General features: G+C 35.7%; 1 protein-coding gene and 1 pseudogene across 2 annotated transcripts; both read right to left on the bottom strand.

The window, feature by feature from the left end:
* Positions 1–47,887: 47,887 nt before the first annotated feature.
* Positions 47,888–262,402, bottom strand: LOC149552555 (uncharacterized). Of its 2 annotated transcripts, none has more exons than XM_089788144.1 (19): positions 261,817–262,402; positions 261,225–261,322; positions 221,108–221,218; positions 220,830–220,886; positions 220,452–220,525; positions 220,141–220,240; positions 202,056–202,126; positions 201,787–201,887; positions 201,590–201,693; positions 201,417–201,470; positions 201,171–201,226; positions 200,996–201,034; positions 200,705–200,849; positions 142,681–142,862; positions 142,507–142,574; positions 84,098–84,170; positions 83,923–83,984; positions 82,500–83,820; positions 47,888–48,398 (listed from the first exon to the last, which is right to left on the bottom strand). In XM_089788144.1, exons 1-19 carry the CDS (start codon positions 261,896–261,898, stop codon positions 48,113–48,115), a joined length of 3,084 nt encoding a protein of 1,027 aa, XP_089644270.1. In that variant the 5' UTR covers positions 261,899–262,402; the 3' UTR covers positions 47,888–48,112. The 2 variants fall into 2 exon arrangements, with proteins under 2 accessions (XP_089644270.1, XP_089644271.1); XM_089788145.1 differs by having other exon boundaries at positions 261,987–262,171.
* Positions 145,152–159,444, bottom strand: LOC149552556 (uncharacterized; annotated as a pseudogene).
* Positions 262,403–288,358: the final 25,956 nt, after the last annotated feature.

Genomic DNA, 288,358 nt, shown 5'->3' with positions numbered 1-288,358 from the left:
ATCTTCTTTCAATGTTTCAAATTCAGATGAATTCTTTGCAGACTTTCTCTAAGATCTAAATTTTCAGTCTTCAAATTAGATTCAATTTTTCTAGGATCATTCCTCAAACTCAACTTTAAATTGGCAATCTTCAATTCATGCTTCAAGATCTTGTACTATGTTTTCAGTTTTGAATAGTCCTCATTGCTAGTTTTAGGTTCAATAGATTTAGGCTTGGATTTGAGATGTTCAATTTTGTCCTTCAATTGTCTAATGTATACTTTGGAGTCTTCATATCTATCTTTCAGCTTATCTCTTTCTTTAGTAAGCAGATCAATTTGTTCAAGTGCCTCTTCAAATTTCTTCATTAACTATTCCATATCCATGGGGATCTTACTCAAGTTGTTAAGCCTCTTCTGAGTAACTATGCTCTAAAACAAATTTTTAGAGGGCGGGGGGGAGATCAGTATTCTACAAACTTTTGTCGCCAACTAGATATTATTAATTAATTTGAATCATGCATAAGAAAGTAAACAAAAAGATGTTGAACAATACAATTAACTATGCATAAAGAGAACTCATAGCACCATATTTTGTTAACTAGGGAAACCTTGGCCAAGGGAAAACCTTGGTGGGGATGATACCCACTAGATTTTATATATGTGTGTGTGTGTGTGTGTGTGTGTGTGTGTGTGTGTGTGTTCCTTGTTAGAGGACCCTATTAGGAGTCAATGAGAAAATTTAGTATAGAGAGTCCTTGTTAGGAGACTTTGAATCCTTATTAAGAGATTCCAACCCAGTTAGGACTTGTAGTACAATAGATGCAAGAAGAGCTCACCATCCAAACAAGTAATTAGTCTTCAGGTATATAGGTGTTGTATCTTTATTCTTGACTGATCTTTGACCTCATCTCAATCTCAGATCACAAAATCAAGTTCTCAAAACATTGCATATATCGCTTCACAAAAAGTTCGCATATCACTTATAACAATTGAACAATTCTTTTTTGAAACATATCCTTCACATAAATACCATTCCTTTTCACAAATTTCTACTAGGTTAGCTAAGATCATAATATACTTTTCTAACTTAGAGTAAACATCTAGGATGTTGACCCTAATTGGTCAAGTAATTATTTTGTAAACAAAATTATTCTTTTCCTTTAATTTTGCTATTATGTTGCATTGGTTAAACATGAATATCTCTTTTTCGTATTCTCTATACTGATGTTTGAGATTATAAACATCATCATAAACATGTATACTATCTCCATCTAACTTCACTAGTCATAATATGACATCAAAAATATTTTACATATAAAACTATGTACTACTGTAAACCAATTTCACACTTTATACAATTTTTTGAGTACCAAAAGCTAAGTATCTTTATTTTTTAGGTTTACTACAAGTATGTACATCATGTGTTGCCATTAATGACAATAATTACATCACTACAAATAGCCAATTGTCAAAACCTATCACATAAGATTCATAAAATCCTATGTCAACTGAAATGTCAAGTACAAGCACCTGATCCAAAGGTAATCACATGTATTTGTACCTATCAAAATACTCCATAGCTGAAATAAAACCCTCAACATGTGCTAGCCCATCCAACTATCCATACCTCCAAAGGTATACCAAGTGAATCTCACATATATCCAATCTATAACCTACAATACAAGCCTCAAGAGAAATACCTACCGCATATACACAAAGAAGCTCCCACTACAAAAGATAATTTCAAATCTATAACCAATCCACTCACAACATCTCAAATAAGTGAATCCATGTAGTATCAAGGATGTCCCCAATACATAAACCAATAACTTGCAAAAACAACTCTCATAAAATGTCTCCAAAACTCTCCAAAGTTCTCCACAACCAACAAAGGAAATAGATAAAAGAACAACCATGCCATCTGCCACATGACATAGATGAACAAAAACCAATGATCACAATATCCAAGCAATCTCAAATCCAATTTAAGTAAAACTGAACATCTAGGAAGATAATCAAGACCAAAGAGAAACCATGAAAATCATTGTCTGTATCATATCCTTCTACACACACCTCTAGATGTAAATTATACAAGTATGATCTCCTCCATAAATCCTCAACCAAGAAGCCACAACAACACCAAAACTATACCATATAACTAATCATGGATTTAAGCCTCTCACAAGAAGATCAAACTCATTAACCATTCCTAAACCAAGGAATAACCATTCATAATCCAAGGAATATTCCCAATATAAACCATCTCCCAAACTTAACTTGCATAAAAACATATGCACATGGAGATAATCAATGCTAAGCCATATTTATGATCCCTCTAGAAATAACTCATGTACCATAGCTCATGATCCATATCCATGAAAGATAAGCATAAATATAATGCACTAAGAGGAACAATGGGCTATACCTCTCAAGTAGTAAATTGTTGAGTAAACCAAGTGTGGGGAATGAGAATGCTCATAAAGATATCCAAGTCTCCAACTAAGACTCATCTAAGAACAATATCCTCTCAATTCTATATCAGGAAAATTTCCCTCAAAATTCCTGCTAAAACGAACAATTGTCTCAACAAATATATCTCTAAACACAAGAGAAATCAACATCACCACTGTATAAGTATCCATGAGCACATGTGAGAAATCAATCCATGTTAACTCCAAATGAACCATTTAAATTTCATGAAGTATCCAACAAATGATCAATGTACTCAATACCAAGAAACTAAACCAAGATCAATGCCAAAGTTCCAACCATAGCCTCAGGAACATAAGTATGAGACCATGATTTAAATCATCTCAACTAAAGAAATAACATGCTCCATATGAGTGTATAATAACATGTCAAAAATCTAAACACATATAAAGATTATACCATGACATAATAATGAAATCATCCTCACACCAATGGTAACATATCAAATGAAAGCATAAACCACACCTCTACCAAGAACCCCATGAGTCATCAAGATGAAACCATCTCTGCACATCATGAAGAGCCATCTCCATAGACCATGAAGAACCATCTCTACACACCATGAAGATAAAGAACACACCATGAAAATGCCAAAAATGATTTTGTTGTAATAGGATCTAAGACATCCTCCAACATCTACAAACATTCAATAAGTATATCAATGCCAACAACTCCCACTCAACCATGGTATTGAGTCATTCATGGCATCATAATATCCATCTCCTACATGAAGACCCTCCAATTCTATACACACACAAATAAAGTGTTAGTACAAAGTGAAACCAAGATCTCCAAACCAAGAAGACACAAACCAAACAAGAAACTAATCCTACACTACCACCTCATCATTTTCATAAGCTCCCACTAAACTGTGTATCCAAGCTATCCATGACATTATGATGAAAACCATCCTCTAACCATGAAAATCAACCAAGACATCAAACCATTAAAGAACTCAAAGTTCACATCATTACCTCCTATATATCCAATCATGTTATGCCAAAATCCATTACACCATGATCACATCCATAAACTAGGCATCTAACTCTCAAAGTGTCCAACCTATTAGAATAAAATTGTCAACCATAATTCTTCACCATGATTGTACCTAGTAATAACATCTTATCTCTCATATATGAAGAAAAATTAATAAATAATGTGACTAAGGGCATAGACAACCCAAAATCAAACCACCAATCTAGATATGTGTAAATAATGAAAGATCAATGGGCAAAGATAACCCATATCCAAGCCATAAATGCAACCTATAAGTATAGACTACTTACAACACTGCACAACTTGTAGATCCATCAAGTCATTATGCACATCCAAACCAAAAATTGATAACCATATCATCATGAGACCAATCTGAAATATAATTTGAGTATACAATGACATCAAATCTCAAATCTCAAGTCTCCAAAATATATAATGTCATAAACTCACAATGTCACCATAGTCAATATATATTATAAACTATTTAGACCAATATATCATCAAATAAATCAAACTAAAACTACACCAAACCTAAAGTAATGTGTGGAGATCTCCAAGAGCTTTCCATTAACTATTCAAAGTCAAAAATTTGACTCTATATGTCCAAGTTATGACCAAAACTATGCTTAAACTAAACAACATCTAAATTTTGGGCTCTTAAAACATGACACAATGTCAATATCATAGAATCAGACCTACACCAAATTTTAGTGCTCTGAATTAGCTTTCCAATGACTATAAGAAGTCTAAAATATGATATATTGAATGAAAGTTATGATCATTTTACCAAGATAGTCTTTTTACCATTTCCACTACAATTTTTTTAAATTTTTCTATGATGAAAATTTTGTCAGGATTAAATTTGACGGTCATCATGGGATAAAACTATAAAAAAGATTGCATTTCTCTCAACATGGCCAAATTAGGGCATATTATATATCAAAATTTTGGAAAAGCCAACTTAGATCCAATGGTGAGGTCTATTTTTGCCCAGGAGGTCATTTATGTAAGCTACCCCCTAAAACCCTCATTTAAATGAAACATCTAAAAAATCCTTTTGACCAATAATTTCACATGCCCAAAATATGTTGACATCTCATCATAATAAAAAATCCAAAACCCTTAGATTTGTAACAAACAGCCAACAAAACCCTTATATCATTCCATTTTCTTTTATCCTCTCATGCATTTTCATGGATTCAATCTAGGGTTACAACAATAGAACCATAGCTCTCATACCACTTGTAAGGAAACTTATAACAAAAAAATTACCATTTTCACATAACCTATTATAAATTTGAATAAATATGTAATTAAAATTCACATGTAAGAGAATAGACAACATACCCACAAAAATATGACACAAGATATACCCTAGGAAACCCTCATTAACATAAAAAAATATAGCCTCCAAAAGCATCCATCACCATGTATTGTTTAACAAAAATACCACTGCAATACAACTATGGAAACCTTAAAATCCATAGCCACCACTAAGCAATCCATGTGAACAAGCATGAATCTACACATCCCATGCCATGCTTCCAACCTTCACAAATGCTCCCTTGGTTAACCCATCAAGCCTTTTTTTGCTCAACTTTCCTTTTTCCCTTTTTTCCCATTTCGTCTTGCCTCTACAACAACCCTTGTGGAAGCTTATATAGTAGAAAATCCCACAAAGCCACCAAGTGTGATTACATAAACTATGTGCTACCTAACCCACTAATGACCCACATTTAATATTAAAAATTTAATTATTTTCCCCAATATTAAATAATTACATCAAATAATCATAATGTAACAATACAACTCATCACATATATCCAATGGAAATATTTGCATGTTGCACCTCCATCTAGGTAATCCTAGGTGCAAAATTACACAATAAAATAAAATAATACAATATAATAATGTTATCCAATGTGTGCAACACACATAATTTCAACAAGGTCTAGATGAAAACTTGTAGATGGATATACTAGCCTACAAGTATAGGCATCTTCAGATAGGTAGTCACAAGTGTCTTGTGACTATGCTCGATATTCAATTCAAATTTCAAAATTTGAATTTTGAGTTGGATAAATTTTAGAGTTTCTATCTATGAATAATGAATATGATTTAAGAATACTTAGACTTCATTTTGAAGAGGTTGGTGGGGTTTTTTGTTGTTAATGAGAAGACAAGGTTTTTTTTGTTGTTGTATGTGTTGAGAAGAGATTTGTGAAGGCATACTAGAACAATTAATGAATAAAGAGTAACAAGAGACTAGCACAAAAAGAACAAGAAGGAGGAAGAGAAAGTGAATAGAGGAAGTTCACTAAGCCAGAACAAGGAATAAGGTCAAAGCACCTTTGAAGAGTTTTCACATAGATGTACTAGGCAAGGTGTGCCAAGTATTTAGATCTAGCCTTTAGCTTGCTTTCTAGCCATTACAACTATTGTAAGCCTTTGACAAGGAAGACTTGTAATAGGTCTTTTAAATCCTCTAACAAGGTATCTCTTAGAAAGAGACCAAAATCCTCTAATGAGGTATCCTTGATAGGCTATTGTAATCCTAATAGGTTATAAGTATTCCTAATAGGATGCATTCTCAAAAAGAATAGATGTAAGCCTTTAATATGGAACCCTTTTACTCGCAAGGAAAGGCTACTGGGTATATTATTCCCATCATAGTTTTCATCCTCACATCAAGGGTTTCCACTTAAAATTATCTATCATTGATGTATGCATTTGTGTGTAATCTTGTATGGTTTTAGTGTACAACATTTATCATTACCTTAACAGTTAAGGTGTTAGTGACAAAGTTTGTGTTTAAGCTAGCTGCATTAATTGGTAGATTTTGTAGAATTGGGAGTACTAATTCACCCCCTAGTACATGTTGTGAGAAATGCACTTCAATATTATGTCCCATGTTGAAGTGTTTCCTATGTTATGCCATAATTATTGATCTCTTTCAATTTAGTATCAGGTGCAAATTTTGGTGCATAACAAGAACTTCCACCATTTACATCATTCTTTCTATACATATTGCAACCTTTCAAGATTATATTCAGTTTGATTAATAAAATTTTATTCATTTTCTTCTATCTTTTTATTTCTACAAGTTTTCTTTTTTCTTTGTATCTCGCTCTCTAATTTATTTTACATTATTAGCTTCAAAATTCTACATGTTATTAGAGCTAAGAAGTTAGGAAAGAGAATGATTTTTTTTTTGTAGGTACGTAAAAGCAGAGCACAAATTTTAATTCAACTAACAATTAGAGGCTTACATCAAATTGTTATGCCTTCACAAGCAAAACAAAATTTGGCATCACAAATTAGTCAAGGTCATGCTCTTACTATATGGGTCTTTGCTTCATTTCCTCTTTAGTGACACCTATTTTAGTTGACCTATCACGTCTCTTTGTGCAAATGCTTTCTTTGTTCCATAGTTGATTAGTTCTATAAATAATCAACACTCGTATTTTAAACAAGAATATTATTCTTGCATTTTTGAGAAGTGCCATTGGGATCACTCATACAAATTCACACATCTTCTACATCCTTGACTAGTAGGTGTTCCATGTTTGTCTATTGCCAATTCATTATTTGAGGGTGTTATGTAGATTATTATCTTTTGCGTCATCAATTGATATGTGTTTTTCCTTATTTCTCATCTATGTACTATTCAAATAGTGTTATTGGGGGCAATCATACAAATTGATCTTGATCATCACTTGGTTTTTGAGGAGTTTCTTTATTAAACACTATGGCAATTATTATTTGATAGTCATCCACACATTTCTAGTGTCTTAGGGTAATATTTTGAGGGAAGAGAGGGTTATTCCCACCAATTTTTACCTCTGTCCTCTTTCTTTTCATTTGGCCTTTATCTCCTTAGGAGGGGGGGTGGGGGTGTTAGTATTAATCTTAGTAGTAGTTTGCCTATATCAATTTTTTAATTTATGGATAAGAGTCTAGTTTGATCTCCATTAATTGTAACTAAGACACACATAATATATCATGTGAATGGTACTTAATCACCTTTTAATTTTGTTAATGTGGTTGTTTCTCCTTAGAACTTTCACTATTTACATCATTATTTCAACTCTTATAGAAGTTTATTTGTTATATGGGTAATGCAACCTTTACGTATTATTATCAGTTTGATTAATAAAATTTCATTCATTTTTAACAATTACTTTCTTTTGTTTTTTTATTTCTTCAAGTTTTCATTTTTCTTCCTACCTAGATTCTTAATTTGTTTTAGATCCTTAGGTGCAAAATTCTACATGGTATCAAAGATGAGGGTCTAAGAAAGAGAGAAAATCTTTTATTTTGTAGGCACAAAATAGTAGACTTCAAAGATGGAGTTTTCAACCTTCTCTCTTCTTTCACCATACAATCATTTCAAATAGAAGCCACATATTTTTCTTCAACCCATAAGTAGAGACTTGCGTCAAATAGTTATGGCAATAGAGGTGGAACTGAATTTGGCATCATAGATAGGTTAAGGTCATTTTCTTATTGCATAGGGCTTGCATTCATTTCCTCTTTAGTAACACCTATTTAAATGGACCTTTCATGCCTCTTTGTCTGAATGCTTCCTTAGTTTTGTAGTTGATCAATTCTATAAACAAATAGCACTTGTATATTCAACAAGCATTATATTCTTGCATGGTTGAGTGGTTTTGGTAGGGTCACTTGTACATATTCATGTGCCATCTACATCCTTGAATAGTAAATGTTTCAACTTTTTATTATTATCTCAGATTCATTACTTGAGGGCGTTGTGCAAATTATTGTCTTTTTCACCTTTGTTTGATAGATTTTTATACCTTATTTTCCATTTTTTTCAAGTAGTGCCATTGGGGACACTTATGCAAATTGATCTTGATCTTCATCTTGATTATGAAGGAATTTATTTATTCAATACTTTAGTAACTTTATCGTTCTACATATGTCCATGGTTTTCTTATCACAATAGATTTTATGTTTCTATAGATTTTGACTAGGGCTTTATTCTCGCTCGATTTTTCCTCTTTCATTAGTTTCTTATATTCTTCTAGATAGCCTTAAGAGGGGGTGCATTAGATTTATGGTATATGTGTAGATTACATATTTGACCTACTATTGTTTCTATTATCAACACAACTCATAAATTTCTATCTCCATGATTAAATAAAAACTCTTTGTCATGTGTTAAGGATAACAAGGAGAACTGGAGTGTATCTTAGATGCTTTTTATTTTATCATGCAATCTCGCCATAAATATTGGTTTTATAAGGTGGTTTAAATTTATATAACTCATGTATAATGTAATGGATCATACAATGAGAGATTAAATTTTATTCTTCATGAAAGTTATTATGTTTATTTTTTCTGCAAGCTATGCTATTTTTCTTATTTCCTATATAGATCTTTGAGCAACATTACTTGCAAAATTTTACAAGGAATTAGGTAGCATGAGGAGGAAATAGGTGAAACAAAGTGTGACCCCACACTGGTATTTATCACCAATAGCTTTAAACCAAGGTAATTTAATGTCAAAAAATAGACATTCTTGCTACAGTTAGAGATTATCTTTGTATATGGGTAATTAGTGAGTAAATGAACTTGTAAAATAGCAATAAAAGTATCATCTAAACAATAAATATTTGAGAAATGAGAAGTTTATCAACATGTTTTCTATTGGAGATTATAAGCATGGAGCTTGAGTATGACAAGGTTACCCATTCTTATAATGTTTTTATGTTAGTTTTACATCTTTAGGTTGTGGTTCTATAAGGTATAGAACTTTTATTTTTTCAAATGACTAATATAAAAATAATCTAAAATAACATTCCTAAATGAAAAAAATTGGTTCAGTTATGGTCATTAGTACAAATCTATATAAGAATAATCAATTAATTAATTGTAGTGTTAATCATAAGAAATAAGACAAACTTAAAGAGATTTCATGAGGGATATTAGAGTGATATAGGTTGGTTGGTAATATTTGATGATTTAGAGAGGCATAGGACCATATTTAGAAAATTTCATATAATTTCAAATTAAATAATAAAATACAAATTATGAATATATTTGTAGAGTTATTTCCACATGAGGGTTAATTCATCAAAATAATATACACTAACCAATAGGCCATTTATGTCAAATGAACATGATATGATGATACTATGAAGTATTTTTCTTCTTGTTGTTGTATGCTCTCCATTTGATAATTTGAGATGAGAATGAGGTCTGTGTGCTTCTTTTCTCAACCATAAAATGTCAATTTTCTTGACATTTAATATGAAATGTAAAGCTCCCAACCCTACACTAGGGACCTAGAAATCTAGAATGAGCATGTGGGATGAAATCAAGTGCAACATAACACATATATCTAGTATTTTACAAATGATAAAGATTCACTACCATGATATGATAAAAAATAAAAAATAATAAGCATCATCTAATATCAAAGTGAATGAGAAATAACTTAAATCATTTTTTTCTATTACCTGATAAGTAGATCTATATTCTAGACACACCCTTCCTTGATTCCTCATGTTTGATACTCATCCATATAAAATATACATATTAATCCATTTAATAAAGTCTTATACAAATGAAAAAGTAAACTATTTCTCCAAATAACTTACAACTTGAGAACATTTTTATAATGCATGGTTATATAAACATCTCACAAGACTTACAAAATATAAATTTCTACTTGGGTTCTAGTATGCATTATCTATAGAACTCTTGGATAAATATTTTGTAATCCATTGCAACCACATCTTACAAAATGGGAACTTAGGAAATGTTGTAGTGAGACAAGTCTCTCCTCTTAGCAATAGGGGAGGTCCCCTTCTTACTATAGGTGGCTACAATAGAGACTTAACTAGAATTAACAAATGAGTGGTTCACGAGGTCAATTCCTATTCTCTTAGGAATTATCTTCAATACCAACAACTATTTGCAGTTTAAGAAAAGGAATCTACTTCTATGGTAACACTGATAGCTTAAGTGTTGATGTTAGAATAGCCTTAAGATAATAGTTATAGCTTAACTTGTGTGATTCATAGCAAGAATCCAAAGTCTTTGAAAATAGTTATGGTCTTCGAATCCTTCATGATTTTTTGTAGGACTTGTTCCTTGTTAATCATCAAATGTTTGTAATCATAATACACCTGAACAAATGAGATGACTTCATTATCACATAAACTATCCAAATCAAGTTCCATCATACTCTTCCAAGGCCCAACGTCCCCATCTAGTGACTATAGTATAACTTAATTAAGCAACAACTTCATTTCCTTTCCTCAACACCCTCTAAATATCACAAATACAATGATAACCTTGTGATTCAATGTTGACCACCCATTCATCTACAACTTGTGCCTTTAGTTTGATCTTATTGGTACAAGTATCTGGAACAGATTCAGTGCCTAAAGAATACTTCTTTAGTTAATTAATGGCCTCTAGGAGACATACATTATTCTCCTTGATTTTTCTCTTCTAGTCCCATAATTCATAATTCTTTCATTTTAATAAGTTGACAACCTCATGTGCATCCTGTTGATAACTCAGCCTAGTCTATTTACCAAGTTTGATTCTTGTAATAGGTTGCATGTCTTTAGTAGATTTCTCCAAAAGTGGTTTAGCCACATCAACATAGTTAATGTGATTTTCATCAACCATAACTCAAGAAACTATCTTGGCTTTCTTATTCTTTGAAACCCTTGGCTTGGTCACCTTCTTGTTACACTCCTCAGGTGGGATTTCCCCTTTCTTTCTCTTCTATGTGATAGTAATCAACCATGGAGGAAGGCTGAAAGAAGATGCATTAGCTAAAGGAGTAGTCACCATAGTTAAATTTGGATTTCTCTACATGATAGCAGTGTCTATAGAAGGTGCCTCAATCTGAATGGTGACATGAGTATGACTACTATGTGTAACTTTAGTCATGAATATCTCAAACTAAGATGAATTCACATCAAGCAATGTTGTAGAATGAACAATGGTAGAAGGGATTGACAAGGAATATTTATCTAAGATACTCTCATAATCAAACTTATCTCCCCCTATTTCTAATGTGGGTGCAACTGAGGACACATGAATACTAGAGTAATGGTTAGAGGATCCTCAAGAGATGGATGTTCTATAGAAAATACATCCATAGCCATGACAAGAGGTGAATCATGAGGTTCATTTGATACTAGTGTTGAATTTGGAAGAGAGGTCATAGCAAGAATCTTAAGAGGATATCAAAGAAGTGGTGAAGGCTCCTTTGATTTCCTCACTTCATCATCACTTGAGTCAACTTGAATTGATTGAGTTTTAATCCCCTTTACTTCAAGTACTCTCAATCCCTTTCCTCCTTTCATTGATAACTTGGTCAAACACTGAACATGAGGTTCAAATGTAGATGATGTTTTCCCTACTTTACCTTTACTCTTTGTTTATGATCTCAAATAAATCAGATCAACAAGATCAAAGTCTTTTCCAGGCTTTATTTTGATGCATTTGAGACCCCTTCTTTTCATCCAAGTATTGGTGTTAGAAATAATAAACTAAAATTGATGTTAAATCTATATTCCTGAATGAAATTTTTGATGAAGAAGTCTACATTGAATAGCCAAAAGGTTTTTTTGATCCTGACAAAAGGGACATGGTCTATAAATTACACAAAGCTATGTATGGTCTCAAACAAGCTCCTAGAGCCTAGTATGAAAGACTACATAACTACTTGATACTGATTGGTTTTCAGAGAACAAATTATAATAGTAGTCTATACATCAAGGAGGGACAAGATAACAAAATTGTGTTGGCAGAGATATATGTGGATGATACTCTATTTACATGAAATGATGATCTATGCAAAGCATTATCAGAAGAAATGAACAAAGAATTTGAGATGTCTATGTTTGGTGAAATAAAATTCTTTGTTGGATTGCAGATACAACAGAACAAAAATGGTATCTATATCACCCAATCCAAGTATGTAAAAGAGATATTCAAGAAGTTTGGTATGGAAGATTTTAAACCAGTTGGTACCCCTATGTGTACAGGACTCAAGCTTACCAAAGATGATGATTCCATAGAAGTAGATCAGACCTTATACAAATCAATGATTGAAAAATTATAGTATGTAATTAACACAAGGCCTTATATTTCCCTAATAGTTGGGATAGTGGTAAGATTCTCAGCCAAACCCAAAGAACATCACATGATGGAAATCAAGAGAATCTTGAGATATCTGAAAGGTACTGAAGACTATGGTTTATGGTACAAACTTGGAAGAAATCTAGACCTAAAGGTATTTACTAATGTTGGTTGGGTAGGAAATCTTGATGACAGAAAAAACACAAGTGGTGGAGCTTTCTTTCTTAGTAAAAGGTTGGTATCTTGGACAAGAAAGAAGCAAAACTGCACATCCCAATCCACAACAGAAGTAGAGTATGTAGCAGCCACAGTGAATTGTTCTAACATTGTTTGGTTCAAACAATTACTGGAAGGAATGAAGGTTGAAATCAAAGAGCCAATAGTCATGTATTGTGATAACACCAACACAATTAACAGATCAAAGAATCTAGTAATGCATTCCAAAACAAAGCACATTGCTATAAAATATCATTTTTTAGAGAATTGGTGTAGGACAAAGAAATCAGATTGGAATATGTCCACACAAAAGAAAAAATTGTAGACATATTCACCAAACCATTACCTAAGGATGCATTCTTATATCTAAGAGGTAAGCTAGGGGTCATTCCCCTGTCTGAAGCTCACTACATGATCAATCAGATGATGCAACATAATCAAGAAAATATTTCATATGAATCAGTATTCAAGGTACATTGATACAAATTTGACATGTGTTGTCTTTGGCATGTGTTGTCAAAGAGGGATAAGTTTATTGTCGTATCTTTATCTTTCTAAAAATTTTTAGAGTGAGAAGTTTGAAAAGAAATTATGCAAAGGAAGAATACAACATAAAGAAGAAGTTCTTGTGTAAAATCAAAGAGGGAGAAATTTTTTTGTTAGAGGGAGTCTTGTTCTCAAAATTTCATTGTGCTATGACATGTTGTGTTGCCATCAATGCCAAAGAGGGAGATTCTTGGATACAATTGATTAATTGTGTGTTGTCTTTGATGTTACAAAAATGTCATATTAATTGATAGATAGTGCTTACCAAGCTCACTTGGTCAGAGAAGATAGTTTTCCTTGTCTACCAAGTGTTCACAGGTTTACTCTAAATAGATGACAGTGTCTACCGAGCTCACTCAGGTGTCAAAGGAATTGAGGTAGAAAAGAGTGTTAACTAAGCTCACTCGGTTAACAAAGGGAAAGATGGGCAGAGTTAGTATTCACCGAGTTCACTTAGTTGCCAAAGGATTTGTGCAAGTTCATAGTGTTAACTGAGCTTCTATTGCTTAACATAGGAAATCATTCTAAAGTTAGTTTCTACCAAGCAGGGTTTGCTTGCGAAGGATTTTTCTTATTTTGGCATATGAAGCTTAATTAATTTATATATTGATTATAGCTAACTATGATGATGAATATTGGTTATTGTAATTAAATTTGGGCTGATTTGTCAATCTGGAAGGTATAAATAAAAGTTCAAGTTGAGATTTCTAGTATGTGTACAAATGTGTTGATTGAATTGAAAAGAAAAGAAAGGGAGAAAACTTGTAGGATAAGCAGGTTTCCTTGTGGAGCCAAAAAGTAATATTCAATCAGGAAGGATAATGTTTAAGCAGAAAAGAGATCTAGATTCAACAATTCAGTTGCATCACAATCAAGTCATTTCATTGTTACTCTCTAACCATTGTAGCAATGATCTAAAATCTCTTAACAAACTTGGTTTAACAGCCAGTTGTAAATCCTCTAACAAGGTAGCAATTCCATTGAATTGTTTTAAGACCTCTTGCAAGGCCACTCCTAACAGGGTGATTAAATCCTTTAATAGTGTCCCACCTAACAGTGTGTTTTGTAACGGTTAATAGAGTTGGCTCCTAACAAGGCTCACTTTAGAAGAGTGAAAAATAGTAACTAGTTACATTGGTGGTTTTTCCCAAATTGGGTTTCCACATCAAATCCTAGTATCTCATGTGTTCATGTTATTTCTCTTATGCTTGCAAGATTAATTACTGTTACTATTTTAAGATTTGATAAAAGTAATTCGCATTCTATATTTACTGAGTTACAACATTTTCTGTGTGTTTATCGAGTAACAGTAGCAATCAATTTTCTTAGTCTAAATTTTATTATTGACATCTAAGGGATCTGGGATTTATTTTAGTGGTAATTGATTCACCCCCCCTCTGAATTACCCCTTCTATATTTCCAACATTAAGATCATCAAGATAAACTACAATGATCTTATCCTTGATATCATGAAAAGAAAAATCCATTGCTTGTTGAAAAGTAGAACCAATGTTTATCCACCCAAAGGGAATCTTGTTGTATGCAAATTTACCCCACAAAGTTATAACATTATTTTGTATTGATCCTTATCTTTGACCTTAATCTAATTATAGATAGAAAACCCATCAAGCATGGATAACATTTGTGAGCCAGTGACTGCCTATAAAACATGATCAATGATTGACAAAGGATAATTATCCTTCAAAGATGCTTGATTTAAATTTCATAATTACACATAGATGTGGATCTCACCATTCTTTTTCCTCATACAAAAAATGTTTAACCACCCATGTAGAATGTTGAATTGTAAAAATTATTTTTGCATCTACCATCTTTTGAATTTCTAATAAGATTTTACTACAAATATTAGGATTGTACTGCCTTTTTGTTTGCCTAAACAAAACAACACTTGCCTTTAGGGAAACTTCATGTTGAAATACTTTAGGATGAAAACACTTGAGATCATTGTATGAATAGGCTAGAACATCCATGCATTAATGTAACAGATTAATGAAATGATCCCTTTATTCAAGTGTGCAATATTTACCAATGTTTAGAAATTTTGGATTAGCATTTGATCCAAGATTGACCTTCTCAAATTCCATCATTGAACTAGACCCAAATTCTTATTGATGCTTGACATAATGATCATTCTTATCAAACAATCTTTCCAAGAAAACTAAACCATGAGGAATTTTATTTCCTTTAAGCTGAATGAATTCTTCACCCATGATAGGATCCTTGCCAAAGACATTCCCTCGAGAGGGTGAACTACTACCTTCAAAATATAGCTCATCAAATTTATATTTTTTCTTGAATAAATTAATAATTTGATGATCATAATGAAAATTTTGCCATGCTCATAGTTGTTTGGAACACTTGGGCGAAAAACTAGTTGGATTGAATATCTATCTTATTCAAAACTCTCACGAGGAATTAAGAGCATTGATAAAACAATAAGAGAATCAACTTTAACATTAAACTATCTTGGAACCATGGAAATGTTGAAGGCATAAAATCAAATCAACATAATCCCAAACCAAGTTCATGTAATGCTTAAGCCTATCATTCTTTGTTTCATATTGATTTCAAACGTGATACACTACGAGCTCAACATCACCTCGAGTGTGCAAATTCTAAAATTCCTTTAATTTGTGCATCATTAATACTAAGTATTAATGCTTCATATTTTGTGGTATTGTTGGTGTTATCAAACTGTAATTTGAAAAAATAAGGAAACATTTCTCCTTTTGGCAAGATCAAAACAACCATGACACCAATAGTAGTTGATGCACAACTTCCATCAAATTCTAATATCCAAACATCATTAGAATAAATAGTCTCATTAACTAGTTATGAAGAACCAATAGCATCTACATCCTCCATGATAGAAAGTTTAGCTTTCTCAACCTTGATAGGTGTTTTTGGAATTACATCACCTACTACATCTTCACTTGTATTTGCAAATCTGTCACTATAAAAAATACAAGAATCATTAGAGTGATAATCCTCAATAAATTCTAAAATATTATCAGCATGAAGATAATAATTTCTCATTTTGATTGATTCAAAAAGAATCTGTGCATGAGGATCTTTTGATTTAATGACTACGTATTCAGTCACTCTCTTTCTGGAAGTAACTTTTGCATAACACCCTTGATGGGTATTCTTGCTTTGGACATATCCATGTTAAGTTCTTATCCCACATATTTACATAAATTATGACCAAGAAAAATGCCATAAGGAGCAAGAACATGGACAACCAAAAAAGTCATCTTTATTTTCCTTTTATGGAAGGATGCGAATGCAAATTGAGCATCATTAATTTACCCTCAAAGAGGAACTTTCTTATTCTCTATGGAATATCAATTTCCAAAAGTCTTTGTCAAAGTAAGACCTAGTGCTTCAACTACCTTAAATGGCATGACATTATCATAAGTGCTAGAATCAATAACACAATTACTTAACTTGAAACCATTAATTAACAAGGGAATATATGAAGGTTCCATCTTTCCAGAAACACTAGAGGGAATGATAACTAAGCTATTAGGAAAAAATTTAGATTATGGAGTAGCAATTTATGTAGGTTGAGACTCTTTGAAAAACTTATTAAGCCTTTCGAGCTAATCTGGCTAAGCTTGTAGGTATTCAACCTTAGGCATTTGTATTGTAGTTCTCTTACCATGATCAATGATATAAAATACTTGAAAGGAATTAGTCAAATAAGAACTAAAAGTTTCAGCTTGAGGTTAAAGATTAGACATACTAGGTTTTGGTATACTAGAAGATGTAAGAACAACATATGCACTTACTTGGTTATTTGATCAATCTTTAGGAAGAGTGGGAAAAGGTGTTCCTCTTTCATCAAGGGTAATTAGTGCTTGCACATCTACTTTTTCTTTCATAGCTTCCTCTTATTGTCTAGATAGTTCATGCCATAACCGTGGATGCATGACCAAAACTATCTTCAAGATACTAATCTTCATAGTAGACATACCTAATGTTAGATTCACTAGCTACATCACCATCCTCATATGAGGCAATGATATCTTCCTCCTGATAATCATTTTGTAAAGATACATATTGCTCATTCTCAAAGTATCTCATAGCTTGATTGCTTGGTGGAACTTCAAGTGCAAGCCTCTCTTGAGGAGGTGGAAGCTTTGCTTGATTCTTAGCTACGTAGTTATCCACACCATTAGGAAATGACCTTTTTGGAATATCCTTGTACTCAGTTTTGAAACAATTGTGAGATATTTTATTTTTCAAAGTAATCACATCATTCGCCAATTTTTGCATTGTAGAATCCATACTTCCAGAGGTGAAAACACCTTTGAAATTTTCTTTAGAGTAATCTCATTTTATTTTACTAGCCATGATAAGATCATCCTCAATCTCTATTGCCAAAGATTGAGCAGTAGCCAAATATGGAGGAGTATCTCTTCTTAGCAAGAAGCTAACTTATGGAAGCTAAGTATTGATAAAGATAGGTTGTGAGGAGGTAAGAATCCTATTGGCCAATTTATTGAATTTAACGATGAATTCCTGCATGCCTTCTTCTATTTCTTTCTTCATTTGGGTAAGTTGTACAAGAAAAGTATGATAATTCTCAACATGTTTGAAACATTCCTTGAACTTAGTCTTTAGAGAATCCCAATTAGTGACTGCACCCATAGCTAAGTTGTAGAACCAATCTATTGCAATTCCCTATAAAGTCTCAATAAAGAGCCTTACAAAAACATGTTAATGTTCCACAACAAGAACACTACACACTATGTGGAATACCTTGATATGCTCATCTAGGTGTTTCTTACTATCTCCATAGAACTTGGAAAAGTTCTTACATGAATCTTGTGATAAGGTGTGAAGAGGTGGTGCAAGATTTAGTGGACCAAAAACCATTCCCCATGGGCTAGTAGGAGTTGCAATGATATTAGGAAAATGAGTATGGGAACTATGGATAAAAAAATTTGAGGTTTAAGGAAAAATTGGGAATGTTTATTGGGTATTGTAGTTCTCTTCTTTGAAGGTTGATAGCTGGTAGTTCAAGAAAGAAAAGGGATTTTGGTGAGTAAATCAAAATGATCTTGTTGGGCCCATAATGATTCAATAGAACTTGATGAACCTTCTACCTTCTTTCTCCTCAAATATGTGTGCACAAAACTTGCCAATGTGATAACCTATAATTTCCCAAATACGAAAGAAAAGGCATAAAAATTCAAACAAAAGCAAGAGGCAATCCCAAGAAAAGTCACCAAAATTGTTGGCTAAATATTTTGAAGCCACAATAATCATAGCTTACAAAATTAGAACTTTAGTCAATGGTGTAGAGAGACAAGTCTCTCCTCTCAACAATAAGGGAGGCTTTGTTCTTATCGGAGGTGGCTACAATAGAGATGTAACTAAAATTAACAAATGAGTCATTCACATGGTCAATTCCTCATCTTTCAGGAATGATCTTATACTAATAACAACTATTTGCAATTTAACAAAAGGAGTCTAGTGGTATAGTAATAATGGTGGCTTAAGGGTTGACGTAAGAATAACCTTAATAAAACATTTATAGCTTAACTTGTGTGATTGACAATAAGAACCCAAAGTCTCCTGCAAGAAATCTCTTTGAAAAAAAGGGCGAACAACCAAAAAAGCTCAGTCTTTGTTCAACTATTCAGATAGAAATAACATACAAAGAAGCAAAACTCAAAGTCTTTAAATCTTAGTACTTGCAACCACTAACAAACTATATCAATCTTGTTTTTCAAATCTCAAAGTCTTTCAAAAATAACACTAAATACTCAAATACTTCACAAGGAAAGAAGTAACAAAGATTAATCAATCAATGCAAAGTAAGAGACAAAGATTAATTCCAAGTATCACAACACAAAGTTTGGGGAAAATTTTCTTATTTATTCACTTCAAAGATTTGCAACAAGAAATATAAAGCCTTCTAGTCACGATCCTAACCTTCTCCTATAAAGAAAAAGATGATTATTTACAATGAGATCTCTCCTACATATAGAAAAAATGAAGAGAGAAAGGAGGAGGAAAAAGTGGAACAACCTCAACTAGCTAGACTTATCTCTAACTATTATTTAAAGTTGCATGCCTAATGTGATTACAACTTAACTACATGATCTGATTATACAGATACATGTTATCTTGTACTTACAACATAGATTCTCTTTACATGTAGCTTTCCTACTACTATTCTACTTGAAGCATATGAAATATTGAAATGTTCATAGAGTCTCAACAATCTTCACAAATTTCTATAGTGAGTTACACACAACCTCGACATCAGGCTCATCAATGTACTCAACAACCATTATAATCCTTCAATATGTGTTGGTTGCCTCTAAAATTTCCTTTTTTCTTTGTAGTTCATCTAGTGAACACTTCCAACTTGCACATGTATTCATTTTACTAAGATTGAAATAAGTTAGTTCAAGTTGTAAGATAATTTCTTTAGTGAACCCTATGAGAATATCCTCTTATTTCTAGAGTTCTCCATTCTCAGTGATAACTCCACATGATAGCATCTTATAGAATTCACTGATCATATGTTCCTACTCACCAATCTTCACTATTGTTTCTTCTACATCCTTCATGAGTTCTTGCAAGACTTGTTCCTTGTTAACGATCAAATTCTTGTAATCACGATACATCTCAACATATGAGATGACTTCATAATTGCATAAGCCATCCAAATCAAGATCCATCATACTCTTCTAAGCACCAATTTCCCCATCTAACAACCCTAATTGTCATTTAAGTGACCCTTGAATCTCACCAAATTAAGAAGCATCTTCCTTTCTTTTCTTGAACACCCTATAAATATCATGAATGAGTTGATAACATTTTGATTCAGTATTGGTTGTCCATTTTCTACAACTTGTGCCTTTATTTTGATCTTCTTAGTACAAGTATCAGGAACAAATTTAGTACCCAAAGAAGACTTCTTTAGTTCCTCAATGGCCCCTAGGAGATGTGCATTCTCCTCCTTGATTTTTCTTTTCTTATCCCATAGTTTATCATTCTTTCATGTTAAGAAGTCGAGACCTTATGTGCATTCTCTTGATAACTCAACCTACTCTATTTACCAAGTTCAACTCTTGTAATTTTTTAATCAACAGGTTGCATGTCTTTAGTAGATTTCTCCACATGTGGTTCAACTACTTCAACATACTTAATGTGATTTTCATCAACCACAACTTGAGAAACTATCTTGGATTTCTTATTCTTTGAAACCCTTGGCTTGGTCATCTACCTATCAAACTCCTTAGGTGAGATTTCCTCTTTCTTTCTCTTCTGTGTGACAATACTCAACCATGGAGGAAGATTGAAATAAAATGCATCCATAGAAGGTGCCTTAGTCTAAATGGCCACATGAGTAGGACTACTATGTGTAATTTCAGTCATGAATTACTCAAACTGACCTGAAGTCACATCAAGCAATGTCATATAACAAATAGTAGTAGAAGGAATTGACAAGGAATATGTATCAAAGACACTCTCATAATCATATTGATCTCCCCTTGTTTTTAATGTAGGTGTAGTTGATGACACATGCAATGTTCGAATAATAGTCACATGATTATCAAGAAATAGATGTTTTGTAGAAGATGCATCCATAGCCATGCCTAGGGGTGAATCTTGAGATTCATTTGATATTGGTACTAAATCTGGTAGATAATTCACAACAAGAACCTCAAGAGGAGATGAAACCAATGGTGAAGGCTCCTTTTATTTCCTCACCTCGTCATCACTTGTGTCAACTTGAATTGGTTGAGTTTTAATCCTCTTTACTTCAAGTAATCTCAAGTCATTTCCTCCTTTTTTGGATAGCTTGGTTAAACTCTGAACAAGAGATTCAAATGTAGATGATTATGTCCTATATTTACCTATACCATTTATTACTGATCTCAAACCAATAAAACTAGCAAGATCAAAGTCCTTTTCAAGCTTTATTTTGATACATTTGAGGTCCCTTCTTTCCATCCAAGTATTGGTGTTTGCAAGAATAGACTGAATTGAATTCCAAATTGTAGTACTTTCCATGCATGACCATGTAGGAGGAAGAATGGGTAACTTCTCCAAATCATGCTGAAAATATTCAGGATCTAGGATTTGATCATCATCCTCAAATCTAGGAGGGATTAATGCCAAGTTGAAATCCACAATCTAATTCATAGTTAATTGAGTATAGTCCATGCGCAGTATATCCACCTCAATATGTACATCAGTCTAGAGATTTTCTAGATGATGTATGTGTAAGAACTACTTCCTCATATTGTCATGTATCCCTCTTTAGTCAAAACAAATCCTAGCTACAAATCTTTTTAGCATTATCCTTTGGAGTTCAATCCATGTTCTTTTCTTTAGGCACAGTATCCAATGAGTACCCATCAATCTTCAATGGGTTACGTGATTGTGTGTACAAAAAGTGTCACACTTCTATAAACCATTGTTCTTAAGAATACCCACGAAAAAGGGAATCTCAAGAGGTAGCTTATAGCTCTCTATCTATTGCATGCAAAGGCTATGAGAAGGTGGTTCTAGAATGAATCAAACTATGAAACCCTTGCAAGGTGCACCATAGAATGAGAGATTCAAAGATGGGAGAAAGAATGCTAGCATCCAAGAATCATGAATGAATGTAATGCAAATGAAAGCGAAATGAGAGAAAGTAGAATGCAAGCTAAACTAGAAAATAAGTATTATAACCCCTATTTAGACTAGATGATTTAAGCTATAAGAATGGAGATCAACTAGAATAAATGGGAAACATGAAGAATGAAGAATAGAAGATAGAAGAAGATGAGCTCCATAAGTATGAGATCTTCAATCCTGCAACATAATGTTAGTAAAAGAGTGGAGTTTTTAAGTGAGGGGAGAGCTCTCCCTTTTAAAGAGAAATAGATGATAGAGATCATGAGGCAAGATGCACGTGATCAAGGATGGAGTTTGAAAGTGAGAGTGATCCATGTGCACAAGCATTTCCACCAATTGTGATGAAGAGTTAACTTTTGTCCCCCATGTGGGACAAAAATGTCATTTCTTTTATTTTTAAATAAGGGAAATAATTTTGTGTGTGCAACTTAGGATAAGAGATGAGTGGGGAATTTTATTTAATTAAAAGGGGGACATGTTCTTTAAATTAATATGAAATTAGGATTAAGTGGTCAAACTATAGGATAAAATCAAATAAATAGATTTTTAGAAACTTGATCAAGGATAAGCATTAGATAAATTATGCCTAAATGCTAGAAAGGGGGCTCATAGTCTAGACGATCATTTTTGGGTGATTACATTTTTCCCTCTTTTACTAATGTGTGATTGGTATGGGAACACATTATGTCAGAGAATGAAGAAGATAAGACGATAGAGAGATTTGACTTTATTAAATGAAGCATAGAGAGATAGTAGATCCTAAATGCACAGTTTGTTTAGTAGCAATACTAAACATTTGGAGAGAGATAAGACAATATCAATATCTGAGATGAGCAATGATATGTAGAGAAAAGAAAATAGATAGATCAAGATAAAATTGATAGTTGCAGCAGAAAGAAATTTGCAACAATGATAGAATATTCCTTGATTAGTCTGTGAACACATTACATCAAAGAATGAAGAAGCCAAGATGATAGAGAGCTCTGACTCTGAAGAACAAAGCATAGAGAGATATTAGATCCTAAATGCATGCTCTATTTAGTAGCAATACTAAAAATTTGGAGAGAGAAGAGACAATATCAATACCTAAGATGAGCACTGATATGTCAAGAAAAGAAAGTAGATAGATCAAGAGAAAATAGATAGTTGTAGTAGAAAGCAATTTGCAACAATGATAGAATATTCCTACTCCCTTGGGATTGAAATCGAAATGAGATAGAGGAGATGTGAAAAAAATCTAGATTTGATCAAATCATAACAAAGAAAAGTTTATGATGATAGATAAGAGATTAAGACTAAAGAGTGACCACCAAGTAATGAAGATATGCCCCAGTTTGACTAAGCTTGACCAAGAAAGATAAAGCATAAGAATTAGGTTAAAGAAAGAAGAAAGATGAAATGAGTTGAAATAGAAATGAAAACAAAGAGTGGAAGAGAGTAGAAATGATGAAGAAATGAAAAAATATGATTGCCCCAACAAAATTCAAATATTAAGCCTCAATAGGTCAGCTAACTACATAGAAGAAGGAATAAACTTTGACTAGAAAGATGAATCCAAATTTGAATTTTGATCCCAAAAATTAATCCAAGATGTCAAGATCAAAAACGATAGGTCAAAAGCATAGATGAGACGACAAGATAGAAAAGAAGTGAGAAATAGGAAAGACAAGATAAGATTGAGAAGAGGCAAGAGAAGGATGAATGCAGTTAGCTAACACGCCCATGAAAGATAAAGAAGATAATTCTCTCAATATGCAAAATGCAAAGCTAAGCTAGAATGAACCCTAGAATGCAAGATAGTATGAAAAGGTGCGATTGCAAGGGTTACATAAGTAGGTCCTAGTTTTTATCATCAATCCTTATTAGGGACATTGGAAGATCATACAATCATCATTAGTACAACTATGAGGATATGAATATAATCTATGTTTGATACGAATTTGGGAATCCAACATAAGCATCATAGACATGTAGGTCAAGATGAATATTGTGGTTAGATTCCCTAAGTTTAGTATAGAAAGATTGCACTTGTGTCAATGCATAAGTGCCAAGATAACCCCCAAGCACATTCTTGCAAAAAAAACAAACAAGGATGATATGTTTTAGGCCCAAAGTGTCAAGTAGGACAATCATGAATTCTCCAAACACCTTAGACTAAAAAAGTATATGCACAAGTGGAAAGAAAGTAAACATGCCCCATGCCCCTAGTCTTCTATTCTATGACATCCTCAAAAGACTATTAGGGATGGAACACTTAGCAAATAATTCATCATAAACAACACACAAAGAAGGTAAAGTTCATCGTAGCTCAATGAGTTTTACTATTTAAGTGCACGCGTGAATGTCACATGGTCATTTCTTCAAGATTTGAATTTTATAGTGAGAAATATTGTATCACCCTAGACTGTAGGTAGACTATTCAAAAGGTGTTGGAAAAAACTTGATGTCAAGGGGGTAGTGTTGAGGAACACTATTTTGCATGAGTTGGAAAAGAAACCCTAATGCACAAGGAGACCCTTATAAGCTAAGCAACCATGCCCCTGAGATAAGAACAATAGACAATTCCAAGCTAGGAAACATGTTGTGAGACAAATGAGACTCATAGACATAGGTGCAAGGGTCTCAAGTAGCACTCGTTTCTAGGTTTTCACCGCTTGGTAGATTTTTTCAAAGCTTTTTTCAATATTTTCATATTTTTTTGTATTTTTGAGATATTTGATTTTTTTGGTGATACATCAAAGATCCTATTTCTAGGTTTTCACCAAGATGGTCATTTTTTTTACGACATTTTCTATTTTAAAGGATTTTTTCAGCATCATATATGTTTTTTTTGGATTTTTTAAAATGGTGTAGAGATCACTAGTTCTCAAGCAAAATTGCATCATTTTGTTCCATTGTCAAGAAAGATGTAGGACATGATGGAGAAACAAGCTGGCGGATAAGAAGAGATGGATAAGAAAGGAGTATGAAGCAAGTGAAAGTGATCCTCAAGGACTAACTCCTCAAGAGTTCCCAAGCTAGGGAAGGATAGTCATATGAAGTGGGTTTTGGATAAGCAATGGACAAGATAGAATGTAGGATAAGTAGTGAAGAAAACAAGAGAGATAGCATGAAATCATGTAATCCAAGAGAGTAAAAATGTCAAGAGTCCTAAGAACCATGTTTTTCTTTATTACGATCAAGACCAAGGGGTCAACTACATAGGTAGCAATGGGATAGAGCAATAAGTATGAAGCTAGATATGAAGTCTATGAATGAATGAGCAAGCACAATAAAGAATCTCGTGGATAAGATAGCCAATACAAAAGGATAGCTCAACTTTGTCAAGATCAAAGAGGAAGAGGGAATAGATGGATAATGGAAGAATTGTACATGATGCATGTTTATCAGGTTTTCATCATAATACTTATCTAAGGTGCCACAAGAAGTGGTTTTCACCAAGGCACATTTTTTCTTTTTTTCTTCTTTTTTCCTTTTTAGTTTTTTTGAATTTTTACAAAGAACTCAAGCTTTTTTAATTTGGAGAGTCCTCCCAGAGGAAGGATAAGTCATGATAATCCAAGACCATAAAAAGGTATTCTCAGAGATGCTTATAGGGTGATGGAAGGGAGATGATAGTAGGAAGAGTATATGGAGGATAAGATTTCACATGTTGAAAGGATTGTAGGAGTATGGATAGTAGGTAAGTGTAGCTTTGAAAAGATTGCATAAGGGTAGATGGAAAAGTGGGGAATATCAACATTGACACACACCTTGAAGGGTTGTGGAATGATGGAGGGATCATGGAGGAAATAGTTTGAGATTTAGATGTATGAGGTGGTAGGAGAATTTTAGAAGAAGATGGGGTGTAAGCCTTTAGAAGATTTTGAGGAAGATTCTTGGAAGAAAATGGAGTGGAAGCCTTAGGAAGAATGAATGTCAACTTAGATTTGTGTTCAATAGTCAAGCCTTTCAAGAAAGACTTGGGAATCCATATAGCTTTAGATTTTCCTTTGGATACTTTAGAATAAATTTCTTCAATAATGGGTTTAGGAAACCATAGTTTTCTTTGATTTAGCTCTTTGGGTAGTGGACTTTTGTGGTTTCTTGAATAATTTTTCTTTCTTAGTATTCACATGTCAGTTAGATGGGACATAGTGATCTTCATTTTGAATGGATTATTGTATTTCTTATGTTGAGCATCCAAATTGATTCCAAAAGATTTGTGACTTATGGATGGATAAGGCTGATATGGCTAGTTTAGCTGGTTGAGTGGATGGATATTTTTTAAGGATGAATTTCTTTGTTGATCTTGAGGTACAATAGGAGAGCTAAAAGTGGACAGTGTAGGAGGTGAAAGAACATAAGGTCCCAATATGGATGGAAGGTTTGAAGACTTTAGCTTAGATAGACAAGGACCAAGGATATACTTAGGAGATGTGAATGGATAGTGGATAAGGATATCAAAATCTTAAGAGTAAACAACATTATCAAGGCCATAAATAGAATCACGAGTAGCTTTGATAGGAGAAACATCTTTGATAGGATAATTTGAAGCTTGAGAACAATTTTGACATGATCATAGAGAAATTGAACAAGATGGGATGCTTTGATATTGACAAGTAGCTTTAGATAGCATAGGCATACTAACTTTCTCATAATTTTCAATATGCTCAATGGAATTAATAGAAGTGATGTCTTCATCATACTTAGGAGGTGGATAAGACATAAGATATGGAAGGGAAAATTTGTGAAGGAGATGAAAGGGTGCTTGAACTTGATCTCAATTTATAGATTTAGCTTTTTGAGAGTCCTCTTGACATGGAGCCACTTCTAAGGACAAGCGAGAATATGAGGTTTGAATGATAGGATCTTGAAGAGGTAATGGGGGATTAGTTGAAATAGGCATAGTAGGCATAGCATTTCATGGTCAAGGTTGAGGATCTTTAGCCTTAGTAGCATTGAAATTATTTGCAGCCAAGTGAAGGTTAGCTTGAGTTTCTTTTAGAGGTATCCCTTGAGAGTACACATAGTCCATATGGAAAGCACTAGGTTCTTTTTTTGATGGAGTTATGTTGAAAATATTTGAAGATTTAGAAAGTTCATGCATGTTGGAGAAGTAGAGGTATCAAGGAAACCACCTCTAGACATAGGTTCATTAATATGATCTTGCTTAAGGGAAGTATCCTCACCACATGAGTTATTAGAGGTATTAAAAATCCCATCATCAATAATATCTTGGACTTTATGTTTCAACTTGATATAATTAGAAGTACTATGATAATTATATTTATGATAGGCACAATAGATATCCAAGAATGGGTTTCCATATGAGCTAGACTTAGGCAATGTGATGAGCTTAGTGCCAAGAAGTGTTTGCAAAATGTCATCATAAGAATCTTCCAATTGAGTAAAAGTTATCTCAAGAGTATGTCTAGGATCTTCTTGTTGTTCATAAAGTGTATAGAATACACCCATATCTTCATCATATTGGTCAAAGATAGGCTTGTCATGAAAGTTTAACATAGACTTCAAGGAGGTTTTTCTCTCTTTCTCTCTAAAGAGGTCTTTATATCTAGAAGATTAAGACAATTGATGCCTTGGAGTAGAATATGTAGACCTTGAATAAGAGGATGACCTTAAAGAAGGTGACTCACATGCATGCAAAGGCCGCAAGGAAGATTCATCTAATGATGCAATCTTCTCTTCTATCATTTTTTCAAATTTAGAGTGCATTCCCACTATGTGTTTAGTGAGATGAAGGTAAGTAGGACCATTTGTCTCTTCTATCTCTTTGTATTAAGTGTATAGATCTTGAAACTCTCTACTGGCATAGAAGAACTCATGATCATCTAGACTTGGTTGAGGTTTGGTAGCACACAGTTTGAAGCCCATAGCGGTAGGTGGGAAATCAAGCATGAAAGAAACTAGAGGAAGCTAATAAGATGACACAAGATAACTTGATGTCCAACATGGAATGGTAGAGTGTTCACTTGTCAAAGAGAGGTAGCAATGAATACGTGACTTGTCAAGAAAAGTGTCCAAGCAACTTACGACACTAGTGACTCAAGTCAAGAGCTAGGCAAGAAGCCCAAATAGCCAAGTAGATAGATAAGAAAAAACAAGTGAACAAATCTTCCAATCAAGGATTTAGTCAATAGATCAAGGTAACCTTTAGTGAAAGACGGTCCTAGAAACAAGACATAGATGAAGAAGGTGGGAAAGACCAAAAGGCACTTTAAGCTTGTTCAAGCACTAGAGACATAGAAAATCAAAGTCAAATGATGAAACTCCCCTAGTAAGCAACACAAGAAAAATGTTTAGACTTGATGTTTTGAGTTGGTTGACAAAGTTGATAGCATAGAAAGTTCAATTTTCAAAAGCAAGATGTGACACATGGAATAGTCTTAAAACAATCAAGCAAGGGACAAAGAAACCTTGCATAATACAATCATATGTGAGGTCTCAAAAGAAAGCCCTAGAACTATCATCATGTGTATGTTCAAAATATTTCTACAAGTCTAGCACATTCAAGAACACATCAAGCAATATCTACCTAAATGACATAGTTCATTACTCAACAACTTAGCCCATGCTTGATGGCCCTTCGCCTCACACCAAGTGGTTACCCATGAAAGATATTGGCTTTGTCATGGAGATGTCATTAGCATAAACAAGGGGACACAAATGGTGAGTGCAAGATATTGGTGTGATCTGGGTAACCCACCAGGATCGGTCCTTGTACCAAGATGTTGAGTGATAAAATAAGGTAGTTTCTATCCTAGGTTCTTAGTAAGGGCTTTCATTCATAGTAGTCCTCTTGCTCCCCATACAAGACATCTTATCATATGATAAGTGACAGACCTCATAGCCACAAGAGTACCTTAAGCATTCTCACCTAGTGATTTCCTCATGGTCACAATCCCACGAGTACTTCAACTAGATGAAGACAAGTACTATGTCTACCATGTTTTTTTTGTCATTAATAGCCTTGAGTTTATAGTGGGTTGGAAGAGCCAGGTTTTCTTGTCCCCACTTGGGTCATTCCTCTTGATCTCTCAAGAGCAAGCCCGCTAAAGAATTATAAACTACACAAAATGGATCAACTTTTGGAGGTCAGGATTTCTAATTCACCGCAAGTCTCCTATTCCAACCATTTCCCCCAAACACACCAAAAAGCTCAATTAACCCACTTACTTTCAAAATCTAAAGGTGGGTCAAGATTTCTGATTCACCACATGGGTGAAGAGCATACTTTCCTACCACCAAGAGATCCCAATTGCAAGTTTTATGTGCCTATAAAATATGAACTAGTAATATTACCACACACAAAAATAAGGGAAATAAACAACATTTTTTTTTAATACTTTGGACAACTCTGCAAATGAGTATTAGTAGCCCTTTTAGCAAGCAAGGTCTTTGACATGTGTTCTTCTTAGCAATGAAATGAGAAACCCCCTACAAAACAACCAAGGTTAGAGCATAATAACCAAATAAGACCTGCAACACAAAGTGGTTAGTTGTCTCAAAAATCCAAGTTATCTTTCACCCAAATGTATGCAAAGAAAGTGCAAGTTAATCACAAATGCTCTCAATTTTACTGTTTGCTTTTGACCTAGTCAACGAGATTGGACTTGTTTGCTATGATTTTGGCTCTAAAAATAGAAATGAAAAGAAGAGACCCTTAATAAAAACCAAAGAGATTTCCAAAATGTAAGAAATTTCGTCATATCTTCTCATTTGTTCCCTAGGGACTCATTTTCCCCAAAACAAACTAGATTTTTCAAATCAAGCTATTGAGCCGAAATACAACCTCTAAATTCAAAAAAAAAAGAACAAACCCTCTATAAAATTCAAAGACTTTTTTGAAAATGTAATTTTTTATGAGAAAACACTAATTTACACTTAAAAACTATATTTTATGAAAACAAAGAAAAATTCATAGCAGGCACAAATCAACTCATAACACTCTAAAATTGGACTAAGACATTTAGGATGCATTTGTTGGAAATATTCAAGACTATGCTAAGTTACTGAGAGGGAAGGGGTGAATCAATAACTTCTAAAACTTTGATAATTTCAATAAACCAATTTAGCTAAGTTGGGGCAAAGAGTGATTGGATATTTGATGTATCAATAATAGTCACAACCAAACTTGTTGAAGCTATCTCCATACTTGGTGTAATCAATGGTTTGGTCAAGGAGTGAGGAAGTGAGGTAATGAATACAATAGCTATCTTGACTAGGTCAGTCTCCTTCTCATCTTGCTTATCTTCCTCGATAGCTTCTACTCCTTGATCCTCTTCATCTTCCTCATTATCAAAACGAGTCACTTCTTCAACATTTTCCTCCTTATCTTTCTCCTTGTCTTCTTCTTCATCGACATCCTTTACTTCAATCAGTTATTCACTTGGTTTATGAAGATGATAAATGTTTTTCCAAGTGTTTATAGCATTCTTAACAACATGCTCTATATCCTTAATCAAAATTAAACAAGTATTAAACCATAGAGTCATTTTCTCTTCATTTTTCTTTAAAGACTCTTTTACCTCAGCATCTGATATGCTTGGTAGTAATTTCCTTAGGGTTTGTGCATAAATTTCTTTTACTATTTGCATGGTAGAATCCCATCTTGGCTTTATTTTCTCTAGCAATTCACTAGATATTTGAGAGGCAATTGGTTTGGTGAATACTTCCATTTACCCATTTTGCTTAGCACCAGTTTTTCAACTTGCTTCTGCTCTGCCTCTATCCTTATCTCATATTTCAAAGATTTAAAATTTGTTATTCCAGCTCCTTCTTCCAATTGCTTCAACTTTTCTTGGAAGGTGGGTGGAGGTTTGTTGAAAACAATGTCACTTCCTTTCTTTCATGATCTCCTTATGAAGACTACAGTGGATGATTTTGTAGGCTTGGTGATGATTACCTTGCCCTTTTTCTTCAAAGGTTCTTCCTCTTTCTCAAATTCCTCTTCATCCTCTGCTTCTTCCTCATCTTCACCTTTACCCTCAGTTATCATGAGAGTTGCACTAGATTTCAATTTGGCTATCCTCCTCTTTCCTTTGTTAACCACCTATGGGAGCTTTATCTCTAGCTCTATTCTAGCCTTAGCCTCTTCATAAGTTCCAAAATAAGGGCCCTTGGGGTCAATAGGTTCATTGATAAGAGCTTCAATGATATCCTTGGTCTCATCAATATTCACCTCATAGCCAAGAGGTTTGACCCATACAACTCTAAGCTTGACTGCCTAGATATATACTTTGTCACAATCAACCATGAAGCACACATCATCCTTGTAATCTTCAACTAACTTCTTAGGAATTTTGAACCTATTGTTTATTTTATCTTTGAACACATCAAAGTAGTTGTCCATGATGCTGCCATAGTTCTCTCCCATTTTTGCAATATATTCATTTATTTGGTACAGTATAGACACATCTTTTCTCCAAACTACCATGCCTTTGGAAGGGGAAGAACTTCTGAACATAAAAGAATAAACATGTTAATAGAGAACCAAATTTGCAAGGGTTATTCTTGGAAGTTCTAATACTTTCCATATTCTTTTTGAATTGGCTCAATAAAAACTTGGTGAGGTCATAATCTATAGAATGTTCTTAACCACTTTATACGCCAAATCTACTACTTCACATGATACATTGTTAAGATGGCTTGAATTGCATATCTTATGAGCTATAACATGAATTCCAAATTTCAGCTCTGCATTAGTAACATTGCTTATTTTCATGCCTCTTTCATCCCATTGGACTAGGGTTTTCTTCTCCAACTCTTCTCGACCTATGGTTTTAGTTATTTTGTCTTTGGTGAGGATGAGAAGGCCAATGATTTGATGAATCATTTTATTGGTTATCAAAATTGGCTACTCTAACCATAGTTGTCTGTTGTGCACCCAAATAAGTATATACCTAATCCATTTGATTTGAAACTCTTGGGGCATATGGGGAATATGTCTTAACCCTTTTGTTTCCAAATGTTGATGCTCGGATTCCAGGGTTCCATCAACACATAACTAACCTAGGGCATCCATCTCCAGAGTACCAATTTCTTGAATTGCACATTTAAAATGAGTTCGAATGTCATTAAAAAAAAGTACCTTGGGAGGGATTTGAGATTGAGCTTCGTTGGGGTCTAGGGTTTCAGCAACTGTGGGTGCGAGCTTGAAATTTGGTGCTTTCCATTCAACACCTTGAACCAACATGTTAGAACCTTTCTTCACCTTGTTGTTGTTGGACCTTTCTTCACCTTGTTGTTGTTGGATGCCATTTTCACTCAGTAGCTTGAGAGAACTTTTAAAAATTCTTCCAGGAAATTTGCTCAAGTCGCTTAATCGCACATAAAATAGCTCTTTGCAATAGCAATCAAAAAATTCATGGTGAGAAATGAATTTGATTCCATGCCTTTTCTGAAAACTTTTCCATTGATGCTCGGTATAGAGGTAGATGAGTTTGACATTATGCTTGATAGTTTATCATCCACTTTATCAATGATCACTCGGTGATGCCTTCATGATTCGATAACCACAAGTGCCTTGTTGCTCTTGACCTTGCTCAGTAGAGTCTGTGACTCGACTTTACTCGATAAAGAAGGTAACTCAGTTTTAAATAACACCATTTCTTAGTGATCCCTTTGTATCTTGTATACAAATTTGGATCTTTGTCACCTTTTCAACTGGAACAGATTCAAATGTCTTATTTGATAGCTTGGTTCCAGTTCTTCCTTGAGAACTTAATTATGAATGGTAGAGTCACCCAATTCTTGAGTGACTTGACCATCATTTCTCAGAAAATGTCCTTGATAGACTTAGCAATCCATTGTTGTCTCATTTGTTTTCGGATGTTATCAGCCTTTGCCTTCTTTTCATCTTTAATTTTACCAATATTCATACAATTCTTAGCAAGATGACCAAGTTTTGTACAAATGAAACATCTTTTAGTGGTATCTCTTTTCCTCATATGATGTTTAACACAATTCATACTAATGTGTCCAAATTATCCATAGTAATGACATCTACACCAAGTATTGTAGTCCCAACCAAATATTGCTTTCACAATTTTTTTTGCAGGGTTCAATGTCTTTGTTTTACATTCTGATGCCTTATGTCCATGTTCCTTACATTTATGATAGTTGCCTTCAAATTTTGGTTTCTCTTTGCATTCATTAGCCCTATGACTATGCTGACTACAATTGTAGCATTTTCTATTGAATTTTGCTTTTCCATTACTCCAGTATTTGTTTGATGTATGACCTATATTACCACAGTGATTGCAAGTAGGTCTTTGATTCTTTTGAGCACATTGTTTGGAGAATTCACCTTCTTCCTTGTATCTGATTCCTGCTTTTCCTTTTTTCCTATAGAGGTTTTTCTCATTTAGTTGATCCATGTCTGCTTGAGATTTCATCATTCTTTCATTGATTTGTTTCTCAGTGTTTAGGTCATTTCTCAATCTTTCATTGATTTGTTTTTCAAAACTCAGCTCAATTTTTATTCTTTCATTGATTTGCCTTTCAAAATTTAGATTATTCCTTATTCTTTCATTTTCAAGTCTTAGACTCATGATTTGCTCATTTGTATTGGAGATTTGATCAATAGGGTCTGCTTGCTGAAGGGATTGGTTCTGAATTTCATTGTTCCTTGCATCCATTTCTTCTTTTATCTTGTTTCTCTATTCCAAGACTTCACATAACCTTACTGACTAAATTTTTTTGTTCTCTTTTCAGCTTTCTTACTTCTTCTTGCAGGGAACCATTCTTCTCTAGGAGTTTTTTGATTGCATCATTTGCTTCATCTAAACTACTTGAAGGGAAAAATTCTTCAGTTCTTTCTTTAATGTAGAATGATCATTCATTTGATTTGCAAGTTCCTTTCTTCTTTTTAGGTTTTGGGAATGTTGCTCCTTAGCTTTCTGAGTTGGGCAATGACCATTTCAAGATCCAATTTTTTTTATTGTCAATAGCTTTGTCAAGTCTGAATATCTTCATTTCCTTGATCTTTGCTCAAGTTGTTAAACTTTCTCCTAAGAACTACAAAGGTCTGATACCAAATGTTGAAAATATTCAAGGCTATGCTAAGTTATTGAGAGGGAAGGGGTGAATTAGTAACTTCTAAAACTTTGACAATTTCAATAAACCAATTTAGCATTTAATTCATCACATTTGATCTAATTGCATGTATGAGAAATTGAAAACATGAAAGCATCCACAACACTTGAACACAATGATTTGGTGACCCAGAAACCTTCCAAACAAAAAGTAAAACTAGGATGGGGATGATACCCACAAACTTTAGTACTGCAATATAAAGTTGGCCGGTTAAGGCTTACATTGATCACTTATGATGATCTGCCTTGTTAGGAGCAAATAGGACTGCTAGGTCCACCTTGTGAGAGGATTTACCAACACAAAATGAAGTATGCACTTGGTAAAGAGATTTATAGAGGACTGTTAGGTCTACCTTATTAAAGGATTTTGACTGGTTCACTTGTTAGGATGAAGCAATAGATCTCTAACTTGCAACTGAGTTTGTTGATAGAGATTCCTTAGTGTATTGATCACCTTTCTATGATAGATTTGTCATTGTTTCTCCTTATGCTAATATGGCCTTCATAAATCTTTATTTGCTGCTTATACATATGCTCACATTTGCATTCTTTCTTTCACACTTTCATGCATTCATACATTTTAAATTATACAATACATTACATATATATACCAATCCAAATTACAAAATTACAAAGTCGGCCATTACACAAGTCAACAAAAATATTACAAAGTCAGCCCATATGAAGATAATTGGGTTTTGAAGACTGACTCAGTGAGGTTTTGATACTTGACATCCACTATCACTGCTTGGCATTGTCATACTCTTAGTAGACGTAGAAGCTCGGTCCATATTGATCACTTTCAAGTAGTCTTGAACTTGATCTGCACTGGTGACTCGATAGATATTATGCAACTTGGCAAACACTGAATCACTTGGTTACCATGGAGTGGCTTGGTTAACACCGTCTTCGCATCACATGAACTGAGAACTCAGTAGACACTACAATGTTTGATAACCACTAGCTTTGCATCATATGAACTGTGAACTTGGTATACACTGAGATCATGAGGCAAGATGCATCTGATCAAGGGTGGAGTTTGAAAGTGGGAGTAATCCATGTGCACAAGCATTTCCACCAATCATGATGAAGAGTTGACTTTTATCCCCACATGGGACAAAAATGTCATTTCTTTTATTTTTAAATAAGGGAAATGATTTTTTGTGTGCAACTTAGGATAAGAGATGAGTGAATTTTTTTATTTAATTAAAAGGGGGACATGTTCTTTTAATTAAATATGAACTTAGGATAAAGTGGTCAAACTATAGGATAAAATCAAAAAAATAAATTTTTGGAGATTTGATCAAGGATAAGCATTAAATAAATTATGCAAAAATGCCAGAAAAGGGGCTTATAGTCTAGATGACCATTTTTGGGTGATTATAGTGATGAGATGCCCACTCTTGGCTAGTGCAAATTGGATTGATAAGTTTATACCTGCATGAGTTATCTTGCTAATTCGATGAGTAGAATTTTATTAGTAGAGTACCTTGGAGATGTTTATGGCTCTCCCTTGAAGCATCCTCACATATATGTGAAGTTGAGAAACTGGAGGAACATACAACCATACTCATTTTCATTATTCCATGCTTCACCAAAGAGTTGATTATTTGAGAATTCTTTATCAAATAAGCACACTAAATGCCCAAAGAAGGCATCTTGAACCCTTCATAAATGTATCTGACTTTGCTTCAAAGAAAACAACTCACAATACTCTTATACATGAGCTATAGACCTATCATTTTTTGTCAACAAAATAGAAAACATACCCAAGGTAGAAACAATATTTAAGGAAACTTGGCAAGAAAGAATATAACCATTTCCACATAACCCATCATAGATATGAAATAAACACGAAATTTAAATCCACATGCAAGAGAATAGACAACATACCCAAAAAAATGTGACACAAGATATACCCTGGGAAACCCTCATTGAGGGAAAAAACCCAACCTCCAAAAGCATCCATCACCATGTATTATTCAGCAAAAATACCATTGCCATACAACCATGGAAGCCTTCATGGCCATAGCCACAACCGAGAAAACTATGTGAAAAAGCATGAATCCACACATCCCATGCCATGCTTCCAAACTTCACAAATGCTCCCTTGGCTAACCTATCAAGCCTTGTCCCGCTCGACTCTTGCCTTTTTTCCTTCTTGTCACTCTACAACAACTACCCTTGTGGCTACTTATATAATAGCAAGTCCCACAAAACCACTAAGTGGTATTACATAAACCATGTGCTATCTAACCCACTGACCCCACATTTAATATTGGGCATTTAATTCTTTTCTCCAATATTAAATAATTACATGAAATATTATCACAATGTTACAATACAACTCATCAAGAATATTTCATGGAAATTTTTACATGTTGCATGTCCATCTAGGCACAACATTACATAATAAAATAAAATAATAAAATATAACAATACTATGCAATGTGTGCAACACCCATTATCTCAACACAGTATTTATCATGTAGAAATTCATGTTGAACACATCAATAGGCAACACATTCAACAACTACTCACAAATTGAATCAATCACTGATTCAACACAAAACACATCCTTTTTTTAGCTTAATATGAGTGATATGTACTTATCCATCTAGGGTTCGAAGGTTTTTGAATCTTTGAGACCTGCCAAGCAATTGAGAAATGTACGAAGGTCATTAATTTCTTCCTTGAAATCACTTAAGCGAATGCCCTTTATTGGCCATCTAACCAGATTTGGCCTCCTAGTGACCAACAAATTATAATTGACAAACTTGGTACAATAGGAAGTATCCTCATTCTATCGCTCCATAGCCTTTTGTCTTGTGATGTTTGTAACAAATGGAGTATGAGGAACATGAAAAATATGATCAATGGTCTCAGGATCAAGACTAGTGATAGTATTTTCATCCTGATCTTTGATGGTTCAAGAGGATGCATCAAGTGTTCTGTACATGCAAGAATGAATTTCAAATCATGCTCTAAGGGAAAAGTAGACAATAGATGAATATGGCTTCACTTTATCTATGTCATATTCTCAGTAGTTTCAACATCAACTCTTGCTAGGAAATCTTCAATGCTCATGTGAGACATATCAATATCCCACACTTCATCACATTAGGAGTTTACTTGTGCTGGTGGAATGAAATTATAATATCGATCATATTGATACTTCATCTTCTTTTTGTCCTTTCTCTTTGCTAAAGTAGGTTCTCTTGACATTGCAAAATGATACACCTAGACAACTAACACATGAAAATCCCATAATGTGAGAACATCTTCATGTGAGGGATCTATGACAAGTTTTTTAATGTAAGAACATAGGTTTTAGACAAGGTTATGGATAGAAAAAATGAATAGAATGTTTAAGGATGCATAATGAAGAAATGGTTCGAGGTCATAATGGCTCAGATATGAGTAAAATAGTAAAAAATGATTTATTTAGAGTGAATTGTATTTATGACCAGCAAGCTTGGAATTAAGTGAACAAGGGGAAGAATGAGTAATACATTGAGCATGACATGCTTTAACAAGTGCAATATGTGAAACTCTATTCGATAGGCATGCTTCAACTATAGGGAAGCCATATGGAGGTACATTGAACGCATAATTGTGGGGTTTTATCTTGCATTCACATGTGAGGGAAAAATGAACTTCCCTTTCTTTTAACAATGAGATTTTACAACCGACTGCATATGCAAGTAAGACAAGACCTTGCATATACAACTTGAAGAAGAAGATGGAAGATAGAAGGAGCAACTTCATGTACAATCAAAACAAATAAATACAAATGCCTTTAGGAAATTTACCTCAACTCCACCAAGAATGAGAAAAACAAGTCTTTATCCAAAACTTGAGCAAATCTGAAATAAATCCAAGAGATTGGGATTTTAGATTTTTCCAAAGCCAAAGACATAAATAGATTTTGAAATCCAAACAACATTGTTCAAATTTGGATATGTGGAGATGGTTAGAGAATATCAATGCCCAAAATGTGGAACAAACTTTGACCTAGTAACTCCAAATGGAAAAGCCTATAAAAATGGCACCTAGGGCAAGAGATTAGATTGCAAAATGATGAAGAACAAGCTAGAAATTGAAAGACCTACCCTAGAATTCTTCTTGAAGTGATTGGAAGGAATCATCCATAATATGTGTTTATCATATATGTTTTCCCTTGAAAAATCACTACTTCTTTCTATATGAAGGAAAACACATTTCGCAAGGTCAAAAACATGAGTTTTTAATATATGCCATAGCACCAAAAACTACAACCCATGACTTGGTAAGGGAAAACAAATTTTTAAGAAGAAAATACATGTATTTAAAAACATGTACAACCACAAAAATCACCACCATCAGGAATGAAAGATCAACTAAGTGGAGAACATAGTGCAAGAGGGTATATGCATATAATTTTTAAAAACATATGCAATAGGGTAGGAAATTGCCACCCTAGACTCTTCTTTTATGACCAAAAGCATAAAACATTTTTTAGATGCATTTACATGTGTTTAAAAACACGTGCAATTGGCTTCAACTTGCCACTTTTGAGTTAAGCTAAAGGGGACAATGTATTTTTAATCAACAACACATGTAATTGGGTACAAAATTGCCACTTTGGCTTAACATGGGTAAAAACTCATTTTAAATTTACATTTACATGTTATAAAGACATGCAAATGAATGTCAAAAGCCCACCTAAATGGTAATTTATAAATACACATGCATTTGATTATTAAAAGTGAACTTTAAATACAATAACATATGTAGCTATATTTAAAAAGCACACTTTTAATGATGTTGAGACTTAAAATTCATTGGGAGTGGATTTTCATGAAGTATTTTGCATGTGGACATATGCAATATGAAGTAAAAATTCCATTTTATACACTTAAGTTGTCTCATAATTATATTTAATATTCAAGTATAATATTGAATAAAGTAACATGAAAAACAGTCTTGAAATAGACTATTTTCATAAAACTTTAAAAACTATGATCAAATCAACTCCAAATGAGTTAAAATTTTAAAATGGACCACAAAATTCCCTTTTAATATTAGATATAATTTTATGTCATTCAATTTCCAATGAAAAACACATTTTTATGAGGTTTTTAATAAAAATATGTAGTTGACCAGAAAAATCCCACTTCCCCCCTATAACTTGAGCTAGACAACTCCAATTTAGACCTAATTTAGCACGAACCAAGCGAAATTCCAAGGGTTATTCACCTAAGGAAAAAAAAAGACCAAAAACTATTTACAACATAAAGAAAAATAAATAAAAGATGTGAAAGTTCACCAAAAATTGAGTGTTTGTCAATTGGGGATAATCTCGATAGAGAACCTTCAAAATAACACATAAACAAGACTACACAAAGAACAATCGCGGGATAATGAATTATTTTCATAAAACCTCATCAGTGCATTGAAAGAAAGAAGATTTGCCTATGAATCCATGAGAAAATTCTGTAGGGTTGCCTCAATTTTGTGATGTCAAAATTGGGACAACAAGAACAATGATTTCACTAATTCCAAGTTCTTCAACATTTATAATTTTTACTCATTATCCTTCAATAGTATAATATATATAAAAATACATGTGATATATATCACTATATTAACCTATGTGCACTTCATGTTATAAACTCTTGATTATTGAAAATATGTCAAATTGTAACTTCTCTCTACATAATCTTTACTACGAAAAACAAGTTAGATTGTTAATATGAGACCCTTATAACTAGATTTATTCACCCTCCACACACAAATATTACAAAAGAGGTTAATTTATTAAAATAAATTCTTTGATGATATAAGATTAGTAATCAAGCAAAAATTGGCTTACTAATATTTAGAGGCATGAAGGACAAACAAAGCGGTTTAATCCTTGTGATTTGTCCCTATGTATTTTATTTACTAATTTTGAAGAATTGAAATGCCACCAAAATAAAGAATATATAAATAAAATAATAAATAATAAATTTATACTGGAGAAGACCCCATAATGCAATGGTAAGTTGCAAGCCTCCCATTTAGTAGGGCATGGGTTCAAGTCAACTCAAGACCCATGTTGTTTCACATAATAATCTACTTAATCACTTTCCTTTTATCTTTTATCATTTTACTTGTTCGCCCCTGATTTAATAGTTTTAAAATTAACCAAGAAACCAGACCAATACATCTAAGGCTAGCAAATTCCTATGATGGATGCACTCGATTGTAATCTTGGGCCAACTATAAGGCATAACTCCTTCACTTCAGGCTTTGCAAAACCTAGGCGAATTAACCTTGACGTTCTAATATATGGTACCAGTGCAATTGAACATATAATCTAAACCTATTACCAATAGATGAAACCCTTTTATCTTCTGATACTTATGCAATAACATAGGAATGAGATAGCTACAAATCATAACTTATGAATCCACAAGCTAAGTGAGAGTTAATTTCTTTTAGCCCACTACAAAACATGAAATACTGAATTTATTTGATTAAAATGATTTGTGCAAATAACCTTCACCTCAGCTTGCATCTGATTTAGTGATCAGTGTCTTATCCATTGAAACATAGAGTCACTACCAGTAGGATGACCTAACTTGATTGCCTTACAATTAAGTTTATCAACTGAAATCCCCAAATTCCATTCTTACTAGCATCCCCTTCATACACCCATAAACCTTATTAGATCATTGAAGCATTTACTTAACTCCTTGAATCAAAAGCAACAATATATCTGATACACAACTCATCCATGATGTCTTAAATCAAATGAACCTTATTCATTCAATTACAAAGTTAATAGCATATGAAGAATTAGGAGACATAATAAGAGAACAGAAATAATTCATTGTAAATCCCCTTTGTATTCATCCTTGGAAAGACTGAATACATCAACTAGTAAAACTAAATGAAACTCAAGATATGTTACTTGATCTGTCATCAATTTCCATTTATCTCAGAAAAACAGACATAAAATGAAAATGAAATTTGCACAAGAGTGGATGTGTGGCCTTCACTGCTAGAGCTCTGCTCAATTAGTTAGGAAGTAAAACCAACAAGAACCTAGTCTCACAGTAGAACATTGGAACCCTGCTGTTATCATAGAGAAAAATTCCAACAACAACAATGGAGAAAGAAACAAAATGATATAGGAGGAATGAATTCCTGGATCTATTCTGCATCTGACATGTGTCCACTTGGAAAACCTCCTCAAGAAGTTAAAAGCATCTCTCTAATCTCTCTTTGTAACTGCATATCAAATCCTCCATTTTGCCTTCCAAAAGCATAAAATATCTCAGATATCTGATGGAAAGACATAATTGATTTTGATGCTAGATCTGAACTCAAGACAAAAACAAAAAATAATTAGTTAAATGACCTCAATAGGCAAGATAAACTTTTTTAGAATCAATTTTGCTTCAACAAACTTCAATATCTGTCCCCAAACCAAATTTGATGCTCAATGATGAATTCTGCCCATTCTACAGAGAATGCCTTGGAAATTACAAATTTTCTTATAGACTGAACCATTGAACATCTGTGCAAATTTTGACCTTATATTCAAAAAATTCATCTCATCTTGGTTCCAAGGGTATATTGGAGTCCATATTTCACCTATCAGAAACTCCCTAAATACCATTTTGAAAAACGTACCCTTGGCATGGCTTCTATAGTTTAAAACTCATTTTTCAAAAATTTTAAAATATCCTAAAGTTTACACTTTAGAATATATCCACTTTTCAATTTAAAAAATGATGTACGTGCCATTTGGAAAAATATTTTTTTATCATTTATTTTCCCTCGCCCTTGAAATTTGGGTCAACCTTTGACAAGGTTGCCATGTGGTAGCACTTGATTGGCCTGCCTATCCGCCCAGTCAGCCCCTTACCTGCACCCGCCATGTCATCATGTTGATCAGACTTGCTTGCCATGTGTTCAACACGAGGGATGCAAATTAAGCAAGCTATTGCTAGGTCATCAGGGAGGCCAAGTATCAATGCAAATGGGACTTTGTCTTTAAAATATCTTCCTTCTATGCTTGCCTTTGGTAAAACTCCCTCCTATGTGGGATATGTTTTATGGTTGAATCTTCTAAAATCAACGCCTAGAATAGTTGATGCCTCCTCTTCCTGATTCGCCCTCCAATCTCTCGTTTGTGTCTATGGATGCCCTCTGCTTGCTTGTAACAATTTCTCCCAGCATTCTTTCCTGTTGAGGCATGTTAAATACAACAACCTCTACCTCTTTTCCTAACGCCTCCAAATCTGCTACTGCCTCCTCTCAATCTCCAATTCCCATGCGACTTCTTAGTCCTCATGATTGATTGCTCTATTTTGTCTTGCATATTTCGTTTGGTTCTAGCCCCTGTAACTCCTCTCCATGTGGATGCTCCTCAAGACGACTCCCCCATCACAACACTCTATGTATCATTGTTTTAAGAAAAAACCAACGACCTCCTTGCTAAGCTTAACTCCTCCCAAATTGTGACTACTATATACTTCACTGGTGGATTTTGGAAAGCTGACTCAACTAAGAGGGTGCTACCTCTTCAAAACTATAGCTTCTACTTCTAGAAAGTCGCTTCATGCTTATGAAGCTCTCCCCTGCTGTGGGCGCTTCATTTCCAAGTTGTGATGGCTTCCTCCTTGGTTTGAAGCTTTCTCTCTTAGCCGCTGTCTGCTCTTCTCACGAGCTGCGACTTGAGCTTTTAACGTGGATATCTCTTCTTTTCCATTGCCACAAATGTTGGAAGCTTATACAAAGAAAAACAATCTCTCTACTTGGGATACATGTCACAAATGTACCTATTCAACAAACTGATCGAATGAAGAAGTGAAAGAATGGTGGATGACAAGTATGACGAGAGATTTGTTTCTCCATATAACTCTATAGCATGCTTGACTGATCTAACCATTTCACAATATCAAGAGACTACTTGTTAAACTGTATTGGAGAACTCAAAGCTTAATTGGGGATAAATTAATAACAAGGTGATGTTCTAAGAGTCGATCCAATATGACATGGGTTCAATTCTCTCGAGAGTTGTATCTTCTTTGCTCCTATACTTTAGAATTCAACTTGATGTTAGTCTAGGAAAATAAAAGATTAGATACATTATAGTCTATTCACAGCTAGGACAATGAATTATTTGTCTAGCTCTCTCCCACATGTTACCGCTCAAGACACATGGATGCCTCTTCTTAAGCTTGCGACTCCTCCTTATATTGTATAACTTTTGGTTTTAAAACTATACAGACTTTATTTTTTAGTTCATAAGAAGAACTTTTAACAACAAAATACAAGACCTAGCCAAAGCTACTCCATTGCACCTGGCATAAGAATTAGCACCAACCCTACCCTGTCTATTATCTTATAAAGATCTTGTTTTAGATGAACTATCTTCATTTCCACTCTCCCCAAGAACGAGAATATCTGATAAACTATGAAAAGTAGAAGCAAAATTCCTCTTATCACCTGTATTTTGAAACATTAGATTGAGAAACTCGAAACAAAGTGACTCAATAAGAAAAACTTCTTAACATTAGCCTTGAAATGATCGGCGATGAGTCTTCAATAACCATATGTGTCACACTTCAAATACTTTCTCTTAATGTCAATTATGCACATGATTTAAAACATCACAACTCTTTCCTTTTAAAAACATCCACTATTCCCCAAATCCATACCTCATCAATTGGAAGATATTAGTCGGGCTGAAAAGTGGGTTCGGCTAAAAAAAATTTTGTTTTCAAACAACTGACTTTTAAACTAATCCATTAGTCATCTAGTGTTGGTTTGATCAAAATTCAATCACTGGCACACCTTTTAAAAATGATATTCAACCTTTCTTGCAAACTGCCAGTTTCATGCCAAGAGGTCCTTTAACTAGCTTTAAAAACTGATCCAAACAACTGACTAGGCTCTAAAACCATACAAACTGATTCTTTGTTCCACAATCTCTTACCCTGTTGAATTTTGTCTCATGATGAATTCTCATTCAAAAGATATTGACTATCAAAGTTGCCCTCTCAAAACTACCTACAAGAAAATATGTCAGAAAACAACAAATTGCATTTTGTTTTGGCTTTGAAAATTAGGTAAACTGACACTTGGGAAAACAAAAATTGGGGCGTTGGTTCACTGTCATGAGGAGAGTATGAATGTATGATTTGAGCTCATGACGAATAATTGGGCAAAAATGGAAAGCGATCAAAATGAGCTGCTCAAAATTTGTATCTTGGAAACAATGGTAGAAAAATATTTTTTGCAAATGGAATGGACTTGGGAAAGTGTGCAAACGGATTCGTCAAGACATGAAAATTGGCACACTTTAAGTGTTTTCAGAGGAGAACGTAGTGGTACAATCCATTCAATCTCACCTATCACAAATTTCAAGTTATGACATCCCAAACAGGGGTTCCGATAACTCTGCCTTTTTTGACACTAGTAAAAATTACAAATTGCATTTGGAATCGTGTTTGAAAACTAATCAAACAGATTTTTCATTAGCTCAAAATTGAAACATAGAAAGTCTTTGACCACTAGAATGCAATGTAAAAGAAAATTTAGCATTTCAATCAGTTGGGTCAAAGTTATAACAAGTCAAACAGGGCTTCCAGAATTTTGAACAATTCACATCAGCATGACAACAATAAATGACCAACTTTGAGGGATTCAAAACCTAGTCAGACAGATTCAAAATGACTAGAAATTTGAAACGCAAGTTCTCTAATATGGACACTAAACACTCCCAAAGTGGTGAGTCATGAAACATTACTAGATGCAAGATATTCAATTGCAAACACGACCTCCTATCACTGTTTGACACTTAGACAAAAATGCAGAATTGGACATTGCTCAAAACGAGACTTCATAGAATGACTCAGAATGGTAATTTATCATCATGGGATGAGTGGATATACTGAACGCAAAGTGTCGGAAACATTAAACACCTCTTAGGCCTCAAAAGTACAACTAGGTACACTTACATCAAAAAGCATTTATAGGACTTGATTTTTCAATGGTACACAAAATTAGGGCTTTCAATTTTGAGTCCCAACATATCTTACACATTACATTTATCCTAAATTGACCTATATCACCAATTCTTCATAATGATAATTCATTAAGTAATTTATCCCTTTTAATATACTTTGACACATAAGGAAAATCATTATTTCAAATAAAATATAATAGGTCATCTCTTCATCTGCTACAAATATATCCTTGAAGCATGGATATCACACACACACACACACACACACACAATATCAATGCTTCAAGGATATACTGTGTAGATACCCATGCCATATTATATAATAATTTGATGTATTTTCTTTTATATTTAAATAATCTAATTAAATATACATCTAATCAATAATAAGTGTTTGTATTTAAACAAATCTTTGTTTTTACACATAAATTTTCTTTGATTTCCATTAATTAAATAATAAAAAAATAAGGCAGTGTAACTTAAATATGTATTCAAATAAGAATACTTTCCTCCTTGTTTTATTTAGGTTATTCTAATTAAACTCTTATAGTCTAAACAAATATTTTTTTAAAAAAATTATAAAAAAAAAATTAACCAAGAGAAACTACATCAATGGAATATCATTGTTTTTTACCAATAATAGTTTCATATAGTTATTGATAATGTAGGTCTTTTAAAGCCTGGCTCGAACCATAAATGGTCACAAAAGGGAAACCACCTTCCCAATAGACTTATTAACAAATCTGAGATTAGAATTACTACATGCTTCACTTTTAGAGTGAATATCAAAACCTTGTTTATTTGCATTCTTGTCCCTTTTCTCTTTAGCTATTTGTCATACTTCTTCCAATCTTAAAGCCTTTGTCTACCACAATAGGGTTTCACCAAAAGAGGTAATCTCCTCACCATCGACACATCCATGATGACTAGGCAAAGCTATTTCAACATTACCAAGATTGTCACTAGTAGTATCATACATTATCCTAAGAACAATCACGCCTCTTGAAGTTGGATCTATGCAATTTCCCACACCCAAAATCATAGATTAGGGTCCATCTAGATTCACCTTGTTTAGTTCAACTATAGAGATAATAGTTGAACTACCATTAGTATTACTCAAAGAGGAATCTTATTACCTAGAGTGATCCCAATAGCTTCAAAACAAGCATCAAACTAGAATTGAAGGGGTGCATTTAAAAGTATTACTCAAAGAGGAATCTTGTTGGATGATTTGATGTCAAATTTGTAGGCTAGGTACCATGGTTTCACCAATATTACATTTTTACTCTCCCAACTACAAATAAAATCGTAGAAAATTTTTCCATGTTCTACTCATTGTCAAAGTCACTGAAAAACCCTAATTCATTGAGGTAGATTTGAATGTTCCCCTCCAAAATGGATCACACATCTTAGAAATCCATCTATACAACTCTCTAAGATTGTGCCAAAATTTGTTACACCTCCCTAATATCAAGCCCATCTCCATGAAAAGTTTCTCTCTTTTTTCTACCTCTTTAGTCTCTATCTCCAAGAAGACTATGAGTTTGTCACCAAGAAGTTCCACCCATTTTGTACACCTCTCAAACCCTATTAATCAACTTCTTGACAACTTCAACACACAACCTTGGCTCCTTTACATTGAACCTCTTATTCGAAGCACTTAAATCATACTTCACATCCTAGCTTTAGCTCCATTGCATGACTTACCAACATCTTTTTGTTAGTGTTCCCCTGAAAACTAGGCAAGCAACCAAAAAACAAGGAAGATGCACCCATCTCGAAACCCTTTAAGTCTTTACTTTGCATTCTGCTGCACAATCTATCATCTCCAAATTTGGCACTAAAACATCTATCCTCATCTTTTGTAGGAATCATCTAAGAGGAACACCAAGAAAAAGAAGATCAACACATATCTACTTTCAAATGAAGACCTACATGAGAGACTACAAAAGGTTTTTCATCATATTAGTACTGGCATTGGCCAAAATTTTCAATCTTCCAGTTTTTGGAGGAATCTCTTCCTCCACAAAAGTGTAACCTACTATTGTAGAAGCAAGACACACCTTAGGATGTTTTATGGTTTGCACAACCATTCTATGCGGACTATGCATGAAGAATGAGTAGAAACCCTATACAAGGTGAGAGAAAATGGAAAGCACACAACCATAAGGGTAATGATTATTAATGAGTATCATTTTATTTTTTAATTCATTAGTAAAATAAATCAAATATTCCTAGCTACCGAATATAAAAAATTTAACTTTAGAATCAAATCATCAATTTTAATTTATAGCAAAATATTTTCATTTAACTAGAAAAATAATTAAATTTAAAAATTCAAAAACATATGACATTACCATATTTTTGGCTAGGTACCATATCAATAGTGACGTATTAAAATTCACTCACCCTAATCCATTTTTTTAAAGATGTGTAATGGACTACTAATCTTTGGGAACATATTTAGAGAACTTGGTAATTTGCACAAAGTCAAGCTCTCAATCAAACCTTGGATGGATGAATTTTATGTCTTTGAGTGAAGATGAAAGGGAGCAAATATTCATTACATTTATGATGTGTTCTAATGAGAATTGTTAGAATGGTGATAACTGCTTTATCAAAAGCCTTGTGTGCTCCTTGATAACTCTTAATAATTAAAAGAAAATTAATGTAAGTTCATAAATGCAAGAACTAAGAACACAAATCAATATATCACACTGTAATTTTTTAAAAAGGTATAAAGATATCATGAACCAAATCCATAAAGAAAAGAATTACTTTTAAAAGTAATTATCATATTATTCAATTTTTACTGTTAGATAATTAAATTGAGAGTCGGATGCAATTGGCATAGTGTGGTTGGTAGTCACCAGCAAAAAATTGCCGATACACCAAAGTTTCAAATAGGCCTTGTTTACAATGAAATTATAAAGATGTGATACCTTCATTTCTTTTGTCTTCAAAATATAAGAAAACATGGCCATAGTTCATACACGCTTTCTTTTACAAATACAATCATAAATATATTGAGGTAAACTGCGAGCGCCCATGACATGTGAGTGGGGAATGTACTTCAATACTTCTGCTACCTTTGAGAATCCAACATGGTGATCATTGGACGGATCACATTCCATAGATGGTTTAGGGGTTTCTCTGATACATTGTGGAGATGAAAGAGCCCACTGCATTGCCCAGATAGCAAGAGGCCGCATGTAAGCCAATGATCTGTACTCGCCTTCAACGTTCCATGCCTCAGGGGTTTGAAATGCATATCTGCAATCATCAAACAAATGTCCGTAAAAACTAAAATCCAAATTAAGGGGAATACATATTCATCGCTTTGAACAATTTGTCTTGTGAAATAGTTAAACATTCGGTTGAAATAAGCTAGACTCCTTAGCAATCCTACTATTTACTTAAAACATTTAAGAATTCTTATTTTAATTTATATAGAATTTACATATTGGTACTTGACTTGGTCACACAAAATGAGTTGGATATGACTTTTAAAACTCACTTTCAAACTTATACAATTATCATTTGAGCTCCTCCTGGCTTTACATAGGCATGGGCTCCATATGACTAATATAGAAATATTCCATAGGAAGATAGCGATTAAATTTGTGATTAATATTCAGATCACGACGTTCATGTTTGTCCACATATCTCAGATTCCTCTTTATTTTCATCTGGTGTTGAAGATCTCATTGTTTCTTCTAAGACATTGTTTCCTCTTACCCATATACTGCCATTCTTTTTGGTGCACCTTCAGGGCTCTTTAGAATGTTACTGTTTAGAGTTAGTTATTCTATTAACATACCCTGTATCTATAGTTAGGTCATAGTTTAACATCGTTTGAGAAATGCTCTTTAGAGAGACAATAATGCATATGGACCCTTGTCTTGCATTAATCATCTACGACTTTAATTTTATACGGTTAACATTTCATATATCTGTTTGAATTTTATTCCATGCTATGTGCATTCTTCCGCTAGTTAGTATTCATATTCACTTGTGTAGGTCTGCATTGAGCGTTGCTACAAGAAATATAAATGAGATTAGTAGACTAAACGGGACCAACCGTGGGACTTGGATATCATTTATCATAGAAAGACATGCAGACCATCTCATATTAGGTGCAAACAAAATTAGTAGTGTTTCAAAAGAATGGGCAAATCTTACACTACTGGCTGATCTTTTAATTCAGAACTGAGATTTGACTGATGCTTGATTTTTACAGTTGATTGTTACAAGCTTATCGAACCTTGAAAAGACAATCTGGGAAGGACATACATTGAAATATTGCAATTGTAAAATTTGTAGTTCTTTTTCCCTTATGTTTTAGGTTTACCTTGATAAGGATGTTCCAACTATTATAATAACGAGCTTAAAACTGCAATATCTTCGTGTGAATTCTGCTTATATCCTGATTCCTAATCCACTAAGTTTTATAGTTTCATCTTTCATATCTAAATTGATCTCTGAGTGTGAATCTGACCCAAGTCAATTACAAAAATGCAAATTTGCTGGATCAAAAAGGAAGGTGCCCCTGTGGCCAAGGTTCCAGCTTCACCACCGTCCACTGCCAAATACCTCTGCCTGGACCAAAGGAGAAATTGCTCGAAGTTTTCACACTACTGCCCACATAACCATTGGAAAGCCAACTCTCTAATTCCACTACTACCAACAGTGTAGCAATCTGGCTAGACCTTACCTCCTTTTCAACCTTTTGACCAGCAAAGTGGTTGGTCTCTGCCTTTGCATCACCTCTCCATGTTCTTTAAATGGTGTGGATTGTCCCTCCTCATCAAGGAAAACTTCCTTCGTTGATGCTCACCATTATCTACCAAGGTCTATTCAAAATCAAGCCCGAAGATGGTGACAATTCTGCTCATGATAGGTGGGAGCTTGTGGACAATACCAAGGCTTTGATAAGTGGCTAACGGGCCCCTCCCTGATACTGGTTTCTATTTTCTAATATCGTTTTAGTAATTTCACAATCGTTTCCCTTTATTGATACGTGTAATGTATGTAATGACTTCAAAAAAATTATATAAAAATATTCAATACTCTTTTTGATCCCCAGGATTCGTGTGGGCAAGGAGAAAGCAGGTGATAGAGTAAATATAACTATTCAACAATTTCTAATCACTATGATATTCTGCAAGGGGCCAGTGCTGTCGAGCCTTTGTCAGGAAATTGAAGTAGTCTATATATTCGGATCTCAAGTGGCTTTGGTGTTTGTTTCTTCTTGGTATGTATGCTAGGTTTTCCATGTAAATTTGTGTGATTACTGTTTATAGTTTCTCTACATAATTTTACATCGCAGGTTGCTACTAGTTACAATGTTGCATTTAGAAAGGTATTTCCAGATGGAGATATCAGAAGTGTTGTCTTGAATGATTTTGGGCATTTCATATTTTCAAAATGATGTTTCATTTTTAGACGTTTAAATAGAAAAGATGCTAATGATTAGGAGTACATATATGGACAAGCCATTATTTGCCTGCAATGTCTTTGTTAAAATATAATGATAGTAGCGGTTATACCCTTATAACATTTATATATATTGTTCTAACATAAGGTTATGTAAGCATATCCTATTTGAAATTATTATAATATAACAACTATTAGATTATGGGGTGTTGGGTTCAAACTTTGGACTATGAAGGGATTCCCTTCAAAGTGTAGAAGATGTTTGCAAATTGGTCATGTGGATTAGAGAAAAAGGAAATGATGACTTTGTGGTGGAATGGTGCTTCAGGGCAACATCATATGGTTGAGAAGAAAACAGAAATTTAAATTTCTCATAGGTGGTTGCGGCAAATTGTCTGAGTCATCCGACTTCTTCTTAGGCTGATCTCTTTCCTGTTGGGGGGTTGCTGAGGCTAGAGTGCAACATGTCCCTCTTGGTGACTCCCCATATGGAATAGAGAATGTGTCTCAAGCTGCTATTGCCAGTGATACTGCTATTAACTATGGAGGCAACTGTGATATGCTTCGCCTGTAGGGAGGTGTTCTGTTGTGCTTGGGCTGGTAAATATTCTATCCATAGGCTCTATGGCTTGGAATGATGATCTGTAAATACGATGTTAAAGTTTTCCAAAAACTTAAGCCAATTACAGACAGTAATTTCTTGATCCTGGCAGTAATTGTGTGGTTATGTATTTTAACCATGAAATTACAAGAAGAGTTATGCTTTAAAACACTTTAAATTAATTGTGTTTAATAACATTAAAGGGAGAACATAAAAATTGCAAAAAAGAGAGAACAAGAAAGAGATGGAAGAGGGATGCAAACACTTGATAACGAAGTTTGTCCAGTTAGGACTATGTCTCTAGGTCCGCTTTTCAATTTGGGGACCACTTTTTAAAAGCTACCAAGCAAAAATGCTTTGTTACATAATCCACGCTCCAAGTCTTCACAATCTCTTTTCATACAATTCTTGGTGTAGAAAACACCTTGTACTCTCTCAAAATAATTCTCATTTAAATAATCTCCAAAAATTACGATCGCAGCATTTCCCCTCTCAAGAATTACAAAAAATTCTCCAAATTTAATTCCCTATTTATAAAGAACATCCCCCCTTTTATAAAAGAATTCTTCCATATTTGGTTCAAAACCAAATAACAAATTTACAACCAAATCTTTTTAAAAACAAACCTCCCCCCTTTAAAATATATGGTTTATATTAATCCATTTATCATTTTAAATCTTTAAAATATATTCTCCCATTTATATTTTTGGCTCATATCCATCAAGCCTCAAAAAATAAGCCTTTGGAATATATTTTAAAATTTGGTTATGGGGTGAAACTATTGACTTCAGTATCACTCTGCAAACAATTAACAACTTCTGATTTTTGCACTTCACAATCCTGAATATCTTGCTAGTGCAGTTGGTGGGGAAAGAAAACATGTTGGTGGTTGTGTATTCAAACCACAGAACCACCAATCTTGGAATTCTATTTAAATGGGAGTTGGATATTCTTTAAATATTAACTCCGCTGAAAACATTCCAAATCACGTGTGTGGCTCTTTGGTGAAGCTGAAGCCTTGTAGTTGGGAGGTACTGTGTTCGAATGGCCCAAGCCTTCATTTTGGAAATGACAACAAACATACGTATTGACCTAGTGTGCCACATGGTATCTTGTTGGGGGGCCACCCAGCATGTATTTGACCACTCATATTGCCACATGTTGCCTTTTAATTGCGTAATGGCATCGTTCCACCTTATGACACATGTCATCAACTAATTCATCGTGCCTCCTGTATACGCTACATCAATTTGACTCCCACATGTCACTTCAGGATTTCGTCAAGATGTTGACTAGGATGTTGATGTCATCCGATCAATCCTTTTCATGTGTAACTTTGACCGGCCATAGCTTCTTCATACAAACTCTGTTTTTGAAATCGAAAATAGTTCCAGAATTAGTGCATCAAGCACAACTTAACAAGTTTTTCGCACAAATTTGAACAATCCATTTTTCACCTTTTTTCTAGCCCCTAATCTGCTTATTGATCTGAACTTTGACCGAGCATAACTTTTGCGTACGAGCTCCTTTTCACTAGTTCAAGCTGTGATGGATTAAATTTAATGAGTTCTTCGCAATAATGCTAAAATTGAGAGATTCAAAGACTGAAACTTTTGGCTTCTCTAGATCCACCTGGATCACTCCTTCCCAATGAGAAGATTTTTGGTCCTTCAAAACTCTAGTTTTTACATGGAATGAAAGTGAAGGCATGTTCACCTCACTTGTCCAATATCATCTGTACAACCTATTGGAATTTTGAAAATCTAAGTCAACATAAACGCCATAAGAAATAGCATTGTTGACACAATCAACCATACATCCACCAATATTAATTGTTACATCCATCACCCACATAGTAGTAGCTAGTAGAAAAAAAGTAACAACAATGAATAAACTAATGAAGAGGAAAAAGTATCAACACTTCAGATCTCTTGTATAGAAACATCATTAGAAAATGAATCACTCAAACCCTTTGTTACTATCATTCTCAATGTCTCATTTTTACAATTGATCCTTCATTCTTCATGTGATGAGCTCGTATCATGTATTCAATTCCCTCTTTAAACAAATGATACCTATTATGCTCCTTGTAGAAGATTGCTTTCCTATCATATAGGTATGGGCTACCCAACACAATCTCACAAATGTCAAGGAGAACCACATCAAATTCAACCTCATCTATGTACGCAGATGTTATTGCAAATTTTAACTTACATTGCTTTCTTACTCGCAATCTGTTATCATTGCACGCCCAACCTAAAGGATAAGTTTTTTTTGTGGTTTAGTTTCCAATCCCAATTAGTTAACAACTTCCTCTGAAATTAGATTAACTTATGACCCACTATCTATCAGTGTGTCAATTTTAGTGTTCTTTGAGATTACCCTTATATAAAACAATTCACATCTTTTACTATCTTCAAGAACATCATGACTTTTGGAAGTAGAAGCATATGAAATATTAGTGGTAGAATCAACACCAACAAAAGCATTGCCTTTAAAATCGACAACCGATGATTTCATTTCATCATCAAGATCTGATCCTAGATCTTGAACAACAACTTCAGTCTTTTGCTTTCCTTTACTATCCTTCTTAAAATACTTTGGTTGTAATTACCTTGCATCCTCACACCCTTTCTTCTTACATTGTGACCATGTAGGATTTTCACCTTCCTCTTTCTTCACTATGGCTTCTTTCTTACCCTTCTTATTGCTTTTAGGGGGAGCACATTCCTTCTTTGAACTAAAACTTGTGTTTCCTCAATCTGCTTCATTATGGGTTGCTTGAACACATAATTCATTAAAATTAAAAGGACTAAACATCAATATTGTATGTTTCAAGTATGAATGCACCATCTATATACTTACAAAGTATCTTGTGTATAAAGAGGAATTTCAAGAGTTGGTCCTTTTTTCCTTAACACTTGTGTATACTCTTGCACATACTGTCCTTACATTTGATTGAAATTTTGCCAATCCAAAATGGCTTGTTGCATACAACCCAAAGGATAAAGTCGTTTCTTTAAAGCAAAAGTAAACTCATACAATAAAGTTGTTTCTTTAAAGCAAAAGGAAACTCATACCAAGATGAAATAGTTTTACCATTTATAGCAAGATCATCCTGGATCTTGCTCTCCCACCATACTAATGCAATACCTCCCATCCGAAGAGTAGCTAGTTGAATTTTGGAAGAATCATCAAAGATCTTTTGAACCTTGCAATACCCTTCAATCAACATAAGATAATAATCCAATTTTTTTGCATCCAATTCACCACTATATATAGGCAATTCAAATTTTACAACTTTTAACAAAGGTGCATTAAGTTGCACAAGTTCTTTGACAATGAAGTTGAAGAGGATGAAGAAGATGGAGATAGAGGTTTAGGAGTGTCACTACCACCTCCTACTCCTTTGCCTTTATCATCTTTTGACAAGGATTTAGCTTCCTCCTTTCTAGCCTTGTTTTCCTTTCTCTTTTGCCAATCTTTTCTCTTTTGGAAAATAATGTCCACCGATGCCTTAATTTTTATAAAAGCTCTCTAGAAGGCTTCTATGTCAAACTCAAGAAGATTTTGTTCATTTGCCATCTTCAATTGAGGAAAAGTCCTTTTCCCAATCTCTCGATTGAGCTCTTCAAGAGAACCTTCTCCTTGTTTAAATCTCAACCTAGTTAGCATTCACCACTTGCAATTTCCCACAAAACGGGTTCTGATACCAAACTTGATCTATAAACTACAACATTAAAGTTTTCCAAAAATTTAATCCAATTGCAAATTGCAATTCCCTAATCTTGGCAGTAATGTGTGGTTATGTATTTTAACCCTTGAAATTATAAGAGAGAACAAGAAAGAGATAGAAGAGGGACACAAACACTTGATGGTGGAGTTCATCTAGTTAGGAGTAGTCTTAAGGTCCGCTTTTCAATTCAGGGACTGCTTTATTAAATCTACCAAGCAAGAATGCTTTGTTATAGAATCCAAGCTCCAACTCTTCACAACCTCTTTTCGTATTACTCTTGGTGTAGAAAGCACCTTGTACTCTCACAAGAATCTCCTTGAAATAATCTCCAAGAATTGCAATGGTAGGATTTCTCCTCTCAAGAATTACAAAAAAACTTCCAAACCTAATTTCTTTTTTACAAAGAACATCCCCCCTTTTATACAAGAATTCTTCCAAATTTGGTTCAAAACCAAATAACAAATTTACAACCAAATCTTTTTAAAAATAAACCACCCCCTTTAAAATGTATGGTTTATATTAATCCGTTTATCATTTTAAATCTTTAAAATATATTCTCCCATTTATATTTTTGGCTCATATCATTTGAGCCTCACAAAATAAGCCTTTGGAATATTATTTAAACTTCAGTTATAACATGGAACTCTTGACTTCCGTGTCACTCTACAAACAATTAACAACTTCCAATTATTGCACTTCACAATCCCAAAAATCCCGCTAGTGCAGTTGGTGGGGGAAGAAAATAGCATGTTAGTGGTTGTGTGTTCAAACCACACGACCACCAATCTCGGACTTTTGTTTAAACATGAGCTGGATATTCATTAAATATTAACTTTGCCAAAAAAACATTCTAAATCACGTGTGAGGCTCATTGGTGAAGCTAATGCCTTGTAGTTGGGAGGTATTGTATTCAAATCTCCCAAGCCTTCATTTTGGGAATAACAACAAACATACCTATTGATCAATATGCCACATGGTATCTTGTCAGTAGACCACTTGGCATATATATGACCACTCATATCACCAAGTGTTGCCTTTTGATTAGTCTATGTCATCGTTCCACCTTATCACATCTTCCATCAACTGATTCGTTCATGCCTCCTGTGCATGCTACATCATCAATTTGACTACCACATGTCACTTCAGGATTGGACCAAGATGTTGACTAGGCTTCTGATGTCATGTTGATGTCATCTGATCAACCCTTTTCCTGGGTAACTTTGATCTACCATAACTTCATACAGACTATTTTTTAAACCAAAAATAGTTTTGAAATCTACGCGATGAGTACTACAACTTGCCATTTTTTTTTGCACAGGTTTGAGATTATCCATTTTCACCTTTTTTATAGCCCCGTGGACCGCCTGCTGACCAAAACTTTTATCAAGCCTAACTTTTGCGTATGAGTTCTTTTTTTACTTGTTCAAGTTGTGTAGGGTTCAGTTTTCTAAGCTTTTCTCAGCGATGCTGAATTTGAGAGATTTAAAGACTGAAATTTCTGGCTTCTCTAGATTCACCTAGATCACATGACGAGGGAGCAAAAGTTGAAGAGGGTTGAATTACTCTTAAGGGTAAGAAGGCTAAGACATCCAAGCCCTCTCTTGACATGATCTTTCATTCCCACAAGGGTAGTGTTAAAGGTAAATCTTTATGGCTCTTGGTTGGGGGTGCTTGGGCTAGATTTCGCCTAGTCTATTCTGGTTGCTTGTTGCTTGCTTGCAACTTTTGTTTTAGGTTGTAGGAGCCTGTGGATTAAACCCATGTTTGTTTTGGGGGCTTTGTTGCCTTTGGATGTTTGATGATTTCAATTTCCTATCATTTGATGTCTTGGTTGTGGATTCGAAATCCATTCAAAATCTAATTGTAAAGGGTTTCAAATCTCTTCAAAACTTGTTTTCGCTTTTATAAAAACTACATGTTATGGGGTTAATGAAATTTATATGACTAATAATATCGCCCTTTCTCATATATTTAGGGAGGTTCTCTCTCATTTGAGAGATATGATTATGGAGCTGCATAGAAAGTTATATCACTATGCCCAAAAGATATTATGGGCCATGTGGAAGTAAGAAGTGTTCCCAAGTTCAGTTTTTATGGAGCTTTTTACCTGAAAGTATTTTCCCATGTATATCCTATTATCTATATAATACACACCTTTATGGTTGTATAATTTCATCTTATTTATTGTATACTTTGTTTATAATGACTAGTATCCTAAGATCCTAATTTCTAACAATGTTACAAATGATTTTCTCTCAAATGTTTTTCTTTTTCTTTTTATATTTTTATGTTGTTTTATATTTTATAATAATATAATTTTATAATTTATGTTTTTTAATTTATAAAATCAGATACTAGAAGTTGTATGTAAATTCAGCAGTTGCAATTTCTTCAGCAAAGCCAAATCACAAACATACTCCATTCACTCCATTTAGCACGATTGTTGCATGCAAAATAAAAATAGAGGATTTGGTCTCTTGTTTCATTAATTATGACAAAAAATTGGGATCTAAAGTCTTGAGTATAATGTGTTGATTTCCTGGGATCACTGCAAATATATTGGCATTGCTGTTTTTGTAGTTTGTGTTTTTTGAATGCAGATGCAAGTGTATATAAATAGGATTAGAATAGACATGTCTCTGTTAGTTTCTAGGATTGTTTCTGCAAATGTAGAATCATACCCATTGTTATTGATGATCTTCAAATGCAGATTTGGATCTCATATAAATATGAGGAGACATGTCTCATGACAAGACATGTCTCTATGGTGGAATCATTATTTAAATAATATTATATTAACATGAATAATAATAATATGTATAACAATATATATATAATATTATAATATATATGTATTATATACAATAATATATATTATTAACATAAGTATATATAGGAAATAACGATTACCAATAACAATAATGTATATAAGATCGAATTAATCCAACTGAAGCTACAACTTTAACACTCCCTCTTAGTTAGGGAGGATTGATATAGAACACATTATGCTCTCAAGTATATGAAGAGATATCATCTCACCTTTTATAACACACAATTGAAACAAATTCCATAACTTTAATATAAGCTTAAACACCACCTTACGTATGGTCTATAATAGTAACTATGTCATGGTGTCTAACAAGATCCGGCCCAAAGAACCATAACAAATTGGTTGTCATGGTGTTCGGCAAAATCTAACCCAAAGAACCATGATGAGTTGGTTATCATGGTGTCCGACAAAATCTGACCCAAAGACCCATGATAACAGGTCTACCATTTATAAGATGGCCACCTTACAATGGTTGCCTTCTGTCAGTTCTTTATCATGACTTCCAACACACTTGGACAACAATATGATGAAGTTTGTCATGATAGCAGGTCTACTGTTTATAAGATCGTCATCTTATAATGATTACCTTCTGTTTTATATATGTCAATGAAAGATCGTCACCTTTCATTACATATCATATGTAAAATAGTAGCCACCATGAACCCAGTCCGAGGGTGGTACAAAGGCTTTCACCTTAATTTTCTCTCATAGAGAAGAGTGCATTACAAGGAGTTTCACTTAGAACTTCTCCTCATAGAGAAGATATCATTCACAAAGGATTGCACCTCAAAAAATTCTCCCTCTGAACAATGATCATGGGAACTCAGGTCTAGTAGTTACTCCCTTAAAGACTCTCTTCCCCAAGGATTCTTGTCAGACTCACTCTATATGTGACATCTAATTTTTTGGTAATAAGTAATCACTTCCTCATAATAAACATAGGAGTGGGCCCATCAAAATCATGCAGTTACACATGTATTTCTAGACTCCCTCTAGGTATCAATTTTATAAGCTCCTACGTTACCTTAGAAGAAGTGTCATACTCCCTCTTAGTGTAGAAGAATCTCATAATCTCAATCATCAAAGATGTTTGCTTCAAGAGCCTCACTTTATCTATCTTGATCATCAGGGTCTTTGGAGCTACTATCATTAGATTTTGAGTCTGCACAATATTTGGTAGCATATGTAAAGTACCAACCTTCTTTTCTTGTAAGAATATCCTCAAACATAAATAAAAATATCAAGGCAAATAACCCTTATAGTATGTATAGAATTACAAATAAGAAAAAGACTACAAAGAGTAGATAAATGTAAAAGATAAAAATACTGATCTGTACATGAAGATTAAAAAATTGTCTTTTTTTTTAAAAGATTATTTGAGAACGGAACATCTCCCTCTAAATAAGGTTCTAGTGGGAATGGAACATTGACTATTATTCCCCCCACAATGTACAATTTCCACTCATTCTTATATTGTTGAACAATTTTGTATCAAATATGACAACTCCTTTCTAAGTTCCAATTTGCTCTTTTCGTCCATTGAAGGTCCAAACATTCATTTAGTTTAACAATAGAAGCGAACATATCCTTCCATTTTATCAAACTCGTCCACAATATAACAATGTCTTGTTTAAGTATGATTGTGCCACATGAATGACTAGTAATTTCTGTAAATACAAGTAACATCATTTAGAAGTTGTCACTTCCTCATGATGTATATAGGTGGTAGGCCTATTAACACATAGTCACGAGGTATATTCATGAAGCACAGTCCTCTTGACTACTATAATTTATTGATCACTGGGGAATCCATCAGAACATGGTTTACTCCCTCTAAATCAATACGACCGAGATCACTGAAAGTTGACTGAATCATATCATCTATCTGCACCCTCTTTTTCAAGGTTGCTTGAAATGTCAGACTCCCTCTTTATCTCCATCTCCCTTTTTCTGTAATAACATTCTCAGAGGAAAAGAGCAAGGCACATAGCTTTCATAATAAAAAAGAAAAGAAAAAGAGAAACTACTAAAATACTCAACAATAATAATTTTGCATCAATCCGATCTAAGATAAATAAATATCTACTTTAAATATATATTTTCCTAAAGAATAATAATCACTAATATTTAATATCCTTTGCAAATCTCATATATTTATATATGAGAATTATACTCTCTCTCTCTCTCTCTCTCTCTCTCTCTCTCTCTCTCTCTCTCTCTCTCTCTCTCTCTCTCTATATATATATATATATATATATATATATATATATATATATATATATATTTATCTAGGTGAACCAAACAGAGAAGAAGAATACGTATTCCAATTGTCTATTCCCGAAATAAGTCCTATTCCTATATTCCTATCCCACTTGCCAAAGGGACCGAGCATTTACACCATTAATCGAATATGGACGATTCTCTTGAAAAATTCCCATATATAAGATGATTCTAAAAAAATTCTCCTGTATTCTTATTTCTCTCTGAAATTTGCAGACAAAAATAGCTGGCTCTTTTAAAATTTCTCCTCTATTTTCATTTGTTTCTGAAATTTGGAGGGAGAGTTAATTGATAGAGACGTTCCCATTAGATAATAATCTCTGTTTCAAAATTAAAGGATTTAAATTTCAGAATCTCGAAGGCCGTAAGGGATTCTCTCATTAAATTATCAATGAGGAACACCTGCATTAGTTCTCACATATGATAATTTATCAATTTATAAACATCTATATTCTTTGGTAGATATATAAAATTATATTAAAAAACATATTTTCCATACCTTATAAGCTATTCACAAATAAATGTTCACATATTCCTTCATAGTTGATAGTCATTTGTACCTCAATCTGTGCTTGAATTAATTGGTGGGACTCGGTCGCTCGGTCTTCTACCTCGATACTCCAATCGATGTATTTGTACAAACTAGCCTCAGCATTATAGTTCATTTTCCCAAAGAACAAAGCATTTATGTCGGTCATGGATTAGGTGGAATGAATCGACTTAAACAAATTGTATTCTCTTTCCTCTACGTGCTGAATAATCCTCCTCCTGGATTGATCTCTTAGCAACTGCTTTGATTGATCAAAGCATCGGTTGGCCACTTTCCAATGTTAGGGTTTGTCCATTTTAATTACATGACATGGCTTTTGATCCTTTATATCTCATCCCTTTATGAATTCTTATTGATTTCTTTCCCTACAGACCTCCCATGGTGGTAAATTCCACTTTAATATTGTCTGAATACTTTGGACGCCATTTGTGAATGCATTGTCTTAAAAATCTCGTTCTATATGGTCTTGTCTTCCGTATCTATGGTCGATTCTTCCTCAATAGGCCTTATTATCATGCCTTTTGTCGTTTCTTAATCTCTTATTGAAAATCATCTTTGGGTCGACTCATATCACTAACATGTTTATATAATATAACCAACAGTTGTATTCATTCATCTTTGGCTAGTTTGGTCGATTTGTTTGTGATTATTATGTTCACACCAACTTCTCTTTTGAAATTGTAAGTAATTGTTTTTCACATCTTAGCAATGTGAATGTAATGTCCCCACTTTAACATATAAATTAAATAATTAATAAGTATTATATATTAATATTAATATTAAAATAATAATATTTTACAAGTAATATAATATTATAATTATGTAATAATATCATATTATATCATATTTTAATGGTAATATGAAAATACAAATTAAATAATAACCTAATACAAAAATAATGATATTATCATTATGATATATTTTAATATAGTAATACTATATGAATACAATATAATATAAATATAGTTGATATTATAATAATTAAGATATGATTTAATATAGAAACACTATTAATACAAAGTATTATAATATAATAATATATATAATTGATATATTATTAAAATAATATATGTTATAATATAGTTATTACAATAGTATACATAATGATATTAATTAATTTAACTAAGTAAATATATAATTAATTATATTATCATTAATATGATTAATATTAATGAAAGGACATGACTATTTGAAATGCACATATATATAATATCAAATAACGTGAGGGATATCATATATCAAATATTATAAAATTTTATTCAGATTGAAAAAAGATAATGAAATCTATACAAGTCGGAGAAAATATAATGCAAAGGATACAAATAAGAGATCCAACGGGAAATGAACAATGGACCCCCAAATCGGGTTCATGACAAATGGTATCAAAGCAGTGATCCTGCCATCCTATGCAAAACAAATTACCTCCTCCGCTCAAAGCACTACTGCTATCTCTCCAATCTCCACCAATCTCCAAAATATTTTCCTTTTAGGAAAACAAGTCCATCTTTGTTTCACTGTGAACCACTGGGTGTGCAAGTTGATTGTATAGCTGATGTCATTGTCACTGAGGACATTGTCTTCTTATCTGATAAGAAAATTTCTGATTGCATCTACCGGACTACACTTTAGGATGAAATTTGTTCTATCTTGTTAACATGCACAAAATAGAAGAATTCTGTTGTTAAAGGAGACAAATGTAACGTTGCTTTAGTGGCAACTGAAGACTAAGCTCATGCAGGTTACCACACACGATAGACACTTAACTCTTCCAATGAGAGTAAATTATTAAGAATATACTTGTGATGACATATCTGCAAGAAATTTTAGACTGGTTCGTACCTAATGGGATTAGGAATTGAAGACCAGAACAACCATTTCTCTTATCAAGGCAACATCAGGGAGAATAAGTTTGAAATAAAATGTCATACGTTATGGATTGGAGGTCGTCTTCAAACATTCATTAAACATGATCACATTTTCCTGATATGAGACACTGTTAAGGGAACTATAATGTCAAAGCCGACATGAGCAGGAGGCATCTCAAGTTTGGGAGTTATATCTGATGACTGAAGCTATTCAACCCAGAAAGTTAAGCCTTACAAAAATTGAGACTATATTGAAGGATTGAAAATGCTAGTTGCACCACCTACGATGAGCGTGAAGGATCCAAGCGTGCCTGATGATATATATGAAATTGAAACAAATTCTAAGAGCATAAGATTTGATAGCTCTGCTACTTGAAGAGGATTCAATTTGAAAATATATAGCCATCCAATAAATTTGTTTGATATTTATGCTCCAGTCATCACGGTTTTGCTATTTGTAGAGATGGAAAGGGCCATAAACAATGTCTTACATAACAAAACAAAAAAAAAACTGTGAGAAGTAATTAAAGTATTCAAATGGAATATATATACAAGGTCACTATGAGCTCCAGATTGCAGAGCAAAATGATTTGCTATTAAAAGGAAACAACCAATCAAACAGAATCGACAAAATAAATGAATCATATATTAAAGAAACCAATTGGTTATAGGGTCTCTCTGAACTCGATCGAGAGGGAACTATGGTTGGCAATTGTGGGAGGAGAGAAAATTGTAGGGGCTACAGTTTATAGTGAAAGAGCTTGGGTGCAAATTCATTGACAGGAACATCGGACAGAAGAAGAAAGGATGGGAATCGAAACAGTCACATTGCTCATTGACTCACACGAGCATAAGGAACAAGATAATGTGGAGGAAGATGTCATCCACATGACCCCAGGTCACTCACCACCCGTGAAAGGAAAGAATATAAAATTAAAATAAAAGAAAGTTATCATGTGGACTACCAAATATCCATCCGTATGTGGGCTCAACATTTCTTACATATAATGTAGATTGTAATACCATTAAACAAAGGAGAGAATGACCATCCAACTTGGATTATATGGGATGACATACAAAGAACATATCAAACATTGTAGGAAATCATTAAACCAAAACTATGGAGCGCTGTACAGACCGTGGCCCAGGTAAAAGCACGTGAATGGAATATTGAAAAACAAGGACCACTATTGAAGACGCTGAGAATAAAATATAATTTTAGAAGTAAATCCTTTGAATGTATCATCACTGGGAACAATGGCCATAGTCATCTAATTAAGATTGTAGGAAGAAGTTACAAGAAGTTTATATTCATATATATTAAGAAAGACAAGAGGAGTATCAAGGATGTTCGGATTCAAAGTTTGTTCTTTATGACAACAGCAATGAATCAAACATATGACATAGTAGAATCCTTGATATCTCTTTGGATTAAATTATATTTAGGAAGATATGACAGAAATAACTAAGTCTATAAAGGTATTTAGAAAGAATAGCCCCAATTCTACATGATTCCTAGATATAAAATGAGAGAATATTTGAAGGCGTATTCAAAGAAAATTGCACTTACATTATCTTCAAGAACTGCTCATAATGCTAGTGACATCAGCACTTGAATGTTCCTTTGAGATTGTCAGTAGCATACATGAATAAGTCTGGCAAATAGTTGGAAGATGGGACATTTGAAGTTGTACATAAGGAAACTCATTTTGTGCTCCAAATAGTTAATAGCGATCCATCTGGCCTCATAATATTCAATGATAAAAACTGGTGGATGATTAAGGAATCATATATGATCATTTTACTATTGAATAGCTATTATTCATCACCCATGGAAATAGTGTTTGAGTATTGGAAGCATATCATAAAAAGAAGCATAATCATATTGGCCTACCCCAAATAACAGTCACATCATGATGGAAAATGAAGTAACAAAGGATCAACATTGGATAAGGATGTTACTGTGGAATATGAGAGGTAAATTATTACGAAATTCCACATAAACACCACTTCAAACACATAATGGTAATAAGGTATGGTAATGAGGTAAGTTTATATCTCCTTCATATGTTTTATTAAGAGATAATTGTTAGTGTCTTTCTTATTACTAACACATTTGTCATTGTGAAGAATATTGAATAATCTATCAATGATTCTAGTTACAAAATAAAAAGAATATATGAAAATGAAATATAAATGGAAAATATATATATATATATATGAAAAAGGAAAAAAAAATGAAATATAATTAAATGTTGATTTAATGAAAACATAGTAATTAGAATACATTTCAATTATAGTATGAAGAGTCTATCTCTCGTCCAAATTACGTAATCTTAGATAGGGAGTTGGTGGGGGGAAAGGCGGAGTAATTTCGAGCACTTGTCGGATACGCTTGGAGCTTGTTTCACGCACCCTCTGCACCGTCATTTTACCATCAAGATGATCGTAACAAGGAGAGAGAAGGTTGTTTGTGTACTATAAGAAGAAATCTTTCAAATGAACTAAGTAAATTAAATTTAAATACTCATCTTCTCATCCACATTATGATATCCTAAGAAGGGAGTTGGTGGAAGGAGAGGAGTAATTTCGAGCACTTGTTGGATACGCTTGGAGCTTGTTTCATGCGCCCTCTGCACCATAAATCTACCATCTTATGATGATCGTAATAAGGAGAGAGAAAGATTCCTTCCAAAGGATTATGTAAATAAGAAAAGGGAACCCTACCACTTTCCTATGGAGTCTACAATCAGGAGAGAACACCCTATTGTAGTGCTAGTTAAGGGAAAGATAGTAATGGCTCCTTTTCACAAGAACCTTTCTAGCCAAACAAGTAATCCACTAAGTAGACCACCTTGTGTGGATGCCTAACACCGGGGCCAAGGGGGCCAAAGTTCCGCTCTTGGGCTTAGTATGGAACTGACTTGGATTAACTTATTATTATTCGAATTTCTTTTGAAGCTTATATATATTTATATACATGTACTGATGCTTATTTTGTGGTTGCAGGGTTCATAAGCCTAATGAAGAAGTATAGTCATTGCGCACTGTTAATTTTAGGATCTAATCAAGGTTATGTATGATGTGTCTACATCGTGTATGCTTCGTGTCTTCATCTGTCTGCATTGTGTCTACTTCATGTTTTCATTCATTAAAGATGTATGTGTTATAAACCTTCTAGGCCTTTCATAAGCAAATATGTTTTGTATCTATGGCAAAGCTTGTGTATAAAAGATTTTGCTCGAGGGCAAGCAAATTCGAGAGGGGAGGACTGTAATGTCCCCACTTTAACATATAAATAAAATAATTAATAAGTATTATATATTAATATTAATATTAAAATAATAATATTTTACAAGTAATATTATATTATAATTATGTAATAATATCATATTATATCATATTTTAATGGTAATATGAAAATACAAATTAAATAATAACCTAATACAAAAATAATGATATTATCATTATGATATATTTTAATATAGTAATACTATATTAATACAATATAATATAAATATAGTTGATATTATAATAATTAAGATATGATTTAATATAGAAACACTATTAATACAAAGTATTATAATATAATAATATATATAATTGATATATTATTAAAATAATATATGTTATAATATAGTTATTACAATAGTATACATAATGATATTAATTAATTTAACTAAGTAAATATATAATTAATTATATTATCATTAATATGATTAATATTAATGAAAGGACATGACTATTTGAAATGCACATATATATAATATCAAATAACGTGAGGGATATCATATATCAAATATTATAAAATTTTATTCAGATTGAAAAAAGATAATGAAATCTATACAAGTCGGAGAAAATATAATGCAAAGGATACAAATAAGAGATCCAGCAGGAAATGAACAATGGACCCCCAAATCGGGTTCATGACAGTGAATGAAATCTAAATTTCCTTAAACCCACCAACTTTTATAATGAAGTCCCAATTACAATACTTTTGTCAAGTTTTGAAGAATTAAGCCAAGCCAAAGGAGTTCTAATATAATGCAAAGGATACAAATAAGAGATCCAGCAGGAAATGAACAATGGACCCCCAAATCGGGTTCATGACAGTGAATGAAATCTAAATTTCCTTAAACCCACCAACTTTTATAATGAAGTCCCAATTACAATACTTTTGTCAAGTTTTGAAGAATTAAGCCAAGCCAAAGGAGTTCTATAAGTAGTGAGGAAGGACTTAATGTATTTCTTATTCTTCCATACGGCTTGATTCCTAGAGAATACGTGTTGTATTTTGTAGCAAAACCAAGTTACGGAGGTAAATGTTTTTGGCCTGGCTAATGTATAGTAGATAGTATGGAGTAATTTGAAAAATAGCGGAGTGAAAACATTCAAGTAAATCTATGTCAATAATTTTTCTTCTTTATACTATGTGACAGTAATGTTCAAGCCCAAGGTTTTATTGTCATCTTGAATAGATGGAACTAGCGTTGAAATTGGGCAATATCATTGTGTATATGTGTTCCATGGCATTCTATACTCGGCATCGCATATATACATAGAGCTTATACATTTGTTGTCATGTTGAAGGACAGAATCTCTAATTCTCATATCTTTCTAGATTAGTAAACAATTTCCTTTATTATTCATCGCTTTAACTAACATGAAGATATTTTATTAATCTTCGTACTTTCAACAGGATGTTACATGCGATAATTAGTCTTCAAACTTTAGGGTTATATCATTCCACAACCCTCTAAATCTTCTCACTACAATATGGTGATGCCATTGTTATTTAGTAGCTTGTTCAATGTAATGCTTCAAGAATAGAGACACTCCCTTCATCTTTCAATAAATATATCTATTGTTTGGCAATTGGATATACAAATTGAATTCTTACAACATTATAAAGTTGTTGTGCGCCTCTATTTTATCAAACAAGTTGCGTTGGATATAATAGGATAGTCTTTGGGCTATTTAACTTACACAAATATTCATTTTGTCATTGTTATATATCTACTGGATTTATTACTTAATGGAAGTGTTTCACTGTAGTCATTGTTTAATGAAATAAATATTTGTAAGGATTTATTACTCTTGCACAGTTGAATATATCATGACGGTGATTCTTGTGTGCATTCTTACCTATACACAATATCAGTTCAAGTTCTAAGCATTTCCTCATCGTTTGAAAGCTCTCAATCCATAATGCACCAATAAGTTGGCTCTAGATGCTTCACTAATGGCTTTCTAATTTCCGAAAACACTTGCACACTTTCAAAATTAGTCCATAGTGAATGCACAAATTCAATGCAGATTTATGGACGATGATAAGATTTAACAATGCTTTGACGAACCCTCCTGCATTATTCAGCACCTGGCAGTAGTGTTTGGAAGAATTCTTCTAAAGAATTTGGGTCCAATTATTAATGCAATCATATTTGATTTGGACAATTCACATGGGTTTCAAACTTATTTCTTTAATGTGTTTACTTGTATTAATCTACATCGCTTTAGAATGGAAATTGCCTACATAAGTTCAATTAGGCTCATAGTCAAAATGAGGCCGATGTGATTCTCCGTCTTCCTCTGTACTATGACCGTTGCACTCTCAACCAATGTGGCCTCAAGTCATGTAGATAAAAAACAAGACTGTGAATCTCAACAAGCATGGTCTTGTTGATACAATTTGGGCTGTAAATAAATAGTGCTATCTTTATCTGAAACTTCAAAGTCAAATTATTTCATATTGTTATTTCTTACGTTTGCAATCTTGCTCTGATATCATGTTAGTTTCTAGGATCGTTTCAATGATCTTCAAATGCAAATTTGGATCTCATATAAAAATGAGACGAGACATGTCTCTATAGTGTAATCATCATTTAAATAATATTATATTAACATGAATAATAATAATATGTATAACAATATATATTATTAACATGGATAAGTATATATAGGAAATGATGATTACCAATAGCAATAATGTATATCAGATCGAATCAATTTGACTGAAGCTACAACTTTAACAGTTTCTATGTTAACCAATATTTGTTATTGTAAGTTAATTGTCATTACACATTATATATGTGTGTGTGTGTGTGTAATATTAGCGGCTAATCAAATGCAATAATGTTTAAAAATAACCATAGGGGGTCAAGTCTAGATCAAATCAATCTGACTGAAGCTACAACATCAAAGCTCCCTCTTAGCTAGGGAGGATAAACACATGTCATATATTACCTTAATGTAATATAAGAAAATATTTGATCAAAAGATATTCAACATTTTGATATCATAAATATTAGCCTCTAGAATATCGATTTGCATAACAGATCAAAAATGTTCATAAGGTATGTGCACATGCATTCTCATAATGCTTACCATATAAACAGTCATGGTCTATTTAGGAATTTAATCCACCATGTAAGTAATCTTCTATTGTGATCTACCTAGACATCATAAGATGTCCATCACAATAGAAGGCCATGGTCTGTTTAAGGAACTTGTTACTTAATCCACCATGCAAGATATCATCTATCATGGTCTACTTAAACATCAAAAGATGTCCGTCATAAGAGAAGGCCATGGTCTATTTGAGGAACTTAATCCACCATGCAAGTTTACAATCTATTATGATATGTTTTAGACATCATAAAAATGTCTACCACTATAGAAGGTTAAGATATTGAAAGATTTTTACCTTTCAATAATTTCTACAGATACAAGTAATAATCATTTGGAAGTCGTCACTTCCTCATGATGTACACACTAGGTAGGCCCATTAAATCATATAGTCACACTATGACACCCAAAGTTTTACATGAAGTCAAAACTCCCTCTAATTCATCAATCTTCTGAGCTCCTGTACCTTAGAAGTGACAAACTCCCTAAGAATCTAATATCATTCTCCCCATTTTTGCAAGAACATACTTGGAGGAAAAGATCAAGGCAAATAGCTCTTATGGTATGTATAGAAATAAATAGAAAAATGATTTATTACATTAGGAATACAATACTTAGCTCGATTTAAATAATTTTGGTGATAATATTAGAAATTTTATTAATCTAATAACAAATATATGTGTGTGTGTGTGTGTGTAAACATCATAAGAAGACTATCAATTTTATATGTATTTGATAATTCCCCACCTTCAATTTTATGTGTATATTATTATTTCTATATATCGAATCTATTATTGTTTTGTTAGATAATTATTTTATTATATATATATAGGAGGGTGAGTTGGGTAAGGAGGGTATGGTGAGGGGTGAGGGGGTGGTGAGGGTCTGTTGAGGATATGGTGAGCGGAGGAGAAGGGATGGTGAGTGGGTGAGTGGGTGATGATAGTGGGTGGGTCCATGTTATACCCATGGCCTACTTTACTTACGTTTTTACATGTCCTGTCTTAGCAGTGTTTATGTTCCATGCATCTCTAATGCGAAAAAATTCACACACAAGTATAATCTTCTTCGGTGGGTTGTATTAGCAACTATCTTTATTTAAAAAATCACACTTTGTTTCTAATACTCGTGGTTGGCAGTTGATTCATGTACTTAGCCCTTTCTACTTTGACTTTGGTCCTTGCTGTTCATTTTTCGTTGATAATCCCCCTTCTCTGTTCATTGGGTGAAATCATAAAAAAGCTATATGCATATATTAATTGGGGTCGGGCCCCAATTTCATATGACACGGCTATTTTTACGTTACCCTTTGGAGCATGACATAGTAAGGTTAATAGGTTTTAGGCCTGCATTTTGTTGCATTTGGTGGAAGATTGAAAGTGCTTGTTGAGGAATACCATGCCTTGCATAAGCTGCGATCATTACAGTCCAAGAACAAACATCCTTCTTTGTGTTTCATCGAAAACCTTACGAGCGTCTACCATACTTCCACATTTGACATACATGCTGATGAGGGTATTTTTTAAGACAATGTTTCTTGCAATAAACTTTTTACTGATGTAAGCATGGATTTGCTTGCCCTCTCCTAGGGCTTTCTTGCTTATACATTCCTACAATGCGTAGACATATTTGGAAGGTTGTTCACACAGTGGCATCCTTTTTATTTACTTATTTTTTATTTCATTCATAGTCTAGCTCTAATACCATGTTGATTTCCTGGGATTACTGCAAATGTATTGGCATTGCTGTTTTTGTGGTCTATGTTTTTCAAATGCAGATCCAAGTGTATATAATTGTCATTAGACATTATTATATGTCTATTTGACGATTAATCAAATGCAATAATATTTAACAATAACCATAGAGGATTGAGTCTAGATCAAATCAATCTAACTGAAGCTACAACATCAACTTAATGATTTAGATACTACAATTGCATGACTTGACTTGTCAAAGTCTCTATGAATGAGACAACTTATCCATGTACATAGCTAGTGGAAGTGACACTCCAAGTGATTGTGGTTCCAATAAGATTGAGCCAAACATTGACTGTGATCCTTTCTATAAAGAGTAATATAAAGATTCTAATTTTAAATTTTCGTTGTTTAATGACATTTAGATTTTTGATGTGATTGATATAAATTTATGAGCATTTACTTGGTATCTTAGGCCCTTGCAAGGATTCAAATACTGAAGATTAAGGTGAGTGAATTTAAGCAGACCCCGAAATCTCAAAACCATTCCCATGAGTTATAGGTTCAATTCTTGCAATCATTTTCCACACTTAGCAAACATTTTTGATGATGTCACAGTCGACAAATAGTTTGATGACAAAGTGCTTGAGGGCAAGCAATCTTTGGGTGGCAAGGACAGTAATGTCCCCAAATTAATGGAGAGCTATTTAATTAAATTAGTTAATTAGGTGGTCTCCAAATTTAAATTCAAAATTGAAATTATATTATAAATGACTTCTTTAATTAATAAATTTAAAAATAAAAAGGAGCCAAATAGTAAAAGAATAAATAAAGTATGTCGGCCTATTCGTAAGCCTTCACGAAACTTCCAAGAGCCCTTTATAAGGTTATGTATGACATTATAGGAAGTCATTATAGAGTTTTATGTTTCTTATGTATTTTTGAATTGTTGGATGGCAATTTTGCAAGTCACTGTGACCAAAACTTACAAAGATGTGAATGTTTTGCAATCGATAGTTTTTAGAATCATTTGCAAAATGGTGGTTCCAGCCATAGCATGTGAGATGTAGTCTCTCCTACTTCTCAGGGAAGGCTCCCCCCTCTTATTGCTATTGGAATCTACAAAACACTTAAACTACTATTTACTCTAAGCTAAATCAAGGCGAGACATTCACCCTATTTGCTTATTTCAGAATAGATGTTACTATTGCACTACAATCTTAAAGCAATATCATAATTCACAAAGTATCTGTTGGAGAAATAATTCCGATAAACAAAATATTAGATCTAAGAATAATCTTTAGCATACCAGCATTTTATGTAACCAAGAAACTCATGAAAGCTCAAAGCCTTTCCATGGCTTTTTATGAGATTTTAAAAACAAGAAAGAAACACATGCAACTCAAAGTCTCCAGACGATTTCCACCTTGTATGCACAAACTGAAAAAGTAAAAGCAAGAAACTCATGTAACCAGACAATTTCCAAATGATTTCCACCTTGTCTCTAGACGATTTCCACCTTGTATGTAACCAAGAAACTCATGAAAGCTCAAAGCCTTTCCATGGCTTTTTATGAGATTTTAAAAACAAGAAAGAAACACATGCAACTCAAAGTCTCCAGACGATTTCCACCTTGTATGCACAAACTGAAAAAGTAAAAGCAGCACAAAGTCTGCAAGAACAAAACCAAAACCAAATTATAACTCTAAACACGATAAGAAGCACAAAGTCTACAAGATTCTGTTCAAATCTCTTTTGAATAATAATACAAAACTCACAATCGACTCAAGAAAATGTCATCACATCACAATTTGGATTGACTCAAAGTCTCAAAACAACCTACCACTTTTATTGAAACAGGTTCAATATACATATAAGCACAAAGTCACAAAGATGAAAAATCAGAATAAGGATTCTACCTATATATAGGTGGAGGGCTAAGAGAGAAAGATGGATGAAACCCAACAAACTTTGACCTATTCCCTAACTAATTTTGACTTATTCAACATTGCAAGTCCTAATGTCCTACAATGTGATTACATGTCATAGCTTTCTAGGTGATACTATCACATGCAATTACAACTTATTACCCAATTACATGTAATTTGTTAACAAAACTACACCTATTTAAAAAGCATGTGAAAATGATTAAGTGTTTCACAAGACATGACCTCTACTACATCATCCTTTGCCAGTCTTCCAACAACTAAGGATGCTCTATGATTGATGTGTTCAAGTTTCCTGAAAGCATCCTTCATGTTCTTTTATCATCTCCATCTTGAAAGCATTCTATGCTCGTTAGCATTTCATCACTTTTCACTTCCTTGTAGGCTTGATCATGTGGTTGTTATTGTTTTATATACTTTTGTAACCCTATACTTTTGCAATCTTAGAATCTGTGATCAAGATTATAAACTTGAGTACATGTTGGGAAAAACACCATATGCCAGATAGGAAGAACCAAATTTTTGGGAATATGATTAGCTGAAACACAAATTTGCTACATGAGGGGGAGTACTAGCAAGTTGAGAAGAACATGGGTATTGCAAGCGTTGGATTTGAAAAAACATCCTTTCATCTCCTAGGGTAGTACTAGCTCTTTAGGGAAGTTATCTCTGCATAACTGAGGTGGTGAGCTCAAAACATAGGAACATTGATATAGATCATTGAAAACTTTACGAGTCGCATCTTTGTTGAACAATTAGAGGGCTTCTGAGAACAACCATGAGCACTTGAACAATCAAAGCATCTTCCTTCAATTTTTCTATTTTGATAAAAACCCATGTTAGTATGATTTGACCATTGTTCTTACAAACCAACTTTGCATTTCTCTAAGGGAAACAATGCCTTCTGTCCTTGGATATCATTTCTCATGGAGTAGTGAATAATTCCTTGAGTTAAGGTTTGAGCTTATCATAGGAAATGACTTTTGTCTTAACCATGAGCAGTTTCTTTCTTATTAAGTCCACCATCTTTTGAAAAAGTATACCAAATATTGTCTTCCTACAATGTGGCATGTTGCGCTAAAGTGCTCTCTTCACTTTTTTATACAGCCTTGTAATCCTCACAAATTCACTATGCCCCTTTCTATTGCAACCATGAACACATTTCCTTTGATCCAAAGAACCCAAAATATCAAGGGAATGTAAAATCTGTTGAGCAACCTTGAAAGAAACCCATTATCCATAGCTATTACAAGCATTTTTGAAGACACACTCAAACACAATTGGAATGTGTCAACCATTAATGCTTTCTTCAGTTCAAGAACTTATGAATTGCAAAACTTCTGGCACAAAATCGGTTGGTTTGGTGTGATGTCCCCTTCTTTAGAGTAGGATTTAATAAAATATAATAAAATAGCTTGGAACAAGGGATAAAATATACTATATAATAATATAATATACTATTAATGAATAAATAAATAAATTGTATCAATTATTTAGAGTATGTAACATAAATATAATAATGTAACTCTAAATTATACCATTGAAATATATTATAAATATTATTAAATAATATATATAAGTTATATAATACATATATATGTATTATGATTGAATTTTAAAGATATACTAAAAATTGTATCAAAACTTACAAATAAGTTAAAAGATCAAATATATAAAGATAACTAAATGAATAGCCACGACAATTTCCTCTCACTGCATATATAAGAAAGAATAGTATTCAAATAAAAGAACATTCAACTCACAGATGACTATGGAAGAAAATAGTTCCAAATCATCTCCAAAGAACAAAGGGAGGTAGCGTAGGGGGAAACTTGAATTAAAGAAATGTAGAAGCGTAGAACGCAGACAGTTAAGTGAAGATAGTGCACATTTAAAATAGGTGCAAATATGAACTCAATACCTCCGAACACATACAAACATAAATATGAGCTCGAACGGAGGATTGCTAGCTCATTGTGAGAGGATTGGGATTATGTACTAGTATACTTGCACAATTTGTAAGTTCTCCATTGTTGTTGAGAGATTGATTCAAGAGAGTGCCCAATCAATATGTATATTCATTTAGTCTAATATGCTGAAATAGATGAGTGATACCATCAATAGAGAAAAGATATGAACTGGGCATGGAAGAAAAGGATAGATATTTGCAGATGGATGGAGGATAAAATAAAAAGCAAATTAAAAGGAGAAGAAATGAAAGTTGAAGGAGATTAGAATGTACAACTAGCATGCATTAAATGAATACATAATAATCCCTGCAACATTGTCAATGGAAATGATTGCAATAATGGAAACGTTACAAATAAGAAAAAATCACCAAATGTTGAAAGAGGGCTCATAACTAAAGGTAGAAGCCAATAGAAGTCAAGGATATATAGTTAGAAATAAAACTTAAATCCAATCAGAAAATTCTTTAACAACAACTGCATAGGATTAACTAAGGAATACAATCTCTTCACTTATTTGGAGATATTGATTGAGAAGTCACCTACAACTATACAGTGATCCACACTTCTTCATTAGTGCATCTAATAAATAATATATCGAGTTATCACCAAATCAAAGATAGTAGCCACCAATACAAAATCATTAAGAGTTGAAATAAATATTTGACCTCTTATGATAGGGAGAAATGATTCATATATGTATGCAATAAACAATGACCATCCATAGATACATAAGTATGTGAGGAAGACAACTTTACATAGTTAATGTTGATAGAAGATAAATAAAGTCTTGTAGTTAAAAGAAGCCAATTAGACATAGATAGAAAGGAAAATCTACAGAGAGATGGAGAATAAGATTGGATATTCTTTACAAGTCAAGTATAAAGTGTTAGATATTGAGGTTTATATATTCAAGACCAATGTACATTCATAATAAGATACTGGAGGTAATGACATTTACTTGGGCTTGATTACAAGGATATTTCAATTATACAAATCCATCGTGGATAATTAAAGAATGGAGTACAATTTCTAGACAAAATGAAGTCTCCTGTGATGGAAATGTTTTCAAATAATCACCAAAACTAGCTATAATAGGGGACATTGTAGTGGTATCAGAGCATGATCTTTCCATCCTGTAGGGTGAATCTTATACAATGATCAGCATATAAGAATTGTCATCAAAGACATGTGAAAGAAGTAAAATAAAGAACACATAACTCGTTCAACATTGATCAACATTTATTACATTGTATTCATCTTAGATCAAATGAGACATGTTTTCATCGGCATATACAAAAAAAAAAGAACATCAATAGAAATGAGTTTGTCAAGGAAAGGATTCAAGTAAGAAGAAGTAGGGCCAATCACTAATTTAGTGATTTCTTACAGTAATGATACATTCTTGCAAAGCATGGAATCTTTTGAGATCAATGGAAGAAAGAAATAGATTACTCTAAGTAGCCACTAATAAGATGACAATGATAATTTCCAATGGGAATTAAGGCAAAGAACTAACCTCTCTGAAGGACTTCGCAAGATATTCTATAAAGGAATATTCTTAATAAATTAAGGCAAAGAATCAAGTATTCTCTGAAGAATCAATATATAATTAAACAAATGCATATGCAAGGATGAATATACCCGTGTGGTTATCCATTAGGCTTGGGATGAGTACTACCTCTCCTAAGAAGGATGGATACACCTAGAGCGAGTATCCATAAGGCCTAGGATGAGAAAGAACTCTCTCCTAGGAAAGATGGATATATTGAGATTGATTATCCATAAGGTCTTAAAGAGAAAAACATTGTGAGAAGATGGTGCTTAGTGGATAGCAGTTCTATTAATTAGAACCCCAGGAAGCACTCTCCTAGGATCTAAGCATCTTATCACAATCTCTCTTTAAGAAGCGTTAAATTGGGAATCAGGATCTTATGTTTTATAGACTTACAAGAATTGAAATTTTTTTTTATTTAATAATTCTTTCATGTTTTCTTGTTCGAGTGATAACTTAAGATGTAGGTCTACTTGTTAAGGAGCTAGTCACTACCAATCTAAAATTTGAGTGAATGATTAAGAATGTAGTGAAGACATAAAATTTCTGAGACTTGTCTTTGATCTTGGCTTATTTCGAATTGTAATTAGAGGAAGGAATGAAGCAAAAATTAAACTTTTTATGCTCCGTGTCTACATCGTGTCTTCATGCATTAACATGTATACTTTGTCTACTTTGTGTCTTCATACACTAATGTGTATATGTTTTTTGCATGAATTGTATTTTCATATATCCTATTATATGTTTCTTAGTGAGAGCCAAGAATTAGGGACATTCTTACTGAGCGTCAAAGTCAAACAAGAGCATTCTTAGTGAGTGCCAAGAGGCAAAGATATTCTTAGAGAATGTCAAACATTATGTCCTCATTCATCAACAAGTAAGGCTACACCTACCAGAGAAGAAAAAAATGCCACAACAGATCAAGGATCATCATATTCAACATCATCATGTGAAGTCACCACTCTACTTGGAAGGTTTGCAGTGCTTGAGGACAAGCAGTTTTGGAAAGGGCAGACTGTAATGTCCCCTTCTTTAGAGCAGGATTTAATAAAATATAATAAAAATAGCTTGGACCAAGGGATAATATATACTGTATCATAATATAATATACTATTAATGAATAAATAAATAAATTGTATCAATTATGTAGAGTACATAACATGAATATAATAATGTAACTCTAAATTATAGCATTGAAATATATTATAACTGTTATTAAATAATATATATAAGTTATATAATACATATATATGCATTATGATCGAATTTTAAAGCTATATTAAAAATTCCATCAAAACTTACAAATAAGTTAAAAGATCAAATATACAAAGGTAACTAAATGAATAGCCACAACCATTTCCTCTCACCGCATATATAAGAAAGAATAGTATTCAAATAAAAGGACATTCAATTGGCAGACGACTATGGAAGAAAATAGTTCCAAATCATCTCCAAAGAACAAAGGGAGGTAGCGTAAGGGGAAACTTGAATTAAAGAAATGTAGAAGAGTAGATTGCAGACGGTAAAGCCAAGATTGACCATTTTGCCAACAGTCATACACATAACACACATTCAAAATAGGTGCAAATATGAACTCAATACCTCTGAATACATACAGACAAAAATATGAGATCAAATGGAGGATTGTTATCTCATTGTGAGAGGATCGGGATTATGTACTAGTATACCTCCATGATTCATAAGTTCTCCATTGTCATTGAGAGATTGATTCAACAGAGTATGCCCAATCAGTATGTATATTCATTTAGTCTAAGACACTGAAATAGATGAGTGATACCATCAATAGAGAAAAGATATGAACTAGGCATGGAAGAGAAGGATAGATATTTGCAGATTGATGGAGGATAAAATAAAAAGTAGATTAACGGGAGAACAAATGAAAGTTGAAGGGGATTAGAATGTACAACTAGCATTCATTAAAAAAAACATAATAATCCCTGCAACATTGTCAATGGAAATGGTCACAATAATGGAAACATTACAAACGAGAAAAAATCACCAAACATTGAAAGGAGGGCTCATAACTAAAGGTAGAAGCCAATAGAAGTGAAGGATATATAGTTAGAAATAAAACTTAAATCTAGTCAGAAAATTCTTTGACAACAACCGCATAGGATTAACTAAGGAATACAATCTCTTTACTTATTTGTAGATAATGATTGACATGTCACCTACAACTATAGAGTGATCCCAATCTCTTTACTTCTTCATTAGTGCATTTAATTAATAATATATCGAGTTATTACCAAAAAAGTCATTAAGAGTTGAAATAAATATTTGACCTCTTATGATAGGGAGACATGATTCATATATGTATGCAATAAACAGTTACCATCCATAAATACATAAGTATGTGAGGAAGACAACTTTATAGAGTTAATGTTGATAGAAGATAAATAAAGTTTTGTAGTTAAAAGAAGCCAATTAGACGTAGATAGAAAGGAAAATCTATAGAGTGATGGAGAATAAGATTGGATATTCTTTACAAGTCAAGTATTAAGTGTTAGACATTGAGGTCTATATATTCAAGAACAATGTACATTCTCATAATAAGATACTGGAGGTAATTAGACGTAGATAGAAAGGAAAATCTATAGAGTGATTGAGAATAAGATTGGATATTCTTTACAAGTCAAGTATTAAGTGTTAAACACTGAGGTCTATATATTCAAGAACAATGTACATTATCATAATAAGACACTGGAGGTAATGACATATACTTGGGCTTGATTACAAGGACATTTCAATTATACAAATCCATCGTGGATAATTAAAGAATGGAGTACAATTTCTAGACAAAATGAAGTCTCTTGTAGTGGAAATGTTTTGAAATAATCACAAAAATTAACAACTATAATAGGGGACATTACATTTAGAGAGTTAAAAATGACTACCAACTCTAAAACTTCCTTCTATTTTGTGTTTGGCATATAAAATGCTATAGGACAGGCTTTTGAATGACTACAAGTTATACCATAGACCCAACGTTACAAATTCAAGTACAACAAGAAAACATGTATTTAATCCCAATGTCAGACTTTTCAAGCAATGATCCACACTAAAACAACTTGGTTATGCCCTTGACGAGCTTTTGGGTAGTTCTTACAAGTTTAAAAGGCATCAATTCTTCTCTATATGTCGTCAATGGGCTTTATGAGGACAACATATTTAAATGAATTATCACTTATCTTCCATACCACGTTGATTGGTTTTATGAGATACCGCAAGTTTGAAATAACATGAATGCCCAAAAAGGAGCTTTTTAAAGCATGCAAAACACATTAAAAAATGACACTAGTGTTCAATGAAGGGATTTTTGGAGAGTTGAAACATGTTTAAAAGCCATTACATAAGTACTGGCGTGCTTTTTAAAAGCCTTTTTAAGTTATAACCATAAAGTGCCCTTAGCGGGCTTTTACAAGTCATTGGCATGTTAGAAACAAGCTTTCAAAAGTATATAATTTCTCTTAAAATTGCAACCTGCATAATGATGAGCTTTGAGAAAGCATTGACAAGTCATTTTAGTCATATGTCAGGCTTTAGAATATGCAATACATGTCATATTCACCACCTATGGATAATGACAGGATTTTTGGCTTTGTTTTAGCCTGTTAAAAACACATCAAAAAGCATCAACGAGCTTTCGATTCTCATTTGCAAGTCAATACATGTAATCCTCAAAACAAAAATAAACTTGTAAATAAGCTTAGAAAACCCTGTGATGTTTGTATAAGTTTAATTAAAAACATCCTTTTGTTTTAAGAATGGTTTCTTATACACGTTTACAAGCGTTTAAACTTTTAAAGATAAAACATATAATGAAGCTCAGAAAGCCTACCAATGCTTTAGAATCTCATTAAAGTGTATATATTCCCTTTTAAATATGTAGTGGTGGAGTTTTAATTCCACCTTGCAAGCAAATGATACCCAAGACAACATGTAATGACTAACAAAAAAGTCTACTTTGCAAGATTTTAAACAAGAAATGAGTACGTGCAGTCGAGCTTAAAAAGCCCACCAATAGGGTGCTTAATTCCCCGGTATCTCTTGAAATATAACTCTGATTGATGCCTAAGATAGCTTGAAACGAGTGGAATTGAAAATGCAACAAACCTGGGGTGCACACAAACAAACAAGTAAGAAATCGCCTTTGAGAGTTTAAACAAAGAAATTTTCTGTAGGGTTGTCCAATTTTGTAAATACAAAATTGAGGACAGCATGAATTTCAGCACTGTTTTCCATTTCAGAGGTGCACGATCATCCCTATTCCTTATTTTGGCATTTTGCAATTTTGGTGGGAGACACTCCTCACCCTAATCTGCTCGTCATGTGATCAGAGACCTATATCGTGTGGAACTTAAAATATTTATTATTAGTGATTCATTCCTTTGTCTATGCCAATTCAATCACTAAAGCTGCATAATATATAGATTGAAATATTGTATTGACAGAGTCGATTTGGCCTAAGGACGACTTTGAGAGCTTCCTTCTGTACGGTGTGGGGACTATTTGAATTCTACAAGTATAGGAAGTGTTGGTTGTACAAGAAAGGATTGTCGTAAAGGTGTGTACCATACAATAGAGGTGTGTACGGTGTATCATACAGTTTGTCCATACAACGTTTGGTGCTTGTCATGAGGAAGTAAAGAGATTGACTATATAATGGAGGAATAGTGTTGAGGAGCATTGACGAGAGCTAGAGCGTACAGTGAAGGGCTTGTATGGAAGGTGTGGTCCGCATCACCGTACAGATAAGTGTTCGGCCATACATTACACACTTGCAGATCTGATTGACTCATTCCTGCACTTAGGTATTTGCTCCAGTCAAATTCTAAAAATGATCTAATTTAGATTTCATCAATGTACTTCAACGTATAAAAAGTCATAATTCTGAATTAGGTCCAAAATTTATGAAAGTCATTGTCTCTTTCTTTATTTTCTGATTTCTAATTTCTATTATATACTTCAAATTAAATCTATTAAATTGTATTGTTTCTCATATTTGTTAAAACCTTACTTGATTGCTTTATATATATATGAGTGCGTGCCCAGAATGTTGGCAATTAAGCTTCAATCACAAGTTGCCTGACCTTTTAAAGGTTAAAAAGCTTAATGGATTATTTAGCAGCTTGGATACTTTTGGATATAGTGCTTACATGTATGATAAGACAAGATAGATTTTTAACATCCACGAGGCTAAAAAATAGTCTGTGGGACAGCCTTCCAACTAAACCAACTTTAGTAATTAAGATCTTTTTTGTGCAAGCTGATGATGAGCTCCCCTAACTCCTCAATGTACTCCTTGTTGAATAAATTGTGCTAAAAGCTTCCAGATATAATGTCCATAAATTTGAACCTGATATCCTTGTACGCATCACATTCTAACATAAAGTGTTGTTCCGTTTCCACCTTCCCAACATTGCAAAACGTGCAAATTCTCTCTTCCCAAGACTCTTTTGGCCTCTTCCATTGACTGGTCTCACATCGTATTTGATGAGAATTGGTTCTAAGCTATGCAATGAGACTTTCAGCTCTCCAAGAAATGTTGGCCCCTATGTATGTCTATTGGAGTTGATCACATGTGGGGTTGAACTCGCTGATATAATAAGTTTTTTTCCTTCCAAGTGCATTACACCAAGTCTTCTTATAGAATTTCTCCATAACAAAGAGCTTTATTTCTTTATTATTAGCAGGGTACATATTAAAATGGATATTCCATTTGCACATCCACTTGATGTTTTGTTACATCCATGTCATTTTACGTTTGCACAATATATCATTAAAGACCATTTTAGGCCATCTATCTTCACACATTTTTTCAGTTCTTTTTAGGTAGCTAATGAGGCGAACCATAACAATTGCCTCAATAGGTGCAGCCCCCACTTCACTTAACATAATATCATATAAGACGGTGTTCTTGATTTTAAATTTGTTTGTGATCCAACGCTTCTGAATCCTCTTAATTTGTTTCCACTGTAAGGCTGAAGTGCTGCTGGCCCATATTTCACATCCATAAAGAACAACCAGTAGCACAAGAAGACCAAACAAAGTTTGACTAGTTTTGCAATCCCAAACCTCTACCTCCTGACACCTATTTTGAAGCGCATAAAATGTCTTCCACTCACGCAATAATCTTTTCTTTCTACAACATTCCCAAATTAGATTTTTGTTTAAGTCTATCCCAAGGTATCTATACTCTGCAACCTCCTCAAGTGTGCTGCCTTCAAAATAGAACTTATGCTGATTGTTGTTTTCTGTTTTTCGAAAAAAATAATGATTTTAGTCCTGCTGATATTGTTTTATATTTTATGTTTAAGGATATATATGAAGTTACATAACTTTTCCAATCTTGTCCTTAACAGTCGACTGAACCTTACCTGTTAAAATAAATTGTGTTTCTTTTGAAGGTCAACGGTGAAAGACGAGTCTCAATAACTTCATGATCCAAATAAAAAGGAACTATAAAAAAATGCGATTAAAATGCTTACCCAGGACCATTCTTTGACCAGCCAGATTCATAAACTCCAGCTGCAGTTTTAAAAGCCTGTTCCACCATGCCTTCATGTATCATTGCAGCAGCAACTGCATATGTTACACCTGTCCATATCTCCCTTGATTGTATTGCTGACATATCAACCTTCCCATCTGGTTGCATTCCATTAACTGCACCCAGTTTCCCATTATCTAATTTCAAGACATTAAATTGATAAACCTTGTCAAGTGCTTTCCGAGCCTTCTCATCATCAACAATTGATTCCAGCCCCGAGGCTCGCGCATACCACTGTCCGGCCAACTGATCTGCCTGAATGGAAGTACTACAGCTACTGTTACTATTGTCATAGTTGAAATATGTGCCATTCCACAACTTTTCATACACAGCTTTTGCCTTGTGAAATTTAACCCTAAAATGTTCTCCAGAAGTTTTGTCACCAACTTCATCTGCCATTGCAGCAGCTGCCTGAAGAGCTGCCAACCAAAGCCCACCAGAATAGGCGCTGACGCCAGAAACGGACCATGCATCATACGTTTGATCCGGAAAACCTTCATTTTCTATCATTCCATCTCTGTCTCTGTCAAATTGGTCCATGTAAGCCATTGCACTGTAAACGGAAGGCCAAACAGCACGGGCAAATGATTTGTCGCCAGTTGCAACCACATCCCTGTAAATTTGCAGAACAAATTTGGGGTTGAGATCTTTCCATCTACTGGAATCGTGAACATTGTAAGCATTCACTTCAAACCAGGGATCATTGAGTCCAAGATCATGCGGTACTGCACCTAAGACCTTTCTGACACCCCAATCACCTTTAAATAGAAATTTCACTTTCTCTGTATCATGCATCAAAACAGCAGCAGCGAAGTCCCTCTGAATGCTGAGCTCAAGTTTTGGAAACAGCATAAGCAACGCAAAGGATGCATAGAAATGCACATCGTAAGTATTCCACATAAGGTACTCAACTCCTTCTAGGTAGAGAAACTGGCCTACATTCTCCTCTTTCTTATCTAGTAAAGATGGTCCATAAGCTGAATAAGATGTCGCCGAATTGCGCCTCTCTGACAATATTGTTGTTATTTTATTTAAAACTTTCGTTGCTGTTAAATCCCCTGCATTGCCAACCGTTCTAAGGGAGTCTTCATCATCATTCACTATTTTCTTAGATTGGAGATGGCTGTCAAATTCTACATTTTCAACTGCTAACTCATCGTGCACCCTTGTACTGTTGTTATTCTTTCCCTTAAGAGAAGTCATTTTATTTGATGAAGGTCTTTCTGCGACATATTTAGTGTCCTCGGGTGGAGGTGAACCATCTGAAAACAAGAATCAGTACATACAAAATTCTGACAACTAGATATTAATGGGATTTGATATGTACACCAAGAACACTAAGTAAATAATTTCTTCATATATACCTGTCCAAAGAGTACCTCCTGAAACCAGATAGTATAATTCGTTAAACAACGTAACACGATACCTGCCACAGAGCCACTAAGAACCTGCTTGAATGTCTCTTACAAAATATTTGAGGCTATAGAGAGAGGTAATGTGCAATAATATATCAATAGATCCCCAAGAACTAAAACATACCACTCTGGAAGCTTTTCATCTTCTAGAATAGGTCTTTGCCAACTTTCTATGGCCGACTCCCAGTTTTGATGCTCTGCAGATAACAGAAAATGTAAGTTCAACACCTGAAAATATTTAGAGTTTACAAGAAGAATAACTACAAGCATAACAAGAAGAAACAAGAACGTTACAGGCCATAAGACTCACAGTAAAAGATCTCATTGTCAGTGACAGTGAAACATGGCGGGAGACTGACGAGAAAAATTCCTTTCATTCTAAATAATAGAAAAATAAGCAATTTCTGAAAAAGTGAGCTGTAACGATTCTTTAATGGACACAATGTGTCAACCAAAGACATAAATGACAATCATGCAGGCACTTGTAAGTTGATGTGCCATGCAGAAGACACAGATGCGAATTTCTTATGCTGTTGCATGGTTACCAGGAGACCCGTCTCCCCCCTAAAAGTGGCGTCTCGGAGACCGAGACGCGTCTCGGAGACTTTTCGCGTCTCCGGAGACCTCAAAAAAGTTTGGAGACTTCATGACGAAGTTTCCTGAAGTCTCCCCGTCTCCTAATCCAAAAAGTGAAGTCTCCCCGAAGTCTCCTGATAAAATATAAATGTAAAATATAATATTAAATAATTTTATATATTTTAGCCCTCATTTAAATGTTTTTAATGCAAAAATCTAAGGTACTATATGAATTGCGTAACAATTGCTTGGTGATGTACGTCACCTACAGGAACACAATACAAGTCTAAGACAACATATTGGAAGCTGTACAGGATTGCAGTAAAGATCCCAAATCACATAAATTTATGCGGCTGAGGAATTAGGGTGCAAAAACTGTTGTTAGTGCATTAGAAGATAGTATTACGTATGTTACAGAAATCTGATATGCAAATGCTTGATAATAGTATTATTCCTCATGAAAACCAAGCATCTATTTGCTGATAAAGACTCAGCGATAACAGTGATAGACTAGAGGTTTTATGTATGTTAACATGAATGTATTTGGTCCCATATTTCTGTTTTTTCAAGAGGATATCATGTTTCAGTTTGATGTATAAGTCATATTTGTTATTCGTACCTGTTTATCTGCTGTTGGCAATATCCTAGTACCAATATAGGAATCTTTGTTAGTTGAATCTGTGTAACTGGAATAAAAACACTATTACAAAATGATTTACTCCCTTTTAAACTAAGCAATCCTAACTCTTAGTTAGAAAATAGAAATCCTAAGTGTGTCTCTATGCATGCATCAATGTTGAATAATTCAATAATTTTCACAAATTTTTTGCAGCAATGCCAATTTGTCAGGTTTTAAAATCTATTTCAGTAATGTACTTCTGTATCTGACCGCTTATTATTATTATAATCTTTGACAGTTTGACTCTATGAATCTATTTTAATTTTTAATGTGACAACACTAGTATTATTAATTTATTATTTACTTTAGTCTTTTAGTCTTACAATATTACTATTTTGAAATTTTGTATTTACTTTTAGTATTAGACTCTTTGTGAGCCTCTTAATTTCATTGGAAGATTACAAGTCTATTGACAACATAATCTTTATTTTAAAGTTTTGTGGATCAAAATTTTTAAAATACTTTTTTACCATAAAAACTTATTAAGAAATGTAACTTTTTTTATTTATGGATTTGATTGTATATGTTTTTTAGCATCAACATTATTACATTCTAACATTCTCTCATTCTAATGATGGATCACAAAATGTGATCTAAAATGTTGACGCTTACAAACATAAACAATCAAATCCAAAAACAAAAAAATTATATTTCAAGTGGAATGTGGAAATTTGATAATGTTAAAATAAAGAAAACTTAATCTAATTAATGTAAGACTTAGTTAACCCTTGGTATTGTCTCAAACATTATGAGAAATCATATTGAACATAGTTGAAGATCTCCCAAGTTAGTATTGAAAAGAGGTGTCTCAATTTTGCATTCATAATGATCATATTTAATATCCTGTTTGTGTTTATTATGCAATCTTAAGTTAAATTTGAATTCAATTGGAAAATTTTGTATCCCATTTGAAGGTGACATAACTTTTAGAATATATTTTTCCTTATACGGGTTAGTAGGGACCTATATTAAGTCAACATGTTTTGTCTTGTGTCAATGTCTTGAATAGTGAGTAAGAGCATCATAATAGGTGTTACTTATGGCTTATTATTACAATGTATAAGAACATGTAAGAGGGATGTTACATTGGAATCTTAACAAACATTGTTATGAGTGCCAACAAATGACATGGAATGCCTTAGAATGGGTTGTGTGTAGAGAAATTGGAGCACTCACATTTGGTTGCTCATATATTTTTATGGCATGATATGTTAGGAAAATGCTAAAAATAGCCTAAAAGATAAGACCATGAGGGCTTTAGAGGATTTGTGCCTTGACTACTTGCCTACCATACATGCCTTGGGCTTGCTAATGGTTTCCTAAAACTATGTGATGATTTCTAGTTAGTTCTTCTCTATACATTGATATTATGGGTTAGAAGATGTGTTTGTCATTCTACATATAATGTATCATTGTAATTTTCAAGTTTTAGATGGATTATCTATTTTATGGATGTAACAAATTAATATAATCTTAGGTCTCTTCACATGTCAATTTTTTAAAATTGCTTTCTCTAATCAAACCTATTTATTATGGCTTGCATTATTTTTTATGAATAATTTTATTAACTTGATATTTTATCATTATTAATGAATATGCAACATTTAAGTTTAATGAATCTTACTAATTAGTTACACTTTATCCCACATTTAGCTTTAAAATCATTATTTTTCATTCATGGTAGGTGAATTACTATAAGTGTTGAGATCAATCTCACTATACTATTTTGCTTTCAATTTCAAGCTTTAGATGATAAGAGACCATAACTAACTCATCTTGATGGTGGATTGGAAAGTTCAATTGTAAAAGTTTTGAGATTTGGAAATTGGATGATCCTTTGGAAGAAAGAAATCAATAGATTTCATGTTGAATGAAAATGAGACCAATAAATTATAAGCTAAACAATGGGTAAAAGTTAATAGTGAAATTCATTACATCATATAGTTGTGTTTACCTAGTTTTATTTATTGTTTTTAGGATACTATTGCATACTAAAGATTATTCTCCTGAAAATAAAGACTCGTAACTCAATTGGAATTGCCTTTGTAGAATTGTGTCTCATAACAGAGGGGCCTCCCAAGCCCTGTCATATTGCATTGATTTGCACCACCAAAATATTTTGAGGCAAGTCCTTCCATGGGCAAGCTTGATGGGAAGAGCCTCCCTTCTCAAAACAAACCTTCTGTCGTGTCATCCACAACAACAAATCAAAGCCATTCAGTCGACCCCTTGACTTTTGCCCAAATTCAATGACCCACAGGTGAGCAAAATAAGATGAACATGAAAGTCCTCACTCTAGAAGAATTTAATCCACTCTCCAACACCATAAGAACAAATCTCCATCTTATATTACTTGAGACAAAAGTCGTTTTAATTCTAATATTGATTATATTTTTAAAAAATCAAATAAAGAAAATATTATGTAATTTAAAATTATGTAAATTTAATTATATTACTAAATATATGTAAAATAGTAAAATATAAAATATAATAATTTTTTTAATTTAACCGAAAAAATATGAACTCAAAAACTGAAAATAATAGTGCCTAAACTTTTGCTCACTCAACACTTAAATGATGATTTTAAATTAATACTTACCTAAACCATAATAATGAAATAATAAAAATTAATCTCCAAACAATGTTCTTGAACGGCGGATTCATGTTTACTTCCATAGTAAGGGTCCGTTTGGTTGCTGGAATACGATGTGAATTGGATTAGAAAATTAGAATACGTTTTTAATTCTTTGTTTGGTTCATGGAATGGGAATGGAGAATAGGATTACGAATTCCTATTTTAGCCCAAAATGGGATTTTATCCATTCCCGAAAAAACTTGTAATTGGAATGGCCAATCCTATTCCCACTCTAGCTTTCCCAAAATTTGGCAAAATTTATAAATCGTCAAGTTTGTGGGAGCCTTTTTACCTAGTCAAAACATGCATATTCGTCTGTAGGAGCCCGCCCGCCCGCCTAGAGAATAGAAGGGTTCTTAAGTTGGCCTTTGTTCTGCACGCACAAGAAGTACCTTGCGCTACACTTGGATTGAAAAAAAATGCTCATGTTGTCTACAGTAGGGTTGGGTGGCCCTATTATTAGATTATTGATCAAAAGTTTTTTTGGGTCATATGACTACAATAATATAAGAAAGGGCTATGCATGCAGAGGTAGAGGGAGGGTGCCATTTCGCGAGATCTGTTTATGATGTGCATTTTCAATGTCATCGATCACTAAAAACCCACTTTCTAGTCTTTCCGAGAGAAATTTTGAAGTCGAATCTTCATCATCATCGATTTCCATATATGCTTCAGCTAGGGCATCTAGGGTACTGTTACACTGCTCTGAACAACCTTGTACTTCATGGGATTCCTCATTTCTTTGTAGTCGTTCAGAATCACTAACGTATTGTATTGGCCATGAAAGAAATATTGTCAAAAACATATTGAATGATGCACTTCCAAGGATAAAAGCACACAGAGACTTGCCCTAGATAAAAACACACTGCAAATGTGAGAAAGCAGATATGGCATCACCCACTTCTTCAATATATTAAAACAAATAAGATATGTTAAAATATAAACTTAACTGTATTCCAATTTTAATTTTAGACGAACCAAACAAGAATGGAATTGCTCTTTTCCATTCTCATTCCCCATTTCCATTCCTATTCAAATTTTCCATTCGTATGCCTGCCGACAACCTAACGGACCCTAAGAGAAAAATAAATTTAAAATGCATGAACGAATTATGTGAGTCAACGCCTGTCGTGATGGTAACATCGTAAAGTGTCAAAATTTAGGAAAAACGATGACAAACGGACGATAAACAGGCCCGCGAAGAAACACGGATACGATCAAAATTGGACAGAAACGATTCCCGGATCTCCACATTGTTAAGCCATTCCGCAAATCATATTGATTTTAAATTCAATGAAATAATGACGCCTCAAACCGATTTCCCTCGTGTACAAAACTTGCTGCTTTGATTAATTTCCATACACTTTTCACCGCGGCAAATCTCTTCCACCTACTGCGTTTTTCCAGACATTTTCACGGCGGAAAATCTCTTCTCGGGCGTCCGACAACGTCGGAAACTCCATTTTCACGGCGGAAAATCTCTTCTCAGGCGTCAAACTCCGAAAATTCCGACGAAAGCCTCCTAGGGAGAAAGCCTATCGGCTTAATAAACCAGGCACAAATTGTATATTTTAAAGTTGTCCAAGTTCAAGGCAATATTTTCTTTTGAAGCGATTTAACAAAGAGGAAATGAGAACTCAGCGCATACTCCATGAGGCATTAATACTTACAGTCGCTATACATTCCGAGGCGTGGCTAGGGGGAAGTAGCAGAGTTTTGGCGTTTAAGCTCCTCCACTAAAGATAGACCAGAACCCTTTTATTAATTTTTTTGATATTTTTTTTTATGCTCGTCTCCATAGCTTCATTGTGTCAAGCTTCGGCTGATTTAGACTATTTTTTATGTTATTCAATCGATTCAGCAGACTTGCATGTTCCTTTAATATGCAGAGATTTTTCTCGATCTCTAGTCCAACTCAAAACTGTTCACTTGAGTTCTTGTCAAGCCGAAGTTTTCGAACAGTGATTTCTATTTAGTTGCACAATATCCTAACTCAAATACTTCATTCTTGTGCTCGACTCCTTGACTTTCACTGAATCAACGTTTAGTTTTTTTAGACTTTTTAATGCGATTTGATTAGTCGATTTAAGTAATTTTTAAAAAGCAGAGTTTATTGCGAGTTCCAAGCTCAAGTCAAACTTTGGCGTGCTGAGTTTTGCCCAGTCTGAATTTTCAAACTATGATTTTATCTTCGAATACACATCAACTGCTTTGTTTTTCGCTTACTCCCAAATTAAACACCGATGAAGATGCACATGCCTTTTTAAATAAATTTGTCATTGCTGCCAAACAACGAATCAGATAGATACAAACATACAGTGAGATATGCAGAGGTTTGCAGAAGTTATGAATATAAAGAAAATCAGTCACAGGTAGTATCACAAACAGTGATGTATCCATCCGAAGGTTTAAGACTTTCGTGTTTACCAGTAATATTGAGGATCTCTACGTTCGTACGGATTTTCTGTGAAGGATTAGTTTTGGTTTCCATGTGCGTATTTCTTCATGATGTTCTCTGTCAGATTTTTCGTCTGCATAGAATGGTGTTTGAGTTATACCATCGTACGAAACAGTCTTTATCAATGATTCTTACTGTGGAATGTCTAGTCTGGTCTGCAATATTCACATAAGGTATTCCTTCTCGTCCAGAATGACATGATTAATTTGCAGGGCCACGTCGCGATTGACTTGCAGGGGCATTCACTTATCGGGCTCCATGATGAAATAACACCTTGCTCGAATTACCAAAGGCACCATATCTATCGGGTTCAAGAAACGGAGATACAGATTAAACATATTTGGTTATGATTTATATGCCACCTGTAAAATTGGTTGTTTGCTGTCACTTAAAGACTATCATACAAGTCAGGCTCAACGGAACAGAGATATATTATGTTCGATTTGCAAAGACTTTTACATCTGCCACCCGTTTTGTAATGATACGGATATATCTGCCTCATGTACAATTAGTTTGTCTTGCTGTCACTTATTTTATAAACCGCTTCATCATCGTACATATATGTTGTTTAATTATCGATATTTTGGTTTGTGAAGTCAGCATCAACTATTTAGTGTTTACTAACCTACTACACCCGATAGAAGACAAAGCACACATTATTTTAAGTTGTCGATAGAAGGTATTTGCATGTGAATATGGTATGCAGGGGCTGGAATATTTTTCTCTGGTCTATGGTTCATATTTTTTGGTCTGTATATGTGGGAGAAGGTTCGATAAAAGGAGTGATAATACTGATTGAAATAGCATACAGTGATTATAAAGAATACAGATTGTCAAAGAATGTTTTAAATTTTTTTAGAGCATCTCCGAAGGTATCAGACCAATAAAGGAGAGTTTTTGTTCCGAGGACATAATGTCTAAAGAACATTGAAGAAATTTGTAAACGCTGTGAACAATCTGAGCATAGAAGCTGTGAAGAAAAGTGCATCAGGGCTGTAAGTTTTGTTGGTATTTTGTTTTGAAAGTTTTGAGGTTTGACAATGATACTCATTTGATTACTTTTATGCAGTGTTTCCTTTATGAAAATATTTGTGATACATGTAATTTATTCTGAAAAGGAGTTATAATTTGTATATTCTTAAAGTTGGTACTTTTTGAGATGCTGAGTTTAAAAGAGTTGATGTTCGTAAAGTAGTGGTTTGGTGACTCCTTAGGGTTGGTGTCCATGAATATTGTAACTAAATTATTCATGAGACCGGATTAGAACAGTAGATCCTAGCAACATTTTCAACCATGACTTTCACCATCTCGACTTTCATTGTCTTCGTTGTTTGGTTGCATTGCTCTCTGATTTTAGTTTTAATTCCTTTTAGTTTTCAAGTTGATGTTTGACAATTTTATTAAAACTTTAAATTAATTAGGGATTAACAGTTTATATGTAGTACTGATTTAACCCTCTCTCTCAGTAGAAGAATTGTGCTCTACACTTTTCCCTAGTATGAAGCATAATTAGTATTACACCATAGGAGGCGAAAGGAGTCATGGGATCACAATAGACTACACATTGTAGCATCAAGAGTTCCCTCATCCAAATCCTTAGTCAATTTTACACATACTTTCATATGCGTAGCTATAAGCTTATAATACTCCAAAGTTAGTCAAACACCTATTTTCATAGGAGTAGCTGTAGGCTTATACTACTCCGTATGAAAATGTTCCAATAGATCACATGCAGATCTAGACGGAGATTCTGCCAGAAAATCATTATACATCAACACAAAGACATCTCAAAATCCAGAAAAAAATCAACTTTTGGAAGTGTTGGTCTTTGAAGTTTCACAGATCTATATAACGATAGATCATTAACATACGAGACAAACACAATGCTATCCTCATGTTCCACATGCAAGAAGTAAAGATAATGACAGTTGAAGAATTATAAGAAAATAACAATTTGTGAACACCACCTACTTTGTGCTCGCTGCAGGAAGTACAATGATTTTTATTGCAAGCATAATGTTCTTATATTGCAAGGGTAGTTTTGGAAGATCTTTGGGTATAAGAGCCTGAAGATTTGGGCAAGGGAAGTTTTGGAAGGATGGCTCGTAATAAGAAAGATGGGCAAAGGGCATCAACATTTTTCAATAGATTGTTCACAGTGGCAAAGAGGTCACAGGAGGAAGAAATGACAAAAAAACTACTAGAGGAAGAATTGGCAGCCAAGAAAGAAAGCAAGTTGGCAAAGGAAAGATTTTTCCGGACTACCTGCAAGTCCAAAGGTAAATGTTGTCAAGTTGTGACTTCAGATGTTGCTCACATGGATAATATTGTTTGTAAATATATGGTAGATAAATTGGGTTTGGAAAGAATACAATAGCCTGCTCTATTCAGTGATTTTGCTTCAAACAGGTACCCAAGTACTGTAACTGAGCAATGCAAAGTTGAGTTTCATATAGGCCCTTAATAAGGATGAAATAATTTTAGATATTATGCATTTAAATGTATGTCACCTTGTGTTTGGAAGGTTGTGGCATTATATTAGGACAACGAAGTAAAACAAGAAACACAACACATATATGATGGAAAAGGATGGGGAATATATGCATTAACAGCCTCATGAGACAAATGAGGTATTGGATTAGGTGAAAATACCATGATTGAAAAACAGTTGAAAAAGAAGTGGACTGATGAAAGTAATAGCAATGTTGATGGGAGCAATGTTGATGTTGATGTTGATGTTGAAGGGTGCGATGTTTAGGAAGAGGAAGTGAGAATGCAAGATGTTGTAGAGGACTCAAGGATAGTCCAAGGAGAGAAGATAGTTGTGGAGGGTAAAGAGATAGCATGGTTTTCAAGAGAAGAACCAAGAGTTGAAAATATTGATGCCAGGGAAAACAAAAGAATGGATGAGCAATTCAAAAAGGAAAATGAATGGCTGAGTAAGGTTTAGGTGGTGCCAAAGATTTTGGAAAATAATAAAGAGAAAACAATGTATGACAAACAACATGAGGTGGATGAAAAAGTTAAGTATGAAGAACATGAATTTTTTAATACGTTTGTTTCTTGTGTAGGTAACAAAGACAAAGTGGATGAAAGAGAACATAAAAACTCCAATGGCAGTCAAAGTCAAACTTAGAATGAGGAGACAAGTAGCAAAGCATGGGTATATAGCACCAAATTGGCTTTGGCTCAAGAAGCATTTTGTTGGACCAAACAGCGCAAGTGAATCAGTTGAAAAGGATGTAGTTGAGATCCAACAAAAAGATCAAAATGCACACATGCAAAGGAACTGGAAACACGAAAGAAGATTCGTATTTGAGATGAAGCTCAAATTTCTTTTTCGTTGGTAGAATGCATGGGCATCTGACTGCACCCTGTAAATCAAATTAGTGCCATTTGTCAAATTTTGGTTTGGTTGAGTCAATAAGGTCATATAAGACCATTGTGGGTCATTTGAGACCATTATTGAAAGATTTGGGTGATTAGTTGTCAATGTTGCTCGAAAAGTTGTCAATTGACTTTGCAGAAGTGATCAAGAGCTGTTTTTTGATAACAAAATGGTTGGTTGAACAGATGGAGTAGTTTGTAGGGCGAAAAATCATAAATGTAACTGTTCAACTTGAATTTGGGGGTTGGATAAGGTTGAATGAAAGATAATGCATTATTTCCCTACTTTTTCCCTATAATATTTTATAGAATCTGACTGTAATTTGCATTGTACGGCCTGATACAGATTGGTATTGACCTGAAACCAATTTTAAAAGTGGGAGAAAGTTGTTATCTTTCAAATCCTTTTAGTTTGAAAAATCATAAATGTAACTGTTCAACTTGAATTTGGGGGTTGGATAAGGTTGAATGAAAGATAATGCATTATTTCCCTACTTTTTCCTTGTAATATTTTATAGAATCTGACTGTAATTTGCATTGTACGGCCTGATACAGATTGGTATTGACCTCAAACCAATTTTAAAAGTGGGAGAAAGTTGTTATCTTTCAAATCCTTTTAGTTTGAAAAATCTTCATTATGTTTTGTGGAATTTATAGGTTGTTTTATGTAGATAAACTTTGAAGAATTATTCTTGGCATTTGTTTGGTAATGTTCCAAACCAAACAGACAAGGATGATTTAATTGCATATGTAATGTCCCTTTTGGTGTTAAGCCAATTCATGCACATTTAGCTGGATTCCAAGTCTTCCAAAGGTTAAACGGTTAAATGGTTACTCTTAACATTCTTGGAAAAGCATTTGATCAACCTTGCAAAGCAATTGTTCTTGGGTTTGAATTAAGTTTATTAGATGGAATCCCATGATGCTCCCAAAATTGACTCCCAAACTCTTGGGTGCTCTAAAAATTTCTTGAAGGAGCAGGCTACTTTTAGAAAGTTACCCAGTTGCCTTCAACCATCATCCCTACCATTCAATATCACTTTGGTATGCTCAAAATTGCAAAATTATATCATTTGGGTATTTTTCCACAACTTGAATATATTATTGAATTATTTAGTTAATATTTCACTCAAATTGTCTAATGTTAAAAATATTAAATGGTAATAACTCAGTTTAAATGCGTTGAAAATTTATTTCTAATAGACAACTTGGATAAGGAATTTTATTCATAGTAAAACATTATTAGTCCTCAAAAAGGTGAAAAATGCTACATAAAGTTAGTTATTTATTTCATAAGAAGAGTTTTGCAGTGAATAAGGAAAAAAGTAATATTTTTTATTACTTAAACAAAAATTATAGGAAGAGGTTGTGGACTCATTGCAGTGGTTGTTCAAAACATTAATTTTGCTTCTACATTTTAGATAGATTTTGTATTCTTCTCAATTATACTCAAGGATAGAACCCTCTTGAGTTCACTATTTCTAGAGGTGAAAGATCTTCCTAGGTTTATGGTGGTTTCACTTTAGAATCCAAGAAAAAGGAGTGTTATTAAAAGGAGATAAATTGCGAGTATTATTTTGAGGGAATAAGGGAGATGTGATATTATTGGCCTAGAGTTAGAGGCACACTATAAAGCTAATACATGCTTTCATGACATTACTAGAATTAGGAGCTCGACCCAGAGTAATATCTAATTTGATGGAGTTTTCTTGACAGGAAAATTCTAACACTTAAAATTAAAATATCACATATTTTCTGATTATTGAATCCAAATATTATTCACAAAGAAGTGAATGGATTTTCTTACCTTCGCCGCACACCATGGTTGAACAATATACATATCAATAGTGATTACGATTACCACTCACCGGATAAATATTGTTGTCTTTGTTAACAGTAATTGCGGAAATATTACGTCAATGTCACAAATTCATTGTCACAAGTTGGGTGCAATCCATGTAAACAAAATGATGGTGGTAGAACAAGCATTGCATTCAAACATTATAACAAGAGTTTAGGCCTTTCTCCAAATGGGTAGAAAGCTTTTTAGGAAACCTTAGTGATAAATTCATAAGTAATTAACATAGACTATTAAGCATGCAAATGCAGAAGAAGGAATATCTAATTGGATGCATCATCATCAAATTAATACCATAAATATAATGATGTAAAAATGCCTACTAACAAAGGGACAAGTATCTTTTGTTGTAGCTAGTGGTGTTGAAAATGGTGTTGCTGCTTGAGTCATCACTCGTGGGCCACCCACTCTCGACGTATACTAACAAGGTGGTGAAGTTAGGCGTGCATGATGGTGACATTGTAGATTTGTATTATGCTTGTAGAAGTTTTATACTGACTACTAATGAACAAGGATGACATCGAGTACCAAATAATGAGCGAAGAGGGGTTATAATACATTTGGTCCATTTCCCACTAAATGCTACTAATAAACCACACTTTGAGGGCATGGCAATTGAGTAAGGAGGTTTGTTTGAAATTGTAAATGTGTTGGAGAAGCCCGCAAAATGCTCCAAGAAATTACAAAGTATTGGTTCACTTTGGTTCAAGTAAGAGAAGGATAGTGGTGGAATTATCTATGAGGTCGTGAGTGTCAGATAGAAATACCGATAATCCATAGAAGCTTGAAGAAGTGGTGGTAGAATCAAAAGCAATTTTTTTTGTGTTTCCATACTATTTAGTGGTGGCTCTTGTATCATTACTTATATTTAAAATAATAATTAAAATTTTATGGGGATAGTGGCATCCATACACTTGAAAATATGTGTTCACGGCAAGCCAATAATGAATATCAAACCCTTATTTGAATTGGGATATATGGACAAGTGATTCAAGAAGAAGCCCTTTTGACGATTTACCAAGTGACTCTTGCATGGATACCATCAATCCTCCTTTATTCATTTGTGTTATCTTCATTTCTAATGTTTGGAGTGTAATTCTCTTGAACAAGTTTCTTCTTGAGTGCATACAATGTTTTGAATGTTCTATAATCACTCTGTGTATAATCCAGTTTCAAATTGAAGATTGAGACAAAGTTTCAATAGTGGTGACATGTTTTCTGCCCTTTCTATGAGACTAGGCAACAACGACCCTACTATTTTAAGGGGGTCGGGAATGGACTGCATCACTACAATTTCAGTTGGGATTGAAAGGGAGTGTGGGATTGAAAGGGAGTGTGGAAATGTAGGGGGCAGGCGATCTTGGGTTTTTGCTATTAGTGTCTAGGGCCTAAAGAAACCAACAATAGAATAGAGGGCCGATATTATCAGGAATTATAAAGAAAATGAATAGTCTAAGGGTCAATACACTATCATGAATGGTAAACAATATAGTCAAGAGTATAATATAGTTGCTTTCTCTCTCATGAGATCAAAGGGAGATTTTATTGTTTATTTTGGGACTATTTTTCTTTCATCTTTTTCAATTATTGTGACCAATGTGTCTAGTGCTTTATCTTCAGGAGGCCACTCTTCTTTGTAATAGTACTTTACAGTCACTACTTCCTCACCAACATACCTCTGATGAGCTTATTACTGCCTTTTTCACACCCTTATCTCCTTTACGGGGTGTGAAAAGGTCATCTAGTTCTACCAATTCTACTGGTCATTCCAGACATGTCAGACCCCACAGCAGTTTCTTATGTCAGTGACACTCCTCCACGAGTTCACAAAGACAGTTCAGGGCTCTTGTCCACTCGCAGTCTTATCCTTCTGTGACTAATTTCTTTTTGCCAAGGAAGGACTCCTAGTCTTTGCCTTGGCCTCTCTCTTCTTGTTTCTTGTTGTTCACTTTTCTTGGACATCGTTTGGTGCTCCTACTGTTGTCAATTGTCTGGTTGTAAACTCTCAATCCCATAGACCTTTTGTGGTCCTTTTGTGGTCTTTTGTTGGACGTTAATAATTTTCAATTGTCTGGTTGTAAACTCTCAATCCCATAGACCTTTTGTGGTCCTTTTGTGGTCCTTTGTTGGACGTTAATAATTTTATCTTATCTTATCTCATGACAATATTGGGAAGCAATAAGCCTACAATTAAGTTGTTGATAGTGTAGCAAGAGAGGATTCAAGCTCATTTCATTAGCTAAGATATTAGATCAATTGATCAAGTATAAAAAAAGGTTTGACAACTTCTTACATGGTCAAACATATGATGAGTAAATAGTAATACATAAAAAACTGATCTCCAAAAAATGCATTAGTGATTTGTTTAATGAAAACAAGTAGCAAGTATTTGGAGTGAAAAAATTTGATGTATCAAGTATCAATGTCACATCATCAAGTTAGAGCAACTATAAGAGACGGGCCAACCTTGGACTATCAAAGGGGGTTGAATATTTTAAGGAAGAGGAGAAGTTGTGTGTGTGATTTTGAATGGAGGGCATTGCCCACTTCTCATTTTTGTAGCACAATTTTTATTTTTTATTTTTTTCTCCTCAATGCCAAATTTTGCTTGACATATCCTTCCTCCCTAATCTACAAAATGAGTTTCAATAGATTGCATAGATGGCAGAATTCATTAGGACAATGGCTTGGTTTAGTAAAATGATAAATGAGCCCCTAATAGTCAGTTTGTACTCAACACAAAGATGAGATGTTGGACTAGTGGGCATGAGATGCTCTTTAAATAAAAGGAAAACACTTCAAGCACATCAACAACATTAATAAAGTGTTATTATAAGAAATGTAGTTGCAAGCTCGACCTGATCATTTCTATCACATCCTCCCATAGTAAAAACATACTAAGGTTCTGAGATCTATTAAACAAAAGGAAGTTTGTCATATTTGATGTGATGCAAAAGTGTTCAGCGATACAAGGGTGGGAATTTTGTATTGTGGGCGGAATAATAACCAATATTCAATTCCCACTATTTGACAAATGCTTATATAGAGGCATTTTTAAAATTGATGCATATGGATCTTCATTAAAGCAACGTGTATCAAGAATGCATAGATAAGTATTCATTAACTTTGAGTATTACATTTGTCTACTTACTATATTATCTCTCTTAATTGTATTTGTACTATAAGAGTTATTTGCCTTGAACTTTTCCTTTATGTATAGGGATGTTCTTGCAAGAAAAGAAGGTTCATGGCACGAACCATTGCACCAAAACCCCAAGGTGCTAGTGAAGGCCACCCACTAGGATCATAGCATCCTACCATGCTCCGCAATCTAGACTCTGGGCTGGATGTGCGCCCATACAGTGGGCCCTCCCTTGGCTGTATAAGCCCCGGACAAACACTGCAATGCCAGCGTTGCCACCTGCTTAGAGACTCGAACTTGGGTGGAGGCTCTAATACCACATGGTACGAACCATGGCACCAAAACCCCCAGGTAATAGTGAAGGCTGCCCACCAGGATCATAATAGTTCATACCTTACACATGCTACCAAATATTAGTGCAGAACTTGATCTATGAGTTTTTTGGAGGAAAAATATCTTTGATGATTGGGACTATGTGAGATGAGTATTATTCTATATTAAGAGGGAGTTTGTCACTTCTTCAAGGCAATGCAAGAGCTTAGAAGATTGATGCTCAGAGGGAGTCTATAAATGCATGTGTGACTGTATGATTTTGATGGGCCTACTCCTGTGTACATCATTACGAAGTAATGACTTATCATGATATCAAATTCAGAGGGAGTCCAACAGACATCCTTGGGTGAAGAGAGCCTCTAAGGGAGTAACTACTGGACCTAACTTCCCAGGATCATTGTTTAGAGGGAGAATTTTGAGGTGCAATCCTTTGTGAATGATATCTTCTCTATGAGGGAGAAGTTCTAAGTAAAATTCCTTGTAATGCATTCTTCTCTATGTGAGAGAAGTTGAGGTGAAAGCCCTTGTTCCACCTTCCGACTTGGTTCATGGTGGTTACTATTTTGCATATGTGGATTATGTCATGAAAGGTGACAATCTTTCATTGGTATATTTTCAGAGGATTGCTATTGTAAGGTGACGATCTTATCGACAACTTGACCTGTTATCATGACAAACTACATTGAGTTGTTGACCTAGAGTGTCGGTAGTCATGATAACAAATGGATCATGATTAGACTTCATTTGTTGTCCTGAAGATCATGATACTTGTCATGATAGAATTCATGACATGTTGATTAGTAGTTATCTGATCGACTTCATAAATTGTTGTCTCAGAGTGTTGGAAACTAGATGACTCGTATCATACTAGTATATAAAATATTCTTTTGGTAGGCATCAAGGATTTTTTGATGCCAGTGCACATACCAAAAGAATATAACTATGATGAATATCATATGATTGATATTTCTTGTTGAATCATACTTCAAATTATATTGAAAGATAACATCCAAGTTGATGGATATATGTTGATGTCCTTAAATATGTCATTCCGAGAATATCAAACTGAGATGATATCTCTTCATACGTCCTTGTAAAACTGGGTGGACCCTTTACCGTTGATTTTTTGTTTTTGTATGGTGTTTCAGGTCTCCTCAAAACCTGTTTTTACCTTAATCCAAAAATATTAAAACCATATATACATATATTACAAATATAATATAATGTATATATATATATATATATATATATATATATAGAAGAATATGTGCCTAATGAGATTTACCATCAACAATGTATCTCATGATTGAATCAATCTAACTAAAGCTACAAACTTAGCAACCAATGGGGTGTTTGAAAGCAATCGAATTCAGCAAGAACCCAAAAGGTAAAGGCAATGATCTTGAATGATGATTGGTGAGCTTGGGTGGATTATGTATTAGAATTCTCCAAGCTCATCATGTCTATGCTTCAGTTTTCCAACACTAATGAGCCTTGTTTGGGGGACATCTATGATGCCATGGACTCTATCCTAGAGAGAGTGAAAACAGTAAGTTTAAATTTTTATACAATACTCTATCCTTGTTTATTGAGAGATTTTAATTCTAATTTTAATTAACAATAAATCAAGATAACTTACATGAATATCATTTGACATCCCAGGTCATTCATAGGAGAGAGCATGATCCTAATGACACCTTGTACAAAATGGTGGAGTCAATTGTTCTTCATTGTTGGAATAAGATGACTACACCTTTACACCTCTTGGCATGTGCATTATCTTCCAAAAGTGAGATACTTGTTGTTCCTGGTAGAATGCCAACATACATAGATCCTAGGGCTACTAGTGGGTATAAGAAGGCATTGAGTAAGCTCTTTAGCAATTTTGAGGTGGCATAAAATGTTAAGAAAGAATTTGCAAACTATCTCAGGAGAAAGTGCAGACCTGATGCAATCAATGACCAAAGTAGAATGGATGACATTGGATAGTGGTACATACTAGGGCAAGATTGTATGTACCTCCAATCTTTTGCCATTAAGATCCAATAAAAAGTTTTTTTAGTTTTTTTCTCTTTTTTTGTGGCCACTTAGCTTGTCAAATTAGCACTCTTAAATTTTTATTGTATTATAATTTCTAATTTTTAAAAAATTTCTTGGTTGTCTCATTAGGTTGTGAGTTCTGCTATTGAGCGGAATTGGAATACATACTCCTTTGTCCACTCAGTGAAGTGTAATTGGTTAGTTTCCAAGAAAGAAGAGGACTTGCATCTCTTGCATCTCTTGTCATGTAAGGATCCAAGATACAAGAAGGGGTCAAAGAAGTTGTGGGATAATACACCTGAATCTCCTAGCTTGCTAGATGTTGAGGATGATGATGATGACATAGCAACATTTGGGGCTAGTGGAATTGGTTTGGGTTTCAACGATGAGGAATGAAGACATTGAATCCCTCTTTTTTTGATGGCCTATTTGATCTCTAAAGGGCATTGATACTATGATCATTGATAAACTATTAAACACTTGTCATTATGATTTTCAATTTCATTTATCATTATGTTTCAAACTTTATTATTTGATGAACTAGTCTATGTTTTGAAATTGATTTTGCAATTTAGTAATTCAATGTATGCTTTTCTTTACAATCATGAACATAGATTAATGAACAATTATTTAATGTTTATCTTTGACATTTGGCATTAATCAATAATTAAGCAACATATATTCATACTATGAAATGACTTAGTTTTGCAACTATGCATGTTTCTCTTCTCTTTTTTGTAAATATATTGCATATATACATACACACCCTCACGAACCCAAATGGAAAAAAGAAACTTGCCCAAACCCATGAATCCAAATGGGAAGAAACAAAGTTGCCCAAACCCATGAACCCAAATTCGAATCCGTTCCCGAATGCGAATTGGCAACTTGGAGATTATTCCAATATAAGTTTGGTGATGGAGGAACATGCTACTCTATTATCATGAATGGGTTGACCAATATTGGACATCAATCATGAAAGATGCCAACTGATTTACTGGCACAATCTGATTTATTTGTACATCAAATTCTTTGGCCAGCAAGTATTTGTTTGGGTTTTGATGTGGTTTTTGCATTTTTAAGTAGTTTGAATGATGCAAAATGGAATGAATTTGTGGAATGATAACTACACTAATATTGAAAATTGAATTGAGAGTTTTGATTGCTTTATTTTACAGTAAACAAAATGACATGAAATAACTAATTATTCCATACAGGTTCCAACATGACATACCAGGTGCCCCAACTTGCTTGGTTGAGTCTCTTATTTGAATGAATCCAGAATAATGTAATATAGCTACTTCCAGGATGGATCAACAACACCAATGAGTTTTATTATTCCTAAAATTAATTACCAAAAACTATTTATGCATGATGCTGCAAATCTCTGAGGGTCTCTAGGTAAGGGTCTCAAATTCTGACAGTATTCCCCAATAAAATGCAAATACAATGCTCCTATGCAATAATTTCACCTAGGAACTGTAATGTTCGCGAAAGTTTCGGAGATACTCTCGAAAGATTTCTGATTTGATACCACTGTAATGTTTCGAATGGTTTTGATAATGTTCCCGAAAGTTTCGAAGATACTCCCAAAAGATTTCTACTCTGATACCATTGTAATTTTTTGTTCTAGAGTTTCCTTCGGAAATCCCATAGTATGCTCTAGGTAATCTTGTCGTGTGCTTCAAGTAGTTTGGTTGTGTGTTCCATGTAGTATTCCTCAGTGCTTCGGGTGGCCAATGCTTCAATTCAGTGGTTCAGGTAGTTCTCCCTTAGTGCTTCGGGTGGCCAGTGCTTCAAGTCAGTGCTTCATGTAGTTCTCCCTTAGTGCTTCCGATGGCCTGTGCTTCGAGCCAGTGCTTCAGGTCAGTGCTTCAGTTTGCCAGTGCTTCAGGTTAGTACTTCAATCAATGCTTCGAGTGGCCAATGCTTCAAGTCAATGCTTTGGTTAGTGCTTCAGGTTAGTCCTTTGGGTGGCCAGTGCTTCGATCAGTGTTTTGGGTGTCCAATGCTTCAGGTAGTTCTCCTTCAGTGCTTCGGGTCAGTGCTTAGCAGTGTAGCCGTACTGTAGGGACTATGAGGTCCATATGGTGAGCAGGTGGAGGCCGTACAGTTGGGTATATGGGGGTCGTACAGTTGGCTGGGAGGAGGTACGACTTAGCTTGGAGGTCGTACGACAATTGTGCAGTGTTGTGAGAAACAGAGGAGGTACGAAAAAGAATGATTTCAAATCTGCACTTTAAACTATAAATTCTGAAGTCATCAAACAATGCCAAACAAGAATAGAGATTCGAACACAAACAACCTTCAATTAATAATTGCCAAAAGATGGTGCTCCGACTTGCCAGATCTGAGCGAAGTATTACATACAATGGAATAGGGTGAGGGTTGAATCCCATTGAAACTGAATAAGCCAAGTAGGGAAGATCTTTCACTTCCGAAATGGTGAACAACAGAGAATCCCAATAGGAATTTGCAGTACAAAATAAATAATCAGAATGCATATCTACGACTACCTACAAGTCGTGCTTAAATACTCGTCGGGGAAAACCTTTCTGAAGGTGTACAAAGATAGCCGACGGCAACACTTAGCAATGGAAACTAAAATAAAAATAGGTCCAAGATATATTAGATCAATTGGAATCACAAATACAAATATTAACTTAGGCTCCATATTAATTAATTAAAGTAACTAATTAAAAGTCTTTATATTATTTTAATTTTGGGACCAGTTAATTAATTAATTAAATTAAAAAATTACATTAAAATTTGGAGACATGACAAATCCTCGCTACCCAAAGATTGCTTGCCCTCAAGCAATCCACCATCTGACAAAACATCAACAGCTCTAGGGCCCCAAATCAAACATGTAGGCAAGACAAGTGAAATGACATCAATTCTTTGTAGCACCACATTGCTATCAAACTTTTGCTACGCCACTCTAATATAAACATTATCGTATCTTGAGTCACCAGGATCCCAAACCAAACATGCAGGCGAAATGAGTGAATTGTCATCAAACCTCCCTTGCACCCCACTGTCATTAAGCATCCACTATGCCACTTTGATATAAACATTGTTGTAGCCTTCACCAGAATCCCAATGACACAAATTGATGAAATCTTTCATGTCATTATGTTCAAAAATCTCTTTGGGTATGGTCATGCACATAGATGCTAACTCTAGCACAAACTTACCCACTAACACAACCACAACGATCACTATTATATTCCTGACAAATGGAACCTTGACGAAGAGAGCTTCAATGGCGAGAATGTCGACGAAGGGGGGCTCGACTGTGAGAACCTTAGCGACATGAGCTTCGGTGAAGGGTGTCACAATGATGGAAGCCTCAGCAAAGAGTACCTCAATAGAGGGAACCTTGGTAGAAAAATCCTCAACGGAGAGTACCTCAGTGACAAACAAAATTTTAGCTACAGATAAAACCTCAATGGCATGTAGAACCTCAGTTGAAGCCTTGACGATGGATAGAGCCTTGACAGGGAGGAATGTCTCAATGGCAACAAACTTAGCTATTGCGACCGATGCAGCCACAATGACAGACACACAATGATGACAAACACAACCATGATGTTGTTGATGGACAGAACTACAGCGACAGATACACCCTTGACGACGGATACAGGCTTGATGTTCGTGACAGAGACAATGAGGTCGACAATTGCAACAATGGTGATGAACATGATGACGGACTTGGCAATAGACACAGCTGCAGTGACGACAATGGACACAATGAAGATAACACTCATGATGATGATGGCATTGTCGGACATGGCAACAGACATAATGACAGTGACGAATATGGCGACGATGATAACAACAGAGACAACGATGGTGAGGAACACAAACTCGACGACGGACATGGACTTGGTGATGGTGATGGACATGATGGTGATAGATATGAACTTGACGAGGGACACGAACTCGGCGTCGGTGATGGACATGACAGTAACGGACACGAACTCGACGACGAAGAGGACTTGGTGTCGATGACGAATACAAACTTGACGAGGGACACAAACTCGGCATCGGTGATGGACATGATGATAACGTACACAAACTCGACGATGGAGACAATCTTGACTTCGGTGATAGACACGACAACGGTGATGAATATGAAGTTGACGAGGGACACAAACTCAGCGTCAGTGATGGACACGACAATAACAGACATGAACTCGATGACAGACACGAACTCAGTGTTGGTAACAGACACAGTGATGACGGATACGAACTTGATGAGGGACACAAACTCAGCGTCGATGATGGACACGATAGTAATGGACATGAACTTGATGACAGCTACGAACTCGACATCGGTGACAAACATGACAACAGTGACGAACACAAACTCGACGATGGACTTGGTGTCGATGATAGACATAAACTCGACGACAGACACAAACTTGACATTGGTGACTGACATGACAATGATGGACACGACGGTGACATACAACAACAGTGATGGACACAAACTCGACGACAGACATGGAGTCGGCGTTGGTGATGGACATGACGGTGATGAACATGATGGTGACAGACACGAACTCGACTACGGACACAGACTTGGCGTCAGTGATGGACACGACAGTGAAAAACATGAATTCAACGACAAAAATGGACTCAGCATCAATGATGGACACAAGGGTGACAAATACGATGACGATGACAAACACAATCTCGACGACGAACACAGACTCGGCATCGGTGATGGACATGGACACGACCGTGATAGACATGACGGTGATGCACACAAACTCGATGTCAATGACAAACACGACAGTTACAGATATGACGATGGTGACAGACACAAACTCGACAATAGACACGGACTCAACTTCGGTGACGGACATGACGATGATGGACACGACGATGACAAACACAAGACGATGATAGACATACAACCTCAGCAACAGACAAGACCACGATGATGGACATAGCTTCAGTGACAGCCATAGATCCCTAGCAAAAGACATAGCTTCTATGATGGACACAATCAGCAACCGATGGAACTTTCTCAACGGATAGTACCTTGGTGACAGGTACAACCTCGAGCACAACTTCAGTGATGGACAACTTGATTTGTCCATGTCTTCACAAGATCCGTGCAAGAAACTTCATTTTTTTGGTGTTCTCCCCATATTGGTGTAGTAGAAAGATTTAGCAAGTCCTCCTAGAGCAGCCCTGTAATCATGCTTTCATTCTCCTCACGTAAAGCATCACCCTTATCATTGTCAATCATTCTCTCCCACTTGTGCAAAAGAGATATTAGTTTTTCTTCACAATTCTTGAAAACATTACTAACCAATTTATATGCTACTATAGAGGGAATACATTCTAAATTACGAATATCCCATAATATAGATGTGATGGGTTGGGATATTTCATCCATCTCTTCAATGCACAAAATCATAAGACTCTCCATAGCAACTGAAATTTTAGTATCATGATCTTCCTTGATAGTGACCAAGAAGTGATGAAACATATCATGGACCAAATTTTGCAATTCGTGATCTACGAGAAGGTTACTTACTTTGACATTTGCAGAATTCTCCAATATTGTAGATCTCCTACCAAAAGGGTCACTACTAAAGTCATTAAGACTTTAAAAGCTATCAACTATCAATTGCAATATCTCTACCATGGTGTTATCATCATACGGTTCTTTAGGAGCCAAAATTCTCAATACCTCACTAAGACATGCTGCAACTGCCGATCTTTTATCCTTGTCATGGTGTCTCAAAAGCCTGAGTTGAATTAAGGCCTCCTTAATTGGCGAGAGGATTCTCTGTATAAATCTTGAAGGTAATTGGTTCACTTGACACAAACAAACTTCCAAGATATCTAATGGAAGATCGACACCCTCACTGAGCTCTTTGCCAATTCTTTGTAGTGCCTTCAACCACCACTCCCCATCGCTATTCGAGGCCATAGTGTGATCCAAGTACCAAAGTCTCTCAATCATCCTGGTAGGTTGGCAAGATCACTAGCTCTAATACCACTGTAATGCTCTCGAAAGTTTTGGAGATGCTCCCAAATGGTTTCAGTAATGTTCTTGAAAGTTTCGAAGATGCTCGCGAACAGTTTGGATAATGTTCCCGAAAGGATTCTATTCTAATACCACTGTAATGTTCTGAACGGTTTTGGTAATGTTCCCGAAAGTTTTGGAGATGCTCCCGAATCGTTTCGGTAATGTTCCTGAAAGTTTCAGAGATGTTCCCGAAATGTTTCTTCTCTGATACCACTGCAATGTTCTGAACAGTTTCGGTAATGTTCTCGAAAGTTTTGGAGATGCTCCCGAAAGGTTTCTACTCTGATACCATTGTAATGTTCCAAATGGTTTCAGTAATGTTCCCGAAAGTTTCAGAGATGCTCCCAAAAGGTTTCTGCTCTGATACCACTGTTGTTAGTAAATAGTTTTTCTCAAATGATTTTATATTCAAAATGGAGAAAAAATGCATACCAACAAATTGAATTCCTACGGAATGTTAAGGAATTCTCTGCTTAAAAGTTTCCTTCAATAAAATAGGCGCAGCTACCTTTATTGAAAAAGAATAATTATTCGATCTTTTACCCCAAAGAAAAAGATACTTACAAAACACAATTTGCTGAAAATACTGAATCAACTTATTCTATTTCATCAATATAAAGTAAATCTGAATGCTAAAGAACCACTTGATCTTAACTATCAATATTATCCACATAATTGAAAGTTAAGCAAACAAGCAGGCAGATCAAATGAAATTCACCTCTCACAGCTCCTCAAATTTTTGAATAGGCAATCTTAGAATGAATGACAAACACAGCAAAAGCTTTTTATATAAATAGTATTTTCAGAAATACAAATTCAAAGAAGCAGACAATAATATCTACCTCCAAAAGCCTTTAGCAAAATCAAACTGTAGAGTTCTATTTATGTTTGATGATAATCTGAAATGCAATCTTCGAAAACTTAAGAGTAAACCTAAAACAAAAATAGTTTTTCTTATCAGTCTGTTGGAGATTAACCCTATTTCATACTAATTATTACATTTATATAAGGCATGGGGCTGGACAATTGCCAAAATTACCATGCCAAGAGTAAAATAGTCTTTTAGTTAACACAACTATGTTAACTAAAATGCATGAATGTAAAAACCAAAAAGAACAACCAAGCAATTATCTATAACTATGCATTCCGATCAAGTAGCACCATCCACGCCAATTGCATTCCTTGCCGCTTTCCATGCTTCATAGGTAGTTGAAAATGCGGAGATAATGGATTGATGAGGCAGGCCAATGTAGGCAAGTCACTATTTCCAAATTTCTTTCTCCTTTTTCAGTTTCACTATCTTTTCCTCATGCATTTCCAAGTGTTTTAGGTTGATTATCAGCATGGCTTCAGTGCGGGCTACGTTCGAAAGTCTTGCTTAGTTGGTATCTTCTTATCTTGGAACTCCTGGAATTTCTTCTGGACTTCTTTAATCACTTCCTCTGCTTGGGCAATGGAGTCATCCTCTTTACCTGTGAAGTGTTTGCCAAACCATTCGAGGTCTCCCTAAATTATCTCGTGTACAAATTTGAGTTCTTGCAAGGTTTCTTTGATTTCAATCATACCTTGTACCAATGCTTCATTCCTCCATTCAATACAATCTTTGATTACATACAAGGTTTTCTCATCCAAACCAGCTACAAGACACTCGGCCTGGAATTTCTTAAGTCCGAATTCTTGGATATATTCCGACCATATCACCACCTTTGCCCAATTGCTCCTTTCTTTCTCGTACTCTTCATTGCTCAGCTCTACCTTTTTGCTAATGGCGGAGATTTCCTTTGAAGCCTTTTCCAAGTGGTTTATCTGTTTTACAGTGTCATCTAAGACACACTACACCCACTCCCCTGCTGTCTTTGTAACCGCTTTGCACTTCTGCAAATTATCAAGGGATTGTTGGTTGGTTGCAGAGGTCACATCTACAATTGTTGACATTTCATTGATGGGCTTCGCTTCTGGGTGTAGGATGGAATTGATATACAATGCCATATTCTTTATTGTCTCCTTCATCTCTTGTTTATCCTGTCCATCCTTCCACACCCTATGCGCAATTTTCTTATTAAAGCATCAAAAAACTCCATATCTACTACACAGTTTCCTTTTCCTAAGTCAACCTTTGTTATTTGATAATTCTGAGGGGTTAGAGATTCCTACGAGCTTTCATCTGGTGGCAGGGCTATTTCAGCCGACCAGTGCCTTGAGTTTTTATCAAACTTGATTCTTGATTCTCTTATGGCTTTCTTTACCTTAGATGTTTTCCCCAAACATTTACTAACCAAATCATCAACTGGCATTGAAAGAGGCACCATACTTTACTTCCTTTCAACATAAGTCTCCAACCACTTGGGTGTAACTGGTTCCTTATCAGCCGTAGGGGAGAACCTAGCAAAGGCGAGGTTACCCTCTTGACTCTCAGTGTCTACTGGTGACTTCTGGGGTTTTGGTACATTGTCCGCCATTGGTGATTCTTTTGTAGCCTCAAGATTGACTGCCACCATATCTTTGCCGTTGTTTGATGGTGTTTTCTTTATGCTTGAACGAATCACCCTTTTAACTTTAGGAGTTTCTGCTTGAACTTGAAGTTGAAGTGATTGTGGGATTGCTTCAGCTTCAACTTCAATTGAACCTGCAATAGGACCATGAACACCTTGGTTAGTGATAGCTTTTTGCTTTTGGGAGGCCTTTTTACTTTTGGTTTTTGAAGATTTTCCAGACAGATCAAGGGTAACAACATTTTTTGATTTTATCCAAATTTCAGTCTTAGTCAACACATCTTCAGTGCGAGAAAACAAATCTTCTTCTCTTCTTCCCCAATCAATCTCAAGAATAGGCATGCATTCAATTTGGTCAATATAAAATGGATCAATCACTTCTTCTAAATCTTCCTCTTTTAACCCGTATGTGTCAAGATCAACATTAAACATATTAATTTGCTTAACTGTTAACCTCAACCATAGCCTTTTTCTTACTTCAAACTCATCAAGAAAATTTGCCCAGTAGTCTTCTAACTATGGAATGTGAACAAAAGAAACTGCATTTTTAAAATTGTTCCTAACAAATCCTGTGTAATCCAAATTTTCTCGAGGGAAGAAAGGATTGAAACACAAATGGGTTAATGCTTCTCTTGTCAACATGGCTTGCTTTAGATTAGGACATCTGTAGTGGCCGATTTCAATGGGAAATAAAACAGAAGACCTCTTGGTAATTTCAAAAGACTCCACGACTGAGACAAATTGTCTACACATTTAAGATAAAATAACAGAGTCTAAGCAATAACAAGGCAGCTTTAATGGTTCACCTAAATAACCACCCATTTTGAGGTATGTGAACCTAGGGAATTGAATATAAAAACAGCCATAGACTTGTATAGCCTGTATTGCTTCCTCAGATAGTCTATTATTTTCATGACCCTGAAGCTCAAAAACTAGCCTTCCCAGAAAGACATGGTTTACTCTTCTAAACTCTTTACACAGTAGTTTCTTGGAGATCACTATAGTATTGGTAAATGGGCATTTCATCTATCCATGGTGAATGTGGAAGGCTTTCCCATTCTTTAGATGTTGCCAAGACATAGACTAAAAAGGAGGATAGGAAGAATTACCCAAAATTGTTAACAATCACTAAACTCTTGTGTAGATTTTCAGCAATTAGGTCAGCCCAATCGATGAACTTATCCCCTTCAACAATCTTTTGGATGAAGAAATACATCCATGTTTCCCAACGAAATGCATACTCATTTCCTTTGACCCTGTTTAACAAAAGCACGATATCTGCAATTTCTTTGATGAAATGTTCAATGGTTAAAGGTTCAGGCAACCTTGAACCACCTTTTGTTGGTTTTAGGAGCCAAGACCGGGCTACTTTATTGTTATAACTGTTTTTCCTCTCAGCATATAGGTGTTCCGCCTCCTCAAATGTCCATGGTTCATAGGGCTCTCTGTGAGGGATCCTAAGGGCTGAGCAAACACTGGTCCTGTTGATTTTGACTAATACTTCCCCTGAAATTTTCTTTACACATCTCGTGCTAAGATCATAGTGGTTTGTGCATTCAACAACTAACATTGGGCATGTAATAGCTGCAGGGAATGCGGCGGCTTTAAGCAACCCGCTATTAACTAGTTTTTGATATATAGGACTTGATTGGGCATTCTTAGCTCTTTCAATTACATCGGTCAAGCTTTTGTTAACCAGGAATGTGTCACAAATCTCAGGTAAAGAGCTAAGGCGACATGGTTTTTCCAATTTGGGCATTTTGGGGCGAAACAATGTCATGGCTTGCTATGGGGTGACAAGGTCTAGAAGACGCAAGTTAAAACTTTTCAAAACAAAAGCAAGCACAAGTAAAATTACAGAGGGAAATGGCAGTGCACTTAAAGTTTGGCAAAGCTTATTCTGCAACACGTTCTCCCTACCAGATGGTGCTGAGATTTTCTTTTTGCAAATGACGGAATAAGCAGTGAAATGGCTAAGCAATGCATTTGAGGGATAACCTATGGAGAAAATCTCAGTACAGCTATGGCAAGTAAATATAATAATTACTATTTATGTGTCACGCATCAGAAAAGACCCTTTGAATGATTTGTTATTAATGCCTGTCAAATCCGCATGCCTATTAATGCTCCATGTCATCATGAAATGACAAATTTACCTTTTTCCCAAATCTTGCCGTATCAAGACACGTACCTCTTTAACATCCTTATTTATTATTTCGCGTGCCTTGGAAAATATCATCATTGGGCCCATATTCACCTTTTTTTTACTTCAAGGATTGAATGCTTGCATGAAAACATAACGTTAGTACACAAAAGCAATATCGAAGTTGAAGTTGAAGTTTGAGATTTTCCGACTTCAACTTCGATAGGACTGACTCGGGGTAATGAATGTGGACTTTGATACACAAAAGACAATGGGGGAATGCGAGCTTGAACTTAAAGTTAATTGAAGCTTCAAGTTCAACTTCACGATCAAGAAATGACTCATGCATGAGACGCTTTATGACACAAGAAAAATATGATTGTGGTAACAACTGTAATGTTTCGAACGATTTCAGTAATGTTCCCAAAAGTTTCGGAGATGCTCCCGAAAGGTTTCTGCTCTGATACCACTGTAATGTTCCAAACAGTTTCGGTAATTTGTTTGCGAAAGTTTTAGAGATGCTCCGAAAAGATTTCTGCTCTGATACCACTGTAATGTTTCGAACGGTTTCGGTAATGTTCTTGAAAGTTTCGGAGATGCCTGAAAGATTTTTGCTCTAATACCACTGTAATGTTCTGTTCTAGAGTTTCCTTATGAAGTCTTGTAGTATGCTCTAGGTAGTCTTGTCATGTGCTTCAGGTAATCTGGTTGTGTGCTCCATGTAGTATTCCTTAGTGCTTCAGGTAGCCAATGCTTCAGTTCAGTGCTTCAGGTAGTTCTCCCTTAGTGCTTTAGGTGGCCAGTGTTTCAGATCAGTGCTTCAGGTAGTTCTCCCTTAGTGCTCCAGGTGGCCAGTGCTTTAGGTTAGTGCTTCAAGTCAGTGCTTTGGGTTAGTGCCTTGGGCCAGTGCTTTGGGTGGCCATTGCTTCAGGTTAGTGCTTCAGTTCAATGGCTAGTGCTTCGAGTCAGTGCTTAGCAATGTAGCCGTACTATAGCGACTATGGGGTCTGTACGGTGAGTAGGTGGAGGCCGTACGGTTGGGTATATGGGGGCCGTACGGTTAGTTGGGAGAAGGTACGGCTTAGCTTGGAGTCATACGGTAATTACGCAGAGTGTTGTGAGAAATGGAGGAGGTACAAAAAAGAATGATTTCAAATCTGCACTTTAAACTATTAATTCGGAATTCATCAGGCAATGCCAAACAAGTATAGAGATTTGAACACAAACAACCTTCAATTAATAATTGCCAAAAGACGATGCTTTGAATTGCCAAATCCGAGCAAAGTATTACATGCACAAGAATAGGGTGAGGGTTGAATCCCACCGAAACTGAATAAGCCAATTACAGAAATCTTTCACTTCCAAAATGGCAAACAACAGAGAATCCCAACGGAGAATTCGTAGTAAAAAATAAATAATCAAAATGCATAACTACGACTACCTATAAGTTGGCTTAAATACCTGTCGGGGAAAACTTTTCCGAGGGTGTACAAAGATAGCTGACAGCAACACTTACCAACGAAACTAAAATAAAAATAGGGCCAAGATATGTTAAATCAATCGGAACCACAAATGCAAATATTAACTTCGGCTGCATATGAATTAATTAAAGGTTCTTATATTAGTTAAATTCTGAGACCAATTAATTTATTAATTTAATTAAAAAATTACATTAAAATTTGGGGTTATGGCAGGAACTTACTGATCTGCAATACTCTATTGATAGCAACGAAATCTGTAGCAAACCCAACTGCTGAAACGCTTCAATTTATTTTCAGTGATGCATTGGTCACTCACAAAGGTACAGCCTGCTGTTTTGATGATATGGCTGCAACAAAAGCTGATGTAGTTGTTGGTAAAGATTTCCAAATGGCTCAGAATTAATGTCCACACACCATCTTTTCTTAAAACACTATATAACATTATATTTGATCTTGCATGACCTAGAATAACCTCCTCTAGGAACCACAATAATAGATTATGACAAAACATGATGGGGGCTATGTCCAATCAGCGTGGATGTGAGAGTTTTTGTTCCGAAATCCTTGTGTAGAGGTGCAGATCTGAAAATTGCAAACTTGCCTCCACCAAAGCTCATAAAAGATGAATTCTCGAATGCCAAAATGAAGGCAAAATGTTTCCTTTATGCTCTCTCAAAACCCTAATACATTTTTAAGGGTGCATCCTAAATTTTTTATAAAATTTATTTTACTGTTTTCATAAAATAAACCTGTTTCGAGACAGTCAATTACCCATTAAAATGTACCCCATTTAAAACAACGCTAGACCTATCAGGTGGGGGTAAATCATTATTTTAGAAAAAAAATACTTTTATAACATAATATTATAAAGGCTTATTATAACATTAAGCCAACTTTATTATAAAGTGATTATTAATCACCTTATATTATTTATTTTATCACCACTCAAGAAACAATAAAATATTTCCTACTTTACCCATAAAATGCTCAAATGAGCTCGAAACTGGAAACTAATGATACTACTTGCTTGTGGGTGATGCCTAGGCCTTTTATGCCAACTAGTAGTTCACCCTAAATCTAGGAATTCTCATCAAATGAGGAGAAACGATCATGCCAACCCCAAATTGAGACCCTGTGAATCTCCCCCAGTGTATGTAGCCCTAGAGCCATTGCCACTAAACTGGGATTTCCTCCTAAAAAATAGAAGTGCCTCCTAAATAATAGGAGAGGTGCTCAATGTCACCAGAATGATCCCAGAGACCCCCAATACCTCCTAGACCACCCATAGTCAATCCCTAAAAATAGGGACCCCCCTAAATTTTAGAAGACTGATGTCAACTGCCCAAAACTGCCTAAAAGCTCTTGCATAACTCTCCAAGCCCTCATATTGGTTCCCTCCACACTCTACCGACCTATAGGAACCAAATGATAGGCCAACCTGCCACTCTTCTCTTGTCATTCTAGAAAGGGGACATTACAAATCACTCAGCTATTCATTGTCACATACACAATTAGCTCATCCTTTTAGAGATTTTGGTTGCTTAAGGAAGTAAAAGGATACAAACTTCCAATTTCATATTTCAATGATTTAAAATGGGCACATAACTCGGTATGATGCTGGAGGATAGGAATGTCCCCCTTTCTATTTTCGCTGTTGGCTGGAGTCCCAAATGTACAAGGAAAACTCCAAAGCCAAATGGTTCCTAAGAAGTATGATATCTATTTGGTTGCCTTGAACCTATAATGCAAAGCCTCAAAACAAGGTTGAATCAGTGGAGAAATCTCAGAGGGTGGTATCTGCTGATTACATGAGGCTTACCTGGAAGCTAGAGAAGAAATTAAAGGACCCACAAAATGCAAAGAATATTGTGGATAATTATAAGATACAAATCATGGCACTCAAGAAAGATATTGCAAGACTTCAAGGTGATGTCAATGGGAAAACCTCTAAGGAGATGGAACGAGAAAGAGCTAAAATGGTAGAGGCCAGTGAAGAGCTGGACAAATCAAGCTAGTAGTGGCTAAAGAGAAGGCAAGGCTATCTCAAAAAGTGCATGTCAAAGAAGAGTTGTTCCAGTTAGGGCAGCCATTGAAGGATGCCCTAAAAGGCTTGCGGGACAAGAATAACCGAATAGATAAGGAAAGGAAGGAGTTTGCTCAATGGTTCTCAGAACTACAAGACAAATTCAATGGGTCAAAGAGAGAGAATCTCTAAAGAGGAACTTGCAAGAGTAATTAGTCAAGTGGTCTCGAAAGACAACAGGCTAGTAACTAGCATAGCTCAACAAGCACGCTAGAGAAAGATCTGCAAACAAATGAAATGTAATTTCGGGCCAAAATTCAAGATGTAAAGGATGCACTAGCACTAGAAGAGGAAAATTCTTAGAATGCATTAGATGCCATGAGAACTAGAATGGAGTTGACACAGCTTCAACAAGAATTATTGAAAGTGCAATCATAAGTTTAGTTAGAAGAGGTTATCAGTAATACGGATGATCAAATTTGTCAAATGCAGATCCCCATCACAGTCCCTACCTCAACAAGCTGTATGATGTTAGTCTAGCATCTTTATGTTTCCTTCTCAAACAGAATTGAGGCATCTACACTAGGCCTAATGTCAATCTTCAAGTTTGTGGCCAACACTACAAAATTTAGTGTCAAAGTAGAAACTTCAATGGAGGCAACCCAACAAAAAATAGCTTCTAATATAGCAGAAGCAAAGAATTTGATTGAAAAATTGTATGAAACTGATGTGGCATCCTATCATCAACATGGATTGCAGATCAAGGAATTGCAGCAATTATAGCTGGGGAATTCATTAAATGTGGTGAGGTAATTGTACATGCTAGAGAGTGTCTCGAAAGGCTAAAGCCATCCATCACACAAAAGATAGCAAAAATCAATGTGTTCATTTAGGACAACCTTTCTTCACTCTTCAAGATAGATGGATCATTTTAAGGGAAGAATAAGTTAAGTAACTAATGGAACTAAAACGGAAAGATTGCTCTTATGAGTAGATTCTAGGACCTGACCCTAAGAACGCTCAAGTCACAGCAATTCTGGATCCTCTGCCCTTCCTTCAGTTTAACCTGGCTGCAGAAAGAGGCAACTTAATTACCTTCACATTCTGTGCAAAGAACACACTCTATAATTATTTTTGAAACTTTCAATTCCATAGCTTCCTATGTAATGAAGAATGGGCTCCTTTGCAGCCCACTGTAGCAATGCTTTGAATTTTCAAGGTTTTATCTCCTCTCCCTCTCCTTTGCAAGTGCCAAAGTTTTGGATCTGAATATTTTCATTGTAAAAAGCTTTTGAATTAATAGTGAAATGATTCGGTACATCACCTTAGTTTAATGTTAATTTCAAAATTCTTCTCTTTTTGTTCCCCCCTGTTCATGGAGAGCTGGCTCCTCAACCTTGGAGATTGCTTCAAATGGTAGCATTGTAATCCCACACATTCAAACATTCCATAAGATCTGCCACCTTTTTGGGTTGCAAAATTCAGGATCTATAGGCTCTACTTAGTGACAGAGTGGATATCCTCCAGTTATACCAAACATAAAGTCCATGAGATAGAGGCCTTCAAATGCACAAGGAGAGATTTTTTTCTCACCAACAAAGGCATTCAAAAAATATTGCAGCCAGGTAAAAATATTTACAAGCAAAGTTTAAGTTTTAAAATGTATGAAGTTTTTTTACATTTGTATTAAATATTAAAACTTGGAGCTTAAAATTGCAAATGAGATTGATCTTTTTTTCCTTTTTGTCATTTGAAATAGATGGCGACAAGTGTTTTTGTGCTAAAACAACAAATCCTCAAAGGATTGTCATTTGCATATTGAGCCACCTATGTAGTGCTTTGAGTTGCAAGTGCAAGTGGAGTATGTTTCGAGCACCATACACACCAAGAGGTGAAATAGACTATCCCTAGAGAGGTTGAACGATCTAATCTATATTTGTTACAACCTTCATCTTAGACACAATTAGGTTTTTGACCATGACTCCACCCCAATAACACTAGACAAGGTCAATCTAGAAACTGAGCTGATCACCAAGGTTATGGAACCTATCTTTAGCAACAAGGGCTTTGATTGGGTTGAACAAGAAAACAGAGAAGTCGAGGTTGTTTCAATGGAAGAGGAGGATAGAGACTGTTAAATTTAAGGATCACTGACGGAGTAAACTATTATATCATAATGTAACAACTGTAATTATCCTTACTTGATATCTTTGTACTATAGAAGGAATGATCCAAACCCGTGTCTTTGTATTTCAGATAATGCAATCTTCAGATCCGACTGCTGTCCAGTAATCTTCAGAATTATTCCCCAATGCAGTATCAACAATTTAACTGTTATAATCTGCAGAGAGGAGAAGTAGATCACTTGGACTTGTATGCCTTAGATTGATATAGTTCCCAGCGATCTCTTGACACATATAAATAAACATGAGAAGTCACATCTTTGTAGAGACATGACTCTATGTGACCAAAGGTTATGTAGGGTCATGCCTATATGTAGGCATGACTAACTAAACATAAACATAACCAATCATTGCCTAGTATAATCCATGGCAGTCGGTGGCAATTTAATTAGTAATTGGTGGCAGATACAAAGCCCCGATAATTTCCAATGCATAAGCTCGATATGAATGAAGTCCATTTTGTGAATATCTGAAAACATATATATATTTCACTGAAGAATGTATAGAATTCATTAAATCATAATTGCATGTGTATAATATTACTTCAACTAATGCTATACATCAACACTCCCTCTTAGCAAGGGTGAAGTAATAAAACTCCTTAATAGACACCAGAGTACAAAAATCTGTACTTAACACATTATCCGACTTTAACACTCTAAAATAGTGACTTGTCAAATGATTTAAACCACCATGCTATGACACTATCATAACATATATTATGATCTCTAATTGTCTGAAACAATATCTTGAGTAATCATAATGCATTCGTTATCAATGATCTCTAATTGTCTGAAACAATATCTAGAGTTTTGATGATAACAGGCCTATCATTTGCAAGATCGGCACTTCAGAAATGATTACCTTCTGAATATATGTCTATGAAAGATCGTCACCTTTCATTACATATATGATGCAACTAAACAACGATAGAAGCATAAACACATATAAATTGAAAATTTAAATTCAATATCCAATATTAGAATTTGATCATACCAAGTGTTGCTCTGAAGTGTTCCAACTTCATTTTAGCAAGAGGCTTAGTAAAGAGATCTGTTGTTTGCTCATTAGTACTGATGTACTCCAATTGAATGACTCCTCGATCCACCATATCTCTAATATAGTGATAAGGAATTTCAATATGCTTGGAACGATTGTGGAAGACTAGATTAGCTGAGAGCTTGATACAACTTTGATTGTCGCAATGAATCACAATGGGCTTCAAAGGTCTTTTGAATAAATCAACTAGCAATTCTCGTAACCATACAACTTCTCTAGCTCCCAATAGTGTCTTTTAGATATCTCAAGATGTATTTAGCTTCATGTAGATGTATCTTCTTCGGTGCACACATAAACTAACTTAAGGTGTTAGTCGCATAACATATGTTAGGATGAGTATTCACTAAATACATTAAGGATCCAATAATTTTCCTGTAGTAAGTAGGATTCGTAGATTCAAATTTGATCATATCATCCTTCAGTTTGTGTACATTGACTTCCATAGGAGTAGTAGTTGGTTTACATTCCATCATTCCAAATTTTGTTTAAAATATCAATTGTATATTTTCCCTGATTCAAAAAAATGTAGTTACCCTTTTGCCAGACTTCCAATCCTGGGAAGTAGTGTAGAAGACCTAAATCGTTCATATCAAATTCTGCTGTCAATTCTTGTTTGCATTTCTTTATGAGATGTTCTTCACCTGCTATCAACAGATCATCAACATATAACACTAGAATAATCATAGCATCACCATCTATCTTGAAGTATAAGTTAGGATCAACTTCATTTTTAGAGTATCCTAACTTTGTTAGCTAGTTCTCTATTCTTTCATACCACGCTCTAGGAGCTTGTCTGAGACCATATAGTGCTTTCCTTAACTTACATACGTGAGATTTATTGTCATGAGTGTAGAACCCTTCTGGTTGCTTGATATAAACTTCTTCAATTTTACTATTTAGGAATCTTGTTTTAACATCCATTTGATGAACTTTCTATCCTTTGGATGCTGCAATAGCCAAGATAGTTCTAACTGAAGTGTATCTCGCAACTAGAGCAAATGTTTCTTCATAATCGATACCTTTTTTCTGTGAGAAACCTCGTGCTACAAATTTGGCTTTGTAATTTTCAATATTGTCGTTAGGTGCATGCTTAATTTTGAACCACTTAGAAGAAACAACCGATTTGTTTTTAGGTCTGGATACAACATCCCATACATCATTTTTTAGTATGCAATTATATTCTTCAATCATTGCTTCTTTCCAAGGTTGGCTTGATAGTGCTTCTTTAAAATTTGAAGGTTTTGTTTTTATAAGTTCAATTAATAGTGCTACATAGCATGATTGGTTTCTTGTTCTTTTACTTTCTCGAATCACTTCATTAGGTTCAACATGATTCTCTTCTATCATTTTCCTAGCCAAAGTGGCCTCTTTTTATTGTTAACATTTTCAGAATCTTCATGATTTGATGTAGTGGTAGAAGATGGTTCAATATCATTCTCCCTCTCAATTTCTGTTGTGTGATTTTCATCTATTTCAGGAACAAGTTTTGTAAATGATTCATCACTGATTTTAGAAATATTGAAGGCAATATTGTCTTCAAATTTCACATCTCTACTAATTTCAATTGTTCTTTGACCCGGAACAAAAACCCTATAGCCTTTGGTTTTTTTACTGTATCCAATGAGTATCCCCTTTTTTTCGGAAGGTTCTAGTTTTGTTCTTTTCTCTTTAAGAATGTGAATATAAACAGGACACTCAAATATTCTTAGGTGACTTAGATTTGGTTTAATACCTGTAAATACTTCTTGAGGAGTGGTGTTCTCTAATACTGAGTGTGGACATCTGTTTTGAATATAGACTGCAGTATTAGATGCTTCAGCCCAGTAGGAAGTATGAAAGTTTTGATCGTGCATTATTGCTCTGGCTGATTCAACAATTAATCAATTTTTACATTCTGCAACTCCATTCTGTTGAGGATTATATGCTACAAAAAACTCCCTCTTAATCCCAACAATAATGCAAAAGTTTTTGAAAATTTCAGAGATGTATTTACCTCCATTTTCTGACTTTAGTATTTTTATTTTCTATCCTGACTAGTTTTCAACTAGATTTGAATTCTTTGAATTTTGATAATACTTAAGCTGATTCCTTCTATTTTAGGAAGTAGATCCAGGTTCTTCTAGAATAGTCATCAATAAAAAATTACATAAAAGAGGCACACATTTAGTGAAGGTACAAACATAAGACCACAAGGTCAGTGTAGATCAATTCAAGAATAGATTTAGATTTGTGAACACTTTTAGGAAATGATTGCTTTTTGTTTTTGCCTAGGGCACATCCTTTGCAAATGCTTGAGCGATCAATTTTGAGATTAGGTAATCTTTTTACAATTTTTCCTATAGATGGTAATGCACGATAGTAAAGATGACCTAGCCTCCTATGCCAAATTTTGGTAGAATTTGAGGTTTCATGACTTAGGGCTAAGTTTTGATTATTACAAATTTTATATAGACTTTCGTCTCTAAATCCAATAGAAATAGCTTTCTTGATATTAGAGTTCTTTGGCCAAGATAGAGCTTTGTCCTCTTGAAAAGTGACTCTAAATCCTTGATTAGCAAGACTAGAAATAGAGACCAAATTCCTTTTTATACCAAGTACATATAAAACATTTTTGAGTTGGAGAGTAATTCCTGAATTTAAGTGAATTGAGCAGGAGCCAATACCTTTGATAGGATGAGTAGAATTATCTCCAATGGTGACTTCTTCTGAGGACTATGTTGGGTGGATATTTTGCAACTGACAATTTTGGGTAAAAATTCAGTCGCAAAATAGGATGACCAGCCACAGCATGTGAGACAGAGTCTCTCCTACCTTAAAGGGAAGGCTCTCCCTTCTCACCGTTCTTTGGATCAACTCAAGGTAAGCAAGAAGTCAAGAGATCTTAAACAAGGTGTTACTGATATCCTTTCTTCTTAACTTTCAAGAAAGGATCCACTTACTCGTAGAATAAATAATGGGTAAGGTAAATCTCTAACTACACTTCTATCACGAACTGGAAACAGTGATACCGATAAATTTTAACTAACTCAAAGGCTAGCCAAAACGTACCGGTTTGGCTCTAAGTCCGATCGTACTTCTATATGGTAATAGTTTTACAATTAGGGCACAAAGACTCCTAAAAGTAAGAACAATCTAACTATTTTGCAAATTAAGATGAAAATACAAGCCACAGAGAAAGCTTCTAGCTATGGATTTTCACAATTGTTCTTGGTCAAAGCTCGGGCTTCAATTGTTTCTTAACTCTCTATGCTCTTTTATTGAACACATAATAATAACATGAATCAAGACAATAGGCACAAATTATAGTCAAAGCTTCTAATTTGTTCTATCACAATTGCTTCCAGTCAAAGCTTCGAATCCAATTGCTTCTTTTATTCACTTATCTCCCAAATTCGTACTGCACAATCAAAATTATGCTTGCACAAATGTGGCAAAGCTTTCTTGCATACAACAAAAGATAATTTTTACAATGAGGGGGGCACTCCTTTATATAGGCAAAGAAGTTGAGAAAAAGGGGGAGGAAAAACTGGGAGCAACTCAACCAACTTTGACCAAGTCTAACTACAAAAAATAAAGGGTTAAATGCAACTGCACGTGCAACTCGCATTACATCGTTTTACATACATGTAACTCGCATTACATGTAATTACACTTTTTTATGTAATGCATCTTCTCCAACTACAAACATGAAAGAAGAAGAAAGAAGACGGAAGAGAAAAGAACAATTTTGAAGGGCCTTGTACTTGATGATGCAATCCTAGATGATAACAGGATTAGGAGTTCCTGTACCTTGTACTGTTGCATTCACGTTGATAACCATAGTGTTGCATCTTTTGACAACCTCTAGCTCTCCTTGATGAATTGTCCATTATCATGTGGAAACTTGATGTGATCCATCTTTTCTCGCTCAAGTTGTCGTGAATTCTCTTTTATAGATCAGCACAAACTGGAGTCTTTGACATTTTGAAACCCTTCTTGACAATGTTCGGATATACACTCGGAACAACTTTCCATCAGCACCTTTAACTCTTTTTTTTTTTGAAGTAAAGTGCTTGGTGCATGGGAATGTGTGTAAATGGAAATTGCTGATTTTCAAAAAGTGACTTGGGCTTTCAAGATGGCACTGCACGGAAAATGGATTACATGTAAATGCAACATGTAACGGAAGGTGAAGGGTGAAATAAGATGCAAGTGTGAGTGAAGGATACGCTTTACATGCATATGCAGATGAAGGCTAAGATGAAAAGCATGGGAAGATACGAAAACATGTATTTGCTCATGGAGGTGTGAATGCATATGGAAAGGAGAAAATGACATCTTTTTGACTTTTTAAAAAGTGACTTTTAGTCAAAATTGGGCCTTTTAGATGCAATTACACGTAAGACATTTTATGTAATCGTGTCATGCCAATGGAAATGAAAGATGAGATGGATGAAAATGGAAACGAAAAATGGGATTACATGCATGTGCGGATGGCGAATGAGGTGAAAGACATGTAATCGCATTTGTCGGATGAAATGTGAGATGTAATGACATGGAAACGGAATGTGAAAAAAAATGAAATGATAATGCTTTTGCATGTAGTGAAGGAAAAACAAGTTTTTGGGAAAAAACTTGCAACTTCTCCAGAATGGGAAAGAACCGGCAACAAGCACACAAAAGAAAAACATACCTTTGAAAACAACTCAAAACATGCCAAGATGCAATGCACTCCAAAAATGAAATTCGAATTTGGAACTTGGGGAAGAACCAAAAACATCAAAATGAAAGAGAAATTCATATTTAAAGGAAAAATGCATATTCTAAGGCAAAGATTTTCACAAATGGCATCCATTCAACAATTTCATGCATAAAATCAGCAAGGATAAGCATGAATTAAAATGTAAGAAAGAAGAGGTCCACTTACATGATGACTATGTGCCAAAAATGAAGGAAAAGATGCTCTTTGTTTGAATTTTTCTTCAAAAAATGATGAGAACTTTTCAAATCTCCAAAATCCGAATGATGAAGGGCAGCAAACAAGGAGATTATTTAGCAAAATGCCAAAACGTGCCCTAGATTAGCTCCTCCTTGCAACATTTTAAAGATTGCATGTTCTTGAGCCATTTTTGCCAAAACAAGCAAAAAAGGTGCTCTTAAAAGTAAAACATTTTGATGATTTAACACCAAAATAATGATCCTCAACCAATGTAATCACCTAATGAGGTAAAAACGACTTGATCTCATGCAAAAACATGATCAAACTTGGCAGATTTATGGAGTTTTATGCAAAAAATGTGCCCTAGATTAAGAGTTTCAAACACGTTTTTGGGTGCAATAACTTGATTTTTGATGAGGGCAAAATGATCACCTCTCCAAAACATGATGAATGCAACTGATTTCATTCAAATCCATGAAGAAAATCAAAAGTTATGATCAAAATAGGAGGTTTTTGGAGCAAGAACATGTTTTCTTTACATAATAGGACATTTTTATGTTCATTACATATTTTAAAACATGTAGGAAGGCAAAATAGGACTTTTTTGAGTCTAATGCATGTTTTAAAATATGTCTTGAGATATAATCTCACTTTTTGAAGCCCATTACATATTTTAAAATGTGCAAGTCTCCAAAATCTCACTTTTTGGAGTCACATATTTTATAAACATATCACCTTTTTCATGCACAAGCATGAAAACTCAGCTTTTCATGTCATTGCATCAAAAAAGTCCACTTTTACAAGCTTTTGATGTAATGACTTGAAAAAAGGTCCTCAAAATGAGTTTTCATATGCATTAACATGAAAAGTTTCCACTTTTCATGATTTTTTACATGCATATGCACATAAAAAGTCCATTTTTAGGCTTTTAAATTATGCATTTCACTTATTTTTATAAAAATGTCAACAATATGGGTCAAAAATAACATTTATGCATTATATTAATCAATATAAGTCATAAACATTAAGTTAAAGTGACATTTATATAAGTATATGATTTAAAAATCAAAAATTTAAAAAGTAACTATATAGTTCTATAGTCATTGTAAGTGAAAAATTAAAAAGTAACTCAACTTAAAATTATAACATAAAGTGCACTATAGTCACTTTAAGTTATAAATTTAAATGAAAAGTAATTTTAAAACATAACAAAAAGTGAATAAAATGTTATATTTTCAAAAAGTGAATGTCAAAATGAAAATATAACATCATTTTTTTTAAATTCGTGCTGTTGCACCTAAAATGTCCACTTTTGAGGCACTAAAATGACCATATCTCTTGACTAACAACTCCGATTAACCTCTAGGTTAGACCGAATCGAAGGAAAAAACAAAAGGCATGACATGAGCAAAACCAAAGGATTAAAAACAAACAAACACAAACTCAAAAGCAAAAAAATGGACTTTGAAGGCTTCAAAAATCAAGCAAAGGCTCGACAAAAAGAAAAACAAAAAAGACTTGACGAAGGCCTTTAATAAAAAGATTCATTGTATCAATTGGTACCGATTGGTTGATCAATACTAACCAATTAAATAATGAAATAAACTCAGAGAAATGCGAAACTAATTTGAAAAAGTTTTGTACTGTTACCTACATTTTGTGGTGACAAAATGCAGGACAACAGACTATTCTGAGAAGTTTTCAAATTTGTCTCTGAAACTTGTTATACGCCGAGATGCTCCACTATCTGTAATCTAAGTGTTCTTGTTTGAGTTTAATGCAGTTGAAAGAGTTAAATAAAATGCATAGTTTTCTTTTTCCTCTTTCTCTGCTTCCTCTCCTCTAATTTCTGCTAGGATTGCTTGAATTCTCTTTTGTTTAGGGAAAAAGTTATGAGAGTGACCAATTTTATCACATTTGAAACATCTTACTTTGGACCAATCACATTTCTTATATGATTTGTCAAATTCCCTTTTATTATGTTTGAATTTTCTTTTCTTGTTTGAATTTGCATGAAGAACTTGAATGTCTCCCTCTCAATTTATACTTAGTCCTCTTAAGACTAATCTTGATTCTTCTTGTGTGCATTCATTTTTTAGTAATTCAAATTTAGGAAGCTCGGGTCGGGAGCCTAGACCTCGAATGAATGTTTCGCAAGATAAAGTAAGTCCTCTTAATGCTATCATGCTAAGTTCTTTGTCATCAACTCAATTTTCCATTGTTGCAAGTTGATCTTTTAATTTAAAAATTCTTAGAAAATAGGATGTAATAGATTCCCCATTATTCATCTTTATGTATAGTAGATCTTGCTTTAGGGTTAGCAGTCTACTAGTATTGTTTATTTCAAATGTGCCTTTGATAGTAGAGAACATCTCAAATGTAGTCTTAAGACTGAACATAGAGGGAAGCATATGATCTTTCACAGAGTCTATTATAATTTTCATTGCCTTGTTATTGTGTCTTTTCCCAGTCATTTTATCTGGATCATTTTCAGGCATGGATTTGTTTGTTATTTTGTATTCCTCTAATTCCATTTCTCTTAATATTATCATGACTCGAATTTTCCATGATGAAAAATTTGATGCTCCCTCAAGTCTATCATCTAACCTTACTTGATTCATCATTTTGATTTAAGGATATAATTTAGATTTTATAAATATGAGATTTTAGATTTAATTCTAAATAATAGAGTTTCTTATCAAAATGGCTTTGATACCATGTTAAATTTAAGGATCACTAACACAGTAAACTATTATATCAGAATGTAACAACTGTAATTATCCTTACTTGATATCTTTGTACTATAGAAGGAATGATCCAGACATGTGTCTTTGTATTTCAAATAATGCAATCTCCAAAGTCCGACTGCTATCCAGTAATCTTCAGAATTTTTCACCAATGGAGTATCAACAATTTAACTGTTATAATCTGCAGAGAGGAGAAGTAAATTGTTGGGACTTGTATGCCTTAGATTGATATAGTTCCCAACAATCTCTTGACACATTAAAATAAACATGAGAAGTCATGTCTCCGTAGAGACATGACTCTGTGACCAAAGGTCACATAGGGTCATGGCTCTATGTAGGCATAACTAACTAAACATAAACACAACCAATCACTACCTAATCTAATCCGTGGCAGTTGGCAGAAATTTAATTAGTAATCGGTGGCAGATACAAAGCCTCGATAATCTCCAATGCATAAGCCCAATATGAATGAAGTCCATTTTGTGAATATCTGAAAATATACGTATATATATATATATATATATATATATATATAATTTTATTTTTTATTTTTTCACTGAAGAATGTATAGAATTCATTAAATCATAATTGCATGTATATAATATTACTTCAACTAATGCTATACATCAAAGACAAAGGCACAAATGATGTTGGTAAGCATGACATATAGTCATAGACAATTATTATAGCTACTACATCATCTAGGACATGCCTTAGACACCACCTTAGTGAGGATGCAAGCTCCTCTAACCCATTGACTTGAAGTTACTTTTTTGATATTTCTTTGGTACATTTGACCACATGGATTTCACATTTCACAAGTTTTATATGCATTTGACAATATTTATATATCTAAGTGTATTATTTCCTCCAGCTACAATTTGCATTTATACTTATGTGATTGATGCATACTTCTATATGTGATCAAATTAGCTTCTAATTAATTATGCTATTGCCTCCATAAGGTTTAATTAATAAAGGGTGCTAGAAACAAGTTTTAAATCCTTAAAAATCTCTAAACTTCTTCAGTTGCTCACTTTGTCAAGTCTATGCCTAGTTTTTTCTACGAAGTCCCAAGTCTCCAATCAAGTCACTATTGTTGAGTCAGAGTCTTGTAACTCTTCTTTACATAGATTTGTAGTGGTTTACATAGATCTATAGATATTATATTCTTTGTTTGATTTTGAGGAGATCTAGGATTGCAACCCTTTTGGCTATAGTTGTGGCATTTTTGGCTATGTCATTGTATCCAAGAGGCTTGGAAATGCCAAATTTGACTTTTGTTTCAATCAAGGTGGCCCCCATTTGCAATATTGGCAAATACGGGTTTGAAGTTCAAATTCTAAGACTATTTTTTTTCAAAATAGTTTTGGCCCAAACAAACACTGTAATTATGTTCATGAGCTTCATGAGCCCTAAGAGATGAATTTTGGCAATATATTCATCCATTCTCGGTAAAAATGTTTGAGATAAAAATATGCCAAGGCAAGTCATATGACTCCCAAACATAGGGTAATTTTCTTTTTCTTTTTGCAAAAAAAATATATTGAAATTTCAATTGCTCATAAAACAAAAAAAATATTTACATTTTAGCAGCTTCTTAAGTTTTTGGGTGCAAATTTTTTAATGTATAGTCTTCAACAAAAAACTATTGTGTAGTCTACAATTTTTTTCGCAGCCTAAACATTATCAAATAAAAATAACTTTTGACCTAGTCAATTTTAGACATGCGCACTAAACAAAACTACAATAAGTCCATCCTTTTTGCAGGAATGGTTAGAGCCCATACACATATCGACAAGCATTTATTGGTCGGCATGTGCTTTACATAGGGAATGTAAGGCTAGGCATTAGTATCTTAGGCAAGTGCTAAGTGCATATGGACCTAGCGATCTTAGCAATCATTACATACAAACTATTGTTGGTAAAATGTATAGTGTAGCCAATGGGTAGAATAGTATCCAAGCGGGCGCGTGATGCTTGAGTCACCCCTTCGAAAAGGTATATGTACACCATTCAAGATGGACTTTGAAATCATCATTGTAGTCATTGTATTCGGATTGTAATCATTGAGTGTATATAAGAATAAAGTATCTATTCTGCGTTGAATCATGCTATACTACATGTGTTAAGTTTCTTACCCTGTACGGTAAACATTTGGTGCTGTTGCTAGACGAACCTAGAATGAAGGAATGTGATGAAGATTAATAATGAATTTGCTTAACAAAGATAGGAATAAGGTAAAAAGACAAAGATGAGATATGTACAACACAAGAAGTTTTAATTTTAGCATAGCAGGCAGAAGCTTCAGCAAATTGCTGAGGGGCACCGAAGGGGTGAAGAGGCACAGACGGAGGGAGTGCACTCACCTAGTAGACTGAGGAGTGCCGATGAATTGCTCGAGGAGACTCGACAACGATTAAATTTGGTGGAAGAAACCAAGGAAGAGTTCCTTAACTTGTATACGCCGAGGGGAGAGTGTCCGAACGGAAGGGAAGCAACTCACATGGCTCGAAGTGTCGAGGGAGCACGAGCGTGGAGTGAACTCTTCGTTCCCGATACACCGGATGAACAAATAGAGGCAGAGAATCAAACAACTTCACTTGAAGAAGACCTTTCACCAGGAATCGCAATTGTTGGAAACAAGGCTGTTATCCAGAGCAGCACGGGTGCTTGGAGCAGCGTAGGTACTCAAAACAACGCGGGTGCTCAGAACAACTCGAGTGCTCAGAACAGTGCGGGTGCTCAACAAGTACCTAAGAATCAAAAGAAAGTAACGATGGCAAGTCCCAAAGAAAAATTACCCAAGTTTAATGGTGATGGTACTTCAGATCTAATCTGACATTGCAAAACATGTGAAACCATATGGACGGAAAATGGCATGATAGATGAGGACGATTGGATCAGACAGTTTCCAACAACTTTGCGGGGTGTGGCAATTGACTAGTTTTCCAATGCCAACCCTCAGAAATTGACTACATGGGTGAATGTTAAAAAAGAATTTATAGAAAAGATTAGATTGCTTCGGGACGATAATGAATTAATAGCAGAGATATATAGTACTAAACAAGGAAAGAATGAAACAGTCCAAGCCTATGCCAGACGACTGAAAGAGCTGGTGGGGAAGATGGAAAGTCAACCAGCAGACGGGTTGAAAAAATGATGGTTTGTGGAAGGGCTACGGACGGCTTTGAAAAAGAAGATGAAGATTGTACCACCGGCATCGTACACCGATGTGTATACTCGTGCAATGGATTTAGAAAGTGAACAAAAGACAAGTAAGAAGAAAAAGCATGATTCAGATGATTCATCATCTAAAAGTAGTGCTAGTGACGAGGAATCAAACAAAAAGGTGCGAGCACTACAGAAAGATATGCTCCGAATGATGAAAGAATTTAAGAATTTGAAAAAGAATCCGAACATAGTGAAGGGAGACTGTGGTGCACAGATTGTAAAGAGGATGGCCATATGAAGGGCTCATGCCCGAAGAAATAGTTTCGTGACATCTGCCAGGTGGCGGGACATTCTCTGAAAGAGTGCCCATTTAGCATGAAATCAAAAGGTCACCAACGGGTGTTACTAACGCAGGAAGCATCCAACAGCAATAACACAAGCAATGATGCAACTTCGGGTGGATATCACAACAATAATAGACGCAGAAGAGGTGGAAACAACAATAATAACAATGGAGGCCGGAGTCAAATACAGTACGATGCGAGTGGACGGCCGATGATACAGTGTCGGGCATGAAATCTTTGGGGCCGCTTCGCTAGGGACTGTCCTACGAAGGAGACACCACAACTACTATCCAAATGATGTGGTCCAAGGGACCACGAAGATGCAAAATGTCCAAAACAAGGGGTAAATCTATTGACCATTGAAACATGTGATGAGAAAGTATTGGCAATTATACGGGAGCAGGCGAGGAAAGCAAAATATTCGGATGCAGAAGAAGAGAAGGAGAGGTTACAAAATGCACGAACAGAGATAGAAAAGCAGATGAAAGCCGAGAAATCACAAGTCAAAGACACTGCCGAAACTTTGAAAAGGAACTTGGCGGAACAAAACATGATGAGGCAGATAATGCAAACAGAAGTGCCTATTAAACTAAATGACTTTCTTCTTACGATGCCATAATTGCATATAGCTATTATGAATATGACACCATCTCCAAGAGTGATGGAGGAAGTAAGGGATAGTAAGGGAACAATGGCAACAGACCCGATGCTACTGGCACTTACAACAGGAAGGCACCCGGTGGTAGTGGAGATGGGCATTCTGGGTATTGTGTTGATGGACACAATTGTAGACGGAGGATCGGGTGTGAACGTGCTATCAGAGGATATTTGGAAAAAGATAGGACAACCTACACTGTGGCCTCCTACTTTCCAGTTACTCACGATAGATCAACATGGAATAAAACCATTAGGAACCTTGATGGCACAGTCGGTAACAATTGGGACACAACCATTTTTACTAAATTTTGTGGTCATACCACTGAAGAGAAGAGGGTACTACGCCATCCTTGGACGGGGGTGGTTGGTGCAAGCAAAGGTAAAACATGATTGGAAACAGAACACCTTGTCCATGGAGAAACGAGGCAAGAGATTCATAATCGATTTGCATACCAAATGGTAGGGGAAGAAGCAGCGTCGTCGGACTCAAAAGGCGAAGGTGAGAATGATGACAAAGGAAAAAAGGGGATGGAACCAGATGAAGAAGGGATGTTGAGATTGGAAGGAGGGTCAACTGATGACGACCTAGATTCAGTGAACGGACTAGTACACTGGCAAATGGAAGATTACGAGGTCTTTCTGAGCTGCAACATGTTGGGTGTTGAGGAAGAAAATCCAGGCAATGAGTTCTCGAAGGAGTACAGTGAAGTGAACTAAAGGAGGGAGAAGCGCAGGTGGATGAAACACCGGCCCATACGTTCAGTGAAGATAAACTGATGAAGTATGAAGAGCCTACGGTGAAAACAATGAACTTGGGTGATGAGGAAAATCCGAAAAACATTCTGGTAGGAGATGATTGGAACCCAATGTTGAAGGCGGCAGCATTCAAAATATTCATGGAGTACAAGGATGTTTTTGCTTGGACATATAAAGACTTAAAAGGAGGTGCCACCAAAGCTATGTGTCCACCGGATAGCATTGATCGAAGGTGCAGTACCCGTATGGAAGCAGCCATACCGAATGAATAAGAACCATGCAACACGGGTCACGGAAGAAATTGACAGGATGCTGGAGGAAAGAATCATTTTTAAAGTGCAGACGAGTGGGTATCACCAATCGTGATATCCCTAAAAAAGGACACAACACAGATAAGAATATGTGTGGACTTCCGATGTCTAAACCTCGTAACAATTAAAGACCCATTTCCAATACCATTTACAAATAGCATTTTGGAGGAAGTAGCAAGGCATGAAATTTATTCATTCATGGACAGATTCTTAGGGTACAATCAGATATCCATCACTGAGGAGGACAAATTAAAAATGACATTCATTGTGGAAGATGGGGTATATGCATACAACAGGATGCCATTCGGATTGTGCAATGCCCCGGCGACATTTCAAAGAATTATCTTACACTTATTTGATAAAATGTCTGTTGGAAGTTTTAAGGCATTCCTAGATGATTGGTCAATTTTTAGCACAAAGGAGAAACACATAATGGGGCTCGGAGGATGCATGGAGAGGTGCAGACAAGAAAGATTGGCATTGAACTCAAAGAAGTGTAGGTTTATGGTGCCACAGGGAAAGCTGCTCGGACACATAGTTTGTAAAGAAGGATTGAAGATGGATCCAAACAAGGTCCGCGTAATCTTGGAGATGCCACCTTCGGCGAATGTATCAGAAGTAAAGTCATTTTTAGGGCACATCGGTTATTACTGGAGATTTATTAAAAACTTTGCAAAAATTCCTTATCCGTTGAACAAACTCACCTACAAGCATGAACCTTACAGATGGGAGGTTGAACAGAATGAAGCTTTTGACGGACTGAAAACAAGGTTGGCCATGGCTCTGATTTTGGCCTATCTGAATTGGGACAAAGAATTTCATGTTCATGTAGATGCATCAAATTATGCCATCAGAGCAACACTGGTGCAGATTGGTGACCACAGGTTGGACCATCCAATATACTTTGCAAGTAGATTGTTATTGAAAGCAGAGAAAAACTATAGTATGACAGAGCGAGAGGCGTTAGGGACGGTATACACAGTGCAGAAATTCAGATACTACTTGTTGGCCACGCCATTCATATTCTACGTAAATCATCAGGCACTGCTATACTTGGTAAATAAGTCGATGGTTGCTATTATTACAGTTCATATTTAACATCGTGGTATAGCCAGGAAAAAGTCATGTAAGTGCAGATCACCTATCGAGAATAAAATCACGAGAGCAACCTGAGGGAATTAATGATGATTTTCCAGATGTGCAGCTATTTCATGTTACAGTACTACCAGCTTGGTACACACGTATTGGAGAATATTTATCAATGGGACAGTTTCCGAGTGACATGCCACCAAATGAGAGAAGCTGGTGCTGAGGAGCCAGACGTTTCAGTTAATCAATGGGCTATTATACAAAATGGGACCTGATCAGATTCTAGGCAGTGTGTCCTAGAGGAGGAAATTCCGAAGGTACTAAAGGAAGCACAGGAAGGACTGGCAGGAGGACACATGGGGCCAGATACAACTGCATGGAAGATACTTCTGGCAGGACTATGGTGGCCAACCGTATACAATGATGCCAGGGAGTGGGTCATTGAATGCAACACATGTCAACGAGTTGGGAAACCATTGAAGAGAGACTTCATGCCTCTGAATCCATCGCACGTACAGGAACTCTTTGAAAGATGGGGATTAGATTTCATCGGACCTCTGAAGGTGAGCAAAACCAGAAGGTGCCGATACCTTGTGGTAGCGACGAAGTACCTGACTAAATGGGTAGAGGCACGCGCATTACCAGATAACTCGGCAGTAAGCACAGCAAGGTTTATTTATGAGCATATTATTACCCGGTACAGGATTCCACTGCAGTTGACAAGTGATCGAGGAGGACACTTTGTTAACCATGTTATCCGACTGCTTACTACTGAATTTAAGATCTATCATTCATTGTCAAGACCATACTATCTGAGAGCCAATGGACAAGCTGAAGCAACAAACAAGATCCTAGTCGGAGTAATTTATAAATCCTGTGCAGTTGAGGGAGAAGATTGGAAAGAAAAGTTACCATCAGCCCTATGGGCATACCATACTTCATATAAAGTAACTACAGGATATACCCCGTTTCAGCTGATGTACGGACAGGAGGCAGTGGTACCGACAAAATTCATGGTACTGAGTTTAAGGATAGCAATCGAGAACAAGTTGGGCGACATGGAAAGCTTAAGGGAGAGATTGTACAATTTGAACACACTTGATGAGCGACGACTGCAAGCACAGTGGACCATTGAAGTTACACAAAACAGGCGGAAGGCATGGCACGATAAGCACTTAAAATTAAACAAGTTTCAACCGGGCCAATTAGTACTTAAGTATAACAGACGGAATGAAATTAGGCTTGGAAAGTTCAAAGTTAAATGGGTCGGACTGTACAAGATATGGGAAGTTGGCTACGACAGGGCAATTAAGTTATGGACACTGGACAAAAAAGAAATACCAGATGCAGTAAATGGATCGAAGTTAAAAATATACCATGAAAGAAATGGTCCCCCATTGACAAACAACTAAGAAAAGAAAAAAAATGTCTATAAATAATGTATATATGTATAATAAGTAATAAAATATGGAAGTTGAACACAGTTTTAAAGTTCCAAGTAATAAACTATAGTTTTAAAGTATAAAATAAAGTAATAAAACATGAAGGAGCAGGAAGCAAATTTGTTAATATGACGAGAATTTTTAAAAGTGATTGGAAACATAGCCTACTATACGGCCTACTGTATGGCCTTAAAAGAATGTAATAGGCAAACAATATTCATTATTGGAAGAAGTTAAAAGACCGTACGGCCTTTGGCAGAATGAAAATTAGAAGACCGTATGACCATTGTTGGAATAAGAATCTAAACTCCGTACGGACTTAAGAAGCAAATCACTGAGATAAAGTCTCCGTACGGACTTAAGAAGCAAATCACTGAGAAAGTCCCTATACGGACTTAAGAAGCAATTCATGAGATATTAAAGCCTCCGTATGGCCAGAGGAAGAACATAGGAGGAAAGACGAATTGAGGATTGTATGGCTAGGCAACCATACATTATGAAGAAAGACCATACGGCCAAGAACAACAGGATAATATGGACTGTACAATGATATCGTACGGCTAGTAGAGAGTAGCGTACAAGAAAAACATTACATAAGTGTTAGGACCCATATAAAGACCCTACTGATGAAGGCATAATAAAAGCATATATAAAGACAAAGAAATTGAAGCTTAAAAAAGACTGTATGGCCTCAAGAAAGTTAAAACATCAAAGTTGGGCACCATACATAAATTGGAGATAGGAAGGCCGTACAGCATACGACAGGGAAAAAGGTTGGTCGTACGGCGTGTGGGTTGAAAAGAATATTTCAAAATCAGAACTTAACTAAGATGCAAAATCGATACAGTACAACAAAAGGCGAGTAAAGAGAAACATTTGTAGAGAGACTTGGCCGTAGGAAACCAATAGAGGGAGTTTAAATTGGCTACTGTATGGTGTACAGGTAAACAGCGTAGTGTGTAGTGGACAAAATAAGCAGTAATGACTGTACAGCGGCTAGACATGAGAAATGGAGTAAGATCCGTACAACAGTAGAACAAGACAAATTCAGGTTGAAAGATCCGTACCGACACTAACTGGGAGAAAATTTTTATACCAAGTCTATACGAAAGTAACTGCCCTAAATGGTTTGAGATATATTCACAAAAGGACAAAGAAGTGACAATTATGCAGTCAGCTAGAAAGAGGGTGTGGAGAAAAAAACTAGATGAAGACGCAGCCATGAATAGGAATGTGAAGACATCGACATCTGGAATCCGTGTAGCAGGAGGGACCAGTGCAGGGACTAGTAAGAAGAAAGTAAAGCAATCGAAGCAGCTAGGAGACATTCCTACAGTACAAAGTGTTACATTCGACAGGTTAAATGGTGCGGAATGCCAGAAGTGGTGGCAAGAGACTCCAGACAACTACCAAATGAAGGCTGGTATCCGAAATGCACAAGTAGAATGGGTAGTGCAAATGCCAGTATTTTGCATCAGAGACTACGAAGGGTTTTTGTGTATAATGATTGAAACGTATGACAGGTTCTCTCGAACCAGTACGTTTGAATATATTGGTTGCTTTAGTAGTATCATTCAAACCGGCTGATTTTACACAAGTATTTGGCATACCTGGTCACACTCAAGGCGGAAGAAAAATAGAAAGCAAGCCAAAAAAGATGAGTTGTGAAGTTGAAGTTGATACAGCTTGTGTGCGGAGACTTGTCACAGGCAGAACAGGAGGCTCCTTCAGGCATGTCCAAAGATAGAGGGTTAAAGAAATCTAATATTCAGGAGGATCACTAGCGTTGTTTGATGGACATAGTGAAAAGTCGCCTCACATGTTCGAGTCGCGCTTTGGATATCTCTTTCCCCCATGTAGCAATGATGAACAAAATTTTGCACAGCAAAGTATATGACTGGGCAACATTATTGGCTGAACAGATTTCAGAATTTATGACATTGCAGCACAAAATGTTTTATATGCCACATTATGCTATGGGCCTATTCTTGGAAGCAACGATGCGGATGATTCTGAATGATGCACTAGAGGCCAAACCGAGACCACTCGTGCCTAGCGAACTACCTATTATGCAATGGAGGCATTTGGATACGCTCGACAATAAAACCATCAGACAAAAACGACCGAGGCCAGACAATGGAAACATAGATAGTGGTCGAGAGGAGACATCTTCAAAGGAGAGTGGGAATGAGGGGGAAGAGGAAGAGGAAGAGGACGAGGAGGTAGAGGTGATCACAGCTACACCATTGAGATTTCCACAACCTGTACTTTCGGCTACAACACACTTGGTTCCTATAGGCATACATGGCATTCCAAGATTTGGTCAGTTCAGGCAGCCAGTGGTGATGACACCAATTTCAGCTGCGACGCAACCCACCATAGAGACACGAGTTGTTCTAGAGGCAGCAGTGGAGGCACATCAATCACCAACAGAGATAGCAACTCTGAAGGTATCGATGGAGTTGGCTCATGAGACTCTACCAGAGACAAGAGATGAGATTTTGGTACTTGATGCGGAGATGGACACAGAGATAAGGGTAATGGAGGTACCGGCAGGCGAGGAGTTGGGGGCATCGGGTGTCCAATTGGATGTAGTGGGTTTTGATGCAATGGTTACAGTAGATACGGCACTACTAGCATCACCTGAGCGAGACAGAGAGAGTCGAACCCAAAAGCTGAGTGCTTACCTAAGTACGCAGTTCCACCGAACCCCGGCACCTTAAGTGACATACCTGTCAACACCCACGCGGGAAGCAGTTACAAAGAACCCATTACAGGAGGTTGGGCAGACACAGGCTGAGGGAATACCGCATAGTGTTGTTGAGTGTATGGCAGAAGCAGTAGAGACGGCTATGGGTGTGCAACAAGAACATCCAGTAACGCAGGAGACAGGGATGAGAGGTATTTCTTGCTGATGTAGCAGCTCTAGCATATCTAGCGTCTCGGGCTCGCCAGGTGTTAGCTTCAACAAAGACTCGAGCATTGGACTCAGTCATTAAGGAGCTGGAGAGGGTTATATCTTTTATGAGATTGGGATACCCAGCTGCCTTTGCTGTCTGCTTTGAGGAGCGGGGATGGCCGGATGTGGAGACTACAGAGATGTGGTAGGATTGGGCCACGACGAGAGATCCCAATATGGAGAGCCAAGTAGAGGCTTTGATTCATGAGGTAGTGAAGATATACAAGGTGGCGTATTACACTCTTCGGAGGAGTTAGGCGGATCAGGTAGTAGCTGAGAGAGCTTGGGCGGAGTCAACTGCCAAGTTAGCTTCAAAGAGGGCAGCCTGGGAATCTGAGAGGGCAGCCCTGTTCGATAGACAAAGTCAGCTATAGAGGCAGGCAACAAAAAAGGAACAGTTAGCAGCAAAAAAGGAACAAGTGGCAGCAAGAAAAGAGAAAGAGTTGGGAGAAATCGCAGAGATGATGCAATCAGCCCTAAAGCTTCAGATGGAAGCAAAAGCAAAATTGAAGATTAGGAAAGAGCAAGTCTACAAGCTACGGGCAGAGCTGAACGAGTTGAGGGCGCAAACGACCACTACGCTAAGGACGCATCCCTCTATTTAGTATTTTTGCATTGATGTATTTTGTTTACTTTGAGTTTTGTTGTATTGTCGTCCAGAGAGGACTTTTCTTTTGGGGGGGATGATGTCAGTAAAATGTAGTGTAGCCAACAGGTAGAATAGTATCCGAACGGGCGCGTGATGCTTGAGTCACTCCTTCGGAGAGGTATATGTACACCGTCCGAAATGGACTTTGGAATCATCATTGTAGTCATTGTATTCGGATTGTAATCATTGAGTGCATATAGGAATAAAGTATCTGTTCTGCATTGAATCGTGCTATACTACATGTGATAAGTTTCTTACCCTGAATGGTAAACACAAACTCTCAAGGAGATTTAGCCTAATCAAGAAAATAAAATAACATTACCACACAGAGTCATGTTTTTGGAAAAGAGCCATCATTGCAACTTATTCCAAGCACTATCCAATGGTGTGGGCATGACTCTCAAATATTTGTTCTTGGTGTATTTTATAACCTCGAGAATTCAAAGGTGTCATTTTGGCTCCCAAGTTCATAACTTTTGATTAGATTCTCCGTTTTATTGCGATTATTAAATCATTTGAAATGTCTTTAGATCTTTTTCACTCTATCCATGACCGTTTCCCCAGTTTTTCCCAAGGCATAATTTTTAATATTATGCTTAATTGGATGTTATGCACCTAGAAGCCTTCCATTTGCATGGGATGGCTTCAATTAGGTTGCTTCATATGTATAGATTGCATTGTCCATTGAGTATGCTACGAGCATCTTTTGTAAACACTTTTCATTTGTAGACACATTGAAATAAAGTCACAAACTTGTACATGTGTTTTGGGGGTTTTGCAAAAATGATGTGCCATATTATTGTATTTGCATTGTATTCTAGCTTTCCATGGGGACGGGGCAGGGGTTGTGTAGTTCCTTTCTTATTTGTCAATCAATGGCTTTGTCAAGTGTGTTCCTCAACAACAAATATGGATCTTAGTGATGCTTGTCTCATGCATGTATTCCCTATTTCTATACAATCTTTTTCAATTGTAGGTACCCTCTTATGCCCCTTCATATGCTGCATATTATTAGACATGCGAGGCCTCTCCCTAGTCAATATTATGGGGGGGTATTATAATGTTCATGGCTTCATGCTAATGCATCCTTGGTTTCACTTTGGAGTTGCGCACTTTTGCATTCGTACTTTGTAGATGAAACCTTCAATCCTAGCTGACCAGAGTTCTTTACACTATTAGAACATATAATTTCAACTTGCATTGTTGAGTACTGCCATTGAGGCCACTACTACAAATTCATGCTTTGTATTTTAGGTTGTAAGATGTTATTTGCTTTTGTTTTGTGTGAGTAGTGTCATTGGGGCACTCATGCAGATTGTTGTGCTCATGATCCTAATCTTGTCCTATTTGAAGAGGGGTTCTTTAGTAGCAACACTATATTAGTCATTTTTATGGTACTTTGCAGCTTATATGTTCTTCTATGATGTTCTTCATGTTCCCATTGTTATTGGGACAATGTTTTAGAGGCATCTTAGTCCTTCATCTTGTTTTCTCTCTTTTGAAAACGAGTTTTCTCCCACAAGTTTTTTTAATCCTTTCCTTTGTTTTGGGAGATTGGTTGCAAATGAGTTATGGTTTGATGTAACGACCCGTCTTACATCTTTTGTACCTTTCTATTTTTTCGTTCCTCTGTGAGTTCCATGGACGAGGGATGTTGGAACAAATAAGGTCTTTTATCTACCTAATTCACCTAGTGGCACATATTCAAATGCTTACTTGGGTTCTAAGAATCTTTATAAAGGTCTTAGTTGTCTAAATGAGATCTTATCTTGCCTCATCTCATTTATTTCTCGTGTCTTAGGTAATTCAATATTTGCCATGCTAGTTGTCTCATGTCATAGAATTCAAGCACATGTCATGATTTTATCTAATCTTATTCCCTTACCTTGCCTATTTAAGGAAGGTACCTTTAGAATTGCAATCCGTACATATCAAACCTAATCCATCTATAAAATTTAATTAAAATACGAGGCGCAGTTACGAGATGTTTATTTAATTAAGAATATGTTTAGAAGATAAGGCATGTCCTTTGGTAAATAAGGGATATCTTTTGTCTATTTTTAAGATATAAACAAGAGAAGCTTTATTTCTCAACAAGACATATTCGACATTCGGAAGAGAAATACAAATGTAATAGGTTTATATTGTAAGGAGAAATAAGGAGCTTTAATATGGCTTTATAATATGAATTCAATTATTTATTTTAATAATAAAATAAAAGGTCTTTTGTTTTTATTTAAATGGCATGGAGATTTAAACTTAGATGTTTCGTCCTTTGTAATTATTTTTTAAATTTTGTGTACAATTTAAATGTCAGATAAGTGGACATAGTTAAACATCTTAAACTCAATCGTCATAGATATTCTGAAATATCAAACAGAGTAACAAGACTCACCGCGAGTTAGACGAGTCGTCTGAGTCGGCAAGTCAAGTTACCTCAGCCAGGTCAAAATGACCCGTCACCCTGACTTGGCAGGTCAACTATGCTGACTTGGCTGACTTGGCTAGCTGAATTGGCCAACTCATTTGACTCGTCTGATTTTTAATTTTTGTTTTCAAAATTTTCTTAATACATCTAAAATTTACCTTTGTACTTATGTAATTGATGTATGTGATCAAATTACCTTCTATTTCATGATGCTATTTTGTCTTTAAGCTTTATTCAATAATGGGTGCATGGAATTTCTTGAAATCCTAAATATCCTCTAAATTTCAAGGGTTTTGCCACTTTGCTGAGTCATAGGCGAGTTTGAGCAGGGTCACAAGTCGAGTTACCCTTGTTGAGTCTGAGTCGGGTCACGAGTCGAATTACCCTTGCCGAGTTCGAGCCGGGTCCGAGTCTCGTTACTTTGATATCAAATTGTTTCCATATATGTGTCCAGTTTGTCTCCCTACCAGAGGAGTTAAAGTTCAATATGGACTAATTTAAGATTGCAAATATATTTGATCTGTCGCATCTTGGTTATTTAATTGTTGGCAGTACGTAAAACATTATAAAGTTGTACATGTAAATCTTCATTGAAGCTGACTCAATTGCTTGAATGAGCAGAGGCACTGGTCTTTTATTGTTGAAGTCAGAAAATCTATATCTTCCTTCCTACAAGCCTCAAATCCATTATTAAAAATCCTCATACAAAACATTCAATTATTTCAAAAACTCAGCATTCTGTTTCATTTAGATTGAGTTTGAGGTCTTTGCCAACCAAAGAACTCCAAGGCTTAAATTCGCTATAGAAAAGCTCTGAACCAGGTGATCAAGTTTGAGAAGAAGGTCTACCCACCTAGGTGTAGTGAAGCTTGAAGTAAAGAGGAATCAAGGTGATTCTCGTTCGTTGGCCAGAACTGATTGCAAAATCCTATCGGAGAAGTGGCAGGCTCTTGGATTTCCAATTTGCGGTTTTGGGAACCAACACCATAGACACCAAATTAAAAGTGATTGAAAGGCTAGGCGTTTTGGGTTAGGGAACTCCACACCTCCTCCCAAACAGTTGTACAAGCAAAGTGGGAAGGTACGGCCTTAGTACTCAATTACTTATAGGTCCTCTAAATGTTAGGAAGATATGATGGTGCCATCAGAGTTCAACCTCAGTCACACAAACTTATACCTACAAGTGGAATAGTAAGCTATGAAATGGTACAGCCAGCAGCTAGATGGTATGGCCAACAATAGAAATCATCAATTTCACGCTTCAATCACTACAAAACCATATAACTTTCACTCCAAATCTGCAATTCAAAATACATCAAAAACTCTATGGTAGAAACAACTGAAACTTCAATTTGTACAATGGTAATTCTTGAATGAAATGTTCATGATTTATCAAATTGGCAACCAGAAATCTTGAGTTTCCATTCAAATATTCCCCAAGTTCAATTCAATAGCATAACAATCATTAGAATATACACAAATGAGCCTCGGCACCTCCTTTTGTAGTTTTTTTGCAGGGAATTTGAAATTCCCAAATTGTAATTCATTTTCTCTCAAAATTGACTTTTTTGGGAGAAAAACATTTAATGTGCGAAGACTTCTTTTTATACAAATCTGACATTTAAAACACTCGCCTTTGCAACAAGCTATAACACTAAGCTGTCATTTTAATAATTCTCAACAGTAGACAACTTAAGTGAATTAATTAAATAAAAAGCTAATCATAACTCACCCAAGGTGCACATAGTACAGAAGCGACATCAGAAGCTAATAATGATCATGCAATAATGAAATTGCAGTAGTTGGATGAAGACTGATTCCAACTCACTGACTTGCTCAAAGTAGACATGCACTCCAAGAAATTTGAAGAACACCTCAAGTGCCAAAGAGCACTTCTAAAAGTTTCACTGCGATCCATAAAGCTAACTAGGACCATTGCCAAAAACAATATTCCTGCAACACTGAAGATGTGCTCTCCAAGATCTTTGGAGTAACCCTTTCTCTTACTAATTTGCCAACAAGCCTCGACTTTACTGAGCTAACAGCTCACAAATCCATTCAGCTCAAACTGGGGACAGTACAAGTGTCATTCTTTTTTCCATTTTGTTTTGGACCCAAATTTTGCACAAAGAATTCACATTTGAATTTGCATCCTCATATAATATCCATAGCACTAGAAATTTTAGATGCAGTAGACCTAAGGGTGAAGGAGTGTCAAATCTATAGAGGGGCAGATTTGGATACATCAGGGATGAGATATATTAACTAGGGGCAAACTGAAAATCAATCCTTATATGGACTTAACAAGGAGGGTCTCATACAAAATTGTTGTCTCGCTTGTCAACCTAATATTTATCTTTAGCTTTCTAAAAGAAGTGCAGAAAATATGTTTGTTTTCCAATAACTATAACATATTAGGTTTTGAAGTCCAGGTCTCAATTTGAATGTCAATACGAATGGCTCCAACCGAAAAAAAAAACTTTCTTTGTGCAAGGCTAAAGAGATAAAATATATTCACCTAAGATAGCATCATGAACAAGATCTACTGCTGCATTCCCATTGGTACCATAAAATTTGGTATAGCGCCTGCCAATGGAGATGTAAATAGAGTGAACTTCCACTTATCATATTTGTAAGCAAACATATTTATATTTGTATGCTTCACTAGAAGCTTAGTAATTAAATAATTTACCTATGATATGATTTTCCACTAGCAAATCTGACTTGAGGAGAGTCCCATGCTAATGCAAATTTAATGATCTTCTTTTCATGAGGTGGAATCAGCACAGAAGCAGAAACTGCACCTCCAATTGACGACCCTGGTTCTGAAGCAGAAAAAGTTCTGTGACATGTATTGTAATCAAAACCTCCATGCTGCAATTGAAAAAATAACAAACAAAAATTTAAATATCTCACATGTCATTGGCTACATACATTGACGAGAAAATAATTTTATCATCTAAATTTAGTTATTTAGGACATAAAATCCTAAGAACATAGTTTTCATGTGCTTACTGAAATTCTAAAACTTGTCTTAACTCTTTAATTAAAATGATATAAAAGCAAAATACATTAAAGTATATCAAATTATTAATCTTTTAAAGATAAGGATCAATAACCTTGTGTACCACAGATTGTAAAGGCATTTGCAGTTACTCAGCTTTATATGATAATCTATACATGAGTTTAGAAGACAATTGTAAAAAAAGACAAGAACAAAGGTTTAGTAGTATCCGTGATAAAAAAATGTTTGTAAAAACAAGTAAACCAGTAAAATATTTTGTTGCCTTTTATGATTGTGAAAAGGCCTAGGAAACCTGATATAAATATTAGGCAAGTATGAGTTTTATAAAAGACAAATAGAGCACCCAAACTTATTATCTAAAATTTGGATTAAAAATTAAAAGAAATTAAACCCACAAAAACTGTAACTGCATCCACCTCTGTTTCCATGCACAATTGCTGACCAATCTAGAAATTTTACTTCTTAATTTTGTTAAAATTTTAATTTAAAAAGGTACCTTCTACATCCTTCATTTGCCTCTCTCAAGAAATCCATAATTTAAGACTGATAAATTAGAAGGTACGAGTTCTTTCCTGTTTTTCATTGAAACTGGATATACCACTTTTTATGCAAGCCTTTTGTGGATAAAGGAACACTAAACCATCGATCTAGTATCATATAAAAAGTAACATCGCCAAAAAGTAAGAATGCATCTTTTTAATTAATGGCCGAAGGGCTATGCATATTCAAACTATTTTTGCCAACTCCTTTCTCCACCGGCTTCTAGCTCCTTGTATTGTTTTTTTTTTCTGAAAATGCTTACTATTAAGTGTTCATTGGCTAAAATCGCATATGCTCCAAACTGATTTCAAAATTATTGAATTCCAACAAATTCAGCACCAACATAAAGAGGAATTTTGCACACAAATGTAAACAAAAACTGTTAATTATCTGCATGACTAAATTATCTTTTTTAACTGCTTCAACAAGCAATGAACTTTTGATCTCCTATTCATCATTGAATTAGAAATCCACGATAAAGATCAAGAGAAAAGATGTATGCTGCAAAGGTGGGCCAAATAGGGTTTGCAGAGAGCCGAAGAATTTATTAGTTGTACACATATGTAAACCCAAAGTTTTGATCTTATAATCATCATTGAATTATAATTTCAAAATATAGATCAATGGCAAAGATGTATGCTGAAAAGGTATGCAAAGTAAGAATTGCAGAAAGCCTAAGATTTTGTACACACATGTAAACTAAAATCTGTCAGTTATTTATCTCTTCTGACAGCTTCAATAATCCATCAAGTTTTAAATCACTTAGGGCACGTTTGGCGACAGTAAAAAAGGAATAGGCTTTTCCTAATTCTTAAAAATTTATATTCTCCGTTTGGGTGCCGCCACTAGGAATTAGGAATAGGAATATATATGCCAATTTTACCTCAAAAATGGGCCTTTACTATTCCACCAAAAGAGGTGGAACTGGAATATATATTCCTATTCCAACTTTTACTTTTTCAAATTGGGTCCGTGAAATTTTCGCCCCCAAATTTGCTTGCTCATCCCACGCAACTCAATTTGTTTCCAGCGAAATATAGGTGCTCATTCTCATTCTCCATTGTTTGGCAGAACTTGTGCTTGTCGGTTTATCTATTATGCAGAGTGTGCTCGTCGGCTTCACTATTTTGAAGAGTGTGCTCGTCGGTTTAACTATTTTGCAGAGGTGCCCTTCTTGCTCCTTGGGTTTCACGCATTCTTCCAAGTAATGTGTTCTCCATTCCTCAAAACCTTGTTTGTGCTCTTCCTGTTCTGCTTGTTATTTTCTCCATTTGCATACAAACCTTTTATCCATCTATACTTCACTCCCTTTTATCTGTCTCTACTTTTATCCATTGCATACAAGGTTTTTGGTTTCAGATGAGATCAATGCAGGGGTAAGCTAATGTCCGAATAAGGGTTTGGAATTGATAATGTGTTATTCGCTACTCTTTTTTATATTTACCTCTTTGTTTCGTTATTTTCTCCATTCGCATACAGAGCTTTTATCCATCTCTACTTTACTCCCTTATACTTTCTATTTGTGAACTTTGGGAAATTATTAGATCCATTGCAAAAATTCGATCACCTGACCTCTCTGATTTATATCCAACACTCTTCTATTCCTTAACCCCATACGGGGGGATTGGATTATCCTTTCAATCAAGAAAATATAAAAAGTACACCATTCCTAATGAGCAAGTAACATGTGTATGGGACCAAATACCCACAAGAACAGAGGAAATGCAAAGTGGTAAGCCTCGAGCACCAGAGACCAGAAATTACTGCCTCTGATAACAACATGCTCTACATAATGTGTTGGCACACTTAACCTTGGTGTGCTGATCAGAAAACTGATGTAGAGAGCAATTACTACCAGAAGTTACAGAATATCATACAACTATTACTATCAGACTCACCAGTATGCCATACCACAATGTTATCCTAATGGAGGCGAGGAAAAGTTTTATTTTATTAATATCACCAAAAACTTGAATGTACAATGTCCAAGTATCAATCTGCTTATAAAGGGGTCAGTTGGTTAGAAACCAACCCACACACTCCCTGCTTCCTCACTACCCACTAACACAAGTATTAAATACTTAAATTACCGAATGCTGACTACAAACCAATTGCCGACTACATATATCCCACCCAAAAAAAGAGTTGTCTTCCAGACGGTGACTAAAACAACTAAGAAATGTTTCAAGAAGGATTGGAGGACATCCCTGGACTCGGAGTGCCTAGCAAGCGTTGCAGCTCCCACTCCATCGTTTTCTGTTTAGTACGAATGCCCTTAAGTACCCGCAAAGTATCCATCTTTTCAGGTTCGGCCGCTGCCAACTTGTCTTCCAACTCAGCTCGCTCCAACTGCCAACTAGCTAACAGAGCAGTCTTTTCTGCCTCTACTTGCTTATGAAGACGGTTGTCCTGCTGAGCTTCCAAAAAAACACTTGAAAAGCAATCTCTATAGCAGCCAGAGAGGCCATGAGAAGAGAGGAAGCAACCTAGGTTTGAGAAATGATAGAATGGCTGGTCCAAGTAGTGGCAATATCTTCCTGACTGTATTTACTCTGTTCTAAGAGACCCTAGTCTGTGTAGCAGTCAGCTCGCATGAACTGGGCTAATGTTGCAGCCGCGGCGAGTACACCCTCCAAGTTATAGGACTACGCATGCCAAAGGAGTTCTGTTGATGTCAGTTTTTGTACCACTACGTAACATATTAGCAATTGAATATCTGATACGGAGTATCAACCACACAATTCCTCTCTTGAAAAGTTAATACTTATGTGGACATAAGCAAAAGTCCAATGTTCCTTACACCTGTGGATGCTAGCTCAGTTATCGATGTGATTTGTCGGTAATCACATATGTGGGCTTACGCTAATTGTTGAGGATGACTTGGACTTTGGTGGGACGATGGAGATGGTGATCCAGTGCGAATGCTAGATCATGTTGGTGGAGAAGGTGATGGTGATGGAGGGTGAATGGTTATTATGACTTAACGCTCTTCTAACTTTCCTCTTCAAAATTCTAACTCCTAAACTATTTTCTATTCTACTCCTACTCCTATAGATGGAAGATTAGCAAATGGACTGGGATCGAATCTAATGAAAGTTAACCAACAGCTCCACCTCCATAGATGCAATGATTCAAAGGAGAAATAAACTAGTTTACCACACAAGGCTTCCCAACAAGCTGCTAGGATGCTAGTGGCCTAGTATTGATCCCTATCAAACATCTACTAATGCTACCATGCAACTGTCCATCTACTTTACTCTTACTTAGCAACTTGAAATACAATCAACTTTAACTGCTTGAAAAGAAATTTTACTCTAACTATTTGGAAGTAGAAACCATACAATAATACCAAAGGCTCTTAATCACCATGCAAGTCACAAGAATGAGAAAGAAATAGCAAATTTTGGCATTACCTTTGCAACAATTTTCTCCAACATAACTCCCCCACAAATGAGAGCAAAATGGCCTTATATAGAGGCCAAAATTACAACCGACGATAAAGATCAAAAGCAAAATCAACGATCCAGATTGGATCCTAAAAACCCTAATTGGGGTTGCCACCCCATTGGCCAATGAGAAGACACCACCACATCAATGGACTAATGAAAAACGTGGAAAAGTAACAACCAACGAGAAGGCACCAAAATGGTGGCCAATCAGAATTAGACACTTATCCTACCCTAAAAGAAAGAGAAATTGCCACTTGGGCTTACATCAAATGATCTTCTAATATAAATCTCCCTTTTTCCTTCATTCTTTTAGCTAAGGTGATGAACCTAGCTAGCCTTCCGTTGACTTCTTCCATGGAGGGCAAGGTGTATGCTTTATCTTGAGCTCAGTCGATTTCACCATGTTGCTTGCTGCTTGTAGTGTCTTCTCGTGGTCCTCATACTCTTGCAAATCCGATAAAGACATTGAGGGAGGAAAGGGTGCCCAAATGTTTCTTCTTGATAGCAACCTTTCCTAACTCATCCAATCTTGATCGAAGTCTCGTCTCATCAATGTCCTCTTCTCTGGTGTTTTTAAAATCAAGTGCAACCCCAACGTCACTCATCATGGTTGAAATAGAAGTGTCGACGCTTGAGTTGTGTTGTGCAACTGCATTATGTACCTCCTCGAGTGTTCTCAATCTGGTAGTCAAGGCAACAAACCAAGATTCAACTATACTCAATCCTCTTTCCTCAACCAACTTGGCCCTTTCCAAATATGCTTTTGGAAGCCCAATGAACACCTGTAGCCTAGGAATAGCCAAATCCTTGACTAGAAAGAAATCCTTCCGCTCCTCTTCAAATATTCTGAATTTGTTTCTAACAATCACTAATCAATGGAATGTTGAGATGAAGGAAGGCAAGAAATTCCAACCGTCTTGGATTGTATCATGGATCCAATTCTTGACTTCATGCAGCTGAGCCAATATCTCTTCTAGGTTGCTCCCGTTGTCTTGAGGAAGGGCTGCCTGGTGCAGCTGTTGGATAAGCTGACAATCTCTCCAATATTTGTTCTCGGCCTCCAACTTTATGATCCTTTCATTTGCCTTCCTCAACCTTTCTCTGATTGAAGCCATACCTTCCTGGATCTCCTCACATTCCATGTCATTTGTGTTTCTTCCCAAATTATGTTTTACTATTTCATATTCTTGGGCCGCAATCTCATCCAATGCCTTGTTGACTGTTGGTATAGCAATCTAAACCTTTCGGTGACCATCATTGTCGCTCTTGATTACCTTTGCCACCGTTTTTGCCATTTGTTTTTGGTTCTCGCTATCACCCTTGTCTATTAGTCCTTGGATGTCTTCAACTGTTCGGGCAGTTACTACCTCGCCTCTTGCATTAGCATCTGCCTTAACCATAGTGGTGCGATGCATCTTCCCAAATTTGGATTTGGTTCGACTGACAGAGCATCACCAACGGCCTCGGGTGCCTGACTTATTGCCTCAATAGCAATCGGTCCATCTCCTTCTTCACTAGTAACTGCCATGTCATCTCCTTGTTGGTTTTCTGAGAGAGGAGAGTATTTGGTGCTATTGTTGTAACCACTTGACTCTGAATCAGAGCTCACTTCTACCGTGGTCCTTTGTTCACTTGTGTTATCTTCTTGGCCTCTAGCCTCAATTATACTTTCCCTTGACGGTGTTGTGTGTTGTCTCTTTGTTAGAGGTTCCTGATATTCTTTGGTTTTTTCAACCTCCAAAGCCCTTTTCTTGCTTCTAACTATTTCCTATTGCCAGCTACTTCCTTCACCCTTATGTCTGACTGATTTCGTTGGACCCTCTTTTGGCTTCATCTTCTCATAAGGGGAATCCTTTGACTTTGTAGCTTCTTTAATCTTTCATTATACCATGACTCGGTATGCAAATCAATTGCTCTTGTAGATGCCTCCAAGGAAGGATCTTGATGATCATCCCAATCTACTAGATTCAACTCTGTTCCTTCTACTGTATCATAATCTTCTCTGAGCACATCTCGATCATCTTCCAGTTGATCAGGAATATCAAGGCCTCTCCATTTGGTATCTCTCATCATGTTCACCGACAACCTTGAGAAAGCTAGCTTTCTCACATGAAAGTCATCCTTGGCATTGGCCCAAAAGTCTTCTATAATGGGAACATGTTTAAATACATTTCCATGAGATACCTTGATAAGACCATTAGGATTGAATCCTTGCCTTGCTCTGTACCATCCTAGATGATACCATTCCAATTCCTTCTCCGCAGCTACAAAGGCGACACAACTGGGCAACTATCATTGCTTATTCTAAATGAGAAGGTAATCCCTGTCTTACCTTCGATTCTCATTGTTCTGTCATAATGCTCAAGTTGCCTAGCCAATTCCATCAAAACTACCTTGTCAGGTGGGTATCTTGGAAGCCTCTTGGGAAAACTGTGCTTCCTGCTACTCTAATGTAGGTGAATTGCGAAAATTGGATGAACTAACTCCCATACTTCTTTATCTTTGCTTTTGCTTCCGATGAGTCTCCTAGCAGGTGTCCCTTGTAATGCCCTTACTGTCTTCATGGCAAAGGCGTCACAAAATATTTTGTAATCTTTGTTGTTGTGCAAATGAAGCTGTGGATAGCATTCATGCACCAAATATTGCCCCGGCCCACTGCCAATTTCCCCTAAGGCCTTAAGTCCCAAACTTTTATACAATCTAGCAATTAGATAAAACAGATAGGATCCCATGCAGAATTGCTTTTGTTTCTTTACGGTTCTAAGTTGTAACTCTGAATTCTCGCTTATGATCCTAGCCCAATCAAATCTTCTTTTCCTTTTTCAATTTTATCAATAAAGAAGTACATCCAGTTTTTCAATTGCATACCTTGAGCTAGGCCCATGATCTGGCTAAGGAGCACAATGAGATCGTCATATTCTAATTTGAAATCTGCCACTGTAAGCCTTGATGATCTGGTGACTCCCTTCCTGCTTTCGTGTAGCCAATTCTTCTTTTGTAAATTTGTGGAAGACAAAATTAAAATTTTCTAGAGAGCCTGCAATTTTTCTCCTAAAGATTGAACAATTTTGTTGTTGAAGAAAACAAGTGATAAAGTCTGATTTTTTGGCACATGCATAGGCAATTTCAAGTGGGCCAAATTCTGATTTTTCCAGCTAGGGCATCAAAATTTGCAAAGGATTTGAAATTCTTAATTCTGATCCTAAATTCCAAAAAAAGACCCGACCATTGGTAAAGGTAAGTTCAAATCATTTGGAGTTGAAAGGGGTCCTTAAGCGGATTTCTCTCTTTTGTTTTTGTCTAGTTTTGTTTCTTTTGGTTCTTCTTGCATTCATTATCCACCACTTCATCATCCCATCCTAGATTGAAGTTTGGAGATTGATAAATGTAGAATCCATGATAGGACATTTGAAGAGGCAGAAATAAGCTAGAACACACTAAGAATGAAGTTGGGAGATATAAGTGTAGTCCATCCTAAAGCATGAAGAGGCAGAAATAAGTGTTAGTCCCATCCTAGGTTGAAAATTGGAGATTGATATATGTAGTGATAGGACTTGGCGAGGCAGAAATAAGTGTAAAATCCATCGATAGAAAGACGGTTGGAGATCGATAAGGGTACTCAATATCATTTAGAACAAAGGGGCAGAAATAAGTGTTTAGGATGGTAGATGTTAATGCAAGCAAGAACCCTAAGGGAACAAATACTAAGAAAGACAGAGGATATGATGCCCAAAACAACTTTCTTTTCGAAAATGAGGCGAATAATCAATGCCAATGTCGGTACAGTAAACATGATACAGGTAAAGGACAGACTAAAGGAAGGACAATCCCCCATGGCAAAGAAGATTTACAAAAGAAAGATTTGCTACACGAAGGCAAGAAGGGAGTCACTAGATCATCAAAGCTCACAGTGGCAAATTTCAAATCAGAATATGGCGATCTCATTGTGCTCCTCAGTCGGATCATGGGCCTAGCTCAAGGTATGCAATTTGAAAACTGGATGTACTTCTTTATTGATGAAATTAAAAAAGGAAAATAAAATTTGATTAGGTGGGGATCATAAGCGAGAATTAAGAGTTGCAACTTAGAACCATAAAAAAACCAAAAACAATTCTACATGGGATCCTATCTATTTTATCTAATTGCTAGATTGTATAAAATTCTGGGACTTAAGGCCTTAGGGGAAATTAGCAGTGGGATGGGGCAATAAGGGCCGAGATCATCAGGATCCTTCCTTGGAGGCAGCTACAAGAGCAGTTGATTTGCATACTGAGTTGTGTATAATAAAAGATTAAGGAAGCTACAAAGTCAAAGGATTCCACTTCTGAGAAGATGAAGCCAAAAGAGGGTCCAGCGGAATCAATTGGACAGAAGGGTGAAGGAAGTAGCCAGCAACAGGAAACAGTTAGAAGCAAGAAAAGGGCTTTGGAAGTTGAAAAAAGCAAAGAACATCAGGAACCTCTAACAAAGAGACAGCACCCAGCACCGTCAAGGGAAAGTATAATTGAGGCTAGAGACTAAGAAGATAACACAAGTGAACAAAGGATCGCGATAGAAGTGAGCTCTGATTCAAAGTCAAGTGGTTACAGCAATAGCACTGAGTACTCTCCTCTCTCAGAAAACCAACAAGGAGATGACATGGCAGTTACTAGTGAAGGAGATGGGCCGATTGATATTGAGGCAATAAGTCAGGCACCCGAGGCCGTTGGCAATGCTCTGTTAGTCAAACCAAATCCAAATTTGGGGAGATGCACTGCACCACTATGGTTAAGGAAAATGCTTATGCCAAGAGGCGAGGTAGTAATTGCCCGAACAGTTGAAGACATCCAAGGACTAATAGAGAAGGGTGATAGCGAAAACCAAAAACAAATGGCAAAAACGGTGGCAAAGGTAATCATGAGCGACAATGATGGTCACCGAAAGGTTCAGATTGCCATACCAATAGTCAACAAGGCATTGAATGAGATTGCGGCCCAAGAATATGAAATAGTAGAACATAATTTGGGAAGAAACACAAATGACATGGAATGTGAGGAGATCCAGGAAGGTATAGCTTCAATCAAAGAAAAGTTGAGTAAGGCAAATGAAAGGATCATAAAGTTGGAGGCTAAGAACAAATATTGGAGAGATTGTCAACCTATCCAACAGTTGTACCAGGTAGCCCTTCCTCAAGACAGGGGGAGCAACCTAGAAGAGATATCGGCTCAGCTGCATAAAGTCAGGGATTGGATCCATGATACAATCCAAGATGCATAGAATTTCTTGCCTTCCTTCATCTTGACATTCCAGTCATTAGTGATTGTTAGAAACAAATTCAAAATATTTGAAGAGGAGTGGAAGGATTTCCTTCCAATCAAGGATTTGACTATTCCCAGGCTACAGGCATTCATCGGGCTTTCGGAAGCATATTTGGAAAGGGCCAAGTTGGTTGATGAAAGAGGATTGAGTACAGTTGAATCTTGGTTTGTTGCCTTGACTACTAGATTGAGAACACACAAGGAGGTATAGAATGCAGTTGCACAACACAGCGCAAGCGTCGACACTTCTATTTCAACCATGATGAGCAACATGGGGGTGGCACTTGATTTTGAAAACATCAGAGAAGAGGACATTGATGAGACATGACTTGGATCAAGATTAGATGAGTTAGGAAAGGTTTCTATCAAGAAGAAACATTTGGGCACCCTTTCCTCCCTCAATGCCTTTATTGGATTTGCAAAAGAGTATGAGAAGGACAATGAGAAAACACTACAGGCAGCAAGCAGCATGGTGAAATCGGTTGAGCTCAAGATAAAGCATACACCTTGCCTTCCATGGAAGAAGTCAACGAAAGGCTAGCTAGGTTCATCGCCTTAGCTAAAAGAATGAAGGAAAAAGGGAGATTTATATTAGAAGATCATTTGATGTAAGCCCAAGTGGCAATTTCTCTTTCTTCTAGGGTAGGACAAGTGTCGAATTTTGATTGGCCACCATTTTGGTGCCTTCTCATTGGTTGTTACTTTTCCACTTTTTCATTGGTTCATTGGCGAAGTGGCATCTTCTCATTGGCCGATGGGGTGGCAACCCTAATTAGGGTTTCTAGGATTCAATCTGGATCGTCAATTTTGCCTATTTATCTCTACCATTGGTTGTACATTTTGGCTTCTATACAAGGCCATTTGCTCTCATTTGTAATGGTCGGAGAAAATTGTTACAAAGATAATGCCAAAAATCGCTTTTCTTTCTCATTGTTGTGAATAACATAAGTCCGCCTACATGATTACCAGCAAATCACATCAATAACTGAGTTAGTATCCACAGGTGTAAGGAACATTGGAGTCTTGCTTATGTCCGCATAAGTATTAACTTTTCAAGAGAGGAATTGTGTGTTTGATACTCTGTATTTGATATTCAATTGCTAGTATGTTATGCAGTGGTACAAAAGCTGACATCAACAAGTTCCCAGGTAGAATGCTCCATAGCCCGTAACTCCGTAAGAAATCCTTCTGCCTAAGCTGCAAAAGAAGTTGGAACCAAAAATTCCTCATGCCCGCTATGTATCTCCATTGGTTCTTCAAGCCACGAGGGCACAGGGGATGACACGAACCCCTCTTCTTCCAACAACTTGTCAGCCGCTTCTAAAACAATATCTGCTTCTACCATTGTCACCTGAGTACTGGGAGAGGAAGGGTCCTTTGATTGCTCCCCCACAACCAACTTAACAACAAGAGCCACAGGCTAGACCACTTCTAGCCCGGGAGGTGTCTGTAGTTATACCTTGTGTCCATAGTGAACTTGTCCTCTTAAATCAATCACCTTGGTGCAAGTATGCTAGTCTAGCGAGAGAAGGGGCTTGATTCCGGGAATAGATAGTTTAGAAGCTCCACATGTTGGAAAGTGTCCTGAGCCACTTGCTTCTTTTAAGCTGGCGTCTTCGGTAGAAGAAACTGGTGGTACCACAACATCACCAAGTGGAGAAGCCAGATGAGGAACCTCAGTGACCCCCGTAGGAAGTGGCCCTGTTGTAGGTGGCAGAAACACTACTTCACTTGGGGTGCCCTGTAAGTGACTTAGGCGTGTAGACACCTAAAAAACCTTTAGAAAATAAAGTATTTTTATTTTCTAAAAAATTCCTGATGACATCATCATTTATTAATTAATTAATTATTTAATTAATTTATTTATTTTTATGCCATTAAATCCCTTTATCTTAATTAAAAATATTTAATTAAGGAATCCCTCCCAAAAATGTTTAAATCTTATTTAAACATTATTTCTTTATTTATTAATTATTTAATTAATAAATTGACCAAAAATCCCAAAATAAATAATAAAATTTATTTTTTGCCCAAAACTTGGCCAATTTCCTTAAGACCACTAACCTCTTCCAAAATCTTCTAATCCTTCTTTAATTTTAATTAAAGGCTAATCCCATCATTTCCTACCCCTAATCCCAACTCAAAATATTTAATTAAGATTAAATATTAATCCTCATGTTTATTAAAAAAGTTTTAATAAATATCTCCTCAACCCAAACCCTTGAAATAAATAAAACTTTATTTATTTCCTAAAAATCTATTTTATCCTCATCCTAAGAAGTTCTAGACTCTTCTAGAAAGTCTTCATCCTCATCCTAGGAAATTCTAGACTATTCTAGAAAGTCTTTATCCTCATCCAAAGTCTAGACTCTTCTAGAAGATGTCTTTAAACCTAATCCTAATCCCCTCCTAACCTTGTCACATTCCCTAAAAATGGGTAAAGACTTACTAACCCAAGCCAAAGTTAACAAATATCTCCTCCTTCACCCACCCTCATTAAATGCCATCCACTTGCCTATACCTAAGCTAATCCTAAACCATCCTGATCCATCCTCTAATCATTTGCACAATCCTAAGCAAGCTTAAAACCTTCCTAATCAAGTCCTAGTCGAAATTGCTCTCATCTCCCTCAAAATATCTCAACCACAAAACTTTATAAAGCCCACAAAGTCATAAATGTTCTTACAAAGCACTTATGAAGGGTCTTTATGAAGATTTTATCCCTTGAGCCTCCTTTGTTGACTCATCCTTCCCCTTTCCTCCATCCTCTCACCATGTGACATGTGTCACTCCTTGATTGGTTGTAAGGAAGCACAATCCATGTGCTCTCCTCTCATGCAATCTAAGCCCTCCATGAGCTTTTTCCTATCCTTGCATCTTAGCCCTCAATCCCTCAAGCCTCTTACCTATAAATTGGATCCTTCCCCTTTGCAAAATAACACAATCCATGAAGTAAAGTCATAATGCCATTTTAAGAAGCCATTTTACATCAAAACCATACACTCACACCCAAATTCCAACTCCATTTGAAGCCCTTTTTGAAGCATAAGTTTGAGCATACATCCTATCTATTTAGACAAAGCTACTCAACAAGAGAGCTTCTCATTGAAGAGAGCCCATTAATGGCTCATATTCTCAATTGAGAGCTCATCTTAGTCTATCTTGAAGTTTATGAATTTTGTTTAGTTTGTAGAAGCTTTATTTAAATTTGGTTTCTATTAGCATACTAACATTGCTCATATACAAGGCGAATCTCAGCTGCTTGGGAATCAAAAGAGGAGGAATCTGTATCACCCGGCATGTCCTCAAAACTGACTTGGTCCTCATCCTCTTCAGCTACGATGGCCTGTCGTGCTTTCTTTTTGGTGGGTTCACCACAACCCTAGGAGCCCACACCCAAGGTGTTTAGATGTAGCCAATAAGTCATCGCTAGTCGGTACAATTCCACTCTACTTGCTGGTACCAGTGTCCCAAGATGTTCACTACTAACTTGAAGCCAAACTACCTCCAAGAACAAAGCCACTGCATGATGGGGCATGTAGGAAGCCTTCTGCCACAACTCTAGAAATTCCCGCAGTCTACTAGAAAGGAGTTGAGCCCAGTTGTAAATTTGTTCTTGGGATAGGCCATCCAGCACTGGCAACAGCCAAAGAGCAATATTAGAGGTGCGATTGCTGGTCGTGAGCTTACTTTTTACCAAATCGACCACACAACACCATTCCTCATTCACAATGAAAACCTTTCTCTGCCCCAGACTATTCTTCAGAATACCTTCCAATTCCTTATTGGTAATATCCTGGCAGCACAGGAGTTTTAGCCATTTCCGCTTGTCTTCTCCTGTCATAGGGGCTTTGCTCAACTCTTGTCCTCTATTAGGGATTCTGAAAACCCTACTAAGTACTTCAGAAGAATAAGAAACTACCACCTAGTGCAGAGCATACTATATGACAAATTGATGACCTGCTCCATCATACCTCGTAATCAAATCGTGGAGGATAGGTTCAAATTTGTGTAAATCAAAGATCGGCATAAAGATAATCTTGTCCACCTTTGTTGTGACCAACGCCTTCCAGAGAGGATGATCTGCGTCTGATTTTTCCCACCATGTTCTACACTCACTACCAAGCACACTTTCAAAACTGATACTAGAAGTAGTGATCTTCTGTGACAGTTTAGTCTTGCCCTGTGCCATGACTAACTTCTGAGTTATTGCCTGTAAGGCAGCAGCTTTAGTACCTTTGGAATCAACCATGTGGCCCTGCCTGGGATTCCCCATACTTAACTTCACCCTCAGAGGAATATGTCCAATCTACAATCTGCCAGCATGTGCTATGATATCTCCAATGACCACCCAAAAGAACTGTTGGCCACGTGCTGAAACAGTAACCATATAATTCAAGTCGAATGTTAATTTGTAAAGTATATGTTTGATTAGACCATACACTGATATGTTGTCATATGGTAGCCATACGCAGCTTAACCTTGTGCAAGTTCGTACGGAAATCTCCCGTATGGCCAATCCTCTGTACAATGTCCCCCGTACACTGCCCCTCGTACGGCCAATCCTTCCTAGATGCCAAGCCTCCATATGCTGGGTTCCGTACGGCACACCAAGTCCACCAAGTCCACCCTCAGTATGCTGGGTGTCATACACTACCAAAACCTTGTCCTCTGTATGCTGGATAGCGTATGGGTATATCTGAAATCTGTCTGTACGAGGATAAGCTGAGTGAGGATTTCGTACGTTGTCCTCGTACAGCTAATCCCACGTATTGCTGTAACCCTGCCCCTTTCGTACGGTCTAATAGCTCGTACGTCGCCTTGCTCTACTGTCCAGACAAGTCATACGTCCACAATCCTCTACACTGTACTTGCACTCACCTTCCTCTGCTCACCTAGTCAAGAAGAAATGACTTTGGCTGAAGTCTTGGGGGTTTATAAAGTAGGTAGGAACTTTTCGCTCTTTATATATTTTCAATTTGGACCCATTCACCAGATCTTTAATTGATCGATTATCAAGAGTAGCTAACTTTATCACTCCATTTGCTTTTAGTTCCATTACTCTGTAAGGCCCCAGCCAATGAATTTTAAACTTACCTGGCTTAATTTCATTCTTCCTGTTGTACCGAAGTACAAGTTGCCCTGGGTGAAAATTCATCATTTTCAAATGTTTATCGTGCCAAAATTTCTATCTCTTCTGAGCCACCTCTGTACACCATTGGGCGAATATTCTTTTTTCTTCCAATTGGAGTAAGTGATATAGGCACTCCTTGAGACTTTCCTCATCACTTAATCTGCTTTGAATGGCTATCCTTAAGCTCGGAACCACATACTCTATTGGCATCACTGCTTCCTGTTCGTACATGAGCTGAAATGGGGTATGTCCCATTGTACCTTTATAAGTTGTCCTATAGGCCCATACTATTGTTGGAATTTGTTCTTCCTAGTCCTGGCCTTCAACACCACAAGTTTTGTAGAGAATAGCAACCAGTATTTTGTTTGTGGCTTCTACCTGACCATTCACCCTTGGATAGCAGGGACTGGAGAAAGAATGAAATATTTTATATTCAATGGTCATCATTTGGATAATGTGATTCACGAAATGCACTCCTTGATCACTGGTGCGTTGCAGAGGGATCCCGAATCGGGTGACTATCTGTTCATGGAGGAATCTGGCGGTACTAAGGGCGGTATTGTTTGGTAAGGCACGTACCTCTATCCAGTTAGACAAGTATTCTGTGGCCACCACTATGTATTTGCACTGATGAGTTTTACTGGTCGGTAGAGGACCCACAAAGTCCAGTCCCCACCTTTCAAATAATTCTTATGGTTGAGATGGAAACAATGGCATGAAGTCCCTTTCGAGCGGCTTGCTTGCTCGCTAGCATGTGTCATAGTTCACTACCTATTTCTTGGCATCAACATACAATGTGGACCACCATAGCCCTGCCAAGAGCACTTTTCGTGCAGTGGTATCTGGTCCCATATGGCCTCCTGCCACTCCATGGGATTCTTTGAGAACCCCTGGGATCTCTTCCTCCATTACACATCATCTGAGGATTCCATCTGGTCCAAGTTAGTACAACAACCCTTCAATTAACTAAAACGTACGGCTTTTTAAGGCAATTTTTCTCCATTCTGTTGGAGGCATGTCATGAGGAAATGTTACTGTGGACAAGTACTGGCCAATCTGTTCGTACCATGTAGGTAACACTGCAATCTGAAAAATGTAGAGAGCAATTACTACCAGAAGTTACAGAATATCATACAACTATTACTGTCAGACTCACCAGTATACCATACCACAATGTTATCCTAATGGAGGCGAGGAACAGTTTTATTTTATTAATATCACCAAAAACATGAATGTACAATGTCCAAGTATCAATCTGCTTATAAAGGGGTCGGTTGGTTAGAAACCAACCGACACACTCCCCGCTTCCTAACTACCCACTAACACAAGTATTAAATACTTAAATTACCAAATGCCGACTAAAAACCAATTGCCGACTACAACTGACATGATTGTAATAACAAATGCACTGCACTTGAGACATGAAGGCTGTTTAAAAACAGAGCAGAAGGCTTGCACATTTGACAGACCCAACTAAAGTACTTCTATCTCCATAGATTATTTGATTCACTAGTATTTTGGATTGATTGTTGGTTGTGCTGCTACCAACAATAGTGCCAATCACTGAACTCAGACTTATGGAAGGACCTGCCAGATATGTACCAGCTGATATGTGGCTTGAGATCACAGTAAGTGCTATTTCTGTGTTTCTAGGGATGCCCTGCAATCATAGATATTTGCTCATCTTCAAAATCTGTAGTGAAATTTTAGGAAGCTCTATAATCTACTACTCTTCGAAGGACATAACTTATGGAAAAGATTCTCAATATCTAGTGGGAAATTATCTTAATTTATGGTCGGAGGGTTCTGTTGGAATTGGTTTCGAATTAATAGACAAGTTGTAGATAAAATATTAATAATCAAAGTTGTGGATAAAATTCACAACCATACCAATATCACAATGACATAGATTAATATGTATTGATTCACATATGCAAGCCAACCATTTTGTTCTCTATCTTTCTACAATATATAGTTGTGGGTTGTCAATTCTGGTAGAGCTCTCCGTCATGTTGCAAATTTAAGTGGTCAAATGAACTCATTGTCCTTGATGTAATGCTCAGCTTGTGTCACTACCATTGCTTTATGATGGTCTTTGGTGAGAATTGTATGAGCTGAAAGCAGTTGGTTTTGGATAACTTGCACAGTAGAGTATCCAATGCCCAGGTAGGCCAGCCTGGTATTTGCAGGTTTCACATATTTCTTAGAATTTTTCAATTGTGAATGCTATGCTATTCACAAACTCAATTTTTACGTAATACATGCATTTGTATAGTTTGCATTGCAGCAAGGCCTCCTATTTTTGTTAGTTGTTGAGTTCCCCATATTGTAAATAGACCTTTACGTATTACATTGAAGCTAAGCTAAGGGATATCTGTTAATGGACACCTCACCGCTTGTTAGCCTGATGGAAAGATTATCCAGTTGCATTCTAATACAATTTCAACTAACTGAAATTGCAGATGTTTTTAGAAATTGAGAAATTATTTTTGTCTTAATTGGTGAAGAGGTTAAAGCATAAGCATGACACATTTAAATGCAACAGGCAGCCATGTGATTGATCGGTAATTTGTTTTGGACATTGAATTCGTAAAGCTGTAAAGTAGAACTTTTCCTGCAGATTGCATTTTAGGATTTCTTCCTCTTTTAAATAATTTAAAATAGTTTCATTTGGGATGATAGTAAACAAATTAGATTTCAGATGATATTGACATAATATATTTATTCAGATTTGATATAATATCATAAAACACAAAAGCTGAGAATGTAAATGTCTTGAAATATTCAAATTTGATATAATGTCTGAAAATGTCTTGACGACTTCTGCAGTGCTCCCCATAGTTTCTAGTCAGAATGAGATTGTACATTTCAAGTATGTTTTATTTTTATGCACAACTATTTGCAATGATTTTTTGTGTGCTTCTTCCCAGTCAATCATCTTGTGGCTAGATAGGAAAATGTCAAACCTAGATAATGTGCACCCTAACCTGAGGAGGAAGTGTCAAACACTAACTCTAATTTGTGGTTACAAGTCATCCAATGGATCTTGCTAATCATATAGAAGTTCAGGGAATCATCATTAGGAAGATCACCCTCTTGCGTGTACTTGTTTTGCTTGCCACCCAAGCAGTATTCATAATAGCTTCTTCCAAAGAAGCTAGATTAAACAGGCGTAAGAGAAGAAGAGTTTCTTGTCCTTTCTATAAACGTATTATATATTCCAATGAGATGGATTGCCATGACCAAATACACATGAGTAGAGGAGCTTTCTTCAAACTTGCTAATATTCTAAAGGAGAAAGGGAGCATTAAAGATACAATAAACATGAAATTGGAAGAACTGGTCATGTTCCTCCATAACCTTAGCCACAATCTAAGGAATCGTAAGATTGGCCATAACTTTGGTCACTCAAGAGAGATAGTGAGTCGCTACTTCCACAAGGTCTTGAAGGCTATCATATCGCTCCATAGCAATTACTTTTTGCCCCTTTCTCCGTCTACTCCTCTAGAAATAGTTGGGAAGAATCATTTTGATCCGTACTTTAAGGTAAATCTTCTACTGAAATCTTTTGCTTCTTGAATCTTTAGCATATTGCTACATATTTGACAACAATATATTTTTACAATAGGATTGTAATGGAGCAATCGACGGAACCCATATACCAGTCACCATTGATGTGGATAACCAAGCAAAATACTGTGATAGAAAAGGCAACCTATCATAGAATGTAATGGGTGTTTGTTCGTTTGATTACAAGTTTCAATATGTTCTTGCTGGCTGGGAAGGGTCAATTGCAGATAGTCGTGTTCTTGCTTCGGCTTTGTCAAGAGCAGATCCAGTACTAGTTCCCCCTGGTATATTGAAATATATTTTTAATGATTAATATAGTCATTATTGTAAATCATAGTTTTTATGCTATTTCCAATCTATAACTTCGTTTTTCTTTGTACAAGAAAATTCTATTTAGTTGATGCTAGCTATCCAAATATTCCTGGATTTCCTACCCCTTATTGATGTACCACTTAAAAGAGTTTTCTAGAGCAAACCCAATCCACAATGCACAAGAGTTAACCACTGACAGTCCTCACTTAGGAATGTGATTGAGCGCACATTTGGTATTTTGAAGCAACGTTTTCCTATCCTGAGGCGTGCAACGTCCTATCATATCATGACTCAAACAAACATTGTGTTAGCATGTTGTATACTACACAATTACATTACTATAGACGACGGTGTTCCACCTAATGGGGAAATTGAAGAGGACGGTGATCGTAATGGGATAAATGTGCCAAATCTTGAGACTTATGGGATGACTCAACGAGATAGAGATGATTGGGGAAATTTTCGAGATGAAATAGCACGAAAGATGTGGGAGGACTATAGATCTCGACATTAGTTGTAGTTACTCACATAAACACTTCAATTTTGAAGAGATAGAATACTCTATATATGATGCTACATTGTATAATTTTGACAATTCATATAATCACTTCCAGTACATTAATCTTCTAGTTGCATTTGGTCTAAGAATATATTGATGAATTATTTTTCCAGATGTGTTTGTTAGGTTATAAAATTAATGCAATAATTTGTTTCATTCAACTATGTAAGTCTTCTATCAGCCAACTGTTATTTATTTGTTTAATTTTGTGTGTCTTGAAATTTTCATTATTCAAAGAAACTATATGGCATTCTTTAGGTGTAATAGGTCAACAATCTTATATATGCATATATATGTCATGTATTCAAAACTATATGGTTTTCTTTAGGTACAAGTTAGCAATCAATTCTTTGCACTAATATATTGCTCACAGTTGTTTTTACTCACATAGACATTTATATTTTGACAATTAATATCATTACTTTCAGTAGGCTGATCTTCTAGTTGCAGTCGGTCTGAGAATATGTTGACGAATTAGTTTTTCAAATGTGTTTGTTAGGTTTTGAATTAAAAAGCAATAATTTGTGAGCTTGCATTCCTATAGCAGCCAAGTGGGGCTTGAACATAGGTTATCATCATAGCAATTGCTTTATCTTCTCACAATGTCATGCTTTGTTGGCGTACAAGTCAATTGAGCTAAATTCCGCAAGAAGCCGCAAGAAACATCGTTGTATACTGCATGAAGGAAGCCGCAAGAAATCGTGGAAGCTACAAGAAGCCCCCAAAAAGCAAGAAACTGGGTCCACATAGCAATACTCGAGCAATATTGTAGGAAGAAGATCGAGATTCGAACCCACATACAGCAACAATGCATTAGGAAGAAGCAAGCCAACCAAGAGGATCAAGACATCACAGGTAACAAAACCCTATTATTTTATTAGCATTGAGATATCAACCGGTAAGTCCAAGTGCCCCACTCAACAATCACTTTCTTACACATTGCTTTCCCCAAAATTGCTTTGTTGATTTCATATCATACGTGATCATGCACAAAACTTTTACACTTAATGTGTGTCACTAACTAAACAAAATGCAAAAACCATAAAGAATCTCTAATAAGACACCAGTGATAACGACATGGTTCTCACAGAAGGAATAAATGGGGGAATCACAGAAGCACCTGTAGGGTTTCAGAGCGATGAGAAGATACTTGCACAAGTCTCATCGATCAATCAACCAAAGATAAGGTAGGCACAGTCAGAAATAAATGGGATCACCGGGCACAACATAGGATCTGATAGTAACAATGTGGCAGGGAATCACATAGTCAGTGCACCCGTAACAACAAAACAAGAAGCAAGTTTGGGGGAGGTTGGTGAACACAACGACATCTATGGTACCAAAGGCATGGTTCTGACACACGGGAATAGTTTAATACAAAATAGCATCATCAAGTGGAATCAAGAGAGCTTCCTCATTCTTCCAGGACCCCCAACCAGACACATGAGTCCTTTCAGTCTTGGAGGAACAAATGACAATCTACCCACAAACATTTTGAGCTTTCCACAAGTCAGCGGACCACCTACAGGAGGAAACTACATTTACATGAATGCCAAATAGTATAAAAGAATAATCAGATAGAGAAAGATACAAAAGATTAAATATGCAAAAAGAGGGAAGCTCACAGCTATACTTCCAAAACCAATACCACACGTCCCAAATAGTACAAAGACTAGGGAATAGAGTTTGAGGCCAATTGAAACCTCTAAAACAGTTCAGCGGTTTAATGATATCAAAAGGTAAAGGAAAGACAGATAATTCTCAGGCAATGGACACAGTGGAGGATGAGTTGTCAAATAATTACAGCCCCACAAGGACACCCATGATGCGGTACTCAGACATCTTTGTGAACGACTTGGTAGCTATGAAGGAGAGGGTGTTTGCACTTGAAGAGAGGAGCCAAATAGAAAGTATCACAATGAAAAGAGTACTGAAGACAACTAGAAACTAGAAATGGAGGTCAAGGCACTTAGAGAACAAATTCAAAAATTGCAATTTAATATGGAAAAAGGAGAGTATGAATTAATATTGTTAAGGAAAGAAGTAGGAGAAAAGAGGGCAGCAGCAAGTATCGTGGGAGGAGGGGCTAAGGAAGGAGACAAAATCCCGAAAATGAAAATATACAAGATGCCATGGCCAATATGAAAATAAAAGAGAACCAACTCAAACAGCAAATCGAAGAAGTTAGATCATGGGCTAACATGGTAAAGCGGCTAGCAAACACTTCTAATGACAGCATAGAAAAACAAGTCGGAGGCAAATTAAAGAGGAAAAAGAAAGAAGAGAAAGCAGCAAATATCATCATCAAAGGGCTACGAGACTATGGAGAACAGGAAAACACAACAAATCTAGTTAAAGACTTCTTTAAATACCAATTAGACTGGCATGGAACAACCATACAAGCACAGAGAATTGGAAAATGGATAAGAGGAGGCAAGGACAGACATGCTAGAGTGACAATGAGGAATATAGGGGACAAAAACATCTTAAGTAATAGGAAATTTCTCAAAGGCGCGCACATATCTTGATGATGACCTCACCTTAACTCAGCAAGAAGAAAGAAGGAATGGGAAAAAGTGAATACAACAAGAGAAAATGGCAAATGGGCGTGGCTACAAAATGGCAAAGCCCAAATCAACAAGAAAATCACACACAATAAATAGGAACTCGGGCCTACCCAGGAACATATAACTATAGTCAGCTAGAATTGTAGAGGTTATCCTTGGAGAAGAGGACCTAGGTTAGGGCCAATAGATAAAAATAATGACATCATTATGCTTACCAAGACCCATGAACATGATGGATGTAGGGTTCTAGATTTTGAGGGTATTAGAAGGTATCAGTATGGAACGAGAAGATAGAAAATGGTAAGGGGCATGGAGGCATCACTGCTCTAATTAAAGAAACTTGGAGCAAATTTATAAACTTAGAGAAAGAAGATGTAAACAAGCAATATATATGGATAAAAATAACAGAGAATCAGATTTCTACAATGGTGGTTGTCTGTTACTTCACCCCAAAAGGCTCAAAAATGTATTAAAAACATAGATTGGATCGAGAAGACCCGTTTGCAGCACTCAAAAAAAGCAACCTTTAGCTCTCTAGGGGAAATGATTATAATAGGTGATTTCAACACTAGAACAACAAACAACCAAACTCTCAATCTTAAGGAAAGTTACAAATAAAGCAGAGACCTAGTTTGGCTAGAAGAAGGGACACAAAAATGGGAAAGATCATCGCAGGATAGCACGGGAAAGGTTAATCACTTTGGGGCTGAATTACTAGGCTTATGTTGCCTATATAACATGGTCATATGCAATGGTATGGAAAGGTGGCCTAAATCGAGTGGAATCACATGCAAAAGGTACAATGGGCAAAGTGTTGTAGATTATGTCATATGCTCACAAGACTATGTCGCAAATATAATTAACTTTGAGATAGAGGATTGCCCCATGGAGCTAAAGTCTAACCATAACCCCATCTTGATAAGGGTAGCCACCCACTTTCAAGATCAACATATTGTCTCAAAATCTTTACAGAAGAGGAAGATAATTTCGACTGGCAAAGTTTTAATGACACAAGAAAAACATAATATTTTCTGACTCTCTTTTGCGATTGTCTCGAGTTCAGGGAAAGCATCTCAAGTCTGATAAACAACATTCCATGGACAAGGATAATCTTGTTCTTACTATCATTAAAGCCTTGGAGAAGTGTAAAAGATCTAAGGCCACAAGAGAAGCCAAGAACACTTTTCCAGCCAATCTGTGGTTTGATGAGTGCAAAATGGCAAAAAGGAGTTGAAAAAAGAACATGAACAGAGAAAGTAGAAAGGAATATGATCAATAGATTAAAAAGAAGAAAGAGGAGTATGTGAACATGAGAAGAACTGAGTTGATTAATCTTGGTAAAAGCAGCCCCAAAAAGTTTTGGAAAAAGCTTCAGCAGAGAAAAACACAGATAGAGAACAACATCACTGTAACCAAATGGTTGGAATATGCCAAGACCCTCTATGAGTGTGATTCAGAAGAACATAGAACCATGGTAACTGAGACTACAAGTGAGTTATTCAGCCAGAAGGATATTATTCAAGGCATAAGGAGGTTAGTTGTTGGTAAAGCACAAAATATAGATGGACTACAAGCTGAATACTTAAAATGGTGTGGTGAAACCCTAGCACCACACATCACTAAGATTTTCAACAGTGTCAATAGAGAAGGCTTCCCTATAAATTGGACAATTGTGGTGATCTCACTCCACAAAACTGGAGATATAAACAACCCTTCTAATTACCTAACCATCATGATCAATCCACTCTTTGAAAAGTTATTTGGCAGCATGATAGAACAAGAAATCAATAAATGGGCTGAAACAGAAGACAAAAGAGCAAAAGGGCAAGCAGGCTTTAGATTGAAACACTCTACTATAGATCACAACATCACTCTCACATATTTGATAGAGTAAATTTGGGACACTTAGGGGGCCGAGGCTTTCTGTTGTTTCGTGGACTTTAAAAAAGCATTTGACATAGTGCCACGTAACAAACTTTGGGACAAAATGGAAGAGTTGGAAGTCCCTAAAAAAATTAGGTTTGTTGTTCACAGATTGTATGAGCAGGTCAAAGCTAAAATCAGAACGATGGAAGGGCTATCAATGGATTTTGGCAGCAACATCGGGGTTAAACAAGGGTGTCCGCTATCTCCAACATTATTCGGACTCTATATTGACAAGTTAGAAGAATGGATAAACAAGACCAATGGTGAGGGGGTACAACTGGCCCACTTTGTGATAAGATTGCTCTTATATGCAAACGATCTCATCATACTTGCTAGAACGACTAAAGGTTTGAAAGAACACTTGAAAGCACTAGAAATTTTTTGCCCTGAAGTGGGAATGCAAGTGAACACTAGCAAAACCAAAGTTATGATCTTCTCGTTGAAGAAGAATAGGGGTATACAAGACAGGTTCCTGTTTGAAGGTAACCCTCTTGAGATTGTGGAGGAGTACAAATACTTGGGCATAGATTTTCATAACAAACTCAATTAGGATACATGCAAATCAAAAAGGATCCAAGGGGGCTGGAAGGCATTATATTCTCTACAAAAAAGGTGCAGGAACACAAAATTATGGGATTGGATGACCATGGAAACTCTTTTTGGTTTGTTGGTCACTCCGGTTATTCTATACGGATGTGAAGTGTGGGGCGGTAGTTTGCCCAAACAGAAATGGCGACAGGTAAAAAGAATTCAAAAAAACTTCATCACATGCAATCTTAAAGTCAAGACCACAGTGCCATATGAGATCTTATTGGCAGAGGTGGGTTCCTTTCCGTTAGAAGTCATCGCATTAGTCTGGATGCTAAGCTATTTAAAGAAAACCCAAGGTCTAGAAGCACGTCGTTGGCCCAAGCTAGTTGTTGATGAAAAACTTGTCAGGCGAAAAAGCACATGGATGAAGCAAAATGACAAATGGATGCGAAAATGGGATATCAACATCCGTAATTGTCTGGATAGCATTAAAGAAATAAAGAAGTTTTTCATGGAAAAATTTCTCAATATTTTATGGACAAGGCACATAAGGCGGAAAAAATCTTATTACATTAAAGAATTTAATTCCACTTCTTGTCATGATGAAAAGGCTTATATAAGAGCACCTATTAATTGGAAAGGAAAAATTTTGATGGCGCAACTAAGAACTAGTTCAAACCGGCTGCAATGTAAAACTGGTAGATGGCAAGTTGCAAAGAAAGAGTGGGCAAACATAATGTGTTTATTCTGTAATATGGGAGCAATAGAGACAGAGCAACACTTTGTCAAGGATTGCCTGGCATACAGTGACATCAGATCTAGTTATATAGAGATATTACAGAACAAGGACCTCAACTACTTATTCGAGGAAGATCAAGTGAAGAGAACAACGGCTTTGATTTTCACACTTCAGAGGAGAGACAAGATAACCAAAACTTTGCAGCTACATTAGTTCCGCTCCTGCCTTGTGGGGTTGATCGTATAGGTCCCATAGGCTACTTTAGCCTCGTGGACGTCATTAAAATCTATCATATCATATGAATTAATTTTATCATAATTTTAACTTTTTCCAGATATATGCACAAGATGATTGCAGACCCTATGTCGTGATAACTATGAGCTGTTAAAGGCCAAAATCACAGGCCATGACAATAGTTAGAATGAGGAAAAAATGTTAAAAGGAAAATAATTGGGGCATTGATTTCAAGAACACTATGAGACAGAGAATTATGTGAAGGAAAAAGTAAGGTCTCTTTTAGGGCTATAGTGCTCTGCATCTATTACAGTTGACATTGCTTCTTAGGTCTTGATAGTGCCTATCAAGACTTTACTTTTTAGGTCCCACCATTATTACATTCTTCCATTAGAAAACAGAAAGAGGACTCATCCAAACACAAATACATATTCCTTTGAATCTAAAATGCCAAAATCTTCAAAATGACATGTTTATCAGAAATCATGGAGGCAGTTACATAGAATATGAGTGGAAGAATAAATTGTAAGATATAAAATGTGAATGGGAAAGAGTGAAGAATTTGATTTCATGTTGCATTCAGGTATGTGAGAGGTGTGTTAATCTTAAGGGAGAGTTAAGTGGTTTTTGGTAAGCCAACTCTGGCTGCAAATACACTAGGTTGCAGGTATGAGAGCAGATCAATAATCATTTGAATTGAGAATGTAGGTCTGTGAGAGAATAAACCAGATAGAAATGTTCTGAAACTAATAGGCTCATCATTTTCTAATGCAACATTGTTTTGGGTTTTAATAAGAATTTCTGATGTTTGTTGAGTCAATTTGCTGTCCGCCAGGATTTTGGATTTATTTGTTCATATTACACAGAGAAATCAAGGTCTTCTTCTTATTCTTTTATCAAAATTTTGCAGCACTGTAGAAGAGCTTTGGCCATTATCAGAATTACACATTTCTTTTGCTCCCCTTGTATTTTGGTTGTGAATAGATTTTGGTTGTTTTCATTTAGCTGGACTGGTTGCATGTTGGAGCTTTCATTCTCCATCCAGCTCTGGTTGCGGTATGTTTCTTTATGTTCACTTCTTGTTTCTTTCACTTATGATGTTTCAGATCATATTTAAAATTGCAAGTACATGTTATTTTTTGTCTAGAATGGGCTATCACTTACCCAGTCCTTCTGGATTTATCATAAACTCCTATGTGCAAACCTATACTGTTGAATCTATTCTGAGTGAGTCATCAAGCTCTACTAGTTCAATGTCATTAGAATGCCCAACCCACAATCTCTTGATCACTTCTAGTTTGGATATAGTCGGTGCTTGCAAGCATTCTTTTGCTCCAAACTTTTGTTGTTTGTTTGTTCATCAAAACTTTGTTAGTGTGTGTTCATCGAAACTTTGTTGTTCGTGTGTCACCAAAACTTTGTCATTTTATCATTTATATTGTAGTAGGGAAATACTCAGGCAAATAAGTAAGCACCGACACCAAGTTCCAAGACTTTTATGCTCAAGCAATGCATCTTCTATCTGGGGAGGCTTTGATAATTATTAATGTTGCTTTAATAACTATTTTGTTTTTATCAGGCCTTCAATTCGTCAAACTTTTTAGGATTTTGGATTTATTTGTTCATATTACAGAGAGAAATCAAGGTCTTCAAGATCCACCATGAGGGCATGGTGCATACGAAAAAGGGAAGAAATGATATTTACAAAATAGGGGAGAAATGATAGTCACTATCAGATCTTTATTTCAACACTAACATATGGGATTGTGTTAAGAAGTTTACACCTATTATCTGAATAGTCTTTCCTTATAGGAAAAATTGTGTTTTAAATTTCAAATAAATGGCTATATATTAGGGAGTCATTCATATTTTTGAGGGAGTTCTATATTTTGTTTAGGAAATGCTGGTTAGATTAAGGATGACTTAGGAAGTTTTTGAGTTCAGATTGTAGTTCATTTCAAGTTGAATTATTGTGTAAATTTTTACAAAACTAACATTTAATTTAGGATTGGAGTCTTTTATGTTGAAACAAAGTTAGACATAGGTATGTTCGTGGTGGAGTTAAGATCTAATGTTAGTCACTGTTAGATAGTGTGAAACCCTCAATTGAACCAACAGTCTAAACCAAGTCCTTATAGAAAATGACCTTTACATACCCCAGTCTATGATTGATTGACATGATTAAGAAGTGTTTTAGATTCACACTGCTGTTACAGTTGTGCTTAAAAGACAAGGTATCTATAGTGTGTGAGAGCCAGACAACACCCATATCCAGCTCTACTCAAACCAGGGGTAGATTAACTTAAACCTTATTAATGCCCAAGGGAAAGCCGTGAAATCATCGCTTTACCGTTCAATGCCCATTCAGACATGTATATAAATAATCATGTGTTGAATATTAGCTTAATTGATTTGTGATTACAGGTATTAGAGGGCTGGAGATAGACAAGAAGTTTATGTATTGCTCATATTCAATTGTGATGCTTGCTTCATACTATTATTGTACACTTTTACTGACTATTTATTAATTATTTGAAGTCTTGCAGCAATATAACAGCTCCTTATCTAAGAGATAAAAATGTCTTTCACCAATCTAATAACCAGCATACATGAAGAGGTTTATATGCCTCCCATTGCTACACCCATTGCTCCCCTCGTTTCTACTCCAACTGTTAGTTCTTCTAGAAGTCCAAAAGTGATATGGACTAGAGAGATGGAGCAAAAGCTCCTAGATTTGCTGTTAGAACAAGTTCACCTAGGAAGAAAAGGTTGAGGTTTCCAAAAAGAGGCATGGACTGCCATAGGAAAAAGATTCAACGAAGATTTGAAGTTGAATTTTGGAAAAGAGAACTTCAAGAACAAGTTGAAAATGTCGAAGGCGGGCTATAGAGTAATGAAAGAGTTATGGAATACAAGTGGCTTTGCTTGGAATGAGACAACACAATGCATGGATGCTGAGGATAGTGTATGGGATGAACTGTTGAAGGTAAAGTACTCTTCAAAGGTTTTTGAATTTCTAATGTTTGACAAACATCTAATTATTTTATATGAAAATGTGTAGAGAAAGGAATTCAAAACTACAAAAGTGTACAAGAGGCAGCCATTCAGCTATTTTAATGACCTAGCAGCCATTGTCGGGAATGACATAGCGGAAGGAAACGCAGTTGCAACAGTGCAAGATACTGAAGGTGGTAACCTTTTTGCTGATGCTGTTGATCTGGATGAGGATGAGGATTTTAATACGCACATGAATGTTGGTGCTAGTCAACTACATCCACTAGAAATAATCCATGTACACCATCGCCAAGGCGGCTAAAGAGGAGGAAGGCAAGCATGGCCGCTTCTTTGGATGTAATATATGAAAGCATCCATATGATACAGGAGGGAATTAGTAAGCCTCACACTATCAAGGTTGATAAAGAGGATACTAAGAAAGATGCTGTAGATGTGTTAGTTGCTCTGAAAGCCATCCCTAGACTTGGGCGAGAGACTATGAGTGTGGCATGTGACAATTTTATGCATGAACCTACAAGAGCTATTTGGTTCTTAAAGATGGATGCAGAGGCAAGGGAAGATTACGTCAGATATAAGTTTGGAGTATTACAAACGTGTTGGATTGTTATTAGTTGTTTCATTTTTAATTACAATCTGAGTTTTCCTATAGACAGTTTCAAACATATATTTTAATTGCAAGTGCAAATTAGTTTTTGCAATATAAGTTCTGAAGAATGTGTTTTATCTGCTACATTATTCATAAATTAATGCAAGAAGCCAGTTTGCAGCCTTGCTATATTCACTTCTTGCTGTTCTATATTTTATCACTACTTTTCATGCTATCTTCAAGTCACTGCTTGCTGTTCTATATTATACCACTACTTTTCATCGAAACGTTAATGTTGATTCATTTCATGGGTTGATTCATTTCATGCTACCTTCAAGTCACTGCTTGTTGTTCTGCTACAGTATTCATTATACCACTACTTGCTGTTCTATATGCTACCTTCAAGTCACTACTGGCTGTTCTATATTATATCCAAATTGCTAGAAAGGAATCCTAAATCAGAATTGCTGACACTGCAAATGCGAAACATGGATACTTTCAGCTTTCTCTATATTTTTGGCGGTACTTGCATTTATTGTGTTACTAACTAGAGGCCATAGAGCTTTCTATCTTTTCACAGATATTTCTTATTTTTATTGATAAAGTTCTATGGTGGAGATTGCTTGTGACTTGTAAAACTCTTCTAAAGTTTTGAGTGAACAAGTCTTCTAAAATCTTTGAGTGATGCATTTCAACATAAGAACACTGACTTCTTAATAGTCTCTTTGAATTTTATTAGTAGAAGCATTTCTAAGTATATTAATTCAATATTTCTGGATGTATTCATCTTAGATAAACTTGTCAACCTACATCAAACAAGCAAAAACAACTTTTCCATTGATTGAAAATGTTATAGTAGTTGTTCAGCTGTAGTTTTTTACAGTTTCACAAGATATACTTTTTAGTAGTTGTTGTCAAATAGTTGGTAAGATGGAAAGTGCCAAGAGCTATATTATTGCAATAGTTATGTGTGTTTTGTGAAGTGTTTGATAGAATGTCTACAATTAGAATAATGATACTGATGTTATTAATTTGCAAAACATAAAGCTTACTATTGCAGCTACTTATTTTGCTGTTGTAGCTTGTTTAAATCTGAATTTATATTTGCTAGTTTTGTTGTTTCAACTCCGAAATGTAAAAATATATCATCTTGGTAATTGAATGATTTTTCTGTGTTTGATTTGTTCGTTTTAGATTACGGTAAAAGCAAGTTTTGAAGGGACCCCGAAACCCTTTAACAAAAAGCAGAAAGATAAAGCATTATAGCCCAACCAGGTAAAACCTGCAACAAACTGTAAAACAGTATCAAAATCAGGTTTTACAAGGACCTGAAACCACTAGAAGAGTCCAAGAACAAACTAACCCAAGTTTTACAGGGACCTGGAACCACAAACAGTCAAAACGAAAAAAACCAAAAACCAGAACCAGAGACCCCAACCAGTAACTAGACCAGACAGAAACTAAATCAGGGAACCCGACCCAGAGCCACTATTGCAGCTCCAAGATCATTTTAGCAGCTCCCTTACCAATTGCTGCAGTCTCTTGAATGGTGTCAACAGCCGAAGCAGCAGCAACTTTCATTGCACTCTTCTTCGAGCTTTGCCTTGTTCTTTTGCTCGGACCCTCGGCCGAAGTGATATCTTCATTAGCCCTTTTGCCCAGGCTTGCAGCAGCCGCACATATACTCGAGGTGACCTATTCCATCTTAGTGCCACTCTCCTTGATTAGCATTTTGAGGTTCTGCTCATAGTTGTTCAGTTTATTAGGGATGTCTCCCATCTGCCCTTCCAGTTGGCTAAGTTTGACATTGATAGTACCCAGGTTATGTTGAAGAATTTCCACCTTTTTCTTCAAACCCATCATTTCATTGTAGATCCAGGAATCTACTTTGAGCATGGTGTCAGCTTTGTCCTTTGCAGAATGCAAGAAGGTGAGCATGATATCCCTTTGCATTGAGTCGCTATCATCTTCAGCAGTCCCATGTGGGGGGGAACGAATATTGTCATTGTTTTCCTCCATTTCCATTTGATCCTCCTTTCGAACCCCGGCAGAGTCCTCTATGTGAGCAAAGTCATTCCTTTTTTCTTCCTCTATCCCCTTGACAGGAGAAGCAGTCTTAGCCGTATGGTCCTCCTTACTCTTCTCAACAGGATTCCCAACAGTGTTATCTTCCTCTTTATCACCCCCGCTAGATATAGCCTGGTTACCCTCATTAACAGATTTACTCTATTCAGAATTACCTTCACTATTGGCTTCCTCTTTCCCTTTTTCATTAATACCTTCAGTCTTCGGGTACCCATCCAAATTAGAGCTTAAATCCCCGGTGTCAGTATCTTCCTCAACCTCAGGGTTAATATTCTCACGGCTTTCCGATTTCTCGGTCTCAGACTCATCATCCTCATGTTTTTGAGAAGCCGAGGGTTTCAAATTCAGGGCTTTATCTTTACCTTTAACAGAGTCACCCTTCTTACTCTTAATGGAGTCCTTCTTCTTGTCCTTAGAGGGAGTAGAGGCAATGTGTTTATTTTTACAATACCTCTCAATAAGAAGAATCAGCCCTTCATGTAAAATGGGTCTGGACTCCTCCTTATGAGCTTCTAAACTATGAAGTAAAGAAAACCGCAAAAAGAAGGGGAAAGATATTCTATCTTTGTGTCTGAAGTGATTTAAAAAAACAAAGTGGCATTTATGAACTACTTCTTCCATCAAGTATGAAATACTCACGGATACAGCAAAGAACATCCCTCCAGATCTCCTTTATCTGATGCAAATTGAAGAAATCACCACTCTTTTCCAGTTGCTTCTCCTCGTCTTCCGTTTTCGGAAACTTTTTGTAGGCTGCATTTGAAATACTGGTTTGCTTGGTGAATTTTATGCCCGCCGTGGAGAGCCCCGTGATCTCTGCAATAAAATCCTCCGTAAGTTTCACAGTAACACCATGGAGAGTGACTTTGTCATTGGACCAATTCTTAAAGAAAGCCGTAGTGATGTGTGGCTTAAAACCATTGAGTCGCTCTAGATAACAAGTCACAATTCCTTTCTGCAGAATTTTTCATACATCCTCACGAGCCTTCCAGGCATCACAATTATTTGGTTCCTGCTTGCGCGGTTCGCCCCCCATCTGCAGAGAATTGAGAACGCACTCAAACCAGAGTAACTAGACGCAAAGAGTGAAAGGGTTAAAATGAAAACTGTTTTTCGTCCCATCAAAAGAGACTCCCTTTTTTGGAGATACATGCAAAAACCACATCGCATTCATTTGAGTGTACTTCCTTGGGGAAGAAAATCTAGCAATAATATGCTCACTCCACGAAATCATTAACTTTCTAATCTTTACAAATTTTTCCCACTTGCGCATGGATGGCTTCATAATGAATAATTGCTTTGAGATCAACTTGGTTAGTTAATTCATCAGTCCACCTCACCTTTTGCCCTGTTAGGACAGCATAGTTGGCAATCCAATCAGCAACACCGTTGGCCTCCCGAAAGGTATGGGATATGACAACTTTTTCAAATTTTTGAATAAGGTATTTGATCTCCTTGATTGTGGCCTCTATCGACCATGAGATAGAACTTTTATTATTTAGGATACTCACAATATTTAGAGAGTCACCTTCCAACCATAAATTCGGACATCCCAAATCCACGGCAATGTTTGATTTGTTGGTTATTTATATAGGGTTAATGGATTTAAATTTGCCGATGTGTGAGTGTGGCAATGGCCCTGTAGCACTGAAAACCTCGCACACAATAAATAACCTAGAACAGAAATTCTACTATTGCCCCAATAAATGAAGGGTTGTTACTAATTATTTTTGTATGCTTACATTTCACTTTAGAATTATTGTGGCAATCACTAATTTAAATTTGGTTTTGTAGGGGGATAGTGGCTGTAATTTCTTTCAGTGGGTTGATGATGTCTCACCTACATCTACTGTAGCTAAATCTACAACACACGAAATTATTGATTGCAAGATGTGCAAGTTTCAATATGGTGAAATCATGTTTCTGAGAGGCGTGGTGTGCATTATAATTGTGTCAATCGCACTAGTCTATTGGGACCATATGTGTAAATGCAATTAAAATTCAGAGCAACTATTGTACACTGTAACTTATTTTTTGATTTCGTATGAAAATAGTGGACAAATTTAATATGGATTGTACTATTTTGTTATATAGAACTCATTTATGAATGTGGTAACTAATTTATGATTTTGGTGACTAATTATGTATATGATGAGCAAATTCTACTCTACATTATTGTTCATGATTCTCTTTATTTTTGTAATACATTTTTTCTTTTGATAATTTAATTCCGTAATTTTTTTTAAAAAATATTTTTAAAAATAATAATAAAATAAACCAACTCAAAAAAAAATGTAAAAGGGGAAAAATATCAAATTAAAACAAAAAACAACTTAATAAATAATCGTATTCCAATTCCATTTTTGTACAACCAAACATGGGATAAACATATTCCTCATCAAATTCTAGGTGAACCAAACAGATCAAAAATTGCGAATTTGGAATAACAAATGCAAGAATAGTGAATCCAAAATAACAGATCCTTATTCCTAATTCCTATCCCTGCAACCAAACGGACCCTTAAAGATCCTCAACTGAAATCTGATTCAAACTTCTGAGTTTTGATTACTAATCTGTCCCTGACCAGCGAATAAGGCAATTTGTCCTTTTTTTTTGTCTGTGTATTTGATATTAGTATTTTTCCGGCTTTTTGTGTTTTTTATGTTTTGCTTGAAATTTTGCATAGGTTTGAAGAATGCTAGAATAAATGAATTGCTGATAACAAAATAAGTAAACATATAAACAAATAGAGATTAACGTAGATGCTTTTTGTTCAAGAATATGGTTGTTTCACATACACCAAACTGCATACATAGATCTGATACAAGTCTGAGACAGCAAAATTAACCTCTTACAACTCTAAGTCCAACTCAACAACTCAGCTCCAGATCTGATATGTTATTTCCAACTGCTACAGATGATGATCCAGCTCCAAAATCAATAAGAAACCCCATGTGCCACCTAGGGTTCGATGCCCAAGTGCTCAAATTGGTATGGCAGGCTGGAAAGTTGCAAACTTGGTGTAGTAAACACCTTTTAAAAGCACTATCTACTAATGGCTGTCCTTGATCTGTTTAATTTAAATGCTACACATTGTTATCATTTTCAACCATTCAATAAGATAACCCTTTTCCTGTAACAAATAGCTGATACCCTGTCCCAGACTGAAGAACTGTGTCCCAAATATGATTTCTTACTTTTGTGGGCCACCAAGCTATGAAGGGTTTTCGTCCTTCACAGTAGATCTCAGAATTTCTTCTCCACACAGCTGCTGCTCCAATTTCCAAATGTAAAAATAAATCATAGAATGCCCAAATGAAGCCTCCTCATTTCCTTTTATTTACTCCAAACTCTAGTTTGATTTAAGGGTTGCAAAACTTAAATTGTACATAAAATTTATTAAACTTTATCTTTTTCCTCTAGAGAGTTTGAACCTCTTGAAGGCCTAAGTGAGCCATGGGGTTCACTTTTATTTTTTATTAAATTATTATAAAGTGATGATATGATTGATCACTTTACTTTATTAATTCAAAGTATTAAAATCGTACAGCCTGTAGGTGCAGAGGAAAGGTAACCTCCAAGTCTGAGATGGATTAGTGGAGGACCGCAAATATATAGTGCCCCTCAAGTATATGGGAGTGGTTTCAGAACTGTACAAGTTGGATGGCAAGCTTGGTATGTTTGTAATGGTTTAATTGTTTGGAATCAAGTATTAACTATTGATACAACATTTTACTTATTGTTGTGAGGAAGAATATATGAGAGTAAAGATATGTAGTTAGCTTTGTGACAAGATTGCAATATTTGTGAGACATCACTTCTGTTGTAATTTTCAGTTGAATCAATAATGAAATAAAGTTTGTGCATGCATTGGAATCTATTTTGTTTATATAAACTTGTCCTTGTTAATTAATAGCAACAAACAGCATACGCCTCTATACACTAAGAACAAATAAAAAACTAGTAGTCAAAGTGCAAGCCAACTATTTGATAAAATTAGATTGAGTGGAAAGGCACTAAACTTGGTCCAGAACAAGGGGTGTTGTAGTATCAGAGCAGTGTATCCTGCCATTTTGGCGGGTGCAGAATGATTAGACAGTGACATGGCTGATTGGAGTGTGCAATTGTTATCACATCATTATAATACATGAAGGAAGAAGACATTGCTCAATACAGGTCTAGAAAGTCAGGGACATCAGAAGAACACTTAGCCATAGGTGAACAGGTCACAGGCAATATGGATGAATGAAGGGATCTAGGTGAGCAGAGGTTTCTTAATATGTTAGAGGTTTTGAAATAGGAGCAGTGACAGGCAGAACAAAGAATGCAGGAACAAAATTAGCCCATAGATATTATGTTTGAAATGATGACTAGACAGATGGGCATTGATGTAAATGGTAAGAATAATGGTGGAGCAAACTATGGTGGAAATAGCGGAGGTAACAATGGTGGGAAGCACTGATCACTAATAATTTTGGCCATGCAGCTAAACTAGCAAAGGATAATGAGTTCGAGGCCACTTATACCCACTTTTCCACCTAGGGCTCTGGTACAACTTCAGAATGAGCCACAAATGACAGAGATATAGCAGCAATTTTGATGAGATTGGGAGAATAGAGAGGAAGAATGAGCCATCTCTTTCTAGGACCATACGGATGTTAGATTGTAGCTTTTGCCTTGTACAAGTGGTATGGCGAAGCATAATTATTTGCAGAAGAACGTAATAAAGTTTGCATTACCCTACTTTGACAGAATTTGCAAGACCACTTTGCGAGCATGGGTGCAAAAAGTAGAAACTTATTTGCGGCTAAACCCAATGCTAAAGGAAGACACAATTAAATTTGTGGCACTACGTTTAGATGATTTAGCGCATAAGCAGTGCCATCACGACATGGTGACTATGAGGCACGATCAGATCACTTCATATATGGATTTTACCAAGAGTTTAATGAAGAGATAAGGATCTTGAGCTCCATTTTAAGGAGTTAGCTGAACTCAAGCAGTGGTGGTCACTTGAGACATTCATAGAAATCTCAAAGACTCTTTGTTTTGGTGAAGAACATATTGCAAAGGTAACTCTTGGCTTTTTTTATGGATGGGATAGCAGATCCATTGGAAGGGTGGGTTGAAGCCCTCAATTCCTCTACACTATAGGAAGCTTACAAGAAGGAAAGGTATTTGGAGCCCACATCATCTAAGAGTAAATTTCAATCTAAGAGCTTCTCATGAAAGAAAAAATAAAAACAAAAAACATTTCCATAAGGATTCTATTGTAATGTCCCCAATTTGAGTTGCAACAAAGTTGATGGATTTTGTCTATTATTGGGTCCTTGTAGGCTGATACTGGTGTTTAGAGGACCTTGTTATGGAGTTATTAGGCTCTCCAATGGCCAATGGTGAGTTTCTTGGCTTCGTTTTGAGAGACTTACTATTTATAGTAAGTCAACAGATGGTTTTGATGATCTCAAATGAATTAGAGAAGTTTAGTGATGCTCTCAAATTTTGTTTTTGACTTCTAGTTCTAGATCCAAGAATCTTGGAGGGAGCGTCTATTTTTAGTAAGTCATCCCATTAGGTTTATTCATTGTCTTTTTTTCGTCAAGATCGCTCATGTGCTATCAAATTCCAATTCTCATGCTTCTACAGTCATTTCTGCAACAGGGGTGAATTATGATTATTATTTAATTAAATATGCTAAAGTTTCTATTCTTGTTGGCATTGTATATTGATCACCTTAGTGTCATAGCTCATTGAAACCAAGTTGAGAAGTTTTAAATCTTGGGCACAAGAAACAATGGCATAGCGTGTTAGAATATCATGATATTGGTGAAAAGGTTAGTTTTGGAGTCAAAGGGAGTTAATAAATTATATTATTCAAATATGTGCCTAAGTATAAACCAAAAGGCATTTAAGTGAAAAGTGTGCACATGAAGACTCTTGGCTTGGAATATGAAGAAGTCTTTGCATTGAAATGTTATAAATATAATGCCTAGCAAGGATCGAATCATTCTATTGCTAATGTTATTTGATAACTTTTTGGAGAAGGGTTTGAAACAAGGCTTTCAACATCATTGGAGAATTGTGAATTCTTCACCATTTCAGCACTTTGAATCTGTGAAACACTTGAATTGTGCTCTATCTGCTAAGTATTGGTCTAAGATTTATCTAAGGATTGAATGGTGTTGTTGCATACCATTGAATTAATTATCTATTGTTGCATTGCAAGTAGAAGGGTTTTTATTAGCGTAGGAAACTCTCTACAAGCATACCTTGAGTATTGGCACCGCTTTGAGGAGCTATACAATGGCAGCAATGTTGTTGGTAAACACTATATTGTAGCCAACAAGTTGAGTTGGTATCTGGAAGGTCGCGTGACGGTTGAGTCACCCCTTTGGGAAGTATATGTACATCATCTGAATGGATTTATGTATCATGGTAATTGGAGTTGCATATGTGCTTATATGAATAAAATATTTGTTTTGTGTTACATTCTAATCTATTAATGCGATAAGTATCCTTTAACCCTATACGGTAAACATTTGGCATTGTTGCTAGTCGAACCTAGTACAAAAGAGGTGTTATGAAGATTAATGCCGAATTTGCTCAATAAGGATAGGAACAAAATAAAAGACAAGGATGAGATACGCACAGCACGGGAAGCATTAATACTCTCACAACAAGCGGAGCGCAAACAAAAGTTTCAGCAACTTACCTACAAGCACCGAAGTGGTAAAGGAGTATGGATAGAGGGAGTGCATTCACCTAGTAGACCGAGGAGTGTCGAGGACTTGCTTAAAGATATGCGCAAGAGATTGAATTTGGTAGAAGAAACAAGGGAGGAGTTCCTAAACTTGTATACGCCAAGGGTAGAGAATCTGAACAGAAGGGAAGGAACCTGCATGGCTCAAGGTGTCGAAGGAATACAAGTGTGGGGTGAACTCTTCATTCCCGATACACTTGATGAACAGATATAAGTAGAGAATCGAATAACTTCCCTTGAAGATCTCTTCACATTGAATAACGCGGTTGCCCATAGTAAGGTGGTTGTCCGAAGTAGCGTAGTTGTAGAGAGCAGGGGTACTCAGTGTTAGAATATATAGTCCACTGATATAATTGGGGGGGAGGGGGGATGAATCAGTTATCCAACTATTATCACAATTATCAACCTTAAACAAACTTAACCATATGAGCAATATAAACTAAAACCATAACAAGATACTCATGCACAATAACACAAGATATGTTAACTAGGAAAACCCTTGATCAAAGGGAAAACCCCGGTGGGGATGGTACCCACAAGATGATGCACCAATATAAATATTTCGTGTTAGAGGATGGACCCTATTAGGAGTCTATGAATACATTCAGTACATATGAGTCCCTATTAGGAGACTCTGAATCCCTATTAGAAGATTCCAACCCTATTAGGAGTTGTGGAAGACAGTTGGATCCACTGTCTAAACAGCTTCTAGGGCAAGACCAATGAATCCACTGTCTAAATGATCTATGTATTATTCCTTGCAGAATAATAGAAATGAAATGTACTTCCTTCCTCTTCCTCTGTCCTATCAACCAAACCTCTACTCCTTCCGATCTTGTAGCTATATCACAAATCTCACATCCAATAATCCCTTGGATCGCTTACTCGCATTCAATAAGCACTTTCCTCCTTTATATCATATCTTCAAAATAATTCCTTGAGTCGGCCTTGAGGCTTTCTCAATTAATTATAGTAATATAATTAATTACAATTAAAATAGCACTGTCAACTCAATCTATACAAAACTTCACACGTGCGATAGTAGGGCTTGTGCACTTGTTAACATCACTAGCAGACTATCCTCTGTTACTGCCTGATTGTGCATCTTCTCATTACATTTCAGATGTAAGATAGCGAACAAACATCAGGAATTGCTTTCCCAATACTCTGTCTCTGAACTACTCTATAAATCAAGTACAACTTCCGTATGTCTTCGACTTAGACTCTGCCCACTTGACAACGTCATCAAGACACAATGTAGAACATGTCCATGACTGCACATCAGAAGGCAATCAAACCACCATTTGTACCATTAGGATCTTTGTCTGCTACTCAACCAATCTTTACAAAAACCATGCTATTATGACATCAATGACAAACACAATAATGAATGCAACATGTTAATACTCTCCAATGCTTAGGATACTCCCCCAAAATAGTATCATTAGCATCCATGCTAACACTCAGAACAAAGTGGGTGCATAGCAAGTATGTCATGTCCCGCCCCGACCATCATAGCACTATTGACATTTTGTTTCTTTTGGACTTTGATAGTTAGACTCTAGATGACACATTATTACCCCCTATGGACATTGATATTTTGATCCTTAGACTATTTGATTTCATGTTATGTTATTGGGACATTGATACCTATATCATTAGGCTATATGATGATTCCTTATGATGTTACTAGGACACTAATATTCTAAGTAGTTTTTATGATGTTATTTAGATATGCTTACTTACCTTCTTGATGATCCATATGTCATGATTAAAGCTTATGTTATACTCAAGTGAATGTTTGATTTTTGAATTGTGGTCTCCATATGGTACTAGATTATCATGTCTTAGCATATTTAGAGTAACATTAAGAATTCATGTATCATTTGAATAAACTAGAATTGTATACTTATATTATATTTGATGCATTGCTTAAGGTAGATTAATTCCATAATTTTCTGTAAGAATAAATGATCATAATGTTTTACTATCTAGATTAGAGAATTGCTACAAATGTGAAGTGTGTAATGTGATATGAATGGAAATACATATTTCATATTAGTTATGTTATTCATTGATGATAGAATCTATGTGATTTATATTTACGTTATCATTTTATCACCTTATTCTTGGACTACTGATATTTGCAATAAGTGTGCAGGAAAGAAGCCCATGGATTTATGGAGAACCTTGCTAGGTGTTTGGAAAAACCAAGGTTAACCCTAAGGAGGGTATAACCTTTTTACCCTTGTATTTTATTTGTAAAACCAATTTGTGTGTATTATTGTGATTCTATAAAAGTAAATTTGTTTTTCTTGATGGCTTGCCAAGTGTGTTGTGTGTATTGTGGTGTCACTTGACACATGTTCTCCTTTGTAGCATGTTTAGTGGGATGGTAGGTGGTTGAGTGAACCAAGGAGTGGTTTGGTAGGATTTCTTTTCCCTAGGTGTATTTATGGGTCCAAGAGGGATTCTTTCCATGCTAGGTCGAATGCACACCTTTTGTGAATTTCTAGGAGGTTTACACCATCCCTAGGGGTAGTTTGAGGTCTTATTTTAAAGCCCATATGATATACCTAGGGGGTAGGGGCATTTTTAAGTATTATAAGCTTCCCTAGGCATTGAAAAGAGCACCCAAAAATTGTGGATTCCCAAGTTGGCCGAATTTGGAAACTTAAGCATCAAAAGAAAACATTCTTTAGAGAGAGTTGGTTGGAGAGTTCTTGGGGGGAGAATTTTTGGATAGATCTGGAAAAAGAATCTAAGTGGGGTAAATTTTGGAAAAAGGAAAAAAAACAAGGAGAAGAAGATAGCTTAGGAGGAGGATTGCTGGTAAAAAAGAGAGGGAGCTCAAATTTGCTTGGAAACCAGGTTGGTAATCTTATGTACCCTTGCTATGAAAGTTTGTTGTTAAGTAGATTATTTTTATTGTGTTATGCATGTGAGTTTTCTGTAATGTAGTTGTAATATGGTGTGTTGTAATGTTGTGTTGTGTAAGGTTGAGGGATCATGTTTCAGTTTTGGTGTATGTGTGTATTGTGATTTACTTTGTGTTGTGAATTCATGTGTTCTTGTTGCAGTTTTCTGTTTTGGGTGTGACAAGGTGAGTCTCATCTCTTGGGAGGGAAAGAGAGCCTTGTGAGGGTAAGGGGTGCATAGGGAATGTGTTGGGTGAGAGTCTCTCCTAGAGTAGGAGAGGGATGCCATATGGGTGTTATGGGCCCCATATGCCACCTTGCTGGAGTTATAAGTATTGTAAAGATGCAATGTGAGGGCATGTATGTGGTGTTGGGTTGCCTTGTGAAGGCATGTGTATAAAATGTGTAGCCTAATGAAGGCATAGTTGCAGGTGGAGTCTCCTCAACATTCATTTTCCACCCTTACCCCTTGAGATGGATCTACATGTGATCCTAACTGGTCTACCTTGGTTGGGAATTTTTGTGGTTTTATTTGTCAATTGTAAAATGTGTGAACAGTTTTGTAATGTGAGCATTGTGTTGTAAATGGTTGTTAGTAATGTATGTCCACCTAGTCAAGGTTCTCCCTGCTCGGGGGTGGCCTTTAAAAGGCCTAAGGTTGGGAGGAGAGTACCATGGGCTTGTTGGTGTGTGTTGTACTGCAGGTTGTGATCTATGGATTGAAGGCTTGAAGAGAAGAAGGATGTTGTCTTATTTTCATGTGCAGCAAAAACATACTTCCAAGTGAATTCTTATTGTATTAGGGAGAGTCACCCTTGAGTAACTCCCAATCTTGTCTTTTATGACAGCTTGTAAGCTGGAAAATTGTATAAGTGGACTGTATATGTGGACTGTACTTGTTGATATGTTACTACATTCAGTGATTAAAGAAATTTATATATCATGCACTATTCTATAGTATATAGAAATGAGTAAAGTTGTTATGTTTTTGTTTCTAAAATGATTCTAAGAGAAAATGTGTGTCTCCATTTGAAATTGATACATTTGGTTATAAAGACATTTTGTTAGAATTTCAAATAATGTTCTGGTTGGAAGGAACTAAAGTGGTTAGTGAAGTTAGTTAAATGTATTGTAGTAATGTACATCAATATTGTAGATAAAGGAAAATAAATAAAGTAAAATAAAAATGCTTTCATTGAAAAAGAAAAATATATTTATATTTGTTGGTTCCTTTGACTGTAATATTGGTGCACTACAAAGTAGTACAGATTCAAAAGAAATTAATAATGGTAGGACCAAAGGAAAAATTGCAGAAATTTAATGGCGATGGGATGACCAATCCAGTCAGAATTTGTAAAACATATGAAACAATCTGGACTGTGAACACTGTACCGGATCAGAATGACTGGGTCTGATAGTTTTCGGCTACCCTACGGGGTGTAGCAATCAACTGGTTTTCAGACACTAATCCAAAGAATTTAACTACATGACCAAACGTCAAGAAAGAATTCATAGCAAAGTTCCGACTACTCAGAGATGATAACAAGATAGTAGCGGAAATCTATAGTTACAAGCAGGGCAAGAATGAAATAGTCTATGTGTATGCTAGGAGGATAAAGGAGCTCGTAGGGAAAATGGAAAGCCAACCAATAGATGGGTTGAAAAAAAGGTGGTTTGTCGAAGTGTTACGACCATCACTGTGGAAAAATTTGAAAATTGTACCTCTAGCATCATACGTGGATGCATATAATTGCACGATGGACTTGGAAAGTCAACAAAAAATGGGTAAAAGGAAGAAAAATAGATCATTGAACTCAGAAGATTCATCCTCTGAAAGCAACAGCGACGAGGAATCGAGTAAAAAGGTTCGGGCACTACAAAAGGACATGTTACATATGATGGAGTACAAAAACATGAAAAAGAATCCTAGCCAAGCAAGAGAAGGGGAACTGTGGTGTACGGATTGTAAGGAAGAGGGCCACACAAAAGGCTCTTGCCCAAAAAAACAATTTCGCGATATCTGCCAAATTGCGAGACATTCCACCAAGGAATGTTCGTTCAATATGAAAACGAAGGGACATCAACAAGTATTACTAACGCAGGAAGTGTCCACCTCGAGAGTAGGAACGAATACAAACAATGATGCGGCAACCTCACGAGGGTATTGTAACAACAATCGATGCGGACGAGGCAATAACAACAATAATAATAATAACAATAATGGGGGTCGAAGCTGGATACAATACAATCCAAGAGGATAGCCAATGATACAATATCATGCATGCAACCCCTGGGGACACTTCACCGGAGACTATACTACGAAAGGAACACCGCAGCTATTGTGCAAATGGTGTGGCCCTAGAGACCATGATGACTCAAAATGCCCTAAGCCTGGGGTGAACCTATTAAGTATAGAAACATGTGATGATGAGGAGACATTAGCCATCACTTGCACGCAAGCAAAAACGTGTGCAGATCCGGAAGAGGAAAAGAAAAGGTCACAGCAAGCACGGGCAGCATTAGAAAAAGAAATGGATGCTGAAAAATTGCAACCAAAGGACATTGTCGGCACCACAAGGAGGAACCTGGTAGAACAAAATATCATACGACAAGTAATTCAAGCTGAGGTTCCCATAAAGCTGAATGACCTTACAATGCCTCAGTTACGACTGCAATTCCTGAACATGAAACCATCCCCCAAGGCGATGGAAGAGCCAGGAAAAGACACACAAGGTGGAAGCGGGACGACCACAGTGGACCCAATGCTACTTGCGCTCACCACAGGAAGACACCGTACAGTACTGGAGATGGTTATTCTTGGAACCATCCTCACGAACATCATCGTAGATAGAGGGTCAGGAGTGAATGTACTGCTAGAAGAAACATGGAAGAAGTTAGGGCAACCTATGTTATGGCCACCTACATTCCAGCTGCTCACCGCCAATCAACATGGGATCAAACTTTTAGGGACTCTGATGGTGCAACCTGTAACGATCAAGACACAATCATTCTTACTAGACTTCGTGGTCATACCATTGAAAAGAAAAGGGTATGACACCATCCTCGGGCAGGGCTAGCTAGTACAAGGAAAAGTAAAACATGACTGGAAAAAGAACACCTTTCCCGTGGAAGGCAAAGGCTGCAAATTTGTAATTGACCTACATACACAGATGGTAGGAGAGGAGGTAGCATCGTCGGACTCTGAAGGCGAAAGTGAAGGAGACGTCAAATGGAACTCAACAAAGAAAGAATCCTAAGATTGGAAGGAGGATCCAAGGATGATGACCTCAATTCGGTGAATGACTTACTTTATTGGCAAATGGAGGACTATGAGCTCTTCCCAAGCTATCACATGTTGGGGTCGAGGAAGGAAATAAAGGAGAGGAAAATGAATTCCTAAAGGAATATAGAAAAGTGAAGGAGGGAGAGGCGCAAATAGATGAAACACCGACACATACATTTAGTGAAGATAAGCCTTTTAAATATGAAGAACCCACAATAAAGACGATGAACTTAGGGGATGAGGCTGACCCAAAATATATAATTGAGGGAGACAACTGGAATCTTTTTCTGAAAGCGGCAGCATTTAAAATATTTATGGAATATAAGGATGTTTTTGCGTGGACGTATAAGGACCTGAAAGGGGTACAGCCAAAATTATGTGTCTGGCAATACCCGTTCGGATGAGGCCGTATCGGATGAACAAAAACTATGCCACACAGGTCACTGATGAGATCAACCGAATACTTTAAGCAAACAATATTTTTAGGGTACAGACGAGTGAGTGGGTATCACCGATTGTGATATCTCTGAAGAAAGACACCACTCAAATAAGGATATGTGTGGACTTTCTATACTTGAATGCAATAACGATTAAGGACCCATTCTCGATACCGTTCACTGACAGTATTTTGGAAGAAGCTGCAAAGCATGGAATCTATTAATTCATGGATGGATTTTCTAGATACAACCAAATATCTATCACAAAAGAAGATAGGCTCAAAACAACTTTCATAGTAGAAGATGAGGTATATGCCTACATCAGAATGTCATTTGGCCTATACAACACTCCGGCAACGTTTCAAATAATTATCTTGCACATCTTCAATAAGATGTCAGTCGGAAACTTCAAAGCATTTTTGGACTATTAGTCAATTTTCAATGCGGAGGACCAGCATTTGACTGCACTTAGAGAATGCATGGAAAGATGTAGACGAGAAAGACTGGCACTAAACCTGAAGAAGTGCAATTTATGGTACTGTAGGGGAAACTATTGGGACACATCATGTGCAAAGCAAGATTAAAGATGGATCATTGTAATTGGAGTTGCATATGTGCTTATACAAATAAAGTATTTTTTTTGTGTTACATTCTAATCTATCAATGTGATAAGTATCCGTTTACCCTGTATTGGTAAACGAGCAATCCTTTTTCATAGCTATGATTTCTTTCCTTGGATCTGCATTCCAAGTTTAGTGTTGTGTTCGGTTTGCTGGCAGCGTTTACCATTTATTGGCTGCTTATTATCATCTTTTGTAGCAGCATTCATGCATTGTATTTGAATTCTTCACTATTAGGAGGATGTGGTCTATCTAGAACTGGTGATTAATTAACAAGGAGTGCAAATCATTTCCAGCTCTCTAGTTAACTCTCCTATATGTTCCAAAGTTTTCTCAATAATTAATTTATTGTATAGAAGTGTGAACCTTGTCATACCGATTATTGTTCAATGGCAAATTAAAGTTTGTGAACACTGTAAATAATTTCTTCATTAAAGTGTATGTATTTATTATATTTGGAAAGAAGAAAAAAGTAAACTATTGCATACACACAAAAATTAGAACTTGACTTTGTTTGCCAACTATTTGATGAAATGCCAAACAAGCAAAATTGAATTTTGAGGCTAGAGCCACCAGGGCTCTTTTCGGTGGTATTAAAGCGATTTTTTGTCATCCTGTGTGGTAGGAAAAAAATTATCTAGCACTCTTGTAGTTATTTCAATTATAGAAAAATACATGAAATCTAATAAACATGGAAAGCAAATGATTAGCAGAGGTAATTTCAAAAGCAAAAAAATGCCCTTATGGAAAGTATGGAAAAGCTCAGACAAAATAAAAAAGGGATGGATGCAAGACTTTCAAATCTGGTGATAGTTGGCAAGGCCGCTAGATATATGGTCTCCATTTTTGAAAAGTCTTCCTCATCAAGAATGCAAGAAGAGAAACTGGAGTTTTTCATAGGTGAGACATCCAAAAGTCTTCGCATTGAGTTTTTAGCAGTAGGTGATCATGGTGAAGATGATTTTGTTCTTAGTGGGGCAGCCACTAGTCCATCTTGCATACATGACGTTGGTGACTCTTCGTTAGATACATAGATATGACTATTTTTCTATAGGACAGCCGCACCGAGTCTCAGCATCTTCGTGAGACCAAAGCTAGTGAACAGGAAAATAATGATAACATGTCCACTAACATTGATAACTACCTCACTCCAATTAGTGGTTATGAAAATGTCAGTGATGCGAGATCTGATTCTCAGAACAATGGACTCTTATTTGATCATGTTGATAGTGTTGTTGATCGGGCAAGCGCGGAAGAGACAGTTGATAACACCATTAGTTTAGACTCTCTTGATGAGAGTATTGCTTTTGAAGACTGCGAGGAGGATATGAGCATTGACAACTCTGATTTTTATGACAGATGTCATAGTCTTGAGTCAGTACAGGAGACAACAATATTCTCATGTAGGGAGGAGGGCATGGAGCTCCCCAATGATGACACTCATGATTTGAATGTTACAGAGGAATTTGGTGTTGTAGATTTATTGATGCAAGAGCATCCTCAGTTACCTTGTTATCCTGTTGTTGTCTAAATATTTTGTACACCACTATAACCACAACTTACAAAATGGGAACTTTAGGCAATGGTGTAGTGAGATAAATCTCTCCTCTCAACAACAAAGGAGGCTCTCTTCTTACCGTAGGTGGCTACAACAAAGTCATAATTGGAATCAACAAAAGGATGGTTTATTGAATCAATTTCTCTTTTTTCAGGAATGATTTTACGTTACTAACAACTACTAGCAATTAAACAAAAGGAATCTATCGCTACAGTAATGTTGATGGCTTAAGTAGTGACGTAATAACAACCATAAGAGAGTAGTTATATCTTGACTTATGTGGTTGATAGTAAGAACCCAAAGTCTGCGTGCCCCAATAGTAAAGGTTATTCTTATAGTGTAGATTAAGACCAGACTTAAAGCCAAACTGGTACGCTTTCAGCTATCCTTTGAGTTAGTGTTAGTTTATCAGTATCGCCATTTACAACTCTAGATAAAAGTGTTGTTCAAGGTTTGATCTTGACCATTACTCGCTCCATGAGTAAGTGGATTCTCTTCTGAAACACAATAGGAAAGAATAGTGGTAATACCCTTTCAAATCTCTCACATTCTTGCTTACCTTGAGTTGATCCAAAGAATGGTGAGAAGGGGGAGCCTTCCCTTTAAGGTAACAAAGACTCTGTCTCACATGCTATGGCTGGTCTACCAATTTTGCGACTAGATTTACCCAAAACAATTGGTTGCAAAATATCCACCAAACAGTCTTTACAAAACAATTCTATAGGATAACATATCGAAGGGTGAACTGACTAATACAACAACTTATTTTCCAATATAGTTCCTTTTGAGGTTCTCAACTCATCATCAACATCATTCTCTTCTTTGATCTCATCAAATTAACATTCATAGTTCGCATAACCATAATAATCACAACCATATCACACTTACAACCAAGGAAGACATCTTTCCTTTATACCAAGTCCTAAAAAATAATTGATTCAGCCTTGAGGCTTTCCCAATGTACAATGAATAATATATGACCTTACTAAGATAATACATTACACGTTGCATTACATTTACAATTCAAAGTAAATCCCAATACACAGTTGGCCTAACAGTGAAAATGTGACACATTACACTTCAGCCAATATCACAAAATCATTTCTAGTATCTGCTACCTCGAACATATCAACACAAACATGCCTTCAACCGAAATCCAAGTCTGCTCAACTAGATTTTTCATCTTGCTGAAAAGATACAATTTATTTCTTAGTAAATGTTTTCCTGCATACTGGTATGCAACCAATCTTCACTAGATCTTCTGAAACTCATGCAATCCTTCATATTACTTTTCGTGGACATAGATACAACATCAAGACATCTCCAACATCATGAATCTAAGCCCATAGAACTAAGTTTCACATCCTCTGACGATGCTGACCAAATCTTCCTCTACAACTCTGAGTGATATAACCAGAAAGCATATATGTTGACATCAATGACAAACCAAGCCATGAATGCAACACATAAGCACCCAATCATCTCCCCAAATGTACTGACAATCGCTTTCATAGGAATATCATCAACATTCATGCAAACAATCTCATACGGGGTTCTCGCAGTATTCAACATTTATTGGGAAAGAATGTAGAGATGTTGGCTACAATGCTTCCCATAAAGATTCTGTAGTTGGGTCTGATGAGAGAGTTACCTAGGATCCTCCTCGACCAGTTGTTTGGGATCAGAGGTTGGAGCCAACTTCTAAGTCTCCAGTTGTCAATGATCAGCCATTGACAGAGATTGGAGTATTTTATTGCAACATTTTACTTGCAAGTGCTCATCATTTCTCCTTTGATTCACGCTCAAAGGACTTGTCAATTCGTTGGTGTGGATCAACTCTAAGATCAGACCATTTGTTTATAGATGGGTTAGCACCATCTTTTGTAGATGGGATCAACAACTGCAAGTTAGATCACTTGCAGCATCGACACATCCAGGACAACTCAGCAGAGGATAGAGATGGTGGTTGTGTCACAAGAACCTATGGTTGTTACCATCTCCCCACTGTAGCTGGATGTGAGTGTCAATTATATTGGGACTTAGGTGTTGACAAAGTTGGCATTTTAAATGCATTGAGTTTCCAATGAGTTGTCTACTCCAGCGCCTACGATTAGTTTCCAAATGATTATGTTATTGATGTCATTTATTTGAGTGTTGATGCTACAAGAGTCGGTTGTGCACAACACAAAAACAATCCCGAATCAGTAAAAATGAAGACAATAAGAGAAACTATCAAGATTGAAAACATATCAAGATAAAATAAATTGACAACCATATCTTGATTAAGAAAATGCAAAATGTTTAGCACAAAGGTGTTTATGCTATGATCTCTAATAGGCACCAAGAGCTTTGAATAATGCAAGAACCGGCCTTTAAAGACCAAACAAAACATTTATGAATTTGAATGGGCTCGATATTTTCCTTAATTGGTCTTTTCATGCTTGACGATTTTTGGCAACTCGATGTTTTCATTATTTGCACTACTACATGTTGTAAGGATTAAAAATTTCAATTACATGAAATGTAACATGAAATGATAGGAATAATATCCGATTACTAAAGTGATTCAGACTTTTTTGGTCACTCTGCATATCACATTACATGAAAAGTAATATCAGACATAGGCCCAAAGGGTCTTTCTTATGTACATGTTGGGTTTTTTGACTCAGTTTACATGTGTGTTTGCATGCCAAGCAATATCCAATGATGTCCAAAAGATCCACTCACCTATGTATTTTGAAATTTCAGAATGATTTGTACATTATTTTGCATGCAAAAAGACATGCAATAGAGTTCTAAAACTCTAAATGTATAACATAAAAACAAGAATAAAAAACTTAAATAAACTTTAAAAAACTTATGACATGAAATTGAAAATCTATCTTTTGACAACAAAAAGACTTTAAAATGAAAGCGCTTAAAAAAATGTTGATTGAAACGAATGACCTTCATTTTCAAAAAAGTGCTTAGAGCACATGAAACCATGCTTTTATCAAAATTTTGTAGAGTTAGTCTTTAATTTCACCAAAATGAAATTAACAACAATGTAAACCCCTTGATGAACATCATACATCTATTAGAAATCTCTAGAACCGTAATGCCAATGCGTTGAAATTTATTAATATAAGTTTCGAAGTGTTCAGTCTGCTGCAACAGTGTTACACTCCTATAGTATGACTCAACATTCTTATAGTCAAATCTAGTAATCACCATTCACTAAACTCCCTATAAGAATATATGGATCCATGGTTTTGGATAACAATAACATGATGCCACAAATCATAATTCATGCCATCTAGATGTGATACTGCAAAATAAATAGCCTTGTCCTTAAGCATCAGCTGAAGTGAAAGGTAGATGTGCTTATGCACCCAGGATTGTGCACCGATATTCCCACTATCATTGAAGAAAGATAAAGTGAGCTTTCTTAGCAGCTCGCATGAGGTCACCGTTATGTTGCAATCTAGGCCACCTATCACCACAGTTCTTCAAGTAGATACTATCTCTACATTCTGCATACTACAGATGTAGAGGAAAACTATATCTAACATGCTTTGAAAGGTGTGTCCACTCATCACTAGCCGCCATAACATCCTGAAGCTCCATGCCCTCAAATGGATCAACTAATGGTGGCTTCTCTCTGGTGAGAATTGAGGTTGCATGGGCTTATCTATTATTTGTGTATGAGCTTCATTGCATCTAGGAGAACCAGGTGTACTATCCATTGACGAAGGAGCCCTGCTACTCCCATGGTTGGCTGCAACTGAAACAAACCAATCATCCTATCATGTCCATCACACCTGTCATTGTAAGAGCCCTGCTGGCTCACACTAGCAATGCTGAACACAATCTATTTTTGTGTTTTGTTGTTTTGTGATTTTTTTGTTTTAATTTTGAATTTTTTTTTTTTTGAATTTTCAAATATAATCAAATACTGAAATAACAAGCAGATTCACTTCTAACCAAACGACTTCCAACTAAATTTTGCAATGATAAATTTCAGTTTATTGCCTCTCTAATAGTAATTGCAAACAGATTGAATTGAACATGTATAGGATTGCAGATGTTGTTGATTTGCAGCAGATGTAATGAGAAAGGTAAATGGTACAGCTCCCAGCTCTCAACCAAAATACAGCTCCTAGCATTAGGATTTCACCCTATGCCAAACGTCGCTCCTCTAATGTGATCGTGACTGGTGTAAAGAAGCCACGCACCAGGTAGATGCATGCCAATGGCATGTGAAGATAACAATGGAGTAAGTTGTCTCAGTTCACTTTCCCAAACACAGTAACCATAGTAGAGAAAGTTGATAAACATAGATGCCCAATTCAGTCCAGATTATGGTTTTAATTTGCTATACAACAGCAACAAATTGATGCTCATTCAAAAGGAATCGGTCCTCAAGAAAATTCACCAACTCAAACCTTCACCAAGAAATATATGAAAAACAATTAGCAAATAGAAATGGACCGATCCTCTTCATGGAGTCATATTTAAAACACAAAAACCAATGCAGCTTCTCCAATACACCTCTCACTTAAGAGGCTTCTCATTTACACTTTCAAATTATGACATGAAATAAGATAAAGTCTCTTATTATAAATGATCCATTAATAACTCATTAAATGAACTCCATTAATTTGCCCAATCCACTGCTGATGAAGACCAACCACCTGTGCTGCCATTGCACTGATAAAAATAGCAATTACCTCAAAATTGACTTACTAAAAATAGCAAGTCGGCCACAGAAACCCTCAAACCACATTGTTAGCTCACAAGGGTTGCAATGATAAACTGACCAATCCTGGCTACATGAACCTGCTAAAATGGGGACATTACAGTCATGTCTGCCATGCCTATTCCTAGACCAATCCAAATCCAATCTGCCAAAGGTTCCACTTATCTGCACTAATACCTACACAATCAGTGGCTGTGTATTAATTAGAGTTCTAAAAAACTCACAATCTGGATCATCCTACTGATTTTGTCTCTCCTCCTTATGGGGACTCCTATTACCATCATGCAAATCAACCAATAGCTACACCTTTTGGAGTACCTGTAGCAAATTCAATAGCTCTTGTACTTTCCTGTGAGTATAATATCTGTATGGTCCAATCCTTTGATATATAGAAATAATCACAATATCCTCAGACTTGCAAGATCGTGCTCTAACACCACTAAAAGATCCCCTTTGGTCCAGTGACTGCAAATTCTAATATTTTTAATGTTTCTTTGTATTTTCTAATTTTGAAATATTCTGATTTAATGTATTTTTGTGGTTTTTCTGATTTCTACGATTTTTTTTTGATATTTACAATATGAAAGTGATGTACAAAGAAAGTAATAACAAAAAAAGAAAGTACAGATTGAATGGTAAAACTAAAGCAATAATTTACTGATTTTTTACTGACTCAAAACTGCATGAACATACCCATACATGTCTGGTACAGATCTGAAAATTCTTGAGATGTCCTACCAGCATATAAAAGTCTAAATTCATGCACAAAGGCTGTTGGTTAAGTCTGATCTATAACAGTGAGTCTGGGAACTCCCAAAAAGTCTGGAAATGGCTTCTAAAACCTTACACCCAGCTAGCTATTTGCTGCAGTCAGGTCACAAGAGGTACAAAAGGCTTGGTGTGTTGTTGGATGATAAATATGTAGGTCCAAACAACCCAAATCTGCAATTAATTCCCTTGAATATAGTATAAAATAATTTTGAAACATGGATTCCTCCATCAATCTACTCAATGATGAATTCCTTAGAATGCCTCTCAGGCCATCTCTCAATCTCCTGAAAAATAGGAAGTCTCTTAAAAAGTAGGAGACTACCTCAAACAATCTAAAATGGCTTGTAAATGTCCCTGCTAAGCTCCACAACATTTGGTTAACATTTGGTTGGGGCCCCTTCCCCTTCTGTTGACCTAAAAAAACTAGAGTATAAGCCAACCTCTGTGGTAGTTTGAATTGCCTAATGGACATTACAAGCTCAAACTAGGTAGCCAAGAATGCTTCCAAAAGCATTATTGTGAAACTAATAACCAAGCTCAAAGTCAATAGTAGAAATTGTTAGAGTAAAAGGTTTTAACTTAGTTATTTTATTAAGTTACCTTCTATGTCTTCTGTAATGTCCCCTTTTTAGCATTCATAGCATGATGTTGTCGTTAGCTTATTTCCCCACAGTCTCGTAGGCTAACCAAGACATTAAAGGGACTTCGAGGCCATTTGGCCTAGATAGTTTCAGTTGCAGGTCTTTCTGAGGGGTTTTGAGGCAACTTTGGGCATACTTACTATTTATAGTAAGTCATCTTGGGCATGGGCGGACATCCAGTGGCAATGGTATGTCGATGGTAATTGTTTAAAATCGACAAGAAGACTTGTTTATCACTAATAAGATTTGTTATGCATTAATAAAGCTATTTTATAAAGTTAAATTTAAATATTTAACTTTATTAATGCATAGACTATAGTTTGTGGGAAATATTTAAATTAAAAGAGTCCCCTTTATTTTATAGCACATTGGAGACATAAGTTACATAAAGGGAGTTATGTTTTATCCCACATTGAGAAAACGAAGGATGGAGCCCTTGTGAGAACACTATAAAAGAAATGGAAGAGCTTCTTTTAAGTATGCTTGGAAATATCAAAGAAATTGGAAAATTTCCTGGAGATTGTCTCAATAGTTTGAAAGACGAAATCCCTTCAAACTGGAAATCTTGACGCCATTGAAAGATATGGTCTTGAGATTCAACATGGTAGCAGTCTGAAAAAACAGATACGAAAAAGCAGTCCGAAAAAGCAGGTTGAAAAAGCAATCCATAAAAGCAGTCTGAAAAAGCAAGCTGAAAAAGCAATCCGTAAAAGTAGTTCAAAAAGCAGATCCGAAAAAAGCAGTCGAAAAAGCAAATCGAAAAAGCAAAGCAGAAGAGGCAGCATTGAAGGAAATTATTACAGCCATCTACAACCAGGTTTCTTTGTTAGTATTGCTTTTTAGGGTGTTATAAGTTTCAGCTATAAGTGTGCATTATACCAGCGTTATCATTTTGTAATCCATGTAAATGCCAAAAGTCTTGGCCAGATTTCATGAGCATTGTATTAGAAATTTCATTGCAAATTTAGAAGATAATAGTTGCTGGTGTCATTTAAGCAATTCAATATCATTATTTATCAGCTAGTTAGTTTGCATACCAACTGTTTGTAAAAATGCCAGTTGGCTGTAGGTATTCATTTCTCATGCTTAGATCATATATATGCACTGAATATTGTCAAAATTAGTAGCACACTTATGTTAGGCCATTGTGTAGTCTATTTGGAGTCTTCTAGCACAAGATTCTCATTGATTCAAATTGAAAAAAGAGTCATTTAAAGCCAGCTGAAATACTATATCAGTCATACGTCCCTTGCATGTGAATTGTTTGATGAAATTCCTTGAGCTTTCATCAGCATTTTTGAGAGCAGATTTGAGGAGGGTCATTACATCTTCTTAAGATTTCACTTTATGCATTGTCACATTTAATAATTGTTTTAATTATTAAATGTTTTCCCTTTTAGGTTGCATGATCTCCTTTTATAAGGATTGATCCTTTGTATTCAGTAATCCAATTCCATTTTCTAAAAAAGAGATCTTTCATAATTTCAAAGCCATCTTCTTTCCTTTTGCACCATTCTTTCTTGTGACAAGTTATTTTGCATTCAGCTGATTCTTGGGCTCTACAAAGTTGATTTTGACAACTCATTCATGGTATTAGAGCTTTCACCTCCTACTATTTGTTCTTATTTTTTGAAGAATTTTGGAGTTTCAAGAGTTCAAAGGTGTCAGAGATTTTTTTATTACATTTGGAGGTGAGCCTTTCTCATTTTTTGAAGAATTTCGGAGTTTCAAGAGTTCAAAGGTGTCAGAGATTTTTATATTAGATCTAGAGGTCAGCCTTTTTTTGGAGCACCTTGGGCGCAAATGGACCTCACGGTTGGATTCGCGGTGCTTGAAAACCCTCATTTTCAAATTAAATCTGTCCAATTTGGATACAATTTCAATTTGAGGAAAAAACAATTTGGCCCAAGGTTGTATGGCCTTGGATACAAAAACCAAAACAACAATTTTTTGATTTTATTTATCAAAACAAATTGTGTGATTTTTGTTGAAAATGTGGGTGTAGATTTTTTTAAAAAGGGGACACTTTATTTGAAAAAGTGCATGCTCTTTCATTTAAGTGTTAGGTGCATTCAATTAAGGTACCTACGGGCCCTTTGACCGCACTAGCTACCCGTACCCCTGTCAACTCTTGGGCACACACCACACGTCCCTTTTAGACTCCATGCAAACCATTCTTTTAGATGTCGCCAGCGATTCTTCCTTTACTGGCCACCTTCCCCATGCACTATCCTTTTCACCGGCCAACATGCTCATGCCTTAAGAAGGCGCATGCAAAGCTCCGCACTCAAGTAGCACTTCCCGACACCCTTTTTGGAGGCTCCATCCTGAAGTGCGTGTTTCCAGTCTTCTCTGCCAATGTGACCCACCCACCTGACATCAGCAATGGTTTGTACCTTTCATCCTATGCTATGTGCACCTTTGTCTTTGGGCCCACCTTGGACAATGTTTAGACAACCTTTTTTGTCCATCGAGGATGAACTTTTTTCACTATATTTTTTTCTAGTGAGTACACAAACATTTTTGTAATTAATCATTTCCTAGACACCGGCTTTGCTTTCCAACACTGACCTGTTTTTCCTAGCGATTTTTTTCCCGATGCAGTGTTTTTTATTCCAACATATTGGGCATTTTTTTAGCATTTTTTCCAAGGTCTGTCTTTTTTTCTAGCGACGACCTTTTGATTGTCAAATTTGGACTTGTTATATGCTGACATCAGCATGCCTACTAGCCCTTTTGGCTCTATTTGGACCTACTTGTGGTTTTTTGGTCGTATTTTGCTCATACGGACTCCATTTTTCGTAAACGAGATATCACTAGAAAGCTAGTTCCAAGCTTGTAGCAATAGAGTAGGTATTTTTGAATTTTGATGCTTATTTGATTTTTTTTTTGCTATTAATGTTAGGGGTTCTATTTTGCACTCCAAGAGACATCTTGAGCATCCAATCTCCATTTTTGGAAAACTTTATATCGTTGAAAATCTTTTTCTGTGCTCGTTCCAGTGATGTCAGTTGTTTTTCCAAATTCTGATCCAGATATACTATACTCAATTTTTTGTATTTTTGTACTCTAGTGAATATCTTGGTTGTTTCAAGTCTGAGGATCGTTTTCATTATACATGAGATGATTTTTTTTGGACTGTACTTTTTATTGTACCAACCTTATGTCTCTTCTGATCTTTGTTGACATCTTTTGTAAGTATTTATGCAAATGCACTAAGATAAACTATCGTTTTCCTCTGTATTTTCAACTTCGGTTGTTTGCCTTGTTTTTCCTTCTGATTTGAGTAGTGTCATCTGTGAGAACTCGTATAGATTACTTTCTTCTTGATCTTTGCCTTTGTTTTCCATCTACCTTTGTCGAGTGAGTGTTCCTTCCACGACATTAGCCTCCTGATTTGTGCAAAGATAGATCACCTTACGGCACTATTATGTATTTTCTATGCATCTTGATCTTGGTTCCTTAACATACAGTTCTTGTTGGTCACTTTTTTAGTTTTCTATCACGTCACCCTTGCATACATTAAGGGGGCTTCTTCTCTTGGTCCTTATGCTTCCTTGGTTCGATGGAGTGAGCTATGTATCCAGTATTTGTTCCTATGTACTAGGCAAGTGTAATAGTTGGGTACCTATGCATTTTAGTGAAATAGATTGTTTACCGTATGGACACTTATTTTCGTTCCTATTTTTGGAGGCAGTCTTCCATGTTCGATTGATCATCTCTTTAGGCTTTGGTGTTTTATGCCATCTACATCTTTAATTTCAGTTGTTTTCCTTTGTTTGCCTCCTATTTCAAGTGGTGTCATTTGAGGGCACTTGTGTAAATTATTGTCTTCTCTACTTGGTCAAGTTCTATTTTAGTAGAGGTTCTTCAAATCAACAATTACCTTTTGACAGAGCTTTGCAGCTTCTTCATGCTTCAGTGGTGTCCTTCATGATCATTATTTCGTTCCTATTTTCTAGGACATTTTCTAGTTTGAGGCTTTTGCAGTCCTTCGCTGGTTTTTTCAGCATTCTTTCCATCTCTTCTTGGAGTAGAGTTTTTCCCATGTGGTTTTCTATATTTTCTCCTCTTTACAAAGATTTTGTTGTGATTGGGTACCTCATCAAGCCATGTTGTTGGGACCCAAGTTTGTTTTCTGCATTGTACTTTCCTTTTCTTTTTATGCATTGCTTGTAGCTGCATTGTCGCTCATCCTAAAGGGGAGTGTTAGAGTAAAAGGTTCTAACTTATTTGTTTTATTTAGTTACCTTTTATGTCTTCTTAAGATTTCACTTTATGCATTGTCACATTTTATAATTGTTTTAATTATTAAATGTTTTCTCTTTAGGGATTCTTTAGGTTTGCATGATCTCCTTTTATAAGGATTGATCCTTTGCATTTAGTAATCCAATTCCATTCTCCAAGAAATAGATCTTTCATATTTTCAAACCCATTTTCTTTCTTTTTGCTCCATTTTTCCTTATGATAGGTTATTTAGCATGCAGGTGATTCTTGGGCTCTACGAAGTTGGTTTTGATAACTTCCACAAAAAATGTCGAAGGAACTGAGTTGCAATGGTTTCAAGAACCAAAGAGTTGTTTAACCAATTAGCCTATCAGTACCTAAGGAATAGGCTAACAGTCACCATTTAATTAGGCTTGGAGAGGGCACATTACATCGCTATTTCAAAACAAACAAAGATGCTTATTCAAAAAAAAAATGAAACAAGTAGCAAGAAAAACCATAATGGTCTAAAAATGTGTAAATGCAAAAAGGAGTAAAGAGGGGTATGTAGCAGAAACCCTCAAGGAGGCTACACGTTAAGGACCTTGATCCAAAGAGGTCTAAGAATTTTAGATGAAGATCTACTAAGAATAAAATTATGGAAACCCTTGAGAAGACCATGATCAATGAATATTGATACCAAATAGTATGACACGAGTGGAGCAACATGAGAGTACATGAAAATTTATTGTAACCATCCATTGTTGAATTATTTTTAGTATGTTTTTATAATGTGAGATGTCTAAGAAAAGCTCCTAGAACTATGAAGCTTCAAAAATATGAAAGTGGGTATACACGGAAACATCTTGGAGATGAAAGAGAGATTATACAGGCTGCATGAAGATAATATAATTTATTTATTAACTTCAATATTTACCAGCCATATTAATGTTAATCAATGCCGCCATCATCAGCAAAGTTTCGAAGGTTATAAACTCAAATTCATTCAAGCAGGAATGTTTAAACATGGATTTAGAGCATGTATTTTGTTCTATATAGATACTATGCAAGTCCACCAAAGTTCCAACACACTATTCATTAGAACCTCTTATTCGTAGTTCTCTATGTTGATTTAGTTGCAATCAAATTGTTTATGAAAACAATAACAGTGTGATCTACAAATAAACAAATTAAGCATCACTGAGGACAACTAACCTCTTTCATTTCAAGCCACATGTCTTTAGCTGAGAAATCCACATTGTTTCCAGAAAGAGAAAAACAGGGGCATGAAGATACTTTAACATCACTTGTTTGCTGAGCTGCTATAGCAAATGTTACCGGAGGTACACCTTTTGCCGTCCTAAAAAAATGCAATACCAGAGGACCACAGCAAATAAGAAATGCTAATAGAAAGAATCTGAAAATGACCCAGGCGTAAAAGAAAAGTTCCCCTAGATTAGCTCAAAGTAGTATGTATTCTCTTCAAGAGGAGAGCGAGGAACTTGCTCGTGATGGAGAAGAACTCCTTGCACACCATCATCCGTCCTGATGTCACACACATTTGTAGCATTAACAATATAGTATAGTTCCACATGCTCCTGCTTTACAGAATGATGAAATTTTTATGGAAGCCCACATATATTTATAATAGGGAGAAGAACAGGAGCAAGCAGCAACTCACATCATTGAAGAATTGACATGACCACCAGAAAGCTCAGATTTTCCACCTATTGAGTTCTGAAACATAATGGGCAATGCTACAATGTCTCACTCTAAAATTTTAAACCAAAGCTCAAAAAACCTTGTTACGAGTTCTAACATAAAGATATATAAGACTGTTACATATATCTGAAGTTTCTTTAACAAATGCCCCAAAGCAACTCAGACAAGCACATTGCTTTTTAGTACTAAAGTCAAAAGAACTCACAGTCCAAGTGAATAGTAAGCTAACATTTGCAGCACTCTTCCCTGTATTTGTCAGCTGAACAGCCATGTGTAAACCATAAAAAAATCAAAAAAATTGAATCCGAATGGGTGGGTATTTTGATTCAATGAAACTGCTGCACTTTCATCTTGTGATAGGGATGGATAATTTCTTACCGTGTAAGAGAATACAGCTACAGGTAAACTACTTTCTTTATAATTGTGGGGAATAAAAGGAGAAATCTGTTGACATGAGATTTTCAGCTCTGGATCTGGCTCACCTGTTTTTAGCACATAAGAAAGTTTAGACATAGAAAATCTGAAAATAATTTCCCTACATTGAATCAATCACATGACACTCCAGAGGAAATTACCATCATATATAGTCCAGGCCCGTGGAAACAATGCATGGTAAGTAGAATGTTGTCCATCTAGGTTCCAATCCCAAGACCTTATTCCCAAATTATTATCTTGTCTGTAAAATAAATAAATAAAAACTTAGCATAACTTCAATCTGACACATAAACACACATCAGCTTCTTTTTATAGCAATAGAAATTTACACAACCATATTCTGCATATTAATTCTATACTTCCACTCCATACAAATAGGCAAAACAAAATTCTAAATGTATTTTCTTACTTGAGTTCCTCAGGGCATCCTGGATACAACACTGATGCATGTTTTTTCTCCCCTTCACGAGAAATAAAAACCTACATCAGAATAGCTTAAAATTAACAAATGAACAAAATATTTTCTCTAGAACCCAGCCCATTACAAAACCAACATATCCTACCAAGATTCATTAAGTCAAAAACATATTAGTCTCTTACTGTCACATCTTTAACCAAGGAGATTTCAATGGTCCTTTATGCCCTGTATTTAGTAGCAATTGACAATAGAAAGGATGCCATGAGATTAGTTAGAACCGGCTTATGCCCTGTATTAAATAGCACTTGACAATAGAAAGGATGCCATGAGATTAGATTAGAACCGGCAATTTATTATGCTCACACCAAGTACTTTTGAGGTTCATCATCATTAAACTTAAATTATCAACAACTAGTTGAGATTAATTATTTTTCTCTCCACTATTTTGCATCTCATGATTAATTTGCTGATCTAGTCACTCAAGCTTTTGGGTCTATTTCCTATCAAATTTTGAGATAAATTAGAAGTTATCTCTAATTCAGTGATTATGGGGTGGTATGAGTTAAAATATAATGTTAAAGACTATATTTGCATACATAGGCATTTATTATATATGTTAATAGTTTAATAACATCACATTGGTTATCAAAACTCACAAAATCTAAGATCTAACCAGCAATGTAACTTCCTCGTACAATAACAAATACAGGCATACACACATTTAGGTGTGTGCCATCCAAATTTCTCAAACTCCACCCGTTCATTCTTCTAACAAATTTAAAATGATAATCTTGGATAGATAGATAGATAGATATGGATACGTATATACTATATATGCATATATTGTAACATCCCACCCCTGATCTGAAGTTTTAACTTTCTGACTGGGGGATATTTTCTGACTTCCGCTAATTGCTCTTTGTTTTTTATTATCTTTTCAGAAAAGAAATACAATGCTAGGAATAAATTGTGACTTACAATTTAACTATTTGATCTTAAAACAACAAATTTCACAGTACAATGTTGCCTGCCAGGATCAAATTAATTAAATATGAGCATACCCAAATTGTCCAGAAATAGATAATATGATTTGCTCATAATATTTATTGAAAGCTACAGACAATAATCACAATTCTGGAAAGAGTGCCTTAGAGAGCCACACACTTCTTGAAACCTCAAATTGCTATGAGTGAAAGTTGCAATAATGTTCCTTTTGAAATGTGGGTAAAATCTTCACAAATTTGCCCTTTAGAATGTTTTCGACCTGCAAATCAGTAATCCCTGAATATATCCTTGAATCCTCTGACAAAATCTGGGAAACTAAGACCAATAGAGCCTCCTGAAATCAATGCTCTTAGATGATGTTCCACATCTGCAAGCATTCAAACCCTTGGGAGTTTTTGTTCCCAGAAGCCCGAAATTCTCCAATCACAGCAAACCCTTGCTCACAATTTTCCCAATTCTTCAAAAAGCAATCTCAATAATGAATGAGGAATTGATTGCTTTTTAATTTTTTATATCTTTCTAAAAGGGCGTGATTTTCTACTTGCATTTTTAATCATTAAAAAAGCATTAAATATTTCCTTTTTGATATAGCCTGATAACTCCCATTACTATCATTTTGATATAATAGAAAGGGTGCTGGCCCAGCCCAGCCATTAACTTACCATGAAAAACTTAATATCTCGCATGATGGGAAACCAAGTTGGCTAAATACATTAACTTTATTAAATTATTAAATGCTAATGCATTTAATAACACTTTTAATAACCTCTTAATTTCTTTTAATGTTACTAAAGCACTGAATTTTAACAATAACTAAATTATTCCTCCAATCATTAGTATTAGCCAAAATAATATTCTAATAGTTCTGCTAACTCGCAAACAATCAACAAGGTGTGCCACATCATTCTAATGCCTTATATAAATAGTAACGTTGGACCTCATCGTGCCAATGACTTACTAAAATAATAAGTGTTTGTCAAACCCTTGGAAAAATCCCTAGAAGGGAATTCATGAACCAGCTAGAGAATTGAAGTTGAGTCTCAAGCCAATTCCACCAAACAGAATTTACCATAAATAGTAATAGGGCCAACTATTCAAATTCTAAAACTGAAGATGTTGCATGTTGAAGCTGAAGGAGATTGAAGTCATGGCCAGCTGTCAAAAAGGTAGTTACTATAAATAGTACGTTAATAAATATTCTAAGTCCTCCAACTAACTAGTCGATGTTAAAACCACTACTTACTAAAAATAGTAAGTTCTGAACAAGTTGTATGAAATCACCCAAAAAAGTGGCATTCATCTATATTAACCCATTTGAACACAATTGCAACATTAAAATATGCCCTTGAGTCCTTGACCATGTTGGCGCCAACCTGAAGACCAGCACTAGTTGTTCAATGGGGACATTACATATACATGTATTTATGTATAGCAATACAAACACAAAGTAACATTAGAGCATGGATTCAATGAATTGTGATTATTTGAAACCCATAAAATATTTTGGTTGGTTGAGTCCTTGAACCATAGACATTTGTTTACCATACAGGTAAAGTAAATGAATGCATACAGAAAGTAACAGCAGAACAGTAGCATAATATTCGCAATAGTAAGTGAATGATGATTTACAATGATCCCAAACGGGATATAAATACTACTCCCGAACCTTCCCGAAGGAGTCTGTCGGCCACAATTATTCTATCCGTTACAAACTATTTACCGCCGGACCGTCGGCTACGGAATACCGAAACACCGCCGGACCGTCGGCTACGGAATACCGAAACACCGCCGGACCGTCGGCTACTGAATACCGAAACACCGCCGGACCGTCGGCTACGGAATACCGAAACACTGCCGGACCGTTGGCTACAAAAACACTGCCGGACCGTTGGCTACAGAAACACCGCCGGACCGTCGGCTACAAGAACACCGCCGGAACCATCCAGTCGGCTAACACCATCCCCCTCAAAAAGAAAAGTCGTCTCCTGACGACTGACAAAATATCTGAGACAAATTAACAAACAAAATACATTAACAAAGTGACTACAACAAGAGAAATCTGCTTCTATCACATCACTTCCACATTCATCCCGTTACATCTGTAGCCTCTGCTAACACAATACTGTCTCCTCAAGCTGACCTTGATAGCCACCTGTGCTGCTTTCTCTGTTTTCAATTCCTCGGTACCCTAAGCCAAGTGTCGCTGCACTGCCTCCAACCGGATGATCAGCTCCTCCCGAGCTCTCTACGCATCCACCTAGACAGCCTCACAGCCAACACCTTCTCCCACTACCTCTGGTACATAGAAAGTTCGTGCCTGCAGCAACTTCAACTTTCTCAACTAGTCAGACTCCCACGACTGATATCCGCCACGACTGGGGGTCCAGGGGGCAACGCCCCCAGCGGGGTCGAGGGGCAGCGCCCTCGTGGGGTCCTGGGGCAGCGCCCCGGGTGCGCTTCGCAGTACAGGGCGGGGTCGAGGGGCAACGCCCCTCGCCGCCAAGACCAAATTAGCACTTCGAAACCTACACAAAAATGCACGGAACGCACCATTTCTGTTATTATCTGCCAATTCTGCACTCTTTCTGGCAACCACGGATGTGTCCCCTTCCCTTTGGCATCATCCATCACTCATTCTGAACAACTTGATTTTGTCGTCGTTTTTTTTTTTTTTTTTTTTTTGTTTTTCTTTCTTTATAAGTACTGAACCTCTGACTCTGCATCACCTGCGGCCTTCCTGTTCTCCCTGCGGCCTTTCGTTTCTCCTACCCGCGGCCTTTTTTTCTTCCCGCGACCCATTCTTCTCCTACCCGCGGCCTTCTGCTGGTCAAATTCTTCACCAAATTCTTCAACAACATTGTCTTCAATACTATCAAACAAGCAACACATTCACAAAAAGGAGCATCAAGCAAAGATTGTCTTTGAATGTGGCATAGCATGATCTTCCACCTAGCAGGAGGTAAGTTGTTTTGTTGCCAATAAGGATTGTTTTATATTTTACTCTTGAGAGTATCCATATATGTTTGGACAATCTTCAACAATTTGATATGATGTGATCATGTCTGTTGATTAGTGTAATGTCCCCTTTTTGGGACATTAGAAAAGTTAAAGACATTATATATAATATTAAAATTGACTTGGAGAGCGTGAACTCAAAATATAAAAGTTCAATTTAATATTATAAAGTGGGCTAAAAAGGACGAGGAGGGATAAGACGAAAAGCCAAGAGGGGAGTCGAAGAGTCACAGTTGTGAGGATAAAAGGAGAAGAGACTATTTCATTTGGCATGCTTGATTTATGATTCACATTTCAGTTCTCTTTTGCAAGAGTTATTCGGAAAGCTTTAGCTTTCAGCTAGTGTAAGGACGTAGCCCCTCGTGTCGACAAACAGTGGACGCAAATCCATTGACCATGGAAACATCACTTCAGGTGTCTCGTATGCGCTTATAGGTTCTTCTCTTAGTGTTCCAATCTGACTATAAAACTGTGTTTAAGATTGGATTTTGAATGTTGGTTATTGAATTGTTGTTGTATAATGCAATAACATGTCTTGAGGAATTTTATGAGAGTTTACGGGTTTTTTACTATTAATTTGTAATGCATTTTCATATGGTTGAATCCTGAATGTTTTGTAATATCTATTGGTTTTTGTTGTTGTTTCATAATACATCTGTCTATGTTTAAGATTTGAATATATTTTGAGAAAGAAATCGGGTCAATATCTAGTTTGGGATATTTCTTTGGTATCAGAGCTGGTCTCCCTGCCAGCGTATGAATTTATAACAAATGCAATTTTGTATAAGGATTTATCAGAAACAGTTTAAGTTGAGAGATGGAGATTGTTGAGTGAATCTTTAAGGAGCTGAAGATTTATTAATTTTCTAAAGCTATTTGGCTTGAGCAATATCATATATCTCTTCTTGTTCGATTACAATCATCCTTAATATCAAGAAAACTATTGATGGCGTGTTCTTATATATCTGCTACAAGGAGCTTGATATATCATAGAAACTGAAGTTATCTTCTACAGTGAAGGAGATGCATGTGTCGTGAACGGTCTAAATAGGTTCAGCAGGGTGAGGAGTGTTTATGCAAGTAGAAGTCTATTTGTGAATGCAGTTGTGCAAAATCGTAGTTTTGGGAGATAGTGGTATTGTGATTTTCGCTATCATCACAAAGGTAATAAAACCCAACTGCCAATAGTGGCATGAAATGGAGCATTGTTCAGTAGCAAGTACAAGAAAGAGGAAGTGAAACATGTACAAGGCCTACTGGAAGCTCGGGCCACTTACAGCAATAGCAAACGTTAGCAATTCAATCGGCCACGCATCATAGTTGGGCAGTGGTTATAGGAATCGACAGGGTTAAAAGTCATTGGATGGGACACGATAGCTATCAAAGACATGACTGCATTCTCCCCCAAACCACCTTTGCGATGGCTTCATCATAATCACCACCTACAGACCCATCAATCGGAGACGTGGGTACAGTAGCAAGTATAATCACCATTGCCGCTGGTAGCACCAAGCCAGCATATGCATACACAACAGCAAGTCCTGAGGATCATGTGAGGGATGTAACTACAGAATTAGGTCTGATAGCGTGTACAGTATAAATGCCAAGAAGTTAGGGACGTGAGTGACTTCATCGGACAACACCAACCAATGCACACTCACTGCAGGCAGCAACATATCCAGAGCTGTGTATGCCACAACGATTTTTGGAAGTCTGCATGGTCGAGTCTCAGTTCCAATACTCAGCATATCGGGTTGAAGGTGGTGAAGGACCCAATGGCAAGATTCAACAATTTCTGTGGAAGTATGAACTGGCATATCCCTCACAGAATGCTAGTATTATCTGATTTGGAATATTACCGTCTTCCCTTCACTACAGAATTATTGGAGAAGACGGAATCAAACACAAGTAGAGTTAAATTGGGAAGTCATCATTCTTCACATAATAGATGCCTTAGCAACCGCTATCTATCAGAAGCACCTTTGCATGGACATTACAAAAACAAAATCAAGGGAAGTCTTAACGCACAAGAGACATCGTGCTAGACACCTGACAGCACATAATTTGGCTTTTTGATTTTATCTGCCCAGGTGTTGGGATTTTTTTGCCAAGTGTCATTACAAGGAGTCATTACTGCATGACGAGGCATCTCAAACAAATTGTGGGAATGGAAATCTTAAGAGCAACATGAAGTGTGGCGTGTTGGTAGAGATCGATTGGTTCGCACTATTCACAGATGTACATATTTGAGAAACTAATAGGGTCGAGTGTTGAAGCCCAAGCTCCTATTCTTCCCAAAGAAGAAACACTGAAGTCTCTTCCATCCGAGTGGCCAGTAAACCCAATTCAAGAGATTCAAAAGATGGAAAATTGTGGAGCTGCTAAATTGCTAGTTGTGCTGGATGATGACCCAACTAGAACACAAACTATGCATGGAGTCACTATATTAACAAAATGGAGCATCGAGTCACTTGTTCGACAATTCAAAAACAAAAGGGACCCTCGTGCTTTTTTCATTTTTGACCAATTCTCGAGCTTTGAGTAGTAATAAGGCAATTTTGTTCACCAGAGCAATCTGTAAAAACTTAGAGAGTGCAGCTACTTCAGAGAATACCAGATACATTATTGTCCTAAGGGGAGATTCAACACTATGTCGGCTTTTTCTAGGAGGCAGATGCTGCCGCATCCATAATAGGAGAGGCAGATGAGTGGATTAATTGTCCCTTTTTTCTTCAAGGTGGTCGATACACAATTGCCAATGTACATTATGTCGCAAATGATAACAGAGTAATTCCTGCAAGTACTGAATTTGCTAAAGAGGCTAATTTTGGTTATAAAGCCTCAAGCCTTGTCAGTGGGTTGAAGAGAAAACTACAAGATGTATACTTGCCAACAGTGTTGCTTCAATTTCCATCGAAATTGTTCATAAAGGGGGGGTCCAGATGCTGTTTGTGAACAACTCTGCCATTTATCAAAGGGATCAGTAAGTATAGTCAACGCAACTAGTAAAAGGGATATGTCTGTATTTACAGCTGGCATGGTCAAGGCAGAAATATAAGGAAAACAATTTTTTATGCCACACAACTGCAAGTTTTGTATTTGCTTGTATCGGAATAAAAACAAAAGAGACAATCACTCCAAGCTTGGAATATTTGGCAAACAAAATGATGGCCTTTTAGTAGTTGGTTCATATGCCCCAAAGACTACAAAACAAGTTGAGGAGCTAAAAGCACAATGTGGACATTTTCTAAGAAGGATTGAAGTAAGTGTTGATGTTGTCACTTTGAAATCTGTTGAAGAGAAGGAAAGGACTTTGCAGCAAGTAAAAGCATTGAGAGGGAAGCACTCTTGAATTTGTTGGTGGAAGTCGGGTTCTGACTGGAAGCATGATTCGTGGATTGAGCTATGCATGCAACAAATTGAGCATATGATAGTGGGTCTCATTAAGTTGGGATTGTAAGTCACCTATTCAAGTCGGCTGACTAGTTCATTTTCTTTCAGTCATATATCGTTCAAACAGCTTCAAATTTCAACTCTAAATTCCTGGGAATTAGCTACAGTAAATCAGTGAACTATTTAACTGATTCCTTAATAGGAAGAGAATATTGTCTTGGAATTTGCTTCAAAATGCCTGATTGTAATATCATCAAAGGAGTTATGGGAAAGACACGCGATCTAGAAAAAGGTGAGAAGAGATCTAGTTAAAGTACAACAAGTAGTCCAAAATTCATAATGTGATGTAAGAACAGAGGTACTTGATATGTATGATGAGTACAACAAATTTCCTCCACAGATTCAGAAAGAGTTACCCTTCAATAACTACATGGATCTCCATTTGAAGCTCCAAAACAAGACTGGTATGAAAAAAAGGTACTATGAATTAGCCCAGGATCTTCTTGCAAAGGATAGATGCAAAAAATCGCATGAGGATTCTTCAACAATCAAAATCCAAGTAATAAGTGGTTTGGAAAAAGAACAACCAACTACCAGCTATTTACAACCTTCACATGATCATGGGATAGAGGTTAATAACGGCGCAAGTTTCTACGTAGGTGATTTGGAGGTTAGCTTTGACAAGCAGGTTGATGAGGTCGATTGCACACGAGGTAATAGCAGGCTGGGGTTTTTGTATGATGAGCCTCTATATACAAATGATGACACGGATACACTTTGGTCTTTGCATACAAATCAAGAGAACAAGGGAAAGAAGGCCTATGATTTTGAGGGGTGTGATGAACCACATATCTCTTATGCCCATGACATGAATTCAAAGGAACAATCCAAGACGACATTGCAAGACAATGAACTACTTCAACATGACAACAATGAAATGCATACCTTAAAAAATGTAATGACCCTAGTTGTAGATGGCTGTAATAATTTTCTCCAATGCTGCCCTTTCTGCTTTGCTTTTTTCGATCTACTTTTTTCACTTGTTTTTTTCGGATCTGCTTTTTCGCTTTGCTTTTTCGAATTGCTTTTTCGGACTGCTTTTTCGGATCTGCTTTTTCGGACTGCTTTTTCGGATCTGCTTTTTCAGAGCTTCTTTTTCAGATTGCTTCCAAAAACTCAAACCCTCAGGTAGTCTGAGTATACAAATTAAGCTCAACTTGAAATGGCTGAATACCACTTCCAAAGTGCAACAATTTAGAAGGTCTTTCACTTCCTCAGTTACGCAATCTCTTGAGAGGTATTGTTCTCAAGGATTATGCTGAATATTTGCAGACTATAAAGCTCCACAAATGCTCATAGAAGATGTAGTTGAGTTACCAAATCCCGTACATCCAAATGGGAGCCCAAGCCCTCTATTTATCTACTCTCCTAAGAAGTTACTAAGAACTTCTAGAAACATCCCTTTCTAAGAAGTTACTAAGAACTTCTAGAAACATCCATTATAAAATCCCATTATAATGCGCTTTTTTTATAATAAATAACTTTGTAAAATAAAAGTGCAACTCAACTTAGAATTATAACATGTAGGCCCCATATAAGAAGTGATGATAAAATATAAATAAAATAATATCTCCAAGAGCATAATGAGCCATCCAATCACTAAATAAATGCCAAAATGACTCTCTCATCACAACCACCCATCTACGAGAGTCCGTGATAGATTGATTTGGCACGCAAAATGATGTCAACCAAAACGGGGACATTACAGTCCGCCCTCCCTGAAATTGCTTGTCCCCAAGCAATGGCCAAACAACAAACCAGTCAATCCTCCTGGATCCCAAATGAAGTAGTATGTGACATCCTTGTGGTCATTAAACCAACTGCAAATCAACATCATCAAGACCAACCACATGTCCTGTAACATAGCACCCAAAACTTGTGCAGCTGATGTAGAAGTCACAATGACACCAAAAGGCAACTCCATAGAAGATCTAAGAAATCCCTTCTTCCCTGTATCCACCCACATGTCCCCAAGCAATGGCCGAACAACAAACCAGTCAATCCTCTTGGATCTCAAATGAAGTAGTATGTGACATCCTTGTGGTCATTAAACCAACTGCAAATCAACATCATCAAGACCAACCACATGTCCTGTAACATAGCACCCAAAACTTGTGCGGGTGATGTAGAAGTCAGAATGACACCAAAAGGCAACTCCATAGAAGATCTAAGAAATCTCTTCTTCCCTGTATCCACCCACATAATATATATTGGACTGGAATCCTGGTCATCACCAACATGCATTGAAAAAGATGTAGCTACAGGCGAACCATATGCACTTGTGCTAATTGTATCAACAATAGGTGTAGCCGTATCAAAATATACGGACATAGGAACAACACTAACAGCTACAATAGAAAACTTAACCAAATCTGGAGTTGATGAAATCTCATAATCAACATGTGTGCCATCATTAGAACACACATCAACCATTGCATGCATACTACTAAACTCCTCATTGGATAGTTCAATTGACATAGAAATGGCTGCTGATATGACAGTATCCTCACATTCTCCTAGTCCCACTATTGCTGCATCGTCATCTGCTGACAAAGCTTCATATGTGGACTCCTGACTCTACACATATGACTCAATGCCAAATTGTGAATCAATTATACTAGAGCCTAAACCCACATTGACTGACTCTGCTGACACACCAACATCATTGCTGGGTGGCTCTATACGTGTCTTGATCCCACTTGAGGAATCAACTACCTCCTACATTGGAGCAACATACAAATCATCAATATTGATGTCCATCTGTCGAGCCATAAGCTGCAACATCATATCCATTCGCCTATTCTGCTCATGTTGCATCATATCCATTTGCCTATTTTGCTCCTCTAATGTATCCAGTAACCTAAACATTATATTTTCCTGATCTGGACTGATATACATTTTGTCAAACATTTTTCTCTCTATTTGGCTATTCCAAATTCTCAATAAGACCTCCACAGGATGGCAGGACTTATAGCTCTGATACCACTGTAATGACCCTGGTTGTAGATGGCTGTAATAATTTTCTCCAATGCTGCCCTTTCTGCTTTGCTTTTTCCGATCTACTTTTTTCACTTGCTTTTTTCGGATCTGCTTTTTCGCTTTGCTTTTTCGAATTGCTTTTTCGGATCTACTTTTTCGGACTGCTTTTTCGGACTACTTCCAAAAACTCAAACCCTCAGGTAGTCTGAGTATACAAATTAAGCTCAACTTGAAATAGCTGAATACCACTTTCAAAGTGCAACCCTTCAGAAGGTCTTTCACTTCCTCAGTTATGCAATCTCTTGAGAGGTATCGTTCTCAAGGATTATGCTGAATATTTGCAGACTATCAAGCTCCACAAATGCTCATAGAAGATGTAGTTGAGTTACCAAATCCCGTATATCCAAATGGGAGCCCAAGCCCTCTATTTATCTACTCTGCTAAGAAGTTACTAAGCACTTCTAGAAACATCCATTATAAAATCTCATTATAATGCACTGTTTTAATAATAATAACTTTGTAAAATAAAAGTGCAACTCAACTTAGAATTATAACATGTAGGCCCTGTATAAGAAGTGATGATAAAATATAAATAAAATAATATCTCCAAGAGCATAATGAGTCATCCAATCACTAAATAAACGCCAAAATGACTCTCTTATCACAACCACCCGTCTACGAGAGTGTGTGATAGACTGATCCGACACACAAAACGATGTTAGCCAAAATGGGGACATTACAAAAAACCAGCTGAAGGTTTGTGAAGACATGGTTGTGGTATCCTTGGTACGTTATGACAGCACTCACAAGATGGTTGAGGATCTCTACAGGAAGGCTCAAAGCGAATTGGAAGGAGATTGGCTTGTTGCTGATTTGCAAGTAATCAAAACAGCTCTTGAAACTATGAAATTAGATTATTTTTGTTTGCATTCCGCCAAGGATTATATTCTTAAGGTTACTGAAATATATGTTGATCAATTGAATAAAGAGAGGAATAAGATTATGGAGCTCAACAAGGAGCTTAAAAATTCTTGTGAGGAAATTCTTGTGAGGCATTGGATAATACTCTGTTTTCTCTTCAGAAAGCAGAAAATCAAATCAGGATCACGAATCATTTTCGGGAACATAAGGGAAAAGAGAGGCAAGAGTTTTTCCAAGAAGTAATTGAGGAACTTGATGGCATTCAAAAGATTTATGACTTGGACAGCTTTCCTAAAAGACCAAGTATTAAATTTTCATATTACATTCAGTTTATAAACAACCCCATGTTTGAAGTAGATGCTGATTGGATTTTTGATAGTCCTCTTTTTGAGATAAACGAGGGAACTTGTTTTTGATTGTCATGAAGAAGATGATTTTGATTTCAAAATATTGAATCCTAGGATAATTCATAGCAGTGAATCTTGATCTCAAAATGAGAGTGGTGAATTGACTACTGACGCTCATCATTGGATCAATCCAAATTTGGTTCTTGATTTCACACCATACAAAAGTTGGATGGATTTCCTACATCAGCCATTGAGTAGATCTTGGTGGAGTATTGATGAGAGTTGTGTTTCAATCATGACCAATGGCTTTTCAGTTTCATACTTCCTCATAGCACCTATGTATGTGGGGGTTCTCCAGATTTATGACGACGATATGGTTTTTGATGTACCCGTGGTGTTAGTTCAGCTTTTGAGCAGCTCGTTCCGTACATCATCTACTTAGGTCAGGTCGTTACCATCTGCTGGGTTATACATAGCCCTTTGATACATTTCTACCTCATCTTATCAGATGGTCATGACAACAAGGTTTGGGACCTAGGTGTTGACAATTTGTATCTATAGCTTATTAAGGATTTTGTTATAATTCTACTCAGTTGAGACTGCATGCGAGGATAATCAGAGTTGTATAGTCTACAAGTGCAGTGACATTTCATAGATTTATATGGGATCCAGGGATTCGGTTGATAGAGAGGTTGCAAAGTGACACCTTGCTTCGCAGTATGACGGGATTTGTTTTCAGATTGGGCTGCAAAGCTACTTGCAAATTCGTATGGGATCCTGGTACTAATTGCTCGAGGAAAAGCAATTTCAAGGAGGGGAGATTTGTAGTGTCGCATTTTTGGGACATTAGAAAAGATAAAGACGTATTATATATAATATTAAAATTGACTTGGAGAGTGTGGACTCAATATAAAAAGTCAATTTAATATTATAAAGTGCACTAAAAGGGACAAGGAGAGATAAGACAAAAAGCCAGGAGTGGAGTCGAAGAGTCACAGCTATGAGGATAAAAGGAGAAGAGACTCTTTCATTTGGCATGCTTGATTTATGATTCAGATTTTAGTTCTCTTACGAGAGTTATTCGGAAAGCTTCAGCTTTCAGCTAGTGTGAGGATGTAACCCCTCGTGCTGGCAAACAATGGACGCAAACCCATTGTTCATGGAGACGTCACTTAATGTGTCTCGTATGCACTTATAGGTTCTTCTCTTAGTGTTCCAATCTTACTGTAAAACTGTGTTTAAGATTGGATTTTGAATGTTGGTTATTGTATTGTTGTTGTATAATGCAATAACATGTCTTGAGGAATTTTATGAGAGTTTATGGGTTTTATACTATTGATTTGTAATGCATTTTCGTATGCTTGACTCCTAAATATTTTGGAATATCTACAGCATATTTCAATTAGAAACTAACATACTCAAGCAAAGTAGATTTACAAGAATTTAAAACAATCAACTTACCACCTTAGAATCTGATATTTTGTTGATTCATTAAGACATCCATAGTAGGATTATTCAAAAGTTCGGCGTGTAACTATAGCTACAGCCAAATAAGGCATGTATGCAAAGAAAGAATTCAAATGAATCCTAGTACTTTCCTATAAGTCATATCATCATTGGAGAAGTCATCATGAAACCTGAGTTCTTCAACCACAGTTTGTCATGATGATACCAGACTGATAAAGTTTCATCAAGAAATTTGAGAAAGAGAGGTTGGGCGAGAAAAGTGGAAATGATAGAGCAGATGGATTGCATTACCACTTTGGAAAGCATGGTCATACAATATTACATTTTGCTAGAGAAGACCTAAGGATCCTCCATAAGAAAAGAGGCAAATTATATTGTTGACAAAGGCACAGTAGACAAAGAAAGAGGGGAAGATAGGTATGCAATAAGATTACACACTCTGAAAATAGGAAAAGGTCTGTGGCAACTACATTTGTATAATTAGTTCAGCTTCATCAATTCTTCTATGTTCATGGCTTATTGATGAGTTCTCTAGTGGTCATTGATAGAGTAAATGTCTAAGCTTATGTGGTATTTTCATGTTACTTTCCCATCTTCTTTTTGAAAGAATAATGCATGCAAATTTTCAGGCTTTGTGTTTTGTAGCTAGCAAAATTCTATACAATGCTCAACTTAAGAGAACTATTGGAGAGCCCAACAAATCATTATGACCATAGTTGGCACACTTGCTGAGTTTTTCCCGAAAAAACTCGTAGGAACGGAAAACTCTTGCAATGACTATTAGAATTAGAAAACCGGTGCACTGTGACGGCAATATAGGGTAAAAAAATTTTTTTTTTTCTACGTTTGTTTCATTTGTGCACTCTAGAGGCTCGAGGTGTGGAGAGAAGAAGGTTTGGAGGCATTCTTAGCTGATTGCAAGTGATTCAAGGCGGATTTGAGTGGACTTGTAGAGGATTCTAACCAGTTTTAGAAGGTAAATCTCTTTCCAGCTATGTTCTTTTTATCATAGTTGGAAAACTTTTTATAGTTTTAAAAAATGTTTTATTGTTTTTGTTGTTGCTTGTAAATGAATTCAAATCATTTAAAACCATTTTAAGTCTATATTTGTTTAAATCATTTGAAGAATATGTAAGATTTTCTAAAAAAACCCTAGTTGTTCTAACTTTTTATTCATTTTTCTATAAATCTATGTGTAGGGCAGCTGTTAAGCATTAAAAAAGCAAGACAAATCCGTAGGAAGAGTGGCCATAAACACCATGCCCATCTGGATATGTAGGCACTCGGCCTAGAACTGCAAGAGATAAGGCATGGCAGTATGCCTATGAAGCTCCAAATGATGTTGGCAAGGTTATATGCATTCCATGTGAAAAACTTATTTCTAGAGGCATAAACCACTTCAAATATCACCTTGCAAGCATAAAGAAACATGATTCAAATCCTTGTCTCAAGGTAACTGAAGAAAAAAAAAGATTCATCAATGCCCTACTTGCAGTTGCTGAAGAAAAACGATTGAATAGGGAGAGGGCGAAAATTAGCTATGAAGGCAGCCATAGCTGAATCTCAAGGAGCTCCTTTTGATATCCAAGAAGAAGAAGAAGCACTTAAGAACATACCAAGGTCTCTTCGTGGCCCACGGATCTGCAAACAAAATGTCTCTTTTGCCGGTTCCACTTCTTCTACATGTCCTAGTTCTTCATCACCATCTGCATAAGGGATAGGGAGTTATTTTGTGCCTAGAAACACAACTGAATCACAACCATCATTAGAGGGCACTAGATGGTTCAAGGAGGTGCATGAGCAAACTGATATTGCAGCAGCTGACTTTTAGTTTTCCAACAATATCTCAATGTATGCAGCTGAGAGTCCCTATTGGTTGAAATTGGTGAATGCAATTTCAATATTGAGCAAAGGGTACAAGCCGCCTACTCGCAAGGATATGAGTGGAAGGTTAATGTTTTACTATTTAGTAATTGTAAATAATTGTGATTCACTTCAGTTCATTGTTATATTTTAAATCTTAATAGTTATTTCCTATTTTTTAGTAACACTTTATTACACCTAAACTTTGTAGGTTGCTTGACCATTCAGTTCGTAGGGCAAGGGTATTGATAGAAGACGAAAAGAAAGAGTGGAAGAAGTATGGCTACATCATTTTATCTGATGGGTGGACAAATGGAAGAAGTAGAACCATTATTAATTTCTTGGTTGCTTGCAAAGATGATATGGTGTTTTGGAAATCTGTTGACGCCTCCAACAAAGTGAAAAATGCACACACATTGGCTTTGATGTTGGAGAATGTTGTCATGGAGGTGGGAGTAGAGAATGTGGTGCAAATCATCACAGATAATGCAGCAGCATATGTGGCAGGAGGTATATTTGATTTTTTATGTTCAATATGAATCATGAATGTAATGCTATGGTATTATTCAATTTAGATTTGATATAAATATGGAAATTTTGTAACTAATTATTGATTTTTTACTAATCTTTTAGGTAGAATCCTCCAAGAGAGGCATCCCACACTTTTTTGGTCACCTTGTGCAGCACATGTCCATGACCTTTTTTTCGAGGACATGGGAAAACTTGATTGGGTGAGTCCAGTTATGGAAGATGCTAGGCGAGTCACCAAATATATCTATAATCGCCCATGAGTTCTCAGTTTGATGAGAAAGACCACTAAAGGCAAAGATTTGGTGAGACACGCTATGACAAGGTTTGCAACGGTGTTCTTGACATTGCAAAGTATTCTCGACCACATATTGGCTCTGAAACAAATGTTTGTGTGTGCTGATTGGGTTGCTTCATCTTACTCAAAGAAACCCGGAGGAGAGGCTATGACATGGATAGTCTTTGATGATAGTTTTTTTGCAAAGAATAAGGAGATTGTGGAGGTAACTTCAAGAATCAAAACATTATATTTTTAGTTGATTCAAGTTTCATTATTAATTCATAACTTACTATATTATTAACTAATTTGTATTTTTCAAATTTCAAATGTAGATGTCTATGCCCTAGTTAGAGTCTTGCACATATGTGATGGGCAACAATCCCCAATAGTAGGTCTTTATGAGGCCATGGATAAGGCCAAAGAGGCTGTTAGAAATTACTATCATGCGGACAGACTCAGATTTGACCCCATTTGGGAAATAATTGATAAAAGGTGAAACAATATGCTCCACCAACCCATTCATGCAGTAGGCTACTTCCTCAAGCCCAAATTTAGGTACTATGATTGTCCTTGAAGTTGAGATTTTACTAAGACTTTATTTTACTTTACCTTTCAAGGTTGTGTAGTAAGACTTGATATCATTTTCTATTTGTTTTAGGGCTGATGATTCCTACTCAAATCCTAACGGAGAGATCATGGTAGGTTTCTCTAAATGCATTGAGAGAATGATATCCAACGAAGCGGAGAGAGACCTTGAACAAGTCTATGTGGAATCGAGGGGTAATTTGTTCTCTTCTATGCTAGCAAAGAGAGCAAGATCTACTCAAGCACCAGGTAAAGCATCAAACTTTATAACTTTTGCAAATTGATAAGTTGTGTTTTCTGATTATCTTTTCTCATTGCTTTATAACTTTTTATATTGTTTTTTGCAGATGGTAGGTGGGCAAGTTGGGGTGGCAATACCCCCAATTTAAAGAATTTTGCTCTCAAAGTCATATGCCAACCTTGTAACACATCCCATTGTGAGTGCAATTGGAGCTTATTTGAGTCCATCCACACAAAGAAAAGAAATAGAATGACTCAAAAATGGTTTAATGACCTTGTTTATGTGCACTATAATCTTAAGTTGCACATAAAAAAGGCACAGAGTTCAGCACTACCAAGTCCACTTGATCTAGAAGACATAGATCCTTATTCTGATTGGATGGTACAAGAGCTAGGTCCATTGTTTTCACCAGATGAGATTGCTGATTTGGAGAGGCAGGCCATGCAGGGGATTGCTGGAACAGATTTTCATTTCAGAATGGATGACATTAAGGATGAGGACGATGATGATTCAAGCTTAGAGGACGAGGCATTACCAGTGACACATATAGGAGATACATCCTCTTCCAAAAATCGAGCCTATCAATAGGGATGTCGAGTGAGGAGGCATGCCACAAGTGAGGAGGCATGCCACAGACTTCACAGTCACGCAACTCACACCCTATCCTAGTGTGGGGCACTTCTTCGAGGGCTAGACCCCTTCGCCTTTCTCCTAGTGCAGCTGGAAAGAGGAAGATCTGATTGTATTGATGTATTTAGACTTTTAGTATTTACTTCTAGTTTGACAGATTGAAACTATTTACTATTTTGCTTCCCTCCATGAGCATTCTGCATAAGAATGCAATTTTGTACCCACTATGCATTTATATATATTTGAACTCTGCTTGTTTCTTTTGTGTTCTCTTTAATTAACTTTTTAGATGCATCTTCTCATTAAATTTTGCCAAAAAAAATGTATTTTTAATTAAATTTCAGTGGTTTTTTTAGGTTCTTGAGTTTTCCCGAGTTTTTTTTTTAAATCGCCAAGTTTTTCTGAATTAAACTTTTGGGGGGCTTGCCGAGCTTTTGCCTTTGGCGAGTTTTCCAACTATGATTATGACTATTCAATGTTTTATTTACATGAAAACTTGGTTAAGCTCCAGCATGAGAGCAATTATAGTCATGCTCCAAACAGACCATGTATTAAAAAAGGTGTTAATAAGATAACTACTATAATTATTATTTTCAACTCGAGAGCAGTTATAGCCATGCTCCAAACAGGCCATACATAAAAAAAATGGCTTTACCAAGATAATTACTATAATTATCATCTTCAAATCTGATTGCCTGATACTTTCTTCATCCCTATATTGTTCCGGTAATTTTACAAGCTAGAACATGGATCTACACTTACTGAAAACTGGTTCCCTAAGACAGGAGCTTCATAGCAATTGCCAGGCATCAGCTGCCATCGTTGAAATTCGCCTCGATAACCCCTTCCTATGCTTCCTGCACTGTGAAATGTGTTTTTTTGCAGAGTTCATGAATGCAATCACAGAAAATAACCACTCGCTATAAAGTTGAGTTTTTAATTAGAATGGATAAAGCACTAAGCATATTGATAAACTATAAAATCAGTGAAAGATTGTGTATTTAAGTATGAGCGTTATCAAATATTTGAAAGTCGCAAATTGCATTTTGGCATATAGGTAGTTGCAGACCTACCCCATCCCTCCAAGTGGAACACCATGGCAAGAAGAAGGTTTTCTCTCTCGATTGAAGGGATCAATTATTGGTCTCTGCAAATAAAGACCGAAGATATTAATATCCACAGAAGAGAAAAAGTAGGTTAATGGGACTAGAGATTATAACAGATCACAATAGAAAGTTATAGAGAGAGAGCCCCAGAATCAAAAGAAAGAAAGTATATAAGACAAACAAAATTATTGAAAGAGATAGAAATTTGAATAGCAGGAAATGCTTATCTGACAAGATCAAGCATGCATTCTACCTGCAAATGTCTGAGTACTTTAGCTCTTACAAAATATTAATATAACATAGATGCTTGTTGACACACAATTCAGCTAGGTAAAATGTAACTACCCTTCCTTTGGAAGTTTCATCTTGTACATGACGCCACAATCGCAGAGCTAACTGGGCCTTCATAAAATTTGCAGAAACAGAAAGTCAGCCACAGTATACAGTAAAAGTTTTTAATTAATAAATTTATGAAAGGCTGTGTTCACATAGATATTCCGCAACTTTTCTGAACTCTGAGTATAGTATATATAAATATGCATAATTAGTTTCCAAGTCCAATTGAGATCTTATGCTAATACATTAAAATAACATATTTTGAATGAATGGCATCCCAAACATACCAGCTTGAGCTTTTCCATTAAAGTGAGACTGAATTCAGTAAGAAAATTAGCATGTTTGTTTAGCTTACAACTCCATGCCAGTTTTTGAGGAAGCCCTGCATCATACTTCACCTGCAAAGGAAGAAAAAAATTAGAGCAATGTTTAATAATGACATCTTAAATTTCGTCTTATAGTATCTTAAATTTCATCTTATAGTAGCTACAACTTACAAGATTAGGAACCACAAGCAGTGTTGGCCATAAAAACGTGATATGTATACAATGGCAAATCATGGTATGGGGAGACAATTAAATAGATAACTACATAAACACAAAATACATATAGAAATCTATATCTCACTGTTGGATCAGAATTGAACCTGTTAATGATTGTAGCTTCGATTGGATGATTCTAATCAACAAAATCAAATGTTTGGATGACATATCTGCCTTAAACATTCAATGTCTATCCTTCACTATTATTATGGAGCATTATTATTATTGGTAATAAATTATTAAGAGAAAGAGAGAGAGAGAGAGAGAGTGTGTGTGTGTGTATATATATATACATGGATATATGTATGTATATGTATATGTGTGTATATATATGTGTGTGTGTGTGTGTATATATATAAACATATATTATAATCATGATAATACATTGAGCAAATACCATTTGTGTTATATGTTAAAGTAATAACTAATGTGAGTTCAGATATCAACAAGAGACATGTCTGTACAGGAGACATGACTCTTTATATCATATATATATTAATTAAAAGAGTAGCTTGAAAAACACAGGAATCAATAAGTGCTATTACAAGTTACAGCAGCAACATATCATATAGAATCTGCACATACATCTAGAGAACAATGATTAAAATTTCGATATTTCTATTTCCTATAAAGTTGATCAAAACTTAACATGGTATCAGAGCAGGTTCCCTACCAGCACTGTGAGACTTCGAATAGATGTATAAAAACACATCGCTATAGGAAAGTTTTGCCACATAGAATATTGGTAAAACAAGTGCTAAAGTTTGTGTTTTACAGTCCAGGCATTGTTCCCTCAGTTAAATACATGAGCGATCACCTTGACCTGCTGAAGAAACTATCAAATTAGCGGCAATCGAATAACAAAAGTTTATTATTCAGAATATAACATTCTTGACAGGGATATCAAAGGTTAAGCAGCTCTTCAAATACGAAAGTTCATATTTGATTTGCATCAGTGAACTATTGCCACTCAAGGATACAATCAGGGAAATCATATTAATATTAAATTACTTAGTAAAAAACAAGAATTGTCCAATAAACTTTCATTCTTCTATCATTTTTGTCGTGAAGGAGCTTATAACTGCATTTTAGCTTTGGGAGGTCTAGTATTGCAGTCAAGTTTTGAAGGAATGACTTGGTTCTCGGACTATAGACATAATTTGTGGCATACGTAACAAAACACCGCGTTTATTTCAAGACTATATGATGCAGAGGGTTTTAGACTACAACACAAAACTTTTAAAATCTGATGACATGCATGGACTGTGAAATAAAACCCTTTCTCAATCCAAAACCATTACACAATTATATCATGCATGCATGGAAATTTTAGAAATCTTACTGAACAAAGGGTCAACACATGAAGATGTTGCCCATTTAAATCTGCATTACAACTTAGCTTTCCTGCAACATAGTATGGGAAAATAATACAGAAACAAAGAAATGCATGAAACTAAAGAGGATCCTCCAATGGCCAACATAGACCATTGGAGGATCAAAACCTCCATGCAAAGGCCACTCTCATAGAAACAAAGAGTTTCAGCCTACAATAAAATGAAATGAGACTGATTTACAAATTTCAGAAATACAAAAGATTAAACTTTTGTTTAATGACTTTTAGAACAAGATAGAGGGCATGCATGCAAATCGAAAAGAACTCCAGAAAAATTGCAAGAAAACTCAAAAATCGATTCTCTTCACTTTCTCCCAAAAAAATCTCTCTTTTACAATATGCACTCCTCTCTCCTTTTCGAAAAATCATTCTAATGTAACTCCCAATCCTAGCTTTCTTGTGGCAGTTATAGTTTGAATGCCAACACATGATGCTTTAGGAATATTCATCATTTTCTTCATTTTGATATTTTCCATATAACATTTTCGAAACTAGAAATTTTTAACACACCCAAAAAATATTAAAATAAACTAAACTAATGTCCTAAGTGGATAATGTTGGGTAGGCTTATAAGAATACCACCTAAACATTTCCACCACCTGGATAAAAGGACTTTTATTTAAAAGTAAAAACTTACACACCCACAATGTTTTAAAAAACTAAATAGAAAACTATGTGAACTATTGATGATTAGCTTTGTGCCCCTACACCACTATAGTACAAGGCTTCTTTCTTGGGTGGCATCATGCTTGTGAATAGTGATTGTGAAATCGTCATGGAGCTTGCAATAAATTGTGATATTCTAGTTGGTAGAAGCTAACAATTAAATTTTTGAAATCATTTGGCTTGAAACCCTCATGTCTCTATTATGAGTTAAACATAGTTGCTATTACCAATTTGTGCAGGTAACTCGCGAGCATTAGTTGTTGGATAGTTGTGGTTATATTAACGGAAGTCTCTGAAATTAATAGCAGAGGACGATTGCAGGATATAATGGAGAGTATATTTATCAAGGTTGCATAGGGACAGGGGTACTTGGCTGCTTAGGGTACCGGATGGAGTATGGTACAACTATTTTTCAAAATGGGGGACAGGGGTGCTTGGGCATGTCAAATTTTTTTTCTAATATAATTTAATATTTATACAAAATGTTAAATTTATGCCCATGAATTAGATAAACAACAATAACGAATCAACAATATAGATACAAGAGACACAAAATCACCCTTGGAAAACCCTTCCAAAATTGAAGGGAAAACCCCAGCCACACAACAGAAAACACTTTATTGATAATGAAATGTTCAAGAGTACAATGCCTTACACTTGATGCGATATATGTAGCACATAGGGAGACTTTTCACATTACAACCGAAGGTCTCTTCAAATTCCCAAAACATGACGCTTTATATTCAAATACAGCTCTTCATATTTCCATGCCTCAACACATGTTGTATAACACGTCTTTATTTGTAATATTACAATTTATCGTAAATATCCTTTTTAGTTGAAGGTGACCCTAATGATAATAACGTCCATATTTCTAGAGATACAGATTTCTATTGCAGCTACAATCTCCAAAACTCCATCTTAGTGAGAGAGAGATCTTTAGCTAAACAGTCACACAAGGCTACAATCAAAAAAATATCAATGATAAATTCTTATCACATTGATTCAAAGTAAAATTCATGGAATCACTCAACATGAAATAACTGCAAGAATCACAATCAGCTTTCATTACAAATTCACTCAACGTGATGTTGTCATGGAATCTTTCAACATGACAAACCGACAAGAATCACAATCAGATTTCATCATGGACTCACTCAACGTGATGTTGTCATGAAATCTATCAACATGACAAACCTGCAAAAATCACAATCAACTTTCATCACGAACTCACTCAACATGACAACCCTGCAAAAATCACAATCACCTTTCATCACAAAGTCACTCAACATTATGTTGTAAAGGAATCTCTCAACATGACAAACCTGCAAAAAACACAATCAACTTTATCACAGACTCACTCAACGTGATGTTGCAATGGAATCTCTCAACATGAAAAACTAGTTAAATTTACAACCAGAATTTTGTCATGGACTCTCTAAATGTGATACAATCATGGACTTTCTCAACATGACTTCCAACTCTTATCCTGGAGTTTCTCAACATGATGACATCATGGACTCTCTCTACATGATGCTTACAGTGAATCTCTCATAAGTGAAAGAGTTATCAGGTTGACCTTAAAGTTATCGTTAATTTCACATATATAAGAACTCATAATTAGCAAGAAATGCAATCACAGCTAAGACATTACATCAAGTCTCAAAATCCTTGTCATGTCCCCATCTTTTTAACCTCATAGTGGAGTTCTTAGTCTTTACATTCCTCTAAGGCTAAGTGGAGGAATAAGGAGAAATTGATTAAGTTAATTTCTTATAAAGTCATTAAATAAATTAAAATTAAAAGGTGACTTTATATTTAATTGATTTAATTAATTTAATTAAAAGTGACTAAAGTTAATTAAATAAATTAAAAGAATCTTCTAGGAGGAATTAAATATCATTTTATTTCTTCTAGAAGAAAGAATCTTCTAGGAGGAATTAAATATTATTTTATTTCTTCTAGAAAGAGTTCCATCTATTGGAAGAAAAGAATAAATAGGGAGGGCAGCCTCATTGTTGATCATCGAATGTGTTGTCATCTACTCTTCTAGATAACTTGTGAAGCAAAGGGTTTCTGCAGTTGCTACATTGATCGTTGGGAACGAATACTCCCATTGATTTGCATAACAAAGGTGCTGAAAATCTTTCAAAGGGTTGCAGTTGTTGGAGAAGACAAATCAGTATTTTCATTGTGCCAAATTTCTGGCCTGGGGCCAAGTTTGTGGAGTAAGATTGAAGGAATAAGTCAGATATTGCTATAGTACAGATTTGCCACAATACCAATTTGCTACAGTATCACTACTAAAATGGCGTTGCTATAGTAACACTACTACAGTGATGTTGCTACAATGTCGTCGCTACAATGATTTGCTACAATAACACTGCTACAGTGTCGTTGCTACAGTGACTCGCTACAATAAAATTTAGATTTTTGGAGCAAATCCAAGTTTTAATCTATTACATTTTGCATTGTTTGAGAGTAGATATTTAGGGCATTGGTAGGGTTTTTTTAACTCTATTGTAGACTGATTTATATCAGAATTTCATTTCAGGAGTTGTCAAAGGGAATTAAAATATCATTTAAATGACAGCATGCATTGTCTTAAGTCTCATTGTTGAAGATGCATATTTTCTCATTTGTAACCAATGTTTATATGTTCCAATAAAATACAAAAAAATATTTGCATCGCCATTGTTAGTCATTGCAACCATATCTCTTTTAGTTTGGCATTTAGGAACAATCAGCATTCAGATCAACATTATATTCCTTGGGTCCAAAGTGTTTGACGAAATGTCAAACGACTAAATTATTAAAGAATTTGGTATTTGATGAAGTTATAATCGGCTGGGGTTATTACATTGGTATCAGAGTTAAATCCTGTCATTTTGAGGGTTTAGCAATCACATGTAGCCACTTGGGGTTGGCTCTCACAAATTTTACACGCGCAAGTGAGCTTTGTTTGATAGGGAACAAGAATTTGACAAGCAGCCAAACACCATGGGTGACAGGAAAGAGGGTAGCCCACCAAGAGACAATAGGAATGAGGATCAAGAAACAAGGGAATTTTTCAGAGCAATGGTCACAGAACAGGAGCGGATGGCTTAGGCTTTGCAAGCACTCACCACCATGGTTCAGCACATGAACCCACATGACAGATAGAATCAGGATCAAGGGGATAACAAGAGTGCAATGGGATCACCTAGAGCTCATAGAACTCTTTCCAGAATAGCAGACAGGCCCACACGTCCTACCTTTAATAGAGAGGAACCAGTACAAGAGCCAACAAAGGAGGTTGAGGATGGGACTTTTGTAGATATCCTTATGGCTGCTAATGTTGAATGGGAATTATTGGCACCACAGGTGTAGGAGAGAATGACTTTGGAGAGGTTTGTGAACCAAAGAAGAGAACTCTACTATGCAATCAGACAAAATACGAGACCTCGTGGTGAGGATAATAAATTAAAGCGTGCTATAGGGAAGCTTTCCTTGACTACATTTGATGGGAGCAACAGAATGACAACGCAAGCTTGGATTCACAAGCTTGATACCTTCTTAGCATTGAGACCCATGACAAAAATGGAGGCAATAAAATATGCCACGCTAAATTTAGAGGGAGTTGCCCATGATTGGTGGTACCATGGGATGGTTACCCTTCAGCATAACCAGGTGACTTCATATCAAGACTTTGTGGATAGGTTGGTAGAGAGGTTTGATAAGAAGGATCTAGAAGTCTACTTCAGGGAGTTGGCACTGTTGAGATAGACAGGCAGATTGGAGTATTTCAAAAGTGACTTTCAGAGGCTATCCGTTATGGTGTCAAATATATCAGATAGGAGATCAGTTCTTCTGTTCACTGAGGGATTATCTGAACCACTAAAGGGTTGGGTAAAAGCCTTTGATCCATTCAATTTGCAAGAATCCATTAAGAAGGCTAGAAGTATGGAACAAGCAGCCCCAGTAAACAAATTTGAGTCAAAGGGTGCATCATCTAGCAAAGACAACCCATTCTTCAAGAAACTTGAGAGGAATGAAACAAAGGCTGAAAATAAAGATAAATCATTTGCTCCTTTGGATAGAGAGACAATGAATGATTTACAGAAGAAAAACCTATGTTTTTATTGCAAAGGACCCTATGACATGAACCATGACTATCCTTTGAAGCCAAAGGGGAAAGCAAATAGGGTTATATGAGCTTATTATGAGGATTTTGATTCTGAAAATTCGGACCAGCAATCTGAAAATGAGGAATCAATTGAAGAAAAGGAAGGCACAGATGATGAAAAGATGAACAAAATGGGTACAGGTGATGAGAAGACTGGAGGTAGACTTAGGGAGGCCCATCTCACTAGAGTACAACAAGAGGGATCATTCAAGATAAGAGGGGGATTGGCTGGTAAGCAAGCTATTACTTTGCTTGATATAGGTGCTATTCACAATTTTTTCTAGGTTGATTGAGAGGCGTGGGATATAGACAGAGAAATTTGAGGGTCAAAGAGTGAGGGTAGTTGATGGCTACATCCTCAAATCTAACAAGAAGATTACAGGTCTGGCCCTAAAGATCAACAATTTTGATTTCAGAGTAGATTTTTATTATGTTAACATGGGTGATACAAATTTGGTCTTGGGTATGACTTGGTTACATGATATAGGGAAGTTCACTCTCAATTTGAGAGATTAGAAGATGAAGTTTCAGTTAAAAGGGAAGACCCATATACTTAAGGCCATTCGTGACAGTGGGTTTAGGATGATGTCATGCACACGCATGGAGAGTTGAGACATGACCAAGTTGAGTGGGCAGCCCATTGCACTTTAATGCCATCACAGGGGCAGCAAAAATCAGAATATCACCCAAACATACAGGAATTGAGAATCAAGCACTACAAGGTTTTCAATGAAATACCACCAGGTAGACCTCCAGATAAAGGTATTGAGCATATTATTGAGTTAGAGGAGGGTGTTAAACCCATCATGATCACACCCTACAAGCATCCAAATAGATTAAAGGATGAGATTGAGAAAACCATCAAAGAACTACTTGCTATGGGGCACATTAAACCAAGTCTCCTTTCGCTTCTTCTGTGATTTTGGTGAAGAAGATGGATGGTACTCTTAAGATGTGCATAGATTACAAGGTCCTGAACAAGAAGACTATCAAAAACAAATATCCCATCCCACGGATTGATGAGTTATTAGATGAGCTACATGGAGCATGTTTCTTCTCGAAAATTGATTTGAGATCAAACTATCATCAGCTCTGAGTCAAAGAGCAGGATATAGAGAAGATGACATTCAAGTGTCATTGTGGCCATTTTGAGTTTGTAGTTATGCCATTTAGACTAACTAATACTCAAGCTACTTTTCAGTTCACAATGACCAGGGTCTTTCAGCATTAGTTGAGAAAATTTGCGTTAGTCTTCTTTGATGACATCCTGGTGCATAGTAGGACATGGGATGAGCATGTGCAACACTTAGACACAATGTTGAGCGTTTTGAGCAAGGAGTCCTTGTATGCAAAAGAGTCAAGTTGCAATTTGGGATTATCAAAGTTATTATATCTGGGTCACGTAATCAATGCTCAGAGAGTACGCATGGATCTTGAAAAGATTCGTGCTATTATTGAGTGGCCTACTCCAATGAATCTAACACGGTTGAGAAAATTTTTGGGGTTGTGTGGGTTCTACAGCAGGTTTGTTAGTGGATATTCCAGGCATGCAGCACCCTTGACGGACTTGATGAGAAAGGGGGCTTTCTTATGGACTCTTGAGGCACAAGAGTGTTTTGATAAATTCAAGGAGTTGATGACTTTTTGTCCAGTGTTAGCATTACTAGATTTTAGCAAACCTTTTGAGCTGCATTGTGATGCATTTGGCGAAGGAGTTGGTGCAGTGCTTATACAAGACAAGCACTCGATTGCTTATGAAAGTATGAAGCCCAGGGGGGCTAAGAGGAGCTTCAGCATTTATGATAAGGAAATGTTGACCATAATGCATGCTTTGGCCGAATTCAAGCAGCATTTAGTGGGTAGTAAATTAAGCATAAAAACTGACCACAAGAGCCTAAAACATTTCCTAGGGCAAGGAGGTAGCAAAAATTATTAAAAAGCTTCTTAAGGAGTTGGTCAGGTTCGCTGGTATGCTAGTTTCTGGTCAGTGTTGGTTTGTTGGTTCTACTTTTTGTTGTTTCCAGCTTTTTGTTTTAAACTCTAGGTTCCAGGTCCTTGTAAAACTTGGGTTTGTTTTTGTTTGGTTTACTCTAGTGGTTTCAAGTCCCTATAAAACCTAGTTTTTTTTGTTTTGTGGTGAACTTCAAGTTTTAGGTCCTTGTAAAGCCCGGTGATGTGTCTTGTTTATCTTTAGCTTTTGTAAAGGATTTCGGGTCCCTTCAAAATCTGTTTTTGCATTAATCTAAACATTTCCTAGGGCAATAAGATCTTAATGACAGGCAACAGAAATGGGTAAGTAAATTACAAGCATATGACTTTAATATTACCTATTTCAAGGGGACACAGAATGTAGTAGCAGATGCCTTGTCACGAAGACCCCACTTGAGCTTGATGAAAGATATATCAGAGGATTGGAGACATTTGATCCTTGCAGAGTATGCAAAGGATACATGGGCATCGGGATTCATAGATGGATCAATCTAGAATAGTGATTTCACCCTTGTGAATGAGCTCATCATTTACAAAGGGCGCATTTATTTGGTGCCTGGGTCAAAGGAAAGGAGGATGGTGTTGAGAGTTTATCATGACTCACCTATGGTAGGACATCCAAGTTTTTACAAAACCTACCAGTAGATTCGTGAGCGTTTTTCTTGGAAAGGGCTCAAAGCTAAGGTGTTGCACTATGTTAGAGAGTGTCCTACTTGCCAGCAGAACAAATAGGAACACTCTTACCCAGTCAATTCACTTCAGCCACTTCTGATTCCTGACAAGAAGTGGGAGTGTTTGTCCATGGACTTCATTATAGAACTACCGAGAGCCAAGGGCAGAGATTGTATATATGTTGTTGTTGATTGGCTTACGAAGTTTGCCCACTTCCCGATCGCTGCTACATACATTGTTATGCAGGTGGAAAATTATTCTTCAAAGAGGTATTTAGGTTGCATGGCTTACCTCGGAGCATCGTCAGCAATAGGGACAATAGGTTTATGAGTCACTTCTGGCAGGAGTTGTTCAAATTGTGTGAAACAAAGCTCACTCTGAGTACTAACTACCACCCCCAAACAAATGGTCAAACAAAGATAGTGAACAAATGGGTAGAGGGATACCTCAGGAATTACTTAGCAAGGCAAAAGAAGGCTTGGGTTAAGTGGATATATCTACGTGAGTATTGTTATAACTTCACTTATCACATGTCTATCCAGATGTCACCATTCATGGCATTATATGATATGAGGCACCGATTTTCATGGATTTGTTATTATCCGATAGTAGAGTGTCCAGTGTTGGAGACTTATCACAGGTGAGCCAGGACATAAAAGGCTCTTAAAGAAAATATTACTAAGGCATAGAATCAGCAAAAGCCGTATGCTGATTAGAAGAGGACTGAGCGGACTTTTAAGCTAGGTGATATGGTATATCTGATTTTGCAGCCTTATCGCCAGTCCACTCTCAAAAAAGTGGTGCCAAAAAACTTAAGCCACATTTTTATGGGCCTTTTAGGGTGATCAAGAGAGTTGGAGAGATGGCTTACGAGTTGGATTTTTCGGCAACGAGCAGAGTCCATAATGTTTTTCATGCATCATGTCTCAAAAAGGCGTTAGGACACCGGATTGGTCCTTCTACAGTGCTTCCACCCTTGGACAATGAAGGGAAATTGGTTTTAGTACCAGAAGCTATCATTGAGTTCAAGGAGAGGAATTTGAGGAGACGTACTATCAAGGAGTACTTGGTAAAGTGGAAGAACCTGCCAGTAGAGGATGCCACTTGGGAGAGTGAAGAAATTTTGCAGTATTTAGAGTTGAGATTGCTTGGGAACAAGCAATTTCAAGAGGGGTGGATTGTAATGTCCCCATCTTTTTAGCATCTTAGTGGATTTCTTAACCTTTACATTCTCTGAAGGCTAAGTGGACAAAAAAGGAGAAACTAATTAAAATAATTTCTTATAAAGTCATTAAATAAATTAAAATTAAAAAAGGTGACTTTATATTTAATTAATTTAATTAAAAGTGACTAAAGTTAATTAAATAAATTAAAAGAATCTTCTAGGAGGAGGAATTAAATATTATTTTATTTCTTCTAGAAGGAGGTCCATCTTTTGGAGGAAAAGAATAAATAGGGAGGGCAACCTCATTGTTGATCATCGAATGTGTTGCCATCTACTCTTCTGAATAACTTGTGGAGCCAAGGGTTTTTGCAGTTGCTACCTTGATCATTGGGAACGAACACTCCCATTGATTTGCATAACTGAGGTGGTGAAATATCTTTCGAAGGGTTGCAGCTGTTGGAGAAGACCAATGAGTCTTTTCATTGTGCCAAATTTGTGGCCTAGGGCTAAGTTTGTGGAGTAAGATTGAAGAAATAAGTCGGATATTGCTACTGTACTGATTTGCTACAATATCGTTGCTACAGTGACATTGCAACAGTAACACTGCTATAGTGATGCTGCTACAGTGTCATCACTATAGTGATTTGCTACAGTAACACTGGTACAGTGTCATCACTAAAGTGTTTGCTACAGTGACTCACTACAGTAAAATTCAGATTTTTGGAACAAATCCAGGCTTTAATCTATTACATTTTGCATTGTTTGAGAGTATATATTTAGGGCATTGGTAGGGTTTTTTAAATCTATTGTAGACTGATTTATATCAGAATTTCATTTCAAGAGTTGTCTAAGGGAATTAAAATATCGTTTAAATCATAGCATGCATTGCCCCAAGTCTCATTATTGAAGATGCATATTTTCTCATTTGTAACCAATGTTTATATGTTCCAATAAAATACAAAAAAATATTTGCATCACCATTGTTAGTCATTTGGAGTTTGCAAGCATATCCCTTTTAGTTTGGCATTTAGGAACAATCAGCATTCAGATCAACGTTATATTCATTGTGTCCAAAGTGTTTGACGAAATGTCAAACAACTGAATTATTAAAGAATTTGGTATTTAATGAAGTTATAACTGGTTGGGGTTATTACAATCCTACAATAGCAAAATATTAACAGCATATGTAAGAATGGTGGGCATTCAAGGACTCCCTCTTAGTCAAGAACGACTTTGATCACGCAAAAGGAGATAGCAAAGAAACTCTCTCTGAATCACAAGCTCCCTCTAAGTCTCAACATCTCCCTCTGAATATGAAATTCTTATCTTGTTGCATTCTGCAACCAAGTAACTTCATAGAATTAAACAATCATTCCAGATATTTTTGTTTGCAGTATAATCTTCTTGATCATGCATAAATATGAATCAATAACCAATAATTATACACAAAACCACCAATAATGCATACAACATCACACACAGGCTATAGTTGAAGAGAAAAACAAAAATAATTACAACTAAATAATAAAAGCAAGCTCCTTAAGATTAGTTTCATCACTAGATAAATACGTAGCTTGCCCCTCTACTATTTCTAGGACGACCAAGACCACAGTGAAAAGCCCCTCAACAACATGACTCAGCCCTGATTACCTTACTTATTTTTCAATATCTTTCCCTTACAAACATATTCAGACAACTCTACTCCAATGGAAAGCTTAATAAAATACATGATATCTTTTGACAATCTTCCAATAACATCTTCCAAGCCGTCACAAAACGAAATCAAGGGGTAGCGCAACACAACAAATCGATTAAAAGATGTGGGAGATGTGAACAGAACCCAGTCCTTCTGCAATCCAACAATAGACAATTGTTTCCAAAGCGTGACACATAAACCGTTAATCAGCAAACTCATCCGTGTTGGAGGTCATCAATTCCTTCAAAGTCAGTGACATGGACTCCTTTGAAACCTTCAAATTATTCACGCCATAATTGCATTTCTTATTCAACCCTAGAACTTTCCACTTTACATAAACTAGAAGTACATTAAGGACCGCCATAGCTAGGCTAGGAAAAACTATCCCTCCCCTTTCATATCCCTGTTCACAAAATTTGATTCAAAATACTCAAAATTAGATTCAAAAGATTTTAGCAATAATTTGAGCTTCTAAAGAATGTGACTAAAAGCACGATAGCACTTAAATCATAGCAAACAGTGAAAACATCGTCATTTTGATGACCCCTTTTGGAATTTACTCCTTAATCACTTCAAATTTCCAATTTAGGATTCTATGGATAGTTTCGAATATATTCTATACTTGAAAATATGAGATTTTTATTTACTTCAAAGATGTACAAACTCTTGAATAATACATAAGAATAATAATTTTATATATAAGACAAAATATATTTATTATTAAAGATCTCTCCTAATAATATATCAATTGGTATTATGTTTATAACTCGTATTTCCCCCCCTTTCACTTTATTATGCCCTGTACTATTTGGTTAGTTTCTATTCTTGTCTCAATACTCCTCACACCTTATTCCTTTATTAGCAAATCCAAACTTTCAACTTATCATTAATATTCTCTTACTTTTCAGTCCTTATGAACTTAGCTCTTATTAATTCTCCTCAACTTATGAATGTCTCGTGGACCTCCTTGCTGGCTCGGCAGGGTTTACTTAATATTTATTGAATCTCTTTTTATCCACCTGTCAGTAATCCTTACCGACTTCCTTATTTTTCTTGCGTGGGATTTCCTTGCTAAGTGGCGGTTTTATAACTTTTATTTCCACCTTCCTATATTATTTTCAATCTACCTCCACGTTATCTCCTGTGCGGGGTTTTACTTGATATTTATTGGATCTATTTTTATCCACCTGTTATTAATCCTGACTAGCTTCCTTATTTTTCTTGCGTGGGATTTCCTTGCTAAGTGCAGTTTTCTAACTTTATTTCACCTTCCCATATTATTTTCAATCTCCCTCCATGTTGTCTCCTATGCACTATTTTAAATATGATTATGTTTTTTATGAGACACTTAAATTGATCCCACATAATGCAAAACCCCTTATTCTGTTGGTTCATATGCCTTCTGACTTGCACAGTTTTTGCTCCGTTTTCCAATGTTCTTCCTAATGGTTCTTGTCCCACACTGGACTCCTTTTAAATATCCTTCCAAACATCACTTTGTAAAGTGATCAGCATGCATAGATAAGTGATGCCAATACCCTTAGTATGTAAGCCCTCGACAAGTGAGATTTCAATGAATTCTGATTATATTTAAAATATGCACTTTTACTAGTCAAGATAATTATTAGTAAATATTAGTATGGAGCAGTATAGAATATTTGATAATGATATTTATTACTAATATTTATTAAATAATGAGACTACTTGATAATATATAAATATTTTTATTTTTATGTTTTGACAATATTCGTTGTGATTGTTGAATGCCTCTTGTTATTAAGGTCAATTTAATAATACAATTTCAATCATGTATATGTATTTACTCTTAAGAGGTATTAAATAATTATCTCATATATTATTTAATCATATTAATAATAATATCACACTGTATTAGTATATAAATATTTAATATTTCTGATCATGTATAATCGTTGGGTCTCACTCAGGGAGGGGTCATGACGGTTTATCCTTCCCGAGATTGCTTATCCTCAAGCAATGATATTTTATATAAATTTATACATTTAGAATCAATAATGAAGATATATTGTGAGAAAGTGTAAAGCATTTGTAAGGTATACATATTGATGTATGAAAACATAAAGAAGACACGAAGTAGACACATGAATGCATGAAGACAAGGTAGGCAATATATGATCATCCTATTTAAAAATATATATATATACGTTATGCTTTTGATTATGAATCCTACAACCACAAAGTGAACATCAGTACATACATATATACAAACTCTAAAGAAAAATTGGTTCATGAAAAGTTAGTCCAAGTCAGTTCCATACTAAGCCCAAGAGCGGAACTTTGGCCACCTTGGCCCTAGTGGCAAGTTTCAAGCATCTACACAAGGTGGTCTACTTAGTGGGATGCTTGTTTCTATTTTTGTCTTTTATCTTATCCAAAAGGCTCCTTTAGCATCTTTCCCTTAACTAGTACTACAACAAGGTGTCCTAGCGGTACTCCCTTTTGTAGACTCCATAGGAAAACTTCTTACATGAGGTTACATTAAGTTGTCTTTCCCTTAACTAGTACTACAATAGGGTACCCTAGCCATTTTCCCTTTATCACAAAGTAGCAAGGTATTTTCTAAGTAGTTCTCCCCTAACTATTTTTGTGATAGGGTGCCCTCGTGATTCTCCTTTAATTATAGACTCCATGGGATACATATTTGCAATAGGGTGCCCTAGCAATTCTCCCTTTATTGCATAGCAGTAAGGTGTCTCCACAACAGTTCTCCCTTAACTGTCTCTACAATAGGGTGCCCTAGCGGATTCTCCCTTAATTGCATCTCTTTTAATTCAATTTGTTTATTTCTTAAATGCAATATGATCAAAATTAGGTTACATTAATAAGATATTAGTATATTACAAATAAAAGTGGTTTGAATTACTGTTGTAACTCAAGATGGACTTCATCGAAACTCTATTAGCTTTCTTCTTTGTTTGTTTATTCGATATTGTTGAGATTCCACTAACCATGCTTCATTTTCTTCGACGATGTTCCTTCTATTTCAGTGTCATGCATTTCTCCTATTGTATGTATTTGACTTCTTTTTATGATTTATGTCTTGGTTCCCATGAATCTTTACATCGAAAACATAACTTTCTCAACTCTTCTCGTTGTTTTTGGGCTTTCTTATCTCAACATATGTGTCCACGTCCAAAGTTCTCATTACAATGAAAACGTTTTCTTTTTCCAAATTCCTTTGCATGTCGTTCATCTCTACCATGAAATTGTTTTGTGTGGCTGCTTGAGGTTTCCAAATTCCGAGTTGTTTCAATCTTATCTTCAAGATTTCCTGGTTTTAGAGCATTTACTAATCCTCTAAGTGGATCCTTAACCCATCTATGAATAAATATAGGAGTTGATCTTCACCTATTCTTGTTACTTGTATTCAAATTCTTTGGAATACGTTAATATAACTATTGATGGTTCCCCGTTGCCTAATATGTGCTAGCCTGTTAAAATCTTCTAGCGGATTCTTCCTATCAAATATTTTGATTAATCTTTGTGTAAATTCCTTATAGGTGGTAATATTTTTGTGGCCTCAAGTGTGATTCCCATTGTACCACCATTCATGCGCTATGCCCCTTAGGTGGAAGATAGAGAATTAGAGTGCATCTTCCTCCATCATGGGGCTAAAGGTGAGGTAGGTGTTTAAGGTCTGTAACCAATCATATGTTGTGATTTTCCCCAATCCATCAAAGTTGGGAATGTCAACTTTGTTTACTTGGTCCTTAAGGTCCTTGTTTGAATCCACTATCGCTCTTTTTTGTGCTCCATGTCTTTAGCCTTTACAAAATTCACTGAATGTTACAAGTTATTTGATTTCAAGTTCTAGGCTAGCATACGCTCTAGCATTCTCTACTGCACTATTTGTAGGCTGCTCTATTTCCTCCTCTTCTCTTGACGTCTCTATTTTGGGCAGGAAAGGAGAGTCAAGTATGCTACAAGATGGGTAGCCTTTATTGTTGTTATTTTCAGAATGCTTGGAAGTCATGTCTTTCCCAATAGAATTATTTTCAAGACTTTCAATTGAATTTCCCATGTTTTGTAATGTTTTGAGTAGTGCTTGATTGGTCTTATTTGCTTGTTCCATAAATGATTTCATTTCCCTTGCAAATTGAGCATTCAATTTGCCCCATTCCTTTCTTTTGATTTTGCATGCACGCCCTTCACAGGATGTCAGGATTATGTTATGATACCAATTGTGATGACCCCTTTTTGAATTTACTCCTTAATCACTTCAAATTCCCAAATTAGGATTCTATGGATAGTTTCTAATATATTCTATACTTAAAATATATGAGATGTTTGTTTACTTCAAGGATGTACAAACTATTGAATAATACATGAGAAATAATAATTTTATATATAAGATGAAATATATTTATTATTAAGGATCTCTCTTAATAATATATCAATTTGTAATATATTTATCCACTCTTATTTTCCCCCTTGCACTTTAATATACCCTGTGCTATTTGGTTAAAAACTACTCTCTTAATACTCCTCACACCTTATTACTTTATTACTGAATCCAAACTTCCAATTTATCATTAATATTCTCTTACTTTTCGGTCCTCCTTATAAACTTAGCTCTTCTTCATTCTTCTCAACTTATGAATATCCTGTGGACCTCCTTGCTAGCTCAGCAGGGTTTTACTTAATATTTATTGGAACTCTTTTTTATCTACCTGTTATTAATCCTTACCGGCTTCCTTGCTTATTTTTCTTGCATGGGATTTACTTGTTTATTTTTCTTGCATGGGATTTCCTTGCTAAGTGGTGGTTTCCTAACTTTGTTTCCACCTTCCTTTATTAGTTTTGATCTCCCTCCATATTATCTCCTATGCACTCTTTTAAATCTGTTTATGTTTTTTTATGAGACACTTAATTGATTCCACATAATTCAAAACCCCTTATTTCCAGTGTTACATGGGGACTCACACCCCCCTCCCAAACCTCGGAGTACCCGTCCCTTCGACACTAGGTACTCGCGTACCCAAGTACCCCACCTTTTCCATTCCACAAACATGTTGCTGCTGGAATGGGGACTTGGATTTCTATTTGATTTTTTATTTTTGAATGTTACTATTGGATATGTAATATGTTACTGTGTTGAATGTTCAATGGTTCTAATTCATGTTGTGATTTCGCTATGTTCAAGTATTTTAATTTGGTATGTTCTACTAAAACATCATTTCATGCCAAGCATTTCAAGTTCTATATGTATACTATACAACACCCCTCCCTGCCTCGTCCTCCTCTTGCCATCGTCCCCTAGCTGTCCCAAAAATGAGGCCTATTTTACCCTTGTACCAGAAACTCATCCCTGTACCCCACTTATTTCTTTCAGTTCATATACCTTCTGATTCGCATGGTTTCTACTCCATTTTCCAATGTTCTTCCTTATGGTTCTTGTCCCATCAAGGACTCCTTTAAATAACCTTCCAAACATCACTTTGTAAAGTGATCAGCATGCATAGATAAGTGACATCGATACCCTTAGTATGTGGGCCCTTGATGAGTGACATTTTAATGAATTTTGATTATATTTAGAATATGCATTTGGAGTAGTAATACAGTATTGATAATGTTATTTATTAAAATTATTAATTATTATTAAATAATGAGACTACTTCGTTATATATTTTTTGTTATTTTTATGTTTTGACAATATTCGTTGTGATTTCTGAACGTCTCTTGCTACTGAGGTCAATTTAATAGTACAATTTCAATCATGTATATATATTTACTCTTCAGAGGTATTAAATAATTCTCATATATCTATATGAGATTATATATTATTTAATCATTATTAATAACAATATCGCATTGTATTAGTATATAAATATTTAATATTTCTGATCATGTATAATCATTGGGTCTCACTCAAGGAGGGGTCACGATAGTTATTGAGATGGATACACATATTGGAGATAATAAAAGCAAACCAAACAGGCAATACTCCGTCATGAAATACGTAAAGCAACATGATAGAAGGAAATCTTATTCACAAAGCATACAAAAGGCAATCAAGGAGGAAAAAGGAAAACGACTGGTATAGGAACCAGAAGAGGCCATAATCATATAAAGATACCTCCCGATGATACACAAAAGCATATTGGAAAAGAACAAAGCCAAAAAAACATGCAAAGAATTTACAAGAATTTTCTTGATGGTTAGATCCTGCCAACAATTCCCAAGAAACAAAAATGAATGCACACAATAAAAGATTGATCAAGGAAAGAAATAGCATGCATACGCACGAGAATGATTTTCAAAAACTAAAAATGCAATTGCTCTCCTTCAAGACAGAATAGTACATAGAAGAGCCTACCTCCAAACATACACCACTTGCAATTCAGCTCCAACACGAGAATATGAAAGGACAAGGACAACTAATATCTCTAGCAATCCACACATATGAGATTTAGAGAAAACTAAATGACGCCCAAATGAAAGGAAGAAACACATAAATATTACAAATTTTGGAGACAAAGGTTTAACACGTTGGCACATGAATTAGCAGTTGATACCATAATGGATTAAAGGAAGACAATGCACAAAAGAAAATGACTTGAGATACATAAGAGATTTTGAGGTTTACCGTAAGGTACCTATTCACAAATCGAGAATAAATACACTTCATTAGTGTCACAAAAGGAGAAAACAAGAATATCAGGCCACTAATCATAAAAACAAAGACACAACAAAGGATGAGATCTCCAGTAGCATCAAACACACACAACTTGGAAGAGAGGATTTGTATTAGATTTGCAGATATCTCCTACAAATAACTCCTCCATCCAACGCTACAATACTTATAGAAGCTTGGTGCGAATGTTTGTTGTCTGATCACTTGTACTAATATACTCCGAGTCATGTTCCTTTTTACCATGTCTCTCACATAGTGCTAAGGAATCTCTATATGTTTTGATCTATCATGGAACATTGGATTTACTCAAAGCTTGATAAAACTCTAATTATCACAATGCATAAGTGTAGGATTAAGGGGCTCACCAAATAATCCCACAAGTAATTTTCAAAGTCATACTATTTCTCTTGCTCCTATAGAGGCTGCAATGTATTCGGCTTTTGTAGAGGTTTGTGTAACTAATGACTACTTCCTAATGATCCATGAAATCATTGTCGATCCTAAATTGAAGCAATATCTTGATTTTTTTTCCAATCAATTACACTTCTAGCCCAATCTGAATCAAAGTATCCATGTAGATCCAGGTCTACATTTTTGCATTTAAGAACATATTCGATTGTACCTTGAAGGTATCTCAAAAATTGTTTTGCAGCAACAAGACATATCTCCTATGGTTCACACGTAAAATGGCTTAGAGCATTTACTGCATAATATATATCCAGCCTTGTGTAGACCAAATACATCAATAACCCAATTATCTATCTATAGAGAGTGGGATCTGCCAATTCTGATTATGTTGTTGCTCCCTTCAATTTGTGTAAATTTGTTTCCATCAGTGTAGAAATGGGTCTACAATCCAACATTCCAAACCTTTTCAAAATGTCAATGGTATAATTTCCTTGATTAAGAATGATGCCATCTATTTTCTACTAGACTTCCAATCGGAGGAAGTAATTTAGAATGCCCAAGTCCTTCATGTCAAATTATGAAGCTAGGTCCTTACATTGAGAGATTAGGTGATCTCCTCCTATGATTAGTGGATCATCAACATAAAATAAGTATTAACATATCACCATTAATTACCCTAAAATAGAGGTTTAGATTTGCATCGTTTTTGGAAAACCCTAGTCCCACAAGATAGTGATCAATCATTTCATACCAGGCTCTGGGGCATGTTAAAGTCCATATAAAGCTTTCTTTAATTTGCATACATGTGATTCAACATTATGTATTACAAAGCCTTCAAGTTGCTCTAAATAGACTTCTTCTTCAATAGTCTCATTCAGAAATGCAGTCTTCACATCCATTTGATGGATCTTCCAGCCTTTTGATGTTGCAATAGCTATTATTTCTTTGACTAAGGTGTAACAAGCAATCGGTGCAAATGTCTCCTTCATAATCAATGCCTTTTTTCTGTAAGAAACCTCTTGCAATAAAACAAGCTTTGTGTTTCTCTATACTGTCGTCTGCATCATGTTTGATTTTGAAGAGTCATTTTGAAGAAACAACAAATTTCCCTTCTGGTCTTGGAACTATGTCCCATACATCATTCTTTACAATGGACTGATACTCTTCTATCAGAGCATCTTTCCATACTTGATGTTTTAAGGCTTTTGTGACACAAGTTGATTCTAATTTGATGATCTCACTCATCAAGTCAACGTAGCTAGAGAATCTATTAAGTCCCTTACTTTCTCTAAAGGTTCCTTTGGGTGTTACATAATTTTTAGCCTCCTCAATCATCTTTCTGGGCCAAAGTGGTTTCTTTTTGTCGTTGTTAGGTTCCTTTACTAGAGTAATCTAATTTTCATTTATAGTTTCTTCGGGAGACTCCCTCTAAACCTCAGGAGCATGATCTATCAACAAGTTGGCTAAGGTAAGATCATTGATGTTGTCATTAATGGCAGCATTATACAAGGTTAAGACTGCTTATGGAAAAGATATGTTTTGGTATATTATAGTGAAGAAAATTGTCTAACTCGAAAAAATAGTACACGGTCATTGTTTTTGTCAACAAGCTTTATTGGAAGCAGATACAGAGTTACAATTTGAAACATGGCAGTATGGAGAGTCTACATGATATGCCTAAGGCCACTTATGTTAGTTTTGAAGTTGGCACAAGTTTTGGATGGAAAACTAGTTGACTGCTTGATCTCGCAGAAAGAGAGTATATGGGACAGCATGGTCATTTTGGCTAAGGAATTGAATTAACTTGTCAATTCAAGGACTTAAGAATGAAGGGATGACATCCTAGATGTTAAACCTTACCTAGCATATGTTGATATTAATTTTTGGTATGTATTGATTACGTGCAAGGTCAACTAAATGAAGGAGTTAAGGAAAAGAGTATAAAGGCAGATCTTTTGGATGAGCAAAGACACCAATGCTAATGTTGAATTATGAATGATATGTGCAAGCTTTATTTATGTTGGTTAGATGGTATTTTCATGATCAAAACAAAGCATAGGTTTCTATGCATGATCAGATGCAAGGAGCAACAAAGGACTAATCAGATATTAGGGATATCAACATAGTCACATTTTGGTATTACTCCATACTACTTCTAAAGTTGTATATTGTTGTAAGATTAGTGAGACCGTCATTTTGTAATACAACTTGTAACAGGGTTGAGGCCTCTAACAAGGTTTGGTCCTCTAGCAAGGACAAATACACTATATGTATGTAATATACACTATATGTATGTAATAGACTCCTAACAGTGTCAACAAATTTCACAAGGTACTTTTGAGTAGTGGATCATTTTGTGGGTACCATCCCCACCAAGGTTTTCCCTTGGCCAAGCTTTCCCTAATTAAAAAAATATGGTGTTAAAGAGTTTCTTTGTGTTTTGCTCATTATTGATTAGTACATTGATATATGCAATTTTAAGGTTCCATATTTAGGAAAAAAGTGTTCGAATACTAATTCACCCGTCCACCCCGCTCCCTCTGTATTCCTTATTTCTAACAACGGGCATCAGAGCTCAATTACTCAGAAGAAGTCTAACAGTTTGAGGAAGATCAGTATGGATACGGAAGATTTGCAAAGAAACTATGAGACAGCTCTTGAAGAATTAGATCAAGCAGATGATGAAAGAAGTAGGTTGAAGATTAAACTTAGAGATGCACAAGATTTCATTTAGAAGCTTAAAGATCATATTGAGAATTTAAGATCTAAGAGAAAGGAACGAATAGAACAAGTCAAGGACTCAAAATCAGCTACCAAGCTAAAGAAAGAGAATGAAATACTGAAACATGAACTTGGGATCACATCAGTAAAGATGAGCATGATGCAAGATGAGCGAAAAGAAGAAGCAGATTTAAAGACTGAGGTTACAAACTTGAAGTCACAACTCACCAAGGTAACAACTGAACTTAAGGCGACAAAGCTAAAATTCACTGAACTTGAGAAGTATAACAATATAGTGAAAGGAGAACTTGTTCAGACCAAGCAATATCTAGAGAAGTTATATTCAAGCACAGGCAAACTTGATGAGCAATTAATGGCACAAAAACCTAAACAAGACATGAAAGGGATTGGTTACATTGAAGCAGAATCATCAAAGGGATTAGAAATTACAGTTGAACTTGAACATGAACAGGAACCTAATCAACCATCAGATCAGATCAACCAGACAACAAATCAGATTGAGCAACCTAGATATCAAAGGATACCATTCAAAGGCATATGTTTTACATGCAATAAGTATGGACACATGAAGATGGATTGCAGAGGTAACTTGGATACTAACCTTTTATTGGATATTGCTGAAGTTGCCTTCTTTATGGACACAAATTACATGAATGCAAAAAGTCTAATCAGAGATTAAACATAAGGACAAATGAAAGCACTAACATGACAGCAAGCAGACCTTTGGGAATGAATAATATCATCACTAATGGAGTTATGTGCTACAAATGCAACAACTTTGGACATATTGCTAGAGATTGCAGATTGCAAATTAATCAATTTGGACCAAGGTATGGAAACTCAGTTATTACATGTTATATTTGCAATGACTTGGGGCATACAACTAGATTTTGCAGATTTAATGGATTCACGAACATTGCAGATTGCAAATTAATCAATTTGGACCAAGGTATGGAAACTCAGTTATTACATGTTATATTTGCAATGACTTGGGGCATACAACTAGATTTTGCAGATTTAATGGATTCACGAACAGCCTGAGAACACCTAATGTTAGAAGGAACAACCATAATGGAAGAAGAAATGTTAACACAAACAAAGTACAGACTGAGCGTCTCGATAAGACATTTGTGAGAGAAGCAAATACGGCAAACATGAAAGTATGGAAGGAAAAGTCACAGGAAAAATCAGAGAATAAGGTAGAAATAGTGCCTAGCACTGAACCCTCTACATGAGCATGAATTATCCATTTTTAGCACATAATAGAGAAAACCTTACCAGTAAATTCCAGACCCCTAAATGACAAAGTTGAGATATGCGAAGTTGAATTCAGCTTTTCCAGGCATCATTGATCCTGAATCTCAGTTGGCAAATGCTAATTCATTGATACAGAAGATCGCTAATAATTTTAGTGACTTCAGTGAGTTCTATCAACTTTTTGGTATTTTCACTAGATGCAATTAATGTTGAAGTGTTTTTGGAAGAATTTAAGGGCAAACTTGGATTCATTCTTCACTGTTCGACCTAAGCGATCAAGAAGAGAGCCTAGAGAGTAATTGGAAGAAGCTTTGAAGTGTTTGGCAGAGATTTTGTTGATGCCCTAGAACGATCGTGAAACAGGGATATTGTGAAGTAATCTTTAAGTTTTGAATTTCAGTTGATTGTAAGTCTTGAGAATTATGGACAAGCCACAAGTATGTGATATCAAGGATAGGCCACGTCATTAGTTTTAAAAGCATTCATTTATATCCCTCAAGACGATCTGTCAGTTGCATTTTCACAAACCCCTGAAGGTGTATTACATGTAGAAGACATAAGAGCCTACATACATTTTAAATTGGAAACAATTGGAGATAGAGTCATAGGTTCAGACCTAGATCAGGTTTACCACGATGACAAATCTTTCAAACTAGGGTTCGAACACCTAGGAAATTTGAACATCCTGCAATACATTGACTATGAAGAGTTTGAAGAAGCAGAGTGGATCAGAGTTGTCATAAGGCAGAATTCATGATGACATGATTTGGGTAGGAGAACAACCTGTTATGATAACCAAAGAATTAATACACCTCATAACTGTACTAAACAATGTTGGTACAATACCAGTAGCTACTAAAGTTGTGAAGAAAAAAAGGAGAAAAATAATGGAACCAAATGGGACAAAAGCACAATGGCATTGTCTGATATTAGGCAGACAGATGTAAGATTGATTGCCGAAATTCTATATTATAAGATGCATTGCAGAACCAGGCATAACTCAGTTGCAGCAGGAGTCATTCAGATTGCATACAAGCTGGTAGTTGATAGGGAACATTTTGACGTATGTGAAATGCTAAGGCAGCAGCTACTTGAGAATATAAGGAGGATCAAGCATGATAAGCATCAGCCCTTTAGACTTGGGTCATTAATAATGTATATATTCTTCTACATCATGCATAAATTCCCTAACATGCCACATACAACATGGGTAACAGATTAATGTACAATGGAACTTATCACTGATTATTACAACATGCAAATGAGAGTTAATATCAATGCAGACATCTATGGAATGATGAAAGTATTTCAAATGCAGATGATGCAGAGGTATAGGATACCTAGAGGGATAGTAGAAAAGTATGTTGAGTCTTTCTGTTTTATGATTGAAACTGATTATACTTGAATGGAAGCAATTGAACCTAGAGAATTTTTTTTACCACCTATGGGATATGAAGTCAGAGGAGAAATGTTGGATGGATATGCAAAGATAATGTTGAACTCACTTAGAGATGCCTCATGTGAGAGATGGGGTACATATCAAGAGAAATTTAGTACAGTGAGAGAACAATTATATAGTGGCACTAGGAAGAGAAAGGTAGAGAAGATGGTGCAAAGAATGGTTGTGGAAGGAGGTATGAGTAAAAAGGAGTGGCAAGAAGTGAAAAAGAAGGCAAGCGAGCTTCATACCAAAGCCAAGCTTGAAGCCACAAGCGGTTCACATGCAAATGAGCCTGTCACAGAGGCTACTGATACTAAAATTGCATATGAAAGCAGCAAGGATGCAGAAGAGATTGAAATCACTAAAGTTCAGGTCATACCTGAAATTCGCAGCACTCCCAGGAGATCTACAGGATCTTCTCCTGCAGTAAAGATAGAGAAACAATCTAAGAGTGAACCAAAGAAGACTACAAGGAAAAAGGCAAAAGCACATGGCCTTAGCTTCAAGAAACCAATGATTACAATGAAAAAGAAGAGCCTCAGAGAGAAGGAAGAAAAGAAAGATGAAGAATCAGAAATTGAGCACAAAGTTGCAGAGGAACCCAAGGAACACAAGATGGACTTAGAGGCAGAAAGGAGAAAATGGAAACCAGACATCAAGAAGGTAACTGATCAAATTGAACATGATGAAAATTTGGATCAGGTACAAAGATTCTACTGGAGATATGATGAAAATTAACAAGGTATGCTTGAAAGTTCAATTACAAAGCATTTACTGAATTTTAAGAGGACTTTAGTAGAATTAAAAGGTAGCATACCAGAACATTTGTTTGGGAAATTAGAAGAAATGAGACTTAGAACAATTGAGGAGAATAATAAAATGAGGGAAGACAAAGTTGGACAACTTTGCACATTAATAAGTTTTGAAGCTATGATCAATGTTCTTGAGCAAGTTTAACCTAAACTTAGAACATCAATGAGGTTATTAAAGCTTATGGCTGGACAATATGATGAAGTAGGAGTTGAGACTTCGCATAGGGAAGTTGAGATTTGCGAAGTTAAATGATTCTACTATGAGGAAGATGCAACCAAGGAAGAAATCTGTTGAAATATCTATCACGGAACCTAATATTAAGACAGGCAAAGATGAGGGAAAAAAATAATTTGTTAGTACAGTAAAACAACCTGATTTTCATATCAATGGAGTCCCTATAACACTAGATGCAGCACCTGGTGAAGCAGAACAGGACAAGAATGACAAGGATAACACTGGTAATGTAAGAGATGTTGGAGAAATAATGACAAAGGCGAACATTATGGCAGAAAACATAAGTGACAGTGACAAGGAAGAAGGGAAACAAGAAGACTGGCAGCAGATAGAGCAAGAAGGAGACAAACATGAAAAGGAAGATAAGCAAGATGATGGGGATATGAAGGCAGACAAGGGTCAACAGGACATGAACTTAGATCAGATTTCTTTGAGATCAAAGGGATGTGTTGTTTAGATTGTTTAGAATTTGCATCTCCTGACTGAAAATATCAAGTCGGACTACCTCCTCACATAGGATAGTTTTGTGTGCTAGTCTGGACTTTATTGTAATCCACATGAGGTAATAACCTGATCAGCCTGAGCAATTTTAAAGTTTTCATGACTTAGATCCTTGTCAACCTATCTCTCAATAAACTATATTTCATTGTTGCAATACTTAGCTAGATTCAAAATGAATTTCATGGGCTTATAATACTTCTCAAATAAATATCTCAAAATATAGCCCATAACAGCTTTGCCTTCTGGTAATTAGCTGTTCACAGTTTTATTTATTAACACAGGACCCAATGTCAATTTAACAAAGCATCACAGAACCTGGCCAGTGGTGCAGCATATGTCTGTCTGTATGCTCCAATGACTTAGAGGGATTGTGAAGAGGACCAAGGGAAATGTTGAGAATATTGGACTTTCGTGGAATGCTATACTGAGATGACAAGTCTGACAAGGATGGAGAATTCCAAAACTCTGAAATTCTGAAAGACAAAGAACCAGGGGATCAAAGGGATAATATGAAGATGCGGAAAAACCCAAAACCCAAAAGGTTGACAGGTTTGACTTAGCCACTTTTATAAGGTTTCTAGACAGGGTTTCAACGACATGAAAGGCATGGGGGGATGAACAACCTCAAAACTCCAACAACCAGGGAAACACAACACTTCACTGAATTTTGGTTTTTCAACATGGGTATTTCACTAAAATGTGTAAGGGGGTATTATTGGAACATACAAAGGAGCAATCAAGTAAGATGACCTATTTGAAATTTCTTCGTTGATTATTAACAAATGGGTCACAAATGGCTAAGGCAACTCACAAAGATAAAGAGACTCAAGCAAAAATGGGGTAAAACAGATTTAAGTCCCAACACATTGCTTGGCTACATGTGATACGATCAGCATTGCCTTCTGATAAGTGGAGTTAGCTAAGTCATCCATGTTTTGGTTGCAAGATAATGACTCTCAAATGCTAAGTGCCTTCTTTTGTGTGATGCAATTCAAGACATCTCCAATTTTTTGTCCAAAAGCATCACTCCCTATTACATATTTAAATTTGCTTGAAATGATATTATCATTTTTTATCTAATACTTGAAGGTTGATTATGATCCACATACCAGATCGAAATATCATATAGTTCCAAGTATAATGGTGATCTGCATTGCAGGTAATTATTTCATGTTCCACATATAATCCTGATAAAGCATGATTGTTAGTGATTACAATCAGATCAAATGATCATTAGTGCAGAGATTACAATCAAATCGAATCTGATTTTATTACCAATGCAGATCATTGATCTTGTTATCGATACACACAGATTTGTTAAGTGTAAGTTAATGAGTAAGCCCCGATTAGTGATCAGGCGCTAATTTGGTAATGAAATGGCACTAATGAAGAGGCATGTTAATGACCGCACATGCCTCCATTTTGTGGAGACATGTCTCCGCAAAACAATATATATAGCAGACCCAATTGACCAAGAGGAACACTGAAATCAATTAGTGAAAGCCTCTTGGAGATTGAGCATTAGATCAGTTTCAGATTTGTGAATACAATAACCTGTATTTCTTAATATTGTTTATGCATCATTCCTATATTTGATAAGTATAAAATTATCCATATTCTGATTACAACCTGCAAGAAGAAGATATTAGTCAATAATCATACCATTCAAGAGTTAAGAAATTAAAACACATATACAGTTCAGATCTGCAATAAATCTAATCATATTTGTCATGGTATCAGAGCCTCACTAAGGAAGATGCGATTAGATTTGAGAATTCAGATTACTCAAAATATATATTTATTCTCTCTTGAAAGTGCAATCATATTCCATTCTTCACAACGTCAAGTGTAACCAGATTTGAGGATCATCTTGAAGGAGCAACCAACTTTGTATCTTGGAAACTTAGAATCATGATGATATTGAAAGAAACTAAATTAGCCTCATTTGTGAAGGAAAAAAATCAAAACTAGAGAATGGTCCTGAAAAAACCCAATGGATCGAGAACAATGAAAAGGCTATGAAACTTATCGTCAATACAGTTAGGGATCATATAGTACCTATTCTATCAAAACATGATACTGCATACCAAATGTTTAAATCTCTTAAAGGTACATTTGAGATAAACAACGCTAGCAAAATCCTTGCATGAAAAGAACAACTTGACCATGTGAAAATGAATAAGGGAGAATCTATCACTGCATATTTTATGAGGATCGCTGAATTAAGGGATCAACTTTCAACAGCTGGAAATCAAATTGATAGCAAAGAGTTAACCTTAATAGCTCTAGGTGGCCTACCAACATCATCGAAATTATATATTCAAGGAATAAATGCACGGTCAAAACTCCCTAAATTTGATAGGTTAAAAACAAATTGCTTACAAGAAGAATCCAGACTGATGACCAGAAGAAACAATCAAAATCTCATAAAAGAGGATATTTTTGTATTAAACACCAACTCTCATAAGAAAGGAAAGAAGATGAATTTCAAAAGTAATAAAAATACATATGGAAAGGGATCCTCCAAGACGAGGAAGGATATATCTCAAATACAATATTTTAGATGTGATTGGCATGGACATTATGCAATCAAGTGCCTCGATAGAATAAAACAACAAGCATCTTTTGCTAAAGTTGGAAAAGCTAATACCTAACATGATCTAAGGAATTTTTTTTCTACTCAGCCTCAAGAAGCCAAGTGGCAAACAAACTAAACACTTGGGTAATTGATAGTGGATCCTTGAGACACATTACAGAATTCAAAGAACACTTAGACACTACAGTAGAAGAATATGACGAAGAAGTAACTATTGAGGACAATTTAGATTATCTAGTAAAGGGGATTGGAACTTGCACCATAAATTTGAAGTTAGGCATCTCCCTTCTACTCACTGGAGTATTATATGTACCGGGGATGAAAAGAAACCTAGTCTCCATTTCTGCTCTTGAAGGGAAAGAGTATAGAGTTACCTTTATGGATGGACAAGCTCTGGCATAGCCAAAAAAATCCACTATAAAGAAAGCACAAACTATAGGAATAAGACAAGGATGTCTTTACAAACTTTGCACTGATTCAAATCAAGCCCTAATTTGTGAGACTGCTGGCTCAAATCAAATCTAGCACCGAAGACTAGGACATTTTCATTTTTGTAATCTACCTTCAATAGAAAAAATGGTGACTGGGTTGCCCAAACTAAATCAACCTCATGAAGGAGCATGGAAAGAATGTGTCATAGGATATTAATATTCCAACACTCTTTGCCCAAATATGGATATCAAAAATTAACCTTAAACTTGCATATATCAATGTACTAAATAACAGTAATAAGCAAACCACAAAGGAACTTATAACACCATATTTTGTTAACTAGGGAAAACCTGGCCAAGGGAAAACCCTGGTGGGGATGGTACCCACAAAATGATCCTCTAATAAAAAATACCTTGTAAAAGGTTTTGACCCTATTAGGACTCAATTACATACATATACCATATATCTCCTTGTTAAAGGACTAGACCTTGTTAAAGGCTTCAACCCTGTTAGGAGTTGTATTACAAAATGGTGAGCTCACTACTCTTACAACAATATACAACTTTATAAGTAGTATAGAGTAATACCGAATGGTGATTCTGTTGATATCCAAAATATTTGATTAGTGCTTTGTGGCTCCTTGCATTTGATCATGCATATAAACCTCTGCTCTATTCCGATCATCAAAATACCATCTAACCAACATAAATAAAGCTCGCACATATCATTAGTAATGTTCCGAAGGCGAACTTGACTTGAGGGCGATCTCGACCCAAATGCAATATTGTCTTGAAGGGGATTTCATCTCGAAGGGGATCTTGATCCAAAAGGAATCTCAGTTCAAAGGCAAACTTGATCCGAGGGGAAACTCAGTCCAAAGGGAATCTCGATCCGAAGGGGATTACTCTAATACCACTATAATGTTCCCAAATTCGTTTAACTCCAAACAAACATGCACTAGATCACGATAGGCATACAAGGTGAGATGTACAGTTGGGCCAAGATGATGTACGGACTGCTTGGGTCATACAACGGATGGCTGGATGTTGTACAGTGTTTTCCTTGGAGGTTGTACGGTAGTGCATGAGGGTCGAAGGTTGAGGGAACAACTAATGGCCATACGGGGAAGGCAATATGAGTCGTACGGGTTGATGGTGTTATGGTTGTATGTTGATGGGTAGACTGGTCGTATGGTATGTTTGAGGCTAGTTGTACAGTACTAAGAGGTTGGTCATACGGTTTGCTAGGAGAGGCAGTACAGATGGTGTGGGAGGTCATACGATATGTAGAGGTAGACTTGTCATGAGGAAGATGTTGTGAAGGTCGTACGGTATATGCACTGAGTGTTGCAAGTAGCAGATGGGGTACAGAAGGAAAATGGTTTCGGATCTACCCCCTAAACTAATAATCCCGAATACATTAGACAATGCCAAGCAAGAATGGAGATTTGAACACAAATAACTTCAATTAATATTTGCCAAAAAATGGTGCTCTGATTTGCCAAATCCAAGCGAAGTATTACATGCAACAGAATAGGGTGAGGGTTGAGTACCTTAGCAGAAAACAAAATTTTTAGCTGCAGATAAAACCTCAACGGCACACAAAACCCTGGTTGAAGCCTCGATGATGGATAGAGCCTTGACAGCAAGCAATGTCTCAATGGCGACAAGCATAGCTATTGTGACCAATGCAGCCAAAATGACGGACACACAATGATGACGGAGACAGCCATAACGTTGTCAATGGACACAACTACGGCACCGGATACACACTTGACAACGGATACAAACTTGATGTCGATGATGGACACAATGACGTTGACAGATGTAACGATGGAGACGAACATGATGATGGACTTGACAATAGACATGGCTGCAATGACGACAACGGACACAATGAAGATGACATACATGACGACGATGGCGATGTCGAACATGGCAACAAACAAGGTGGCAATGATGACAATGACGATGATGGATATGGCGACGGTGACAACAACGGGCACAATGATAATGACGGACACAAACTTCACAACAGACACGGACTTAGTGTCGATGGTGAACACAACAGTGACAAAAACAACGATGGTGACAGACACAAATTCGACGACAAACACAAACTTGGCGTCGGTGATGGATACAACAGTGACAGACACGGACTTGGTGTCAATGACAGACACAACAGTGACGAACACGAACTCAACGACAGACATGGACTCGGCGTCGATGACATACACGATGGTGACAAACACAACAACAGTAACGGACAAACTCGATGACGGACACGGACTCGGCGTTAGTGACAGACACAAACTCGGCATCAGTGATGAACATGACGGTGATGGACATGATGGTGACAGACACAATAATGGTGACAGACATGAACTCGACAATAGACATGGTCTTGGTGTCGATGATTGACATGACGATGACAGACACGAACTTGACAACGGACATGACTCGACATCGGTGACAGACAAAATGGTGACAAACAGCACGATGGTGATGGACATGAACTCGACGACAAAAACTAACTCGGTGTCGATGATGGACATGGATGATGGACACGGACTCGGCATCGATGACGAAAATGACGGTGACAGACACGACAACGGCGACGAACACAAACTAGGTGTTGGTAACAAACATGACGGTGATGGACACGATGGTGACAAACACAACGACGGTGACGGGCATACAACCTCAGCGACGGACAAGACCACGATGATGGACATAGCTTCAGCAACAGACACACAACCTCAACAACAAACACAACCTCGGTCACGAACACAGTCTCGAGGATGAACACAAACTCAATGACATAATGAGCCTCAACAACAAACATAGCTTCTATGATAGACAGAACTTTGGCAACTGATAGAACTTCCTCAATGGATAGTGCTTTGGTGACAGGCACAACCTCGGTCACAACTTCAGTGATGGGCACAACTTGATCCATCCATGTCTTCACAAGATCCATGCAAGAAACCTCTTCATTTTTTTGGTGTGCTCCCCATGTTGGTGTAGTAGAAAGATTTAGCAAATCTTCCTAGAGCGGCCCTGTAATCATGACTTCATTCTCCTTACGTAAAGCATCACACTTATCGTTGTCATCCATTTTTTCCAACTTGTGTAAATGAGATATTAGTTTTTCTTCACAATGCTTGAAATCATTACTGACCAATCTATATGCTACTATAGAGGGGATACATTCTAGATTACGAACAACACATAACATAGATGTGATAGGTTGGGATATTTCATCCATCTCTTCGATGCATTAAATCATAAGACTCTCCATAGAAACTAGAATCTTAGTATCGTGATCTTCCTTGATGGTGACCAAGAAGTGATGAAACATATCATGGACCGAATTTTGCAATTCGAGATCTAAGAGAATGTTACTTACTTTGACATTTGCACAATTCTCCAATATTGTAGATCTCCTACCAAATGGGTCGCCACTGAAGTCATCAAGACTCTGAAAGATATAAGCTATGAATTGCAATATCTCTATCATAATGTTATCACCATACGGTGCTTTAGGAGCCAAAATTCTCAAGACCTCACTGAGACATGCTACAACTACCAATCTTTTATCCTTGTCATGGTGTCTCAAAAGCCTAAGTTGACTCAAGGCATCCTTAATCGGAGAGAGGATTCTCTGTATAAATCTTGAAGGTAATTGGTTCACCTGACACAAACATACTTCCAATATATCTAATGGAAGATCAACACCCTCGCTAAGCTCTTTGCCAATCTGTTGTAGTGCCTTCAACCACCACTGTCCATCACTGTCTGGCACCACAATGTGATCCAAATACCAAAATGTCTCAATCATCCCAGCAGGTTGGCAAGATAACTAGGCTCTGATACCACTGTAATGTTCCGAAGGCGAACTTGACATAAGGGCAATCTCGACCCGAATGCAATATCAGCCCAAAGGGGATTTCATCCCAAAGAGGATCTTGATCCGAAAGGAATCTCAGTCCGAAGGCAAACTTGATCCAAAGGGAAACTCAGTCCGAAGGGAATCTCGACCCGAAGGGGATTGCTTTGATACCACTATAGTGTTCCCAAATTCGTTTAACTCCAAACAGACGTGTACTGGATCACGATAGGCATACAAGGTGAGATGTACAATTGGGCCAAGATGATGTGCGGACTGCTTGGGCCATATAGCGGATGCCTAGATATTGTACGGTCTTTTCCTTGGAGGTCGTATGGTAGTATATGAGGGCCGAAGGTTGAGGGAACAACTGATGGCCGTATGGGGAAGGCAATATGAGTTGTACGGGTTAATGGTGTTATGGTCGTATGGTGATGGGTGGATTGGTCGTACGGTACTAAGAGGTTGGTCATACGGTGAGGGGTGGGCTAGTCGTATGGTACTAAGAGGTTGGTTGTACGATATGTAGGGGCAGACCTATCATGAGGTTGGTCATACGGATTGCTAGGAGAGGCAGTACAGATGGTGTGGGAGGTCGTACAGTATGCAGGGACAAACTTGTCATGAGTAAGATGCTATGAAGGTTGTACAACATATGCACTGGGTGTTGCAAGTAGCAGATGGGGTACGGAAGGAAAATGGTTTCGAATCTACACCCTAAACTGTTAATCCCAAATTCATTAGACAATGCCAAACAAGAATGGAGATTTGAAGACAAATAACCTTCAATTAATATTTGCCAAAAGATGGTGCTCCGATTTGCCAAATCCAAGTGAAGTATTACATGCAACGGAATAGGGTGAGGGTTGAATCCCACCGAAATCGGACAAGCCAAGTAGAGAAGATCTTTCACTTCCGAAATGGCAAACAACAAAAATTCCCAACGGGAATTTGCAATGCAAAGAAATAATCCAAGAATGCATACCGACGACTACCTACAAGTCGTGCTTAAATACCCGTCAAGAAAAACCTTTCCGAGGGTGTACAAAGATAGCCGATGGCAACACCTATGGTCCTTTTATTATATTATTTAAATTCTGGGACCAATTAATTAATTAATTTAATTCAATTATTACATTAAAATTTGGGGACATGACATCATTCATAACTTAGCATTAGCATTGGTGCCTTCATTCATCCAAAAGATCTACCTTTATACACTCTTCCTTAACTCCTCTATTTAGTCGACCTTGTACATTATCAATAGGGGTTAACATCTAGGATGTCGTCGCTTCGTTCCTAAATCCTTGAATTGACAAGTCAATTCAATTCCTTAGCCAAAATGACCATGCTGTCCCATACACTCTGTTTCTACGATATCAAACAATCAATTGGTTTTCCATCCAAAACTTGTGCCAACTACAAAACTAACAAAAGTAGCCTTAGACATATCATGTAGACCCTTGATACTACCATATTCCAAAATTGTAGCTTTGTATCTGCTTCTAGTTGTAATGTCCCCATTTTTACCCACTATTCGTTGCTGACAGGGATTACCTTATGGAGTGGGGTAGCACCTGTTATGAGGCATTGTTAGGGAAAGAGGAGGAGGTGGTTGAGCTCACCCAAGAGCTTGAGGTGACCGTGGACTCTCTTCAGTGTCCTAAGTTGGCTCTTCCAGAGTCACAGTCATAGGTGGACAAAGTTACCCTAGAGTTGGAGCAGGTACAGTCAACACCACCCTAGACCCTATTCAGTTGCATATTGTGGTTGGTGGTGAGTTTGCTTCCACGGTTGGGGATGATGGACGTGATAATAGGGCTGACACATTCATCCAACATATGGGTGCAATAGGTACAAGGAGGTGAGAACATTAGTAAAGATGAGCTCTCATGGTGATTTGCTTTCATAGAGTATCTTTTCGAGAGTTCGGATGTGCGAGAGGATTCATACAAAGTGTCCGAGGGTATTCTCATCCGAGGCTCTCGTGTTATTCAAAGGTTGGTGGGAAAGATTGTAGAGACTCTGTCTACTATGCTTCCCTACAAGGATTTTGAGGTTGGCTTTGTTGAGAAGGTTGCCCAGAATCCTGCCCGACCAATAGTTCGGAGTCAGAGATTGAAGCCCTTGATGATGATGAGAAGGTTCCCAGTTTGATGATGATGAGCCCTTGACAGAGATTGGGAGTTTTTATCGGCATTTCACTGTAAGGAGTCCTCATCACTGTTCTTTTGACCCATAGGTAGAGGACTTGGTTTCACGTCGATGTGGGTTGGCTCCAATTTCATACCATCCATTATGGGATGGGTTAGCACCATCTTTTGCAGATGGGATTGACAGCTGCAAGTTAGACCCCTTGAAATATCTACACACCCAGGACAGTTTGGCAAAAGTTGGAGTTGGTGGTAGTGTTTCAGGTACCTATGGTAGTTATCATCTCCACAGTGTAGTTAGGTGTGAGTATCAATTTGATGGGAGCTTAGTTCTGGACAGAGTTCGTATTTCAGTTGGGTTGAGTTCCAATGAGTTGTTGATTTCATCAGCACCTAGGGTCAGTTATCAAATGATTCTGATGTTGTTAGTCATTATTTGGGTGTTGGTGCTATAGGAGTTGCTTGTACACAACAAGGATAGTACACAATTCTACCTTTGGGATCGAGGTGGAATGTGATGTTTATTTTGCTATGGGATTGCTTAGGGACAAGCAATCTTAGGGAGGGAGGACTATAATGTCCCCATTTTTAGTAGGTTCCTGCACTTGGCTTGGTCAGTTCACCATCGCGAGCCTCGTGAACTGACATTGGGATTTGCAGGTCTCAGTTGTGAGGTTATAGGCTTTCTAACAGCCTATGGTGTGTTTTGACTCCATTTGAAGGACTTACTATTCATAGTAAGTCAAACTGTTGGTTTCGATGACCTCAGTTAAGTTAGAGGAATTGTGTGATGCTCTCAGTTTTTTATTTCAAGCTTCCAATTTGGGCTCCAAGAATCTTGGAGGGAGTGTTTATTTATAATAAGTCACCCTGTCAAGTTCATTAATTGTCTTTCATTATCAGGATCACTTTGGTGTTGTCAGGTTTCGATTCTGATGCTTCTTCAATTGTTTTCGCAAAACGGGTGAATTATTATTATTATTCATCTAAATACGTTGATGTTGATTTTTTTGGGTGTTGTTGGTTGGTCACCTCAGTATCATAGCTCATTGGAACTAGGACAAAAAGTTTTAAATTGTGGGAACAAGAAATAGTGTCCTTGCGTGTCAAAATATCAAGTTATGGTGGAAAAAGGTCATTTTTGGAGCCAAAAGCAATTAATAAATTATATTAATGGCAATTTATTTTAATGTTGTGTAAGTGGAGTTCATTTGGAAAACTGGTGTCATTTGGAGATTATAAATATGAGGACATTTGATGAGAAAAGCATCCAATTATTTGATTATCTTATTTGCTCTTGTTGTCTTTGTGACATTTCTGAGTCTGGAGTTTGTGCCCTTGCTGAAGTATAAGGGTTTGGATTGCCTGATAATTCACAGCTGAAGTATTGTGAATTATTCTCTGAGGATTAATCTTGCAAATTGTGCTGAGGTAAACAATTTGTCATTCCTCCTACTGTTTTTGTTGTGGCAAAGGAGAGATTGGGGTTTGACTGATTTGTGAAGGGATTCATGGGAATTATTATATTAAATTGTGAGCTGGTCAATTTGGAATTGATTGAGCCCATATTTATATTTTCTGCTAGGTATTATTTTCTTCCTGTACTTTGGGAGCAGTGTTTTCCATATCTGTAGTTGCATTTGTTGGTTGAAGAATTAATTTGCCGCTACTAATCTTTATTTTAGAGGGTTTCAAGGCATGTCTTACCTGTAAGTTCATGGATTGTAACTTATAATTTTTTTGGGTATTGTTCATTTATATAATAGGGGATATTTTATCAATTGGATTGTGTTGGTATTTTGTGAAAATACTCAGTATCTAAGTTGATATTGAAATCTGGAATTTTCAGCTGTATATTCCCTATGTAATATCCAATTATTTGATTTGAAATTATTATTGTAATATCTTCTATTTTGCTGTTATATTGTTGTATCATAAATTGTAAAACCTCAAAAAAAAAAAAAAAATCATTTCTTTGGCACAAATTGTTTGAGAGCCAACAGGGCTCATTACAGTGGTATCAAAGCTTGTTTGCAAAATGTTTGACAAAATGTCAAACAATTGAATTATAAAAGAATTTGGTGTTTGATGAAGTTATAACTAGTTAGAGTTATTGCAATGGCATCAAAGTTTGATTGCAAAGTGTTTGACGAAATGTCAAACTGAATTCTAATATAATTTGGTGTTTGTCAAAGTTATAACCGGTTGGGGATTATTACACCAATGAAGCTCGCTGATGAAAACAGTATGACTGCTGTACTGATATGTTTCTGGATTCGATTGTGTTAAGATTTTTACCATCAAAATTTCGAATCACACTACGTGATCCATCATCAGGATGAAGAGCAAGGGATGCAAAAAACAATATCAGTACATCAGTATGACTGCTCACTACTTTTCTTAGTTACACTTGGACAATTTTCTTCACTATAATATACCAAATCATATCTTTACCATAAGTGGTCTAAGCCTTGTATAATGTTGCAATTAATGACAACATCCATGATCTTACCTCAGCCAACTTGTCAACAATCTTCGCCTTTGGCATTGATGGCAACATTTCTGAAAAAATGGCTAAGCACCAAAAAGATCAAAATTTTAAAAAACTTAACAAAATTGTGGCCATGCAAAATGTATTATATTTACATATAACTAGGCTATCCATAAATGTATCTATACTCCCCCTTTGTAACATCTATGATCTTACCTCAGCCAACTTGTCAACAATCTTCCCCTTTGGCATTGATGGCAACATTTGTGAAAAAATGGCTAAGCACCAAAAAGATCAAAAATTTTAAAAACTTAACAAAATTGTGGCCATGCAAAATGTATTATATTTACATATAACTGGGCTATCCATACATGTATCTATACTCCCCCTTTGTACATAACTACTAACTTCTATTCCCCTTTAACTTATATGCCTCATATATTTTTCAGTGTCTTCACTCCCCCTTCGACATCAATGGCAAAGGTAACTTATGTACATATATACAAATCAAAATTTGGTGTCAAACAAAAAGTCTTGTGCAATCTGAAAAATATCTTCTTAATGTTTCACATCCCACATCCCAAATCTTCTTTACTGATTCTAATACATGTATAACAGCACATATTGCATATGCAACAATCTCAGCTCCATTCAAGTCCATAGGGATGAACTTCTTATATGACTTCTTTGCTTCCAGTAAGGTATTCAATTCCTTCTGTAACATATCTATCTTTAGAATCAAACTGCGTCTTAATAGACTAAATCTCCTTAACACTCTGTTTCTTTCATACCCCAATGTGTGAAGAGTGTCAGATGTTTTGCTCACTCTTTTATCTACTTCAATTATATTCAAGTCATGTTGCTCTAGCTCACCAGCTATCTGTTCTAACTTAGCCTCATCTTCTTTAATGCATTGAATTACATCTTCAAAATAGTGGTGTGATCTAGTGCATGCTATGTACATCTTCTTTGCTTGAGTAATGCAATGTCTTATATCTTTTATGCATTCATCAATGGGTAAGACATTGTTTGCTATGTTTGCACATACCTTCTGAAATTGAGTGGCCTCAAACTCTTGTTGTGCCTTTCGCTTAGCTAATTTTGTCATGTGGTGTAATGATCATCAAATTCATCTTCGACTTTATCCAAGTTCTCTGCAATATATGCTCCTTGTAGCTGCAGTGGTGTGGGTAATGTAATGTCCTCTTAGTCTTTCTAATGATTTTTTAAAGTATAATCTTTTGTTTTTCTGACTTCTTCTCAGACTTCTCCTTGGCTTTTGCATAGACAAACAAATATTTTTGAATGAATCCATCTGCATCCATGTCTTCTTTGACTAGTTTGGTGAAACCTTCAGTCATGCTGCCACTTACCAACAATATTTGCAGTGAAGTACTAGGGGTTGAACATGTGGCAATACCTTTTTCCTTCTCAACTGATCTTTGTTCAACTATAGAGGGCTGAATATTTACCTCTGCTGCCCTCTGTTAAATCTTGGAAATCTGAACATTATCCTTTGTAGAAACATCTACTATGGGTAATGAAGATTTATCTTCTTTGTAACATTTTGATGGACATTCTACTGCGACCGTATCAGCCATTAAAAGAAGCTTGTCGTAAGTGCAGAGTTGGCATGTCAATCTTTTTTAAGGCTGTTCAGGAGCATTCTTTGAGTAAACTACTAAAAGAATGATATGCATCATTAAGAAAACATAAGAGTAAGCCATCTACGTTTGCAATTCTTAGCTACGCTGTGAAATTAAAAAACTTGTCTCGAACAAAGTGGCATATCCCACTAATTAAAGACTTAGGGCCACTACAATATTTATCCACTATAAAAATAGACAAGCGAGAAAACGCTAAAGATTATACATTCTACAATTTAAGTGCAAGTGCATTATATGCATTTCAATTGACCTGGGAAAGAAAAGAAGCATGTAGTATGGCTAGGGGACGGTAATTTGAATTTAAACTAACAGTCATATAACGATGTATGTCTAAGATAAGTTTAAGGGCATGCATTGATATATATCTGAACAAGTCCACCTATGGAACATTCAGAGGCAGAAAATGGGAAAGTTACTTTATATTCTAAAGACCTAGAGATGTGGATTATAATTTGCAGGGGAAACTTTGATCAAGTACTAGAGAAGAGAGGCTGCAAGTTTTCAGCGCAAACTCGGAATTTGCGAGGATTTTTTTGTCATTTGACAAGTTCTCCATAAAGGGGTTTCTTCAAGTGAAAAAAATTAAAAATTAAAAACGCTCATGACAGAAGAGAAGAACCAAGGAGTTTTTGTATCATTTTAAGATGCGACAAGCCATTAAAATGTTGGCTTATCTCTTTACTGTAATTTCATTCAACATTAATGATTCGTCCGTCAACAACCCGCTTAAAATATTTAGGTAAATCGCCATTAGAGGACCATTAGCATGCTTAGAAACTTATTCATAAACAGAGAAACAAAATTAAGAAAAATAATGTACCATAGGTGTAGTTTTCTTTTCCAAGCGCTCTTTAGCAGAATCGCCATTGTCCTTGGGAGATTCTCCGTGCACCATCCTCGTCTGCGTGATTTGACTGCCTGGTGCACAAAATTGCAAATCCCCACAATTATATAATTTGACTGATACACAAATTAGCAAATCAAAATCCAAAACATTCCGCGGACGAGGATCGAGATTTATAATACAGTAAGGCCAACCACTACCGTAATATTTACATAACGTTGTTTCAGAGAGAATTAATTTCTAAAAATACTGCGAAGTAATTCACACGAATTGTATAAGATTCCACGAAACTCTGATCAGTTTAGTTATAAAATGTAAAATACAGTCAAGTCGCCGAATCCGTGACATAGGATGCGGTGTTTACAAGTGTTTTAGATTTTTCTATGTAGCGTTAAGGAATGATAAGCACTGAATGTTTGGTACAGAGAGAATTTTTCAACGGCAACTTGAAGATTCCAACTACATTTAGCCAGAACAACGGTCTAACTCAAAGGATTGACCAATTTGGGCAAGGTAACTTGATTAGAAGAAACGAGACTTTGCAAGAGCTGTTTTAATAGATGATCACCTGCTGTACATCCGCCTGCGAAAAGAGATTGAGCGTAACGAAGTGCCAAAGAGCCAAACGAGAAGCGCGAAATGGGATTCATGAAGCCGGTCTACACTATTGCTTATTACCACAAAAATCCAACCATACGCATTCCAATACAATAAACAAACATACGTTTCTCCAATTACCCGAGATCTGAAGGGATCTGCCGAGTCCCCACTCATGGATCCCGGACTAGTTAGCGACGAAAACCTTTGATTATACTCATCCTAAACGCATTACCAAGTGGCACGTGATCACAGGTTCGACTCCCGCAATGACCAACTACTCGGGCTTGCCTAGACCAAAATTGATGTGCATACAATTCATCGGTTTGAAAATGACAGATTAAAAAACTTAGGTACAGAGCTCTGTCAACTACTTTCTATCCAACACACGTGCTTACGCATTCAATAAATATCTATTGGGTCATATTAACGGTAATTTTGATACCGGGCAGATCGCAGCTGGGATTCGAAATGGGGTCGTTTTCCCATATAATTGAGTTCAAAATTTGAGGATGCGAATAGAATGAGCTGCAGCAATACGACATCTTTTGAGGAGTATTTTCAACATTTTTGTCTGGCCGTAAAGAATGCAAAGAAACGTAGGACTCGCTCCAGGGTACGACAACCTTTGTGCGGAGGATGTTCAACACTTTTTTCAACATAATGACGCAAACACCTACCCTTCTCCTTTTCCACACCATCAATCAACCAGGTAAACGTGCTATGCAAATGAAAGCTTTTCCCTTTCTTTATTAGTAATAATAATAAGATAATCATGTGGGTTATACAAGATTTTGGATTAAAATAGTGTCCAAGATATTAGGATAGAAATAATAATAAATAATCATGTGGATTATACAAGATTATGGATTAGAATAGTGTACAAGATATTAGGATAGAAATTATTTTATTTTGGGTATTAATATTTATATGATAGATATTGTTTTTGTGGTGTTTGGTATTTCTACGAATAAATGAAGGTTTTTAATAATGTTCATGACCCCTTCAATGGTCAATTGTAGAAATAAGTATAGAAGTCTTCAACTTGATCTCCCTTTACTTTTGCATTGAATAGTGATGTTAATAAAAAGTGATTTATAAGCAATAATGATTTGGTAAATAAAGAGTTGGAATGTGTTAAATATGATGTTAATTTGGGGTGTTAAGATGGTATTCCCTATTGCAATTAAGTACATTGCATGAACAAATAAAAGTTTTCAACAATGTATATGAGGTCAAATAACTTATAGGACACTTAATTATCAACCACACAAACAAGCACAAAATTCCAAAACTAACAAATTGTCTACTTGATCTACCTTTCCTTGCCAATAGAATAGGGATGTTAATTTAGATAGTTCTAGTTGATAATCAATTCTAAATTGACAAATAAAGAGTCAGATGTGTTAAAAGTGATGTTAATCTATGGTTTATTGATAAGGAAGATGTTATCCTTTGTTGTGTTTAGGTATAATCATTTTATGATTAAACCCTTGAATGATCAACCATAGAAACAAGCACAAAAGTCCAAACTAACAACTAGCATAGTGCACACTTGATCTCCCTTTCCATTTGGTTAGCAAAGTGATGTTACTTTAAAAATAATAATTCATCAACAATTATAAAATGATAAATAGAAATTTGGGATGTGTTAAATATGATGTTAATTTGGGGTTTGTTGATGGGAAAGATGTTAAATTCATGTGGTTATTAAGTATGTTGTATGAATAAATAAAGGTTTTGAATAATATCTACAAGACCAAATAGTTTATGAGATCCTTCAATAATCAACCATAGAAATAAGCACAATAGTCCAAAACTCAATCCAACACAATGCCTAGACTTGATCTCCCTTTCCTTTTGGATAAAATAGTGGTGTTAATTTAGAAAATTAACTTATAAGCAATTACAGAATGATAAATAAATAGAGAGTTGGAATGTGTTAGAGGTTTGTTGATCGGAAAGATGTTATTCTCTATTATGGAATTAGGTACATTGTATGATTAAATAAAGACTTATAATCATTTCTACAAGGCCAAATAAAGTACAAGACCCTTCAATGATCAACCACATAAATAAGCACAAAAGTCCAAAACTAGCAATGTTGACACAATGTCTACTTTAGTTGTTTTTACTTTTGGATAGAATATTGATGTTAATTTAGTACACAATTTTTAATGATAAATAAAGACCCAGGATGTGTCAAATATGATGTTACTTTGAGCTTTGTTGAAGGGAAAGATGTTATTCCTTGTTGTGACTAAGTTTAAATTATTATTTTAAACTAGATTTGAGAGGAGGACCTTAAGAAATTTTCTATAGCCATAAAGAATAAGCATGTCTACTACCTTTTTTTATATCATGATGCAAACATATGCCCTTCCATTCTGCCATGTGATCAACTAAGCATTTTATGCAATTGGAATGAAATAGAAGTAAAATTAATAATATTTATATGGACTTTTTCTTTCTTACAAATTAATAAAATAATTTCCTGGATTGATTTTTTTTCAAAAGAAATAATGTACAAGATAAAAGATAGAAATCATTTTACTTTATCCAAGGACTTATGAGATATTTATTGATTTTAATTATGCATGATTATTGTGATAAGATTCAAGTATAAAAGTGGTCATTCAAGGTCTGAAGGGCTAATAGAAAGAACAATAGCAAAAGAGAAATATTATGGCAAGAATAAAAGATAAGAACATAGGAGTGCATAAGATTATAACAAGTGTTGTAATCTTATGAAATGATAAATAGAGAGATAAATTTTATCACCCACATAAGATGTAAAAGTGAAAGTGTCACATGCCCACTAAAGGTGGATTATCCTCCAAAGTAGAAAGATATTATGCCATGGATTCACTAAAGGTAGATCACCTTATGAGGTGGACAGGTGTTTTTACAACACATCCACAAAGGTGAGAAAATGAGAAAACTTGATATGTCCACCAAAGTTGGAACTCCCACTTAAGGTGAAAAAATGAAGGTTCCTATATACCTAGGAGAATAACTTACTAGGTACAAAAATTAAATACACTAATACCTCCTTAGGTTCAACTCGGGGAGAATGTATATGCATAATGCAAGATGGGTCTTAGCAATTAGGCCATGTGTTGTAATGAAATAACTTGCACAATAGAAGAAATAATATGAAATTTTATATAAATACTTGATAATAACTGAGTGTAATAGGGCACTTCGAGGGGGCAACCTCCAAATATCTCCAATGAGAACACACTTCACAATATGATGTTGAAACAAGACTCGCAACCTCCTATATATACCTAATTATGCTTAGGTTGAATAGGCACGACCCTACATAACACCTAGGCCAACCTACCTACCTAAATAATAATATAATAATGATAACATGACTTAATTAAGGATTAAGATAGCCACAAGTTGACTATTCATAACCCTATATACATTAATATTAAGGGTGTAGCATGTCCCCTCTCTTGAAAGAAGCACTATCCTCAATGCTAACCAACTGTGGATTATTTTGAACGAACTCTTCATCCTCCCATGTGGCCTCTTCAACTAGTAAGTTATTCCATTAGATGAGATACCGAGTCAAGGTTTTGTTCCTCAGCTTCTTCGTGCATGTTTGAAGAATGCACTTTGGTTCCAAAATTATTCTTCCTTCTTCATCAAGTTTTGGTAGTACTATTTGAGTAGGAATATTCTACCCAATTACCTTCTTGAAACAAGAAACATGAAAAATTGGATGTATCTTTGTTGTTGGTGGCAACTCAAGCTTGTAGGCAACACTACCAATCTTTTGCATGATTTAGTATGGTCCATAATATCTTGGAGAAAACTTATTATTCTTTTTTTGTTGCTTCATTGAGATTTGTTTATAAGGCTACAATCTCAAGAAGACCTAGTCCCCAACTTCAAAATTTCTTTCACTACGATGTTGGTTCACTTGTTGTTTTATTCGATTTTGTGCCATAGCCAAATTCTCCTTGAGTCCTAAAAGTACCTGTTGTTGATGAAGCAAGTGGTCCTCTACTGCCTAAACTCTTAGTGACACCTTTAATGATGATGTGATGGAAGGAGGATGATATCCTTAAAGTGCCAAAAATGGAGACATTTTTTATGAGCTATGGAAAGAAGTATTGTACCACCATTTTGCAAGAGGTAGCTGATCTATTCATTGAGATTATTTTTCTGAAGTGAAACAACATAGATATCCTTCCAAGCATTTATTAACAACCTCAATTTTCCCATCTAATTGAGGATGGTATAAAGAACTATGAGCCAATTGAGTACCCAAACATGAGAATAAATCTTTCCAAAAGTAACTAGTAAAGATAGGATCATGATCACTAACAATAACCTTAGGTGTACCATGTAGCTTTTGGATATTCTCCAAGAAAATTTTTGCCACTATACTTGTTGTAAAAGGATGTGATAATGCAATAAAATGTGCATATTTTGTGAGGTGATCAACTACTACCATGATGACATTATGACCTTTAGATTTGGGAAGCCCTGTGATGAAGTCCATGGATACCTCTTCCCAATGTTGGCTAGGAATATATAAATGCTACAAGAGACCTGGTGTCTTAATTGTTTCCCCTTTATTTCTTTGACAAACCAAATTTTCAGCCACAAATTTTTGAACATCACCTTTTAGCCCTTCCCAAAAAAATCTTACTTGACCTAATGATATGTCTTCAAAAATCCTAAATGAGCACCAATTGGGGACTCATGTAGTTCTTTGAGAATCTTGTATTTAAGAGTGGAATTCTTGCTGAGATACAAGCGCTCTTTATACTAAAGAATATCCCCCTTTAAACAAAACTTATCTGAACTACTAGGGACACTTTTTATTTGTTGGATGAGATTACTTGTTGCAACATCATTTTGCCACTCTTCTTTGGCTTCTACCACCCAATTTTCTTGTAATATTAAAAGGGCACACAATAACACTTCATCTTTTTCATCCTTCCTTGAAAGTGCATCGGCCACAATATTTTCCTTCCCTTTCTTATATACAATTTTCAATTCATATCCCAACATCTTAGTGACCCATTTTTTTTGCTCTTCTAATGATAGTCTTTGTTCCAAAAAATATTTTAGGCTATCATGATCTGTCTTAACCTTGAAGTGTCGACCCATTAAATGAGACCTCCATTTTTTAATTGCATGAAGGATTGCTGGCATTTCCTTCTTGTAAATAGGTTTGAGTTGATTTTTACCTTTTAATTGATGGCTCTCAAAAGCAATTGGTCGACCTTCTTGCATGAGAACTGCTCTTATCCCATTTCCAAAAGCATCACATTCCACAATGAATTCCTTGGTGAAGTCTGGAGTGGCAAGCACTAGGGTTGTATACATAGCCTTCTTTAATTTCTCAAATGATACATTAGCAGATTCATTCCAATGAAAAGAATTCTTCTTCAATAGAGTGGTAAGGGGTGCTATTATACGACCATAATTCTTCACAAATCTTTTATAGTATCCTATCAATCCCAAGAAACCTCTCATCTTCTTAATAGCTTTTGGAATAGGCCATTTGATGATAGCCTTAATTTTGTTAGGGTCCACCTTTACTCCTCCATGTGAAATTATGTGTCTCAAATACTCCACCTCCTTAAGACCAAAAGAACACTTGGATGGCTTAGCATAGAGTTGATGATCTTCGAGTAATTGTAATGTTTGATCTACATGCTGCAAATATTCTTCCCAAGTCTTGCTATAAATTAATATATCATTGAAAAACACTAACACTAACTTTCTCAAGAACTTCTTAAAAATGGAATTCATCAAACTTTGGAATGTAGATGGTGCATTGGTAAGACAAAATGGCATCACCAAAAATTCATAATGATGCTCATGGGTTCGAAATGATATCTTACAAATATCTTCCTCCCTAATCTGAATTTGGTGATAACTCGATCTAAGATCTAACTTGGTAAAATACATAGCTCCATTTAATTCATCTAGAAGATCATCAATGACTGGAATAGGAAACTTATCTTTAATAGTGTACTTGTTGAGAACTCTATAATCTGGACACATACGCCAAGTTTCATCCTTCTTATGCACCATCACAAAAAGTGAGGAGTAAGCACTTTGGCTATGCCTGATAATTCCTACTGCTAGCATTTCCTCAACAATTTTTTCTATCTCACTTTTTTGTATGTTTGGGTACCTATAAGGTTGATGTTTGGTGGCTGGCTCCCTAGAACTAGTTGTATGGCATGGTCATGATCCCTCTTAGGAGGAAGTCCTTTAGGCATATCTCCAAAAATCCTTGAGTGACAATCAATTATTGCCTGTAAATTTGGATGAGTAAGAGCATTACATTGAGAGACTTCTAATGGACATAATTGGGCCACAAATCCATCTACACCTTTCTTAAGCAACTTTTGCATTTGATGAGGGCTTACCATCTGTGGGGATTTTTCCTTCAATCCCCTTAGCTCCACTATCTTTCCTTTTGATTGAAATTGCATGAATAGTTCTTGGAAGTTCATCTCAATTTTTCCCAATATAGTAAGCCATTGTACTCCCAAAATAATACCCATTATACCCATGGATATCGCATACATTGGGGTATCAAGTTGATAATCTCCCATGGATAATTTGATGCTATGACACTTCCCTAAACAACTAATTATGTCCCTATTTGCAATCAAAACCTGAAACTCTAGGGTTGGATATATAAAACAATTTAAAAGAGTTGCCAACTTTTTGTTGATGAAATTATGAGTACTACCTAAGTCGATCAACACTGTTACTTTCTACTTCTTTAAGAAACCCACTACTTTGAGAGTTTGTGGTGCACCAGAACCTAAAAGTGCATGACAAGAAATGATTGGTTGAGAATCATGTGATTCCTCACTTGACTCCCTATGCTCCTCTAATATGGGATCATCCTCTTCTTCCTCACTTTGACCTTCATTATAGAAAAATTTCTTTTCGCTGCATTTATTTCCTCAGCTATATTTGCTATCATAATTGAAATACAACCATTTTGCTCTTTTCTCCTCAATTCATTGCGGACTCAACCTAGTAGGTTGAGGAAGAGAAGGTGTTGAATATCCTTTTTCTCTTGTCACATTAGCCCCTTGCCTTCTAGGAATCAAGAACTTCTCCTCTACCCTCTATGCCAATATAAAAGACTCATTTACTGAGCTAGGACAAAGCATGTGTACCTCATGTTGAATGTGATCCTTGAGACCACCCAAGAATAAATCATTCAAGTTCTTCTCTGTAACTGTATCCAATTTTAAGGATAGATTTTAGAATTTTTGAATATAATCCTTAACTGATCCTATTTGTTGAAGCTTAGCAAGTTGGCTAAAGAAGTTTTCTATTACACTATTGCTATATTGTGTTGGAGTTCTTCTATTAAAATTGACCATGATACAATGAGACATTTTTTCCTCCTATGAGTACAAAGCCAACGATACTAAATGAATTGATCTGGTTCTAGATATAAGGAAGCCATCATGAACTTTTGTCCATATGAGATTTGATGTACTTAAAAAAAAAAATCTCCATTTGATTTATCCATGTTAGAGTATCCTTGCCATCAATTTTGCGCATATCCACCTTTGGAAAAAAAAATCTAGATCCTGTAGGATTAATAAAATTTGTGTCATTATTAGTCGACTTGAAGGTTTCACCTTGATTGCTTAAGAGCTCCTTCCTTGTTTCATTCATATAGGTGCTTAACATGTTTTTTATATCTGATATATCTCCTTGTAGGTCACGCATATCCCTCTTAACCTCTTCCTTGATCTTACTAAGTTCCTCATTGGGATTACTATCCTCTATTGCTTCCCAATCTTGATCAAAGGATTTCCCCGGTGTGGTGGCATTCTTTTTGCCTCTTGTTGAAGGCCCCATCATGATGGAAACCAATATTTCACACAAATGAAATGTAAATTCTAAGATTTTTTTTAATTTTTTTTACTGTAACTTACTAGGGCCAAGATACCCTTACTTGGAAAAATCTCAAAATAAAAAGCAAATTTGGTGCCTTGAGAGAGAATTTTCCTAATTTTGCAATATCTTGGTTCTTTTTTAAAAAAATCTCCAAGCTTTGAAATTTAGGCTCCTCTACTATGTATTCAAAAACCTAATACAAGTTATACTCCAATTCGGTAGGATGTGAGAGATATGAAGATCTCAATAAATTGTGTAGAAATAGTAATTCTACAATAATTTTTTCAAATTTTCTCCAATTCCTCTAAATTTTGGACTATAACTTCTTTAATATGGTCTTCAAAAACCCTTTAAAAATCTTTGAAAAATTCACTAAAATCTAAAAGTCATGCTCTTCCCAAAATTGCCCCAATGTTGAGAAATTTGTTTGCCTCTATGGTGCCAAGATCACGCTCTAATACTACTTGTAATGAAATAAATTGCACTTGCACAATAGAAGAAATAATATGAAATATTATATAAATACTTGATAATAACTAAGAGTACTAGGCCACTTCGAGGGGGTAACCTCCAAATATCTCCAATGAGAACACACTTCATAATATGATGTTGAAATAAGACTCACAACCTCCTATATATACCTAATTATGCTTAGGTTGAATAAACACAACCCTACATAACACCTAGGCCGAACTACCTACCTAAATAATAATATAATAATGATAACATGACTTAATTAAGGATTAGGATAGCCACAAGTTGAATATTCATAACCCTATATACATTAATATTAAGGGTGCAACATGTGTTGTGCCCATTTATAAACGCTTTGTAATCTTTGAAAAATAGATAAATTGAGAGAACCTAGTGGGATAAAACTTCTCCAAAAGAGATAAAACTACAAAATACTCTCAAGAAAGAATGACAAGGACAATACCCCATGTGATTAAAAATTCTCCTCATAAAAAATTAAAAAAAGAGAGATTGTGAAGTACACCCTACTCTCACTCAACCTCACTCAATGTAGGCTATGATGATCCAATGATCTTGAAAAATATTCTACCCTCCCTCTCCCCCCCACTCTTAGGGAGGACTAAAGCCAATATTGCACCAAGAATGTAAGTGTGGCAAAAGTAGGTACCATTTTTGATGAAGAACTCATGATGAATTTGTCATTATAATATGATGAATTTAAGGCATGGAGACACCTATTTAGGCACCAAAGATACTTAAACTAATACAATCATAATTTGAAACATATACAAGTCTCATTCCTAACCTACTTGATGTACATTGGGAAAAGAGAATTAATGAAAGGAGAAAAATCAATTATCCTTTGCAAAGTTGCACATTTTGGGTATTTATTTGATCATTTATGTGGTCATTTATTTGGTCATATATTTAATAATTAATTTAGTCATATTCAGAAATTAATGAAACCAAACCATCATCCTCCTACTTGTAAATTAGGTGCTCTTTCATTGAGCTAATATTCTTTTTTTTTAAATGCAAAAAATTGTAAAAGTTGCAACAATAACTTTTGTAACTTTTTATGTAAAAAAATGTAAGCCTAAAGATGCATTTAATAAAATCAAGCAACGAGGATTAGTGATTTGATTGCATATTAGTTATTCACTACAGGAAGATAAAATGATGTGTAGAGAACTAATATCATTTTGATGACTCGAGAAATTTAAGATAAAATTCTTCATAATTGTTCTAAATTGTAAAATTTCAACATATTTAATCATGATTGGACTAGTATACTTTTAATGATTAGATAAATTTAAACTAAAATTCATCCTAATAGTTATAAACTACCAATGATTGAACATAGTTAGTCATAACTCAACTTAGACCAATTCAAATTTATATTGTGTAAAAGATTGACAACTTAAATGAAGGTTGTGTTTTTACCTTATTAAGTATTATATTAGGTAAAAGAATTAGATGAGGACCCAGTAATATATAGTATAAGATAATTTACAGAAATTAACTATAGTGAGTAGAAGCTCCATCCACCCACCACTATATATTATGTAACCCTTACAATCCTATAAATGTATAATTAATAAATATATAAACCAATCTACTAGTTAGAAGGTGGGCCTTTTAATCTTTGATAGTTTCCTGAAGTTGATCATTTGAATCTTTCATTTTTTAGCTAAAACTCATGGCTAATTAAAAACATGTATGAATTGCCAATATTGTAGTTTTATTAGTCTTTTGAGGTTTAATTGATTTTAGAATAGAGCTTAGCTCCATAAACTATAATAATTTTATTATTTTAAGGCTGACATACAAACAAATTAGTCTTAGAGCATGCAATTTTCAACAATGAATATCAAAGCTAAAATATCGTCAACTGCTTGATATAATTTTTTATTTATAATCCCAATATTTTTCTAGTCTAGAGTCACAACCACCTAGTACTTTATTTGTGGATAAGTTGTTGGAAAATGCCTCATAATTTGGCTAGGTAAGCCTTGTAGCATACCTAAGAAAACATATGTATTTTGGAGTAACAATGTTAAACAATGGAATTATCCACATCAACTTACATCAATGATGATGATGATGCTCTTAATGAAGAGTCATGTGATTGTTATTAATTAGAATGGTGAAAAATGTGAGAACATTATAAGTCTATAAATGTAACTTGTCCATACTAAACCATAATATTGAAAACTAAATGAACCTAGACCTTATCGAGTATCTATCAAAAAGTGTATAACTCTCCCAAAACATAATAAAATTACAAAATTGGAGGTGAGGACACTAGGCGAAATTATCCCATTATTATAAACAATCTACCATGAAGTATAAGACTCGCCCAAATATAACAAATAAAAAAAAATTTGGTGGGGGGGGGGGTGCTACTAGGCAAAATCATCCCATGGTTATAAACAACTGATAAGTATAGAGATAATAACTTATTTGTAATCACTACAATGATATTATAACAAGAATAAGAACAACCCTTAACCAACTTTAAACTCCCCAATGATCATTGGCTTCCATATCCTTTAGCATTTCAATCTAGAGAATAATTCATCATTCCATCTTGTTGCCTCATACTCATTGGCATTTGGAATAGTACTAAAGGTAGAAGTAGTTGCATGATCATCATTGTGTTTAGGTTCATTACCATGTTCTATGAGAGATAATTGTTTTAGCATACTTTCAACTTTCTCAAGTTCTTCAGCATTCAATAAGGACTTTTATTGCTCCAATTATTGAAAAACTTTGACATTGTAATTATGAATAATGATTGAGCCTTCTTTAACTAGCTTCATGGATTATCTCATAGGGATCTCCAAGGACAAAGATACCTAAGAAATAATAAGAAAATGTCAATTTTAAATCAAACTTAATAAGCCTCCTAGCCTTCCTTTAGAACACTTCCTCATTTATTGCCTTCCACAGAAACCATTGTACTTCACTAGTGAACATAGACCAAAACTCATTAAGCCTAGACCCAAAAGATATAAAGAGCAAGGAGGACATTCGAATAACTACCAAATTTTCCTTCCTCGTTAAAAAGATATGGTAGGCTTTTCACCCTATTTTTTGTTAGGATTTCATTTACTTTTTCCTTTCTTTGTAGAAAATAAATAGCATACATTGATAAAGTTTTTTTTACTCTCTTGTTATAGGGGTTTTTGGGGTTTGAATTATTTTTCAAGGGTGAGACATATCTATCCCTGGGTCAATTATGTGTTAGCTAGCTCCATTTTTTATGTTACAGGAAGAGACCCCCAAGCAAGTGAATCATGCATGTTAGCTAGTGAGAAGACAATGTTATTTAGGTTATATGGAAGAAGTCATCAACACTAGGTATAGAAACTCTAATATTCCTATGAATACATGTAAACCTTTGGAAGTTAAATCTCATTTATAGGCTTTTATCCTTATTATTTTTACATTATATTTGTTTTGGAATTTTTTCCTTCTAATAAACTTACTTCTGGGAAAAGTCAGTGAACTGAAGAAAATAACATATGCATGCAACAAAATGGAATATAAAATTAACATACATTGACTAAAAGTTTGGTTGCTAATACAAAATGGAAACTAATGTTGTTGTCTTTAAACCTCATAAATTTGAATTTCTTTAAGTAAAATTCATCAACTAGAAAATTAATTCCTTTAATCTAATATTGCTTATTTCATCTCCTTTCTAAGATTGTTATCCTATCCTTCAAATAACCTACTCTAGAAGTGCTAATATGTAAATTCTATTTGATTCTTTTTGTTAGAATATATCGTCCAAAATTATAACTGAGGGGGAGGGGGGGGTGAATCAGTTATCCAACTATTATCACAATTATCAACCTTAAACAAACTTAACCATATAAGAAATATAATAAAAAACCACAACAAGATACTCATACACAATAACACTAGATATGTTAACTAGAAAACCCTTGATTAGATGGAAAACCTCAATGGGGATGGTACACACAAGATGATGCACTAATATAAATATTCATTGTTAGAGGATGGACCCTGTTAGGAGTCTATGAATACATTCAGTACATATGAGTCCCTATTAGGAGACTTTGAATCCCTGTTAGGAGATTTCAACCCTATTAGGAGTTGCACCAACCTTATTAGGGTTTGTGCCAACCCTGTTAGGAGTTGTGGAAGATAGTTGGACCCCCTTCCCAAATAGCTTCAAGGATAAGACCAATGAACCCACAGTCCAAATGATCTTTGTATTATTCCTTGCAGAATAAAAGAATTGAAATGTACTTCCTTCCTCTTCCTCTGTCATGTCAACCAGACTTATGCTCCTTCAGATCTTGTAACTAGATGAGAGAACTCGCATCCAATAATCCCTTGGATTGCTTACATAGATTTACCAAACACTCTACTCCTTTTTACACTTATCACTTGATACAATAATGGATATTTTACAAACAAGGAGAACGTTTTTCCTTTATATCATATCTTCAAAATAATTCTTGAGTTAGCCTTGAGGCTTTCCCAATTGATTATAATAAGATAATTAATTAATTACAATTACAAAAGCATTGTCGGCTCACAATCTATACAAAACTTCACACATGCGATTCTAGGGCTTGCGCACTTGTTGACATCACCAACAGACTATCATCTGTCATAGATGATTGCACATCTCTTCATTGCATCTTAGATGTAAGATAACGAACAACCATTAGGAACTGCTTTTGTAATGCTTTGTTTCTAAGATGCTCTATGTAAATCAAGTACACCTTATGTACATCTTTGACTTATGTGATGTGCATTGAACCACATCATCAAGACACAAAATTGAACATGTCCATAAATGCGCATCACCAAACAAGAAAAACCTTGTTCGTACAACTACAATCTTTCTCTATTACTTTGGCAATCTTCACAAACTTACTGCTATGTTGATATCAATGACAAACACAATCATGAATGCAACATGTCAATACTCTCCAATGCTTAGGATACTCCTCTAAAGTAGTATGATTAGCATTCATGCTAACAAACTCCCCCTTTGGCATTGATGGCAACATAGATGAAAAATATCTAAGTTCCAAGAATACCAAATAGTATTGTGCTGTTGTGGTTGCTTATGTTCTCATCTTCTCAACTTCTCCTCCAAAGAGATATCTCCCCCATACATGCTTAAGAGATGTTTTACATGAATATTCTCCCCTATTGACATCAATTTCAAAGGCCTCCATATGATAGTACACCAATTATTAATACACTACTCCAAGTATTCAGCCAGCTCAAGTATCCAAAGATACTATTCATAACCAAATACCAAGAGTCCCCAATGACTCAACTTATCATAGATACTCCCCCATATGAGAAGCATTAGTATTCAATCCAGTCTAACAATAATGTTATGTACCATTGGACTAATGCACTTACTGCATCATCTACTTAGAAGTAGGCAGGGGCATAACCCCAAACATACCTCTCAAGTACTCAAATGTATCTCTAGGTAAGGGCTTCATAGAGATATCTACAATATGATCTTTAGTACTCACATAATCCAATTTGATCTCTTTTTGTTGTTGCTTTCTCTCTCAATGCATGATACTTAATAGATATATGCTTAGTCTTAGAATGTAATATAGGATTCTTATACATAGTCACTACACTTGTGTTATCACAATATATGATAATAGGTTCTTCAAACTCAATTCCAATATCCTTCAAAATTTGCTTCATCCACATAACTTGATTACAGTTATTTGTTGTTGCAACATACTCTACCTCAACTATACTCTAAGAAATACAATCTTGTTTCTTACTTAGCCAAGAAATCAATCTTCCTCCAAGAAAAAAATGCTCCACCACTGATGCTCTTTCTATCATCTATACTGCTTGCCTAATCCCCATTAGTATATGCACATAGAGCGAAATCACTCGATCTATCATACCAAATTCCATAGCTAGATATTCCTTTCAAATATTTAATTATCCTCTTTAGTATTGCATAATGATACTCCTTAGAATCATCTTGAAATCTATCTATAATCCCAATTGCATTTCCTATATCTAGTCTAGTGTGAGTCAGGTATTGTAAACCTCTAATCATGGATCTGTACTTCTTTTGTTCTACTGCAGGTATCTTATATTTGTTGGATAAATTGTGACTAGTTATCATAGGTGTCCCAAAAAGTTTACAACTTTCTAATCTAAACCTTTTCAAAAAGTCTTTTAGATACTTAGCTTGTGAAATGAAAATACCATCACTGTTCTACACAATTTGCAATCCTAGGAAAATTTTCATTTCTCCTATCATGTTCATTTCAAACTCATTCTTCATTTCTTTACAAAACTTATCACTTGCTTCATCATTACCTCCAAATATGATGTCATCAACAAATATTACTATTTAACCAACAAACCATTCTCAATTTCTTTCAAATACAAGTTACTATATGTCATACCTTTAGCAAATCCAAACTTTGCCAAATAGGTTCCCAACCTTGCATACCAGGTTCTAGGTGCTTGCTTTAGACCATATAGAGCTTTCTTTAATCTACATACCATGTTTGTATCTTATGTTAAAGGAAAAACTTCAAGCTGCTCAATATATAGCTCTTCTTCAAGTTCTCCATTCAGGAAAGTTGATTTAACATCCATTTGATAAACCTTAAACTTCTTATTCATTATATAAGCCAAGAACATTCTTACTACTTTCATTATGGCTATAGGGACACATGTCTCCTCATAATGTATGCCTTCTTGTTGTGGGTAAACTTTGCATAAAAGTCTAGCCTTGTTACTCACAACTTTGCCTTGCTCATTCATCTTGTTTGATATACTTCTGCTAGGAGTTGTCTACTCAATTCTTTCTTTTGCTCTACACTCAAATCTATGTTCTTCAATCTAATTCCCATTCTACAAATCATTGTTAGCCTCAATGATAACTTCCATATTTTCATGGTTGGCATTTGGATCAACAATAGTTACCAAAGCTATCTCTTCTACTACTTCCTCTCTCTTAACTAATTCAGGCTCATTACCTTTATCATCACAGGCATTCAAGAATGTTTCCATACTTTCTTTAAATTCTTCATCATCATCAGAAAGAGAACTCTTTCTAATTTTCCTTACTCTCTTAGGACATCTAGATGAAAAATGACCAAACTCTTTACATGTCCAACAAACACAAATTTACATACCTTTTGGCTCTCTTTTCATAAATAGGTCAATACCTTCTTTGATCTTCATGTCTTCTTTGGATTTGGATCTGTCTTTACTTATGCTTCTATTCTTTGTTATGCAACAAAATATTCTGAATCTGGAAACTCAATGCTCTGTTCTTTAAAAAAATCTGATAACTCACTAAGAATCTCCATCTTCTAAGTGTCAAAATTTCCTCTATCTAACTCAAGACTATCTTTATTGAAATGACTTGCCATTGATCTCCCAAAGCTGTTAAGCTTTCTCTTCAAAGACTTGATGCTCTGATACCAATTGTTAGAATATAGTCCACCAATATAACTAAGAGGTGGAGGGGGGTGAATTAGTAATCAAACTATTATCACAATTATCAACCTTAAACAAACTTAACCATATGAGCAATATAATCAAAAACCACAACAAGATACTTATACACAATAACACTAGATATGTTAATTAGGGAAACCCTTGATCAAAGGGAAAACCTCAATGGGGATGGTACCCACAAGATGATGTACTAATATAAATATTCCTTGGTATAGGATGGAGCCTATTAGGAGTCTATGAATACATTTAGTACTTAAGAGTCCCTGTTAGTAGACTTTGAATCTTTGTTAGGAGATTCCAACTCTGTTAGGAGTTGTGCCAATCATGTTAGGAGTTGTGGAAGATAGCTAGACCCACTGCCCAAACAACTTCAAGGATAAGACCAATGAACCCACTGTCCAAATGATCTCTGTATTATTCCTTATAGAATAATAGTATTAAAATGTACGTCCTTCCTCTTCCTCTTTCCTATCAACTAGACTTCTGCTCCTTTAGATCTTGTAACTAGATCCCAAAACTCGCATTCAATAATCCCTTGGATCATTTACAAACATTCACCAAACACTCTTCTCCTTTTCACACTGTGCACTTGATACAACAATGGATACTTTCAAATAAAGAAAACATATTTCCTTTATATCATATCTTCAAAATAATTCCTTGAGTCGGCCTTGAGGCTTTACCAATTAATTATAATAAGATAATTAATTAATTACAATTACAATAGCATTGTCACCTCACAGTCTATAAAAAAATTCACATGTGTGATAGTAGGGCTTGCGCACATGCTAACATTACCAATAGACTATCCTCGATTACTTGGTGATTGCATATCTCTTCATTGCATCTCTTGGAACAACCATCAAGAACTTTATTCCTAATGCTCTATTTCTGAGATACTCTATGTAAATCAAGTACAACTTTTGTACATCTTCAACTTATGTGTTGCGCATTGAACCACGTCATTAGGACACAATACTAAACATGTCCATAACCATGCATCAATAGACAAGAAAAATCTTGTTCGTACAACTGCAATCTCTCTATGTTACTTTGGCAATCTTCACAAGCTCACTACTATGTTAACATCAATGACAAACACAGTCATTAATGCAACATGTCAATACTTTCCAATGCTTAGGATACTCCCTCAAAGTAGTATCATCAACATTCATGCTAACACTTTTGAGGTCTAACATAGGTTAGTCAAATGATTTTTCATTAAATCAACTAGATTGACACCAAGATTGACATTTTGAGAGGTGTTTATTCCAAATTTTGACTAAAATTTATTTGAAGCTTTGGAAAATTTCTTTCAAGATGTTTATGATCCCCAAAGCGACAAGGATAAATTGAAAAATGGAAGGTATGATTCCGAGAAAATTACAAGAACATAATTGAAAGATAATAAAGTTAATTTACATAGAATTAAATAAGAGTTGTAGGAGATCGAAGAAGGAAAACCTATTTTAGTAAGTTATGTTTTCTAAAAAATAACATTAAATAAAAAGATAAAGGAAATTGTGACATGTAACATTAAAAAAAAGAAGAGTATTTCTATGACAATGAAAAAAAAAATTGATTTATTAAAAAGAAAAATATTAAATACCACAATATAGTTACTAATTTCATATATGCTTCTCAAAATAGGGTTTTTTCAAAAACCTATTAGACCAAAAATAAACTAAGGGAATAGATCATTGGACCTATATTATATTAAAACAAGAACCTAAACTAAAAATTATTACAAAATAAAAAAGATGCATTGACAACTTTCTGATTATTATAGTAGGGTATACAACAAAAAGAGAATGTTTTTTTGTACTCCAAGGTCATACATATAACCAATAAGAAGGTGTGGGGGGTACTTTGATAACATAGCAACACCCTATATGTTTATATATAAACCATCAAACCTTCAAAATATATAATACAATAGCATGAACCCAAAACCCAATTGAAGAAACCTTTAACACTTTGTAAGTGATCTCTGCGTACCATTGGATTTGATATCTAGTATTAAGAGAACCAAAAAGGTAAAGCACATATAGAAAAATATATATTATCAGAAAAGTTCATATCTAATGCCAACATTAATTCCTATGAAGATCATGGCTTCTCATCCATTGAAAATCAAATAAAAAATGTAATAGATAAGTGGGGTGTATTTTATAGTAAGAATTATAATGAAAAATAGGTTTAAACTATGATATGCACCAAAACTACAAGATCTAATTCTTGTACAGTTCATAGGAAACAAGAAACCTAAAAGTCTTACTGATACATCCACCATGTTCATGTCAATTTTCAAGAGCTTGCGATCTTGTAAAGTTATGCTTAAGCTATTAGAAATGCTTTAGAATAACTAAGGCGGGGGGTGAATCAATTATTCAAGGTCCAAATGTCCTATTAAAACTTTTCACTAAGTGTAGTGAGCCCATACAATCATTTATTCATCCAAGCTTTAACATTTCTAACTAGAAAGTTACTGCAAATCAATATGCAAGCATAACACATAAGAAATCAACACATAACACAGTGATTTACGTAGAAATCCAATTTGGGAAAAACCACCAGTAACATGCTACTCCATTCTCACTCTTCTAAAGTGATGTCTTGTGAAAGCCTGCCCTATTAAAGGCTTACAACACACTGTCAAATGTGACCTTGTTAGAGGATTTAACCACCCTGTTAGAAGTGGGCCTGGTTAGAGGACTTTAGAACATTCACTTGGAATGCCACCCTGTTAAAGGATTTACAAATGGTTATTAAACCAACCTAAGTCCATAGGATTTTTCCTTATCTAATACAATTGCTAGAGAGTATTAGAAAATCTTTGACCCGATTACAACATACAACTTATCTTGCAGATCTCATATCACTTCTCAACTCATACCATTGCCTAGCCTTCAATCATTACAACTTTCACAGTTTGCCCTCCTTTCAAGCTTAGTCTCCTTGAGTATCCATGCTCAATGTACTAGTGCAATCATCTCTTCATGACCACTTAAAGAAGCAGAACCTCTATGCTCTTCCTTCTCCTAGATGTCTTCTCCTTGACACCCTTCTAACCACTTCACAACTTGGCTCTTCAGTAGCAACAATATCAGCAGCATTTGCTTCTTGGTCGATGACTCCTTAAATAGAAGTCTTGGAATCCTTTTCCCACTTGATTCTTCCATTCTTTAATTTCAATTCATATGGATTAGGTAGGATTCATTGCATCTAACCCATATTTTGTTTCCTCTAGAAACTTCTTGAATAATCCTTTAGAATTTTCCCAAAAATGGTGTACATAGATTTTTGTGCCACTAGCTCATCATCCTTATCTTCCAACTTGTTCACAAAATTCAAGGTAACCACTTTGTCAGCTCAGATTTGGAAAATCTTCGTTATTTGAAATAATGCAGTAGCTTGGGACTCTTGAAATACTAATGCTCAGCACATACTGTGTTACTCGGCATCAACTATATTTTTTTTGATGCTCGGCACCTGAAGATCACTCGGCACCAACTAAGATTTTTTGATGCTCAACACCTGATCTTCACTCGGCACTTGAAGATCACTCGGTACACACTAGAATTTTTAGTTATTGAGCTCCAAGTGAGAATTCGCTTGGCTTCAACTAACTTGCTCGGCACCCACTAATGATCTTAGTTTAAGCTTTACAGTCAAACTTGTTACAACTTCTTCCTCCAATATTTTTAAGTGTGACCAACCTCTGTATCTTTGAATATGTTATCAATACATCATTTGGCCATTGTCTTAATTGATCTTTGCACTTCGTTACAACATCATAACTCAACCTTTCCCTTAGGTGCTCTTGTTACATATTGCTGATCAAATCCTCTTCATCAATCAACTAAGTGATAGTACTTGGATCTTATAAGCAAATGTCATTCCTACAAATAGCAGGTTTGACATCAATGACAAAATAATGATTGAAAACATTCTTTTAACAACAATCTTCCTTCATTGCAACAATCTCCCTCTTTGATCTTCAACAATGAGCTTTTCAATCAGATTTCCAATAATCTCCCTCTTTGGCATTGATGAAAAACCAAACTGATCAACCATCAGACTAAACTATTCAACCACAAGCTTAGTAGGTTAGAATAGTAAGTCAAATGCCAAAAAAGTAAACTATAACTTCACATCTCCTTCTACTATTTTGATTGCTTCACTTTTGCTTCTCCCCTTCTCTCTCTTGGCTGCTGTATTCTAGTGCTTTGTTTTGCTATTCTGATCAACTTCTGATTATTTCTGTCAACTTCTCCCTCTATCTTCATTTGATCAGTATCTCCCTCATACTTCTAATCACCAGATCATTAGCATGTGATCACTCTCTCACAACTTCTCCTGTTGATCAGTTTCTCACATCTTCTCCCTCTTTGACAACAATGCCAAAGACATATTAGCATCTTGGTATGGAAGTGTAGCTTTTTCAGGTTCATTCTATTTCTCCCTCTATCACCTTGCTTGTGATTGATTTGTAACTTCAACACTTCTACTACTTTAGGCATGAATCCTAAAGTAAACATCCTCTACATCAATGTGTAAGATCTTCAACATTCAGCTCATTTGATGTAGGGCAGTCTTGTTTTGCCTCAAGTAGCCTTAGCTAGGGGTATCACCCCTAACTTACCTCTAAGATACTCAAAAGCATCTTTAGGTAGTGCTTTTGTAAAGATGTCAAAAATCTGTTCCTTCGAGCTAACATATTCCATCTTCACTTGTTTGTCTTCCACCAATTCTCTTACATAGTGATACTTGATTGCAATGTTCTTGGTTTTAGCATGCATTATAGGGTTCTTTGCTATGTTGATAGCACTTGTATTATCACAATAAAGTATCATAGGCTCAGTTACCTCTTCCTTTATACCTTGCAAAAAATGTTTGATCCATACAATATTGGTACAATTTATAGCAACCGCAACATATTCAGCTTCAGCAGTGGACTGTGAGGTACAACTTTTCTTTTTACTAGTTCATTTAATCAACCTTTTTCCTAAGAGAAGTGCTCCTCCACTAGTTCTTTTTCTATCATCAATGTTACCTCCCCAATCTGCATCAGTGTAGGGTTTTAGTTCAAACTTTTCACTCCTCTTGTAGTACAAGCCAAGGTCATCAGTTCCTTTCAAGTACCTCAGTATTCTCTTTACTACCATTAAATGTTTTTCTCTTGGATTTGCAGAAAATCTAGCCACTATTCCAATAGCTAATGCAATATTTGGTCTACTATGTACAACATATTGCAACTTTCCAATTATTGATCTATACAATGTCTGATTCACTTCAGGATACTCATCATTCTTCGATAGCTTATGGCCTGTTTCCATTGGTGTGCTAACTAGTTTTGACTCTTCTAATCCAAATGTTTTGAGTATCTCCTTGATGTATTTGGATTAGGTCACAAATATGTCATGCTTCAATTGATGTACTTGTAATCCAACAAAGAATTTGATTTCTTCAAACATTGACATCTCAAATTCATGTTTCATTTAATCAGCATAATCTTTGCATGAACATCTTTTCTTCCAAATATTATATCATCAACAAAGATTTCTGATATCAAAATGTCTTTACCTTTTTCAGCTTTGATGTACAAGTTGCTATTGTCATCTGTTCTCTCAAATCCTATCTTCACAAGATATTTGTGTAATCTCTCATACCATGCTCTTGGTGCTTGCTTTAATCTATAAAGTGCCTTGTGTAGTTTGCAGACCATGTCTTTGTTCTTTTCATTAACAAATCCCTTTGGTTATTCTATGTGGACTTTCTCTTCTAGTATACCATTCAGAAAAGAAGACTTTACATCCATCTGGTGGACTTTTAAACCTTTGTATGCAACATATGCAAGTAATGTTCTTACTCCTTCCATTCTTGCAACAGGGGCAAATGTTTTCCCATAATCTAGTCCTCCTTCTTGTGCATAGCCTTTGCAAACTTGTCTGGCTTTGTTTCTTGTTATCTCACCATTCTCATCAAGTTTCTTTCTAAACACTCATTTGGTACCAATCACATTCTTATCAGTTGGTCTAAGAAATAGGGTCCATGTTTTGTTCATCTCAATTTGATCTATCTCTTCTTCCATGGCTTTATACCAGTCATCATCTTGTAGTGCATCTTTCACTATTTTAGGTTCAACCTGCTCAACAAACATGATTCATTCCTCATTCTATTCCTTGTCATTGGCCTGGCATCTTTGTCACCAATGATTTGATCTACAAGGTGATGTCTTCTCACATACTTGGCTAACCTTGGTTTTATCCTTCTTTCCATGTTTGATCCTTCAGCTTTAGAGTCATTTTGCTCTTCTTCATTTGGTACTTCATCATTTCTTTCATGTATACTATTTTTAGAACCAGAATGTGCATTTTCTACATTCTGCAACTCGGCTTCTAAATGCAGCTCGACATTCACAGGATGAGACTCAGCAGATACTAAAATTTGTTGTTGATTCCTAACTTGATTTGCAGCATTGTCTTCAATAGTCATTCCTTCATAAAAGTATACAAAGGACCTGTAATCCTTTGATTGCTTGGACTCATCAACTTGGATTTCTACATGCTCATCAAAATTTACATTTGCAATCTCCACAATCTTGTTAGTGTTAGTGTTCAAACACTTATATGCCTTACTTCTAGTGGAGTATCCAAGAAATATGCCTTCATCACTTTTTGCATCAAACTTGCCATTTTTAGTATTTTTAAGAATATAGAATTTACAACCAAATACTTTGAAATGTCTTACATTAGGTGAGTGACCATACCATAATTCAAAAGGTGTTGCATTCGTACCTTTCTTGACTTGAACTTATTCAGTGTGTAGACTGCAGTACTTATAACTTCTCTCCAGTACTTTAATACAACATTTTTCTCCATCATTCAGGTTCTAGCATAGTCAATCACTGACCTATTCCTTCTTTTAGCAATACCATTCTGTGGTGGAGTTCTTGGTTCTAATGTTTGCCTTTTGATATCTTTGTGATTGCAGAATATTTCAAACTCTTTTGATGTGAACTCACCTCCTCTATCTGACTTTAGGCATTTCAGATTCTTTCCTATTACCTTCTCAACTCTGGCCAAATACCACTTGAACATTTGAAATGAATTAGATTTTTTCTTTAAAAATATAGCAGTCATCATTCTGCAATAATCATCCACAAATAGCATTATGTATCTGTCTCCTAGGTAGCTTTGCACTTCGATTGGACCACACAACTTTGTATGAACTAACTTTAGTACTCCTTTGGAAGTGTATGTTTTTCTTTAGAAACTAGGCTTAGTCATCTTCCCTAGTTGACATTGTTTACACATTGTGTTTTCAGGTTTCTTTAATTTGGGTAGTCCTCTGACTTTGTTCTTTTTTCTAATGTTGATTAGATTATCAAAGTTAACATGACACATCCTTTTATGCCACAACCACACATCATCAAGTCTAACAATAAGACATGTTGCATCTTTCATATCTAGGTAAAATAGATTACTCCTAGTTTGTTCACCTTTTCCTATTAGATTTCCACCAGTGTCATAGATCTTAGCAGTTTTGTTTCCAAATTCAACTTTGCAACCTACATTGCCTAACTGTGATACACGCAACAAGTTGTAGTTTAGTCCTTCAACATAGTATGCATTATCACATGAAATTTTCTCTGTGAGTTGATAGGGCCTTTTCCTTTGATTTGACATGGAGCATCATTACTAAATCTAACACTATTTCCATCATATTGAGTAAAAGGTAATGAACTTAGTTTTATCTCCTATCATGTGATGTGAGCATCCACTGTCTATGATCCACTTGTCATTCTTGTTCACACAGGTAACCAATGTTGTTGCTTCATCTTCTTCTTTATCTAATTCATTCTTCATGGCCACATAGACTACTTCATCATCATTCTCATCATAATCTTCTTCAACAATGTAGCATCTATTGCCTTTCTCCTTGTAGTCTTTGCTATCATCTTCTCTTTTGTTCCTATACTTATTTCCTTCTTTATAGTTCTTCTTTTGTGTACATCTTGCAGCAATATGACCTACTTCATTACAATTGAAACATATGATAGGAAGCTTACCTTTGAATTTACCTTTGCCTCTATGGAATCTCCTAGCCAGTAGTGCTTCTAACTGTTCCACATCTTCCTCATCTGCACTGCTATCACTGGATGTATGTTTTCCCTTTCTTCTCTTCTTGCTTGATGTGTCCTCCTTAGTGTCTTTTATTGTCATCTTGGCCTTGAAAGTAGATTCAAGGTTCACAGGTCTATAATTATCAAAATTGGACAATTCAAATGCATTGAGTCTTCCCACTATTCCTTCAAAGGTTAGTGTGTTTCCTTGTACACACCTTAGCTCTTGGATGGCTGAAACTCTAATAGCATAAATAGGGATAAGAGTTCATAGTATTTGCTGATGACATGTTCTTCTTCCAATTGACCACTTAGACTTCTTATTGCACTTGCCACTTCTTTCATTCTTGCAGCATATTGAGTAGCATTTTCACCTTCTTCCATTTTCATCTCATCAAACTTTCCTCTTAGGCTTTCTCTCTTTGCTCTCTGGACATTCTGATCTCCTCCATAGATATTTGAAAGGGCTTTCCACATCTTGAATGCAGTGTCACAATATTTGATGTCATCATATTATGCATAATTAAGTGCAACATTTCTTGGTTGTGCTCCTTCTTTTTATTCAAATCATCTACAGTAAGAGGTCCTACTGGATTTACATGTTTTGTTCCAATTGAGGTTTGTGCATAGTAACCTATTGATTCGAGATGTAGTTTCATCAGACTCTTCCATGCAAAAAAGTTGTCTTTCTTGAGCTTGGGAACTTCTCTCTTGGACATCTTGATCTTCTTACTTCTAGTACCTTGAAACTAAATCAGCAGAAGGCTCTAATACCAATTGTTAGAAATGCTTTAGAATAACTACTCCAGTAACATGCTACTCCATTCTTACTCTTTTGAAGCATGCCCTGTGAAAGGCCTGCCCTATTAAAGGTTTACAACACAATGTCAAATGTGACATTGTTAAAGGATTTAACCACCCCGTTAGAAGTGGGCCTGGTTAGAAGACTTTAGAACATTCACTTGGAATGCCACCCTATTAAAGGATTTATAAATGGCTATTAAACCAACCTAACTCCATAAGATTTTTCCTTATCTAATACAATTGCTAGAGAGTACTAGAAAATATTTGACCTAATTACAACAGACAACTTATCTTGCAGATCTCAAATCACTTCTTAGCTCATACCATTGCCTGGCCTTCAGTCACTGCAACTCTGATAGCTTGCCCTCCTTTCAAGCTTAGTCTCCTTAAGTCTCCATGCTCAATGTACCAGTGCAATCATCTCTTCATGACCACTTATAGAAGTAGAGCCTCTATGCTCTTCCTTCTCCTAAATGTCTTCTCCTTGACACCCTTCTAACCACTTTACAGCTTGGGTCTTCAGCAACAATAGTATTAGTAGCATATGCTTCTTGGTTTATGACTCCTTAAATAGAAGTCTTGGAGTCCTCTTCCTGCTCAATTCTTCCATTCTTTAATTTCAATTCGTATGGATTAGGTAGGATTCATTGCATCTAACCCATATTTTATTTCCTCTAGAAACTTCTTGAATAATCCTTTAGAATTTGCCCAAAAATGGTTTACATAGATTTCTGTACCACCAGCTCATCATCCTTATCTTCCAACTTGTTCACAAAATTTAAGGTAACCACTTTGTCAACTCAAATTTGGCGAATCTTCTTTATTTGAAATAATGCAGCAGCTCGACACTCTTGAAATACTAATGCTCGACACATACTGTGTTACTCGGCATCAATTATGTTTTTCCTAATGCTCGGCACTTGAAGATCACTCGACACACACTAGAATTTCCTGTTACTCAACTCCAACTAAGAATTCACTTGGCTTTAACTAACTTTCTCAGCACCCACTAATGATCTTAGTTTAAGCTTTGCAGTCAACCTTGTTACAACTTCTTCCTCCAATGTTTCTAAGTGTGACCAACTTCAGTATCTTTGAGTATGTTATCAATACATCATTTGGCCATTTTCTTAACTGATCCTTGCACTTCATTACAACATCATAACTCAACCTTTCCCCTAGGTGCTCTTGTTACATCTTGTTGATCAAATCCTCTTCATCAATCAACTAAGTGATAGTACTTGGATCTTACAAGCAAATTCCATTCCTACAAATAGTAGGTTTGACATCAATGACAAAACAATGATTGAAAACATTCTTTTAACAACAATCTTCCTTCATTGCAACAATCTCCCTCTTTGATCTTCAACAATGAGCTTTTCAATCAGATTTCCAACATAAGCAGGCTATGAAAAAAGATTAAAAACTACATTTTGATACAAAATGTGAATTTTTTTAAGTTGGTAGACACGAAAAAGCTCCTTATCCGATAGACAATGCATCAACTCTAATTGTTGTGTCATAATTTATAGTGAGGTCATATACCTAATTTCTAAACTAAAAATACCAACCATAAAAATGAGCATGCCTTACATAATCTTAGTTCTTCAAAGATTTTGTTTATTCTTTGGTACTCATTTAAGTATTTCATTGCTAGCAATTTAGTTTAGAAGATAAATAATTA

Source organism: Cupressus sempervirens, chromosome 6, assembly GCF_028749045.1.
Source record: "Cupressus sempervirens isolate cs-2001-9-10 chromosome 6, ASM2874904v1, whole genome shotgun sequence".
NCBI lineage: Eukaryota > Viridiplantae > Streptophyta > Pinopsida > Cupressales > Cupressaceae > Cupressus > Cupressus sempervirens.
Note: the sequence above shows the minus strand (reverse complement) of the source record. Positions and strands in the feature narration are given on the sequence as shown.

Coding starts and splice junctions, on each gene's coding strand:
- LOC149552555 (XM_089788144.1), bottom strand. CDS start 261,898: ATGAATCCCATTTCGCGCTTCTCGTTTGGCTCTTTGGCACTTCGTTAC. Junction 201,227..201,416: donor GCTTACTATTCACTTGGACT/GTGAGTTCTTTT, acceptor ATTATGTTTCAG/AACTCAATAGGTGGAAAATC. Junction 48,399..82,499: donor TGGTCAAAGAATGGTCCTGG/GTAAGCATTTTA, acceptor TGATGATTGCAG/ATATGCATTTCAAACCCCTG.